Source organism: Archocentrus centrarchus (assembly GCF_007364275.1).
Source record: "Archocentrus centrarchus isolate MPI-CPG fArcCen1 chromosome 18 unlocalized genomic scaffold, fArcCen1 scaffold_23_ctg1, whole genome shotgun sequence".
Taxonomy (NCBI): Eukaryota; Metazoa; Chordata; class Actinopteri; order Cichliformes; family Cichlidae; genus Archocentrus; species Archocentrus centrarchus.
Genome location: NW_022060145.1, coordinates 6,882,673 through 7,171,030, shown reverse-complemented (window position 1 = coordinate 7,171,030; position 288,358 = coordinate 6,882,673). Strand labels below are relative to the sequence as shown.

At 40.6% G+C, this 288,358-nt stretch overlaps 5 protein-coding genes across 6 annotated transcripts; 1 reads left to right on the top strand and 4 right to left on the bottom strand.

Annotated features, from left to right (window-relative positions):
• Nucleotides 1-38,895: 38,895 nt before the first annotated feature.
• usp53a (ubiquitin specific peptidase 53a) lies at nucleotides 38,896-62,745 on the bottom strand. Its single transcript, XM_030722789.1, has 16 exons — nucleotides 62,361-62,745; nucleotides 61,532-61,624; nucleotides 61,208-61,342; nucleotides 56,464-56,574; nucleotides 55,365-55,447; nucleotides 55,038-55,122; nucleotides 54,418-54,564; nucleotides 53,000-53,149; nucleotides 51,034-51,202; nucleotides 50,013-50,159; nucleotides 48,595-48,741; nucleotides 46,020-46,794; nucleotides 45,176-45,243; nucleotides 41,042-41,096; nucleotides 40,220-40,950; nucleotides 38,896-40,133 (listed from the first exon to the last, which is right to left on the bottom strand). Exons 1-16 carry the CDS (start codon nucleotides 62,502-62,504, stop codon nucleotides 40,057-40,059), a joined length of 3,117 nt encoding a protein of 1,038 aa, XP_030578649.1. The 5' UTR covers nucleotides 62,505-62,745; the 3' UTR covers nucleotides 38,896-40,056.
• Nucleotides 62,746-83,093: 20,348 nt separating this feature from the next.
• Nucleotides 83,094-96,339, bottom strand: myoz2a (myozenin 2a). The gene is made up of 6 exons (XM_030722706.1): nucleotides 96,100-96,339; nucleotides 95,092-95,181; nucleotides 89,450-89,616; nucleotides 86,617-86,755; nucleotides 84,438-84,621; nucleotides 83,094-83,966 (listed from the first exon to the last, which is right to left on the bottom strand). The coding sequence occupies exons 2-6, from the start codon at nucleotides 95,171-95,173 to the stop codon at nucleotides 83,741-83,743; spliced, it is 798 nt and encodes a 265-aa protein (XP_030578566.1). The 5' UTR covers nucleotides 95,174-95,181; nucleotides 96,100-96,339; the 3' UTR covers nucleotides 83,094-83,740.
• Nucleotides 96,340-103,161: 6,822 nt separating this feature from the next.
• synpo2a (synaptopodin 2a) lies at nucleotides 103,162-118,591 on the bottom strand. The gene is made up of 4 exons (XM_030722717.1): nucleotides 118,431-118,591; nucleotides 111,708-111,859; nucleotides 109,761-110,530; nucleotides 103,162-108,116 (listed from the first exon to the last, which is right to left on the bottom strand). The coding sequence occupies exons 1-4, from the start codon at nucleotides 118,536-118,538 to the stop codon at nucleotides 104,395-104,397; spliced, it is 4,752 nt and encodes a 1,583-aa protein (XP_030578577.1). The 5' UTR covers nucleotides 118,539-118,591; the 3' UTR covers nucleotides 103,162-104,394.
• A 1,401-nt stretch (nucleotides 118,592-119,992) lies between these two features.
• Nucleotides 119,993-136,594, top strand: sec24d (SEC24 homolog D, COPII coat complex component). Its single transcript, XM_030722575.1, is given in 27 exon segments — nucleotides 119,993-120,350; nucleotides 121,606-121,799; nucleotides 122,151-122,262; nucleotides 122,557-122,693; nucleotides 122,825-123,127; nucleotides 123,520-123,641; nucleotides 125,038-125,149; nucleotides 125,443-125,570; nucleotides 127,244-127,382; nucleotides 127,869-127,984; nucleotides 128,824-128,948; nucleotides 130,157-130,310; nucleotides 130,312-130,355; nucleotides 130,517-130,610; nucleotides 131,294-131,410; nucleotides 131,639-131,809; nucleotides 132,403-132,499; nucleotides 132,591-132,736; nucleotides 132,861-132,999; nucleotides 133,488-133,606; nucleotides 133,740-133,872; nucleotides 133,875-133,900; nucleotides 133,903-133,920; nucleotides 134,015-134,206; nucleotides 134,681-134,770; nucleotides 135,305-135,326; nucleotides 135,329-136,594. Coding segments are annotated over 26 exon segments (3,114 nt in total). The 5' UTR covers nucleotides 119,993-120,350; nucleotides 121,606-121,657; the 3' UTR covers nucleotides 135,445-136,594.
• Nucleotides 136,595-138,152: 1,558 nt separating this feature from the next.
• Nucleotides 138,153-279,972, bottom strand: kcnip4a (potassium voltage-gated channel interacting protein 4a). 2 transcript variants are annotated; one of them, XM_030722572.1, is made up of 9 exons: nucleotides 279,837-279,972; nucleotides 279,027-279,178; nucleotides 152,151-152,275; nucleotides 143,556-143,625; nucleotides 142,916-142,986; nucleotides 142,150-142,257; nucleotides 140,019-140,123; nucleotides 139,859-139,921; nucleotides 138,153-139,769 (listed from the first exon to the last, which is right to left on the bottom strand). In XM_030722572.1, the coding sequence occupies exons 2-9, from the start codon at nucleotides 279,163-279,165 to the stop codon at nucleotides 139,722-139,724; spliced, it is 729 nt and encodes a 242-aa protein (XP_030578432.1). In that variant the 5' UTR covers nucleotides 279,166-279,178; nucleotides 279,837-279,972; the 3' UTR covers nucleotides 138,153-139,721. The 2 variants fall into 2 exon arrangements, with proteins under 2 accessions (XP_030578432.1, XP_030578433.1); XM_030722573.1 differs by lacking the exons at nucleotides 279,027-279,178; nucleotides 279,837-279,972 and adding an exon at nucleotides 201,142-201,270 and having other exon boundaries at nucleotides 138,154-139,769.
• Between the last annotated feature and the right edge of the window lie 8,386 nt (nucleotides 279,973-288,358).

Sequence of the window (288,358 nt, the reverse complement as noted above, 5' to 3'; positions counted from 1 at the left end):
CCGTGATTTAGGACAGCTTAGCTGCTACAACCCTCAGTGCCCTTGTGACACACAGAATTCATAGCTACAACCTCTTATTTTAATAAAGGGCCGACCGCTAGGAGCCTGCACTGTATTTCTTGTTCGGTGAGAGTTTTCATAGTGCTGTCCTAATCCACTGCTGGCCCACTATAATTTCCTTGTGTCATAGGCTACCATTATTTTAACCTGCTTTTTAAATCAAAGGTCTAAATGAGGGGTGTTCTGTGTGCACATTTTCAGCAAGAAACTGCTGGATTTGTTTAACCCATTGGTGGTGCGCTTCAAGTCACAAGAAAACCACCTGAAAGGTGATTTTACGGCACAATTACATTCAGTCCAATAAAACACACACACACACACACACACACACAAATTGTTTAACAACATATCACTCGAGAGTATGTTGCTGTGTAAATCAACTGTAACTCACAATTTATTGTGCATGGAAGTAGATTACGGCATCACTGCTGGACTGTAGTGGAGCATAATATTTTCACACTGTGATTGACAAGTACTCACTCACAGGAGACCTTGTTGGTACACTCAGGAAATTAGAAAATGAAAACAGATTAGAAAAATGCCACAGGACTGTTTCTACCCATGACAGATAAGATGGCCCTGTAGTATGCCACAACAGTCGCACGTCAACCATATCGACTTCACGCACCTTTCTAAAGCTGCGCTGCAATCTCAAAAACACAAACTCCTGTTTTCCTGCTGCTCTCCAACTGTGATGGTTTGGCTTGGTGTGTCTAGCCCGCGGCTTGAGCCGGTTTGTTATTTGTCTTCTTCTGAAAATGTTCACATACAAGTTAAGTTATTTGCTGTCAGGGAAGCAGGAGGCATGTCATACAGTAAAGATTTGTGCAGAACCTTCAGTGGCTGCACTGTTTTGGAGATAGAATAGATACCTTTGGGGGCTTTCACACTGACAGTCCAGCCTGAAACCAGATCTCATCAAAATTTCATATGATACATCCACCGACGTAGGTGCAAACTGCTTTATCAGACCCAAGCTGCATGTGCACAGTTAGTGCTGTATGTCCACCCCTCTCTTTATTTGATTATTAGACAAAAACAGTGAACAGTGATCAGATTTTTTTGGATGCATATCTGCTGTAGCAACTATCTACTTTATAGCGTGCTAGGCAAAATAAATATAACACTGGGTTGTACGTGTGGAGTTAAGAAATTTGGTTCACACAGTAATTTCTCTGGCAATAAGAGAAACACAATCATTTTTATTTATATTTGAATAAAAGAACAATTACAGCATACCGCTGCTAAGCAGGCATCTGTAAAATAATATCACTGCTACATTCACAAGCATGCAGCATCCTAATTAAAGAGAAATGACAGCTATAATTCTTTGAAGTTACCCTCTACACATCTAAATCACAGTTACTGCACTAGCTCTTTTATAGAGGGATAATCAGTTGTTTTATTCTAATACCTGCCTTAACTGCTGTGTATGGAAACAGTTTCTCTTCATCTATGAAAAATGCCTTCTCCCTCGCGGATAAATGCCCTAAAAACTGACTGTAAGTCTAACATTGTGCAGCTCTAAACCCACTGTTTACCAGTAGGTTTAATGCAGCGAGCCCTTAATTGCATTCATTATCTAAAGCTCCAGGTCTGAGCCAAGGTTATGGAAAGAGATGGGGGATTTCAGTTATCGCTTGTTTATTCAAAAATACATATATAATAATAACTGCCAGTACTGTAGATAATAAGTAATGAGCACATATTTTGAAAATAAGTAATGAAAAGGATTTCCTCTGCACTTTTATCATCCCCATTTTCCATACAGAAAAGAAATAAGGATGTGTAGGCCATCATAGCTTAAGATATATTGAAAAGTTTGGAGGAAAATGGAAGTTTCTTTGTGTGAGCGGACACATAATGGAGTCCTCCCCAGCCCCTGAGGGGATATAATTGAAAAGCAGCACATGAAACTAAAACTATATATATATATATATAGTGTCTGCATTTACCTAGGAGGAATGTCATGTCATCGGACATTAAACAGTTTAAAGGGAGATCTGAAAACTTTATGTTTTTTACTATATTTTTACACCATATACCTGGTAAAGTACTAACAGCATGTAAAGTGCACAGGCATGTGCAGACATAATTGTCATTATAGGTTAATAAGTTAACAAGTTAGAAGAAACTAGATCTCATAGAGAATTATGCGGTTTGTTGAACATTCTCAATATATTCTGATGTTTTCTGATCCTATGTACGAAAAGTATATCAATACATTTGTGTCACTGCAACACATACGCACAACTAACAATAGTGAGCCAACACTAACCCCTACCAGACATGTTCTTAGACCTGACAGGGATATTAAATGATATATATAAATTGATTCATTAATAAAATAAAGGAACAAGAGCTCTGATTTTTTAATGGGAAATTTTCCGCCCGCATGCTGCATCTTTTATGCAGTCCTGCTGAATAATGCACCATTTCACTAGCAACTTTTATAACACAGAAACAGACCACACAATAGGGCACAAACACTAGCATATTTCAGTTTTTACTGCTATACATATGGGAAATTGGAATCATGCAAGACCTCATTTCCAAAATAAGTGCTTCTCCTGGCTCCCCTGATAGTTTAGCTTTATTTTTGTTTTCCCTTTAAATCTAAGGTTCTCAGAGTTCAGAAAAAAAAAACAAAAAAAAAACTCCCTCTCAGAAAAATGTCAGTAGTAATTCAGGTTTATCCATTCAGTGCATCTTTTTTTAAACAGCCAGTCAGCTTTCTTGCAGCTAAATTTGCTCATAACTTGTCCTTGACTAGCCAAACCTGGAAACTAACAGTACTTGCAATCTATGATCCTGTATTACATAAGTTACTATTTATTCATCTTACATAAGCCTGAATGTGATGCAAGTCCCCCCACCAGTCAAAAACAAATTAAAGTACATATTGCATCTGCCCCCATAAGCAAAAAAAAAATGACGTTACGTCATTTTTTAGGTGGTAATGTAAAAAGCCCTTAACCTGCTATGTAATGTAGGCAAATTTTTAATTTTGATCCCCTTTAGTAAATGTGGCTGCAATTTCATAAACAGTATACCTGAGGGTCCAGTGCTGGGGATTTCTCCATCATATGTGGGAGCCTTCTTGACAGGAATTCAAACTGAGCAGTTTTTGCAGGGCACATCGTTCCAGTCGAGGAGGCCACCGCCATTAGGCAATGCTGCCGTCGAGGAGGCTGTGTTTGTTCTGCAACAGTGTCCATGTGGATGATGCACATCAAAGTACATCCACATGAATGCCAGTTTTCCAGCAGACCACTGCACAGCAGATGATCAATGCTCGCCGGTCTAGAACATACTAAAAATGATACCCCAGGTGCATTATCTTTATGTATATATAGGAGAGGACAGAAGCAAAAAGACACACATGCACCACTAGGCTGCTAATTTGCAGGGTAAAACAACTGAAAACAGGGGTATAGGGAGTTGGAGAGAGTCAGTAATCATAACTGCTAAAAAGGTTTTATTTAAATGGAAAAAATACAGCCTTTTTATACTTATTGTACCATGATCATTTTTAACACAATAGTTCATTGTTAATATCATATTTATCATAAATACCTGCATTTAGAAATATCCCTTTATCTATCACACTGTAATCAGGCATATTATAGGTGTAGAGACAAGAACTCAGTAGAAACAGAGCAATATCCATGAATGGAGGTCATGTTTATTTTATTATTTCCGTATTTTATTATTATTTTTTTTTTATTACTGGTCCAGTTGACTATTCAAAAGTAGTAAATTTAACACTAAAGTTGACCGTATCAATTGATAATGAAAATAATAATGAAGAGGTGTTCTTTTAATGAAATGCAGACATCCCCGTCTGAATGAACGTATTCCAGCCACTTGGCAGCAGAGCATGTGCTGATTCTGACTCAGTAAGGTGTAAGCTCCCATCCCAGTAAGTTACATCAGATGACATATGTAGGGGCAGATGGGATGGCTAGTTCTTCCAGGTTTATTTATCAGCGTTGTCGGCAGCATGTTGTACCAACTGATCGAGCCAGGTGCCAAATCCGAAAACCTGATTGATGAAAGCTGCTTTAACAAACAGCCACCTGAACACTGGCAACTGCAATCTGGTTACATGACCCAAAAAAGTAATTAGCCCTTACAAGTTAATAAACACATATAAAAAGATCATAGATGCTCCAAAGTTAAACATAAAGTAACATAAAGTATTGTAATAATAGAGTGGTGTGTAGCAGCGATTATAATGGCCATACTGTTACAGAGCCTCACATTGAGACCCTGCTGATTTTGTATGGACTCCATGTCCACATGCTTTTGCCTGTTGCTTGTAATATTCATTCACTTTCCCTCCTACATTCCCTGAGTCTTCAACTGTATAGATGGCACTCTTCCTCAGGTACACGGGAGATTTAACAGAATCTCTGAAGACTTTTCTCCATAACTCACTTTCTGTCTCTTACCTTCTTTCTGACACGCATGCAGTCAGTGAACTGCCTAAAAAAAAAAAATCCCACACATCCCAGGTGCTCTTGAAATAGAATAACTGTAGGAAGAAACCCAGAAATACAGTATGAGTCATGTCACATGTCATGCTGACCCCTCTGCAAATCAACGAAACGAAATCATCCACCAACACCCTTCACTCTTTCAACCAGGAGTCATAGTAATAATGTAGACTCAGAGTAACTGGTATAATAATAGATCTAAAAGCTCTTCCCACCTCCATAATAACTTTCAGTGTAGTGAGGAGAAAGCATATTCTGTACATGAAACATAAATCAGCTATTCAGACAATTACAGGGTGCTGAATGTGAAATTAAATGAATGGGGAAAATGGGGCAAAATATCGATGTGATTATTAATACACTGATGCCGAAGGTTGATATTTTTATTCAAATATGCAGCCGCTCTAAACAGATTCCCCCACAAATCTCACGAGTGGAGGTAAATTGAAGAAAAGTTCATCAAAATGCTTTGAAAGAAATGGTTATGTTAATCACAGAGCTAATTCAGTGAACTTTAAAATTAACAGTATGATAAACACACACAAACATCATAAGGCAGCAAATAAATAATTCCCCCTTTTTGTCCTTTAGGGCTGTTTTTTTTCTGTTTTGGTTACCAAAGTTGGGTGCTGAACGCTTTTAGTACAAATTCACACTAAATCACTCAGTGCCAAATTTCAGTAACAAAGCACAGCTGGGTTAAAGGAAGAACGAAATCGAGCCCGTGTGATGTTGACCCATGCAACGTGTTGAAGAACAGCAAGCATGCATGGCGATGGCAGCAGTGGTGAGCTGAAAGGAGTTTTAGGTGTGGTTTTCAAACGCAATGCAGACAATGCTCTCTGCAACATTTGTAGTATAAAATGCAAAGCTGGCTATGGCAGCACCTTGTCAAACACGAAATACATCTAAAAGCTGAAGAGGGTTCTGTATTGGATAGCCTGAAAGCCAAATTCACTAAAGAACCTGCAGCTAACTTTAGTACGTCTGTCACCAGCTTATAAAAAGTTGAACCCATAGATGATGATGATGATGGTCATTTTTTCACTGTGTTGGTTGCCACTTTATTTTAGCATTTTTACACTGGCTGTAATGAAATTCTTTAACCAGCATGCTAGTCACAGCAACCAAGGCAGCTGGTGCGATGTGTAAAATGTTGCAAATAAATAACAAAATATTTCAACTGAGGAATCTGGATTTATTTTGAAAGAGAACATTTTGATATAATACCATTGGGTATTATATCAAACGTCAATGGTACCCAACCCTATCAGTTACACAGATATTTTAAGGTATTGTAGGTGATCGTCTTGAAATGTATCGAGAAGTGCAGAACCACTATATCATGCTACCACTGTTATCATGAGCAACAGCATCATGACATTAGCATATCCCGAGTTACTCTAGAAACAACTATTTTATGTTTCACCATAAACAGAAAATTTGAGTGACAAGAACCCAAGAAACATAAAAGACACCGTCATTGTCACAATTCTTTTTTTTTTTTTTTAGTTTTTTCTGGTAGTTGTCTGTTTTAGTCTGAGGGAGCAATGAAGAAAGAAACAGTCAAGTTATTTCAGTAATAGTCTTGCCACCTTGCTAAATTTATAACCCTTTTTTAATATGGCAGAAGATGGCAGGAAGGAATGAGGAAAGGGGAGGACGATTTTTATCTGAGAGGGAAGAATGACAGTTCCATTACCTGAGAGTCGAAGATGCTTCATGCAATCCAACAAGAAGACTTTTTTTTCCACCCAATGAGTGCTTATCAATACTGAAGGCATACCATTTTGAACCATCAGCGGTGAGGGCTCTCATCGATCAGACCCTGTAAAGTCAATCATGGTTTTCACTAATCAAAGCCTGCAAAGATTTATGAGTCATCTTCAGACTGCACTCACATGGGGTACCTGGTGAACCATCATACTGTATCTAATAAAGTAAATCATTCCCACTTAGGGATGTGTTGGAGATTTGATGTTCACCCATTCTGGAGCGCTATCTTTAGCAGCTCATAATCTAGTAACCTCTCTGTGGCTGGATTTGGTTTAGCCATTTCATCGCTGTTTAAAAAATTCAACAGGGCCGCTGTATCCATCGAGATAACAATGAAGACCAAATCTTCCTCATGCATTCCTGATATATTTGGATTGCTCCCTGGAAGTCCTCTTCTGACCACACGCGCATTTGTAATTTCACAATGGACCTCAGACTTCCGCAGAAAGCAAACATGAACGTGGGTGTCAAACTGGCCTGACCTTCAAGTCAGTGATTCTCACTCGTAATGAGAGCTGTGTCTCAGGCAATGACCCAGAGACCAAAGAGCAATCATGGTCTCTGATGACACATCGGGTCAGGAGCGTGACCACGAATATGCTTGGGTTTTTTCTGACGCTGAGTGGGTTAACTGCCTTGAATTCGTCCAACAGCCCAACACGCATTCAACTTCAAGTTTACTGAGGCATCCTTAAGAACAAGAGGGAGAACACTGGCTGCAAATGACTGAACTGTGGGACTTGTTATTATTTACTTTCAATAAGGAGATACTTTTTCAGACATTTTAACATAATTAAGTAATAAACTATTTGCCAGTTAAACTCTAATGAAGGTACATAGCAGAGCAGAGGCCCAGCAATGGTAGAAAGCAAGACAGAACCCCCACAAGTTTAGATGCTACTGGTGGCATTGATGTGGTGGAGCTGAACACGCGGAGACCTGGATGAGGCTCTGAGTGGACAGAATGGGGTGGTGATGATGAGGACGTGGACTGCAAGAAAGGCTGAATGACCGAAGAGCACTGAGAGTTAAAGCACACGAACTTGTCAGCAGAATTAAGTTTGACAGCATGGGAAAGCAGAAGGGCCAAAAAAAATAAAATAGCAGACCAACCAGGAGTCCAGGCAGACAAGAGAATAAAGATCATTCTCACTGTACATACGCAGAGGCTTCATTGTGAATCCACTCACACATGGCATTAAAAAAAAGGGCTGCATCACCACTGTCGTCACATCACCACGCTTTACTCTCAGCAACTTTTCCTTTTCCCTGATATCAAATTCCATTTGAAGACATGATTTATAAAGTAGCAACAATCAAGATAAGATAAGATTGTGTTTATTTGTCACATGTGCAGTTATACACAGTACAATGCACAGTGAAATGTATTTTGTACCTGCAACCATATATACACACACATATAAATAAGAAGAATAATAATAAGTAATTCACACTATACACACTTTGCATGGAATTATAGAATATTATAATAATTTACATTGTGCAATAATAGTCCAGAGTAGGGCTCAGAGTTGAGCAGACAGATGGTTTGTGGGTAAAAACTCTTCTTCAACCTTTCAGTCTTAGTCCTCCGGCAGCGGTAACGCTGGCCTGATGGCCTGATGGCCAAAGTTGACAAGACCAAGAGGTGTTATTTTAATTATTTGTAGTATTTTTCTTTTTTCTTTTTCTCTGTGTATGCAGTCATAGTAAAAAAAAAAAAAAAAAAAAAAGTGCACCCTCTTTCAATTCTGAGATTTTACGCATCAGGACATAATAAAAATAATCTCTTAAAATTGGGAAAATTCAGTCCTACCTCAGATGAACAATAAAACATGATGCAGTATGTTACATCACATTATTATTTATTTGACAAAAACTAAGCCACGCTTATAGAAGTAGAGTGTGGAAAACTATGTACCCCCTCACTGATTCCATAGGAACTAAGAGGGCAAGTAGCAGCCAGGTGCTGCTAATCAATGCACTTGATTAACTGATCATCAGCAGGTGTGTCCTCCTCTAAAACAGCCGACATCTTGGCAGTTTGCTTAGTTGTTGTTAAATGAATAATGACACGGTGTTACATGTCATGCGTTGTTGGTGGGGGGTTAACACCTGTTACTAATACATTGTTCTTGGATTGGGAGAGTAAGGGTTGTGGAACTGTTGTTAACTTGCTATGGTATATTTGCCAGTGCATTGATCACTTTATGCTCTTCACACAAATACAGTTAACCCAAGTGTTTGGACGACATCTAATCAACACTGACCAATTATTACTGTCAAGGCAGCCGCTCTAGCTCCCATTCTGTTATGATGTCAACAAGGCTAATGGTTATCAAATGGTAATTAAACTTCAAACATGGATCAATTGAGCACATGGAAGCAATCTTCTTGGGGGCAGCAGGGGCTCTAATGTAAACTGTCAGCCAAGCATAAATAATCAATTGCCAAAAATTCCGGAATCAGGCATCACACTGACGCCCGACACGTCTGTTCGCTCAACACTGACCTCTTCTCATTTTGCTACCAGTGCCGAGCTAGGAGAGGGAGAAAAGAGCAGCCTTCTCTTAAGGCTGTTATAAAGCTGTCTATTATTCACTCCTATAATTAAATACAAGCACATTCGATTAAAAAAAAAAAGAATACCAAAGTGTAATTTTTACATCTGCATTTATATTACATGATGGCAAATGTGTTGAGGGCCCGTTTTTAATGCTAATCCAAATCTCGGTGTGTGATGTCATAATTCAACCCGCTATCATGCGAGCGCTGTACATTTTAAGGGCCACAAGAGAAAAGATACAAAGTATCTTAGAACAGTTAAGCTAATATCATTTAATGTTAATGACCTGCATTTCAAAGCCATACGACTCCATCCCCCCAAGAGCCAGTGGATTTAAACTTTAATACTGATGAATAATTAAAGTTCTGGTAAAAGATCATTTAGCCGGCCAATAAAGACAAAGAGAAGTGCCATGTTAAATGCCGTAATTTTGAATAAGTCTAGAATAGTTCTCATTTAAAGTATTAAATTACACTGATTCCTCTTTTGTCAATAAGGTTAAAAGCCATCAGCCGCACTAAGTAATGAAAGATCCCCTCAGAGAATCTAAATGCTGCATGTTCAACGTGCTACTTCCAACTGGAAGCTACCTGTCCTAACTAAAAATACTTATTTAAGGTATGAGCTTGTTAACGATTGTTTGAGCTTCGTAGGGCTTCTGTAATACCAATAGGATTACTGAGCTACAGGATGAGACAGAGCCTGAAAGGCAATGCCTTTGCTGAGCAAGCAATCTCAGAAACTACAAAACCAAGCATGCAAAACTGTGTGTGTGTGTGTGTGTGTGTGTGTGTGTGTGTGTGTGTGTGTGTGTGTGTGTGTGTGTGTGTGTGTGTGTGTGTGTGTGTACCCTTCATTCTGACTGGTGAAGGTTCACTGTGATAACTATAGCGTTTGCAGAGCCGAGCCACACATTTGAAAAGACTAAACAGTGAGAGATAAATGAAATCGCCTCGTCATCGACGGCTGATGCCAAGTGCCATTATGCACAGCAGCAGGAGAGAATGATAGGTCTTAAAGAAAACAAGTAGCATCCGCACTTTTGGCCTAATGTGAGTACTCCAAGTCATCATTTTTGCGAGCATTAATGACATTTGCCATCACTACTGGGCAAAAACTTCATTACACAGGCATAAATGCATAAAGACTCAAAGTTGGGCCGCTGGGTAAACGAGGCTCTCTTTTTTCCAGTAGAATCCATAATGAGTATTTTCAGAGTCATCTACTTTTGCCTGATACATTAAAACTGAGGAAAAAAAAACAACTTAATTTATATTTTATCTTTTTGAATTCCAAGATGTCTTTGCCAAGAAAAGTACTCTCCACTGACAACTCAGCAAATTTTAACCTTAAGCTGAACCCACAGGGTCATACTGATGAGCAGAAAAATGGCAGTGGTCAACAAAAAGTGGGAAGTGACTTACCCCGGGCCACATTCTATCATGACAAACGCTCACTGCTCTTCTCAGTCTCTTGTTGCCATCTTTGCCTTGCTCTGTCCTTCAGGCTGATGGAGAGGGCAAACAGGCTGAACTTGGGCCGTCGGTCGGCTTGTGATGAATGAGTTTGGGCATGTCGGGTGTTGGGCCATAAGATGCCGCGCTTCAGATAAATGCCTGTGCTTAAGGTTTTAAAGCATTCTCTTCTCCTAATAAAGATGTCTATCATCTGTGAATAAGTAACCTTGTCGACCCGACGGGCCGGCGCTGAGCAAGGGGTGGAGGGTGAGATCAGCAACCCACAAATCAATCACGCATAAACAACGTGACAAGATGAACTCGCCTCCGATAACAATTCCAAGAGAATATTGCAGCATAAAAATGGATAATGAAAGCCAAGAAGCCATGCCAGTAATAGCATCAAGCTAATAAAAGAGATAAGCAATCAAATGGGAAGCTGACTTGCGGTAAGGGGAACAATATCAGTTCTCATTCTTTCTGATGGGGGGGGGGCAAAGCTGGAGTAACCCAGACTAAAAGAAAGTCTTTTAAAAATATCACCAAACTTCAAACTACAAATTAATTAAAATCTAAAACATTGCGGCAAAGAGGCCTTGTACTGTACATGAAGGTACTGGATGTATTGTAGGTGCAGTGTACACTGGATCAGTACTAATTATTTTCAGTACTGTGAACTGCAGGGGCTCAAGAAGAAGGTGTCTAATTGCAGTGTCTGTTGTTCTCGTGTCACTGGCTTGAGAACACTGAAAATACAACAAAATACAGGACTGTGCTATGTGTGCTTGGAATGTGTTATACTGTGAAATACATACAGTCAGTGACAGGCTAAACCCCCACATGTGAGAATTCTTTCAGGCATACCCTATGTAAATTATGCCTTGCAAAAACAGCGTTTAGTCTATAAAGAAGGGGAATTGGCCAAACAAGAAAGGGTCAGGGAGGCTCGGGAAAAGGGGTGGGAGCTGACGGAAGAAGAGGGAATTGGCAGAAAGGTGCAGGACAGGAGCTGTGTGGCTGGAATCTGCGTCATCCTCCTCACTCCATCAACTCCAATACACACGCTCAGATGATGCATGAAAATCCATTTATCCTACGAGCCAGGAGGGAAGATGGCTCAGAAAAAAAAGATGGAGAGAGATACAAAGGGTGGATTGAAGGATCTCTACTGGTAGTATATGAGCAAAACCAATGTTACCAATGAGCATCAAATTTCATTGTAAGTGAAGGCAATTCACTTACTATTCTCAGTAGCAGACGGGTCTGAGACACGGCCATATCTCAGCTGTCTTGAGGACAGTCTGATGAGCAAATGAACAGGTATTTTCCATTAGATTGGTGGTGGCATGGCAGCGGTGATTCTAAATTGAATGGTTGTCTGTCTCTATGTTAGCCCTGTGATAGACTGGCGACCTGACCAGGGTGTACCCTGCCTCTCGCCCAGACAGCTAAGATGGGTTCCAGTCCCACCTCCAGTGACCCTGAATTGGATAAGTGGAAGAAGATGGATGGATGGATTAGACTGGCCTTCATGATACAAGTTAAGTATTTGTTTCAATTTTGTTTGAAAGTCCCGAAACACAGAGATCAAAATCCCATAGCCAATGTGTTCACTAAAGGGCATCAGACTCACTTTACGGGCCAATTGCCCGTGACTTTATCTTTTCGAGGTTTGTCCTACAGATTGGCTTTAGACAATCTATACACAAGTACAATTTTGTCTCAAAAGAAATTAATTTCTGAGGCAGCTGTTTGCTATTTAAAAATTTTTTTAAATGCCTTAACGGAGGAAAAATACTTAATCCATGATCATTTGTCTAAATTCAGTGTATAGGCATGAAATACCTTGCACTCCAGCAGAAGGAGCTTTCAAAGACATAAAAAGAGAACCTCAGGAAAGCTGAGTCTCCTCATTAGTAAAGATGCAGGGGGACTCACCACAGTGACAGGCTGTGTGGGCAAGCAACCTTTTTTAAGAGGATAACCTTTCTCAGTGAAAACCGCAAACAACTTTGGGATGTTATCATCTATAGTACGCAATGTCATTAAAGATTCACACGATCTGGAGAAATCTCTATATCTGCGAGGGATAAGGCAATACTGAACACGCGTGATATCCAGTCATCAGACAGCAGTGCATTAAACAACTGACGTGATTCTCGAGTGGAAATCACTGCATGGGCTGAGGAGCACTTCTGAAAACCATCATCAGTGAAGACAGTTTGTCAGTGCATCCACGAACGCAAGTTAAAACTGTGGCAAGAAATGAAAAAAAAAAAAAAGATACATTAACAACATCCAGAAGTGCGGTCGCCTTGTCTGAGCTCAAACACATTTAGGATGCATTGAGTCAAATGTCATATGATCTGATGACTCAAAACTGAAATTTGTTTTGGGCCAGACACTGTGTCCTCGAGGCTAAAGAAGAATGCACAGATCAAAAGCCGGCATCCGTGATGATAAGGCAGAGCATCAGCGGGCTCTGTGAACTACAAAGGCAAACACAAAGCAGGCCTCAAACTGTTCTGAATTTCTATATAAAGCGTGAGTGTTGTTAAAATAAGAGGTGATGGAACAACATGCTCCTTTGAGATGTGCTGCTTGTATCGAGTTCAAAATGAACATGTGTTTCTCAATTAAAAGTTAAGGAAGTAAAAGTCAGAGTGACAGCTCAGGTCGAGCGGCTTGGGCACAAAGATTGAGAGGCGAGGCTGAGATGGTTTGGACATGTGCAGAGGAGGGATGGTGGATAATATTGGACAGAGGATACGGAAGATGGAGCTGCCAGGCAGGAGGAAAAGAGGAAGACCACAGAGAAGATTTGTGGATGTAGTGAAGGAGGACATGCAGAGGGTTGGTGTGAGAAAAGGATGCCAGGGATGGGATGAGATGGAGGCAGATGATCCGCTGGTGTGACCTCTAAAGGCAGCAGCCAAAAGAAGAATAAGTAAAAGTAAACTTTTTCTAGATTTGATATGCTGTATTTATACCATTTCCTATAAAATCAGGTTTATATCATTGCTTTCTGTTTATTTGGATTTCACGCAGTGTCTCTCTTTTAAAAACCAGACTGTGCCATTGAAAAGAAAAGAAAACTGTATGTATTGATAATCCTCTGCAAGAATGACGATAATAACATCTCCTGAAACAGAATCCACCTCCCCCATAATTTGAATTCAAGAGGGAACCTATTGCAAATATACCCTTAATTATTTTACATTTCAGTGAATGGCTTTTATTTTAACCTGACGACCTTTAAAGACACAGTTGGGAAAGATTAATGTGTTGTTGACTCTTGTGCTAAACTGATCTGCCCTTAGTGCTCACAGAGTCCAAGGAAGTGTCGGTGTGAGAGATGCGCCGTACAAGATGGATCTCGCGATCTGGCACGAGGTACTCAAGAAAAATGAACTTTTATGCATTTACTTGCTAGAGATTCATTTACTAATGCACACTGCGGAACAAACACTTCACTGTTAATTTGTTTTAGTGCAACAATTTCTGCAGGGCGTTTTGCCGTAATGGCTCTGTTACAGTACTTGTTGGTGTTTATCTGGTTCTAAGCGTGAGTAACGTGTAACTGTAAACGATGACAGTATTGTTAGTGGCTTATCCCCGCTTACAAACCTCAGACAGACTGTATGAAATACACTGTGGTGTAGTGCTTGTGAATTTAAGCGCTCTTGACAAAATGTCATCTGGGATGTTCTTGAGCTCCCGTCTCACTTGTGGACACAGGTGTTGGACGTCCTCTGTAATTGCCCCCCATGGTTTGGCTGTCTGCAGCACACCTGGACTCCCGCAAAGCACACCAGCAGTTGTGACTGTCAGGAAAGCGTGTGTGCTCATGTCTCGTCATGAAGAACAGATTTGTTTTTTTGACAACCCTCTGAATTCCCTGAACTTTTTAAGTCAATGAACTATATAATTGCTTTGAAAACATTAGTTTTTGGTGCTTCTGTTGCTACAGGGAAAAGTAAAGTATAGAATGATTTGCAAATCACGCATAGTTGTGGCGTTGCATTTAAATATGTTTGGGACTAATACTTTCTTTGCAAGGACATTAATGTTAAACTCAAGTTTTATCATAACTCGATATGTGCAGATTGCCCCATGACAGCTCGGGGAGATGAGAAAGTGCGAACAAACAAACGTTTGTTTATCAAAGCTGGGCCAGCGTGTGATTTGACTGTGTGTCAAAAGTCCATTTGTCTTGCTGAACAAGGTGGCAGAAGCCGGCCAGGATTAAAGAACTGGGTCTCTGGCCGACTCTCACCTTCAGCACTCTCTCAACTGGGAATGAGAGTGCTCCATCATCCAACGTGCTCTGTGACACCAGCTGGGCAACTAGGTGGAAAGAGCAATGGGGTGTCGTGCGCTCCACGAGCACCTTCCTTTTTGCCACAGCGAGGTCTGCTTTGGTTTTCGGCTCACGCATCACCTGCACATGAACAAAGAGGAAGCACCTTGGTGACTGCTCATGATCAAGGCCATTACCACTGCCCACAATAAACAGCGCAAAGCGTTTTGTCTTTTTTGACACCGTAAAGTTACCGGAAAATTAAGTATATGCTCACTTATTGGTTATGATATTGTAAAAATTTCACACTGCGCCAGTCGCAGGAAAAGCAAGAATGGTGACAATTTTCCTGAAAAGGTGATTCGGACTTTATTCAGCACACCACAAGCACAATCTTTTCTTAAACTCGATCACAAGGTTTTGCCGCCTGCCGCAGCAAACGTGATTAGAGGCTACAGCCCCAGAGGGGAGTTGAACCCCAGTCTCCTGGATGAAAGTCGTGTTTGACTCGAGCAACCACCATGCCATTCACTTCCAAATGCTTCTTTCAGCATCTCACCATCAGGGAATTTGTGTGTCCACCACAATAACGCTCCAAATTGGCTTTCCATTGGCATTGTTTCCACAGCACAGCCACATAATGTATTCTTCAGAGGTTGTGGTCATTTCCAATATTTTTGTGAGATCAGGTTGGGTTTCTAATTTAGCCTTAGTAAAGGCCAGTCTGTTGTTTGACTTTCTCTCCTTCAACTTGTTTTTTAACAAGAAAATGCTTCCTGTTGTTTGCATCACATTCATTTTAATTAGGGACTGTGGGCATCGCAAGACGACAACATGCATTTTAATTTCATCTAATTACCTGAAAAGCAGGACTCTATCCATAACTGTCACTTTTTAATCATGAGGTTCCTTTACAACGGCAAGAAAATAAGTGAAGTGTTTTTAATTTTTTAAATTTTTTTTATTTTCTGGTCACTGCAGCTCGACATCATGTGGGGCATCAAGTGCAGTTTGGGGGATTTATAAAACCAAGAAAAAAGAAAAAAAAAGAAAGAAAAGTCTTAAACAGATATAATCTGCATAATTTCCAGTCAAAGGGGAGAATCGAATCCTTATTAATTGCAAAGCATAACATGCATGCACTTAAAGATACAGAAAAAAAAAATAATGTCTATCTGGAATGCATGGGGAGTTCTTTCACATTTGCCCCCAAACAGTCATGCTGAAAATCTAAGGCAAATTTTCATTTTACGGCCCGTCAGCTCCCTGATACAGAGCAAATGAATGCAGCAGCAAACAAATCTATCAAATCCTACATCAAAACAACTGTGCTCTCTCTCTCCCTGTGACTTAAGGACACAGACATAGCAGAAAAGAGAAGTGCAGGAGGAGAAAAAGAAGTGTTAGTGAAAGGCACAGAAGGCATTGTGGACTGTACTGAAAGCAACCTGCTGGCTTCTGAAAGGCCCTCAGCAATCAAGTACTTTAGTTGCAACAGTACTGGATAAAAGCAAACTCTGTTTGATCAAGGAGAGCAAATTATTGCTCCTAGGGCGTGCAGTCTTCCTACACATGCTGTACACTTCTTTACTTGAGATGAATGGTCGTGAACGAGAACTAATGTTCTTAACGCAACACTGTCCACGACAGATGCCACAACACCAGCTAGCAATAACAGCTATATGTTAATGCAATACAGCTGGGGTGTTGAGGTTAGTATGTTGTACATAACACACTCAAAAGGGCTCCTCCCAAAAGGTGCAAAGCCAGTCTTTGTGGTGCAATAATTATGTAAAACTGGATCCCCTGCAGTGTTCATGCTGTTGCAAAGACAGGCTGGACCGGAGGGATTAGCCAACCACGAAATCATCTCTCTGTTTGCTTTAAATTTTTCTAAGCTTCAACCAGTGCTGCTGTGGCAGCTGAGAGTGGGGAAACAAGGGACAGGAAGAAACAGCTAAGCTGTAGAAGCAGAGCAGGAGGGCAGCGTCCAACACGCCACCGAGGGAGACCCAGCTGGGGCCGAAGCAACAGGTTAGACAGACAGTAAAAGTCTGCAGCTTCTGCCGAAAATAGTGTCTATGTGTGTGGGGAAACACTTGGGTCATGTTTTAAAATTTGAAACATTTCCCCACAGTGAGGGGAAACAGTTAATATGAGCGGCTTAGAAATGAAAGTTTGTATTTAGAATGCAAAAGAATGCTGCATCATTTATCCCAGCAATTTGACTGGCATAACATGATGCCTTACTGTTGACCCAGCAACTCCCTCCAAAATGCTCAAAATGAGAAAGGTTTATGTTCGATGCAGAGCGGGAAAACAATGGGTCTTTCAGGAGCTTTGAGGCGTGAAGATGGCAAATGAAAGTACAGGTTGGAACAGCTACGAGTGCACTGATGTATAGGGCAGTATCAGTTCAGTTCGATGCTTCTCATGAGGCATTATGGTGGGCTGAAAATGTCAATTTCATGCCATATAGACTTTGATTAAAGAGCCTAATGGATACCTGTCTGGAACATGACATGTTAATCAGTATCTTTTCATCGAGCTTTTTGTCCATCTCTGCTTGAGCGTTCCTTGCTTTCCACAGGAATGGCAAGAGGAGAAATGGAAGAGATGTGCACAAGATGAGACATTAGACCTTTAATTAGAGAACACTTTTGAGGCCACTGTGTCTACCTCAGTGGTTCTACTAAATGCACGCCGCATAATGATGTTCTTGAGAATGCTCTGAGGCACTCAGATTGTTCTTGGTCCTCTGAGCATAATGACATAACTGGACCTTTAATTTGTGATGATACTGGTTGATTTAATAATGAGGGAAGTAGCCAGATATTGACATCACACATAACTCTGTAGCTCCTACATAGAAATTAAAGCCTATACTGTCCATCTATACAAATATAGTCATGCCTGAGTTGTGATTTAGGGATTTTTTTTTCTTTTTTTATTGCTAGTGCTGATGAAAACGACTAAAATTAGACCCTCTTCATCTAAGTTTTTATTTTTCCAGCAAGTCACTGCACTTGAATTGATGACTTTGGAGAAATTAATGTGTGGCTGGGTTACTTTCAAAAGGCTCAGAGTACTGTGAGAGGGGGAGAAATGCAATCAGTCATCAATGGCCATAAATTTCTCTGCAGAGTGAAAAGAGACTGAAGAATTTGTGCTGACACTGTAAAATAGTTTGACAGAGCACTGGCTGGTTTTACAGTTATTTTTTCGCAATGAGTCTTTCCATTAGGGAAATATCTGCTCCTAGTTTATACCTCCACAGAGGAGCTGAAAATGTGTGTATGTATATATATATATATATATATATATATATATATATATATATATATATATAGCCTCGGTGTGTATGTGTTTGGTCCGCATATATCAAAGCAGCAATCGCAAGGAAGCAAGTGGCTGGAGGATGAGGTCATACCCATTTGATAAGTGCGACTGAAACCATTTAATTGCATAAACCATATCTCATTGTGTCACCAGGACCTATTACTTAGGAACCTGGATGATAAATTGCACTTTAAAAGGAAATAAACTCTATCAGAAATCAACTTTTTAATGAGCGTGTGTACTGAATTACCTGCCATCATGCAGACACCACTCATAGATAGATGATATTCATGATATAAGTTAGACCGGGTAAACCACATTATTTTAAGTCCATCATTGCTGCCTTCATCCTCTGAATGGGGAACTTCCCAGACTGGCGATTATCAGAATGTTGGACACGTAGCTGGATCTACTGTACCTGAGAGGGCGTGCCTCGGTCATGCCGTACATGAAACTGCTACATTATAAGCCCCGATCTATACAGCAATGACCCTCCTGGGGGTGAGGAAACCTCCATCTGCTGATGTGACTGTCCAGTGCTCAGCTGGAAGATCTATTTTTTTGCCATTGCTGAATCACTGAGAGGAAAGCATCAACTGTTTGCTCCCCATGTCACAGCCAGCATCCCCTGAGAATAGCAAGAGGCAAATTGGGGGCTGTAACTGCCTGTTGTAGTGAGAGTTTGATTCACATTGTCAGCAGTAAGTCAGATTGGACAGACAGGGCTGCACTTTGTCACCTATTCTGTTCATATTGTTTATGGGCAGAATTTCTAGGTGCAGCCAAGGTGTGGAGGGTGGAGGGTCTGGTGGTCTCGGGATCTCCTCTCTGCTTTTTGCAGATGATGTGGTTCTGTTGACTTCATCGGGCGGTGACCTCCAGCTCGGACTGGGGCAGTTTGCAGCCGAGTGTGAAGCAGATGGGATGAAAATTAGTGCTTTGCCCTATGACAGCTGGCATCAGTTTGGGTATGTCTGAAACTTTATAATGTGCACAATAATATGTGAGGTGCATATTATTTCCAGGGGAATACACACTCACTGGCCACTTCATTAAGCATACTGCTTTTCAACTGCTTGTAAATGCAAATATCTAATCAGCCAATCACATGGCCTCAAATCGAAGCATTAGACATGTAGACGACCTGATGGAGTTCAAACTGAGCATCAGAATGGGCAAGAAAAGGTGATTTAATTTACTTTGGATGATTGATCATGCAGGCTGGTCTGAGTATTTCATAAACCTGGGATTTTCCAACACAGCTATCTCTAGGCCTCACAGAGAATGGTCCAAAAAAGAGAAAATATCCAGTGAGTGGCAGTTCTCTGGGTGAAAATGCCTTGTTAATTTCAGTGCTCAGAAGACAATGGCCAGACTGCTCCAAAGAATAACTCAAATAATCACTTGTTACAACCGAGGTGTGCAGAAGAGCATCTCAGAACGCAGAGCAAATCAAACCTTGAAGCAGATGAGCTACAGAAGACCTCACCAGGTGCCAGCTAAGAACAGGAGACAGGACAGTCACAGGAGCACTCCAAAACTGGACAATAGAAGACTGGAAAAATGTTGCCTGGTCTGTTTGAGTCTCAATTTCTACTGCAGCATTCGGATGGTAGGGTCAGAAACTGGTGTAAACAACCAGCATGGATCCATCCTGCCTTGTATAAGTTCAGGCTAATGGTGTTTTTTTTTTTTTGTTTCCAGCACCTTGTTGAATCTGTTCCACAAAGAATTAAGGCAGCAATGAAGGCAAAACTGTGCACTAGCAAGGTGTACCTAACAAAGAGCATGTAAGCACTGGTCACTATAACAGAATAAATATCCCACAATGCAATGCATTGATTTTTAGTTTTTAGTCAAATTACATTGCTGGACAGCTCAGGAAGTAATGTGACCATTGTGGAGTGTGTCCATAAATTTACACATACTGCTGTATATCTTGGATATATACACTTGTGTAAACAAGTTAAGTATATGCCCTATATTATAGAACTATTGAGCAATGATACAACTGAAATGGCACATTCACAGCACTGCCACATATATGAAACAGAGAAGACCTTCTCTGTCACTGGTCGCTCACAGGATAGGAAGCCATGACAGTATACAAACTCTAATGCAGAACTTACAATCTTACACACTGCCACCCCATCCTAACTCTCTTGCAAGTCTCCACCATCCTACCAGCCCACCCTACGCAAACACACACTTTAATCATTTAGATTTCCATTATCACAGCTTCTTCTTCTCATTACTCAACCTAGTTCGCCTCACTACTGAGCCATGAACCAAAATTAATTCATTACCTTGTCTTCACCACAAGATTGCTATCTTAGCCGGCTTTGAGTTCTTATTTCAAACTCAAACATTTGATGGGTTTTTTTTTCTATATTTTCCCACAAAACCTAGCTAGATTAATTAGAATAACTCAGCTCAATGAGAAAAGAGGCAGGGCACAATACAACTGCTTGGGGGTGGGGGGGTGGAGGAAGACTACAGGATGAATCTGTATCACTGAAGCAATTTCACAGAGACAGAAAAGTATGAAAAGGAGGTTCCCATCTACTTGTCAGTCACAGAAACCTGTGCCTAGCAGCTTTGAACACTGTGTGCAACCACACTCAGCTTGTTCTTTTGCTCATCATCTCTCCCACCCCTCCCATCATCTATTTTGCTCCTGCTTCAGTGCATTTCATATCTAAGGGAAAACAAACAAGCAATGTCATTCCTCTATTATTTGCCAAGAAGCCCACTACTCAAGTCTTGACACTTGCATAATGAGAAGTAGATGTACATGCAGCCCTTCTCAGATGAGAGCTCAATTAAATGATCTGCAAGCAACATCCCAAAGAGTTTGAGGAGTTCAGTGCAAAAGGAAAAACACAGAGAAGCAGGAAGTGCATTTCATGTACTTTTGTTGATGGGCCATTTTTAGAAATCAGGAAGAGATTTATCATATATATATCTGCATATATATATATATATGTATATCTACAGTAAATTGGACAGCCTCATACAGTTACATCACTGGGTCTTCAGTGAGTGTTTTTTGTAAGTATGTTTAAATTCCTTCCACACAGTTTGCTTAAGTATAAGGAAAACACTTAAATCAGGTGAGCTCTTATTTTCTTGGCTGGAAAATTCTGCTGTTTTGGCAAATATGGGAAACAGGACTCTGAAGCGGCTCAGATGATCTCTTGATAGCGACAAAAAAAAAAAAAAAGCATGATGCAAACAGATGAACTCCGGGCTAGGGTGTGATTGTGACTTTGATCAATGACTGGGGAAACTCATTACGAGCGTGGGCCAGTGCGTGAGGCGTACCCTAATTGTGTGCCAGTCTGTAATTCTGTGCTGTAATTGACAGCTGGATGAAGCAGGTGTGCCCAGTAACACAGTAACGCGATGAGAGAGACAAAGGAGAAAGGGACAGAGAGATCACAAGATGAGATGAGGAAACAAGAGCGATAATGAAGGTAAAGGGAGGCTCTTACCATTTCTTGGTACGGATATAAGAGGAGATTTAGTGGGAAATTAGCTATGTCGGTTGTGTACATTTTTCTTTTGGCATTGATTATTTAAATTATATAATTGGGTGTTACCAAGTTTACTTTCACATGAGTAATTTATATTTATACCCATCAGTACTGGGGGGAGGGGAGGATTAACTAGAGCTGTCATTACACCTGCTAATTTTGTAGCAAAGCAAGCCCTCATCATATTATCTAAAACTTTCGGCGATGGAGGAAAAGGACAACTAACATTAGATATTAAGTTCAATTCCTTCAGTAAAAAAATGTATTAGGAGTCGAAATGTTGAATCAGTGCAGCCCTATTTTTTTTTTGTTAATATCAGCTTGAGAATAGTGGGACAAAGGGCTGCGCAATTAAACATAATTTATATTTTGAAACTAAAATCATACACCTTCAGGAGACCGCTGATGTATTATTCATTTTCTGCTTTGCTCCTGGAAACTAGGAGGCAAACTCCAATGTGAACGAGGAAGCACCAGAAAACTGAGTCACTCCCCATAGTTAATGTTAAAAATGCCTAACTTTACAGTAGAACTAAATGTTTGCATCCTGGTATACAAAAACTGCAGTGGTGTGATTGCATGAAGGTGTCTGTGTAGTGCAGGTTCTCAGTAATCTAGGTCATGGCAGCCTTCAGCAGTTTGGGTAAAGGAAACAGAGTTCTTTTTGAGGCTCTTGAAGATGACGGACCTCTCATCCAAAGGCCTTTCAGTTCTAACAGCTGCTGGGGAGTCCCAGGTATTTAACCTGTAGTGGAGTAAATACCTGGGGTTTAATATTTTGAGGGGTCTTATCGCCATTATTAGGTGGTGCAGTCAAGAGAGACAGGAAACTGTTGAGAGATGGGGCAAATAAACACAAAGCAAAAGGCCTCAGGTTGGAGTTAAACCTGGGCTGCTGCATTTAGCTACTTTTGTCTGAAGAAATTGAAAATTTTCTTACAAAAGTGTTATTTATTCACAACATTTTACATTGTCTGTGATGCTGACATCATTATCACAGTCCTTGCAAATTACAGTATTAACCTTTACATATTGTTCATCCTAAATGTCATTTACTCTGAAATTTGATGACTTGTCCTCATAGCAAATAGGTCCTGGGTTTGAATCCACCATCTGACCTTTCTGTGATGAGTTTGCATGTTCTACCCGTGACTGCATGGGTTCTCTCCAGGTACTCCAGCTTCCTCCCACAGTCCAAAGACATGCAGTTAAATGGGGTTAGGTTAATTAATTAATTCTAAATTATCCATAGGTGTGACTGTGAGTGCGAATGGTTGACTGTCTCTCTGTGTTAGGCTTGCAACAGACTGGCAACATGTCAGGGGTGTACCCTGTCTCTCGCCCTATGGCAACTGGAATAGCACACACACACACATCCCATTTCACCTGGTACTTCTATTATTTCCTTTCCTAAGGTCAGTATGAGTTTGGGACTGAACATCTACCTGTGGTGAATCTGCAGCAGGCTAAATGTGAGATATAAGCCATGGGGTTCTCCACACCTAGTAAAATGCTCTCTCTCTGTTTGCTTGCTTGAAGTGATGCACCAATAAAGGGTAAGCTCTTTTGCTGTCTTCTGGCAAGCTGTCATAGACCAGGAGCACAGAATGTTGAATTCAATCAAGCACACCATAATTCCTTGCAGTGTATAAGTGGGGCTGACTCACAGGCTTCTAATGGCTGCTCATAATCAAGCACCATGATTAAGCACTTGGGGAAGTGGGCACACACTGAAAATCCTTTGGAGATGTCCTTTCCCTTAGAGCTAAGTACACTCATTACCTCGCAACAGCGGGTACGTGGGTGCTTCATTAGCTTTTATGCCGATTTGCCTGTATTTGCCCATGGTTTTTCTGATTTCCATAGAGTGAAAAGGCACCCGAAGAGCCCTCGACTGTAACAGTTTGAAGTCTGCATGTGGACCAGGAAAGTCTCAAACTGTAGCAATTTCAAGTTTCATGGTCGCACTCCAAGCAAGAAACAGAAGAATGATTATTTCTTTACCAAAACCATTCATATCAATCTGAATAATTTTACATAATAGCCTATAAAATGATTGAAAATGGCTTGAAAACGTCATTAAAACATAAATGAAGTGCACTCAAAAAAAAAAACCTTCTCCTTTAACTATCCCTCCCAGTAATGTTCAGCGCAACATGATCCACAGACATGCATTTTCCTTTCTCTGGATTAAGGAGAACATCTATTATATTAAAAAAAAAAAAAAAAGCGCTTTCAAGAGGTCACGGTCAGCGCAAACCAAGCTGGACCTCTCAGGATGCTTTGATCATAGACTAATTACAGTGTCAACTCTGCCAGTAGAGACTTGACTTGTTGCAAGAGGCCAGACGGTGGATGACATTTTCCACATGGCATGCGACATTAGATATCCAGACAGATGCTTCAGCCAAACAGAGTCATTAGTAAGAGCCATCAAGGTCCTGAACACCAATAACCACAACATCGACCACGGCCATCTGTATTCTAAAAACATCATGAATCTGCTTAAAGAGCATTATTAAGACAGAATTATTGTTAATTCGGTCTTTACTCAAAATTTAATTTCTCCAAAAAAAAAAAAAAAAGCTGCATTTCATAGCATCTGCACACATCGCTCTGTTCATCAATAAATACACAGTTTTTTCAAGTATCGTTCTGCAACAATGGTGTGCAAATTCAGACCTTGTAAATTTGGGTATATGCAACCACACAGACATGAGGCGTAACAGATGATGGACTGCCACTAAGTGTTTTCTGGATCATATTACAGTCCATAGATTATAACCATTACAGGTAAACCTCTTGGCAAAAAGAGTAGTCTAATTAGTTCTCTCTTCAAGTATGCACATCTTTGGTTGGACACATTCGTGATATATTGCCTCTTTAAAAATTTAGAGAAGCAAGTGGAATGCCACTTTAATCGAGTGTTTTACACCTTCCAATCTGTTTACCCTTGTCATCATAATGAGACTTGAAATTCTTAAATGGATCTTGAAATGATTTATTGATGATGATTTGCTTGATATTTGTTTGAGAAAGCGTGGCCACAAAGAATAGCCAAGAAACAGCTGAACCGAGCTGCGACTCCTCCATATGAAAGACATCTTCCATCAACTTTGAGCCGTTTTTCCTCCTCAAAAATATAGATTTGATGATACTCATCTCTCACTGCTAAAATAAGCACAGACAGATGCCTGACAAATGTCCTGATATCTATCAAAGTGCTATCTCCTTGTCTTGTTTTTCCCTATCCATGCAGCTGCTGACAATACATCACTGCCTTTGATCCCGACTGTCACAAATGTCTGCTGAATGTCACACAAGTTTTCAGACAGGTTGTCAGGGTGGTGTTTAGACAACATTGTGTCTGTGGACGGAGTGTGCAGGCGCACGACTGCGTAAAAATACACACAGATGTGCAAAGAGCACTATATAATTTGTATGTACGTGTGGCTGTCTGGGTGCATGTGTGCACACACGCCTGAGCACAAGCCTTATCCAGAGAGGGATAAATCCAATCCATTACTTGGCGGGACTCAGGGCAGCTCAATCGATGGCACTCTCAGTGGCTGCTGATGAACTTCCCTCTCTGACAAGGTGTATCATTCAAACCTGTCGCAGAGCAAGAGGCTGTCTGGCATTTCAAAGCATCAAGGAAACCGAAGGCCAGAAATTTTACTTGAGGGAAACTAAGTATGTGTCCACACTACTGAAAGCATGTCCACAGAGCATTCTTGTTTTATAAATGATTTCTCCCCCACTTGTAACTTGAACGGCTGCGAGTAGAGCTATGTGTATTCATCATGTTAGAGCAGCGCTCAGCACTATTGAAAGCATGTATTATCAATTTATGCATGGGTTGAACATAAAGTGTAATTATATTCAATCACGCCAGATAGGAAAGCACTGAATAATATGCTTTCGGCATGTCGAATCTGGACTCATCTACAAGCATGTTTTCTTATCGTCTGGCTGCCACTTCCCTTCAACCTGAAAAAAAAAACAAAAAAAACAAGGGGGATGGAGAGATGGTGGAGCAGTCAGTGTGAAGGAGGAGGAGAAGATCAAATGGCAGGGCGGTTATGAGATGTGTGTCTGATGCCTTTTCAGACTGCACTATTTTGGCCGCCGCACCAGTCAATCACGATTACAATGGCGAGGAGAGATGGGAGCAGTGGTGCAGAAAGAGCAGGAGTGATAATTACAATGCAAGGGACAAGATAATGGGAACACGCTGCACTCTCCCAATCATTTCATGTATCAGCTGCTGACTGACCCCCCCACCACCACCACCACCACCACCCCGCAACCCCTCCCCATACCCCCACTGACAACCAGCAATCACAGGTCATATTTGTGAAATCCAAAATGAATTAATTTGATGACAGGCAGTGGGGGATGTGATCCGTCCCTGTGCATGCACGTGTTTGCGTGCGTGGTTTTGTCAAATGTCAAAGAATATTTACTTCTCCCTACCCGTCTTCCCGGTGAAATAAGCATAGCGTGGCGTTATCCTTGCAGGATGAAGAAGCGAGGGGCCACGAGCACGGCACCATAAGCGGCTTTTTGTGTATGGATGTCACAAGGCATGTCAATCCCCGATCTAAAAAAGGATTAAATTTTCGGCTTTTACTTCTTTGACAATGTTAATAATTCACATCGAATAGTGCGTCAGGCTCTGCTAACACTGCACACTTCTCTTTAAAAATGCAGCGTGTTAATGGTTAACTCCCTGATCAATTCTGTGATTTGTAATAAATGATCATAAAATACATATCTCACATATACATATTTCCTTTTTGTGTTTTGTTTTATAGCTGTTATCTATATTCATCAGTCATGTTCACCGGTCACTTTGAATGACTCGTCCATCCATCCATTTTCTTCCGCTTATCCAACTTAGGGTCGTGGGGTGGGGGGGCAGCAAGAGGCAGGTTACACCTCACATTCACACCTATGGTCAATTTTTTAGAATCACTAATTAACTCCTAATAATGGCTAATAGGCACCCTCCTGCCAAAACCTAAAGGTCTGTTATCACTGATAACCAAAAACACCCCATAATTCACATCACGGCTTTAAATCTTTCTAACATGTAGTTAATGATGTGACATTAACTACATGTTAATGTCACATCATTAACATTTAAAGCAGAGACTGTATTCTGTATGTATATAAGATTGATGTAGCCTGTGAGAACACCCACTACATTATGGGCTCACATTTTGAAGCCATGACCTCCTAACTGTTGCCATTTAGTTTTTTGGGGGGCAGGATGTTTAGATTAGTGGTTCCCAAAGTTAAGAGTTCTGCACTCCACTGAAAAACCAGAAAATCCCATGACGCCCCCCCCCCCCCCCCCCCCCCCCCCCCCCCCCCTGGTGAAAATTTCCCACTGGAAGCCTGTCTTCCCTCTCATCAAGCTACAAGAGAAAGTGATGTATTTCCTTGAAAATTTGATTCAAAAATCATAAACAACTATAAATTGCTAATACTACCCAGTCATATGTAAAGTGCTAATGCCAATATGTGGCCCACTTGTCACTGGGACACAAACTTCAATACAAGAGCAGTAAATTTAGGTCGAAATTTAGGGTGAAATGCTAATGCTAGCAAGATTATCACTTTGCTAAACTAGGCCTCAGTCACATTCCTGGAGACTGGTTGGCAACCCTTTGGTAACTGCTGGTTGCTAGTGAAAAAAAAGTGTAACACACCAGTTGGCAAGTGGTTGCTGTCTGTTGCTAGGTGGAATTGTTCCCAAACAGCGTGCTGCACCAAAAACTTCCTTGTGATAGCTTTGGTCACCAGCAGACTGCCGCAGTCATGTCTAGTTTGTATGGAAGATGCTTATTTATCTGCAAAGGCTCACCAAATAACTCACCGAGCAGTAGTGAAACTTGAGAAAGTGCGATGCAAATCAGAAATGGAGAACTCTTGCCTTCAAACTAAGAGCTGTGTCACAAGGCACAAGTTTTACTTTGAAGCCAAATGTTCTCCATTTCCAGTTTACGTCACACTCTTCACAGTTTTACTCCCGCTTAGCGAGTAGTTGCCGAGTGTTTGAAGATAAGTCAGCATCTTCCATGCAAACTAGGGATGACTGTGACAATCTGCTAGAAACCAAAGCTGTCTCAAGCACAACACCATATCCCTCTTTGTGACCAATTTTACCTAGTGACTGGCAGCAACCACTTACCAACAGGTTAGAGAAAACACATTTTTCCCTAGCAAGCAATAGTTACCAAATAGTTGCTGACCAATTTCTAGGCCTGTGTCACTGGGGCCTTAATAAGGTTGCAAGGTGTTCAATAGACTGTATCAGTGCATTGCACAAGGACAGATACCTTCTAATTAGTTACTAAATAACATACTAATAAATTCATCAAATTTCACTCACTAAAACTGGAGCACAGACTCCTTTGGAGAGTTTTTAGTATAATTAACCACACATCAAGCCATATTATTTCCATGAGAGCATTAAAATGCTGCCAATGGCACCAACACCACAAACATAGTTGAGATGTTAAGTTTGGCGCATTAATTAAGCTTGAGTGAAGCCCAGCGGCGAGCTAGTGGCCTGGTGCTCCCACCCATCAATGGACGAGGCCACGTCCCTAATAATGCATAATGTCTCAACACAATTACAGCACTTTAGTTATTACAAAATAACTCATCCCCTCTGCAGGGAAATTAGCAGCCATTAGAGTCCAAAGTCAATTTTTGTACCAGGATGTAAACATGTTTAATTTCTTCTCCAAATCTTAGCAATTTCAAGGTTGTCTGTGGGGGACTGACTTGATTCTGGAGACAGAATCAAGTTCCTCAAATGCCTCAAGGGGCAAGTTTTCGGCACTTCATGCGTTGGCTTCATTATTCAGCTGATTTTCAGATGCTCCTTGATTTTAACCCAGACACAAACATCCCAGCATGTACTTTTGGTGCAAAAAGCTAGCAAAAGCTAACCTACCTGAATGTCCTTTGATATATTTAATGGTCTGATAACATTCAACAGGTGCTCATCACATAAAAACACAATTGTCGTACTCCAACAACCAATCAATTCTTTTTAAGAAATCTGTGTTTTTCAACACATTTTAACAATTCTATCTGCTGCAGGATTATTACGTGTTGCGTTACTGCCCATCCTGGCACAATCTGGGTATTCCTTCACTATGTTGAAAGCAGTACATGCACCGCTCCTCTTAAGTATACTCAGCTGAGAACATTAATCATAGGATGATCTAAATTAAATTTACCATAAAGCGTAAAGAGGCTTAATGAAAATGAAGTTGTTTATGATGTGCATGATTACAAGGGTATCTTCCCTTTCCTGGAAGTACTTGAGATGAGCTATGTTAGTTGGACAACCAAAGGCTTTCAGGCTAAGTATATAGCCACAATCGATCATGGCACTGTTAGCGGGGAGTTGTGTGCATTTTGTATTTATGCAGTTTATAACTTATAAGTAAAAAGATCTTTTTTTTGGAAATATCTCACGTGGTAAATGTAGGATAAATAAATAAATGTACACATATTGCATCATTTTGGCCTGATGACACACTATACAGTTAATTGTGTGAACAACAGGACAGATGCTAGTGTAAACAGTGCTTTGCACTTTGTGTAAGGACCATCAAGCCCGATCATGTGCGGCATTCGAAGGAAGAACAGAACAGAATTTAGTTACTCTGAATGCTAAAAAGTCTTTGACAGCATCAATTGTGTCTGCAGGCACAATGTCAATCAACTGATCCTTGCAACCAAAGCTGTTCACACAAATGCACGAGGAGTGGATGATGGAGATTACAAATTATATGCACCCATGGTCTGTTTAAACAAGTGTCAGTGATAAGGTTGCTTTTCCTCCTTGGTATCAAACAAATGACAAAAGTCACAAAATCATTTTATGCTTAGCAAGGCCGAGCATAATTAAAAGACTGATTGCCCTTTTGACCCGATGTTCAAGGGTCAAGTCTAACACAAGATATCTGCTGTCTCTAAGCACACACACACACACACAAACACACATACACACATTCATTTCTGTATACTGCGTTTACAGACAAAAAGAAGGAAGGTTGAAGAGGTAGAGACCACACAGTTAAAGCTGCTTGAGGGAGAAGGCAGAGCTAATCCACGGTTATCAACACTTTTAAGCCTGCAGACTTCAGAGCCATTTGCAAGCCCCCCCCCTCTCGCTCCCCCCATTTCTACTCCACATTCCCTTTTCACGTGAAGATACTTGTGTTTCCACCTGAATCCGTGATAGACCGCCTGCAAGTGGCAGCGCAGTAATGGTTTCCAGGGAGACAGCAAAAAGCAATGCTCCTAGATGTGCTGGGATACAATGCGTCACGCCGCATTTCTGCTCCCAGGCACAAGCCACTGAGTCCTCTACCCAGCAAGCTCCTACTTGAACCTGTGTTTACCTCGTCATCTTGGGAAATAAGCGAGGATGATGTTTCTAGCTTCTCACGTGTGTGCGAATATGAGTTATTCCACTGGATATGGCCATTTTGCAGGCTTTTATACAGGATTATCACAACATGTCAGTAAATAGGGTAATGACTTAAAACTTTAACATCACCAATGCAGAATGATACTGCAAGGTTTTTAAAAAAAAAATACAAGGAGGGTAAAAAAAAATGCTGCTCGTGCAACCAATAATGGTGCCTCTGGGACATATTCTTGTCATCATATTAAGCTTGATGGTTTATGTTGGGGGGGGGATATTTTAATAAGCAGGGCTGTAAGTTTGTTTGTAACACTTTCACAGGTCAAACTCGCTGTGATCTGATGTTTCACATGTGAAGACAATTTAAAGAAACTATTGGTAATAAACTGTAAATTGATAGTTTGAAAACCTGCATACATGGCATTTTACTTACATTCACGTGAATAAGAACGTTTTCACAGGACTCCGTGCAGTCCTGTGAAAAACTAAATACTGTACATCGTGTGATATAATAGCTTGTGAAACCACCTTTAGCAGCGACAAGTCGAAGTCATTGTTTTTTGTATGATTTTATCAGTCTCACACATCGCTGTGGAGGAAATTTTTTGCAGTTTCTCTGAGCACTGCACAGTCCGATGTTTGGGTGAATTTGCTGGGACATCCAGTCCTGGGAAGCTTGTGACATTGTGTAAATACACAGTTGGATGCTCCAGACCAGAAAACCCCCAAAACCTGTGCTTTTATAGAGGTACTCACACTTGATCAGTTAATCAAGTGTATTTGATTATTTACCCTCTTATTTCCTATGGAAGCAGTAAGGGTGTACTTAATTTTTCACAGGCCTGCAGAGATCCGGTGAAAACTTTTGTTTTCTGTTGTTGTCTCATAAAGATCACTGATTCCCAGGCATCAAGTACTGCCATTTAGTCAAACCTGCTGGGTTGGTCCCATGCAGCATGAGACAGATTTTCAGTCAAACCAAAGTGGACCCCCACAGCTCTGTCATATGGCAATAATTTGCCATACAAAAGCAAATGGATAATGATGTAAATGGGGATTCAGTGTGACATTCGGTGACAGATATTTTTAGAAATCTTATTCAACCGAATGTGCATCTGCTGAAAAACAAGGCTGTCAAGACATTTAGTCAGAAAAACCTGATCAAAGGGAAATTCAGTCTCAGAGCCCACCTCAACAACACAAGGTCTCGAGCACAAACGCACACGAGGAACATTTTCTTTGACTGAAATGGCCATCGATGTCATTTTTTTTTTTTTTTTTGGTGCGAATATGTAAAGTTTAATGCTAACAACTTTGCAGGCTTAGCGTTTAAAGCAAAGAACGGCTGTGAATAGTTTGCTAAATGAGTTTTCAAAAACGATCTGCTGGGGTCAAAGCAATAACATGCAATCAGCGTGGCCTCTGTGCAAAGCAGGGAGATTATGGGAGGCACAAAAAAATGTTTTCTCAGCTAAAGAAAGGATTAGAATTTTCAAATTGCAATTAAAACCATTCAGAAGTCACTGGGAGGAAAAAGTTTACAGCAAGTACTTATTATTGAAAGACACATGTCAAGTTCAGCCTTGTCTCCCTCTTACGCTGTACGTTTTTCTATCATTTTAATCCTTGTAATAGCTTTCGGCACATTATGGAGTCTGAGCTTCCTTCTTGCATGATATTGATTTGTTGCAGGTGAGAAAAGCCGATAGCATTTGTTGCAGGTTTGGAGAAACAAACAGCACGCCTGGAGAGGATGGCAAAACAAACACAGGCAAACAGAGCGGCATGATGATGTCATAGGATCACATCTTTGGGGTTGAATTTTACACGCACAGAGGGGGGGGAAAAAATTGGATAATATGTGAATTTTAAGAAGAAGGTGAAAGCAGATAAGGGAAAGATGGGAAGGAGCAGCAAAGATGCAACGTCTCCGAATGTCAAAAGCATCCCACCTCTGTTTACAGCCCTTCTAAAAGCTCATAATACGACACGAGAGTGTCATTCTAATGTGTTTCCTGCTGGTGCGGCACACCTCCTCCACTCCAGCACGGGCAGAAGAAGCAAAACACAACTCTTCCCTGTAAGTCCTGCTTCTCTAAACAACGCAGTCATTACAGTGATTTTGTCTTGTGCAGGAGTAAGTCAAAGTGTTAGAAACTGGGATGTGGGGCTGGAAATTAAAAACATAATACGTTAATGCCCCCTAGTGATCAATTACGGTAATGCTACTAATGCATCCTCTGTGAGATATTTAACCTTAGGTCTCTGCAATACTTGTGAAGCTTTCCTTTTATTATCAGAGCTGCGTTCAGGAGGAGGTTTGCATATGCAGCTACATAAACACCAGCACAAATGGGAGATTTTTTAAAAGCCTACTCCACACTGTTTCATTGGTTTGTTTTGAAGTTTTTTTTTTTTTCCACTGAAAGGATAACCAAAATATATAATAATATATAATAAAAGCAAGTTAACAGTACTGCTTAAGCAACACCAAACTTGCAAAAGATACACAGAAAAGTAGCTATTTCCACCTATGCACCTTGCAACTTCTTTCCTCTGTCCTCTATTAAGCCACCCTCTCAAGTCTGAAAATTTCACAAATCCCCAGAACAGACTACACCCAACCGCTATATTGCTTCAGCCCGCTCGCATTTAGGATTCTACCGACCTCACAGGGTCCTATTTTTTAAATCTTCCAAAGCAATCAGATTTCACACTTTCTTCTGCCCCAAGAGGGCCTCTATCCATAATCCTGTTCCTACTGCTTGTCAGGATGACAACAAGAACAGAAGCCCCGTGGGCTGTGTGTGCATGCGCGTGCTTGTGTGCGCATTTGTACATGACTGGGAGCACAGTGGTCCGCTAAAGAAGAAATACAGACAAGACAGGGAAATCTGTGGGGGGGGGGCAGCTACAGGGGGAACTGTTGGGAAACGTTTGAGAAAAGAGCGGGAATTGAAGGAGTAATATGGCACTTTAAGTTCAACTGCATCTAAATGAGCACTAAACAAAGCCTGACACTACCTAAAATGACTGATGTAACAATGAACACTGTCAGTCCCCATTTGTACATAGTGATTTTTCCCTTACAGCCAGTGATCTTAGTCAGCAATACAAATCATGAGGTCTTTTATGTGAGACTACTTGTAATATCCCTTAATTGCACTCCTGAGACATGCTGCCTCGACTAAGTGAGTGGTGTTTCTACAGGAAATGAAACTACTCACCTTCTTGCTCGCTTTCCTCCATGTTTCCCTGTGGTATAGCACCCATTGTAGGCAAGTTACCTTGCAGTCCGCAACAGATCTGGGTGCCTGAGGCTTCCTAATAGGCCTCTAATGTGCTGCCTCTGTGAAATGGACAAATCAGTGGTGGCTTCTTCTGGGTTATCAAGAAGGTACCCTTATTCCTCTGTGTTTTACAGGAAGGTCCCCAAACAGCTCCAGAGAGTTCAGCAGTGACTCCCTGTGCCCTAACCTCACCTCCAAGAAGCCTGATAAACAGTTAGCGACCTTTCTCTTCATCCAGACTCTCTGACTAGCCTCTTTAGCAGCCACTGACAGCCGGACTCTTGATTTTGCACGTCACCTGAATGCTCAGCAGGCCTTGACTTCTTGTATTCATGGGCCTCTTCCACTGCACCCTCCCAGGGTGCTATAAGCTCCACAATGTAAGGGTGAGGCTGACTGTAGACAAGCTCCAAGGAAGTCTGGGAAGCCTCTGGCCTAAGTCTGCCACCATTTTTCAACCATGTGGCAGGTCTGGATTGACCCACTTTACCTAAGCTACATTTTGAAATCTGATTTAATGGAACTGTCTGATTTTTAATGACATAGCCTCTTCATGGCCCAACAGAGGAATCACACTAGGTCCATTAATATATCCAGCCCTTGCTCTTGGCAAAATTTTCCCCGCTTTATTCCATCCTGATGGACTGATATCTACATGGAGTTCTTCATGTGCTTTTCTCATGAGACCACTTAGCTCCACTAAGTGGTCTCACTGTGACCTTGCATCTCAAAGCCCCCTAATTTTTTCATTCTTCCTGGACCTGAAACCTGAACCCTTTAATTGTGCCCGTTTTCTTTTGGTTTAGATTACAGTTACATACATTTATGGAATCAATAAAGTATCGATTAAATGTATTAAAGTAATGCTAAGCTCCTGGCAGCCTTTACAGTCACCAGGAAATAATTCTCTTTGAACCTCAGCACCAGTCTATAGCAGCAGTTTAATGTAGGATCCTCTGTAATGGCCAGCACCCTGCAGGCCTTTGGGATTATAACAGCGTTCACATCCACCGCACGCTGTTAAACTTCTTAGAAACATTTGAATAGAATTTATTAAATGCCTTAAATTTACTTAAGTACTTGTAAAATCCAAGATATACCCAAAGCAGGCCCCTCAGAAGTTCACTAAGTGCTGTTATTGGTGGTCAAAGGTGTTATTGCAACTATGATGTTCAACAACTGGCAGCTTTCAGTCAGAAATCAGAGCAGCAAGAAATATAAATGTTACTTCTTTTTTTTTTTTAAAGCATTATAATGATATTAGCTGTTGCTTTTAGCTGAGTGAATGGTATACCTTTCTAGCCACATACTGTTTCATATCATAAAGATTTATTATTTTCAGTTATTTACACAAAATACCAGATGCACCACATTCACAGGATGTTAAGCACAGCTTCTGCATTGTCTGCCTTTTATGTCCAAAACACCAGTGCTGGTTTATGCAGGCTAAGCTAACTGTAACATTTCCCCACCATTTGAAGGAAACTTCAGAGCCCATATGGAAATTAATTATTTCTCTGGCAGGACATGAAACATTTGAATATTCTTATGGCTAGATGAAAGATATTAAAATTAATGCATTTCGGAGAACTAAGTCCACATCCACGCAGCAGTGTTTACTGTGCAAGAAAAACACGTTTTAGTTTGTTTTTTTTTTGGTGTCGGCATAATAAATGATTTTGTGCAACACAAGGGTTATGCTGATTTAAGGAGGAAATAAGATTTAAACCAAAAAAAAAAAAAAAAAAAATGGAGTATTGAGGCCGGCTGATAAAATAAGTACGGGGAGGAGAAAAGGTGCAGGCCAAGAGCAGGGGGGGGGGGGGGCTGTGTCGCAAGAGGGGAAAGACTGAGGTAAGTTGACAGTGTGAGAAATCAGGATTAGGATGAAGAATGTGAGTGAGCTTGAGGGACAGTTTGGGAGAGGGGAGGGTGGGCAGAAACACTGAAAGAGTGCAAAGGGAGGAGAAATGAGAAAACAGGAGTCTGACTCTGACAGTAGAGCACTGAGCTCAGCTGATGGCCCCTAATGAAGTACGGCAGCTGCAGAGGAGGAGCTCACACTGACAGCTCGAGACCCACTCTGACGGATGGCGGAGAAGACACACTCTCACACACACATGCACACGCACGCACACACACACACACGCACAGTGGAAGAGACAGCTAAAAGTTAAGCATACCAAAAACTGCGAGAGACATGCCATGCAAGGAGGAGCAGAGAACTGAATGGGAGAACATTTTTCTTCCGGATTCTCTGAATACACCGCAGGATATGAATTTTCCCTGTTTTATCCTCCAGTGAACACTGGACAAGAATTCTTTTCTGGTCCGGAGCCGTCATTGAAAGAGGCCGTATTATGCTCGTGTAGTTAATTTGAGTTTTCAAATACTGCGTCTACGAAGGAAATGTAATGTTTGTCACACAATTTTTCTCTTTCTCTTTGATCCTCTGTGTGAAAAGCATCATTTTAGCTCCCACCTCCCAGCCTCCTGAAAAGCCCAGTCTGCTCTGATTGGTCAGCTGCCCTAACATTTGATTGTGCTCTTTGAAAAGCAGTATTTAGAAAGTTGAAACAATAAAATGTCATTAAAATCTTAACCTTGGACCGTTCACTTTGCTTTCCTTACAAGGACTGAAGAATACAGACGCATTGTGACTAACCAAACCCTACCCTGACTAACTAGCTCTGTTTGAGGACAAACTTCCTAAACTTATTTGTACAAGCTCGCTTTTAACTAGAGGTTTGTGTGCGTATTAATATTGTGTTATTGTGCATTACTGTTCTTCCTTTGATTGTTGTGAAGCACTTTGTGATCCTTATCCAGAAAGGTGCTATATAAATAAAATTTGCCTACTTACTTACAGGCATTATGCATATATGTTACATGGTGACATAGATAAGTCACAAAAGAAGAGGTCTGACTGTCGACAAGGTGAGTCAGGTAGTTTAGGAGCAGTTTTTTTTTGTTTTTTTTTTTTTTGTGTGTGTGGGACAGATAGCTCCCTCTCGTGGTGACTTTGTAGGTTTGCAGCTTTTACATGCAAAAACAGAAAGGAAAAAAAAACTGTATTCCACACTGAGGGAAATGTGAACACCCCTCAAAAAGCATAATATGCCCTGTATAATAAATTAGAATTTATGAATCTGTGGATTTTTGCACTACACAGTGTGCAACCTGTCATAACCTGTCTCAAGCACTTAAAAAAAAAAAATTAAAAATATAAATTTGCAGGTTAAACATAAACCAACAAAAGACAAACTGAATGGGCTGATACCATTTCAGGGCCAGAAGGGGTGGCATTCCCTTTTGGAACAAACCAAAACACAAGTTAAAAAAAAAATTATCAATTAAAGAAAAATTATTTTCAAAACGTCAAAATGCAACATTTGTCCACTGTAGTAAGTATGGACAATAATACTGTCAATTTTATCAGTGTAATGAAATCATTTTGTAACTTGTGTAAAAAAACAAAGATTTTAACACCTTTGCAGGACATACCTGCATTGCAAATTGTCTAATATACAAATATATTGATAATAAATAATGTGAGAGTGTTAAACAGCAGTGCGCACTCATTGCAGTCATTCTCCTTGATCTTCAGGCTGTTGTTTTGTTTTATTTTTAGGAGGACAGTGTGGGCTTGACTGAGATGGTCCGTGGGCTGGTTCAGTATTTTGCCCATGTCTATTTTAAGATATCTCCAGCAGTGCAGAGCATACAGATAAATCCTGAAATATAATGAATAATCTTTACTGTCACTGTCGTCATGTTGGGGGGGGGGGGGGGGGGGGGGGGGGTCAGTGTGCTGGAAGATTAATGTTTATTTTTTTAAAACATTTATAAAACAAGTGGACACTCTCCAACTGGAATTCATCCAAACAAGGAAAAGACTGAGAACAAAAAATTATAATAAAATCTGTAACACAGTTCAGCAAATTACAGCCAGGCATGACAATGAAATCAAGTGGAAGTTATAGTGCGCATTGTGGCATAAATCTGGCTGCATCTCTACTCACCTCTCCAGGATGGAATAAACAAAAACAAAATTATGTTCATATATTTCAAGGAAACAAGTAAACATTGCAGGTAGCTTTAGATCACAGGGGAAATGTTGTCAGCCAAATACTTTTTTTTTTTTTTAGAATACCCTTCATAAGAATGCCTTTGGAGGGGACATCAGCCTGACCAACCATATAATACCCCATAATATACCACTTCTTCATGGCTCAGATTCAAAAAGATGCTGGAAACATTCCTCAGAGATTTTGACCCACACTGACACAACAGCACCACACAGTTGCTGCAGATTGGTCAGCTGCACATCCATGACGAGAATCTCCCGTTAAACCACATCCACAAACGTGCTCTGCTGGATTGAGATCTGGTGACTGTGGAGGCCGTTTTGAGTACAGAGAGCTCACTGTCATGTTCAAGGAACCAGTTTGAGATTATTTGAGCTTTGTGACATGGTGCGTTATCCTGCTGGAAGCACCAGCAGCTCTCATGCTGTTTATGCCAAATTCCGACCCCACCATCTGAATCTGGCAGCAGTAATCAAGACTCATCAGACTATGTAATGTGGGAAAATCCCAGTAGATCAGCAGTTTCTGAAATACTCAGACCAGCGCGCCTGGCATCAACAAGCAACCTATTTCTTCCTCATTCTGATGCTCAGTTTGAATTTGTCACGACCATGTCTACATGCTTAAATGCACTGAGTTGCTGCCATGCAATTGGCTGATTAAATATTTGCATTAATGAGCAGTTGAGCATCTATACCTAATAAAATGGCCAGTTAGTATAAAGGTACCCCTTTAAACTTTCAGTCTATCAGAAATATACTGTACTGGCCGCTGATGCCTTTTGATAAATCGTAGGTCCCGCTAGTTTTTCACTTCGGTGAAAAATTTGAAGGACCTACAAAGGAGGGCATCAACTGAAGAGGAACATTTACAAAATTATTACTAAACATTTTTATGGTATATCACTGTGTGTAAAAGGGGGGGGCAGCATGATAACTTGTTAAAGCAAGGCGAAGGACTCTTCATACAGCAAGTTCAAAACACTTTAAGAGTGCATTTCAGTGCAGACTTTTTGTTTTGGATTTTTTTTTTTGGTTAGGTAGCTATTATTTGATATGAGGTGGTACATGCAGGTCACATGACTGCAGGTGGCAGCAAAACACCACATTTCCCTGCAACTGCCTTACACAATGATCTCCATGCTGGATCCAACGGCGACCTTTATCATCATGGACAGTTTATTTGAAAAAAAATGTGAAAGTTTGTTTATTGTTCATACAACAAGCTTCTCGTTTATTAAATAATGAAGACCCAAGATCAGAACTGCTGTGCTCTAGAGTTCTCATCAAACCCATGCTCGAAGCTTTGCTCCCCTAAATACCAGCAGCTGACACAGAGATATGGTTAAATAGATCTATTTATTTCACAACTGTTCAATAAAAATAAAATTGAAACTTTACAAAAATTCTTTAAAATCAAAGAATTGTACAAACCATGGCTCCAATTTAATCTCGCCTTGACACAGAAAAATACAAAAGGCACTGTGCATTAGTCTGCTGAATATATAAAACATCTGAACCAAAAAAAAAAAAAAAAAATTAAACCGGTGAAAGTCACAACATATTAAAAATTCCCTTAAGGAAAAAAAAAAAAAAAAAAAAAAGCAAAGCAATGTCTGATCACACAATTAAATCTTTCATGTCCTCCAAGTGCAGACGTGCTGCTCAGGGAAGCTATTTAAGAATCAGGTGACTGAAATCTTCTAAAGACAAAAATAATATTACCAAGGAGTGTGAAGGGGGGGGGGGCAAGGAAAACAGTGCAAAGACACATACATATATAAAAAAGTAAATATGTAAAGACAATAGAATATGTGCAGGTGTCAATGAGGAGTAGGGATCCACCACACTTTTCTACCAGCAGGCACTCAGTTTAACATATTCACCCATCACCTTTATAAGCCCCAGCACCCTCACTCGTGGTCAGCGATTCTCGTGTATCAAACCTCCTCTTGTGAAAGGTTTGACAGAGGCAGAGAGGGAAGAAAGTCCTACGCTGGTTATTTGCATAGGTCGTTAAACTCGTACAAACAAGGATCCACGGCTGTTAGCTTTATGGATTGTGCAAAGATGTCTCATCAGCCAAAAAGCCAACGTGGATGTCCTGGAAGATTCACATTCACGCGGATCCTTGGGATCCATTTTTTTTTTTTTTTTTAAAAAGCATATCTACAAAGCTCTGACCACAACTGAAACCTCTTCTTCAAAACCCACTGACAGGCAGGTATAATATATCAAAAACAGACAGAACTGGGGCAGACACCTCACATCACCGAAAAGGGAATAGTTAAATCAAAGCATTCCACAGGATGTGCAGGAAGAAAAGGACTAGAAGAAATAAAGAAATCTCTTAAACTGTTGCGTAGTAAAGTGGCTTTACGTGACACATTCTTTACCATCCTGACCCTCTGCTTTTGTGCTCCAAAAGTCCAGCAAAAATATTTTAGGCATAATTCTGTTTGTACCTTTCTACCTGCGCTCTACTGTGCAAATTCATTATTCAAAGCTTTTAGTAGCCAAGCAGCTAATTAAAGACACCTGCCATTCTTTTTACAATCTCTTTGGCATCCAGTTTCATGTCCAACTACCTGACGAGTATGTGAGAAAACACCCCCCCTCCAGTTAGTCAGTCTGTAGCAGTCACAGCGCTTAACAATTCTTTTTGGCGTCCAGCCATCACAGAGTCAATCATAGGTAACCATGCTCATCAAGTCCTCTTGGAGTAACTGGATTCCACTTCGCAATAGTCTTAGTAGTGGAAATGCCTGGAAAACAGAAGTCAAAGAATCAATCAAACATTAAAATCAAACAAATGGATGTAAAGTCCTGATCAAAGTGTGCTTCTGCGTACCTGATTCTGTTCTGCTTTTAGAAGACTCTAGTGTTTGAACATCTGTGAAAGGGTGCCCCCTGCCTTCCGCATCGCTCTCCCCTGATGACGTGTGGTCCTGCACTCTCATGTACAAGGCTGACTTCTTATGGTATTTGGCCCGGTAAGTGTCTGTCATACAGTTATCCACTGAAAAGTAAGTGGTGGGAAGAACCCTATCTGTCAGAGTGGGGGAGTTTGTACCGTCATCGTGTCTGGACTTTGGGCTGGGTAACCTCTCGTCGCTCTCGCTGGCCGACAGATCGTTCCTCTCCTGGTCTGAGGACCCAGACTTGGAGCTGGCGTCCGATGAAATCCTGTTCTCGCCAGGTGTCTCAATCCACCGCCGGAGGGCTGTGTGCGAGTTGGGGAACAGGCCATTTTTGGGTTCACTGCGGGAGTTCGACCGTTCTGGCACCTCTGGAGGTGAGGAGTAGATGCCAGATGGGTCATTGAGGCTGTTGCCAAAAGTCTTGAGAGATAAAGGTGGGGGATAGCTGACAGACAAAGAGTCTATGTGGCCAGAGCCGTTGTCCTCTTGTTCAGAAAGGGGTCCAGCAAGGTCATCTGAGCTGTTCCACTCAGAACTGCTGGTCTTTGCTAAGTAGGGAGGCACAGGGCTGAATCGGCTGCTGTCCACATTTTGCTCTCGCTCGCTGTCAATGCTACTGTTCTTTTCCAAGATCCCAGGTGTGTATCGGAATGCTCTTGTCCTGCAACAGCGCGAAAATAAAAACGTTTTCTATTTTACTTGAACTTGTAACAAGCAAGCATTTCCCTAACAATCTTTCCTTTTTCTTTTACCTTTGTGGGGGCTGACCAGACAACATCTTGGAGTCTAGCAGATCAGGAGGTTCATCTAGAGAAAAGAAAAAAAAAAACAAAACAATTCTCATGTGTACTTTATATCACAAGAACACAATTTTGTAAACTCATCACTAACAGATGGGCCAAAATAGAGCCAGTTCCAAAATAGATTCATGGGTTTCCATTTGAACATTGCTACAATATTTTTTTTTTCTGTCTCTCCTGCAAAGACATGTTATCTAACAGGGGTCATGGTAAGGCCTTTTGCCTGGTACTGCGAGAGGAAGTATCAAAGCAGCTAGTCTGGCAGAGCGCCCTCGGGCCCCCAGTGTACCACTCTGACTGTCTGATCCAGCCAAAGAACATGGGCCCTCAAAGGGAATCTGGGTTCATATCCAGGCCCTGTTAAGTCTGAGCCAACAGTCCTAATAAAACAATAAGCACCCGGATTGAACTTTAACTGGTTCAGAAGTTCAGTTTAAAAACTAATGAAAAGAGCGTAACAGAGGAAAGTAGCAGTCTTTCAACCTATTAAGGCCAAACATATTCCGATGAGATGTGACTGAATTATGCTGCTACACGGCTGATTTTACCCATCAGATCAGCACAGACACACGTTTAGAAGCAGGTCCCTGGATGGGGTCGGGTGTGGAGCTTTGCCAAGTTAGCTGGGTGTGTGTGATTTACTTGGCCTGGGACAGACAACAGCTGACTAACAGGACAAGGAAGGGAGTGAGTGGTTGAGGACCATCTGTGATGTGTCAGCATACCCCCCCCCCCCCCGTCCCCCGTCCCAGTGCTCTCTCAAAGCATTAGTGGCTAAATCCTTTGTGCTGGCATGCAATTACGCCGGGGTCAGACTCCAGACTTTAGATCCCCTCCACAACACTATTGCATTTTTAAGCCGCTAAGTCCATGTGGCAATTCACAATTTGATGCTGCTGCTGATCTGTGATGTTGGCAAGCAAGTGTAACAATATCGGTCTTGATAACAAAAAAGGGATGCCATCCGCAATGCTTTTGCCGTAGAAAATCCCCCTCTGTCTTTAACGTCACGTGCAACAGCACCGAGAGAATGCTTGAAGGAGAAAGCGGCTGGATGACAGCAGGGTGAGGCAAGTGTGTCATTCACTGTCTGGCACTGTTAGAGCAAAGGTTCTTTCAGGCAACTGCCATAAAATCATTACTGTTACACCTTCTCAATTTAAATAAATTATTCAGGTTTGGGGTCCGGCTGTCTTAAGCTGCAAAAGCTAACACAACAGGTGCATTCCTGTTTATATGGCCTTAGCACTTAGCTGGGAAAACCTGCAGGCTGAGCTGTTAAAAATTCCCTGATTTTCCCACATCAACACAAATTGAAAGTATGTGAAGCTGTTTCATGTCCATACATGTTCTTCTGCAGTTACAGGCCTACTGTTTGCTACTGCTACTAGCACCTTCGATAATTACAGTACAATAATTACAGTGAGAAAGTTCAAGAAAAACACCTGTTTGAAAGCTCATCTTCAGCCATCAAAAAGGTACTTGGGACTTAAAATTCTTAAACATCAATCACATCACTGCACGCAGATTTGCAGCTTAAGTGTCAAAGAAAATGAGCATGTAGTGAAATGTCAAATTTTGAACCAATTTAAAATGCATCTACCTGCAAATTTTCCAAATATCACCTGGAGAAAAAGCCGTGGCTTCTTTGTGTTTCGGTGTAGCACACTCATGGTAGCTGTAGGTCAAATGGCTACCATGTAAATGTGCACTCATTAGCAGCGCTGACACCTCATTATCACATCATTCACTGTGGCATCACTGAGCCAGACACTGCATGCAAACAGAATGCAGAACGCATCTATGTAATGGGATAAAGGATGAAATTCACCCTGACCATTCATCCTTCTCTGACCTTCACGGGATTTTTTCTTTCCAAATGGAAGTATCTGAAAGCAACTGATTTATTAAAGCTTCGAGACTACAGAATATTTCTAGACCGACTCTTTACAGCTGTGAAGATGATAACAGTCGAGCACAAACAGCTGCAACAGCTTCAAAAGTGCATTTCAGCAGATTCCTGATAAAGTTTGCAGAAGCCAGGAAGGAAAACTGTGAAGAAATTTCTGATATCAGCTTCAAGAGTCCAGAAATCCCCCAACATCCCTGCAGCTATGATGTAAGATTTCACAGCACATCAAACGTGTCATTAAGGTGGCAAAAGAAAAGGCCCAGATGTAGACTTGAGTCTCTTTTCTGGTACAACAAACCAGCAGAAGAATAAATATCTGTGATAAAAATGTCAACTCTGCTGTTCACAACTGCCCTCCCACATGAATGTGCTTTCTGAAAGGATTTTAGACTTTAATGGACTAGTGGAATCTGCTCAGGCTTCTCTGCAGCTCACGCCAGACTACCGCCATTGAACTCGGGCCAAATTGACTCTGGACACATTTACTGCGGCTTGTCAATACAATTTGTAGGCAGCCGGGCGTAAATATCCCATACTGATTTTCAAAAATAGCTACTGGAGACTGGTCCTCAAAGGCCCTTTTTTTTAACCAGGTTTAGCTCTGACAATTCACAAACCAGCATTTCAAGACATTTGAGAACTACACCGTAGCTGTGGCTGGTTTTCAAAAATAAACAGGCCCTGTAAAATATTACAAACAGAAAGGGGGAATATGAAGCTTGATGCAGACATGAGCATAATTCCTGAGGAGCGCAAGGGGGAAACCAGCCTTAATGAGTAAATGAGAGCATCGATGAGTACTTTTCATAAAATTTGTAGTGATAATTAAACTAAACACTTTTTTTTTTTTTTAACATTTTGATGGATTAAAAACTGAAGCAGTGAAAACCCCACTGCAGTCTGTAATCGTTGTCCCGTTGCCAGAGCTTCTGTCACATGAATCACTCTGCATGTGCTGATGCTCACAGACAAAAACAAGACTGGTCATGCTTCTGTTTCTCAACTTGCCACACTTGTGCTGAAGCTATATTTAACTCGCGATGAACTTCAAATTGTAGCTGCCGTTTCTTTTGGGAACTGCAGAGCTGTAAAATGGCATTTCATTTGAGTGGTGTTTGAATACCACCTTCTGACAGGTCCAGTCGTGGTATTTTCTGGCTGGCTGGGCACAGCTGGGTGGCCCCTACAAGCTCACTCATCTACCCCCCTTGCAATTCAGGATTAACTCAGGGTATTTCCATTGAGGGAATTAGTAAGCCATTTTTCTACATATCTGTTTATTTAGATGATCCTTCCCCTCCTTTTGCTGTGCTGGATAGTGTTCATCAGCAAGCGCATGCTAGATAAAGAATGTCAAGGGTGTCCACGCGACAAGCCCCCCCACCAGTGCTATTCATGTCATCTTATCTCCCTCCATCCTGCCTAGAAGATTAAAAAAAAATTTACTGCAACTTCACAACATGATTCATAGTTAAGGTTTCATTTCCTTTTAAAAAAAGTTCTGTCTAAACTGATTTTCACCCCAGATTTTGCATCCCCGTGGATAAAAAAGTTATTGTACTTCCTGCCACAAGAACACATTATTCGCTGCAGTTAACAGTTGAAAAGGTCCTTGAGTTCCCCACCACCACCCTCCTACTATTTTCCATTTGTTCTTCTATTCACTGAGGGAGGAAGGACAGCCAATTAAATAAAATTAGACTGAGCCTGGCTAGTGTTTTTCCACACCAAAATAACAGTGTTAAGGTACAAAAGCGTGTTCTCTCTGCGGGCTGATTCTTCCTTTGAGCCCATGTAATTTTGCTGCGTAACATAAACTTTACTCAGGAAAAAAAAAAAAAAAAAAGGTCAGGGCCAGTCAGTCTGGAACCACAGCACACACTTCCATGCAGTATCCCTTCAATCAGGCTGTGACCTTAACGCAACTGATGGAACAATAAATCAAGGAAACTACAGCATACTATCTTAATGTTTCAGCACTACACATGGAAGTCTACAGGGCAGAGGAACTATCTTCAACATCGGGGCCAGGCCTTTGAAAGACTGATGCTTTCATCTATTCCCTCTATTCGAGATGAAGCCCGTATCCACATTTGGGATTTACCTGAATAATAGCAAAGAACTTCAACTGGTTGTATTTTTTGTCTGGAGCAATTTAAAGCGTAGTTACTTACTAATGGAAATGGCTGAGTACAACACATCAGTCTTCAATTCATCGCTTCTTCTCTGAGGAAAGGGATCCCTAAAATACACCAAAAAAAATATATAGTTATTGTTCATGTTCTTGAAAGAACCAAGAGCTCAGAGCAGAAAAGGAAGGATGAGAACAACTATAATTGTTGCCTAAATAGACATCTTACTGTCAGTGCTCATGGCCTCTTTGCTTGTTTTTCCTTTGTGTTTATTGATACCTAACAGCAAACGTGCCATGCTTTTATCTCCTCTAAAGATCATAAGAGGAAGGAAAAAGAAAATATCGCAATAACCTTGCAGTTTTTGTGGTTTCACACTTTAACCCAGTCCAGTCACAAGTCTTAAATCGCATGTTGAAGAATTAATAATTAAAGAGACTCTTTGCCAATATACTGTCAACAGATATGATTAAATAATGCACTGGCTTTTGAGGAAGTCAGCTATCTGAGGCTTCCCCTGCTGAGTACAGGAGTTGTCAGCTATATGGGATCATTATCTACAAACAAGACCTGAATTACAAAGACAACAAATGACAGCCCAGCAAAATAAGATTTGTGTGTCTGCCTTGTGTGCATTTATTGTTAAATGGGATTTGCTATTCTTAGATCAGTTTGTTTGTAATGTTTTATTATTTAGAAATGGCAGCACTTCTGAGACTCGAGTCCTTAAATGAGTGGGGCGCCGGATGACACAGCAGCACTATGACGCCCTCGTCATGCAGTAAAAACTGTGTCAGCTCTGTTTTTTTCCCTGCATCATACTTTGCAGCGCCGGGTTTTGGTGCATTTGGTGTGATATAAACTTATATGGAAGAGTCTATTTCACCTCATCAGATGCAGCTCAGGGATGGGCCGGAGGTCCTTGGAAGAAAGGTTCTCTACAACAGGCGAATCGAGATTAGCCGAGCCATTGCTCAGTCTGTCACTGCTCTCATATCCAGATTCAGTTCTCTGAATCTTCCAGTTGTCACTGCGCACTTTAAGAGCTGCTGAGCCCTTTGATCTGTCCTTGTCAATGTGGCCCCCGCGGCTGTCTGAGTCCAGCGAGCTTCGGCTGCCACCAGTTTCATGTCTCTGCTCATCCTCATAGATGGTCATCAGGCTCTTGGGTTTACGTTCTTCCCGGCCTCCCCACGTAAAATCTCGGTCTCGCTCTCGATCGCGCAAGGGCGACTGGCTGCTGGGTCTCATCCGAGGGCTCTGCTGCTGTCGTTCTTGGCTTACTGCATTTCCATCGCTTAAAACACTGTCTACATTTAGGACTTCCCGCGTGGGCTTCCACGGTCGACTGGGCCTGCTGCGGCTGTTCCCTCCATTTCCGGGACGCCCTCTGGAGCCTTGGCTGCTGTCTGTATCATATCCATTTGACATGAGCTCTTGTCTCCGCCTGTGCTGACCGCTAGTTATAGGGGGAGCACTGGGTGGAACTTGGTGCCTTGAGCGAACGTTTTCATGGGAAGACCGGCCACCAAGCTGCGGCATTCGCTCAGTCCGAGTGGGACCTTTTCCTTGGCTGCTGTACAGTCGAGTCTCCATGTACTGCTTGAAGCCATTCTCTGGAGGTGAAGCAGAGCGGGAGTAGGTCCTGTCATGAGCTGGATCTGAGGGGGGGGGGAGAAAAAAAAAAGTTTTATGCGAGTTTACACTGTGACAGCTTGAGAGGCAACTAATTAATTTATTTGCATTTTATTCGTCTGTAATATCTTTCCTGCAACATCTCATGCCAAAGGAAAGTGTTGTAAATAACACTGCAAACGATTAAAATTTGACTTAAACATATCCACATCACCAAACACGACTGTGCTAAATAAAGCAGCAGGCTGGGCGGAAAGTGAAGGAAGGGCATGATGACAACGGAGTTACTGACATTTATGTCTGCAGTAAACAGGAAGGTGTAAATTACAACCACAAGGAGTCAATTTTCTTCCACGGTGTGTGCACAGAGGGTACCAGCTCGTGCACAGATGTCCACGCAGATACTCATGAATGCGTGTGTAACTGCGTGTGTTTCAATCAATCAGTTATTATATTATTAAAGTGCAGACGTTCAGTTTGAATTCAAAGGGTTTGACAAAACTATTGAATTAAATGTTTAGGAATTACAGTGATTTTTATATATGTAGTGCCTCATTATTTAAAGTGTTCTTCGGGCCTTTTTGACCTGCAATATATATGTTTTCATTTTTTTTTTCCTTCCATAACTTTGATACTATAAGACTTTTCTTACATTTTTAAGGAAAAACTCATTTTGTGCAAATTTATTTTCTAAGGATCATTTATCAAATGCATTTCCATAACCTAAAGCTGACAGCTAAAGGCTCCCGTGCCTTGTATGAGAGTTATCATCTAAATGACGGGGTAAATCTGATCCGTGTTTAAGTGTAGGAAAAAAAAAAAAAATTGGACTTTTTTTATACTGTATATAAAACTGTCATTCTTTGGGGAAAAGCCTGAAAGAGATGGAGTCCCCTGCTTTGGATTTTGCTGACTGCGTGCCCCAAGTAAAACACTTTAAACAGAGCTGTCTACATTTTTGCTCACATATACGATACCGGCCTGTTTTAAGAATTTTTGCTGCCACCTCAATATTTGTCAACCGTACACAAGGCTGTGGATCATTCTGGAAGAAGGGTAAGATGTTTAAGTACAGCCTTAAACATCTTACAGGGTAACTTACAGGGTAAGTGTTTTCAGTACAGCCAAAGATCATGCAGAAATTCCTCAGGAATAACGCCCTAAGGAAGTTGCTTCAGATTTTCTTGTTTCTCAACAAGACATTTTAGCAAAACCAAAGCCTGGGAATGAGCCACATTAATTTACATTAACCGTAGTGTCACCTCTAGCATTGCCATTCATCACGACAATGACACTAGGCTCCTTTAACCTACTGCATTTATTCATAATGGGAGGTGAGCTCTGTGCTGACACAGGCTACCGCTGTTGACATGGTGGATTTGGTGTGTTCTATTGTGCTTGATAATCCCCTCACTGACACTTAGTGAAAGCAATGATGTACTGAAGGAGTATTAAAGGAGCAAATATTAATCAGCGTACTGATAACTGCACACTGACTTAATTTGGGAGACGTATGTGGGAAGGTGGCGCAAAAATACATTTTTGGAATTAAATTTCAGCCTTAAATTAAAAATCATACAGCACTCATTGCTCTTTGGTTTGAGCTGCTTAGTTTCTGGTGTATTTAATAATATTTGTGAAGACTGCAGAGAAGGCAACCAGTGGCTATGACTATGAGAAAAGGGGATCAAGGAAGGCTCTAACAGACGTCAGCACCTAATCCCCTTTCTAAAACACTGCTCCAAAACAGAGGGTGGCACAAAGGATGGGGAAGTGAAAAGCTGGGCAGCGTAACACCTGCAGTCTGCTTCTATAGAGCAACCCACCTCTGTAGCGTGGCTCCACCCTGTGTTGACCACTCCTATCGGGCTCTCGTCGGGGTGAATGCGTCCTACGCATCTCTACTGCTCTCTGGGCGACTTCTTGAGAAATCTCCCTTATTTGGTTCTTGCGAATGCTGGTGCTACTTTTCACTAAGAAACAAAAGACAAGACAGGTATTTGACACAATTTCCTCCACTGTGCAACAAGGGTTAGATAGCCAGCATCTGAATAACGCTGACCTATAAAAGAAATGAAAATAAAACACTGCTGAATCAGGTGGAGATTCCCACCATTTTCAGACGCCATTAAAGTATTTTTATCTGCGTGTACATTTAGATAAATCTATCAATGCTACATCCTTTTCCTTGTCGCCCTTCGTCCCCAGCACCCCCCCCCCCGAGGCACTGAGCAGCTGCTGAGTGTGTAGACACAGGCGCCTTCATAGCACATCGCCGTGCTGATGGGAGAGGAAAGGCAGCAGGGAGGAAACACAGCCATACAGAGGCTTGTGCTGCATCTCTGGCCCATATTTTCTTTGAAAAACAATGATTAGTCACGGTACTGGAATAATGCGGTTCTGTTAGCCATCTGAGATTTCAGGAGGAAGACAGGGAAGATGAGATGGCAGTTAAGGAAAAAAAAAAAAACAGAACAAAACAAAAAAATAATTTAGGTTTCTTATTTTAGATTTTTATAAAAGCGGAAAAAAGCGGCTATTTTTGAGAGGCCACACATTCCATAAAGCGGGAAGTGTAACAGTTTACCACACACTGAATCAGAGTTCGATCATGCTACACCTTAAAACTGAGCAGCTGCTGACATTTCATTGTCTTGCAGCCTTCCCTCCCAACGCCGCCGCTCGCGAAAATAATAGTGATCCGTTCAAGGACATTAAACCAATTCGTACCACCAGAATCTGCAACGATATCAAAGCAGAGGCACTTAAATCACATAAATAACTCCTCTTCTCAATTCACTCTTCCCCTTGCTTGCAATTAAGTATGTGCATAATGACCCCCTCTCCTCACCAAGGGTCTCTAATCCCGTCTGTATTACTAACATGGCCAGATTTAGTTTCACAGCGAAGACATTTAATTATCTCTTCTGCTAGCTGCTATTCCAGATCTGTGTTTGTCAGTGCTCTCTGAGGACAAAATATTTATAAATTAAGAAGTCTTTCAAGGCTGAAAAATACAACCACCACACAACATGACTCATCTCTCTGTTTGCATGCCTTCTTATTCACACCAAAATATTTATGTATAAACCATAGGTTGGTTTACACTGTTACTAATTTTCTTTTCTTTTGCAGTTTTTTTTTTTTTTTTGGTTGGGGGTGGGGGTGGGGGTTGGGGTTACACAACTGAGACAATGTGTTCAGCCACCAAGCTGTTTAATCCCTCCATATTTTTCCCCCTTACCTGCTGCCCGTCCTCCACTGGTCTGAGTGCTGCCCCTGCTGAGGGTTGAAGGGGTCTTCTGTTTGAAAAGATCTTGGCCCAGAGCATTCAGATTCTCTTTGGTGAGCTCCAGCTTCTTGGGGGAGACTGAAACTACAGACTCAGTGCCTACACAGGGGAAGGGGGGGATAAAAATAAAAAAAATCTTTATAAGTAAAGCCATTCATGTAGGCACATCCCTTCCATAAAAAAAAAAATGCAAAAAAAAAAATCTTCTTGAGTTCAGACTCAGTACACAAATTATTACCTGAAACTACAGCACAGAATTCAATTACAAAATCCACACTATGTACTACTTCTTGGTTTTTTGAAGGATGATCCAGTTTAGTTGGGCGCCCTGTCAGCTCTGACGGACAGTGAGCGCTGCCACAGCCTGGACCTGGGGCACAGCCAGCATGGAGAGCTGGAGGAGGGTCTTTAAAAGGGATAAAAACCTCCCCAACCACACAAATCCAGGGATATATAATCCCAACAGGAGAGATGTTCAGCTGTTCACATCAGCAGCGGCAAAGGCAAACAGTGCATGTGATTTGACAGTTTTTTCTGTCTACTGATTTTAATTTCCAGTTTTCATTTAGAGTTACTTTAATGTACCCTGAGGGGATTTGGACATTTTTCAACTTAAAAGAAAAAAAAAAAAAAAGCTAAATTTCCCTGCAAGATTAAGTGCTTAACCCAAGCTAAAAATGTACAAAGGCAAATAAATGAGAAGAAGATAAGTAAGCCACACTTCAAACCACCCACCAAACATTTACCTCAAACTTGAGAGACTAAATTTGCATTTCAAAACAAACCACTCAGAGACACAAACTTCTGGCTATACTTTGTTTCATTCAACCAGCCAGTAGTGCCACAACATTCTTCAATTTTCCTTTTACTTGGTGTCATTTCCACAAAGAGAACAATCAACACCTCATCATACCAGATGTCAGCTTTTAAATGTCAATCTCACGACCTCTGAGCTAATTCTGGAACGTCATACCTTGCACTTCTCCATTAATGGGGTTCTTGCCGTGGGACTGGCTGCTGTTTTGTTTTGAGGCATCTTCTGTGGCGATAGCACTCCCATTTTGATTGGCATAAAAAAGAAGGAGAGGCTGGAAGTGACCTTTGATACATTTACTGACTACATCTTTCCACCGGGAGCCAACCTACAGCAAGAAACAAACAAAAAAACACACACACACACACACAAAATAAAAAAGCTGGGTCAGTACACGTTTGCACAACTTTAAGCATTCTGTAAGATTCTGCAGCTTTATGTGCGATAATACAAAGTGAAACAATGTAAAATATTCCACCTACATGCACTCACAGGTGTCTGATGATCTGACAGCTTTATAAAATTCACATGCAACTTCAAACTATGCATGACAAAAGGTGGGGTTTACTTTTCATTTGTGAGTGAATATAACACACCGAGGCCAAAGCACACAATCACATTAGCTAAGCTGCGTAAGGTGTGTGTCTCGCCACAAAGGCACCACAGAGGCAGGCTGCAGGCTAACAGATACTTCTGTGCTCCTTAATTAAGCAAATGAGAGGGGTGGAGGGGTGGGGTGGATAGAGATAGAAGGCGTGGAAGAGATAGCAAAACAAGGTAAAGAGCAACCAGTGCAAGTGAACACAGACAAAGCAAAAGAAAAAAAAAAAATCCAATGCACAAAAAAAAGGTCATGATTAAGAAAGCATGTTAGAGGAGGGCAAAAATAAAGACAAATTTTTGTTATTTTTGGATCCTATTTTCAATAGTGAGGCACAACATTTATTGTCTGAAAGGGTATAAGATATGTTAAGAGTTAAGACTCTTGGCCAAATCTGCCTTTCAACATTTACTACTAGTGCATTAACACAGGACATGTTCTAATTAATATAAGTGTCTTTATTGGTATCCTTAACCCACCATCCAATTAGAACTCCCAGTGAGTGACTGTACTTAGGTTTTGTGCAATATTATTTCATGCACTGGAAATGCAGTAATTGGGCTACACTGCAGCAGTCATTTAGTGGCTGGGATTTAGGGAGTCACAGAAACGCTGGCAAGTTTCATTCCAGGTATGGACTTGGCAGGCGCTGAGTACTCCAGCTCCTCCATCTCAGTCGGGAGAGTTTGCACACACAGCACAAGCTGCTGATGGATTGACACAGAGCCAGCCAGCCAGCCGCTGCACCACAGTCCCCGTGAAAATTGTGAGGATGTGAGACAAAAGGCATGCTTGCACGCACGCATCATGAAAATAAATCCGACATTAAGGAGAAAAGAACTAATGGATGAGTAGATTCTCAAACCAGTGCACACAAACTGATTAGCAAAAAACAGACACGCCAATTAAACCTCTTTTTCCACTCAGACATATAGCACATATACCCATACACTGTAACCCAGCACCCTCACATCTCTTTAAAGATCTTTACTAGTTAAGCTACTGTTTACTACTGCAGTACCCTATGACTACAGAGTTGAGTGTTTGCAGTAAAAATCAGGCAGGAGGTTGGGGGTTTGGCTGACTCTCTGCTACCATAAAGGCTCGTCAAACCGGAGGCTCGTGCAGTGCAATCGTTGTGGCTCTTATTGGACGATAAAGAGTCTTTGTAACAGAGATAAGAGACTGAACACCCCGTCTCTTCTGTACCAGCTTCTGCTTATCTGTTCAGTGATAACATGATGCCCAAACTTTGAATTTTTTTTTTATAAAAAAAAAAAAAAAGCACTAATTTTATTCTAACGTCTAAAAATGCCACCAAATATTTAGAGCTTACAAAGAAAAAAGACAAAATAAAAGCTTTTCATGTGTGTTGTGTAAATTCCTTGCTATTAGAATTGATATGTTTCTATGTTCCCATCAATTATTTTTACCATTAATTCATTTACCATGACCTGTACAATCTGTCATTCACCTTAGGGATTACCCCACTAATGACTCCAGTGCTAGTGCACACTCTCTCACCTCTTTGACTGTTGCATCATCAAAGAAAACCCATTTGGCAGATTTGGTGTGGAAGGTGAAGGCACAGTAGTGGCGGCTGGAGTAGCAGATCATTCCCACAAGCAGCAGCTCTCCCTTTTTGGCATGCTCATCTGTCACCCTGTAGAAGAGCTGTGTCCACACATGCATACATATATGTATATATATAAAAATAAATAAATGTATCAATTCTGCAATTACACCAGCAGCAAAGTAAGTTGGAAGGCAACTAAATGATGCAGAAAGCTAGTTAACAGATTAAGGTCTAAGGGAATGAACTAATCAGTACAAGTAAAAAGCTGGTTTGAATCACTGCAGTCACAGCGCATCTTGCCATCTAGGCTGCAGAGATACACTACTACTGCGGTGTGTTATTTTCAAATAATACAAAGTGTCGCTTGTTTCTCCCTCCCACGATTCCTGCACAGCCAGTTCTCCGCGTCTTTCTCACACACTCAAACAATGGATTTCAAAGCAAATGATGGAGTAGCCAGCTCCCTTTTAACGCCCAATAAAGTCACATGAAATACTCCCTAATGAATCAAAGCCTTTGTGGCACACTAGTGGGTGAGTGGGACTGAAAAATTCTTCTGATGTCCCCATTTTTCTGAGTTGTCAAATAAATGGTTGTAAGGTTTCAATATAAATAAATAAATAGTTATGTAATGAGGGAATTGTATGAGCATGTCCTCATATGAACTACGCCCATTGATTTTGTCTCGTAGAACACATCCACACATCAGACTGATGTAAATACAATGACACTGACAAACATCTATTAAGTAATGTGCCATTATAGTTTGTGTTTAATGTGAACATGGCTGAAAATTATCTGTATACATCACTACAGCTGTGCGTAGTTGTGATTAAAAATGTTTGAATATAAACACAACAAAAAACAAAAAAAAAAACGTGGTGCTGAACACACCCCTCCCACCACTCCCGTCTTAGTGGTATCTATTTAGTTGACATGTTTGCTTAGGAAGGCATGTGCGTGCACGCACGCACGCACACACACACACACACACACACACACACACACACACACACACACAAAGATGGGAGGAGGGGCTTTCTGACAAGCTGACCAAGGCCAGCAGGGTGCTTTTTGATCAGTGGCATGGGCCAACTGGGCATTGGGCGTTGATGGCTTACGCAATGACCCCGATTTACAGAGAAGTAAATCCCTACTTTATTTCCCACATATGTTGAACTGCACCAAAATAAACTGACATCGAAACACTAGGGCAAGAGGCAGGACTTGTGTAAGAGTTGTGTAAATAAAAAAAATCCACAAATATACTGACACATTCATTTCAATCTTTGGCTACGTACTCAGATTAACCCAATAAATGTAATAATATGTAGAACATGAATAAGTAATGCATAATATTGCTCACCGAAGAAAGACTGAGAAGAGGCCCTAGTGAGCGGATAACATCCTCAGTGAGGTCTGACTGTTCAGAGTCCCACACAAAGCCTATGGTGACTATTTCTGGGGAGTTCATGAGGACCCGTCTGATCCTGATCCTCTGGCCACAGTTGCTCTGGCAAAAATACAGACACATAGATAAAGACAACAAAAGCAAGTTCAGCTGATTACAAAGTAGTCCCTAACTGGACCAAAAAGTCACCAAGAAGATTTACTAATAGCAGTGGGTGCCCTTAAATCACAAATTTTACAGAAAAAAAAAAATAAATAAATTGTAACGCTGCTGATTAAATCAGGTTCGACCAGATTTTTTTGTTCTAGAAGGTTTGTAGTTCGAGTGCTACTGACTGCGTGTTTTAGTTACATGGAGGATGGCATCTCCCGAAATGAGTCAAATAATATTAAAATGAATAATGTTGACATTTTTTTTTATTATGTTTTCTGATTCTTAAGTAATGACCAGGTTATGAAAAATGATATCCAGTGGGTGTACTAAGCAGCCCCATAATACTTCCTGCGGCCCCAAAGGCAACGTGTTTTCCATGTTCAAATGCTTCAGTATAAAAACACTTGGAAAGGGTCACTCACTGGACAATTACGAAGGTCCCCGATTGTACTTGCTGCTTGTAACACTTCCCCAAAAGACTCATCTTTCCGTTGCAATGTCTGTTGACTAAGAAAGAAGAGCCTCAGTGTAAACAGCACATTGTGAACAGAAGTATAGGAAAGAACAAGCAAAGACATAAAAATAAGGCATGCTTAGAGAAAAACACACACACACACACACACACTTTAGAAATGTCAATGTCAGCAAAAGAAATCAAGTTCTGACCTTGTGATAATTCAGAGAGTGTGTGGAGCAAGACATATTAACAAGAGGGTGCTAAAGAAGGTTACATACTGTCTTTGCCTTACCAGAGTGCGGTGGTGGAGACATAATGCACCAGCTCTGTAAACGGCAGTGGGTCAGAAGATGCCCCACAGCTACGGCACACACACTGCAGAGGAGAGAGGAAAGAGTGACCAATGAGGGGGACAAACAAAAGAATAAAAGTTACATAGAAAAAATAAAATAAAAATGTACAGGCGCACACAATAAGCACTGCATAAGACTGATTAGCATATCAGCAAGTCATTTTTCAGACCAAAACAATTCTTGGCAAAGAGAATTGGCTTCTTTCCTCGGGATTACAACTAAATAAACTCTGGGTTCCCTAGTATCCTTTTAAGTCAAACAACTGGCATTATCAGGCCTCCGATTTCAGCTCTGAAGTTATCAATCTCTCTTTGACCAAGACTATGCTCATTTGGGCCTTGATGATATTTCCTGGATTGGGTGAAGTTGAGGTGCAGCCGAACCCACTGACTCTGCTCCTAAGGGATTTAGTCCAAAGGCGAATCATCTGTTAGATTCAGAGATAAAATTCCTTTTGGGACAAAGACAGAGACAGTGATGGGCATCAGAGCCACAGGGAAGAGTGGTGCGTATGTGTGTGTGTGTGTGTGTGCTGTGTTCTGCTGTGCTGGAATTTATGTGTACTCTCCTGCTGCTGCAGTGCTGTGGAATCTGACCAGAAGTACCCTCTACATTTCACTGGGGGTGAGCCAGTATGGAAACATGACTGATTAGATTTCTATTGTCTCAGACAGTGATTCATGTACCTTTCTGTTTGTGTGTGTGTGTGTGTGTGTGTGTGTGTGTGTGTGTGTGTGTGTGTGTGTGTTGTGTGTGTGTGTGTGTGTGTGTGTGTGTGTGTGTGTGTGTGTGTGTGTGTGTGTGTGTGTGTGTGTGTGTGTTGCTTAATCCTAACATTCTCTAGTGTGTGTCTGGCTTGTCCACGCATCACTGCAGAGACTGTGCAAACACAAAGATTAAACAAACTAAAACACCAGGAAAAAAGATAAGGCACAAAATGAATATAAAACACATCTTCCTTAGATGTATGAACCAGAATGAACACACAAGTTTTCAAATACTGTAATATTTATTATTACTTCATAGCCTTTTACTGACCTGTTCATAAAGTGACATAGCAAACTTCTGATGTGTGATGCAAGACTTTGAAGTGCAGGCGTCTGTCTCCTCAGGCACAATGTGCAGGTGGATCCTCTCCAGTATGTTTTCCTGTGACAGAACAGGAAATCTGTCAGGTATTTGGGGGGGGTATTTCCCTCCCATTCAGCAATTTCCGAGACAACAATTGCAGTGCAATAAAATACACTGTCCACAATATACAAAGACTTCAATTTTAGGAGTCATGTTGCAACCCTCACAGCAGAAGGGACACATTAAAGGAAGAAACTCTACCCCAGTTTAACTCCTTCCAGGTTCTAACGCTTGTGAGTTTATGAAATATTAAGGCTCCAAGGTAGGCCTGCAAAGGTTACAGGCTTGACTTCACAGGCTGTTAATCTGACACTAGCTAACTCCTCACATAAATTCTCTACCAGCACACTGCTGCCAATGCATTACAGAGTGAATACTCAAGGGCAAAGATCTGTGCAGTATTAAGAAATGAGACTGCCCGTATGAGAACAACTTTGGTATGTAAATTTCAGTTTAACAATCCTGTTTCTGAAAACATTGGGACGCAGTCTTAAATGTAAACAAAATCAGAATGTTTTGTAAATCATGTGAATGATGTAAAACATCAAATATTATAACTAAAACCTGTTCATTTTGAATTTGATACCAACATGTTTAAAACACTTCAGACAGGGCATCACATCTTCCTTTAACAACACCCTGTACATACAGTACCAGTCAAAAATTTGGACACACCTAATTCATCAGTTTTTCATTATTTAAAAATTGTCTGCATTGTAGAATAATATTAAAGTCAATCAAACTATGAAGAAATTTAGTAAAAAAAAAAAAAAAAAAAGTGTTAAACAAACCAGAATATGTTTTATATTTCAGATTCTTCAAAGCAGGCACCTCTTGTTTAGATGACAGCTTTGCACATCTTGGCATCTTCTCAGCCAGCTTTATGAGCTAGTCACCTGCAATGGCTTACAGCTAACAGCTGTGCCTGTCAAGAGTTAATTTTTTTGAATTTCTTGCACTCTTAATATGTTTGAGACCTTCAGTTGTGTTGTGAAGAGGTAGAGTTGGTATCCAGTGAATAGCCCTGTTTGAGAAATGTTCTAATCCATATTATGGCAAGAACTACTCAACTAAGTAAAGAAAAAGTTACCAGCCTTAGAAACTGCAAGTTAACAGCATCCCAGATAAGAGCCCACCTAAAAGCTTCACAGAGTTCAAGTAGCACTCACATCTCAACATCAACTGTTCAGAGAAGACTGAAGTGAATCTGGATTTTATGGCTGAATCACTGCAAAGTAGCCTCTTCTAAGGAAGAACAACACGAGGAAGAGAATGCCTTCGCCAAAGGAACACAAGGAATGGACATTAGACCAGTGGAAATCTGTCCTTTGGTCTGATGAGTCTAAATTTTTGGTTCCAAAAGGCATGTCTGTAAGACACAGAAAAGGTGGGTGGATGGTTCCTACATGTGTAGTTCCCACTGTGAAGTATGGAGGAGGAAGTGTGATGGTATGGGGGACTTTGCTGCTGACACTGTTGGCGATTTATCAAAATCCAAGCCACACTTAACCAGCATGGCTGCCACAGCATTCTGCAGCAACATGCATCTGGTTTGTGTTCAGTGGGACCATTACTTGATTTTCAACAGGACGGTGACCCCAAACACACCTCCAGTCTATGTAAGGGGATAATTGACCAAAAAAAAAGATGGTGATAGAGTTTTGCATCAGGTGACCTGGCCTCCACAATCACCTGATTGAAACCCAATTGAGATGGTTTGGGATGAGTTGGACAGCAGAGTGAAGGCAAAGCAGCCAACAAGTGCTCAGCACCTCTGGGAACTCCTTCAAGACTGTTGGAAAACCGTTTCAGGTGATGACCTCATGAAGCTGATAGAGAGAATAAGAGTGTCCAAAGCTGCAATCAAAGCAAAAGGTGCCGACTTTAAAGAATCTAAAATCTAAAACATATTTTGGTTTAACACTTTTAAGTTTACTACATGATTCCTTATATGTTTGTTCACAGTCTGTATGACTTCAGTATTGAATAATAAAATAAAATAAAAGACAAAACACTGAATGAGAAGATGTATCCAAACTTTTGACTGGTACTGTATTTGGGAACTAAGGACACCAACTACTGCAGCTTTGAAAGCAAAACAAAAATTTTGTTTTTTCATCTTTGGCTTGATATTGGGTTTAATGATATCAACAGTTCAGGGCCTCCTTTGTCTTTTTGCATTTCATAACATACCAAATATTTTTTAATGGGAACATGTTTGGCCTGAAGACAAGCCAGTCTACCAGCCAGACTCTTTTACCACTAGCAATACAAGCAATGGTTTTGTGTGGCTGAAATAAGTTTGGCATTCCCTGAAAAACGTTGTTGTTTGGATGGCAGCATATGATGCTTCAAAGCTTGTGTATATATTTAGCATCACATATCTGCAAGTTACCATGTACCATGCACTAATGTACCCCTCTACCATAACAGTTGCTGACCAATCCAAACCCTGAACTCTGCATGCATTCGATCCCAAAAAGAATTTTAAATTAGAGAAATTTCTCGCAATTCTCTAAACCTTTTAATTATTTACACAAAATTGATGGACTCCTCCTACTTACTTCTCAAACTGTCTCTGGGATGCTCTTTGTCCAACCTTTGTAATTAGTTGAAATATGAAATAGCAGGTAAACCATCTCATAACTTATTAGTGTAATGTGTTCTATTAACTTTTTTTTTAAAGCATTGGACAACTTTAGTTTTTTGTTGCCCATATTCCATTTTTTTTTAATTGAGCATATTTTTAATAACATTTCTCAGTTCCAACATTTGACATTTTAATTTTAGTTCAATACTGCTTTACATATTTTTTGCAAATCACTGAATTTGTATTTTATATACACAATATTGCCAAACGTATTCAGTTACCCATCCAAATTGAATTCAGGTGTTCCAATCCCTTCCATGGCCACAGGTGTATAAAACAAGCACCTAGGCATGCAGACTGCTTCTACAAACATTAGTGAAAGAATGAGTCAGGAACTCAGTGAATTCCAGCGTGGTTCTGTGATAGGATGCAACCTGTGCAACAAGTTCAGACGTGAAATTTCTTCACTACTAAATATTCCACAGGAAATTGTTAGCCACGACATGCTAGGCCACATAATATCACAGAGTGGGGTCAGCGGATGCTGCGCATAGTGTGCAGAGGTCACCAACTTTCTGCAGATTTAATCGCTGCAGACCCCCAGACTTCATGTGGACTTCAGATTAGCTCAAGAACAGTGTGTAGAGAGCTTCATGGAATGGGTTTCCATGGCTGAGCAGCTGCATCCAAGCCTAACATCACCAAGCACAATGCAAAGTATTGGATGCAGTGGTGTAAAGCACGCTGCCACTGGACTCTACTGGACTCTAGAGCAGTGGAAACGTGTTCTCTGGAGTGACAAATCATGCTTCTCCAGCTCTTGCAATCCAGAACGGTACTGACTGCACTGTGTCAAGTGGAGGGGGGAGGTGGGACCATTTTTCAGGAGTCGGGATCAGTCCCTTAGTTCCAGTGAAAGGAGCTCTTAATGCTTCAGCATACCAAGACATTTTGGACAATTTCATGCTCCCAACTTTGTGGGAATAGTTTGGGGATGGCCCCTTCCTGTTCCAACATGACTGCCTATCAGTGCACAAAGCAGGTCCATGAAGACATGGATGAGCGAGTTTGGTGTGGAAGAACTTGACTGGCCTGCACAGAGCCTTCCCAGAAGAGCTGAAGCTGTTATAGCTGCAAAGGGTGGGCCGACATCATATTGAAGGTTATCGATTGAGAATGGGACATCACTCAAGTTCATATGTGTGTGAAGGCAGACGAGCGAATACTTTTGGCAATATAGTGATTTCTATAGCTTTCTACGTACAACTTCATCACGTTCTAATTTGACTTGTAATTTATAGACAAAAATCACACTTGCATAACCCAGTGTGCACGAGCGCTGTCCTGTCCTCTTGTGTTCCTGAGATGTTATAGTCCCTCTTTTGTTTATCCATTGCTGTGTAATTGGACTAAATGGATAAACAATCGTGTGTGTGTGTGTTTTTTTTTTGTTTGTTTGTTTGTTTGTTTGTTTGTTTTTTTGGGGGGGAGGGGGGGGTGTCGGGATCCATCTGTGCTGTTTTGGTATATAGTTTACAAGCACAAGTCATCAATATTGTAAGAAAAAAATACACTAATTAAACCAGATGGACATGGGAAAACATTGTGTAGAAAAAAAAAAGAAAGAATGATAAACATGGTCCAGGACTTTGTTCCTTTTTGGCTGGAGTCAAAATAAAACTGGGACAAAAATAATTAGACTAGCTGAAATGCAGCAATTTTTTTTTTTTGGTGCCAAAAGAGCGTGAAAACTGGAACCAAAATGCTAAAACAATAAAGGCCACATGAAATTGATTTCCGAAAAGCACAGAAATTAATGGCATAATATGACAGCACACAGAGGTTCAAACAGCTCCGGCACTTATATAACCTGTCATGATGATATTTAGCACCAACGTGGCAGGGGTTGATGGGAGGGGAAGGCAGGGACAGAAGCTCTTTCAGTGACCTCGCCAAACAGTTTTGTTGTAGTGCTTTGCTTGAACTGAGCGGCAGGGTAACACACAAACATACACAACCCCCCCACCCCATACGCTCAACCGAGTTGCCACAGGAACTTACAAAGCACTCTGCGGCATCATCCATGAAGCCCAGCTGGAAGCGCTGCTCGTCCTTAAAGGTCTCTGCCAAGGCGTGACGCAGGTTGTCAGAGGGCAGAGCTCGCTCCCGACTCTGCTGGAACTGGGAGAAAATACCCTGAAGAAGAGAGCAAGAACTTGTTTACATGCTGACAACGGCACGTTGTGTTTACAAAAAGCATTTGTGTCACATTTGCCGCTCAATACACGATCCGCATATGTGACCAGACGTGTCACACATTTTTAATGACAAACAGGAGTTGCACAGTGTCAGCTCTTATTAAAAATGCTCATGACTGCATCTTACCTTTAATGCACAAAAAATACAAGACTCTCCCAGACAGAAGTGTCCAGGCAGCTGCCTCAAGCTGCGTCTGAAGATGTCCAGATGCCATAGTACCTACACAAGGGACAGAGCAGGAGCTTGTGAGGCTGTCCTTACACCATAAGATTAATCCCTGATCTCTTACTCTCAGGTTACACCACTCAAGTAAACGCAGTCATATATATCAAAAAATATTTTCTATTCCATCTGCCCATTTAAAAATAATCATTAAGAACAGATGCACCCCCCCCAAAAAAAAGCTTATTATGAAACTTTACATCCTTGGGTCTTTTAGTTGCTCATAACATGTAGGCATTAAAATAAAGTCTTCAAGGTCACGTCAATAAGGAGTGGGTGAGAGAACAACTCCCTCACAGAAAGTAAGCCGAAGGTAATGATCATCTTCAACCAGCTCATCGGTTGTCTCACCCACCCTCTGAGTAAGAGTGCCTGACGCTGGCCTCGCTGTGCGTTGGCTGATATAATCAACTAACTCACCAGCCAGTATCCCACAAGTAAAAAGCAGCCATCCAGAACGAATAAATCTCTGGGAAGCGCTGACAAATTCAGACAGTGACTAAGCGTTGTCATTTCTAAATAAATGATGGTTATTTTTTCAAAACGGTGGAATATGTTCTACAGTTCCCAGAGGAAGGCTGCAATAAATAAAGTTATGCAAACAGCAAATAATAATAAAAAAAATGTTGTAATCTGTGAACGCTACCTTTGTGCAGTTTCAGAAATAAAATGTTCACAAGATGCTGACAGAGATTTAATTCAACTTGAACACAAAGCGATCCTGTCAACAAACCTGCACAGCACTGTTGAGGAAGCAGCTGTTCTGGCCCGGCTCGTTCAGCAGTCCTTTGGTGGGGGCCAGAGACAGCATGCTCCCCGGTTGGTAGGATTTCCCAAGATTGCCCCCTGGCTTCCTGAAGAACTTGACCCATGCCATTGGTTAGTAGAGTTACCTTTTTTACAAGGGGAAAAGTCAGAAGACAAGGTGGGTTGTTGCTTAAATCCGTTCCTTGGATCCCTGAAGCAGCAACTATCCAACAATCTGAGGCTAAGTTATTCCACAAGCTGCAGCGGTTGCTCTGCTACACATGGGATTCCAGTCTATTCCTGCAGCTCAAAGAGAAGGTCCTTATATTTTGCAGGCTACTTAGAAGTCTTTTGTATTTAAAAAAAAAAAAAAAAAAAGTTAATTTAGTACACACACACACACACACACACACACACACACTCAAAGAAAAAAAAAATTACAATCCAACTCTTCTTTTGGCCAGCCTTTGATAACCAGAGGTCTGATGATTCTGATATGATGCATTCTCAGCACGAAGGAATGTGTTTCAAACATCTTGTGGTGTTTTTGGTCAAAACAGTCCCTTCTGACACTGCTGTCAGGTTGACAAACAAATTCTGCCACATGGTCCTGACGACACTTCAGTTGTTCCCTCTCAGAAGTTCACACATTGAAAGGTTAGGCAGCAAACACGACCGGGCTGTGTAAGAAAAAAAAAAAAAGCGAATGAGATTAATTAACATTTTAGCAGCCAATATGGTTCCTGCTTTTTGTTTAATATGATTCACTATTGCACTGGATAATCAATTCAAAACAATAACACAGGAAGTAACATGTGAGATATCAGTGTTCAGTTGTGTGCTTTCAAATTGAGGTCAAACTGGACTGCTTATGCATGTCAGCAAAGCTTATCCATTAACTTTTACAGCTACCCTTTGCACTGGAGGCATGTCAAACTAAAGATGGCACTACATGGGTTGCACATTAACATTCAGACAAATGTACTCCATTATTTCCTAAACAGTACTGACAAACAGCCAACAGACATGTAAAGGGGAAAAGCACAGACCAACCCCAAGCGTCTTTATGTCTGACACTCTCGGTGAGCTACAGCACTGACATTCCTGCACAGTTAAAGCTGAATAGGCTTCAGCCTACACTTCATTTCAAAGAATTGTGAACTTTCCAATTTTCTTCAGTACAGACCAAAAGAAAAAAAATACAACACTAAAAAGAAAAGAAGGGGAAAATGTGACAATTGTGAAATGTGCTGTCATCAGATAGAGAGGTAAGCGGAGGCAGCAGTCAGCCTGAGGGGAATGCTGGATTTCTTTCCTAATACTGATGCAGACCATCATAAATTTGACTGGAGGGGATTATCTTTGTTTCAGCATCAATTAACTGGTTAATATTTTATCTGATTAATAATCTAATTTCATATCAAATCAAAAAAAGAACCAGAATCCAAAGTAACTCATTAGCTTAATTTGCTATATTGTTACTTGAATTTAAAGGGTCTTCATTTTATGGGGATTTGAAACCAGAAAATGTCTTCTGCTGGCCATCTAACTTTATTTACCTTTCTCTATTGAACAGAATAGAGCAGTAACTCCCAGACCAGTCTGAAGTAAATTTAGCGTACTTCTGTATTTTTGACTTCTCACTGTGGGATGTAGAGGTTCCCCTCTATCAAAACAGAGACATGCAATGATTGAGGCATCATTCACACAAACCAATCACAACTTTCACAGGACCTTTATTAGTCCTAAAGACACATATGGGTAGTAAGGGCTGCAAAAGCAGTTCTAAAGATATGGATGTACATCAATCTGCACCAAGACACACTGTCTACAAATGGAGGAAATCCAGAATTCTTGGGACTCTCCCTTTGAGCAGGCATCCAGCCAAGCTCAAACTAAGAGAACAATCTGCAAACTTGCCGTCCATGATCAGAAAAAAACTAAATGAATAAGAATTGTATTATAGGTTTTTCCACATGTATGGGACAAATGATTAACATGAATACATGATTATCACGTTTGGAGGACCCAAAAAACGTCATCTTAAGTCGGAAGCACGGTGGAGTCAGCATCATGGTTTTGGCTTACTTTCCTACATCAGGGCCCTTATTAATTCCACAAAACAAGGAAATTATATTAAAACTTTAAAAAAAGAGAGATAATAGATAGAGATGTCCATGACCTGAAGCTTATAAGAGGTTAGGGGAAAAAAAGAACAGATAGTAAGGCAAAGCAAAAATAAATTAATAACTAAATGGTTAAAAAAGATAGAAAACATATTTTGGAATAGTCAAGTGAAAGGCCTGACCAGAAGTGAATTGTCACATGACCTGAAGACGGCTGTTTAACCCTTTATAGGGCAAGTTACCATATTTGGTAATTTCCACACACTTGATAAATGATGACAGTACTGCATCGCAGTCAGGTTAAGAAGCATGTGGTTTTCATCCAGCCAATCAGCAAAGATCACACTACATCACTGAACACCTCACTGTAACATTCGACCAATCAGCAGGAATTGAAAAAAAAAAAAAAAAAGACGCTTTCAGGGATCGGTTCACTGCGCATTCATGTTCAAAACATCAAGCTGATAAAACAAAAGTTGATAAAACTCGCACAACCTACTGCTGAATAGTTGTGCTAAGTAATGGCATATGTGTTGTTTGTAAATGACTTAGTGAAATGAGTGAAATTACAGCATGAAAAATGTGGGCACCATATTTGGTCTTATGTCCTGTTCAGATAAACAAATAATTGACCATATTTGACCATATTTGGACATATGCCTGATGCATCTAATAAATCATACTAGGTGTATTTCCTTTACAAATGAGGGAATAAAGCTTAGAACATAATTTTTTTTATGTTACCAAAGTTTTTTATAGCACAGAAAAATAATATAATTCTTCAGAGAGAAATTTAACCCATTTCTAGACCCTTTAAAGCTATAAATAGTGAAGATGAGTGATTTGTCAGTTTTTGACATTATACCAGTTGTTTCATTGCTTGTGTATTAATTTTTAGCAAATGTCTGTTTAGATGGTTTATGGCAAGAGCAGGGAGCCTGTTGTTATGCCAGCCCACCTTGCCATCAGTGATAATGACGAGACAGAAGATGATCATATGGCAGACATGGACATTGTCCCTCCCACCTAAAACCAGGACATTCCAGGCCCAAGTGACATGGGAGCAGTTTTGTTGTAATGAACCTGTTGTAATGTTCTAAAATACATGCTCCTTTCACCATATATTTGTTTTTCTTGTATTTTTTTTTATATATATACATTTCTTGGAATTTTTTTGCCACAGATGGGCAGGGAACCAAATATGGTAACTTCGTCGACCTTGATTTTCTATATGAAGATGGAACATTTTGAAAAATGTCACAACAGTAATTAAATTTTGTTATGTCCCCCAATAACACTGTATGGTTGAAAGTCTGAATTTCAAAGTATTTCAATGAGTGCCCTATAAAGAGTTAATTACGTATGATGAGCTGAAAAGGGTCAGTAGGACAATTGGTCCAAAAATTCCTTCTCATGGTTGTGCACATCTCAGAAGCAGCTATGTAAATATCTGAGCTGCTACCAGAAGGTTTTGTGAGTTAGACCTCATTTACTTTTTACAACCTGCACTGTCATTTGTTACTAAGTGTGTTTCCAATAAAGACACGAAAAATTCCACTGTTTGTGTTAATTAGTTCAGTCATACTGTGTTTGTCCAGAATTATGACTTTAAACCAGACAAACTTTAATTAGCAATGCAGCTATCCTGATAAAACTTTTCTTGCAGCTGTAAAAACCTGAAGTGAAATAAAATTAGCTCTATAAATTATCAGAAATGAATTTTAAACAACGTGGGTGGCTGCAACTCTAGAGGAGAGCTCAGACTCAAACTGCTACTCAGCTATTTGCAGTCTGACATTTCTAAAATCCCATGTAATACTGCTCCAAGTTTCTTTTCTGTCCCATTTTTGTTACTTTGTCTGGCCCTGTCACTCTCTTATAAAATCAACTGCAAAAAGAGACTGCCCTGACCTATTTTTTCCAACATGAGTTGGGCAGTAGTGCACATTTTAACAAAAGACTGAAGAATTGAGCTACACTAATAAAAATCTGCAGTGAAAGAGCAGAGTTTGGCCTGAACACCGACACCTTCAAGAGGGTTGATGGATGCATGTGTTTTTGCTGAGCAAAACAGTGAGAGTGGTTTTTAGGTTATTTTATTAGTGAATGGCCCAAGAGTCCTATATAGACAAAACTTTTAAGTTGTAGTATGTTTGTTGGGATTTTCATAAGCTAGCATTTTATATTTTAAATGGTAACAGACCATGTCCTTGTAACTTAATGGCAAATCAGAGTTCCAGTACCGAAAAGTACAAAGAAGCAACAATGTGCAACACTGACTCATCCAGTTTTTAGTCCCTGAGACCTAAAAAAAATAGCCTCAAAGAATAAACCTCAAACATTTGGTTATTCAGTGTGAGAAGAAAGAAAATACTGCCCTACTTAGAACAAACAATGAAACTTCTCTCTTGTGACAGTCCCCAGAACCACTTAAAGTTTCGACTGAAACTTGCAGGACAACATTGCCTTCCTGGTATTCCAGGAATCCTCACCGTAGTATGACACCCCAATTATGCAGTTTTATAGAAGCTTACCGCTCCAAGCCGAAGTTTAGTATTCATAGTTATCTTCACATGCCCCGACTAAATGTACAAATGTCTCTGCCTCTGTACTTTGCAACTGGGCTCCTTGGAAACAGCATTCCAAAGCAATCACTTAAGCTCCGAGTTTCTTAAGAGCTGCTGTTTGCGGATTTGCTTCAGGGCTGGACTGGCACATGGAAAACCTACCTTTACCGATGACAAGTCTGTATGTCACATCAGGTCTCTGAGCAAACACACGTGATGTAATGGAATAACAATTAAATTACTCACATGTATCTCACATGATACAACAGAGCCCGAACACTCTACAAATCCGCCACTTAAATATTGCAACAGCATGAACATTATCTTTATTCTGATAACTGTAGGGTTTCAAGCATCACCCCACTGATCCATTACACATTTATTGATTCTATTAATTACAAACAGGCATGTTTAGCCCTGTTTTCAAGACTAACATCCCTGACTATCACCTGCCATGTAGCAGAATGTGAAAACAATCCGAAACATTATTCTGTCCACATTATTCAATGTCAAACTGATGTCATGGAGAAAGAAGCTGAAGCATGTGCTGTATTGAGACACTGCTGACAACAGCAAGAGTAAATATGGCTCTGCCTTTCTGGTCCTAGAAATGTTATTGCATGATATTGGTCCATTTGGAACAACTGTCAAGCTCAATTATGTGAAACCATCCTTTTCTACGAGCAAAACTGACAATGAGCACAGTTCAGTGATGTTGTGATGATTCTAAGATCAAGATTTTGCTGTGTTGCTTAAGTGAAACAAGTAGAATTTTATAACAACAATAAAAGCAATAATTAACATTGCTGTTATTTGTTATATTTTCTGTGTGATGAGGGGATTGATGCACATCTTGCCAGGCCCAAAGTGCTTTTAAAAATAAAAGCACAGCACCTTTCATCAGATGACATCAGGTGACAGGGACCACGTAGCGTCGGCACTACAGGACACGTGTGCATTTTTAGACCAGGGCTCGCTGTGCTACAATCCTGAAAGGTTAAAGCGGCACATGCTGCGCCTAACCTGTGAGCATGGACACAGACTAAAGAGTGACAAGAGAGGAAAGAATTAAGCACGCTGCCTGCACAGGTGACTCTGCTGACATTCTTGCTGCATTTTATAAGCGGCCTTTGTACGATTTTAAAAATAAAAGACCCATTCTCAAAAATTGAAAACAGATCTCCTATAATCAGTTTCAACTAAAAACAGCCACATGAAATATCTGCTTTCTTGTTTACACACCTAGGTGGAGGAAATGACTCTGGCCAGCGGCAAAACTGTCCAAAGGCCAAGTTTACATCATTGAGCAGTAAGCCAAGACAGCTGCTGACACCCTTTCGTTTCAAGTCTAAGTGGAAAATGACACCATATTCCTCCAATTTTCCCCCTTTCTGCTACAATGCCTAACACATAGTCCACATTCATTTTGTTAAAAATATTTTTAATAAAACCCCCTGATTTTAATATATAGTCCTAATCAGATCATGATGACCTCCACTTTCTGAAGGCCTGCCTTGTAAACAAGTAACTTCCTCAAGTTCTCTTTGAGTTACTTCTCTTAATTAAAATAAACATTGGTGATTAAAATACAACAAAAGGCTTGCATGACTAGGTTTAACAAGCAAGCTACAATCTCACACAAACACACACACACACACACACACATGAAGCAGAGTTCAATCACATGCAGCAGTGTATCTTTGATAAGAGGAAATTAGGTCACACCTGTAGCCAAATGTAATGCCAAATGTCCAGTGAGGTAAATATATATGAAAGAGAAACACAGCGGCACTAGAAACAGCAAAAAATATCAAGATTCAATCAGTTCCCACTTTATATGTTAAACATCCTTAAATGGAGAAAGTGGGGGATGAGTACTACTTATTTTAATATGCCTATTATGTTTTCATTCATAAAATGTCAACAACTGGTGTTTGGATATTGTATGAATATTTAAATATTTTTATTTCTTATATTTAGGGATGTCACCAGAACCGATACTTACGGTACCTCTTGAAACTGAAATTCTGAGAACTCAAAGAGTCTTTTTTTTTTCTCCCTTTCTTCAGTATTGCAGGCACCATAAGCAGCTTATGTACTGAATAGGGTTATCCAAAAAAAACTGATACTCAGGTACTAACTGATGTTAACACTGACTATCAGATTACATACTCATTTACAACAGAACTTGCAACTTGGAGGAGCATCTTAAAAATGGACACCCCCAGTCTTTATGAAGAACGTGGTGAGGTCAGTAAAGCTCCTGTTTAAACAACATTGAAGTATTAAACTGTTATAAATGTTAACCTGACCGGGGCACACATTAACGTTAGCTGCTTAACTATTAGCATTTACCACCATTAGCCATCTATTAATGCAGCAGCTAGCGACTATGGCTAATAATAAAATGTTATTGTGTATCAAGTATTTTCTTGGGTACTTGTATCATGTTTGACCTTCTAGTATCGTGACAGCCCTACTTTTATTTATGTCTGAACCAAAAAAAAAAAAAATCCAGACTTTTAATGGTAAATGGTGAATGGACTGGTTCTTGTGTAGCACTTTTTTATACTACTTTGAGGACTCACTTTATACAACATGCCTCATTCACCCATATTCATACAAGCACTTCTTACTATGGCTAAGTGCTTTCTATCTAACATTCACACACATTCATACTGACGGTTGCATCAGAGAGCAACTTGAGGTTCGGTATCTTGCCCAAGGATACTTTGGGCAAGATACCAGAGAAGCTAGGCATCGAACTGCCAACCTTCTGATTAGTAGGCGACCTGCTCTACCTCCTGAGCTACAGCCACAGCCAAAATTCTGGGTTTAACACGAGTTACCAACTCTTACTTCATAAAGAGGTCTGGCATCTTTAACAGCAAAGAAAACTGACAAAATGCAACTAAATACATAGAGCAATGATTTATCCTATCAAATGAGCAACTATAAGTGGATGAATATCAGCTGAACAACAAAGAATAAAAACTGTATATGCCTATAACATTTACCTGACTCTTTTTCCCTTTTTTCCCAATTTTTAATAATAGGCAAGTCATTCAGGTTGTGTCTATATTTTTTAAACTTAAATTTAAAAATCAGAGATGTGTCGGATATTTGGAACACTGAGCTAAAAATACATTTCTTTCTAATCTTGTCCAGTATTCAAAAAACACTAAGTTTAGTTAACCATGTTATGTAACATCCCTGACTTACAGCCATCTAAAAATGCGATACTGAGGAAAAATACTGTTATTAGATAATGTAATTAGTCATACAAAACTAAAGCAGCAATCACCTTCACTGTACTATGGAAGCATTGTCGGACATGTAGCATCGAGATAAGTACAAGGGCCAAACAAAAGAAGTCATTTCATTTTTTTCACCAAAGGGCACAACTACAGGAAGTCCAGTTTTCCTTTGTAAACAAAGGCTGGCTCAGACTTGTCAAACGAGGACCAGGAACGGCTCCTTTACTCCCTTGTCATATGGAAAATGCTAAGGTTAGCACCTCCAAGCAGTCAGCCAAGGAGCGTGAAGTGCAGCGGCAGCTTTGAAAAGCCTGGAGGATCTGTAAAATGCGCCTAAATTTGGCGTGAAGGAGTGGAGAGTCAGATGCTGTAATATATCTGTTAGTGATCTGTTGATGGATAGCCCCATCAACAATGATTCAACTGATCTCCTTAATATGGCAACGCCAACAGCTGCTGATGAATCAATCTGTGGTAAATTGAGTCACACCATGTCACTGTTTTTAAGATGCAAAAATAGAAACGCATCACGGCAGCAGCACAAAGCCACTTGATGTATATAATGCTGGAACAGTCAGCTTTCAGGTTCCCAATGATGAAAGAAGATAATTCTCTCCATAACAGCTTTTTCATACCCCCCCCCCCAAACTCCTGACAGCCTTTAAATTAATTCTTAATCCACATTCACAATATACAATATGAACTGCCACAGAGCGTGATACAGCTTTCAGTGTCTGCAAATTCTGAGCCTCCTTCCTCCCAAATGCAGATCAATATATCTCGCTGTCACGCTGGTGCATTATACATCTAGATGACAGCTGAAAGTATTCCCTCCTGTTACTCCTCATCTGTGACTCACTGCTGATGAATGGCTTTCCTTACTGGAGATCACGTAGAAAAGCAAGTGAAGCACACGTGTTCCCGCTGCGTGTTATGCATTTTAATACCGTATGTTAAAGAGGAAACTCGTAAATATTCAACTTTCCCCTCAGAAAAATAACTTCAGGGCCACGCCGGGTCCTACTTTGCATCCTGCGACGGCTGCAAAATATGTCATCTCTTTCACACCTTCACTGACACTTTTCCGAGTTTACTTTAAGCGCACATAAACTTCATTTCTGGCTGACGGCAAAAATGAGATACTATTTTAAAACTGAATAAGAGTGGTGCTATGTTAACACAGAAACACTACTGCTACAAGAAAAGCTTTTGTTTTGTCTTTTTTTAATGGATCCAAATGTGAATAAAAATTGCTGAGCAGGATAAAAATAGAGTATTGTGTTTGTTGTTATAAAGTGCAGATTTTAAAGGCTGCCAAATGTAAAATCTATTTTTGTGTTGAGTTAACCGCACCTGAATTTATAGTCATTCCGTGGAACAGTCACTTTTGACAAGTGGACAGTTACTTCCACTTTCCATGTGTCTTTTTAGCCTTGGAAATAAACTTCTTCATTTTGAGTGCAGTCATGCAAAATTCTAAGTCTGACTCATACTGATAAAGAAAGAGTCACATTCCTCCTCAATTCTACTCCACTCTTGATGCACTATTTACATTTCCTTCCCTCATTCAGTGTATTTAATTAGGAGTTGGAACTAAAAAAAAATAAATAAAAAACATAAATCATTAAAAAAATCCTTTGCGCAAGGACGAGTAATAAAATGTGGCCCTGCTACCAAAACAAAAAACAACAAAAACAGTGAAACTTCACTCTGAACTCCCTACAGACTGCAGACGTGGTTGAAGCATGGGCAACAATGCAGCGGTCATTTCCTGTGTGGGCTTCCTGCTCAAAGTCTTGCTGCTTTCCAACACACGGTCCCCATGAACAGCCCTGTGAAACTGAACAGGTCACCCACACCACGCTGAGTCACCCATTACTCCTTACTGCTTCCAACAGAGGAAAAGGAAGAACAAAAACACAGAGCCAGGATCCAAAGCTGAATAGAATCTGACTGAAATATAACATCCTCTTTTCTGCTCTTACAATTGCTTCCTTAATGGCCCCTCATTTGACAACAGCTAGCCAAGAAATATCAAGTGTAACCATAACCCTGCCCCCATTTTTTAAAAAATCTTTTTAATGCATAAATAAATACATTCATTTTAAAGCTCTAGGTTAGGTGTTTTTCACCACACACGATCTCTCTTGAAAGCTGATGGAGACACAGCACATTAAGCAAACAACAATTCTTAAAGTATCAGAGCAGACTTTATTCCAAGTACTCTTGCTCAACACGCTTGCAGACAAAGAGGTGGCAGAAGGCCCAGTGTCAAAACTGGTTCTTCGGCATGCCTTTATATTTATTTCACCATCTCTGTCCTGAAGGAAATGTTCCTATCGCATCAACTTGAAGGATGAGTGAGCAAGACGTCTAAAGGGTTGATGATCTCATGGCTTCATCATCGCTGTGCTTGAGGGGAGGGAGGGAAGGGAAGGGAGGGGAAGGGGTGTCTGGCTCCTCAGAATGAGGGTCTTATCGTGAATTAAAAGGGGGAGAAAGAAATCCACTGGTGGCACAATAAAGGAGGATCTGTTACAAGAACTGATGAAGACACCCACCCACCCCAAAAAAAAAGAAAAAAAAAACTTTTTGTTCAGATATAAACAAAAGTGTACAAGGTTGCGCAACATGAAACCTTTCGGCACACAATAAAAAAAAAAAAAAAAGAGACATCCTGAGAAGGCACACTGTGACACAAGAGAGCTGTACGTGTACGTCCGCCACGAATGAAGGGATTCCAACACACTGAAAGGTGTGAAAATAAAAGCTGGAGAAGGGGGAGAGGCGTCACCTCAACTTCAATTACCTCATGCTACATACGCTACAGTAGCTCTATTTTTTTTTTTTTAATTTAATGACCGACACATAGCAAGCTGTTCACAACAATGGAGCGATTTAAGGACAAGTATGTAAATTTAAAAAAAAAAACACAATAAACCGAACATAATAAATCGTCAAAATGACAAAATAAACTTTATTAAATCTGTAAACATTTCCACACCTGACTTTAGTAACTTAACAAGTATGCTAACTAAAGCTAGCCTACCTAACGCTAAGGCCCACCTGGTTTCCGACTTACCTGAGTTCCAGGTACACAGCTTCCGCTGCACGTACTGCCGCAAAAACATAAACAAGGAAGACAAGTACGTTTGTCAAACTTCAGCTGACGCTTACCTTTGACAGAATAACACCCCAGAGTGCCGTAAAAGCCTTTAGTGTTCACTGAACAGGAGTAAGGAGTATTTTTGGTTGAGTTTCGATGAAAAGCCGAATGAATCTCCAGTTAAAATGTTCTTCAAATGAGAGCCGCTGGAAACTAAAACACCACCCAGGCAACCAAAGTGTCGCCTCACGTCGCTTAAACTTATCTCTCTCTCTGGCTTTTGTGTGTTTTCTTCTCACACAGCGACTTTCCACTTCGGACACACGCCAGCCCTCTCTGTCCACTTGCGGGGCACTCCGGGCGGAGGAGGCGTGCGTTTCTGCTGCAGTTCTCTGAAGCGCGGCGGTAGTGAGCAATGGTTGCTCGGTCGACTTGGCCACCTGAAATACTGGATTAGAGATGTTTTCAGAGCGGAGATGTCAAACCCCGCCTCCTCAACAATGTATTTACTGCAGTCTGCCATGCTACTGTACACCGCTGCCACAGCTACTGCGCGCACACGCGTTGCCCTATACACACAGCCCCGAAACGCACACTCCAATATTTGCAGAGCGCCAACTCTGCTGCCAAGCTCGTTAATGTTGCTTTATGGTGCCGGGGGGGTTGTTGCGGTTTGCTGCTACAGTGCGGAGTGGACTAAAAACTGCATCACATGCGCACTTGAACAATTATTTATAATATTCAAAAAAGTCACTTAAAGTGTATTTGGGTATAGCAAAATAGACATTTTTTTTTGTTCATAATGTCTGCAAAAATGGATGTATGCAGCATTTAAGGTTTGTTTATACCTGCGTGGTTACTCTAATACTATGGTGGCACTTACAAACAGTGATGATTCTGAAAAAATGAGAGGGAAGTCATGTAAGGCTGGTGTTACCCAAACACCATCTGCCTGATCCTGTTATATAAAGAAAGCAAATGAAAGGAGTGTACAATTAAGCCTCCCCATCCCAACCTTTTTTATTTTTTTAAACCAAGAGGCTATTCATCCCTGGCGTGCTCCATGGCTCAACCTGACCATATTTTTATTTGGAATAATTATAGTAATTTTAACAAGTAGCTTGGATTGCGCCCAGAGCTGACGTTTATTTAGTTAATACCCTTCAACGCTCGCCGGGTATCTGGGTTGTCCCGGTTCTACATGAGGACTACATTGTGCTGTATAGGGTGGATGTTCAAGTTAGAGCTGAACTTAATTTATCCAGCATGACTGATTGTGTATGCAAGCTATCCATCTTCTTCAGGCAGGCATAAAACTGTTTAGCACGAACAAGGTGATTCCCAAAGAGCTATTAGCTGAAAACTTGGCATATCTCAGCATAATGTGCAGTCTATCCTTAATATGAGAAAACTGTACAAAAAAAAAAAAAAAAAATCGGGGGGGGGGGGGGGGGGGGGTAGCCTATTCCACAATCGTAGGGCGAGAGATGGGTACACCCTGGACAGGTCGCCAACCTGTCACAGGGCTAACACAGAGAGACAGACAGCTCTTCGCGCTCATATTAACACATATGGGCCATTTAGAATCACCAATTAACCCCACTAATTGCATGTCTTTGGACTGTGGGAAGAAAGTACCCGGGGAGAACCCACGCAAACTCCACACACAAAGTTCCCGTTGGTGGACCTTCTTGCTGTGAGGCAACAATGTTGAACCATGCGCCACCCTGCTGCCCGTATATGAAAGCATGAGTGTGATGTGTTTGTCTGATGTTTCACGCGCTGACCAGTTTCATCTGCAACGTCTCACTGACGCGGAAATGTCCCTGCGTTGCGCCACCTTCTATGAAAGTCTTAAATCCCGCGTAAGTGATTAATTAGAAAGGCCAATAATCAAATGTAAAAGCAGTCCATACGTCTAGCAACTGTTAAAGACCAAAAGAGAGAGAGAGAGAGGGGAAAAAAAAAACAAACACCAGTCAATCGTTAAGGCTGAGGAAACAGTGAAATGATGGAGTGTGCGCTGCGGGGACACAATGTATCAGAGCGGTCCAGCCTTTCCCCAGGAAGTACTTGAAAGGGCCCATTGAGGAGACAATCCCATTTCCCTGTGCACACATTTCCTACAGGGATATATAATTCTTCCTCTTTAAATCTAAAAAAGCTCGAGAGTGTGGTAATAATATTTATGAGTGATGTGAGCCTTAATGATCCTGGTGTAAATGTATTTAACTTACCTCCGGGTCCCATACTTCGTTTATTTTATAGAGATACATATTTTAACAACATAGATTCCATTTGGATTCCACAGCCATGCAGATTTCTTTTCTTTTTTTCTTTTTTTTTTCCCCAGACAGGATTAAAAATTATTTTATTATCAGTCGTGCTCAGAGTTCACATGGAAAAGATTCACGTTATGGACACCTTCTTGGCTACCTCTGAAGTGCTGCCACTGAGTATTTTGAAGTTCCAATAAATTATGAATCAAACCGCTCCAAGAGATCAAGTCTTTAACAAATTCCACATATGCAGGTTTTTCTTTGCTGACCTTGGTGGACAGCTTGCAATCCAGCTGCTGCATCTGACAATTCGCGCCCTGTCAGCATTATTTCCTAACTTTGAGCTCAAAACCCTAAAAATGACTTTATCATTGCACTGACACATCATTGCTTGGATGCAGTGCACTTTAAATGACTTCTGCAAAGTAGTGGCTCATTGATTTTAAGATTCATTTTTTTGCCTGTTTCTACTTGTGCTATTTTTCATTTTTTTTATTTTAATACTTTGCTTGTATGGACATTTTGCAAATGGTCCAAATGTCGGTTAAATTCTCCAACAGCCCAGCCAACCGCCGATCTTTCCAGGTTTGATTCTGTTGTGAAGGACATTTTATTTTGAGAATAATTACCAACACTTTGCCAGCTCTGCAAGGAGACGGTGCACATGTTAAATGTCCCGTAGAGACCCGGTGCCACTGCCCAGATTTCTCACCTCCAGAAAGCTCCAGTGAACAGCAAGAAACTTGCTGAACACAGTGAATAAACACAGCTCCCTGCCTCTTTGCTGGTGCCATTTGTGCAAATTCACCAGCACCACTAGTAAGAAAACTATAGTACACATCAGCTTAGTGGAATCAGCTTTTATTTTTATTTTTTTATTTGATTATCTCAAATGGGTTACTGGGCAGCTATATTCCATTTCTCCTCAACTGTGCTGTGCCATTTTTGATGGGATATTTTTAACACCGCTGTTTGACTTTTCAATCCATATTTACTGTACACTATAAACAGAAAGTTATCGTTTTTAAAAGTCTGCTTTCACTGTGCTCCTTTTCACACCAAGACAAATGGAACCTAAATAGTAAAATGTTGTAATTAAGTGATGGAAAAGCTTAGAATTGGTTTCCCTATGGGACAACGGGAATATAGTGTAAGTAAATATGAATGAATAAAGCGTCTGCTTCTTCATCTCCCATTGGTCTTATCCACTGTAGTAACAGCAACATGCAAATTTAAATGCCTAATTAAAATGTGAACTTAATCTGCTCCTGTCTCCATCTGGATAATAATAAATGCCCTAGTTTGTGAGCATATTCGTGCACATATACAAGTTTGGATGTGTGTGGCATCGTGGGAAATGCAAATAATTCAAAATGGAACTGCTTGTTCGAATGAAAACTAATGCAAGGCCACAATTGAATATGGGATTTTTTTTTTTTTTTTTTTTTTAAGGATACATTGCAGCATGTGAGTTTAGCTTGTCAAGGTTACTTCCCTTCATGGAAAACTGCTCCTTTGTCACTTTCTGCAAAAACTTCCCAGAGAAAAATGACAGAACAAAGCAAAGCTTGTAATGTTGTCTGTGAACACCAATTGCAGTGATCCTATCGAGTTACTACTAATGAGGAACCACACCGGAGTGAACGTCCTGTTGTTGCGTAAGAGATTAGACATGCTCCAGTGCTACAATGGAGGCCATGGGAGGCGACACCTCTGAAGCAACTTGTACCATATATTACAGGGTTTAAAATCCTGTAATTGATTACTTCTTGGAATGAAAGCCCTTCAGGGTTCACAAGAATATTTAAGTGGGTAGTTTCTAAAGGGGACTTTTATGTTCAACCATTTTTTCATACACTTCATGGTCAAAATGCCTAGAAATGCATTTTATAGTTCAAAATAAGAGCATGTAGAAAACACTGCTGAAAAAAAAAGAATAAAGCAAGACTTAAAACAAGATTAGATACAAATGCTATCCGATGGCATCTTGTCTATGTTGTATATTATTCACTAAAATGGTATTTGTGTAAGTCATGATGACTTAGCATTACCTCAGACTCATCCCGCAGCACAGGGGCGGGAGAGAGTGTTTGTCCGCCTATGAAGAAATGTGCATTGATTTGAATTTGTATTCATTTGTATGAATTTACCTTTTCTTTTTGACCCTGAGTAGGACACTGCTTATTGTTTTACTGCAGAAGAGGGGATGACATGAACATTGTTTTTTGGCAAATGCCCATGTTACATTAACTCTGGAGTGCAGCCAAGGAGGTGACTGTGATATATTTCGCTGCTGTGTTGGCTGTATCCACGGTAGCTGCAGCACATGGGAAAGCATGCTACTGCCTCAGTGCTGCATGTTCGGAGAGTAGGAAGCTTCATTGACTAAGATACGGGACATTAATTCGTCTTTCCATCCAAACACAAGCAGAATGGGCTATTTCCTGTCATATTAAGGACATTACAACATATATATTTTTATATATATATATATATATATAGCAGCTAGGAGAAAAGGGCATTTGCTTGCCACATAAAGGTATCATTGCTATAGTTTGTTTAGCTGCTTTTCATGTTAGTAGTTGCAGGTTAATAATTCCTGGCTGACAACAAACAAAGAGGAAGTTAATGTATATTGACCAGTCAGGAATATAGATGAGCACCCTGAGGCACAAAGACATAGGTTGGATTACTGTGAGGGAACGCAGCGCTAATTGGTCTCAAGGGCTTTTGTAAGTAAACAGGAACATGATTTTCAATGTTCATTTGTCCATACAGGCTAATTATTTGCCTAGCTGCATGCATCCCTCCATGAAGCTGTCCCTACACTTTGTTTGCTCAAGCTCGCTGCATTTAGTGAAACAGAGTGCATATTTCTGTCCTTAAAGGCTGGGAGAAGTTCAGAGATGCGCACAGCTCTTCTGCACCTACTCACAGAAACAAGCACGTTCATCTCTGTCATCTAGTGTGCACTTATGCAGTCTGAGGCTCTGACGGCTCTTGAGAAATTTTTTTCTCAAGAGCTAGACATACTGGACCCTGTTGCGTCATTCCACCTCATTTCAGAAACGGAATGTGTGCCCCGTCACCCTTCACCTCACCTCATCTGCAACCAAACACCACCCTACTGACCCCTGGAATGCTTCATGTTGGCTCATATATTTAGAAATCCCACTGGGCTTTGCACTTTGCTGTGAGAATGCCCACCTGCCTCACATCAGATGAGAAAGACATAAAGTAAAATGCTGACACACTAGATTAGCGGTGGATTTTTATGTCAGGGGTCCATAGTACAAAACATATATTAAAACATTAATGCCAGATTTCCAACATGTCTGATGGAAAGTTTCAGCATAAAACCCACCTAAATTGTCACCGTGTGCTAAAAACCTTTGAGAGAACCATACGTCTTCCTGTGGGTACATCTCAGTGCCCTTGCAGTTGTTATTTCACAGCACATTTGTTTTCTCGCTCGACCCATGCATACTTAGAGAAATCCTTCTGGGATATTGGCCGGTCAAATGGTGCAACCTTTTAGCAGTTGTCTGTGTCAGCAGCATACTGCACAATCAGTGTTCGCTGCTGTGTGTGCAGATGGAAACCCACGAGACTTCAGTTTTAAGACCTGACCGTGAACGCAACAGCAGCGGGGTCCATTGTTAACTGCTGATAGAGACACCGTAAGCCAGCTGTTCAGACTGAGCCAGGTCATCCAGTACAAAAAAAAACCCACAAGTTTAACATCTTAACTTCGTGCATCTGTTGAACACTCCCAAAAACTGTATGTTTCCATCTTATCAGGGTTGTTGTTTAACAAGAGGTCACTTGATGTCTATCATGTGTTTGTTTTCTCATTCTTTCTCTCCAAATGCAGCTTCTTGAAGGATTGTCCTCTCACTGAGTCTATATTATATTGTCTATACTGTATAAAGTGGTTTGGGTGCTTATGCAGATTTTAAAAAGTGCTATATAAAAATCAGTCCATTTACTATTTACCATATTATTCAACTTCACCTCAAATCAACACCTAGATGGATGGAACACAAGACAATGATCCCAAACTGACATCAAAGCTGGTTTTGGAATAGATAAAGCAGGCTAACATTCCCAAGAGTGGTCAAATATCCAACCAGAATTATGCCAGAAGTTTGTTGATGGCTGCCAAAAAAAGGGGGGGTATGGTTGCAAGTGGAGTGGATATATATATTGTATATATTTGGGCCTGCATGGTTACTTTTGACCCTGTGTGGATTAGAGAAAATCCCAAATTGTGCACCCAATTCTTGTTTTTAAAGTCAGTAAAGATGGATGCTGTACAGTCATCCCACCCTGAAAAAAGAACAACTCAAAGAAATCATTAGAAGCCCTCAGATTATCATGACAGTCATCTCCAAGATGAGTATATGTAAAATAACTGTAAAAGGGCTCAGCATTACAAGTCTAGTATCATGCTCAAGGACTCCATAAAAGTCCACTTCTGAACCTACATCCAGCCTTTCAGTTCGAGACTGTCACACTAAACACTGTGACACTCTATTATCCAGGGCAAACTGTAAGTCTAGCCTGTAATCCAGTGTTCAGTACCTCCTGTGCCATTTCATGCCAATGCAAAAATGCCTCAGGGGCAACCAGTTGCAGTTTGACACTAATAATTGAATCGTCTGGCTTCCCCAGCCCTCAGATGGGGTCACTGCCAATAATATTTCCATTGAAGCATTTTGAAAATGACTACATTCAAAGTTCAAAGAGAGATTGTGCCTACTGCTGATAAACACTGCTTGATATCCGCTGTGGTACTTGGCTGGGCTACTGGAACTGCTGGATGCTGGGCGGTGTGCTGTACAAACAGTTCTCCAGAAGGGGCTGGTTAGAGGAATTCAGTAGGACGCAAAAAGGGAGCGGCGCCAGGAGCTGCACATTCCAAAGGCACTCCGACAGCGGCAAGGAACGCCTACACTGGTCATAGTCACGTGGCTGCAAAACATCTGACAGGAATGATATTTGATTTTTTTTTTTTTTTGTTTGTTTGTTTGAACATTGAAGATATAAATTTAACAGAAATAAACAGATAAATATGCAGCAGTCTTGCAAACAGTTGTAAAGGTTTCAAAAGGTCCTTAAAGGTAAAATTAAAGGATATCCATTCAGGGTTTACTTAATAGCAATAATATAATGAAAAATATTAATGAAAAACCTGAGCAATGAGATCTCCAAAATGAAAAAAAAACCATTAAAGTAGTAAAAGCATTAAAATCCAATGTAGGTTATCAAAGTATGCTATGTGAGTGTGTCACCGACAGTAAAGCATTTCTGTAATAGTATGCTAAAAGGACTTGCTAAATATATGTAGTAGAATAACAATGAATTTCTTCTGTCATAGCAGTTGAATTAATAATAATTATAGTAACTGCATCTGCCTGTGGGCTTATTCGTGTTCCTTGTTCTCAAACACTTTCTAGACTATCACGAATTGAGCAGCCAAACTTCATACACAGGTACATCTCAGGCTCCTAAAGGCTCCGTAATCTATATCAGATATTATGAAAGCATCATGTTGCCTAGAAACCACCTGGCAATGGACTAGAATGACCCATTTTTCGCATTAATGCACACATGACAACTTATAAAAGCATCACATCTTTTTTTTATTCCATGACAACAACATCTCATTTGTATCCAGAAAAGTTAAATTTTGCATGATCTACTATGACACCATCACGTTGCCTGGCAACCACCTAACAATGTGCTAAAATTGCCTGTTTTTAGCCTTTATGCACCCACAGCACTTTATGAAAGTATTCTGTCATTTTAATATCATGACAATAACATCCCATTTATTTTATTTTTACTCTTCTCAGTATGATTAAGTATGAGTTTGATATCAGCAAGAACAGCCATGTAGCCTTGGCATACACCAGTAGTAATAATAATAGAAGTATTATTAATAATAATAATAATAATACTGTGCAAAAATTTTTCAGCCACCACTCATTACTGTATATTTTGCTAGGAAATAGGTGCAGCTATTTACTGAGATGTGCAAAAATGCATGGAAATACACACAAAACACACTTTGTACAAGCTTAAATTCCATATTTGGAATGAGCACCTTTATTCTTCAACACAGCCTGAACTCTCTCAGGCAGCACTCTTCTAATCTTCAGGAATAGTTCTCCAGGCTTCTTGAAGGACATTCAAAGCTCTTTTTTGGATGTTGGCTGCCTTTTTTTTTTTTTTCTGTTCCCTGGCAAGATGATCCCACACTGCTTCAATAATGCTGAGATCCGGGCTCTGGGGAGGCTAATCCATGACTGATAGTGTTCAATTTTGATTTTCTATCCAGGTATGGTGTTATTGCACTGGCAGTGTGTTTGGGATCATTGCCATGCTGAAAAGTGAAGCTGCTGTCAGTCAGACACTTTCCAGATGGTGGCTGGTTGCTCAAAATTTGATGATACTTCCATAAATTTTGACAACACCACTGGCATCCCCAAGCAGAACTTCCACCGTGTTTTACAGATGGCTATAGATTCTCATTGTTGTACCTCTCTTAAGGATATGACTTTCAGATACTGTTCACCTGCTGCAGATAGCTTATTAGACCTGCCGTTTCTTGTCTTTCACTTCCGTCCCGTTTCCTCTTTCTTTCTTTTTAATAGCACGCTGCATGCCATGCTGAGATATTAAGTTTTTGGCTAATAGCTCTTTGGGAATCACCTTGTTGGTGCAAAAATACTATTTTATGCCTTTCAAACTATTATCTTTGGCATTTTTCATAGATTCAAGTAAAGAAACAGGAACAAATTATTTGTTTTTGTGACAGGCTGTTAGTATGTGTCTAAAGATACTATTCAAAACAGTTTCTTTGCTAATGCCATTATGTTTAGACACCATTTGGAAGGCAAAGTTTTTGCAGTAGGAATAGTGAGGACATATGAGGGGTGGCTCAAGAATTTTGCACAGTATGACACAGTACAGTATAGACCACATTAACAGAAACAGTATAAATTTAACATACTAGCTAAAAGTTAGCCCAACTGCATGCTAGCACACAAGCTGCATTATGCAAAAAGATATTGTATGAAGAGATAATAGAAGAGCAATTTCCAATTTTAGTGTAAATGACTAAAATTCAAATTATTTCTTATATTGACCACAAGCAGTCAAAATGGGTTAAATGACAATTTTTCTTATTTTAGCTGAATAGTCACAAGATAACAGCACAAAATCTATTCATCTCAAATACAGCATACATGGTATGTTAAATAAATCTGTCTTTTTAAGCCTCTTGTAGCTGAGGTGCCTTCTGAAGTAGCTTATTGTGGTAGCAAACAGAAAGACAGCGGGCACAGCTTATCAAACGTCAATCCTTCTTCTGCTCGGCGTAGCCAGAAGGAGAGAGACACATCAGTCAAGTCGCTCATATCACTGAAACAGATTTGCTTTGTCAGGCAGTGTAACCTTGAGGCATGTTACATTGGCTCACATGAATCTTGAGCCTCTCACACGCTATGATAAGTGAGAGATTTGCATAGGACTATGGCACACAGATGCAGCATCTTTCACTCACGTGAGGCTTCACTGTAGCTTATACCAACTCACTCTGAAATTATTACATATTTTGCAAACCAGAAATGCCCCCCCCCCCTCGTAGCAGAAAATCTAACTTTGAATTATTTTTAAATGAATTAAAAAAAATGAAAAATTCAAATTGGATTTTGGATCATTCTAAGCCACTTTATTGAGCAAAAATGTGTACCTGTAAGATAAAATCTTTTTATGAACATCAATATACAACAGTTTTCTATAGTGTTAACAGTGTGTGTGTGTGTGTGTATACCCTGCAGTGCAATCATTAACCTCACTGGCAAAACCAAAGGCGGCCACATACATGCTAACTTGAACCAGCAACACCCAACAGGATGCTCCCTCTCACCCTCACTCTGTTCTGACTCAAGCATCACTCCACAAACAACAACCTCGGGTGAAGCAGCTAAGTAGACAGCATCTCTGTGTGACTTCAGTATGGGCTCAAAGGTCTTCTGACTCAGGGATGAGCACATTCTCAGGAGAAACAACAAGGAGGGGGGCTGCACCACCCGTAGACACCCACCCCAGAGCAGATCTGTTGAAGGAGGGTCGAATTACCGGGGCGTCCCCTTGGAGCTCCGGGAGCTCTGGGAGGATTTCTACCTGAAGGGTCTTGAGGGGAGCAGGCCTGGGTGCCTTGCTGAAACCACCGAAAGGGGTTGCCACCCTGGAGATGACAAAGCGATGGTGTTAACAGCAGACAGCATGTGCTAATGAGAGAAACTGCAGTGACATTTGAAGTGATGCGATTAATTAAAGCCAAGCAAAGACTTTGACCAGGGGACATATTCTAAGATACAGTCGCTGAGCGTGAGAAACACTGTGTTGTAAATTAGGTGAAGGACAGCATCCGCTTTGCTCGCTCAGCACTCGCATGTATGATATATGAAAGCAAGAATACATAATTCAGGAAGAGAAAAGGTTACAGTTTTTAAATGAATACAATTTCCATTCATTAGATGTAAAACGCACCCTCAGCAGTTACATAGTTACATATTTAAGGGCGTTACTGTTACAACTTTACTGTTATGACCAGTGGCTTGTGATGGCCTCAGTTAAAATAATACATTTTCATAATTCAGTACTTGTGTCAGATCCTTTTTCTCTGTATCTTGCTGTCCACCTATTTGGTCGTTACCTGTTGAAGCTTTTGTACCCTGGCAGGTCATGTCGGGGCTCCAGCTCTGGCATGCGGGTGGTGAGAGTGTCAGCCAAGGCTGGGTCATTGATAATGGCCTGCTCCCAGGGTGAGTGGTAGGACTTTGGCACAGCTGTACTGTTGAACTTCTCCGGAGGGATGTCTTTCAAAGGACCTCCATACCCTGGATAAATTGTACAACACTGGCAGTGAAGGGATATGGGGCTTTTCTGTTTGTTTTTTTTTTTGTGTGTGTGTCAAATAAAGAACAGGCATCGGATTTTCCACACAGTTTGCTAACCAGAACTTCATGAGAAATCAATTCCAAATTCTTTCTTCAGGAGCTAAAAGCGAGCACGCTGTCCAAAGAAAGCCGATTCTTCGCTTTCATCGCGGATCAGAGGGAAACTTGAGTTCTGAAGTGAAAAAAGGTCACCCCTTTCCACCATCTGTAACTGTCCAAATTTTAAACTGATAAAGTTTTTTTTTTTTTGGCAGAACTGATTTGACGGTTTTGGAAAATTGATTGCATGTGAATGAGAAAGAACAAGAAAACGGGTAGGACAAAAGGAAAGTGAAGTGATCTTAAAAAATATGTACCCAATTTAATAGCAGTCTGAGTGTGGGATATCACAACCCTCCTGTCTTTTTTTCATTAGCTCTTTTTTTTTTTTTTTGTTAAAGTTCACAGCAAAACAAGATGAAGGGACAGCTTCCCTGTGTGTGTGTGTGTGTGCGCGCGTATGCATGTCTGTATGTATGTCTCCCCACATACGCTGTGTGTGTTGATGGGAGAGTGCAATCCAAACTACTATCCTTCAAACCCAACGCTTCACTCAGGGGGGGCTTGCAAGCTTGCCTGTTACATAACATGGGCCGCTGTGTCACGTCCTAACCCCTCACAATGAACAATTCCCCCTTCCTGAGTTTATGTTTTGCCCTGAGGAGGAAGCAGGAGAAACCAAACAGACCTGTGGGGAAGTTTACAGATTTTTTTATTTTTTTATTTTTTTTTTTTGGAGGGGGGGGGGGGGGGGGGGGGGGGGGCCCTATGACAAATCACTGTGTTTTCTGAGGCCATGGAATATTCTTCTTGCGGTTGGACATTTGGCTAAGTTGATATTTTCGTGGGAAAGGACGATTACACTGCAGCTTTATGCAGGGATGAAAGAAGGAACCAAACCAAAAAGGAAATGAGAAAAAGACAGCAGTTGGCTTAATTGGTCTTCAAGTGGCCTGATAACTAAAGGCTCATTTGCTTATTTCTCTGTGCTTTGTTGAAAACAGCACAAAAATAGTTTCCCAAAGTTTTTGCTGTTTAACTGTATATGCGCTCTGTATATGACTATTGCCTGGCAGGCACCCCCCCCTACAGTATGTGGGTGAGTGGGTTATTTTAAAAGTTATTTCTATTTGATACCTGATGCACTTTAGCCTCATTTCTGCTACAGCTGGACTGACTTCATTCACATACTCTGGGGTGGTATCTGGTCCAGAAATAGCACCCCCACCCCAGTGTCGACACGGTCATCCTTAAATCATGGTTTTGTGTCAGCTGGGCAAACTTGAGACATGAGGGAGGATGTGAGTGTACAGCTGATGGTATCAGGGGCAAAAGAGGCAAACAGGAAACTCTTTCCGTGGGTAAAACTCAACCATTTTTAGAACGATGGTAATGGCTGATTGTAATACGGATTGTTGAATCAAAAACAGGAGGAGACATGAAAGAAAGGAGTGGGACTAATATATAAGAAATAAATAAAATGAGTCAGGCGCAGACAGGGGGAATAGAAATGCGTAATCATATTCCGCATGAGGCCAGCAGATTCCAGGCAAGAACAAAATTGTTTTCCTACACGATCAAAGCCTGGCTGAGTACAAACAATGAGAAACAGTTGAATCCTTATCAAAACACGGCACATCTAGTACTTTGTGCAGAGCACATGCACACAGGCCCTCCACTGGGAGCATCGACTGTACTGCGCATTCACCACACAAGAAAAAGACCATGCAACCAAATTTCAGTACAACACAGTTTAGCAGGTTAAACAGATAGAAACTGAGACTAAGTGATCACACAGCTAAACAGAAGGCAACTTTTGCTGCAGTATATCACTGCTGCATGATTTTGAGTCCTTGAAAATTGTTGCACTGCAATGTATCACCAAGCGTTACCTACCCGGGGCAATACTGGTGGGATCTGGCACCGTAGCCGTTGTGTCAGATGTCACTTTTGGTGGCTGGTTAACACCTACGTTGCTCTTGCTGCTGTGGCTGTCTGTGGTATTCCCATTCTCAGTTTGGGAGACGGCTATGTTCTATAAGGAAGATCAAAGAGGTCAGTCCAGCCAACAACAAAAGTTTTAAACCATTTATCTGCTGAGATCAAAAGTTAATCCTTAACTTTGGAGACAACCTATGACAATTTATATCAATGTTTCTCACGTTTCGCACGTTTGGTTACTTGGGAACAGCAGAAACAAGCAGCAAACATCTTACCATCTTTGAGGTTGATATGACATACAAATGAATATCCATGACATCCATATTAAATTTTCCTCAATTGAGAGTCATAAATTTAAACAATAAGTAGTTGTATCTTTAATGCCACTATATCTCATGATAAGTGCGTAACAGATCTCCAATTTCCACATTTTCTTTGAACAAAGCAGCAGTCTTTGTCCAGCTGTCTGTCCATTTGCCTTTAACATTAGAAACACTGTTTTATGGACTGAGATGAAATGTACTGCAGCACCAGCACCCAGCTTTCATCCCCTCTGAAAGATATTTGTGATGATTTACTCCAGGACATCCTCAGGAAATGTTGACAACTTGAAACAAAATCCTTCCATTGCCCTGAGCAATAAACAAACCAAGATATATGAGTCCTTCATACTTAAAAGATAAGAGGAAAACTTCTCTTGAGCATAATAATTATTTCCATCCATGGATTTCAAGGGGGCATTGAGAAGTACACAAGGGAGCTGCACAGCTAAATTAAAGAGGACATAACTAGAGATGCTAATTAATTAGATATAACAAAGAAAAACCTAGCTTAACTTGATTCTGAATTTCCCCATCGTGGGACTAATAAAGGGGTTGTGTTTTACTGAGAGCTCTGGGATATCTGTGACCAGACTGGGGTAAGGTACTACTGGGGAAAAAAATGCTGACTTGGCGTGCTGCCCTTCCAAACACAAAGGAACACTAATAAAGCCACTTATAACCAGCTGCAAGACTTGTACTATAGATATGCTGCCCTGTGTCTGTGGCATAAGCAAAATAAACACTTGAAGTGCTTAATCTTTCCCACATACACTTTGTCAGGCTGTAGGGTATTGTGCGAATGTTTTCTTGTGTGTTGGAGAAAGATGTCTTGAAAAATAAAGGCATAAAAAAACTCACTGGCAATGTGAAATTCTTACAACACCCTTTTAATTGAAGTGTGTTAAAGGGCTACACCCATGTAAAACTATCACAAATTTATGTGCAATGATTAAATGATTAGTTGGGCAGTTCGAGGAGATTGTTTGACACCAAGTCTTATCAGGATTTAGATTGTTAAAATATTGCAGCCTTGGGTGCTAAAAATTGAGCAAACACGAAAGTGCCAAAACTGCAGTTCCTCCAAATGGCCACCTGAGGCTGCCTCCAAAAGTAATCGAATTCCCATAGACTTTAAACGCCCAACTTTAGGCCAGAAACAAGCATTTTTCTAACCTATGAAAAAAGACAAAATAGGGTTTCCATAGCGATAAATATTCCCCTCCATGATAAGGGAACACTTGGTGAACATTTATAGAATTTAATGTTTCTGCATTGTTAGAAACATGGCCTGCTTTCAGTGACTGCTGAGGACTAGCCCGGTAACTGTCTGTTAGACTTCATCTCAGTAAATCTCAGTAACTGAACTGTACCTCTAGGGCATGTTTGTGATGTGCATGCTTTCTGGGACATTTTTAATTAAATTATCTGACTGATACTATGGTTTGCTGTGAGCTTGTAGTGGCTACATCCATCTTTTAAAGATAAAATATTAGTTAATAGCTGCCTATGGCATTTATGTGCTGATAATTTGCAGTGATCCACCAGGAAATAGTCCCGTTTACTGTTTACATCCTAAACCGGTATGGTTCAAAGAAAGAAGATATAGCATGTTCATTAGTAGGTTTTAGAGGGCATAGCTGTTGACATTTCGGGCTTTTGTTTGGTGGCTTTCGGTTGTTTGATTGGTTGATTGGTCGTAGATACAAGTGGCGGTGGAAATGAACTTCCTCCGAAGGGTGGTTGGCCTCCCCTTTAGACACAGCGGAAAGAGTCATTCGAGAGGGGCTCAGAGTAGAGCCGCTAATTCTCCACATCGAAAGGAACCAGTTGATGTGGTTCGGGCATCTGACTAGGATGCCTCCTGGGTCCCTCTTGGGTGAGGTGTTTCAGGCAGTCCCAGGACACACTGGAGAGTTTATATCTAGCTGGCCTGGGAATGCCTCAGTGTTCCCCCCGGATAAGCTGGAGGAGGTGGCTGGGGAAAGAGAGGTCTGGTTTTCTCTGCTTAGACTGCTGTCTCCATGACCCAGCCCTGGATATAAGGAAGAAAATGGATGGATGGATGTATGGATGGATGGATGGATGGATGGATGGATGTTTTTTTTTTGTTCTTTTGGTTGGGTTGATTGGTTTAATTGGTTGGGTTGGTTAGGTTTTGTTGGTTCGATTGATTGCTTTGCCTGGTTGGCCTGGTTTGGTTGTTTGTTACCTTTAGAAAGAGTTAGAAAGCTAGCCAATCTTTCTGAAAAAGCAGGCTACTGCTGCCTGCAGGTTTAACTGTGGTTAGTACACAAACATGAAGCAGAACTAGGTTTTGTCACCCATCGTTGAAAAAGCAACCCCCCCCCAATATCTTTTTTTTTTTAAAGATAATAATTTAGACAAAAACTATTTAATGGGATCCAGCTCCTTTGCAGTGCATGTGTAGTTTTGAATGACGTCAATTGCACCACAGTTTTTCTTACATTGAGCTGCTTGTTGTTTTGGTTCTGGATGCTCTCAAAAGTGTATTTTTCTGATCGTCTCTGGCGGATTTTGAAGAGGCGAGAGCCCCGGTTGGAGGCAAGAGACAGCTCCTCCAGCATGATGTCCTTAGGCACACTCATTTTCTTCCCAAGATCCATTTCTATATCTGAACAGAAGGAGACAAAACAAGAGTTCGGGTGGCGCTGTCACTTGGTGTTGGCTCTCACTGCGGTATTGTATCACTTCCTGTTCCTGTTTCGGAGCACAGTGTTTTGCTGTCTGTTAGCTGTTATATCTGTATAACTGGATTTATCTGGATAACATATTTTAGTGTAATCTTCACCTACTTTAAATAGCATACTCTTTGCTGAATCACCTGTATTCACATTACTCACTTTATTTGTTTTTAGAAATTCGCTAGCTTAGCTTAGCTAGTAGCTTAGCCCTTAGCCGACTCACTAGCAGCATGGCTTCTTCTCCTGTCTCTCCTGCACTTTCCTGCTCTGGGTGTCACATGTTTAGTTACTCCTCGGCCTCCTTTAGCAGTAACGGTACTTGTAATAAATGTAGTCTGTTTGTAGCTCTGGAGGCCAGGCTTTCTGAACTGGAGACTCGGCTCCGCACCTTGGAAAATCCTACATCTAGCCAGGCCCCTGTAGCGGGTGCGGACCATGGTAGCTTAGCCGCCGTTAGCTCCCCCCCAGCAGATCCCGAGCAGCAGGGAAAACAGGCCGGCGGGGTGACGGTGAGGAGGAAGCGTAGTCATAAGCAGAAGCCCCGGGTACACCACCAACCTATTCACGTCTCTAACCGTTTTTCTCCACTCGGCGACACACCCGCCGAGGAACAAACTCTGGTTATTGGTGACTCTGTTTTGAGAAACGTGAAGCTAGAGACACCGGCGACCATAGTCAAATGTCTTCCAGGGGCCAGAGCAGGCGACATTCATGGAAATTTGAAACTGCTGGCTAAGGCTAATCGTAGATTTGGTAAGATCGTTATTCACGTCGGCAGTAATGACACCCGGTTACGCCAATCGGAGGTCACTAAAATTAATATTGACTCGGTGTGTAACTTTGCAAAAACGATGTCGGACTCTGTAGTTTTCTCTGGGCCCCTCCCCAATCAGACCAGGAGCGACATGTTTAGCCGCATGTTCTCCTTGAATCGCTGGCTGTCTGAGTGGTGTCCAAAAAACGACGTGGGGCTTCATAGATAACTGGCAAAGTTTCTGGGGAAAACCTGGTCTTGTTAGGAGAGACGGCATCCATCCCACTTTGGATGGAGCAGCTCTCATTTCTAGAAATCTGGCCAAATTTATTAACCCTCCTAAAAACTGACTACCCAGGGTTGAGACCAGGAAGCAGAGTTGCAGTCTTACACGCCTCTCTGCAGCTTCTCTCCTCCTGCCATCCCCCCAAAACCCCATCCCCATAGAGTCGGTGCCTGCTCCCAGACCACCAAAAACCAAAGCTAAAATCAGCAAAAACAATATAAGCATAAAAATTCCAGAACAATAAATAATACAGCTTCATCAACTGCACCAAAGAGTAAAACAATTAAATGTGGATTGTTAAACATTAGGTCTCTCTCTTCCGAGTCCCTGTTAGTAAATGATTTAATAATTGATCAACGTATTGATTTATTCTGCCTTACAGAAACCTGGTTACAGCAGGATGAATATGTTAGTTTAAATGAATCAACACCCCCGAGTCACAGTAACTGTCAGAATGCTCGAAGCACAGGTCGAGGAGGAGGATTAGCTGCAATCTTCAATTCCAGCTTATTAATTAATCAAAGACCCAGACAAAGTTTTCATTCTTTTGAAAGCCTGACTCTTAGTCTTGTCCATCCTAATTGGGAAATCAAAAACCTGTTTTATTTGTTATTATCTATCGTCCACCTGGTCCTTACTCAGAGTTTCTGTCTGATTTCTCAGACTTTTTATCTGATTTAGTGCTCAGTTCAGATAAAATAATTATAGTGGGTGATTTCAACATCCATGCAGATGCTGAGAATGACAGCCTTAACACTGCATTTAATCTATTGTTAGATTCAATTGGCTTCTCTCAAAATGTAAAGGAGCCCACCCACCACTTTAATCATACTCTGGATCTTGTCCTAACATATGGCATAGAAACTGAAGACTTAACAGTATTCCCTGAAAGCCCCCTCCTGTCTGATCATTTCTTAGTAACATTTACATTTACTTTAATGGATTACACAGCAGTGGGGAATAAGTTTAATTACAGTAGAAGTCTTTCTGAAAGTGCTGTAACTAAGTTTAAGGATCTAATTCCTTCATTGTTATGCTCTTCAGTGCCATGTGCCAACACAGTGCAGAGCAGCTACCTAAACTCTGCTCCCAGTGAGGTTGATTATCTCGTCAATAGTTTTACATCCTCACTGCGTATAACTTTGGATACTGTGGCTCCTCTGAAAAGGAAAGCTTCAAATCAGAAGTGCCTGACTCCGTGGTATAATTCACAAACGCACAGCTTAAAGCAGATAACCCGAAAGCTGGAGAGGGAATGGCGTCTCACTAAATTAGAAGATGCTCATTTAGCCTGGAAAAAGAGTTTGTTGCTCTATAAAAAAGCCCTCCGTAAAGCTAGGACATCTTACTATTCATCATTAATTGAAGAAAATAAGAACAACCCCAGGTTTCTTTTCAGCACTGTAGCCAGGCTGACAAAGAGTCAGAGCTCTGTAGAGCCGAGTATTCCTTTCACGTTAACTAGTAGTGACTTCATGGATTTCTTTACAAATAAAATTTTAGACATTAGAGAAAAAATTATTCATAACCATCTCAAAGATTATTCTTCATGTTCGGCTGTTTTCAGCACTGCTGGTATTTGTTTAGACTCTTTTGCTCCAGTTGATCTTTCAGAGTTAACTTCAATAGTTACTTCCTCCAAACCAGCAACATGTTTATTAGATCCCATTCCTACTAGACTGTTCAAAGAAGTCTTTCCAATTATTGATGCTTCAATCTTAAAAATGATCAATCAGTCTTTATTAGTTGGCTATGTACCACAGACCTTCAAGGTGGCTGTAATTAAACCTCTGCTTAAAAAGCCATCACTTGACCCAGCTGTCTTAGCTAATTATAGGCCAATCTCCAACCTTCCTTTTCTCTCAAAGATTCTTGAAAGAGTAGTTGTAAAACAGCTAACTGATCATCTGCAGAGGAACGGTTTATTTGAAGAGTTTCAGTCAGGTTTCAGAATTCATCACAGTACTGAAACAGCATTAGTGAAGGTTACAAATGATCTTCTTAGAGCCTCTGACAGTGGACTCATCTCTGTTCTTGTCCTGTTGGACCTCAGTGCAGCTTTTGATACTGTTGACCATAACATTTTATTACAGAGATTAGAGCTTGCTATAGGTATTAAAGGTACTGCACTGCAGTGGTTTGAATCATATTTATCTCATAGACTCCAATTTTGTTCATGTAAATGGGGAGTCTTCTTCACACACTAAGGTTAATTATGGAGTTCCACAGGGTTCTGTGCTAGGACCAATTTTATTTACATTATACATGCTTCCCTTAGGCAGTATTATTAGAAAGCACTGCATCAATTTTCATTGTTATGCAGATGATACTCAGCTTTACCTATCAATGAAGCCAGATGACACACATCAATTAGTTAAACTGCAGGAATGTCTTAAAGACATTAAGGCCTGGATGACCTCTAATTTCCTGCTTCTAAATTCAGATAAAACTGAAATTCTTGTTCTCGGCCCCACAAATCTTAGAAACATGGTGTCTAACCAGATACTTACTCTGGATGGCATTACTTTGGCCTCCAGTAACACTGTGAGAAATCTTGGAGTCATTTTTGACCAGGATATGTCCTTCAATGCACATATTAAACAAATATGTAGGACCGCTTTTTTGCATTTGCGCAATATTTCTAAAATTAGAAACATCCTTTCTCAGAGTGATGCTGAAAAGCTCATTCATGCATTTATTACTTCTAGGCTGGATTATTGTAATTCATTATTATCAGGCTGTCCTAAAAGCTCCCTGAAAAGCCTTCAGCTGATCCAAAATGCTGCAGCTAGAGTACTGACAGGGACTAGAAAGAGAGAGCATATTTCTCCCATATTGGCTTCTCTTCATTGGCTCCCTGTTAAATCTAGAATAGAATTTAAAATTCTTCTCCTCACATACAAGGTCTTGAATAATCAGGCACCATCTTATCTCAAAGACCTCATAGTACCATATCACCCAACAGAGCACTTCGCTCTCAGACTGCTGGCTTACTTGTGGTTCCTAGGATACTTAAGAGTAGAATGGGAGGCAGAGCCTTCAGCTTTCAGGCGCCTCTTTTGTGGAACCAGCTTCCAGCTTGGATTCGGGAGACAGACACCCTCTCTATTTTTAAGATTAGGCTTAAAACTTTCCTTTATGATAAAGCTTATAGTTAGGGCTGGATCAGGTGACCCTGAACCATCCCTTAGTTATGCTGCTATAGGCCTAGTCTGCTGGGGGGTTCACATAATGCACTGTTTCTCATTCACCTTATTTACTTTGTTTATACTCCACTCTGCATTTAATCATTAATTGATATTAATCTCTGGCTCTCTTCCACAGCATGTCTTTCTCTCCCCTCAGCCCAACCGGTCGCGGCAGATGACTGCCCCTCCCTGAGCCTGGTTCTGCTGGAGGTTTCTTCCTGTTAAAAGGGAGTTTTTCCTTTCCACTGTCGCCAAGTGCTTGCTCATAGGGGGTCGTTTTGACTGTTGGGTTTTCTCTGTATTATTGTAGGGTCTTTACCCACAATACAAAGCGCCTTGAGGCGACAGTTTGTTGTGATTTGGCGCTATATAAATAAAATTGAATTGAATTGAATTGAATTGAAGAGACTAAAGAACTTGTGTTTATTCAGTACTGGAATCAGACTTCTGACAAGACAAATTTATTTTCATGATTCCTGTACTCCCACCTATGCTGAATGAAATTAAATGCACACAGGAAAAAAAAAAAAAAGCATACTGCAAAAAAACCTCCCCCGTACATGGATTGCTGACTTAGCACTCCTGCCAGTATGATGAACGAGGAATTATCTTCCCTCGTAATCAACTCGTGTCCAGTGCTTGTTTTGTGGTTTGCTCTGCATGCTAGCTACTGCATGCTGATCATGGAGATGTCATCGGCCTATATCCAAGTGTGAGATGCATAATTTGCCAGAATATCTTTCAGCTGTCAGTAGCCTTCAGACCCTCCCTATCCCCAAGGCACACAGTTGTCCACGCCCTGAAATAGCATGTTCAAAGGACAACGACAAAGAGATTAGTTACTTTGAGTCACAAAGTAGTCATTTGCTTATTTATAGTCAGAATGACGGAGGGGAGGGTTGGCAACTGTTTCACAAGAAAATGACTTCTATAAAGTAAATGTTGTAGTGTCCACTGAATATATATGCGAAGGACGAGTTTCACAGTAAAGTTAACAGGTCTGGGATCCTGGTGTGTCCTGTAACTTGATGTTAAATCCATGTCTTTGTTGACATGTGTAATAAAAAATGAGAAGGTAGGAACAGAGTGTGAAGCAAAAGAAAGGATGCAACAAGAGAAAGGGAGAGATCGGAGGGATCAGGAAAACATGCAAGTGAAGAGGAAATGATGCAGCTACCTTCTTGGGCTTGAAACTCCCTGCAGATTGCTGCTGCCTGCATTTTCCTCTCTGTGGTTGTCATGGTGGAGAACTGTGACATGGCTGCCTCTGGGGAGTTGGGAGTGAGGCAAAAAGTCCCAGGAGACAGTGCACAAGAATACAACCTGTTTAAATGTATAACCAAAGACAAAAGCATGGCAACATGGCTGTATGCTGGTTATTGACTGGCTGGCATCAAGCATCCACAACACGCACAAGAACCCACCGAAGCAGATAGAATTTATTAGGGCAGTGAAAAGGGCAAAGTTAGCACATCCCTTTAAATAACTTTGGGCCCTAAGCACATGCTCCTCAGACATGGCAACCAGCTGTGTCAGGGGGTGTCTGGGAATCAATATGTTTGAAATTACCCAAGTGGGCTGAAAGGACAGGGGTAGAGAACACGGTGTTGTCACATCAAACAGGCAAAACAGCAGATTAAAGAGCAGAGCGGAAAGTTTACACCAAGGTCTCAGTGAAAACAAATATGTATTCTGATCCAAAACACTCTTCACAAAGTTTCTTGATGGAACAAAGAATGGTGAAGCAAGTCTTCACCATTCAAATTACAATCACTGGGATATCAATTATTTTGCCATGGCAGATAACAGGCAAGATTTCAGTGTAAAGTTTTACCTCCAATTCATGTGTGTGTGTGTGTGTGTGTGTGTGTGTGTGTGTGTACTATTGCTATTGCTATTTGAATGCTATTTATAGTATTCAATATTAGGTATAATCACTTAAGTTAAAGCAGGCTATAGCACATATATACCAGTAAATTAATACAGGCAAAAAGACACATTTTCAATAATGTGTTCATCAAAAATAACTTAAGGGTAATTAACTATAAAGGCAAACTATCACACTAAGAGCAAAATGCAGAGGGAATGAGTATAGGCTGTAGAGGGAGTCATGCTTGCTTAAAAGTGCAAGCGTGGTGTTAGATATGGACAGCACACCTGTGGAGAAGTCCAAGCGATGGCTTACCTGTCCTGAAGGACCCTCAGGGGGTTGTCTTAAGTTGTGCCTGTCTCCTCAGGGAAGGAAAGGTGAGGTCAGACTGGGCAGCGTAACCTGTGTGGGCGCTCACGCTCCCCGTTACCAAGGATTGTGTCGGGGAGGGCAGCGAGAGGGGGCTGCAGCCTGACCCAGCCGACTGAGTGACTGAATGAGTGGGTGGGTGTCAGTTTGTCTGTTGTCATTGGTATTTAGTTCACAAGCAGAGAGGCGACTAAATTTAGACCACTGCCACTACTACTTCACTTGCCCACCACCATCTCTCTTGGCCAGTGTCATTACAGTAGCTCAGGAGGAATCTGCATTGATTTGAGAATTATTAAGGATTATGTGGGAAAGTGAACTAATGTGGTATAATAAGAATGTCTGTGTGTGTGTGTGTGTGTGTGTGTGTGTGTGTGTGTGTGTGTGTGTGTGTGTGTGTGTGTGTGTGTGTGTGTGTGTGTATAAAAACTTTTGACTGGTACTGTATAGAGAGAGAGAGGCTTCTTGAAGGACATTCAAAGCTCTTCTTTGGATGTTGGCTTCCTTTTTATTCTGTGCTCCATTAAGATGATCCCACACTGCTTCAGTCATGTTAAGGTCCGGGCTCTGGGGAGGCCATTCCATGACTGATAGTGCTCCATTGTGTGTTTGTATATCCAGGTATGTTTTTACTGCATTGGCAGTGTTTTTGGGATCATTGCTGTTCTGTAAAAATTAAGCTGGTGCGAGTCAGACACTTTCCACACGGTGCATCAAAATCTGAAAGTAATTTTCTACATTCACAGTTCCATCAATTTTGACAAGATCCCCAGGACCACTTGCTGAAACACAGCCCCAAACTGTGACAGAGCCTCCACAAAATTTTACAGATGGCTGTAGACGTGGTGGCACAGTGGTTAGCACTGTTGCCTGGGTTCAAATCCACCTTGCCTGATGCCTTTCTATGTGGAGTTTGCATGTTCACCCCATGTTTGCACGGGTTTCTTCCCACAGTGCAAAGACATGCATGTAGTGAGGTTAGGCTGATTGGTGACTCTAAATTGCCCGTAGGTGTCTGTCGCTCTGTGTTAGCCTTGTGACAGGTTAGCGACCTGTCCAGAATGTACCCTGCCTCTTGCCCTATGACACGTCCCATCCTCCAAGGTCCTGTGTCAGGTCTTTGCTGAATGACATGTGTTTCAGATACTGTTCATATAGGTATTTTAGGCATGCCACTCTCTTTGTACAGTTTCCTCATATTTTAAGGATGGACTGCACATTATGCTGAGAAATGTTTTCAGCTAATAGCTCTTTGGGAATCAACTTGTTGGTGCAAAAACACTGTTTTATGCCTGTCAAACTGTCAACATAGACTCAGCTAAAGAAATGGGAACAAATTATTTGCTTTTGTAATAGGCTGCTAGCAACAAAGTATCTAAAGATACATTTTAAAATGGATTCTTTGCTAAGTTGTCTGTTACGTGTAAACACAAAACTGGTTCATCCCCTATGCTTGAATGACTCATAGGTCAGTGTTAAGTGACTCAAAAAAAGAAAAAGCATTCCTCTGAAAACGACTGGACTGAAAATGAGTGAAGAAGCAGACAATGTCCAAAGAAACATTTTGAAGACCTCCAGAAAGACTAGACAAGTGTTGCTCAAGACCATCACAGCAAAATACACTGCTCAAAAAATTAAAGGAACACTTTGAAAACACATCAGATCTCAACAGGAAAAAAATCATGTTGGATATCTATACAGATATGGACTGGGTAATGTGTTAGGAACATAAGGAGGCCACATGGCTTGATGGAAATGAATATTATCAGTCGATAGAGGGCTGAATTCAAAGATACCCCAAAAATCAGAGTGAAAAAAAATGATGGGTCCAAGGTCAGAGACAGTCACACCAGTGACCTGCTGGAGGTCATTTTGTAGTGCTCTGGCACTGCCCAAACAAGCAGATACTCTTCTTGCTGATGGGTTAAAGACCTTCTACGGCCCTGTCCAGCTCTCCTAGAATAACTGGAATCTCTTCCATGTTCTCGAGACTGTGCTGGGAGACACAGCAAACCTTCTGGTAATGGCACATATTGATGTGCCATCCTGGAGGAGTTGGACTACCTGTGCAACCTCTGTATGGTTCAGGTATCGCCTCAGGCTACCAGTAGTGACACTGACCCTAGCCAAATGCAAAACTAGTGAAAAACAGTCAGAAAAGATGAGGAGAGAAAAATGTCAGTAGTCTCCACCTGTAAAACCATTCCTGTTTTTGGGGGGGGTTGGCTCATTGTTGCCCCTCTAGTGCACCTGTTCTTAATTTCATTAACACCAAAGCAGCTGAAGCTGATTAACAACCCCCTCTGCTACTTAACTGACCAGATCAATGTCCCAGAAATTTAATTGACTTTATGCTATACTCTGATTAAAAAATGTTCTTTTAATTTTTTTTGATCAGTGTGGGGTGACCCTAGACTTTTGCACAGTACTGTAATCTATACTTAAGGTTATCTTAAGTTCTTGAGTTCTGCCAACTCTGGGGCGTTTATAGTGTGTACATATTTGTATATATAGGTCAACTGTTCAGATGAACTTAAATGAAAACCATTAAGAAGACAAAGTGAGAATATGTCTGACAATTGAGAAGTATTGAAGGGGTTGAAGTTACTCTAACTATACAAAGGGCAATAATGTGTTGCCAACTTGTGAATTTGCTAATAGACATGCATTGAAAATGCTAAAGACATAACTCACTTAGCAAACCACTGACAAAGCTTTAACATCAAAATAAAGCTGTTTCAGCTGAAACGGTCCTCATCAGCACTCAGCAAGAAATTGCCGTGCACAGCCAACATTAAATATATTCAGTGACGTCCACCATGGGAACATGACCCCCCCAAGGCCTGCAGACCAATCACATGCTATTTGTTTTAAGTGCCATCATGTGGTACAGGAAGGACCAAAGTCTAATGGAATTCATTTACTTTATAATGCCATCACAATGTTTTAAACGACCCTGCTCAGTTTAAATTTGTTGTATTTTTCCTCAGTTGTTAAAAGAAGGCAGGCTGAGTTTGCAGTACAGAGCGGGACTTCAGGGTTGGATGTTCAAGGCAAGCATATTGCACTGCATGCTAAATCGAAAACTATGCCTGGGTCAAAGGATAAAAATATTTTAAAGTTATGTGTACTATGCACACATCAGCCTTCACCACTTAAAAAAGCATTTGCACTGCAAAGTGTTTCCCACATCTAAATTGGTGGGGAAATTCTTTCTGTTTATCAGCTCCATCTGCGCCCTTATCTCTCGTTCTCTAATGGTTCAGCTACACTAGGTACCCACTGTTATTATGCAACATCTGGTCACCATGGGAACCGGTCTCCCTCTCAACTCCCCTTGCTGTATATGGAGGGATCATTTAAGACAACACATCATACAGAAAGCTTCATGGGACGGTAGAGCAAGCAGCAAATGGCCCAGAGCAAAACGTTACAAGCTGGGAACAGAGAGCAAAGAGCACAAATGGCCAATGTCTTAAATTGTGCTGTTTCACTGCATTTATTTCATAGAATGCTTAACATGAATCTCTATTTTTGTTTGGAACAGAAATTGATTGCTGACATTGTATTATGACCCATAATGTGTGTTGCTTGAATGGAAGTGATACAGTAAAATAATCAGAGATACACTATAGCACATCAGCACAAAACACAATGCTGCGTAATAAATCTTACTTGCGTTCATGAGATTGCTCGGTGAGAATCACATTACGTGCACTCTGTGGAAACACCAACCTGGCTTTAGCATTTGGAGATGATTACAAGTCGAAAGCACGAGCCCAAACCAGAAATAAGCCACAAGTCCATTGCCTACTGTAAACAACTGCCCTGGCTCCAGTAAACCTTTCATAAAATAAACAAAAACCTTTGTTGCAGTCTTGGTTAAGATTCATCTACATGAAGCAGTTGATGAAATTCACTGATTCTCTCCGATACGTTGAGCAGTAATGTAACAATTACCTTGTTCTAACAGGTAGCTGAAGCAAAGTGTTGGACAGTTGAAGTGTCTAGTGGCCACGTGCTGATGCATTTATTAAAATGCACCTGGTGAACAGTTAAATGGATGACATAATAACATGCCCACCCACAGCATGCCAAGTTATAGCGCAAACCTTTTCCCCGAGGTTCCCGAAGTAATTGCATTCTAGCACTTGAATCATTTTCCTGTTAGAGAACATCACAAATCCTGTTCCCGCATATGATGGATTTGCAAAATAAGCAACAAAAGTGCACAACCACGGCAGGAACCAGCATGGCAAATGCATGCATTCACGGCAAAATATCAAACTCTGATTACCAGGAATCCACAAGCTCAAGAACAACTCAAGAAACAATCTTTACTTGAAACCTGCATCCATCACTCTTTTCTCTTTTCTCCCATTGCATGCTCTAAAAGATTAACTCAACAGTCACGGATAAATCTACATATGCTGTTAATATACAACCAAATGCTTTTCCACTTATTTTGTACTGAACATGTCTATTTACTCACTCTATCCACTCTAAACAACATACTAATCTCATTATCTAATCAACTACTCTCCCACTTCAGTGTGTTTACCATCCATGTTTTTCCTGTCTTTTCTTATTTAATTATGGCATGCAAATTAAATCTAACCTAAAATGATAAAACAGCAAAACAGTAGAATGTATTTAAAAAAAATCAAGTTTTACATCAAAACTAGACCTCTAGCAATCAGCTTTCTTTCCTTTCTAACATACTTTAAAAACAAAATGGACTGACTGCATGTGAATGCTTTATGAAACCCTCAAGAAATGAGATTTGACTCATTAAAGACCACACAGGCTGAACTGTAGTCTACCGCCTCCAGCTCCAAGTGTTGCTGCTGTACACAGACTTGTAAGTTTGCTTCGCCAAAGGGCTCTTAGACTCAAATGAAGACACTGAGGGCCTCAGGTTTGCCTCTGTCACAGATTTCTGAGGCTGCCACTGTCTGGGCAGGGACCTGTAACCAGCATGACAAACTGGGGTGGAGGTAGGGCTCCTTACTGGCGACACAAATGATGGAGGCGAAGCTCGACTCAGATTCCGGCTTTGGCTCGGGCTCCAAGTCTGGCTGCCTGTTTTCTGTGGTGCTTGGTAAGAAACCCTGGCTTTCCACTCTGCTGGCGGCTCAGGCAACACTTTGCGCTGGGCTGCCAAGCGAACATTCGAGGCAAGGGTTTGCTGGAGGTTCTGGAAAGCAAAAGCTTCATCTACCAGGCCCAGGGGATGCCGGGAGGCAGCCTCCCATGGTGTAAGGGGCTTGTGGCCTTTTTCCAGCCAGGATGTCTGCCTCGCTGGGGGAGTTGTCGAGCCCTGAGCTGGGGGCTTTGGGGAGGAAGAAGTTGAAGCTGACTTCTGGCCCCTGGATGGTACTCTGGCTGATGGAGAAAGGGAGTAGCTCCTGCCAGTTGCCTGTAAAGAAGGATCCAGACATGTTTATTTTAGTAAGGGATCATTTGTGTTTGGCTCTTTGGCCAAATCAAATTAGCCTGGATAAGAGTAAAAAACAGAGTAGCTCTCTGCCAGGATTATTTCTTTTAAATGCTGTAATATATGTATAATTTATCTGTGTATAGAAGCTACTTCCAGCTGCTCTCTTATTCACAAGGGACATAAATGTGCAAAAGAGTTCTAGGATATGTCATACTGTAGTCAGTGAAATCAATTGCAAAAGCTTCTTCAACCCAGTGCTTTAGCATTTGTCTAAACATAGTGCACACCCCCCCCCCCCCCCCCCCCCCCCCCAATTTATCAGAGCAACTGGCATATGAAATATGAAAGTGCACGACCTTCTGAAAGTATGAGCCACATTCAGCTCATTTCCACTGAACATGGTTTGCTAAACAACAGTTTGAAAGAATAATGAGATGGAGATGCTAAATGCCTAATACAAATAATGTCCCCAGGAGACCTGCGCTGCCAAGGGTTATGTGGGGAGAAAAATCTGCCACTGTACTGTTCATAATCTCTTCCGATATCTTCTGTTATGTATGGTAGATATGAAGAAAAGACAGTGCTGCCATCATCTGGTAAGTGATGTGTACCGTCAGCTGGTAAAATATGGCAGAAATGAATGAACAGAAAAGAAGTGGGTGCATAGATAAATGCTAAATCAGTCAAGGGGAATAAATTCTCTGCTGACTCAGGTATGTGGTTTGCTTAAAATGCCTGCAGCAGTGAAGTCTTGGACACAAGAATATATGAGCAGATTAGTAGATAATCGTAGGTCATATTTTCGGTCTGCCGAAGGAGACCGATAAGATGACTGGCCAATTGCGCATGGTTTATATCTGTCTATCTGCTATTCATTTCTGCTAGATTTAACATACTCAGAAAAGGGGCTGAGCATAACAGCTGGTGTCCATAATGGTGTCCATACTGAGACTTAGAAGGTAGATGTTTAAAATAGTTTTCTTATTAAAATAGAGATAATCTAAAGTAAAAGTATCAAAGTTTGGTGTAACAGCGCTATAGGGGATTAATGTGTGGGCTCTCAACCAAGAGTAAAGATTGACTGTCTGTCTTTTATTGTCTTTTAATTGCATGGGAACATAAATGAATGCAGATAAAGATGCACATGTAACCAGCACATGAGGCTGTGGGGGGTGGGGATCAGTTCCCTCCAGAAATAGTTGGCAAAATCGGATACTGATACTTTCATTTAACATATTACTGCTCTTTCTCAAAACGCGTGACACAACATGGATATACATTTCAGCCGGGCCCACTCACTCGACCAAAATTATCCAATGAAGTCACGATGAAGTCACAAGTCTAATAATACTCTCCATAAATGCATCATCAGGTAGTCATTCTGCAGGAATGCACATCTCAAGCTTCTAAAACCCCAATTCCAAAAAAAAAAGGAGCTTATTTGGATAATGAGGTGTATCTGGCTGATAACTCTAATTTGCAACCAATTTTTCTTTTTGTTGTCAGGGTAAAAAAATGCAAAAATAAATAAACATATAAATAAAACTGACAGTATTTCTGCTGTGGGTGTAGAAGTGGTGAAATTTAAGCAAGATAAAAGGAAATAGACTAGAAATAGAGGAAACCCTAAAAGCATGCTCAGAGGACAAAAGAAAGGAAAACCACAGAAAGATAAAAGACATTTTAATGGCACTGCAGTGAATCATACAGAGAGTGCACTATGAAGAGAAACACACAGAGACAAAGAAAAGAACACAAAGAACCAAAGAGTGGCCCTGTACCAAAAACAAATTCATGTGCATTACCAGGCTGCTTATCCTTCCAATAATTCTTTGTTGTATATAATTTATTATCTGTTCATATATCAAAACAAGGGGCAGATGCATAATGGGTAAATCTATGAGAGAGTGAGTGAGTGACATTATATAACTGGCTCTTATCAGGAAAAATACTATGACAGTCTAAGATAGTAGCTTTCACTGGCTTAAGTTGAAATTTAAGCCTACTCTCTGGACCTCAGAACCTCCTCTCATGAGGGAGTTTAAATATAGTATCTAACATGATGAAACAGCTGGTAGAACGCTTTAAATAAATCCAACACTTAAGAAGGACCTACGGAAAAGGAACCGGTAAATGTACTGGAAAAGAAAAAAGAATCAAACACTTCATGTTTAAGCAAGTTTATCTGCTGCGTAATTTGGCCTAGAATGGCCTTAAACTCCACAGTTACATAATCTCCGTACTCAACAGCTGACATGACAAATTAAGCCTTCCGCTTGGTATCATTACATGCTACAGGCCCCATCCTTCTCACTTACCCATATATTTTTATCTTTATTTTTATTAGTGATTTAGAAACATTATTTTTTTTTTAATTCTTTTTTTCATTTATTATTTGTAATATTAGGAACATTTATCATGTTCTTCTTTAAAAAAAAAAATCAGCTTCTTGTCTTTACTTTCAGATCCACTGAATCTTTTTCCTCTCACCCTTTTCTTTCACTTCACATTGAGCATTATGCTCCCCTACACTCTTATACACGACCACTCAATTCTTTTACATAAAATGTAATTAATTTGTGTCAATTATTTTTGCAAAATTTTTTATAAAAATGTTTACAAGTATTGTGACAACTTTGTGATATTCTTAACTTGATAGATATTCCTTTTTCATTAGCTCTCACAACTACTAGGTTCTGCCCTGTGACAAGAAAAAGAGGCGGTAGTGAAAATAGTCCATTTGGCAGAGCACAAACCCTTTGATTCAAGCAGACTTCCAATAAGTCATGATTCTACAAGAATCACTCTTTATCAACTGCTGTAGGCTTCCACACCTGAGCTGAGCTCTTATTAGCTGTAAACCTAGGCTTAGGAGCCACTCCAGTGTTACCACCAGATGCAGATTCAGGCCTAGCAGCCACAGGGAAACTGGGAGCAATATAGCTACTGGGAAGCTGTGGCTGGTAGGGCACTGAGGGAGTTGCCAGATAGGGAGGGCTACTGGCTGGCTGGTAACCAGCTTGCACTGAGTGCTGGTAGGGAGAATTTGGAGGCTGAGGGGCTTGGGGAAGATAAGCAGGTGGAGCAGGTTGTTGATACTGTTGGTTATACACTTGCTGGTATTGACAACCAGGAGATTGCTGATAAGGATTGGAGGGAGGATAAACATTTGCTTGAATCTGCTGATACTGGCTATCATGCATCACAGGCTGCATTGACATCCCATAGGGTTGTTGGGGGTATGGGGCACCAAATGGTCCAGCTGGCTGGACCGGGGGCATTTGCTCATATCTGATTGGGTGGTTATCATCAGGTGGATTAGGAGGTGAACAACTGGTCTTAGATACAGAAGACTTGGCAGCCTCTGCTGCTGGGCCATAGATAAAGAGTGAGGAATTTAGTTGATAGGGTTGATGTTTCATGACATCTATTACATTGAGAGGTTTAGGGGCGGGTAGCTGTTTCTCTTTCTCTTTTTTCTTTGCTTTGGTTGAAGGGCTAGTTGAAGGGGGCTGCTTTGCTGCTGCTGGGGGATAAAAAGGTGACTGAATAGGATTATATGCACGTGGAGGTGGAGCACGTACGTTGGGAGTATATTTCCACTCGTTCGGTAAGGAAGCTGCTGGTGATGTTGACCTGCTTGCCTTGTTTGCTTCCACAGTCTCAGAGTCCACGATGTACTTCTCCATACGGGACTGCCTCTTTGCAAACATATCAGCTCCTTTTCCTCTAACAGCTGGCATCTCAAATGCTGAACCCTGGGATGATGGGTTTAGGACAGTGGCCATTGGGTTGATGGGTGATGAAGCTCTTTGACCAGTAGTAAAAGAGTGCATTCGCTGTGGTGGGGCAGGAGGGGATCGGTTTTGTGGGGTATTCTGTGGTGGTTGCCAAGGTTTTGGAGATGGACGAGTGTTCACTGTCAATGTGGAAATATTCACTGTTTTTTGCTCTGACTGTGGTATCCAGGCATTCACGAGTGTCTGAGGCTGTGAATGAGCTGGTTGCCAGGCATTCATTGGTGGTGGTGGTGGTGGACTCTTTGATATGGGCTGTTGCCACTTTGGCTGTGGTGTTGGTTGGGCTGGAACAGGTTGAGCCCATGGAGGCTGATGTTGGGCCTGATCTTGCTCTTGAGGCCAAGAACTTATATGGTGTTGACCATGCTCTGGGGGCTGTTGAGTCCAAGTAGGCTGAGCTGGGGCAGGTACTGGCGCCCATGGATTTAAATTAGCTTGAGGCTGTGTTTGATGTTGTGGTTGAGCTACTTTCATCCAGGGTGGCTGAGCTTGGGGTTGAGGTTGTGATGGGGCCCATGCATCCATTGAAGGTAGCTGTTGCTGCTGAGGCTGAGCTGATACCCAAGGTGGTTGAGGTTGACCTTGCGCTTGAGCCTGTGGCCATGATTGTGGAGGAGCTTGATGCTGTGGTTGCTGAACCCATGACGGTTGTGGCTGGGATTCTGGTTGTACCGCTTGAACCCAAGGAGGTTGTGCTTTTTTATGGGGTTGTTGCATCCATGGTGGTTGATGTTGAGAGTCAGTTTGTGATGGTTGTGTCCATTGGTTCTGAAGTTGTGGCTGCATTTGTTCTTGGGCTTGACCCCAGTTTGGCTGTATTTGCTGTAGATGTGGCTGCTCAGTAGAGTGTGCCCAGGATGGCTGAACCTGTGGCTGAGACTGAGGTTGCTCTCTTGACTCGGCCCAGGATGGCTGAACATGTGCCTGGGCTTGCGCTTGCTCTGGAGGCTGAATCCAGGATTGCTGAATTTGAGGGTTCCAAGTATTTGTAGGTGGTTGCTGTGCCTGGTTCTGAGTAGGCTGACGTGTTACCCAAGGTGGTTGGGGTGGAGACTGGCTCAGGGGTGGTTCTGGAGGCTGCACTTGAGCTGAATGCCAAGAACTGGAAGATAACTGTTGTTGCACTTGTGTTTGTGTTGCACCCCAGGTAGTTGCAGGAGATGACTCAGGCTGCAGCATAGTATTCATATGTCCATTTGCCTCCTGAGCTGGAACTTGCATAGGCTGTTGTTGAGATTCAGATTCCGGAAGAGGCCACGTGTGCTGCTCCTCTTTGCTAGTGCTGGCAGGATTCTCCTGGGGTGCTGCAGGGGGAGAAGACTCAGGGGCAGGTGCAGAGGTTGGCTCTAGTTCTGGAGCAGGGGTAGTCTCTGCGGTGGGGGCTACAGCAGGTGTGGATAGACTATTTTCAGCACACTGAGGCATGTCCTGGTTGGTCACTTCTATCTGTGAGGACCAAGGAGGTGAGTTGGGGTTGATCACAGGCTTTGGGGCAACTGGTGGAGGAATTTTGTGTTTAACTCGCTGAGCCTGGAGGAAATTACAAGCCTCAGCCCCAAGGCTAAGATAGTCCTCCTCAGGTCCTGACTCAAAACCCAACTTCTTATCACCTTTGTTGAGGAGGTTCAGTAATGCTGGGTTTGGGGATACTTTTGGGGCTTCCTTAAATGTGAACATAGGCTTTCCAGCATTCTTTCTCTTTGAATCCAACAAAAGGCCCGTCCTAATTGCAGGAGTTGAAATGCGTTCATCACGGGAAGCAATCTGCTCTCCTTGACCCACAGAATCTTGATTGGTCCCACTCATCGCATGAGAATAAGGGGTGGCAGCCATGTTGTCTACTGAGAAAGGCTTTGCAGTACGATTACTGAAAGAACTCTGCATTTCATTTGTTTGATATTGGACTGTGCCATTGGTATTTGCTGAATAGTGCTGCAAGTTCTGCTGTGCCTGATGATATTCCTGCTGTTGTTGATACATTTGCTGTTGCTGATAATGACTTTGTTCATACTGCTGCTGTTGATATTGCTGCTGATATTGTTGCTGCTGCTGGTAGTTCTGTCGTTGTTGCTCATAGTACTGTTGTTCTTGAAACTGCTGGTACTGTTGTTGAGTTTGCTGGTGCATGTTTACATCCATGTAAGTATGGCCCTCTGTTGTGGACTGCATGTAGGAATGCTCCGCTATTTTCTTTCCAGCCTCCTGCACTGCTTCCACGGGCATCCCTTGGCGCCTAAGCTCCTCATGTTCAGCAGAAATCTCATCCATCCTCTGACGGCGCTGGGCAAACATCAGCGCACCCTTGCCTTTGGTTTCAGGCAAACATTCCATCTCTGCTTGGTTCTTCAAATTCCTTTCAATTTCAAGGAGACCTTTGTCCAAAGTAAAAGTTAGCACACCTTTGCTACTGTGGGTATTAGTGAGAAAAGGCTTGACTATTTCAGACTCGTTTGGGGTCACAAGGGTAAATTCAGTAGCAGAGGTCTCTTGTCTGTTGTCCCAGTTTTCGTCGTCCTCCTCGTCGCTGTACTCTGGTTCGTCTTCACCTGTGCCGTAGCTCACAAGTGTGAATTTCTTAGCTCTCTGACGATGCTTCTTGAACATTAACAGCCCCTTGTTATTGGGGTTGGTTGGAGCAGCCGTAAGGAGGAGAGCAATACGTTTACATTTGGACTTGGCCTCCTTTAGCTGTTTCTCAGATAGGCTCTCGTTGCGCCTGAGCCCTGTGTAGAGAAGGAAAAGAGAGCGAGTTGTGTTTATTCATCTGATTAAATGGCATTAATAACTTACAGAATTACACTCATCAAATGTTTGAATCATAATTAATCAGATATTAATCAAACAATAATTACAATATTACAATAATAAAACAAAAAACAAAAACATAAAGGTATCTGCACTGCACCTACGACTGTAGTTAATGCTTAAATTACTTCAAAATTAATGCAAACAGTTGTTTTTGTCATATATCTGTCTTGAACATGAGCTGAATATCCTGAATAATATTATATCAAATTCAGTTTAGTTTTGCACTCATCAAAGGTTCCTGCAGAAGTTACTTGGCAACAGATGATACAATTCAGCTTCAAAATGAAGGCAAGCCCCAAAGCAGTTTCAGCCTGTAATATTACTTTGATATAAACGTCATCCAACATTTACAAAAGGAGCAAAGACAGAAAGAACAACAAACTATTAATACTACATGCTCTGTGGTTGAACTGATCCAAACACTCAACAAATAGACTGTAAACCAAGCTATTAACAGATTCATTCACATAAGACATGATACATTACATAGATTCTTAGTCCACACGTTACATTTATCCATCTATAACTACAGTATATACTTCTACACTATACTGTTGTGATTTTATCTTTCAAATGTGCTCGTTCAGTTGAACATAATACACTGGCCCATAAAGCAATTATGAAATGCACTGACCCAAGTCTAATATTCCCATTTGTACCCTCAATCAGTTATTCAACCCTATAAAGTAGCCAGGAATAGGAAGCGAGAAAGATTATTTTAGCATGCATGCAATAAATTCACCAGGACAGCAACGTCTTCACCAATCCTTATGTGTATGTTGGCAGGCCGTCTGCTAGAAAAGAAAAAAAAAAATCTTTTCTTCTTAAATCACTTTCAGTCCAAACCGATAGCAAGAGAGAAGGAACACTAAAAGCACTCTTACAATAAAGCAAGCAGGCTTACTTTTTTTTCTATTCTTGCAAGACTAACCTGAAGGTGGAGGAGACAGTGGGAGTGAGCAACAGACTCACTTTTTTAGCTTAGTTAAAGCACCCAGTTTGAAAGGATCAGGTAACCGTCTAGGGGAGCACATGCTGGTGTCTGTCAAAGGGCCACTTCTGCAGGCATCATCAGCGTGCTGGTGTTATATTTATGTCTTCTACACAGCTCACAGGAACGCTCCAGTATCCATATTCACCATTACCGCTCTTTAAATGGATGGTTAAAATGTTTTATAAGGTGCAGCAGCTTTTTTACGTAGTGTTCATTCTTTTTGTGTCTTTTCCTTTTGATTCTTTATATGATATGAGTTTGTTGGCAGCCCCATCTACCCGCTCTACTATAACTTTGGCTCTGTAATAATTCAGGTTAGATCCGGATGTATCTCCTTCCATTCAAAGGAATGAGCACCCCCACCCCCACTGATTGCAGTGAGACTATTTTGAGGCATACACACACTGGACATCAGGCTTTGGAATGCACACATGTTGACAAATGTAATTTAATGGTGAAGATTCCCCCTTAAAGAAGAGACTCTTATTCCCTATGCTCTCACACACAGAAAGAATGCACGAGAGAATAATACTGGTACAGGTGGAACTGGTTCAAAGATACTTACTGGCATGCCTTGCCCGATGCTTGTTGGGTTTGTCTTGATCCCCCTCAGAATCAGAGTCCTGCTCATCTGCAGGCGCTGCCTCTTCTGAGGGAATTTCATATGTGACAGTAAAAGAACCAGGGACACCCTCGCAGTGCCCTCCTCCTCCTCTTCCTTCTTCTTCTTCTTCTTCTTCACTTTGGGAACCAACTGTTTCCCTGACCCGAGTGCCACCCCCACTCTGGAGGCCCCTCCCTGCTCCTGATGCTGCTGGTTGCTGCAAAATGACCTCCACCTGCCCCAGCATCAAAGGGGAGCTTAGAACCACTCCGTGATGGCTGAGCGGCTCTCTGGCAGAGTGCGATGTGGCGGTAGCATTGGTGACGTGGATAGTCTCCACGATAGTCTCTCTGTTTGAGAGGTCTCCTTCAAACCCACGAGCACTTCCAAGGGAGGCACAACCCACGTCATCCAAGGTTTGCTCAGACAGGGACACCTGGAGCTCCACCATGTCCCCAGGTGAGAAGCACCGCTGTACTTTATCATCATTTTCCTTAGATGAGGGAGCATGTAGCTGAGTGCAAAGCAGCTGGCCTCCCTTGGAAAACTCAGTGCTGCCATTAAACTCCCTACTGAAGGCCTCATCCTGGGATGTAGGATCTGGGATTTGGGATCTGTCCTTTGGTGAGAAGATGTGGAGGGTGGTGCTCTCTAAAGTCTCACCAGTAGAGGCCCTCTCACCACAGTGCATTTCATCTGATTCATAGTCTTCAGCAGGGATGGAGTTGTATCTTTTAGAGAAGAGAAGAAGGGGAGAGAAGCAATGAGTGAGCAAATGTGTTTTTTTTTTCATCATTAAAATGAAGTGAACTCAAGGGGAGACAATAAGACAATTATTTATTATTAAATGCCATGTCTTAGCAACTAAATTTGGTATTATTTACATTGTCCCACTAGTCTAGTAGAAGATATCTAATTTAGATCAGCAAGGACTGTCTATTTATCTTATTTCAATATAAATGACATGGGCGTGTCCAGTTCACACACATTTGGTGTTATTCTGTTATCATTTTAAAAGTAGGTAGTAAGCAGGTATTGTGTCTGAGGAATTATACCACTGGATTTAAGCCCTTCTTGTGCTTCGGAAGTTCTCAAAGGAACTGAGAAGATTTAATCTCAAGTCAGCAAGTTAATCAAAAAGGTCAGGGTACTGAAGTGGAAAAGGATCACGTTCAGACGCTGCTTTGCCTAATTTCTACTTTCAAGGTCAGTTTGGAATAGCGTAAACGAATGCCAATATGCATGACAGCAAACTGTATTTAAGTCAATTAGCCCTTAAAGACCAGCTCTTTTCTCCAAATGTAATTAATTTTGTCAAACACAAGTTGCGGTGATCTGCTTAGAATCAACTTTAATCTCCCTTCAAAACAGCTACATGCAGTTTGAGGCCCATTAAGGAGAAAGCAGGATTATCTGAGGACATGTCACCCTGGTAAACAGACTGGCACTGCCAGTTGAGTAATGGCTGAGCAGCTGCATGCCAATCAGACTCACAAATATGCAACACCTTGGCAAAGCCACTTGGAAGGTCAGCATGACCAAGGCATATTACAGTACCCCACTAAAACACACACACAGACGTGGACGCATATTCTCACAGAATCAGTCAGTGGTTCACATGTCATGAAGCTACATGCTATCTAAAAAAAGGCAACAATCACTTTTTAGTGCTGCTGTGAGCACCAAACACCTGCAGCTTGCATGGCTCACTTGGCCTGATACACAGACTTTGTAGTATAAGTGATGCACCAACATTATTTTGTATTTTATTATATTTTGCATTGTATTATATTACTCTATTACATTATATTACATTATTACATGCCATCCTATGTATCTGGCAGTGTGTGCTCCTGGCTTTGCACAAGTCTCATATGAGCTCAGCTAACGGCTGGCACGCGGTGCTACCGTTTGACAAGCAGCTGCAGACAGTCGATCGACGTATCGATTAGTGCAAACGCTCGTAGAAGGCTGAGGTCAGCACACGGCTCGCCGTTGATTGACACCACCTCATCTCCGTCGCATACTCCAGCCAGGGAGGCACGACCACCCTCCGCCACCTGTGGGAGACATTATGTAGTAAGAAAAGAAAAATGCAATTAGATATGTAAATTCTACACAAACAGGGTGATGGTGCAACATCAGGTAATAGAAGATAGCATCAGATAAAGACCTGCCATAGAGGGAAATGCCCCAAGTGTGAGATCTGCTGTCTAAGCTCCATAAAGCCCAGATGTAACAGTAGAGGTGGTCACAAAGGTCAGAAAACAGAAACATATTCCCTAATATCAGTTTCACAAATCCACGTTCTTTGGGAAAGCATGAGGATACACCGTATTTTACATTCAAAAGGTGAAGAAAATGCATTCTGACAGGAATAATATCAGAAAAGACTTCTTCGTGTAACATGAATTCTTTAAAAAATGACCATCCAGTACAAGTCAGTGTATTAAGATCGCGCCAGACAATGCGTGTCCAGAGGAATTCGATATAAAGATATAAAATGATATAAAATGAGCGCGCCAGCATAATTTCACTTAAAATAATGAATATTTGGCACCACGAAGTAGAAACACTAACACAGGTTAGGTGTTCAGTAATAAAAGTGTTAATTCTACCTTGAATTTTACTTGTGCTGCTGCATATTATTGCTGTAGGCGAGCTCTGAGTAGAGCCATTTAAAGGGCACCTCTTTACACAGTTAGACTAATGACTGATGGTTTCATTTTCTTCTAATTGGTTCCTGGAGCCTATAAAATGGTTCATTAATAAGAGGATTTAATAAGGAGAAATACCTCATAAATTCAACACAAAAGGCCACTCATACAGCTAGAGGGATAAATTATTACTTTAGCACTATGCAATTAGAGGATTTGGTTTCAGGAAATATGTTAAGATGTTTTGCCAATATTACTATTCCAAAGCTTTATGAAGGTTTTTCAGATATCTTAAGACTGGCAACCCTGTGAAAAAGTTGATTCTTTTCTCTTTACACCTTCTTAATCCTCAATAACATGCTGTAAAATTAAGTGTTAATGTTACACTTTTAATTAGTATCCTGGCTGATTTTTAGAGAGTACTTTTATTGACTTCAAAATCAATGCAGGTAATCTCTGGCATTAAACATGAGTAAGTGACCGTGATATTTTACAAATGATGAATATCTCTTTCCTGAATGATCTGAACGATCTCCTGGCAAGCATCACCCACATAAACTATGCATTTTAAAAGTTAAAGCAGCTATTTTTTTCATGCTTTTTAAAAATATATAAAATAGAGGACTAATCAAAATTGTAAACATTAAGCTTGCTTTCCATCTATCCATCCATTTCTTTCTGCTTGTCCAATTCAAGGTCATAGGGGGGCTGGAGTCTATCCCAGCTGCCATAGGGCGAGAGGCAGGGTACACCCTGGGCAGGTCACCAGTCTGTGGCAGGGCTAACACAGAGAGACAGACAACCATTCACACTCACATTCACATCTATGGGCAATTTAGAATCACCAGTTAACCTAACCCCAGTACAGTGCATGTCCTTGGACTGTGGGAGGAAGCCAGAGCAGCCGGGGAGAACCCACGCAGACACATAGAGAACATGCAACGTGCCCCGGCCTTCCTGTGGAGATTCGAACCCAGAGGCAACAGTGCTAAGCACCACACCAACGTGCTGCCTTAATCTTGCTATAGATCAGAATATTGTACAATGTTGGTTAAAATAAATGGGAAAACAACCCAAAACAGCTCTTGTTTGCAATCAATATACTGTGTTATTAGTGTACTGGTGGAAATCTATAAAGTAAATAGCTATACATGATCACTATTGTAATATCTAGAATAACAAAGCTATAACTTTACAAAATGCAAACTTTGTCCCAAACACGCCTTTCATAGTTCAACGGGGGTAACTCTATATAGATGCAGTAAAATGATTTTGTCACTAGATGGCGACACACACACATGTTTTACAGCTGACAGAGGAAGAGAAAAAACCTCTGAATGAGCAGAACTTTCAGAGATTTTATATACAAATCAAATCCAAAAAAAAAAAAGGCCGGCATCACTTTGTTCATCATTTGCAGGACTTTACTTCACATATTTCCTCATACATTAAAACTTTCCCCAATAAAACTGTTTGTAGTCAGTTTGTCTTTCCTCGGATGTTTGTCATCATCTTTGCTCATGGCTTATATTTAAATGCAATGCAAGATCACACCAGTCAACAAAGCCAAGCACTCAAAAGCGAATCTACAGTAACCAGAGCACTGCAAAGAAGTAAGCTTGAGTCTAACATAAGCAGAGCAGCATCCAGAGCAATAAAACGACCCTACTCTGTTATATATACAAAAATCTTTTAGGAGTTCCATTATAGAGCTGGTGACTTTCAGATAATCCCGGCCTGACTCCATCCTCATTCCAGTTTTTCTGAGCTAACAGCAAACAAAACAAGCCCTATATGGCAGCCAGTGTCTGTCCCTTTGGGACTCACACCTCACTACAGGGAGGATGGTTACTTCCAGGATGCCACAGCAACCGTCCACACTCCAAAAAAGGAGGGGAAAGATTTGTCCTTGTCTCTCCTCACAACTCAAAGATACACAGTCAGATGATGTTTGCCATACAGCATACAAAGAAAAGTTTCATACATGCAGTAAGTGTCCTAGAGGGGGATACCAGATAAATGTAGGTGTGGGTTTCTTCAAATGAAGAAAATTATTAGCCTAATAACCATGTTAATGCGGGAAAGGGGGGGGGGGGGGGGGGGCATAACAATGCCTGGATTGCCAGTTTTTAAATGAGCTATTTAAGTGCTTTAAACATAGCAGAAAATCACAGGAAATACAGGACTGGGTGATGTCTCTGCCTTGCTCGGTGTGGTTCCTGCCCTTCACAGCTTTGAGCAATTATGCTTTTAGATTACAGGCAAATATTTTCCAGGTGTTTCACATTTAGCCCTGAATCCATGCCGGAAGATTTACATTTTACTCATCTGTACTTTCCCCTGGAAAAGCCAGATCTTAGTCTGTGTAAGGGTATTTATACTATTAAGCATCCTTTGGGCTTTCCTCTGTTTTTGTATCATTTCTTCTACTTATTATTATTCCTCTATTTACTTTGATTTGAGCTATATGCATCTTGAGGAGTGAATGGGTCCCTATTCCCTAAGTGTGAATTTATATATTTTACAAAACAAATAGCAAACATTAACTTTGTGGGAACTTTAGTAAACGAAGTTAGAAAATGACTTAAAGTGATTTGTTGATGATATAACAACTAAAGTTAACATTTTTTGTAACTAACTTAACAGATAAGAACACAACAATAAGAATGCAGTGATTGGGGAATGTTGTGCAAAGTTTACTTAACATTTAATCCAACCCTCAATTCCATCATCAAAAATTAAAGTGCAAGATGTTTTCTGTCATCACAAATGAAACACTACACTTTTTTTTTTCCCTTTTCTTTTTTTTTTTTTGGGGGGGGGGGTCTACTGACAAAAAGCGAGCAGGAATGCCACAAATATAAAGCTGTCCGAGCCCTGGCCCTCATTTGTTTAGGTGATGTGAAACAGAAAAGTAGAAAACAAGCCTAGTCATCACGTAAGGTCACTGCTTTCTCCCAGGACTGGAAATGAGATGGCTTGTTGCAAAACACGATGCCAAAGCTCAGATAACTGGGGGAGCTGTGAATCACTCTGCTCAGTCTGGGAAAACAGCAGTGAATGACATTTTGCTCATTTTCTTGCCAGCTTAATAAGGTTCCTGTGGCGCACTATTAGGGCTGAAGCATCAAAAACAAAAGCCCTCTTTGCTCTGTAAAAGGCAAAAGAACAATTAATTCAAGTTTTTATACTTTAGTAGACTGGCAATTAGGTCATACAGATACTCAGGAAAACTTTCAAAAGACTTTTATTACGATTACAACTGTCACTGTGTATTCCACAGCTGATCTGATGTGTGCTGACAGTCCACATACCAACACAGCATACCTTAGTAATTAGGCCAAAATGTCTCCTGATCAGGTTGGTGCGATTTAAACTTTTTGGAAAAATCTGTTTAATATTAATACATTTGCCGACACATGTCCACATCATAGAAATAAATGTTTCTTTTTCACCCCAATGTGTGTGTGTTGAATGCATTTGAAATGGCTTTGTATTGAGCGTGTTTCTGTAGCTTTAAAAAAATAAAGTGACCTCATCAACTTTCTACTCAAGCCAGGACTCCAAATAAGAAGAAAAAGACTACCACCCTTATATGGACAGAACCTTTTAAGAGTGGATACAGAGTGCCTTACTCTGTACTGCTTGTCAGTACACCGAACAATCACTTTCTCTCAGGAAACAAAACAGCTTCCACTACATTCAACAGGAGCTTTAAACACACACATTTTATCAGACGCGGCAGAGCCTCCAGCTTAAGAGCATTTGTCACGATCTTGGTATGTTTGTTTCTCTTTTTCAACTTCTGACTAACAGACTTGGCTCACTCATGAGAAGAGTTTAAAGGTATGTTTAGAGTTATGCCTTCCAGATGAGGCAGACTGAACACCCCCCCACCCCCCACCCCGTCACCCCCAGATGTCCCAGACTGCAGCATATGTAGCTACTTCACATTAATAGGGCCACACTTGAATGCAGTGTATTCACAACACTCTTATGTAACACACGAGAACACTTTGGATGCAAGCACACTTTAAACACCACATTTATGTCTGAAATTAGGCAGCGCAGTCTCACAAGAAAATTAAAGCTTAAACAGGCACTGAAAGCAGGGGGCAAAAAGGAGGGCGGCTTTCCAAACAGCTTTGCTTACTTTACCTCATGTTAGCTGCTGTTTTTGGCTTAGAATTGTGTGAGGGAGAGATGGTAGCCTGTGTGCAATTTTTTTTTTTCTTCAATTCACCATACAAAGCTTTATGCTGTATTTCTCTCACTAAAAACTATTATGATTTTACGGCTGTTTATTGCCCACATCAGATTTTGCATTTAGTCCTTTTGCTGATGCTTTTATTCTGACATGAGGCAGTGACTTAATGCCAGACCTGAGCAAGGGATTTCTTACAGTATGGAGGTTTATTACTTAACTGCTTCAGTAAAAGGGAAGGGGGCCGTTTCATAGTAACAAGTGCGACTATGCTACTTGATCAGACTATTCATACAAAATATCACACAAAACAGCTTTTACAGATGTGGCTTCAGTTGCTGGAGACAGGTTAAACATCTGTCACAAAAATGATCTGCTGATGTTTTCAGATTCTCCGAAGCTTTCTTCTGGCGGAGCTTTGATGTCGCAGGAATGCGGCTTAAGGAAAAAAAAAAAAATTTACATGCACTTTACTGTGTTGACAAGTTGATGAGGGATGCGTGCAGCAGGAGTACTTGTGAACATGCATACCATATATAGAGCCTCAGCGGCTAGTCGAAGTAACGACACCTGGCTTCACATATACGGTGCATCTAAATGGTCAACATCAAATCCATTTCTTCAGGGAAGTCTGCTTTGTGGTGATCCAGCCTGCAGACCTTTCAGTGATCCTTACACTTACACAGATGTTCATTAATCGTTATGTTCGATTATTAAAGCTCCGCTTAAGTATGGTACTTTTACATAGTGTCATTTTTTTTTATCTACTTGTTTTTTTCCCAAACTTGAAAGCAGTAAACTAAGGTGGCCTTTACTGCAATCAAAATTACCAAAAAGCTGTGAGTTTGCAGAGTGTACAGCGCTGTCCAGACATGTGTTCTTTGTAAAGCTGTTGTGACTAATTTAAAAGTATTTTAATCTTTAACCTGATGTCCATTATTACTGGCTACAAAATGACAATATGTGATAGGTGGATTAAAAAAAAAAAAAAAAGACATGCAAATAATAGGAAAAAACCTAATTCCCTAAAGAGTAGAACATATATCATGTATCTATTGTCATTTGCACTACAATATGTAAAAGAATGGCTTCTGTGAGTCATTGGAAAGTGGCTACCTCAGCAGTTACCTGAAAGCAGATAAAATCCTGCAGCTCTGCGGTTTATTACCTTATTATCAGGCTAAACAAATGCTATGTGGCTGAGCTGTTCTTACAGCAACACTTGAAATTTGCCTGTCCTCCTTCTTATCACTTATTTGAATGTTCTTTGAAAGTGATATTTGCATGACAACATTTTAGTTTTAGCCGAACCTCTTTCTTTTTCTTTTTTTTTCTTTTTTTTCGCGTAACACTGGGGTGTAATGGACATATACTTTAACTCTTCAGCTTGGTTATTGGTCTTTCTTTCTTGCTTTAAAGTCTTTGTGACTGAAAACAGATCACACTGCCCTAAGCTTCACACTCTCTCATGGCCTTGACCATATAAGGGTGCCGAGGAATCTCTCACCAAAACACAGCCAACGCGCAGAAAAATGCAGTGACTCTCCCATTAAAAAACTTTTTTTAGTCTCCTTTTTTCCCTGATGAATTTATCAAAAATAAATCTTTGTCTCTCGCCATTCTAAAGAAATAGAAACTTTCCCAGGATCTCAACAATAACATTTGCACAAACTTTCATTAGGCTGTTTATTCATCACTGCAAGCTCACTCGCCTTAGACGGGCATGACCCTGCTTAAGTGGAATTAAGACTTCCACATATGCACACATACCTGGGAAACTAGAAAAGGTCTGTAGGTGTCCCCTTCTCCCTCTTGCAGGGTGAATCCCCAGGGTGCACCACCGCGCAGCGTTACGCAGATGTAATCCCCGGTGCCCATGCTGCGCGCAGCTCCTCAGCCAAACTTCCACAGCGCGTTCATAGAGCTGTCAGCCGAGCCAGCAGCACTTAACAAAAAACCACATCCACCGCACCGCTGGAGCCTATAACCCCCATCATCTGTCCTCCGAGTCCAGCCCGCTTTGGAAACGTCACTGCGCACGGACCCGCCTGCAGGCGTAAAATGGAACTGGTGGTCGGTGAGCTCTGCAGCCTTCTTGTTTGCAATTCTCACTTCCCAAGCATCCTCTAACATTCTATTTTTTGCCCACTAAAAGAAAATTTGGGCAACGGGGAGTTATGTTTCTGCTTTAGAGACAGCAAAGAAGAAGACATTGAAGATACACAGGTATTCCAATCACTTCCATTGGACACTGGACTCTAGTGCAGTGGAGTCGTGTTCCCTGCACTGACAAACCACGCTTCCCCATCTGGTATCATGGATGAGTCTGGGTTTGGTGGTTGCCATGAGAACAGTACTTGTCTGACTGCACTGTGCCAGGTGTAAAGTTTGGTGGAGCGGGGATTATGGTGTGGGGTTGTTTTTCAGGAGTTGGGCCCAGGCCCTTAGTTCCAGTGAATGGAGCTCTTAATGCTTCAGCATACCAAGACATTTTGGACAATTTCATGCTCCCAACTTTGTGGGAACAGGTGGGGATGGCCCCTTCCTGTTCCAACATAACTGCGCACCAGTGCACAAAGCAAGGTCCATAAAGAACCTGACTGACTTGCACAGAGTCCTGACTTCAACATGATAGAACACCTTTGGGATGAATGAGCGGAGAATGTGAGCCAGGCCTTCTCGTCCAACATCAGGGTCTGACCTCACAAATGCACTTCCGGAAGAGTGGTCAATAATTCCCATAAACACACTCCTAAATCTTGTGGAAAGCCTTCCCAGAAGAGTTGAAGCTGTTATAGCTGCAAAGGGTGGCCCAACATCATATTAAACCCTATGGATTGAGAATGGGATGCCACTCAAGTTCATATGCCTGTGAAGGCAGAGGAGTGAATGCTTTTGGCAATATAGTGCAGTATAATAAGATTTATCTGTGTAAACAGAGAATGATAATTCCAACTTGATTTGTGTTCTAACACAAATAAATTCCCCTAAATTATCACTGCATACACCTTAGTATGATTCATATCAGTATCCATTCATTCTTTTTTGAACTTCAATCTCTTCAATTTCCCTTTCAGGTGGATGTTTGAAATAATTTTCAAGTTTTCTTTTATATTATATTGAAATTAAGGTCGTTATGGAGTTTGTTTTGTCAGAGAGAAAGCTCACGTTTGTTTCTCAGCTGATGAAATGCATGTACTGTCATAAGGACCACCACTCAACCGCTGTGCTGAGGTGCTGACGTGTATGGGTTCCCTCTCTTCCACGCATGCGCACAGCGCAAGGGGCGACTCGGCCCCGTCAAGTTAACTCCTCCTTTCCAAAAGCACGGTGCCCAAAACAGAAGTAAATGTAACTTCTTCAACATAAAACTTAAAGTAGCGTTTTGAAACAAAAAAATTGAGCGTAAAAAATTCTGCTATTGTTCTATTTAGTAGTAACATATTGATATTTCAAAACTCCTAATCGCGTTTGCGTGATTCATTTCGGATAAGAGTGTTTATCTGTTGTTAGCAGATTTATTTTGAAACGTTTAACCGGAAACAATGTATGGTTCATTTGGTGGTTTCGCAAAGTGGCAATTTTTCGTCGCACAAACCAACAGAGCGCCGGTGCTGTGGTGGAGTTTGACGTGGCACTCCGCTTCACAGAGAGGTGTAGATAGTGGAGAGGACTCTGCCCGACATACAGGTAAATACCAGTACGGCAGTGATATTCAGCCGCCAGATGTGAGTATTTATGTCTGCCACAATTCTTCATTTGAATGTATTTATTGTAGGAGTTACAACGTTTCTGTCTCAGAGGAAAACTTTGTAGTAATTTCCGCGTTGCTAGCAAGATGTTTTCAGTCAGAGTGCAATTGTAACTGAACCCACTTCTGTCACGGTACTGCTGCCCTTTAAAAAAACAGGAAGGCTGCATTTATTGTCAAACAGCAAGCTACGTTTTATGGCCAAAATTATGTAGTAGCAGCAAAGAGGCCATCGTGTGTCCAGCTTGATGTAAATTAAAGGAAGGCAGCGATTTTTTTTTTTTTAGCCATCATAACGGTATTCGACGTGGCAGCTCTCAAAATGTCAGATACATTAACTATTGAACCGCCCAATGAACCACTCAGATTTCATTTCTAAAGGTTTTTTTTTTTTAATTGTTACTATAAAGTTATAAAGAGGTTCATGGAGACGTCATCACACAGCTGTTGATCCAGCTGTTCCCACTTCCCTTTTAAAACTTTACAGGCTTTAGAGTTTAAAAGTCATTGTTTTATTTTATTTTTTTATTTTTTTTTAAAAAAAGGACAAGTTTTAGGAAAGTAAAACATAATTACAAGCCTATTCATGTTGCCAGAAAAAAAATGCAAATACTTTGATAAACACTGCAAATGTATGTACGTTAGCATGAATAGAGCAAAACAGAAATGAGCTGCTGATGTTGTTAATTACTTAAGATGCTATTCCCAGAGATTGGCATTGTTTATTGGGAGATAAGGCAGTCAAAGTCCATCTTACACTATACAGATGATTGCGTGAGGTCAAATATCAGTTGTTGGTGGTGTGGTTTGTAAACATAAAATATATGTTTTAGTCATAAATCATGCAGCCGGGAGGGCAGAAACTACCGAGTCGCTTGAATCAAAAAGAAGGGAAGTGCTGTTTTATTTAGCTTCAAAATACTTTTGTGCTTGCAGATCTTTAAAAGCACAAAAAAAAAATCAAATTCATATCTAATGGCAGTAACTGACTGAATGTGCAAAGTTGAAGCATATCACTGAAGTTATACTTAATTAAGCTTTTAAATAAGTTTCCCTTCTATTTCCATATTCAGTCTGTAATTTTACAATTTATAGTAGAAGAATCAAACAAACAAATGAACTAAATCCCTATATATAAGACTGAAGTCCTTTTATACTTTCATTAATCTGAATATCCTCATTTCTCTGCCACAGGTGATACTCCTTCATCTTGGCATGAGAAGACAGTGAGAGCCATTCCAGCGAAATGAGTCAACAGGGTTATGTTGCTGCACCCCCGTACTCCCAGGCCCAGCCAGGGATGGGGGCCTATCAAGGTGGATTCGGATCTGGCCCTGCGCAGCCCCTCTACGGGCATTATGGGGGTCCACCTCAGGCTCCTCCTGCAGGTAACATGCATTTAATCATATAAAATAGAACTTTTTCTCCTTATCAGCAACAGAAGCACACATATTCAACATTTCATGGATGAGGTTTAATTTTTAAGTTTAGGGTGCAAAAATATGTCAAATAAAGTGCATGTCTTTCAGAGTAAGAGTAATGATTCATATTCTATTGAATTTCTATTGAATATTGTCATGTGTGGTTATGTGTATAATGAATATCTGCCTACCCTTATTTTTAATCATATGTTATACCACTGTAATAGCACACATGCTACAGTCAGTTTATTGCCTTTTTTAAAATAAACTGCATTTTGAAGCAATATCAGTGCAGTTGTATAACATAATGTCTGCCAGTCACTGCAGGTGTGATGAAATCACCAGTCTCCTCAGTTGCTGGCATGCCTCTGTCTCCGGTGTCCAGTCAGTACAATCCAAATGTCCAGCAGAATGGCGCTCATCCACAAAGGTAACAGACCTTATCAGAGAGCACCTGCTCGGACCAACTGATTTTCCCTGGAATTGAAACAACAGTGATGAATTTATGTGGGCTCAAAGTTTACTCTATCTGGCTGGAAAATAACACAGGGTGGATTTATGTAGCCATCCTATACCATGACTTGTTAATTGTGTTAATAGACTGTTGCAATAACAGTTGCTAACATTTGCCATGTGTTTAAAAGCAGCTTCAAGAATAAATCACTTTGTTAATGTAAGACTACACTGAACAGTACAGTACAAAAACTGCTCTTATGTTCTTCAGCTACCCTGCTCCACCAGCTGTGTCTGCTCCATATGGACAACCTCCACACTCACTATACAACAACATGGCCTCGCCTGGCCCACCACCAACACAGCAGCTCACCAATCAGATGAGTTCTATGAACTTAGGCAACTATGGTAAGTTGTCCATTTAGGAAAAAGACTTTCCACAGAACATGGTAATTTAGTGGAAGGGACGAATGCAGGGATTAGAGAAATGGAGGATTGTCTTCACTCACTACATTGGATGTGTTTATTTTATTCCTTAGGTCCAATGCAGAGCCCTCCTCCTCCAGCAAGTTCTGTCGCTCAGCAGCCTTTCCAGGCACCACCTCCTTCCTCATTGGCTCCCCAACACATGCCTCCAGGCCCCCAGTCCCCCCACATGTCTCCCCAGATGTCTCCTCCACAGTCACCCCAAGCAAACATGCCAATGGCAGGCCAGTCGATGGCAGGTACACCAATGGCAGGCACGGGTAGACCGTTCCCTGGGCCCCCTCCTCCGGGCCCTGGAGGTTTCCAGCAGCCTGGTTTGGCATCTGCTGGTCAGCCAGGATACCCCCAGCAAGCAGGTAACTTCGAGCCAGAGGCAGTGGAGGTCACAGGTGTTTATTTAGCCCAATATCTCAACATTTGTAACGAGGGGTCTTACAGTCTGTACATCATACAACACAATCTGTCCAGCCTCAATTCTGATAAGGAAAGTTCAAGAACAGTGACAACACAGTCAGTGTTGTCCTCTCCTTGTCAGACAGAACTGAACAAAAACAGCAACAGGGCCACCAAATAAAAAACTATTTCAGCATTAGCTTAGCATTCTCTCATTTTTAATGCGTCTCTGATACTTGGTTCCTCTTTCAGACTGCTAATTCATCAAGTAGTTAAAACAGCTTTGTTTAACTGTACACTCTTTACAGTGTAGCCAATAAATACCCACTGATGTATGTTTTGTTTCAATGTACAGGTCAGTTTGGGGGATACATGGCTGGACCCCAGCCAAATATGCCAGGAGGCTTTCCTGGAGCACCATCTGCACTGGCTGGCCCACCTCAGAAGAAACTGGACCCTGACTCTATCCCTAGCATAGTGAGTGAACAATTAATCTTCCTGGAACAGCATGCCACCACTAACCAACACAGAGCATTTGTCTTTCCTCATTTTCTGTCCTGAACTACCAGCTTATTCAGTCTTCAAGAGTTGTGTGGCAAAGCCACTGACATCGGCTTCTTTGTTACTCAGTGTTTATATATATATATATATATATATATATATATATATATTGCTGCTTTTCCACTAGTAAATGCTCAGCTTGGTGGTAGTACCTTGTACCAGGCACTTTTTTAGTACCTACTCTGCTGTGGTTTCAAGCAAGCTGAATCAAGATGAAAATGTGACATCGTCAGAATGCTTACTACTGATTGGCCAAGCAGTAACATCACTAGCTGAATCATGAGAGTGACTTCTAAACAGGAAACCAAACCTGCCGTTTTTGAAACCCGAGAACGAGGAAAATGCCTACACAACACAGACGTTTTTGCGCTTGGTGGCTGATGACAGAATCCAGAGGAAGCTAGACAGAGCGATCGCTTGTGTTTGTGTCGCATACAAATGACGTCATGATACTTTCGGGCCGCCTTGCTGAGGCTGTACTCAGTTGTAATGGAAACCAAGTAGAGTCAAGCTGAAGCAAGTAGGCACTCATCATCTTGGGCTGTGAACACAATAGCCACCCCCACCTGCTGTTCATATGTTGTGTTTGCAAGGGACAGCCAATCAGAACAAAGCTGGCTCATGCTAAAGTTACTCGAGGCAAAACAGTGGTTGGAGATCACAGCACAAGCAAAATGATTACAACCATGTACAATTAACTTGCAATGTTGTTTCTTTAGAAATGATTGCTTTGAAGATGGGGGCCAGGATTGACCACTCGCAGTCAGATGCTGTCTTAAACTTAACTTTGGTGCATCAAGAATTGATAAAATTGCAATAAGATGGAGTTAGTCTGCTATCAGTCAGCTATCTGTTTGCAAATGACTGGGGTCAAGTTGGCAAAACCTTGTCTGAGTGTGATTGCAGTCAGTCCGAATCAGACTGTGATTGTTTGGAGACAGGTTGCCTCCCACCAGGCATCCTGTACAGTCGCCTTACAATCAAAAGTTGTTGCCCAGAGTTTGAGGGTATTGCATGCTCAACCTCTTTCCAAAAAAATGAGTACAATCAGTGGGCATTAAAGGGAGAGGTGCTAAAACAGCTTGTTTCAGACAGTGGATGAACTGAGGACCCACACCAAGTCTAAGTATAAGATAAATAATGATTAATTTCAACTGTAAATCATGCAAAATTACTGTAGTAAAAATATGGAGTTAGAAATTAGCATGATGGGTCCACTTTAATGAAGTATCCATTCTTAAAGCATGGTATCCACCTAAATGGGCTTGACAAATGTCAGATTGTATCTTATTACATAACTTTTCTTCTTTAGACCCAGGTGATTGAAGATGATCAAGTGAAACAAGGAGGAGAGGTCTTCAGCACAAACATCAGAGGACAGGTTCCACCTCTGGTGACCACTGACTTCACAGTAACAGACCAAGGTAAAAAATGGACATCTGAACTTCTCTTAAAGCGTATCATCTATTTAAAACCTATTTGCAATATAGAATTCAAATATAATTGAATAATTGTTTATTTGGGAAAGGTATTACGATCAAAAAAATCAAGGTATTTATATACTGATGTAGATGCATAGATAATAATCCAGAAGAGCTTCACAAGCAGTTGACAAAATTAAAGAATAGGTAGAAAATCATCAATAATAAAATGTTGATATAACAAAACATCATGAAATAAACAATAGCTTATTTATGCTTCTTTTTGCTAAATCCAGGTAATGCCAGCCCCAGGTTCATACGCTGCACCACCTACTCACTCCCCTGCACCGCTGATTTGGCCAAGCAGTGCCAAGTACCCCTTGCTGCCATCGTCAAACCCTTTGCCAGTTTGCCAAAGAATGAGGTAAGTTACAGTTTCACATACAACTTCAACCAGCCATTAAAAAAATCAGGGGTGGGTCTGACCGTGAAATCACTGTGAAAGAAGGATTATCTGTGATATGCTAACAATTTGTGATTGACAAGCCATTAGCAAATGAGCATACCACTTTTGCATCCTTCCTTTTGAAACATAGTTTGACCAAGCATCATTTTTTTAAAATTCAATATGATGAATAAAGATGAGTGAGCCCATAAACTCATCAGAAAAGTGTTAGCACAAGTCAAGACAGAAAGCAGCTTTCTCATAGATTTCCACAGGACTGGAAGGCTTTTTGCCATCTGGTGGCCTTCAAGTAGAATGCAGGTTTTTAGGGACTAATGCATTGGCTTAATATTTCTGACCTGAACACTACATCCATCTTTTATGCTGTCTGTGGTTAATATACGAGAGAAAGACAGAGAGGAAAATAAGCCCATTTCGTGCTGTGCTGTAAGTGTAACCTTTGCAAGGACTGATAAGTGCTAATACACTGCACCGTCTCTGTCAGGCTGAGAATTTATTCATGTTTGCTGACCATCCATCCCACGCGTATCCTTGGACTGAACTGTGTTTTCGAAATGTTGAACGCTGTCATATATAATGACTCATAAATCTTACGAAGAACACTTGACAAAGACTGTTTTTAATGCAGTAGGAGAATCAGTTGTTTCTGTCATTCTACCAAAAGGGTTTGTGTTAAAGTCTTTTTGGCATTTCCCTGTAAGACAGAAGGGATCATAAAAATGCAAAAGTCAGTTGTGGTGGTTACACTGTGAGTTCTCCTTTAATAGATATTTCCACGAACTACTAAAGATCATTTGTCCTATGAATGACCTCCTTTTGGATCATGTGTGGTCCAAGAACCCTGCCTTAGATATTTTCCCGCTACACTCGCCTTGTCCCAGACGTCGATTGGCCTTTTTAGGCAATGTTAGCTTTGTCTCATCTGGCTTTTGGCTAATTGGCTAATGTCAGATCTGCTGGGACCAGAGAAGAAAAAAAAAAAGGAGGTTTATACAAAAAGAATGGAAAATTAGAGTGTGGCACATTCAATATCATCCAGTGCAAATGGAAATCAGTGCTCTGAGGTTATAAAGACTCAGAAAAGCATGCTGCTGGGCTTTAATGTTGTTTCATTGCTGTTATCAGTTTTGCTTTGCTCCAAGATATTGTAAACACTTTAACTCTCCTCTCGGGTCTAATAATAAACCTACTTGCTGCTTTGTCTGCATGCGTTTTATTGCACTGGAGTTCATTTGAAGCAAACATGTTCAGTTTATGTTGTGTCAGAGAGTCTTAAATAAACAGTGCAAAGACACTCTCTGTCATCTGCACGCCTGCTTGTGGTTTCCAGTAACAGTGCTGTGGTGTGCTTCCCAAATTCATACTCACTATTTCTATCCCATGATTAACAATTGTTCTCATTTTGAAAGCAAAATGTGTTTTTGTTGGGGTGCCAAGGAACCACTCGTGCTTCTGACGGAGCTGGTATATATTAGCTTAAGGTATTTAGGAATAGAAAAACTGCATTTATTAAAAGCACGGGAAACATCACAGAATCGGTGCTCAAAAAAAATATGTGTGTGTGTCTGTGTGTGTATGCGTGTGTTCAGTACAGCTAGTAGCAATATATCTTCTCTTTCTTCTCTGTGTAGACTCCACTGTACGTCGTGAATCACGGTGATACAGGCCCAGTCCGCTGCAATCGATGCAAGGCCTATATGTGTCCCTACATGCAATTTATTGATGGCGGTCGCCGCTACCAGTGTGGTTTCTGCAACTGTGTCAATGAAGGTACAGTACAATAAAAAAAACAAAACAGGATAGATTCTGATAACTTTAAAGGAGACCTAGCATGTCCATTTCAAACAGCATATTTTTAATCCTTTCACTGTACTAGAGTAGCTTTGTATGAGTATGATAATACTCCTTATTAATGTTATACATCCACTGTCTGAAACAAGTTGTTTAGTCCTATTCTTCCTCTCTTTAAGCCATATTACTTATTGATGCCTCTCATACATTTGAGCAGCAGATGGCTGCTTACAGTGTGGTTAAGATGACCAAATCTCATTGACATCAAGCAGAGTAAACAGAGAAAAAAAAAACAAAAAAAAAACAAGTGAAGCCTGAGCTTGTAGCTCACAGGGATTACTTGTAGAAATGCTAACTTCATTATTTGAAAAATCTGTCCAAGGGAGGAAAATCTAAATTATTTAATTTAATGTTGAAGAAGAACACAGTCCCCACACAGAGTTTTATTTCTGTCTTTAATCCCAGTGCCAGTCTTCTACTTCCAACATCTGGACCACATGGGCCGAAGGGTGGACTTCTATGAGAGGCCTGAACTGTCGCTGGGATCCTATGAGTTTGTAGCCACTCTGGATTACTGTAAGGTACACAAAGACTGATATCAAGTACACAAAATGCAGGGTAAATAAAGTTGGTCAGATTGCTAAAAACAAGCACTTAAATTCAGGCACTGTTTGCTTGTGTAAGGCAGAGTTTATGCTGAAAGATGGATGGATGGTTCTCTGTTTAGTTTGTTGAATGCAGTACAAGAGATTTGCATCTACAGAACTGCATTACTGATTTTCAAAGGAACCTTTTGGCACACACCCATTATTATTCAGCACGAGCTGAACAGGACAGAAGAGTGTTCGGCTCAGTCTATTGAAAATACAAAAGAAAACACAGTGATGCCAATCACTGTCCACACTGAGGGTGTGTTTATTGAGAACATGAGAGGTTTAAAGTAAGGGGGCAAAGCTGAGTCACTTCACTGGCCTAATTTTGCTCTGTTTATTAAGTCTTATAAACAATCTCTGCTGGCCAGCTGATAAACAAAGGCCTGTAAGGTGAGTGTCTTGTAATGGGTTGTAACTGTGGAAACATAATATCTCACCGACAAGCCCCTCACACACTTCACTGCTGTTCCCTCGTATTCAGGAATTCATTCCTGCCACAGTGTTCACAGAAGTTATAGTTATAAACAAGCACAGAAGGAAATATATATTTTTTAAAGTGGAAGACATAATGTTTGACCCCTGTTAAGGGCTCTCTGATATGCCATCATTGTGGGCTTATATTCAGGATGAAGGTCTGTTATCTTCTGACTTGTATGTTTAAGAGGCCAAGAAAAACTTTTTCTGTGTTGGATATCAGTCAAGCTGTCGTTGCCTGGAAAGATTTCAAAGTAGCAGTTCATTTATTACACCTGCTCCCCCCCCCACAGAACAACAAGCCTCCAAATCCTCCCGCCTACATCTTCATGATTGATGTGTCCTACAACAACATTAAGAGTGGTCTGGTCAAACTGATATGTGATGAGCTGAAGACTCTGCTGGAGAAGCTGCCCAGGTACACACATACTAGGAATGTAATGCGTATCGTCAGGTACTTCTACTTCAATTGTCACTACTTCAAAGAGAACTAGGATCTGCTTAAAATGCAAAACTACAACACAGTCCCCATATTGCTGTGCTTCCCTGAAGCCTTACAGATCAAGCCAACTTTTTTTGTTCATATCAGCTGAACATTTTTGCATGAAACTTTGCAGATGATGGGTATGATGATGATGATGGAGTGCTAAAAATGGTGCCGCAAGGGGAAAATATGACAGTGCATGATCTCACCTTTGAAAGGCATCCTAAACAAAACGCTCTGTTGTGGTTTTTCTGCTAAGAATGACTTGATTTATCTCAGAGGAGAGGATGGTGTGCTTCACCTGGTTACTCCTAAAATAACTTGGAAACTGCCTTCTCTTCTCACTAGTTTGTTAGTGCCAGCAACAATATTTCCTTATCTGTCTGCTGCCATGACATCACCCTTTAAACACTTAGAAGTATACACAAGATACGGCCTTCTTCAGGGCTGTGTTTGAATGGCTACTTTTGTTTTCACAGGCACTAAATTAAACCCAGAGGATACTCAGTGATTTTCATGTGGTTCACATAATTCTGCAGAGTTTAACAACATGCATGAATAATTCACTTAAGGTGGTAGAGGCCAGTTTAAATAAATCCAGATGTAGATGAAAGCTTTAATTAATATATATATATATATATATATATATATATATATATATATATATATATATATATATATATATATATATATCACCGCTGGTATGAAGAAGAGCTCAAGAAATAAAATCTTCTGAATGTGTTATTAGAACAGCAGCTGTAGACAGTATTTATGGGAGCTGTGTGGCTGATAACTGTTCCCAATCACATTACATGTTCCTTCAGTGTGTCCTGTGATTTAACAAGAGAGGCCTACAAAGTGCAGTTGCTATTGCCAGTAAAGAATGCTTCTAAATTGCTCATGTGGTGACAGGTTTTTTATTCATGGTCCAGTTCACTGTAGCTGCCTATTAGACATCTGAATCAGAGGATTCTGGTAAATGTCACCACGTATTGTTTCCAAAAGTATGTTTGTGTGGCTGGAGGCACAGTGTAGAGAAAAAGAATTATCACAGCAGGCAAGACTGTAGCGGTATATACATATCTTTTTGGATTTAATCCATGCTGGAATTCACTGATTGCTCGTTGTGCCTCCGTCACCAGAGAGGAGGGTATGGAGAACTCAGCAATAAAGGTGGGCTTTGTTACCTACAACAAGGTCCTCCACTTCTACAACGTGAAGAGCGCTTTGGCTCAGCCGCAGATGATGGTGGTGTCAGACACGGCCGAGATGTTCGTGCCGCTGCTCAACGGCTTCCCTCGTTAACTACCAGGACTCGAGGGCCGTCATTACAAGTAAGAAGCGCTTTGTCACTGACATGTAGAGTAACTGTTTATCTCCAGCAGAGAGCAAGTAGTTTTTTTTGTCCTGTCAAAACATTTCAAGAGTGGCTATTGTGAAAGCATTAACAAGGCAGTGTGACACGTCCATGTCAAACCATAATCCTCTTGCTTTCTCTGCAGCCTCCTGGACCAGATCCCTGACATGTTTGCAGACACCAGCGAGAGTGAAACGGTCTTTGCCCCCGTCATCCAGGCTGGTGTGGAGGCATTTAAGGTTAGCCACAGTGCGACATCTGTCGACACTGAAGTGGAACATAGTGTAGGCTCATTGAAACAAGCACCTGATGTAGGTTTAGATATAGATTCATGTCTGCATCTGTAAAGTTAAGGGCGAAGTATTATTAGAGCAAGTGGAAGCTTCATTTTATAGGAAACAATGTTTCTGATTCTATTAACCTACTTTGAAAGGTTTTTTTTTTTGCTCTTTTCTGAATAATACTTATAGTACACCGTATACTGGGGTGTGTTTTCCTCAAAGTGCTGCCCCCCTCCCCATCCCCACAACATTCAAAATTGTCAGATGCTCTCACCAACGCTGGCATTGAACTCATTCAACCGACCAACTGAGTGAAGCAACATGTTGGGTTTTTTTCTCCCCCTGATATGTTTGTGTTTACTTAAAGTCCAGCAAGCTTTCCCAGTGATATGAAGTCAGAGTTTTGGCCCAAAACAAAGGAAAAGCTCCCACGCAGCTTTTAATTGGAAGCAGTTGCAATATTACACAACAGCAAAGAGTCAGTAATTTATTTGTTCATGCCCATCCATGTTGTGTACATGACATCTAGTGTTAGAGTATTTGCAGGAGTGGACGTTTTTTTTAACCTCCTGACCTTTTGACTTAGCGAGATGTTCTTTTTTTTAAGACGTTTTCTCCTTCCGTCTCTCGCCGCCCTCCAGGCAGCAGAATGTAGCGGAAAGCTCTTCATCTTCCACTCATCTATGCCCACTGCTGAGGCTCCGGGCAAACTGAAGAACAGGGATGACAAAAAGCTGGTCAACACTGACAAAGAGAAGGCGAGTAACTTATTGTGTGAAGTGAACTCACAGTGTACCCTTAATAAAGACCCTTAATCTAATATAATTAAAGGCAAATATTTTTTTTTCTTTCATCGATCACATTTTAGTTATTCTTTGTCTTTTCAGATTTATGGAAGTAAAATGTTGTGTGAAAATGGGTTTTGTTAAATGTGATATTTGAAACTGCTGGCTTACCTTGACTAATTGTCTCGTACTTTTCCACAGACCCTGTTCCAGCCTCAGAAAAGTGTTTATGAGCAGCTGTCTAAAGACTGTGTGGCAAGTGGCTGCTGCGTGGATCTCTTCCTTTTCCCCAGCCAGTATTCGGACCTGGCAACCATGGCCGATGTGCCTTCACACACCGGAGGCTCCGTCTACAAGTACAGCAACTTCCAGGTATGACGTGCAGCAGACCTATGGTGCCTTTTTTACATTATGTAGTGGCCACTCAGCACACACACTAAAACGCTTCACGCACCAAACATTTATTGTGCAGTTGTTTTTTTTTCCTTGTAATTCCATTAAGAAGCCATAGTTTCACACATAGACAAAGGTATTTGCTGCCTAATAAAAGCAAACTGTACCTACATAATGAGTTTGGCACAGAAGCCACAGTCTAATATAAAACTGTCCCAAAGGAATGGTGCAACAATCATAGGAAGTTTGCACATATTGAAAGAATGCATTTCTGATTTGCACACAGTGTAAACCTACAATAAAGTACTTTATAACAGTACATTGTAGGCAACCAAAAATAAATGTTTTAAAAGCATTTCAGCTGCTTAATAACAACATCCTCCTCTCATTTAGTGTTTATACTTTTTCTTTTACCCAAAGGGACATTTCAGTAAAACACCTCACTTGGTATTAAGTAGTATTACTTGTGTTAAGGCACCTTTATGAGCCTTGTTCTCCAACAATGACAACAGTGCCATCTGCTGGCCAAAGCTTTGTTCATTTATTTATTTTTTTTTGCTTTTTGTTGACAGGTAGAGACAGATGGGGAGCATTTTCTGAGAGACCTGAGGAAAGACGTGCAGAAGAGCATCGGGTTTGATGCCATCATGCGCGTTCGTACTAGCACAGGTAAGAAGCAATGCAAGATTGTTCATCTGGTGTGTTCTGATCGATCAGAGTCGAGTCGGTTTTTCACACCACTCTGCGTGTCTCCCTTCAGGCTTCAGAGCCACGGACTTCTTTGGTGCTGTTTATATGAGCAACACTACAGATATAGAGATGGCGGCTGTGGATTGCGACAAGGCCGTGACAGTAGAGTTCAAGCATGACGACACACTCAGCGAGGAGACCGGTGCATTCATGCAGGTGTGTGTGTCAAAATGAGCTTTATTCCAGACACGTGATATTTGAAATGATTTTTTTTGTCAAGAGATGAAAAACCCAAGAGTTTTTTGAAAGCTTACGTTCCATGTTCCGCTCCGTTTCCCAGTGTGCCTTGCTGTACACCACCATCAGCGGGCAGAGACGGCTCCGCATCCACAACCTGAGTCTGAACTGCAGCTCGCAGTTGTCAGAGCTGTACAAGAGCTGCGAGACCGATTCGCTCATCAACTTCTTTGCCAAATCAGGTTAGTTTCCTTAAAAGTTCAAGTGGACTACCTTAAACATTTCTTTCTGCAGTTAAAACTCTGCATGTGGGAACCATAATTTTTAGGGCTATAATGCAGCGCAGAGGCATGGCCTGTTAACATACTCAAGCGTCATCTGACCTTTGTTAAACGTACCCTGTGTATCACTAAATAATCTACTTATATGCAGTGATTTATGTGAGCCATATGTTTCACATGATGCAGTCTTTCTGTAATCTGCACATAGCAGAGTATAAGTCCAGCTGTGTTACTGACCTCTGTTTGCCTTCTCTTACCTCTCCTGTTACTCTTTAGTCCTCTTTTCCACTTTTTCCTTCCCCTGCCTGATTGTTTTTCCTCTTCTTCCACCTTCTTTTTTTGCCTGCTTATCATCAGCTGGCTCTTAGGCCCCCCCCCCGCCCCCTGTGTTTTTCCTCCTCTCTTGCTTTTTTTTTTTTTTTAAACTAACCTTTGTCATGCCCCTTCAGCTTACCGTGCCATATTGAACCAGCCTCTAAAGAATGTGAGGGAGATCCTGGTAAACCAAACAGCTCACATGCTGGCCTGCTACAGGAAGAACTGTGCCAGTCCCTCCGCTGCCAGCCAGGTCAGTGCAGCATTGCACCAACAAAGGACATTTGAATGTGATAAAAATAAAGATTGTTTTAATATAAATCTGCTATCTGTGTGTCATCTGTTAGAAAGTAACAGCTAGGTTTCATGCTTCTGTCCATCTGCAGCTGATCCTGCCTGATGCCATGAAAGTGTTCCCAGTCTACATGAACAGCCTGATGAAAACTGCCCCCTTGGTGGGCAGCACAGAGCTCTCCACAGATGACAGAGCCCACCAGAGGCTGTCGTTCATGGCCATGGGGTGGAGGACACGCAACTTCTGCTCTACTACCTCGCCTCACTCCCCTGGTAAGGAATGAAACCACCATGTGCCAGATCATCTTACTTAGGCATAAACTATTTTTTTTTTTTCCACTTGGTAAACTCCTGTACTGTTTTTCAGCACAATGTAGACGTCGACAGCGAGAAGCCGCCCACCCCGGTGCGCTGTTCTGAGGAGCGCCTCACAGACTCTGGCATGTTCCTGCTGGAGAACGGCCAGTCCATGTTCCTGTGGTTGGGCCAAGCGAGCCCACCAGACCTCATCCAGAACCTCTTCAACCTGCCCTCCCTCGCCCATCTGCAAGGACACATGGTCAGAATTCATTTTATTTCAGCACTTTGACCTCAGTGCACTCAGAATCCAGGTGAAATGGTGTTTTGAGCTATTAGATTTGACATTTGACCTCTCTGGTGCCTGGAGGCATTATAGTATGGTCAGAGAATGTCTGAGAAGTCCAGTTGTGAGAAACAATCTCAGCACATAGTTCATTTGACTGTGCCCACATTTTATCAAGTATGACTCACTTGAACTCCACTAGTTTGTTCTGTAAAATTAGCTAAACAGTCAAGGCTTTTGTAAACCTCACAGAGAAAAAAAACAAGAACACCACACACACAACTCACAGATGGATATTTATTTTCAGGGTAGAGCTCAAATACTTCACTATGTGTTAGTGGTACACAGGAAGGAGGCAGACAGTATGACTGAGGCAGACTGCGCTTTATTTTTAGTGATCAAACGAGTCCCAATTAGAATGAATTGGGTTTTTCTTCTGTTTTTCTTTAGTGTGCGCTGCCGGAGCTCGACAACCCTTTATCAAAGAAGGTCCGATCGATCATCAGCAGCCTTCTTGAAAAGAGGCCGAACTCTATGAAGGTAGGCAGAAACACAACCCAAAACACATTTAACCACAATTAATCTCCTTTTAATTCACTTTAAAACACAGCGAGATAACACTGTTTAGTTGAGGCATGGCAGACCGTTCCATATTTAGGCTTTTGTTGCTCTGCTTCCCTCTAGTGGAGCATCATAGTAAATACATCCCCCCAAACAGGCTCTAAAAACATTTTTTTTTCTATATAAATAGTCTACTCAAAGTACATCTAGAGAAAGCACTGTACAAATGGCCCCATGCACTGCACACCCAGTGCTATCGAGCAGTTAATATATAGAAAGTAGTTCGAGTATTCTTCTGAATCCACAGAGGACCCCCTTACACACACACACACACACACACACCAGTCTTAAAATGAAGCTGAAGTAAATTCAGTCGATAGATGAGGAACATGTTATACAAAAATAGGAACATGCCAGCTGTGACAACAATGTGAGTACATTTTGTACTATGAAAGCCACTGTGCTCCAGGTGTACCGGAAATCAGTCACACTTATGTTTTCTGCCCTATTCAGCTGCACATCGTGAGGCAGAGAGACAACCAGAGATGCTGTTCCGTCAGTTCCTGGTGGAGGACAAAGGCTTGCACGGCGGGGCCTCCTACATGGACTTCCTTTGCTACGTTCACCGAGAGATCAGGCAGCTGCTAACTTAACCCATTCCTCATGTTTGGGCTCAGTTTCCCCAACTGGACCATGTACAAACTCCGAGGGTCAGTCTCATTAGGTTCTGTTTGAATCTTTAAGATGAGCCACAGAAAGACGAGGGAAAAAAAAAAGAAAAAGGAACCAGGGAGAGCCTGTCGTCATTCAACCTCCAGAGTCCAAAGTTGCCTTTATCATTGTTTAGTGTACCCACAGTATGATCTTCAAATAACCACTTGACACTCGAGCAACTTTAGAGTAAACAAGGGAATGAAATGGACAACACATTCAGCATTTCCCGCTAGGGCACTCTGTGTGATGGACTGATATCAGTGCCCGAGGCTGAAATGCATTCTGGCACAAGGCCCATCGACATAAGCAATACAACACCCACTGTGTATTCATTGGCTGAAGTGTTTTTTTTTCCATTTCACTTTGTAGATTTATAGGATTTGGATACGACAAGAGGTTATTTGTGGGCTATACTGTAGATGTTCACTAGTCTTTGTTACTCTCCCAGGAAAACTGAGTATATATAAGGAGCCTCAGTACATTTAATTTTTTTAAAAATCTTTTTTAAACAATAGATGTTCAAAGAATATTTACAATATTTAAAGGACTTGCAGAGGTTTCTACATTTTATCACACTTTGGCCGTCTGGCTCGAAAATGCATTTCAGTAAATGTTTTCAAACGTGTATCCATCATATCATAATTTAACTGTAATGATGCTGAAACAAAAGCCACAGGCTGCCAGGACTGAACACGGTCCTGTTGTTACACCACGAGTGATTCAATGCATTCGATTCACACGTGCCCCCCCCACCACCACCGAAAATCTCATTCTTTGACCATTTATGGCCTCACAACATGCAGCGATAAATGTAACGTTTTGTTTTGGTGTTCTGAGTACACAATGAGGTGATCACAGCTGTGGCTCTATGTAGAGAACGTGTCTGATGAAAAGTGACACTTTTTCTTTTCCCAATTATACGCGAGTCAGAGTCGTTACTCAAAAAGAATTACCTTAACAATCCAACATAGGAAAAGATTTTTTTTCGTTTGTTTGGGCCTGCTTGAGAAATGTCACCATATAAGAACCTTCAGCAGCAGCAGATTTGAATTTAAAATGACTTTTACAGCAGACAAACAGTCCAGTCATTATTTTTGTCAGCTGACCATTAGTGTAAGAGGACTATCTGCTTACTGCATAACCATCAAATCATTAAATATTGTATACAGTGGTAACATTTAAGTCAGTCACTTCATTCTGTCCAAGATCACCTTCTATTAAGAGGTACTGTGTTTGCATCAGTGTAATTAATGTTATTCATATTATTTAACATCATAAAATCTGCATGTCTCTGTGTGACTAAAGTATCAGTCTGTTTGGTTTATGAGCAAACTTATCTCAGGTAATTTGAGTATGCTGAAAGCAGTGACTGGAATTTAACTGGAGAGATTATTTTTGTGGAAAATTGTGCCAGATACATTTAATTTCTCACCTTAAAAGGCCTTTTTATCCAAGCAAACTTGTCTTGAAATGTGTTTGCCCAACTTTGTGAACATTTATGTATAGTTTACAAATGCAATTTATCACATCACCTTCTGACACATATTAAAATGAAAACTTAGTATGGGTGTGCTTCATTGATGCAGTTCTTTGTAAGCCAGAGCATTAGTGCTAAAGGTATAATAGCACTTACCATGACTGTGTGCTGACTGACTTCTCTTGCTGCAGTATCCAAGTTCCTATGTTTCCAAGTGATGATTTGCAGCTACACTAAAAGAGTCAAAGTAAAAAATGTTTGCTTATTTTTTTTTCTTTACACTCTAAACAAGAATTGGTATCCCATCCAGACAAAGTACCGGTAACTTTTTTCTCCTTGTGCAATACCTCCTTGCTACCATCAGGAGGCATATCTGTTCTTCAGTGAGAACCAGTAAGAGTAGTATACACTATATGGACAAGCAGATTGGGCCACATCTCTTAATCCCTGAATGTAGGTCTTTTGTGTCCCACTGATGTATAAAACAAAGCACCAAGCTGTGCAGTCTGCTTTTTACAAACATTTGTGAAAGAATGGGTTATTCTAAAGAGCTCACTGTATTTGCATGTGGTACTATAATAGGATGCCACTGTTGCAAGTATTATTGCAGCAGGGAAGGGTAAATTCACAGTGCAGGGTTGCAGAGTGCTCATGTAAAAACTCTCTGCAGACTCAGTAACTGCAGACCTCCTCAGGCATTAACATCAGCACAAAAACTGCATGCTGGAGCTTCATAGCATGGGTTCCCATGGCCCAGCAGGTCCTGTAAGGGTAGGTGGCGCCGTACTTTTGTCCATACTTTTACGTCTGCTATGCGATGTGATTTTTGATTGGATTCAAATCTTTCTGTCTTCATTATATATATATATATATATATATATATATATATATATATATATATAATATATATATATATTATATATATATATATTTTTTTTTTTTTTACCATGTTTGTAAATTAACTGTGATTGCACTTTTGTATTTGGAAGTGGGAAAAGTTTGTTTTCATCATCAGTTCTCTGCAAATAAAATCAGAATCATACTCAAAACCAGCGGTGCCGAGTAACAAACAGCAAGTCAAACAAGCCGACAAAGAAAAGCTGATGAAACACATGATCTCAGATTACACAAATAAAAAGAAGAGAGCTGAGAAAAATGTGACATTTTCTTTACTAAATAATGGATGATTAGCATGCCTCACCGAGGAGGTTTGTATGTTTGTGACTCCCAGTGATACATCGTAGAAACACACTGTACACTTTGAATGATAAACCGTTAAATGCTGCAACACATTAACCATAAACCAAAACAGTTCTCAAGTATAAGTCTTATTTCTGGCTACTTCCTGTGTCTAATATCCGAGCCTTTGTGAAAAGGAGGGAAAAAAAAAAAGAGCAATGTCAGACAGAAACACTCAGACACACTTGAGACACTTCTCTCAATAATCCAGTAGTTTCCAATAAGCAAGATGTAGTCAGCGAGACTTCTACCCTGCGTGCCTCGTGTTTGCTAACATTTGGGGCCAATCAAACCAATCAGCCTGAATAGGAGTGGGCAGCTGCATCCCACAGGGTGAGGAGGAGGCAAACAACAAGAAAACCCAAACTAATGAGTATAATACAAAGTTTTGTACCAACAACCAAACCCCCACTGGCCTTTCTTATTAAAAACAGTGACTCATATGAACGAATCTAAAGACCTGAAATTCACCCGAAGGCGACTTTTCATTTAATACTGTGCAGCTGACAATCTTTTGTACAACGACCAGAATACCATACAGATAATCCCAAACACCGCTCTTAGTTGTAAACTCAGAAAACCCAAATAAAAACATACTGATAGATGGGTTACTTTACAGGAAATATACATACATAAGGTTGAATGAATGCACTGAAAGCAGCATTTCTCTCATGACAAAGACATGGTTGTATAACATTATACTGATGGTAAATAGAGCTACCTGTGTGCTTCTGTAGACAAACCATCGATATTATGGTCCGAGTTTGACATCAATACAATCCTTGTGTTGTCTCATCCTAGTTGGCAAGTAAACAAGAACAAAAGTTTCTCATAGAGTTCTTATCTAATGTTTTATAATATGTACAGTTTAAAATGGTACAACATACCCCCCCCCCCAAAAAAAAAAACAGTTCCTCCAAAGAGCAGAAAGACCACAACGGTTAACTAAGTCAGGCGGGAACACTCTGGAACTGGGAGCCAGTCTGGAATGTAAAAACAGCTGAGTGTGACGTTACATCTGATGTTTTGTTCAGGTTTTCTTAATGCTGTAGAAAGTCACAGTGATTTGATTTGGCAGTAAATAAAACGGGAAGAAATGTGTCTGAAGCCTTTCATTAGACGTCTCTGTGCTGATAATGCGAGAGGCTTACACAGCCTGCAAACACAACGACACTCCAGGGACGGATGGTGGAAATCAACCTTGAAATTAATGGTTTCATTTTGAAAACTCAACCTAGCTTCTCCTTTTAACTCATTTGCACTTTTTCAGCTGTAAGTTCCCGACCTAACTGTATTCCATAATTTGTTTTGGAAGGCAACAAATTCCAGAGTGTTCGCACCATATTGCCTACTAATAATTGTGGCCCGGTGTAAGAACAATATTCTATCTATGGTCAAAAAGGCTGCATAGCACACTGTACACAGTATGAGTCCCAAGTCAGTAATTGGGCCAAGCTAAAGATGATGGTCTCTTCCAAAGCCTCCGCAGCCAGCCAAAAATTAAAGAACGTTTTCAAAGAGGTGCATTGATCGCATGATGTTTTCATCCTGAGGATAAAAAACAGAAACAACACAATGAGCAAAGCTGATATTGTGCCAGCAGTGGTATGCGCGGCTGTGTTTGGGATCAGGCTTACGTTTTGGCAACAGTCGATGAACTCGTCTATGGTTACCACACCATCTTTGTTCTTATCCATCTTCTGTTGGAGACGGAGAAAAGAAAAGATATAAAAAAAAAAAAAAGGTTTTCTAAAGCCTCGTTTATAGAACAGCGAAATCTGCCAAGTGCCTGCTTGCCTGAAAGAATACTTCTACGTGCTGACGGGGCGTCTCCTCTTTGAGGACAGGGTATGTGCATTTTCCCATCATGTCGTAGATGGCCTTCATGATGTCCAGCATTTCCTATGACACACAGGAAACATTACTGAGATAAATGCAGCTAAGACTGTCTTAGTTCAACGATTTGAAACCTAACAATGATACTCTCTTTCCACAGTTTTCATTAAGTACCTTCATTGAAGAAATAGAAAACTGCAAAAAACAGCTCTGAGGATGAAAATATCTTCAGTCCACACTCAAATGCTCTTGGATCACTTGCCAGTTTGGGATAACTCATGTACTCTCAGGATGAATTATTGGTCAGTGTCAGAAGAAAGAAAAAAAAAAAAAAGCCCAGCACTAATTAAAATGAAAGGCCCCGAGCCTCAGCTGTTCTGCTAATCAGCACTTGTTGCATTATAGAAGATTCATGTGCGCTGGGATTGTTTGTTCATTCAGAAAACAGAACAAATGAGCAGGAAGTCCAGTTTGAATAACAAACCTGAGAATTTAAAGAGTTCGACTATTTGATGTTTCTGTCACGTAAAGAGAAGAAAAGGCGTCTGTTTTCCTGTGTGATTGATCGATGCAGCGTCTCGTCACATTGCGGGAAAAGCTGGGCCTGGCTACTCTGTTTTGCTGGGTGATCCCTGCACCGCGTTATTAAGCTTGACTTATAGTGCCGAATCCATGTTCTAATGGGAGACATACACTCACTGGCCACTTTATTAGGGACACCTGTTCAACTGCTCCTTAACACAAATCAAATTGCGTGGCAGCAAGTCGATGCATTTAGGCATGCAGACGTGGTCAAGATGACCTGCTGAAGTTAAAACTGAGCATCAGAATGGAGAAGAAAGGTGATTTAAGTTTAAATGACTTTGAACACGGCATGGCTGCAGGTGCCAGTCTGAGTAGATCAGCAATTTTTGAGCAGTTTCTGATTTCTCACACAACCACCTCCAGGGTTTACAGAAAAAAACAACATATCCAGCAGTTCACTGGGTCAAAATGCCTTGTTGATGTCAGAGGAGAAAAACCAGACTGCTTTGAGCTGACAAAAAGGTAAGAGTACCTCGAATAACCACTCATTACACACAAGGTCTGCAGAAGCGCATCTCTGAGCACACAACACATCCAACCTTGAAGCAGATGGGTTACAGCCACAGGTAGCCATGGCAGATGGCCAAATGAGCCACGTGGCTCTGCAGCCTCGAGACCCTGCCCCGTGCCATAGACTGAACACAGTACTACAAATCATCCATAAGAGGGCAGTGTTTGTTCTAGTATTGTTTTCCCCATTCAGTTCATAAGAAAGTTAAAAAGTTTTCTCGTTTCACTCAGTTATTGTGAAGTCCAATATTCGAGTGCATTAACACTGTCAAGTACATCCACAAAGTAGCAGCGTTATACATGTTATTATTTATATATTTTTAAGGCTTTATAAACCTTTCCCACTCTCTTACTACAACTTGAATGATGAAGATGATGAATTATGTAGCTGTGCAGTACTGATGGCGATGAAGGTGGTGCAGTATCTTTGTCCTCAGCCATTACCGTTAAAAGGCGTAGGTGTAACTTCTCTCTCTGTCCGAGTGATGAACATAGTGATGGGGTGTATATACCGCAATGTCCCGCCATATAGTGAAAACTCCGCGAAACAGTAATATTTTTAAAAAAATCTGCGATACAGTGAAGCTGCAATAAGTGAACTGCGATATAGCAAGGGACCACTGTATTGCTTGGGAAAAACAAACTGAGGGGGAGGATATGTCAATGCTAACTTCAATGCTAGCTCACAGCGGTAGATTTTTATCAGGAATTGGTGTTTTCTGGCTTTATTTGGTGTTTAGTAGTTACACTTTTATCTTCACTGTAGAAAAATGTAGTACAGTCTGCAGGCTCATCAAATTTGCATGTAAATATTAGCACAACGCAGCGGTTAACGGTTAAAAGTGACAACTGTCGTGGTGCTGTGTTCGATTTGAAACTGTCAAAATCAACACACTACCCAAACAAGTACATTGCGTACATAGTGTAGTGCAACATGTAAGCGTATTAACAGTGGATTGTGGCCTTTGTTTATTGGCAGTGTTTTTGGGAGACATACCTCTTTAGTGATATATCCATCCTTATTGATATCATAAAGGTTGAATGCCCAGTTGAGTTTTTCCTGGACTGTGCCACGCAGGAGGATAGACAGACCCATGACAAAATCCTGTAGTGAAAACACAATTTACTGACAACTGCACAAAATATATTTGTATATTTTAAATAAAGCTGTTCGTAAACAGCAATGTACGAGATAAACCCAGCCCTTTTCACAGTGTGCGCTTTGTATGTGAAGCACTTCAGCATTTGCAGATGTCAACATTTCTGCAAGGATACCGTCCTCTATCAGGTATTAATTAGAGGAAAATGATGAAACAGCAAGAGTGTAGCCATCATAAATCAAAAATACCTCATTATTCAAAGTCGACTCATATTCTGTGCTGGCCCTCGGGGAAGCTCCGTACAACAGAGTGGACCGCACATTAGCCGGGGAAACTTTGGTTTGGCATAATGACAGCCGTTTCCTGTTCTGTCCTAATAAGCAAATAAGTGCCCTTCATAAATATTAATCAAATGTTGAGCATCTTGAGTAAACTCGGCGAGGCTAAATAAAAATGGGGTTGCAGGTTACATAATGCTCGAGTGTAAAGCCTCGCTAGGGTGCAGCATCCAAACTCTGAGGTACGTCTGTAGGAGTGTTTTTTGACATTGTTTTTTTTTTTTTCCAACAAACCCACACAGCGGTCGAGCTTTGCGATGCTGAGCACAGCTTGGTTTATTGCAAGAAATCAAACACATTAGCAACCTGGCAACTCCTGGCTTACCTCAAAACTCACAGAGCCATTGTGATCTGTGTCAAACGCATTGAACAGGAAGTGTGCGTATGTTGAAGCATCTATGGAGAGAACAAACAAGGAATCACAGAACATCTGTGATGATTACAGCTCACTGGCAGTGGTGGCTACTGCAAACAAGAAAAGGTTCAAAGCAATGATATTTTATATATATATATATATATATATATATATATATATATATATATATATATATATATATATAGATTTTTTTTCCCAGCTCTTTCTTTGCAACTTCAAAGAAAACAGGCTCATGATGAGAGGGAAGAACAGTGTGCTTAGAGCTAAGGGTTTTATCATTGTTTCCTCTGTGCTGTGCCATTATGTTCACTGGCCTGCCTTTCTTCTCTCTGAACAGATATATCAAAGCCTCCTAATGTTTCCTCTGTTCTTCCTCGGGTAGAATCTTTGCATAATGATGAGAGCCAATAGTGAGAAACTCAAGGCTGCCTGAATACAAACTTCTCCTCTCCCTCGGTCTCTCACTAACACTGTTTTCATAGAAGGAGGGGGAACTTAAAATAATCTGGACTTAGTGGAATTTTTTTGTAAACATCCATCAATGCACAAAGGGATAACATGCCGGGAAAACAAAACAGTGGGCACAAACCTCCTTGTGGGAAGAACTGTGCGTAGATGTCTTTAAAAGTGTCTTCGTTGACGACTCCGCTGGGACATTCCTGGAAGAAAAAAAAAATGGAGATGCGCAGGTTATTTGACATCGATGTTAAAGACTCCCTCTTCTGTTAAAGCCCCTGCCTTAAACGTGAGTTCATATTGTGCCAATTAGTCAAGTCTGACTAAAACTTGAAACCTCTAAGAAATATAAAGTCAACCTTCAGAGGAAAGATGTATTTAGAATGAAAAACACTTTATTCTATCCTATTCTAAGGACTGTTATTCAAACTGAACACCATCCACGCCTCAGTAGATAGCTTGCCCACACTTGTTCAAAGTCACCCGCTTGTGGTCGCCAGTCACTGGAAAAGACCGAATACTCGAACATCCAAGAATGGCGCTCATGTCTCTTTTCAAAGAACCAACATAGTGGATGACCTTGCTCGGAGTGGTGTGGCGATGAAGGCAAATGGGTTCAGTTTTGCTCTCTTGGTGCGAAGCTGCACACTGGCAGGATATTGACTTTAACAGAGGAAATGTTCCCCCTATGTGGGCAATTTCCAGGGCAGGAGCCCCATGATTCTCTGAGTTTTCTGTTGAAGAAAATGGTCATAGCGAAGGCTGTTGTAGGACATCAAAGATGGAAAAAAAGACAAAAAACCCCCAGAGTGGATACGATTATATGAACACCTCTGAGATACAGGAAGAACTGGTAAAGTTGCATAGTATTTGTGAACTTCTGCATCAACATATTCTGTACCCTTCCATAAAAGTCAAGAGTTTAAAACAGTCGATCTGATTTAAAGCAGACATCTTAAGAGGCTCTCAGTATGAATAACCTCACTAGATTCAAAGGGCACAGTGGGTTTCCTGCTTCCTGTGACCACGTCTTATCAGCCACTTTGGGAATCGGTGCAGCGAGGGGAAGAAAATAAAGACAAAACCTTGTTAGCTTGTTTCAAATGGGCGTCTTGTGTTTCAAGAGGATGCTTCAAGGTTGTCTGCACAAGTCCCCTGACAGCCTCCTCCTTTGTCTCACATACTCAGTTCTGCATAGCTTGTAGGATGAGGTGAGAAAGAAGTTTTGGAGGAGTTAAAGGAGACAGCATGCGAACAAGTCTGTCTCTGCGTTGTCATTTGGCAGGCTCTAACCTGATTTGTGACGTCTGAAAGTCATTGCTTGGACCAGCATTATGAATCATAATGATGTGCAGTGGGGAGAATTACAGTACTCTCCATCATGGTCGGAATAAATAACACCTAATTACAGTGATCCAAAGAGCCCAGACTGAGAAAAACATTCAAGCTGTTAATTTATAATTATTGATCGTTATTTTTGGTAAAACCAAAGACTGCAGCTGCAAAGAAAACAATTTGTCTTACATAAGTTAGATGAAAAGTATGTGGTTTCTGTTACGTGTGGACACCAAATATGAAGCTACAGCGTCGTGAAAACGTATCTGTCCCCTTCCTGATCTCTCAATTTTTTTTTGCAAGATTGTCAAGTTACATGTTTCAAATCAAACAAATTTTAATATTGGACAAAGATAACAAAATGCAGTTTCTAAATGACGGTTTCATTTATTAAGCGAAAGCCATCCAAACCTACCTGGCCCTGTGGGATAAAGTAATTAACTGTGATTAACCACACAGTTAAAGCTGAGTCCAATTTCACTAACCGCACCCGGGCCTGATAGCTGCCAGACCTGTTGAATCAAGAGATCGCTTAAAGAGAACCTGCCTGAGAAAGTGAAGTAGGCCAAAAGATCTCAAAAAGCAACACATCATGCCAAGATCTCCAAGAACCTGAGAAACAAAGTCATTGGCATCTATCAGTCTGGAAGGGTTTCAAAGCCATTTTGGGACTCCAGTGACCCACAGTGAGAGCCATTATCCACAAACGGAGAAAATCTGGAACAGCAGTGAACCTTCCCAGGAGTGGCGCGTCGACGACTCATCCAGGAACAAAACAACTCAGAACAATATCTAAAGAAATGCAGGCCTCACTTCCCTCAGTTACGATCAGAGTTCATGATTCAACAATAAGAAAGACATGTCTGTGTAGATTCTCAGTCATCCAGGTCATAGTAGTCTCTGGAGCTTGAAAAAAGGCGACTGGACTTTTTTTTGTTTCTTGAAAACGTTTCACCTCTCATCCGAAAGGCTTCTTCAGTCCCAGCCAAATGGTGGAGAGACCCAGGTATTTAAACCCCTGTGGGCGTAGTCCCTTGGAGGTGGTTATGACCCTCTATTGTTCATGTGCGTAAACACACGTGCCCAGGTGTGAAGGGAGGCGTGGGTCATTTCAATCAGTGGTTTCAGTTGAAACCAATTTAGGACTTCGCTCCATTGTTTCATGTGGCCTATTGAGGTCACTGGAACAAAGGTGTGAATGGGGGTTGAGACGTCTGGGAAGAGAGCTCAGGACAGCACTGTACGCGGTGGAAAGTTGGTGACGTAATCCACCTCCTCTGTTCAATGATGGTTGTTCACAGTGGACATAGATGGCTTCTTTCTAAGAAAGAGACTGCGCAAAAATAGCATCAATGGGAGAGTTCCAAGGAGAAAACCACTGCTGACCAATAACACAAAGGCTCGTCTCACGTTTGCCAAAAAACATCGAGACCAAGACTTTTGGGAGAATATTCTGTTTACTGATGAGACAAAAGCGGAACTTTTTAAGGTTTGAGTCTCGTTACATCTGCATTTCATAAAAAAGAACATCATACATCACTCCAAAATGAAGGTCTTGGAGTGGTCTAATCAAAGTCTGGCCTCAAATCCCATTGAGATGCTTTGGTATGACCTTAAACAGACTGTAAATCCTTAATCATCCAATCAGCTGATGCAGAAGCAGAACGCAAATTTTATGGGGAAAATCTCGCTCTAGGCAAAACAGAAGGGCATTTACATTTTCATAATTAATTTCTGTTACATAATCTATACTATATTTGCACAAAAAAAAGCTTTTATAGGTGTAAATCTTTATGTTAGCTGTTTACATTAATTTACTGGTGACACCCTAAAGCAGGCATTATTAGTAAGTGAACAGGATGAGCTTTGGCTAAGTTTAGCTCTAAAGACTGGAAGCTAAATTTTGGCAAATCAAGAAAAACATGTGAAGCAATACTTTGTGCCAATGATTAACATGCTAACATGCTTGTACTATAACAGCAGTGCTAATATGCTGCACAGCTTACTTTTAATTGCTCACTTCTTAATTTGGCATGACAGGATTTGTTAAGTGGTAATAAATAAACGTCTCAGCTAAGACCTGAGGGTATATTGTTTTGCAAGTAAATGGTCATAAAACAAATGACCGAGCTAAAATTCTGACTTGATTACATAAAGCCATGTCAGAACCCCCTTTGATTTTGCAAATTATCATGTAACAGAGTTTATTTTAAAAAGAATAAAACAGGCATTTTTGCAGTCTTCACTCAGTAACCCCTAATAACAAATTAGCAGGATGCCTTTAAAAACTTCACCCTGTTTTCTTTAATTAATCTTTAGTGTCAAGAACGTAACTGGAGTCCAACTGTGACAAATTAGCGCTAATGGTCACAGTTTGAGAGGCATCTGAAGATTTAAGAGGCCTTTATGAGAGCATAGTGAAACTCTGAAATGGGGACTCTTTATTAAGTTACCAAAGAAAACTGAAAACTGGCAGCTGGCACCAACAGAAGGTTCAGAAAACCCTGCATTAAGGGTCTGAATATTTTTGTAAATGAAGGATTTCAATTTTGGATTTTTACTCAGTTTTTTTTTTTACTTCACCATTATGGATCACTGAGTGCAAACTCGTTGAAAACATCTTCAAATTAATCATGTTCATAATCTATCAAATAAATACAATAAAGGGTCCAAAAAGTGAAGGTGTCTGAATATTTTCTCACAGTATCTAATGGACAAATGTGCCATGGGACACAGTGAGACACAGCCAAACCTGCCATCAAACTCTTGAAAATGAACAAGTCTAAGCTTTTAGTACAGTACTGTGCAAAAGTTTCAAGCCACCCTGCATTCCTTTATAGTCCGCTTCCATGTAGTCAGACTTTCTAGTAATTTTTTAAAGTGGTCTTGAGCAGTAGTTCTCCAGCTTTCTGAAGGTCTTTCAAAGTGTTTTTTTGAACATTGTCAGCTTTTTCACTCATTTTCAGTGCAGTCCTTGTACCTGGCCATTTCCAGAGGAATATTTTTTTATTTGGTAAACCACTGAACACTGACCTGTGAATCATTCAAGCACAAAAAAGTCACTTAACTCAACGGACGAATGAGTGTTGTGGCGTTAGCAAAGAACCAATTTTAAATTGCATCTTCAAGCACTTCGTTACCACCAGCCTGTTGCAAAGACATAACTTATTACCATTTCTTTAGCTGAATCTATGAAAACTGTCAAAGATAACACAGTATGACAGACATGAAATAATATTTTTGTCAAGAAGCCATTATTAAGGAAGGGAAACGGGGACAAAAGGCTGAGGTATGCCAAATTACACAAGAACTAGACTGAAAATAAGAGGCAACAGGTCTTATTGAGTCGTGTTGTTATTATCAAGTGATTAATCCAAATTTGAAATTTCTGGTTCAAATCATTGTCAATATGGTACAGCACTGAGGACAGAGGTGCAACAGTTAGTGTCTACAGCCATCGGTGAAAACATGGTGGAAACTGTCATGGTTTGGAGCTGCATTTCAGCCAGTGCTGTTTGAGATTTTGTCAAAAAAATATGGAATTATGAACGTAGAAACGTAAATTCAGATTTTGATCCTCTGTGATCATTGTCATGCTGAAAAAAGAAGCTGTTGCCAATCAGATGCTTTCCAGATTTTATTGCACAAACATACTGTCAGTGCAGTAAAAGCATACCTGGATAGAAAAACAAACAGTGGAACTCTATCAGTCATGGACTGGCCTCCCCAGAGCCTGGACCTCAACATTATTGAAGCACTGTGGGATCATCTTGACAGAGAACAGAACAAAAGGCAGCCAACATCCAAAGAAGAGCTTTGAATGTCCTTCAAGAAGCCTGGAGAACTATTCCTGAAGACTGCTTAAAGAAATGAGAAGAAAGCTGCCTCAGAGTTCAGGTGGTCAGACCAAATAAAGCTCATTAGAACTGTACAGACTCTGTTTTTGCCGTATTTACTGTCTTCTCATCTATGTTTGCACTTTTCAATAAACTGCTGCACTTACTTCCCATTTTCCCACGAAAATATGAAAAAAAAAAAACGAGGGCTGTGTCAAGACTTGTACACAGTACTACACAGTACACAGGACATTTATCTGCAGTTTAGTACGAAAGTGAAAACTTCTGTCCCTGCAGGGACTTCACACATATCCACCATAAAGAGAAAATGCACTACAGCATCTCTGTACACGTGACAGTATTTCTTTGTTGTTTACCAGAGCTCCTGTTAATTACTGCTTTATCTTCAACAAACACACAAACAACAAGCTCTCAACAGTCAACCTCGTGTTGTAGTTGTGCGAGTAAATGCTGTGTGAGTAAAGGAGGGGGATTTTTTTTTTTTTAAAGATAACTTAAATTTGCAGAGTATGTGCATGTGCATCCACACACACAAACTCAGGCCTGTCTACATTAATAACAGCTGGTCTTAAATGGGACCATAATATTCAAATAGCAGCTTCTTCTTCTATTCCCTCTACTGAAAATCATTCTCAGAAAAGCTGAAGGAAAATAAAGTTCAGTAGAAATTGTTGAAGCGAGTTTTACACTCACGGCAGAATTCAACTTGATTGTACTTTATCGTTTCTTTACACCCTGATGATGACATTGGTGAGGGAGGCTATTTTTCAATTGAGAAGGAAGCCTGTGTGTCATCTTATTACCACATACAATGCAGTGCCCCTGCAATTCAATTTAAAGTTCAGAGAAACAGTTACACTCTGACTACACTCTGGCTCATCAAGAAAAACTTTGATCTTGCTAAGCTATAAGTCAGGACCTCGTTCACTTTACGTTACATAACAGACATTAAGCCAAAAATCAATTTTATTTTCGTAAAGTATGCATCAGTGACACAACAACAGATGAATGCATTATCTAATTAAAGATATAATATCTAAATGTTTACATTTTGATATTACTTTTCTGCAAGCACTCCATGCATATATATTTGCTTGTGTGCTTCCAGGTCAAAACATGTGTCACTTTTTCCAGTATGACCAAAAATCCAGGCATCATTTTCCACCTGTCCTTGGATGTCGTTTCATTTTATACATTGTTCAACGCCATTTTCATTAAACGGACTGAGAGATCAGAAAGTGAATTTGTATTCATTTGATATGCTTGTAAAATGAGCTCATCCATGATAATAAAATCACACATGCAATTCAATCAAATGCAGAACTGGCCAGGCATGAAATTTCTTTTGGAGACCCATGAAGCGAAGCAGCAATAAGCAGTGTGGGGAATGAAACAAACCTATGAACAGAGGCATCATGACTGATGGAATCCAAAGTATGAGATCTTAATCTAATGCCCAAGTCAGTGCCCTGGACTGTGAACTGTGAAAGCTCAGAAGATTCAGTCAGACGTGAGGACAATATTGTATTATTTTCTGTAGTCTGAGGTCAAGAGATTTATAAAATAGATTCTCTCATACCTTTAAGGCGACCCTTTGCTCAAACTCTGCCTTGATAGCAAGGCCCAGGACCTGAGGTTTCATTTGGTAGATGAGACCTGCTAGACACAGAGCTGGATCTAAGACGAAATAACACTCTGACCACCTGCGCTACAAGTGAATAACTTGTAAAGTTCATTGTCAAGACAAATGACCTCATCCTGCCCCGTGCGTAAGAGAAGTCTGATTTGCTTCGAAACCCTGGATACCAAGGACAAAGGGCCAAACCTCTCATCATGGGAACCATGCCAGCTTCTATTAGTCTGGCTCGCCTTAAAAGCTCTCCCTCATTCTGCCAATGTCACTGGGACGGGGCAAGACGAAGATGAGCTGTTTGACCCCAGAAGTTAAAAAATGAGCCACATTATAGATTTAGTGATAGACAAGAGCTATTTAATAGCTGTAATTTAAGTGCCATAACTCTTTCTGTTTGTCCAACTTCGGCTTCTAGCTCAACCACATCTTATTACACAGTAGACAGGAGTAACTTATTTCTTATTCCAAATAAATAAATAAGACAAAAAATGTATAACTAGTGAGGCTGCACTGAGGCACTGTGGTGCAGAGCTAAATGCTAATATACTAATGTTTTACTATTGTGATTTGCAAGCAAGCTGAACACAGTGAAGCTGAGAGGAACTTCATTTTTGTATTTTCTCAAAAAAAAAACAAAAAAACAATTAAATTAAATTAAATTAAAAATTAGTCAAATTTGACCCAATGGTGCTGACAAATGAAAGATTCAGTCTGGAGACCCATCAGCTGATCTGATAACTTTCGGGCTAAGACTTCCTGTTCTGTGTGCCAGTAATTATTCACAAATCTAAGTATGTTATTAGATGATATCAGTGGTTTCATGACTGCAGGTCAGCAGATGCAAGCTGTGTTTCACTCTCTGCACAGACTGCTTACCTCAATGCAACAAGACCTGCTCAAACGTGACATTTAATGGTACTTTAAGGGACAATAAGCTAACTAAAAAAAACTAAATCCAGAAAGCTTCCAGAACAAAAAATCATGTTTCCTGCAAACAGATTCTGCATATTTATATGCAGATACTTGATAAAGAGCCCCAGAGGGGCAATTTAATATGTGTCTTCTTCAGGGTGCTCAAGGAGAGCTGAAAGGGCCGCTTAAGTAATTTGGATTCATCACTTGGAAGCCATAATTTCTTCCAGTTTATACTGTGACAAAATGGAAGGTTGTCTATAAACACATGCAACACTGTTGCTGTGAGTGTTGGATGAAATTAAAGCCCTCATCAGAACACCTCATACTCCATTTCCAGTGGAAGTGGACTAATGGGCAAAGCTTTGCAGGGACTTGGCTAGAGCACAGCGCATGTTCAAAGGAAACTGAAGCCTCACGGGAATTCCACCGTGGCAGGACTCTCACTATCCTCTTTCACTGCCAGACAATCTGGGTTGGGTTAATTCTGGGTCATCTCATTACGCCTCACACCAGAGGTGACAAAGAAGTGAGGTGGTTTTATCTGGGCTGTTCTCAAGGACTTTGACCTGGATTGCTCATCACTAATCTTCCGTAGTGGGTTTAAGGTATGACCTAATTATCTCTGGCACAGTGAACCACGTACAGAGATTTTAGTTTTCTGCGGTAAGCACTATTAGACAGTTTAACATTTAATGCACGATGCTGATGATCCATCACAGTGGCATTCCTGAGATGCTTATTTATTGCTACACAAGCAGAATGAAAGATGAACAGTGATGAGATCTAGACGGTTGAGCTGCTTGAGGAGGCTCGAGTAGGAACACCCCTGCTCACTACAGCAGGTTGTAAAAGAATACATCAAATAAAATCAAAAGAAAAAATATTTTTTTGATGTCCAAAAGGAAAAGAGATGTCCAAGAGAGAACAAAGCTTGCAAAGGTGTACATTATGTATGGCGCTGAGGCTGCACGGTGGCCTTGTCACTTACATTCTTGAAGCCGCGGTAAAGAATCTGCAGCTCCTTTCGTGAGAAACGTGTCTGGGCTTCGAGCTGTTCCAGGCCTTCTGGGCGATGGCGGACGGCCGATAGTTCGAGCTCATCTTCAACGCTGTCTGGAGAGGAGAAGGAATAAGGTCAGACCTGAAATGAATCTTTGCAAATTTGTATTGTTTGATGCTAGAATTTTAGATATCCCATTACACTTTCAGGGAATAGCTACGCAAATAATACAAACAAACAAAAAACACTATTCACAATGCCAGAAATCAACGTTTTATGGTTTATGGAAAATTCCATTCTAGCAGATCAGTTTTGACGTCCCTTTTTATTTGCCTCATACACCACATTTCTTTATTGGGCCCTTCACAAAACCAAACCAAACATCTGAATGCACTTTTCCTCTCTACAACAAAATGACAGCAGAGGTAATTAGAGTTTTAGAGACCCCAGAACACAACAAGCCCTCGTGGCAGAGAGTCTCTTCATGAAAGAGGGCAGCTGAACCCTGAGAAATGTTTTAATGGGCCTTTAATGATAGCAGATGCTGTCTGGGCACTGTCACTGACTGCACTGTCCTCACAGCACAGTGTTTGACTCGTCCTGTGCAGGGGCTCTCATATACCTGAAGTGTGACACACTAAGTGCCTCATTAGCTCCAAGAGGCTTATTACAGCCCACAGTCAAAAGGCCAAATCTTTAAACGGACCATAATTAACCTGTTGCTATGGAACAAATGCTTTGCATCCGTAGGGGATGTCAGCTGATATAAAGGAAATAAAATGCCTATTTGATCTCATTCTCATCATCATATTAGTCCAGAAACTGTGGAATTACAGCTGTGCAATTAACAGATTTATGTTAACCTGACCTGTTTAGCATCAGACATTCTTTTTGTGTGTTCACCATATAATTACGATGAAACTAATCTTGAAACGTCATTATTTTTGTTTCAGCGAAAGATGAAACCGCTGCCTTTGTATAATAGAAAATCATTTCACAAATTAAAACAAGCATTATTTTTCTCTTTGGAAACGACAAGACCAAAAACGTTCAACAAACAGAACAAAAAAGATTTTATGTTGCAGCTAAAATGCAGCTCTGTCAATCATGTGTGACTAAAGCCTGTGCTGAGTATGCATGCCAAACTCCGGGAAAAGCCACAGAAACAAAGAACATCTTTGACAACAGCAACAAAATCATCAGAGAGACAGAGACAGAGTGAGTGAGGAAGGGAGAGAGAGAGCCTTGGAAGAGCCACTTGCTTTGATTACTGGAGGATGGCTTTTTGGCTTTGGAGCATGGAAAGAGCCTCATGAGTCGAGCTCTCACCCCGCGCTTGTGGACAATCTGAGGGTAACCTGGGAAATACAGCATTAGGTCTTATGGGTTACCCAGGCAACTAAGAGCCTCAGAATACTGCAGGAAACTGGACATGCAAGAGGTGAGGGTCTAGTTAGGACTTGAAGTTTACGGTCTTCAGGACAACACAGTATTTTGCACTGCAGCGAGCTACCCCACAAGTAGACGAGAGAAAAACCTTTACATTTGGCAGACTTAAAAGTCAGAGGAATCATTTAATGAGGGAAAGACTGGATTAAAGCTACGGCAGCTGCTCTGTGAAGCTGTACCTTTAGCACAGCGGTGCTTTCAGCTGTGCTTAAGACACTGGTATTTAGCAGGTGTGGTGTGTGCCATCTTAGTTTGGCTTGTTTCATGTTGGCGTTTGCTAATTAGCCCTTAACACAATGCTTAACACACTGATGAGAAGACGTAAAAATAAATTAATAAATAAATAAAATGAAAGGTGGAAGAGAAGAAAGGAAATCTTCAGCACTGTTCTCCTCCTTCTGAGGATTAGTTGTCATGTCAATTTCTCACCACAAATGTGAAACTCATCCCCAACAACAGGTTAAACCATCTACACAAAAATTCTTCTTAATCCATCCAAGAGACAGGTCAGTCTGGATCAAATGGCAGATCAAGAGGCGTTTCCATTTAGTAACACTGCCGAAAATGTTGGAATTTACTTCACAGACAGCGTAATACTGCTAATAGATAAAGAGGAACTTCCTCTTCTTTTTAGCTACTCTCCCAAGCACCATACATCCATGAACTGGCGTTGTGTTCTGTAGTTAATCTGCTCAACCAGACGTTGGCTTTTAAGTAGACGTTCCTTTATGTTTAAAGTTAGTTGTGAAGTAGAAGGGGGAAAAGTGGTCCTTTGAGGTTATTGCAAAGACTGGAATTCAACCTCATTTCAAATGCTCACCCCTTTAAGGTTACCCACTTAGCAATTTTCTGTTCATTAGAGAAAGATCTAAAAGGGTTGCCAAGGGAAGAAGACAGTCAAAACCTGTAATTCCCCTATGTTGCCTCATAGCTATAAGGTTTTTAGTCTGAATTGGCTGATGGAGGCGATTGATGAGGTGTCTTTTCACTTTTTAACCAAATTTATACTTGAAGTGGCATCTTTTTAATGACCTGAGAAGATGGCTTTTCACTTTTCAAGAGAATAAAATTTAACTCCATTTAGATGTCTATCAAAGTTGCTTTTAATATCTTTTCTGTGCATTTTCTGGCAGGTTTTTGCTGGGTGTGTATAGCTGTACAGGTTCAGGGCTGCCCAAAAATGAGGTACTCATAAGAGACTAGTTCGTTTGGTTACATTATTAATGAATCTGCAAGCACATTGTTGGCCATCAGTGTAAAAGACAGGCTCTGAATCTGATATGGAGCTAGTAACCTCAGGTCAGTATGTAAGTTAATATCTCATCAGGTGTCATCTCTTTTCACACGATCAAGCTTGCTGCTTCACAATCGTGTTTTCTCCCCTTTTATTTAACAAAGTGGTGCATTCAACATATGAACTGATGACTGCATTACACACACACACCCCCAAAAAATATCTTGTGTTATATTCAACGCTAGCATGTGAATATGAAAGCCATTAAGTAATAAGTTCACAGCCGTGCCAAAAAACTCCACAAGCCCATTTCCCCTCCCTCTCCAGGCTATTGTGAAAAATTTAGTACAAGGTTTGATGGCAGCAGTGGGTGCTAAGACGAGCTCTGCCAAACATTTGTCAATTGTACGCCAAGTACAAGGCAGCGCTCGCAGGTAAAAATAATAATAGAGATGCAGCTCATGACATGTTTATAACTAACTAATTACGATGGCTGATGAGAGTTGCAAGAGGTTTCTATAAACCTGAGCTATAAAGGGATATAATAGTAACAATTACATCATTGAACAGAGGGAGTGAAAATATATGTCATAAATCTGCGGCCTAGACCATCATGAAGGTCTAATAGAAAACTGACAGTCTGAGATAGAGAGAAAGGACCCCTGAAAAGATTGTTCTTTTGGATAGTCTACTGCAGTGGTTCCCAAAGTCACGAGTGCTGCGGGACATTTAAATGACCTCCCCCCAGTCATTTGATAGCACCAGCCTGTAAAAGTTTCCTGGCTGGGTTCCCATCTTCACTCTCATCAAAATACATAGTGATGTTTTTCCTTGAAAATTTTATTCAGAAAACATAAACAACATAGGCTGCTGGCTATAAATTGCTAATACTACCCAGTCATTCAGATGTGCTATATGCTATATTGTGCTAATGCCAGTATGTGACCAACTTGCCACTGAGACACAAACTTCAATACAAGAGCAGTAAATTTAGGTCAGAGTAATGAGCAATATCACAAACTAACCACCTCCTATTACCAGTTTTAATTTACTTTTTATATAAATAAATACATTTTTATAAATATGTAACTATGCACACTGTCAAACTAATTTCAAACTGCATTTCCTGGTAGTACTGCGGTCCCCCTGCAGTACCTCTGTGGCCCACGAGGGGGCCGCAGCCCACACTTTGGGAACCACTGGTCTACTGTGTTGATCAGATGTTGCATACTTACACTAGCGATGTATCATATTTGCTTTATTTGTATGAATTCACATATGAGCAATGTGGCTGAATCAGAGAAATGAAGCTTGAGCAAACTTAGCCTTAAGCATGAATTTTTACTCATAATTTTGCCAAATGCTTATTCCAGCGAGCTGAAAAGAAGCCCCAGCAGAGTCAATATTTAGTGTGTCTTTGCCTTTTCAGCCTCACAGTGTATAAAGGGTAAACACTGCACACTGTGTTAATGGACCACAGGCAAACCACAGAGCAGATGGTTAAAAGCTCTTAGGCCCGGACTCATAACGACCAACATTATTGTGCAAAGCAAACTTCTTTGCTGTGAGCGATCTTTTTCTGTTGAAGGCCGTTTATATCGCCCTCTCTTATAACACAACTTAGAGATTTAGAGGATGAAGCTCTCATTTGTTCTCGTTACCTCCGTGACACACACACACACCTTCCTACCTGAGTGGAGAGGAGACGTCTGAGTGCCCCCTCACTAAGGTTGAACTAGACAGATGTTGCTTTTGTTATCAAGATATATTGGTCTTGACAGCAAGCTGGCTTCATTCGGAGGCATTACTGTGCTCCAGAGAGGCACATTTTTCTACCCTGGAGCTCAAGGACAACTTGGGGACTTCAGTGGATTCTTTAGCACCTGAACTGAGATGCAGTGCAAACATGATAACAAATCTTGACTAGTGAAAGTGAAGGCATGACTTTTTGGTGAAAGCTGAACCACTAAGAAGCCAATAAAAACTGATCTCTAATGTGGAACGAAGGAGAGCTTGAGTGACAGAGTGCTTAATCAGGCGAGAAAAGAGCATGCAGTCACGGCTGTCTGATTAACGTTTGCCCTTTTATTTTATTGACAAAAAGGATCCGACGCTCGACTGTGTGTGTGTGTGTGAGATTCTGCAAAGAACAACTCAAGCTGAGTCCTTGTGCCCCTACCCAGAAAGGTCAAAGGTCAAACTTTTTTCTGGTATTGCACCACTTGTGTCCAGTTTACTGAATGCTATAAAATGGCTGTTGTTGTCCTGAAGAGTCAAGTAGATCATGCAAGTCTAAACATTTACTTCACTGATTTAGTCAATACGTGCAAACTCATATTGTCATGCTGTACTTTTGCCTTCCTCGAAAGAAAAAAAACAAAAAAAAAACAAACCTTAGCAGCTTCTTGAGTGACAGCAGCTATAAACAGTAGGCTGTAGCTCACTGTGCAGCTCAACAAAAATGTAATTCACAGCCACCTCTGAGCAGCAAAGCTGTCTTAGCTATTTTGCCCTGCAGCAATACAAGAGAATGAGACTGATGTTTCAGCAAAATGTAATTACCACAGAACATAGTGTAACAAGCGTTGCGGACTATGACCATAAAATGGTCTACTACACAGTATCGTCTTTGTCAATGCCCTGCAAAAACACTTAAATCCTGAAGAATGAGTATGCGAATACCCCCCTCCCAGTCTGGACTGATCAATCACAGCCCCGCTGCTGTTGTCCCTTAATGTTTATAATATCAGGACTCATTTATTTGAAAAAGCCTAAGGTCAAGTTGGAGGGTAAAACCTCACTAAATCTATTGGATCCATAAACCAAAAGCGAGGGACTAACAAATATTTGATGTGCAAACTAAAATGTATTGAGCTGGCCACACATGGCTGCTTATAATCAATAAATCTTGGGTCAATTCAGCGCTGCTGAGCTTTCTGCTTCTTTGTTGTCGTGCAAGGACGTATGTACAGTCTGGAGTTACACACAGACAAATGATGGCCTCGAGGAACACGTGGGACTGATGAATTTAATACAGTAAGAGCAAAAGCCCTTACTCAGTGTGAGGCTCAAATTAAAATGATTAAATTAAGTCTTTAGTGTGGGAAGTCTAGGTTTAATCTCTGTGAAATTGACCAAGATAATTTTCAATTTCAGGATCTGATAGGCCTGGATTTTGCTTTCTCACCATCTGTCATTTACTTATTTGTTACAAACCTTGTCCCACATGGTGACAGTGAGCCATTAAATGAACTGGCAACATGTGTAATTTCTCAAGAGCTTCTGTGTTGTGTGCGTGTATGTGCATGTTTTTTCTCTGTGTGTTCATCTAACATGAGGTCTTATACTGTTTGGCTCCAGCTCCTTTAGCACAGCGGCGCCAAGAAGGCAGGCCTCACAAAAATAGGCCATGACTCCAAGGGAGCACAACTTATCTTCTAACACCTACAGAGAGAGAGAGAGTTTTATGGGCATCAGCAACAAGGGTGTGGGCACATACAGCTTCAAAAAGTGGCCTGACCATGATTTGACAGAGTTTTGGTTACAGCTTATTAAGATAAGATAAGAAATCCCTTTATTAGTCCCATGATGGGGAAATTCAGTTTAGCCAAATGTAGAATCTTAGCCTATAGCAGCATCGCAGCAGTTTTAGGCTACTCACAAAGCTTTAAAGCTAAATGTTAGTGTTAGTGGGCTAACATGCTCACAATGACACTTCTATGTTCAGAAACACTTTAAGCTTAGGTATAAAGGTTTCACCTTCTTAGTCTGCCATCTTAGCAACCTTAAATTTGCTAATCAGCATTACCCCCACGCTGGTACTAACTCAGCCTAACAGTAAGCACGTAAAGAGAAAAAGATGGAGAGCTACGTACAGCAACCAAAGGATGATCACGACAAACACATCAATGTTTACACATCCTTAAACTTCTATTTATGAAAAGGATTGTTTTTCTGCACCACTGATGAGCAGGACTTATACAACAAACTGTTCCACAGTACTGATGCCATATAAATGGAGGGACAGAAAGTCCTGCTGTTGTTGATTTTCATTTACTTTTTGAAAACTCAGTCACTGAGTCAGTATTGGAAAAAAACAGACTGATGGTGTGATGAGTGATTTACTGGCTGATAGAACTGTGAGCACCAAAAAGAAAGTTTCTTTTGTGCTGTATGTCTCACCCCACCAAATTCCTGAACTTTCAGAAAGTACTACCCCCTGAGCGGTTTTGGACTATAAAATCATTGTCCCAGAACCTAATTTACAGCCTGGTCCCTGCGGCGGAAAAGTACAGAGTTCCCCCAAAGGTTGTTTTAGTCCCTGAGGAAAGTTTCCTGTAGTGAAAACGTGACTTTAGATGCATGTGCAGCACATCTTTAACCTCATGAGACCCGAGCTCTTGTTTGGGATGCAACAGGTTTATGTTGACCAGGATGAAGTATAATGTGCAGAAAAGCCAGACATAGCATATGAGGACACAGGGTCTCAGGAGGTTAAAACAAATAAAGTACTTAAAAAATATACTGAAAAATACTGAATGTAGACTTGATCAAAAATGAATAATTAGGTGATATTTCATATCAGCTTTCATAATCACCTTAAGTCATCATCCTAAAGCTATAATAAACAGATTTCACACATTCATGTACGGACATTCTACACCTAAGTGCTTTCTATCTAACATTCACAAGCCGATGAACATATGGCAGCGAAACCTGGGGTTCAGTATTTTGCCCAAGGAAACTTAGAATTATCAGGTGACCTGCTCTACCTCCTGAGCTACAGTCGCGCCACCAGAGTAAATAAACAGGATTTTATAATTGTTATGAGTTAATACAGTCTGTCCGGAGCAATGAAAAAGATTTTAACAGACCGTTACTATCAAAAGCTCCCTAAATAAACCCGACTTCTTCACATTTACCACTGCAAAGCTCACCATCGATAAACTCCAGATGACCCTTCACTACGCTGTTGCTGACAAACAGCACTTGAACAAAACTCAAATCTGATCTTATCTAATTCTGTGCTCACTCCTAATATAGCAGGTTCTGAGTCCTGGCAATACAACACATACACACCAACCAACAATCCGGGGTATCAAGTTAATCACAAGGCTGTGCTGCTTCTTCTGCTGTCCATTTAGGGTCAAAATATGCCAACATAGTTACAAAGCAGTCAGGTACGGATGGTTGCAATGGCTGTCAAAAGCAACACTGACATTTCATATCCAAGAAAAAATTCAAAAAGTGGATTTTAAGTATGATTTTATCATGTCTTTAGGCGCATTAAAACCATAGTAGTCATTTTCTGGGACATTCTGAGTCCCTTGTGTGAGTGATTTCATGTGGTAGACGACACCGGTGCTGCTGTCCTTTCTATCTGGATCCTAATGTGCATCTGATCGAGGATCAAACGGGTTTACAAGTAATTAATCACTCTGCACAAAATTGGATTGTTTTACTGAGCCAGTGATTTAGTGAGACACTGGTTCAGTGATCTGCCGGTGATACCAACCACATTGGATAGGACAGTCAACACCCGACTTTAAAAAGGGGATTCTGGGAACCTTTTCGATGCCACCTTGGTCAGTATGTGCCATCTGCTGCATAAGTCACAAAAAAATTGCTTCTGTTTTATAGGTTTTCTGGGGTTTATAAAAATAATAAGCTCTTTACGATAACAAATGTCAACATGGCAGAACTGATTTATTAAGAGATGGATGGTGTTTGGGTATTTTGAAATGTTTACAGTCCTGATGCCAGGTTTCAAAGTCAGTGGCTCCCCAGGTGCTAATCTCTTAACACCCTAATCTGTCTCCTGCTGATCTCAAGACAGATCAAAGTCAGAATCAGAGCACGGCTGCCTCTTATCAGCAAAGTTTTACACTACTACAAAACATATTGCAATTTCATGACATCTGTAGGGTCAGTGACAGCTCCATTTCATTGGATCTTCACAGACAACGCAGCTACGTATTTGCTTTTGTTTAAACACATTTCAAATCATCAAAATATGAACCGAACAGAGGTCAAATGACTAATAGCTGTAAAAGAGGATTATTTGATTGTGTGGTATTTAACTCAATGCTAGTAACTGGTAATTGCTATTCTGGCTTGTCAATACTTTGATTTTCAATTTAAACTGCCTCATATTTCTGAAGGTCAACTTGGTATTAGTAATAGTCTACACATGGAACATTTACAGAAGGTCATACAGTCAATTGATGAAATTCTGAGGTCATCAAAATCTAATCCACTCAGCAAGAGCCACGTGATAGTAGGCTTCTTTTAAGCTCTGAATTATTTGGCTTTAACACCACCAGTGTCTAAGTCCCAATGCTGCATGTTGTTTTTGAGGGACAAATGTGGCAGACACTTGGCAGCTAGCAATTAACTGAAATTACACCCAGAGACAAGGGACGAGGGCAGCAGATGAGCAGCGTCTGGCAGCCTGTGCTGGCATGATTGGCACGATTCCTAAAAAAAAAAAAAGGCCAACGTGATATGAAACTGACCTGAAGTTACATCAACTCTGATGTCACGAGCTGTCTCCCAGCAGAATACTAAACTGCACCAAGTGTTGTGTGGCTATGTTGATTTATTGCTCAAGAAATGCTTCTGTCAACACTAAACATCTGTTTACAGACACCACCTCTGGCACAGATATAAATCTAATGAGCTTGCATTACAGCATGTTAACACAGCCAGATTACACAGATATGGGTAAACAGTTTAGTGCTTTCAAGGTACTGTTTTACAAAGCAGTAAATGGACCGGTGCTCCTCAGGGTGTCTGTAGCTCAGGAGGTAGCGCAGGTCATCTACTAATCAGAAGGTTGGTGGTTTGACCCCTGGCTGCTCCAGGCGGCGTGCCAAAGTATCCGTGGGCAAGATACTGAATCCCAAGTTGCTCTCTGATGTGTTTGTTGGAGTGTGAATGTTAGATAGAAAGCACTTAGAGGTTGAAGAAAGTGCTTGTGTGAATGAGGCACGTTGTATAAAGAGCTTGGAGTGCTCATATAGAGTACCAGTCCATTTACCATTTTCTGCTTTAGTTGAACACTCAAAGCTCTTTCTACTACAAGCTTCATTCACACAGTCATACAGCGCTTTTATTCTGTGCACTTTGTCTAACATTCTCATGCACACTCCAATGGATGCAACGAGGGCAACTTGGGGTTCTGCATTAGCGCTGTTATACTGTTAGAGTAGAAAACAGGGAAGTCAAAACAGGGAATCAAAGAAATCACAGCTTTCCCCAGAAAGTCTTGTCTTCTTAAGCTGTTGCAGCACCTCCTCCTATAAAATCAAGGAATCTCTGAGCTCCTGTACTGACATAGCACTGAAATGGCAGTAAAGGCTGATATGATCGTACACGTGTGTCTACAACCTGGCCGTGCATGGCAGGTTACAAAAATTGAGGGGTGCACGACAAGCCGAAACAACACCAGAGCATGGCGTGAGTAGTTGTGATGTCACTTTTGACACGTGCTGGAGGCCATTCAAATATGGGAGGAAACTTGGAATCTACCCACATGCATGTGACACCATGTGTAATTGGACAGGGACCATGGCTGTTTAGAAATATGTGCTGTAGTATAGAAATATGCCAGCTGATATAACTTAATAATAAAGAGGCGGCAGAAGCGCAAGAGTACCAATAATGCCGTCATCTCCAGATCTGCTTGCAGACAAAAGAGAAAACATCTAGCTCCTTTGCAGTGCCTCCCTCATCGCCCCTCTGATTTATCTGATATAACATGACTTTGCCTTTACCTGAAGCATAATGAATTCCCTTGTTGCAGCAGAAAATATTTCCTAATGCTCCAAAACAAATTACAGCTGACACCATGAACACCAGAGCTGCCACCAGTGGACATCTGCTGATTACAATACACGTTTTTTTTTTTTGTTTTTTTTTTCCCCCAGGTGTAAGATCTGCAGATGCAAGTCAATGAAAGAAAAGTAATTGAAACACAGTCCCCATTGTGTATAAGGAGAAAGCCTCATGTTATATCTGATAAATCAGAGAGGCGATGAGGGAGGTGGATACAGATCTGCCATTTGTTTCCATTTGGTGGCCACAAATACAAATAAGCTCTGAGACTGGAGTCAGCCAGAGCGATATGTCATTGCCGTTATTTAATAAAACAGTTTCTTATGGAAGGCAAGAAAAATGGCAGTGAAATTGCCGTAGTAATATGAAGGAGAATAGGGCAGGGTCAGTTGAGCACATTTCTTAGACCACGTGCAACAACACAAAATCTTTTTGCTGAGATGTGAATTTATTTATCCATATCAACAAATTTTGTGCCATGCCGCCAGTAATGAAAAGAACATCCAAACCACCCAGTCCACTGGATCCGTGTGAACGGAAGCCTCGACTATTCCCTTTAATGTAGGTTAGCTACTATAAGACAGAAGGCCAAATATCTCTAATTACAGTGGCTCCTTACCAGGAACACATTAGCCATTGCTTTCCACCATTAGTACAATTTGCTACAATTTCTATGTTGCCAAATGCAATAATAGCAGTTTTAATTAGTTTAAATGTAGACATGTAGAAACTAATTTTTCAGGCTGAGTATGAGCAGCACATAAAAAGCTGTCCTTTCCTGTTCTGACCTCAGTGTGAGTGACTACACTGACTGGTGATCTGGGAGCCGGATGCCAAGGTTCTTTATGGGCGAGAGCAGACTCTCACGCCGGCCATAATGACACACCATCACCATTTATTGGAATCTGGGGGAAAGAGCAGTCTATGTTTTTAATTGCAATCATCTGTCATGTGGAAGTGCTTCAATAATAGTCTGTCTCTAAGAAAGCCTTGCTGCAGTACTGGAAGGAAAGGAACTTTGCCCTTTCTTCTCCTATCATTTTAAAGATTATAAGATGGGACAAGGGTGGAAGGAGGAGGTTTATCATACTTCAGCTCCACAGATTAGAGCTCTCACACTAGGGGGGAGAAAAAAAAAAAAAAAAAAAAAAAAAGGATACCCGAAGAGGAGAGAATCTTTATGACTAACTTCAGGATGAGTCATCCTTATTCCAGCTGCTGACACTGATGCTACCAGTCACTCAGAAAAGTGCATCCATGGATTAATGGATTTTACCCTGACAAGATAGACAATGTTTACAGTATATTCACACTGACAGTCTGAGATGCCAAAACAAACTTTTGAACTCACATCCAGTTTCCTCCATAGATTGCAGCTCAGACAAAAGATGCATGTGATCACTTGAAGGGAAACAAAAAGCCCTGGATGGTTGATTAACGTTTTACTTACTTCCTCCATTATTTCTCTGACAGTGAGGCTTTTACTCTGCCACCACTACTGCGATGATTTATGGTCCGCAGCACCAGCCAATAGAATCAAAATGAGCCAAGTGATTTTTCTTTCTTCTATTCATTACATGTCTACTTGAAAATGTTGATTATCTTCAAATTTTTAAATATAAAAAAGTATTTTATGCACTCAGACTAGATTAACATTTTCCATAGCTTCGCAGCTGATGATGTATGATATTTCATCAGATTCAGTGCAAATTCACACTTATCCTTGCTCAGCAAATGGTTCCAATATACCAGAGGAATCTCTTGTGAGATGAGATTAGTTCACGAAAGGTACAATTCAGCACTTTACATTTCCCAGTGTCCCAGTTCTCTTTACAATAGTGCACAACACTAAATTCTCCAAAAAAGCTTGCCTTTATTTAGTTGAGGAATCTAACTCTTGTATGTTTGGTTAGACAGTGAGAAACAAATACTGAAAAATCCAGTATATAGACCATTCCCCCACAAACAGCAACAAAAGAAATTTGCAGTGAACTTAATGGGGACTATAAACCCCACAGAATTCACTATTAGCTATAACAAGAAGCAAGAATCATGCATTATGAATGAGAACCTATGTCCTTGGTTTAATTATGGACAATAATGTTGCTGGATTCATGTGGCAACATGAATTCATTTTGCTGGCTAATTAAGGCCAGGAACACACTGAATGAGCATGCTGATTGTGCATCCTTGATTAAAAAAAAAAAAAAAAAGGAAAAGCACGTGCAGCTTCAAAGGTCTAGAGATGGTTGAAAGAAGCAAGGCTCAAGCTTGAAATATATTCATGCTTAAAAACTTCTGAGTGCTTCACGAGACAATATGCTTTAGAGATTTTGTACTCAATTGCTTCACTACTACTGCCTGTCCAGGTCATTTAATTAAATGTGTCTTTAAAAATATAATCTGCCTCCTGTTCACTCTTCCACGGGGAGCTTTTACACACTCGGCTCAGGAGCAGGTGTCATCCTTCTATCACAATTTATTATCAGTGATGTTTTCATCAAAATGGATTGCTTGTGTGAAACTTGCCCTTGCCTTCCTAAACTCAGATTGTCAGGCTGACTTTCACTAAGCTCCTCTGTGAGGCCCTCCTTGCCTTGAAAGACACCAGATGGACCCATAACACACAGGCAAGGTTAAGTCAATCAAGAGGTTGCTCTAAACAGGCATCATGGAAAGTAGCTAAAGGAAAATTGGGCCATTTGACTGTTGCCCCTTACATTTACTGGTGAGTGGATGAGCAATTACAGTTGCTGCAAAATACCTTATACTTCCTCATCTGTGACTCAGAACTGCTTCCCATCTTTTAAATGTTTGCCTGCTGGAATAATTATAAGATTTATTTCCACAATGGACACGGCCAACTGAATTTACTGAAGACGCTGTAAATCATCTGTTAGAACAAAAAGGATGCTACTCCCTTCTGCTGACTCAGCTTTGATGATGGATATGTGACTAAAAGAAAACAATCCCATAAAGATGCAGCAGACTTTCTATGACATCTATAGAACAGCACATTTGAACTAAAAACGGACACACTGCACTATTAAAATGAAGAACAGTGGTTTGGTATGTTGCAGGGCTACAAATCCCTCACCGATTACATGCTTCAAACAATGTCTTAAGTACCTGTACAAGGACAGAAAACATAAAACACAACACAGCTAGCTGTCATTCTCCTACTGTACAACCAGCTTTATGCCGAGATGATGTGATTATCAGTGACAGGCATGTCAGAACAGCTAGATCAGAAATAAATGCCAGAGCAGAAAGGTCATTCATAATTTTGTATCATAAAAATTTAACAGCTGTGGGTTACAAAGGAAAAGCTTCTCCACGATCATGCATCTTATACTAAACAGCAAAGCTTGGTAGATCCTTAACACCCAACTAAAGAAATCTGAAACAAAACATGTGCCACAGTGAGTGCATTTAGGTCTGACTATATTTATGCTATCAGCATGTTCATTAGTTGAGCTTATGATATCGGTCTGATAACGTTTGCTGATTACCACTAAAGAAAGGTGGTAACAAGCTAAAGTCCTGGAACTGGACACATACATGTTGATCCAATGATTAAATTAAATCAGTATCTGTCAAGCAGTGTTGGGTGTAACAAGTTTCAAAGCAACTATTTACTGTAAATACATTACATTTTTGAGTAACGCAGCAATGTACTGCGTTATTGTACTAAATTCAATAATCACATTACAGTTACAATTATGTCGTTACTTAGATTACAATGTTTCTTTGAAACGCAAGTAGTTATCTGTACAATGCGTAGATAGAAGGGGGAAAAACAAACAAACAAACAAAAAAAAAACCACCAAACAAGCATTTTTCTCCCTGCACCAAATTCAGTTTGTGTGCATGGAGGAGGAAAATAGTGGAGTGGTCTACAGCTTTTGAGGAGGGCCCGTATGGACCTTACTTTTATTTTTATTGCACAAAAGAACAAAGAGCACAATGCTAAAGTGGAAACTGGACATAAACTATATTATGCTGCTAACACAACTTTGGCACTGTGCAAGCATCTGCACAGACAGCCAAACAACCCAGAGTGATGTTAAAGCTGAGTGGATGCTGACCCCAGCTAAGCAGCCAGAGCCTGATCTTCAACAAAGGAAGTGATGAGCAGTCAGGCCCGTAGCACTGTAGACTCCATGTCTACATGTGCATGTTTCTAAAGTAGAATCACTTCAGTGTCTTTTGTGTACATGCATTAAAAACAAAAAGAAAGCTCCTATGTGTGTCCTCATTGGGATAGAGATTTGTGTCAGTGTGCGGGACTGTAGCCTCTGGTTTCTATAGTTAACTGATAATTATGATCTGAAATCCACTGTCACATGAGTAAAACAAAAGTAATGTAATGAGCAGCGTAACCAGTTACTTTCTCCAATGAGTAATTACGTAATATGTTAGATTACCTTTAAGAAAATGAACGAGTAATGTGTAACGAGTTACTTTTGTTGCGTAACGACCCGAACACTGCTGTCAATATATTCAAATGTTAACCAACTGGTGGTCTTTCAGGGATCAATTGGCTTCATCCATATGAACATCCATGAGATATCGGACTGTGGAGAGGTAATGAACCACATCACTGACTGCCATTGTCCGAGGCTGACACGGTGTTTCAGATAACATACTTCCATATGGACACCTGCTATTTTAAGCGCACTAGTGTGTCACTATTAAGTGTATCCAGGTTAAAAAGTTAACTGAGGAGTACTGCGCACTTCTTGTCTCCTATGATCCCCATTTTAGGGAAAGGGAGGGCCCACCAAGCAATTTTCAGCTGCTACAAAAAGGACACACCAACATCAGTGGCAGATTTACTTCAGGCACCGAAGGTAAAACCACACATTAGCGTGTTGTGGCATTGTTCAGCATTTGTGCATATTGAGTTGTGGTATTCTCATTAGCATTATGTGAGGTCAGACGCACAACAAGTTGCAAATGTTCGCAACGCAGATGCTCGAATGGCAATCACAAATTGCTGCAAAAGTCATTTCAAGTAAGTGAATGAAATGCCATCTTCAACGTTAACGTTTCACCCTTGATTTCACACTACCCTGTGAAACTGAATACACAAGTGTATGATGTAGTGCATGAAAGTGCACTAATGCAAGTGTCCAAACTGATACAAACCATAAGCATGGCCATGAATATGATCAAGTTAATTTCAGGTAATTATTACATCCGGCACTATTATCTTGGTTTGATTATACTGCAATTGTGTCCGCATCACCTACACACATAATTTCTGCTTCATCTCTTCCAAGAACTGCATTTTAAAAAGGCCGCAAAGGCCAGCTCAGGACGCAGGACTTGTACTTGCAAATGTACCAACAAATCAACCAAACACAATCATTTATGCTTTATTTCCACACTCAAAAAAAAAACAAAAAAAACGGCAATAGTTGTGGTGAGTTGCTGACACCAACTCTTTTTACTGCCTGGCCTTGAAAACCTAATCAAGGTCATGCAGAACACTGTTAGATAAATATCAGATACTCTGTCCCCTCAGCCGGTAATAACAAACGGCAGGTCCAAATTGACACAGGGTTCAATCACTGCTCTAATAATGCTGTAACTGGGTGTAGTATGTGTGTGTCTGCAGGGTTACAGGGTTACGGTCAGGGGTATTGCTGTGTACAGCTGAACCAGAGAATAATTTATCATCGCGTGTCATACTGATTAGCCTGCAACTCGGGGCTTCAGTCTTTATTCAGCAGTTTGCACTAATGCATTTTATAAGCGTAAGTAGAAATGTACGTGTGTGTGAGAAAGATCTGGGTATGTTTGTGAATAAGCAAGCGAAAACTGCAAATTGTTATGCTGTGAGGAGGAGGAGGCTTACAAATACAGAGTAAAGACTGATTATTTAGCAAAAAAACAATTTCAGGTGTAATCTGATGTCATTTCTACATCTTTAATTCAGCCTCTAATGAGAGTGGTCATTACTTCATTTCACTAGCCAAGTTGGGCTAAACACTTGCCGGCTGTCACTATTCTTAGGATTAATAGCAACAATACACGGACACATGCATCAGTTCAGCTGTGTTCACCGTGTCACTGAAACAAGTGACTTTTATGCAGCTTGTCAGACCTTACTTTTATTCACAGTAAATGCTCTGGTGTGCACAGCCTGATGCAATGGTCTTGTTAGATTTCTCCAGTGTGAAAGCATGCCAGTAAGAGGGAGAGGCTGTTAATACACTATTTTTCAGGGTTTGAGATCCTTACAGGCTGTGAAGTAGAAATAATCAATCCCAGGAGGTCAGACTTGATTTTTCTACAAAGGGTACAGTTTCTCTTTGCTGCCAGCTGACTCTATACAGTAAAGAGTGGAACAGTAAGATAACTCGAGCTGAGAGCGTGCTCTGGATGTATCTCCCGTGACTGGAACGTTGCCATTTTAAGTCTACAGCGCAGTGGAGAAACTCCCTCAACATTTACCCCACACAGGCTTTTGAAAGAAAGGCCTTTATCCTCCAGAAGCCCCAGCGGAGCTGCTCAGGTGGCCTGCAGTAGAGGGATGTGATCGTACTGGGCAGCTCCCAGCTGTGAACGTGTCTGACTGTATGAATGTTAAGCAGAGCGTGCGCTTTTAGTGAAACTGTGTCCCAGGAGGTTTCTTTAAAAAAAAAAATTAAAAATTAAAAAGGGCAAAAACAAACTATTTTAGTTATTGCAGAACGTGACAGCTGCTACAGAGGTAATCCTATAGGACGATGGGGTTTATATATACACGCGGTGGTTAAGACTGTCAATTCAGATATTTGCAAGTATAAGTCCTGAATCCTGATCTTAGCGTGGCATTTCTAAAATGCAGTTCTTTTTGATGATCAGTTTCATGTGTGTTTAGTGCAGCCTTGGCTTCATGATATTTAGCTTTGTTTAACAGAGCAGTGAAAACAGGGAGCACAACTACCCTGGATCTTTAAAAAGTGTCATCTAACAAGTGCAAAGTGCTTCTATTTACACACTGAGATATCACTGCTATAAAAGCAGTTATAGAGAGAAAAAAAAGACACTGTGGAATAATGTTGTTGTTGACTAATACATTCAGGCTGTTATTGGTGCTTAGCTTGCTTACTAACAAGATTCTTAGATGAAAAGCGCAATTTATGTCAACTTGGGATCTGTGAAATAAAAAAAGGACCTTTGCTAATTAAGTAATCAAGAAAGCAACAGAAATTAAAGTAATTCTTAGTTGCACCTGTAGTTTTGATGATCTGTTTGCTTCTGTGTGGGCTTGACTGCAACATTTAACTTCCTTCTACCCCAATTTGCATCATGTGGGCTTTTAAGACTACACACAGGTGTGATTTCCAGTGTTACTATGATTAAAAAAAAGATTTGTGACCTGTGTTTTTCAAGCTTGTTTGCCTGATGAAAAGAATTTCAGGTGTATTTTCAACCCCTCTCCCCATCATCTTTCACCATTCCCATCACCTTAATTTGTCCTGAAAATGACTGCAAACACATGCAAAACATCAATATCTGTATTGACAGCCTGTCGGGTACCACCGGCGCAGGCATTCTGTAAGTAATCAGACTCTGAGGCAGCTGCGTGGAATATAAATTGCATCAACAAGCAAACGGCCCCCGACATGCCAGCTCTGACATCTGTATAATCCCGCCGTCGCAAATAATCAATATCATGTCAGCTCCATTTGGAAATGCAGAGTGAGGGGAAACCAAGTCACCAGTGTTTAGTGAGGCATGTAAACTGTTACGCCAGGCATAAGGTTCACCGTTCCCCCAAATGAAAACACAGCTCCCACATGCCTTTGAAACTGCACAGCCGGAGACAATCAACAGACGCCAGCCCCTCTGTTCACCATCTAAACACGCGACTCAGGTCAGGTCAGCTTTTTCCTGCTACCGACTAATACACATTATCACTTCTCTATTTACTTGCTGCCCCTCGGAATATGCGTCGACCTTTGATTGATTACTCTAATTACAAGTTAAGGTGTATTTACTGAGCAGCTGTGGGACGGATGGGCTGTTCTTTAGTTTATTTTCCTTTAGTTCACTTTATTTAATGAGACAACTGCAGTAGGTCCAAACTAAACACTTAATTTGCTCATTCTGTGCTTACTCAACTTCACTGCTCAATTTTGGAGTGCAAAGTGAAAGGCACACACATGAAACGGCATGTCTTATTACTTATTATTTTGAGACACACTGAGAAGCTGTATAGCAAAAAGCATATGAAAAAAAGCAACCAAGAAAGACCTTGGTGGATTGAAAATGACAGGCTGTCGCTGTCTTCTAAGGTCTGAAATGTGGAAATTCACTTGCCTCTCAAACATTTTGATCCTTCAGAAGTGACACATTTTTGCAGCTCAAGACAGTCCTCCATCCAGTTACATCACAAGCTCACACATATTTCTGTGACATTTTCCTTTTTACGCATTAATTAGATCGTTTTTGTGTGCTTCTGAGTCTTTCCTGTTTTGGTATAATGATTACCCCTCAGTTAACGTCACAACTTTTCAAACTGCAGTCCTGGAAAGTTTCAAAGGAGTTCTAGCAAACCGAGAGCAAGTCTAATGAGTCAAGGGAACAGACGCGGAAAACTGAAAAGACAAGACTGATTGAAAATGCATCAGCAAGACTTATTATAGCAGCATATTAAAAGTCTATCAATGAGCAAAGTTTTACTTGTTGTGTCTGCCAGTCTGCCTCCCCCAATCAGATCTTACCCTCTGAGAAGCTGATGAGCCCCAGAAGGTGCAGAAGCTTGATGGAAGCAAACACCAACACCACGATGCCCACCGTCTGCAGCCCCTCAGTCTCCCAGATCGCGCTCAGCATCACTCCACCTTCTGCCCACTCCCCACCACCATAGCCAGACCCAAACCCGGATCCTGAGCCAGCTTCTTCTACCTCTGGACCGCCGCCGGGACCAGGACCACCACTCCCACCTGGCCCCGCACTCCAGTTCCCCTGCACCAACTCCAGCGCTACGCCGGCCCACACGCACGGGCCGGGCGCCCCTTGGCACCCGCCTTTTGCTCGTTTGTTCTCTAAATCCAGTCTGGGTGAAGTTAAAATTGGAGGTCAAGAATCAGCAATTCCTGTCCTCAGGTTTGTGTGAAGCCTGAAGTCATCAAGGATGTTTTTGATTTTGATAAGAATTTAGAAAAATCTTCTCCCTCTTTTTGTTTTCCCCTTCGGCGCAAAATGAGGAGACACTTGAAAGCTGTGGGAAAGCGGGCAGAGCAAACTCTGCTCTTCTCTGACAGTTTGTAGCTTTCTCTCACTGCCTCGCTGCAAAGTAAAGGGAGGGAACAGGAGAGGGAATGGATATGAGTGAGGGAGGGGAGATGGGATGGCGGCTGTGGGGAGGTGTGGTCCTAGAAGGTGCACAACCGAGTGAGAGCTACACATGTTCAAATCAACTTCAATCACAGAAGCGGCACAGAAAGTATAACTGATTCTGATACAGTTGCGTTTATTCTCTACTGGATAATTGCGTCATTAAATCAAGAAAACTGCATAATTCCACGGTTACAGTGAAGACTGATCTTAGAGAGGTAACTTTCTAACAAGGCATTCACTGCAAGAAAAATAAATGTCTCATGGTTCAAAAGGAAGGGAAAAAAGAGAAATACCTGCTAACTTTCACAGGAAAAACTGAATGTGGAGAAATAAGAATGTTTCCTGTGATGGCAACAAAAGCAAAAGAAAAAGGTGCACCTACTGCAGGAGTAAAGAAAGCAAGGGAATTTACTACTGATCACACCGCTTTAATTTATTTGCTTGCTTTTAAATCAAATTTTATTCCTCTGAGATGCAGTGAACCATTGAAGGAAACTACAGTGACAAAGACCGTATGTGTCTAAGCGAGAGGCTGATCCCTGTAGTCAGTGTTCATAGTAAATGAGTGAAGACACCACCATCTACTGGTCCTGTGTGGACTGTAATTATCATACACCATGGCATTCAATATTCCTTCATGTTTAACCAAAGCAAAGAAAATTAGCTGAATTTCATTTTGAAAATAACAAACGTTCATATTTGAGGAATCCATCTTTCCCCCTAAACAGTGCGCACGATTAACCCCAATGACTACAATCTCACAACAAGTAGAAAAACCACGTTCAAAACTCATGTGTTTCTGTGACTTATTTGCAACTGCAAACACAATTTCATTGCACTCTACTTGATTATTTTGACTCAGAATGTCCCTCTGCCATGCTTCCTGAGCTGTAAATCAATTTAGCGTAAAGTCTGCAATATATCACTGATGTAAATGCACAAAGCCAACTTAATTACAATCATCACGGCATGACATTATTTTGGCACTGTGAAAGAAACCATGTCTCACCGCTTACTCAATTGCTCTATGATAAATGCCCGATGTGATGCAGTGCTTTGTTCCAGTGATGGAAAAAACGCACACTCATCCATTTACATGCGATCCATCTGCTGCTGTTCTTTCTTCAGCAACACAGAATGGAAAGGGAATGTAATTCTGTGGGGTTTTTTTAATTCTCTGAATAATTTAGCATGATGCTATTTGAAAAAGAAAATAATATTCAGCAGAGATCCTGCTTAACCTGAATAGCCCAGAGCATTTTAACAAGTCATTGGTATGGGAGACTTATCTAAGTAAAGCGAGAAATTCGATGAGGACTGATCTCAAGGACTATTTTGTATTCAGCAGTTGTAAAAATGTGTATTTATTTGTATATTTAGGTGTATTTTTAAATGTGTGTGCTGTTCTGAATATTGAATTGGAGCAAAAAGTACATTCTTAGGCGATACAATAATACGTGTTCTCTGTAATTTCCTCATGCAAATCATGGAAAAGTTAGCCTGTGTGTCGGGATCGACTTTCCAAGCAGATTTCAAAGGAGGCTGAGGAACATCTTCAATCATTGGCTTTTAGCTGTGTTATACTGACAGTCATACTATAAGATACTTAAATATATCTGCTATATCTATAGCTGCCATTGATAATAATAATAATAACTGAGGTTTATATACAGTAGTGCCTTTCAAGAAACCGAGGGACACTGTAGAAAGAGTGTAAATAAACAAAAGTAAACATCAAAAAATAAATAAGTAAATAAACAAACTAGAGATTGAAGGCCTTTTTAAACAGGTGAGTTTTCAAAAGTTTCTTAAAAGAGTCCAGTGGTGGGATGTTGCGAAGCTCAAAAGGGAAAGTGTTCAAGAGGGTGGGGGATGCCACGCTGAAGGCTCTGTCCCCAAAAGGTATGGAGGTTGGAGCGAGGGACAGAAAGCAGACGCATGGCTGAAGACTGAAGTGTCCAAGATTGTGTGTATGGGTGAAGAAGGCTGAACAAATACTGAGGGGCCAGGGCAATGAGGGATTTATATGTGAGAAGAAAGATCTTGTAGGTAATGCGTGACTTTACCGAGAGCCAATGAAGATTAATAAAGGTGGGGGTGATATGTTGCCAGAGCTTAGTGCCTGTTAAAAGCCTGGCAACTGAGTTCTGGATATACTGGAGACTGTCCAGGGCTTTGCTGCAGATCCCGAACAGTACCCCATTACAGTAGTCCAGCCGATTGGTGACAAAGGCATGGATAAGGGTCTCTCCTATAAAGTCAGGATGTAAAGGCCGAAGTCTAGAGATGTTCATTAGGTGGGAAAAGGCTGTTTTGGTGACAGATTTGATATGAGTATGGAACGAAAGTGTGGAGTCTAGGACGACACCCAGGTTGTGAACTTCTGGTGATGGTGAGATGAAGGAACCATCTATGCCAAAGAGCAGATCTCCAAACTTCCGGAATAGGGCTTTGGGGGCCACGACCCAGAGCTCTGTTTTATTACTGTTAAGCTTAAGTAGATTAAACGGCATCCAGCTTTTGATTTCATGCAAACAGTTGACAAGTGATTGTGAGGGGAGCTGGGTGGAGGGTTTAGTACTGAGATAGAGTTGTGTGTCATCAGCATAGTAATTATTGTACCACACAGCTAAGTTTAGGTCATAGCAGGTTTAGCAGGATTTGTTGTGTCCAAATTGCAGGTAAGAGGATAGCAAACAAGTTTAGCTAGAAAGTCCCATTAATCAGTATTTTCATATCAACTGTGGACTATTTTGGTTGGTTTAGGTTGAAGAACTTTCAATTATCATCCCTCAGCTGTACTGTGTGAAATCCCCACCTGTGGCTAATGTCATTAGTTATATTTTATTGCTCTGCCATCCCCTCTGCAATGGAGCTGCCTACATTGGACTTGGAACTCATTAAATGTTGAATAACAGTTATTTTCACTGAAATGCAGACAGATTTCAAAACTATATAGATTGTCAGAGCTCCAAAAATGATAAAAAGGCATTTGTCTGTATTAACATAATGAGCAAGCTAGATACAATAACAGCCTGCACAAACCAGCCACTTAATTAGGTAAACCTGTTCAGCTGCTCATTAGCCAAATATAAGCTTAGCCAATTGCATGGCAACAACTTAGTGCATTCATTAAGACAACCTGCTGAAGTTCAAACCGAGCATCAGAATGGGGAAGAAAGGTGAGTTCATTGACTTTTTTTCTGTACTAGTTCACAGTCACCATATCGCAGTCTAATAAAGCGCCTTTGGGAATAGGAGGTTCACATCATGCATTACTGCGTACTGTGTGTAGTTACACTTCTGGGAAGGTGGACATCAGGCTGCAGGGCACAGTATGGAGCTATGTTGTACTACAATGTAGTTTTTAATATTCCAGATCCAGATCATTTCCAAGTTTCAATTCACAGCAACACCATTCCAATTTTCAATAAAAAGGCTCTAAAAATGACTATACTCTATTTAATGTTACAGACAGTATGTGCATTTTTCCATGTTTCCACATATTTCCAATGTTACTTCAGCATAGTAAGTCAGAGTCAATAAATTCTCGTGGAAGAATTGCAGGTTCAGTTCAGAGTATTACTCTAGCTTTCACATACAATTTAGGAAATATAAATAACCTAAAATAACCTAAAAGTGGAGCGCTTCGGTGTCTCCTGGGCAGCAACAACTCACAGCAGAGCTGCCAACATGTGGGCACTGGCACTGCCTCAGTGAAGCCACAGCCACATCACAAGCCACTCAGTGGGCCAACAGAGGCTTCACTATCCCCCCTTTTCCAAAATCATGGCTTGGCTTTCCAAATGCTTCCCAGAGGACCAATAGCTAATAAAACATGTAGGAATAACTGCCCAATCATAGCTTCTCTCTAGCACACATCTTAAAATTGCAAATTAATAAAAAATGTGGGGACGGCGGTAAGACAAGTGAAAAAAGTAGGAGTGGGGATTTTGTGGCAGTAAGCATTCACCCGGCCATTATCTGAGCCATGATTCTATCAACAGTGCTGACAGATAAATATTACACTCCACATCTTGCTCAATTAATGTCACACAAATTCTGGACAATCACCACTCTAAAACTATTATAGGATGGCAGGTCTGACAGATGGAAAACCAGAAAATTCTGCGTTTATAGACCTGACAAGAATATTTATCTTCCCAAGACTTAAATTACAAAATGATTTTATTTCAATACTGGAAAAGAAAATGGAAGCTGTGAAGAGATGACACTGCTATGATTTGAAACAAAAGCCTGAGGAGAAAAAAAAAAAAAGAAAAGCTCCCTGAATGAGCTTCTATAGAGCTACTCATAACACTAATGATTCAATAATGTCTCTGAGAGCACTAAAATGTTACTCAAGGAATATTACATTAAAAAGTGATAAAGATGCCAACTGCCTCAATCAGACATAAAAGTATGAAATTATCTTAAGAAATAAGAAGCCTTTGAGCTGCCACATGAAAGGCTTCTTATTGCTGCCATCAGTACTGCACAAAAGTCTTGAGCCGCCCCTCATTTCTTTATATTTTGTTTGGATAATGGGAAATAGGTGTAGTGATTTACTTAAACATGCAAACATTTTTAAGATGAGGCTTAAAACTTTCCTTTATGATAAAGCTTATAGTTGGGGCTGCATCAGGTGACCCTGAACCATCCCCTAGTTTTTCTGCAATCGGCCTAGGCTGCTGGGGGGGGGGGGGTTCCCATGATGTACTGAGTGTTTCTTCTTATTCACCTCTTTTTACTCTGTTTATACTCCACTCTGCATTTGATCATTTGGTATTATTAATCTCTGGCTCTCTTCCACAGTGTGTCTCCTGTCCTCTCTCTCTCCCCTTAGCCCCAACCGGTCGTAGCAGATGACTGCCCCTCCCTGAGCCTGTTTCTGTTGGAGGTTTCTTCCTGTTAAAAGGGAGTTTTTCCTTCCCACTGTCACCAAATGCTGCTCACAGGGGGTTGTTCTGATTGTTGGGTTTTCTCTGTAATTACTGTAGGGTCTTTACCTTACAATATAAAGCTCCTTGAGGTGACTGTTGTGATTTGGCACTATATAAATAAAATTGAATTGAATCCGTGGAAATACAGTATATATGAAAAAAAAAATGGAGTTTGTGCAACTCTAACTGGCTGAAATGCAGCCCCAAAGCATGACAAAGCACCCACCTTGTTTTTTTTTTTTTTGAGAACAGGCTGCACACCATGCTGAGATATATCACATTTTTGGCAAGATGCTCTTTGGCACCTTGTTGGTGCAAAAATACTATTTCATGCCTGTCAAACTGTGTTAATTTTAGCTTTGTTTTCATAGATTCACCTCAGTGCTCAGTGTTATGCTTTTGCAACAGGCTGTTAAAGTGCCTAAAATACAATTAAAAACTGGTGTTTTGCTAAGTTGTCTGTTATATGTAGACAACACTGGTTCATCCCTTCATTTAGGTGTGAATGGTTAGTGTTAAGTGGTTTAATAAACAATGAGACTTTAAGAAAGCCTGGAGCACTATTGCTCAAGACCACTTTAAAAAGATTACAAGGAAATCTGGCTCATTGGAAGTAAAATAGGAGTGGCTCAAGACTTTAGCACATTACCATACGTGTAAGGAGAAATAGCATTTTATAAGTCTGCACATTTAAGCCTGTCTGCTTTCTCTTTCCTCTGGTGAGCCATTTAAATAGAGAGGTATGGGTGTTATTGAGAAAAATTATGGTAAAGACAAATCACAATTATGATGAAAGTGTTATGCCATTCATAAATACAAATAAATAAAATAATTTTTCAGTTTATATTCAAACCTTTTGATTTGGTACATTTGTCTCTCTTTCCTTTAATATGTTAACAGTGAAACATTTATTGAACAACAATTCCTTCTAGCAAGTTTTACCGCTATACAGAACACATCTGCTTGATGACAGCTTGCACCACCCAAATCATCACATCCATCATTCCTTGACTGAGAGCTTCCACAAAGACTTTGTCCAACCTCCATAACCTTTATTAGATAGCATCTTTGAAAATAAACAAGTCTGAAATGTCAAGCTGCACTCAGGTCTGGAGATTTGCCGTGTCCACATTTCTTATCTGTGATCAAACAGGAGATGTCTGAGTGACAAACCTGCAGCCTTTTTGTTCATTTGCCACTGTAGACTGATGGACACTGATCTTGGAACAGATTACATATTTTTCCTCACTCACTTGCTGCCCACAGGTCTCGCCACTTTCCATTCTCAGTATTCACAAGGGGAGGATCTTATCACATTTTGTCTGGGTCGTGTGAACTCAAAAGACAGGACCAACAGTACAAGTCACTGAAAAAGTCCTGTAAGCTTAAAATGTTTCTTATGTACATCAAACTTATGCAACAGTAAATTAGGCTAAAACTAGTGTGAACAGCACAGGTGCAGGAAAAACTTAAATTAGTCTTTTTTTTTTTTTTTTTTTTTTTTTTAAACACATGGGCAGCATGGTGGCAAGCACTGCTGCCTCACAGCGAAAAGGCCTTGATTCAAATCTACCTTGGCCGGGGCCTTTCTGTGTGGAGTTTGCATGTTCTCCCCGTGTGCGGGTTTTCTCTGGGTACTCCGGCTTCCTCCCACAGTTCAAAGACATGCAGTTAGTCGGGTTAGGATAACTGGTAATTCTGAATTGCCCATGTGCGAATGGTTGTCTGTCATTCTGTGTTAGCCCTGCGACAGGCTGGTGACCTGTACAGGGTGTAACCTGCCACTTGCCCTGTGATAGCTAGGCTAGACTTCAGTCCCCCCACAACCCTGAAGAGGATGGAGGATGGAGTTTTTGTTACAAGATTTTAACTTTTTCCCACAGTCACTGCATATGGATACCAAACAGGGCCCCAAGAAAAAAATTTCCATTACAAATTGGACAACTGTTATCTTTGTTGAAGCACATGGTGAGCCTCAGTGAAAGTACAAGACCAGCAGAAGAGAAACTTGCTTTTACGTAACCATCATCGATCAAAGCGACACCGATTGGTGGATGGGCAAAGAGGCGAAAATGAGATTGTCCTGCTGTTTACAGCACAGCTTAGGAGTACAAGCGGGTGTTATGAGGCAACACCTGCAGCGATTTGCTCAGGGATGCAGAGCAGCGTTAGTGTTTGGGTTATGTGTTCCAAGGTACATTAAAATGAGGCTGTCATATTTACCGAAGCAGCGCCTGTGAAAGGGTAGACAATTATGAGCCGTGAACCAGAGAAACCCTCAGTGAAGCAGCTTGTGCAATCAACCATGGAGTGCCATGGGGTGACTGATATTGAGGACTTGCTTTGTAGACAGACTCACCCCGCCAGGTGCGTGCGCATGCATTCATTTGTGGGAATATTTCATCCTTTCAACTTCTACACACTCATAACTGAAGGGAAGACAAATATGACTCAACTGAAGAGATGATTCATTCTCTCTATTGAGTATTATCCAGGACTCAAACAAATGTGTATTTATGCAGAAGTAGCTATTATGAACAATGCATTGTAGACCTGAAAGGTCTTTAGGCCGTTAGTGTAAGAATAGTGTAGTTTCATAGTATAAATACTGTGCACAAGTCTCGAGCTACCCATCATTTCTTTAGATTGTGCTTTTTTGCTTTTGTTTATAATTAGTTCCAGTTTCTTTACTTGGATATATGACAAAGACCAAAGATAACACAGTTTGACATAAAATAGTTTTGCACCAACAAGGTGATTCGGTATCTGCAGTATGCCAGATTACACAAGAATTTGACTGAAAATCAGCGGCAACAGGTCTGATGGAGTGATAAATCCAAATCTGAAATTTTTTATTTAAATCGTCATCAACATCTGGCTCTGGGTGGTCAGAAGACAGAAGAGTGTCTACACCTATCTGTAAAATACGGTGGAGGCTCTGTCATTGTTTGGGACTGCATTTTTGCCAGTGGTCTTGGAGATCTAGTCAAAATTGATGAAATGAATGCAGAAAAGTACTGTCAGTACTCAGCAGATCCACCACACAATACCATCTGAAAAGTGTCTGATTTGCAACAGCTTCAATTTTCAGCATGACAATGATTCTAAACACATTGCCAAAGCAGTAAAAGCATACCTGGATAGAAAACACACAACACTATCAGTCATGGCTTGGCCTTCTCAGAGCCCAGCCCTGCCTCAGAGAGTTCAGACTGTGTTGAAGAATAAAGGTGGTCAGACCAAATATATACTGTATGTTCACACCTTCCTAAAGGAAATGCAAAACAAAACTAATGCTGGAAATACTCTGGAATCAGTCTTTTATTTCTCAAACTAAATTGTTCCATTTTTGAGAAGCCATGTTGGTACTCGTTTTTTAGACAGATGCAGGGCTGCAGTGTGGCTTGCCATGATAATGTGTACTGCTGTACTGAACATTTGTCAATGTTACACAAGCACTGAGAGCACATGCATAAGAGAAGCTGTTTTTTTTTTCCTCCTCATGATTCTGAGTTGATTGGATGGCGGTAAAAATGCATGGAGGAACCAGTAATGCTGGAGTTTTGGTCATGCATGTGCTGCTGTTGGTGTGTTAGATTTTGCCCTGTCCTAAGGGGGAAAAAAAAAAAAAAAAAAAAAAAAAATTCTTTGCAGCACACTGAAGAAAAAAAGAAAAAAAAAAAAAAAACTGAGCCTGGGCTTCTCCTCTTCATTGTTTGCTGTGCATCTTCCTCTTTGCAGGTATACTCTGCTCAGCATGTTACCTTTCCCGTTCAACCCTTTAAACCAATCAGCATTTTACATACACATATCTCTCCAAGTTGGGTTGTTGGTGGACTGATTCCAAGCTCACCTCATAATGCTTCTCTAAGTGTACGTGGAAACACCATCAGTCTGTTTCTTTACTACTGCAGGTACACTATGGGAGCTGGGCTCTTTGGTTATTTATCGAAATATGGGTGTGTGGGCTCAGGGACATTCACAGGAAATGCATTTTTCACTACCCACTATAGCTGCTGTGCTATGGCAATGTCTCATCATTAAAGGCTGGATGGGTAGTAAATATATCCGCAGCTCTTCCTCGCCCATTTTCCCACCTAAATCAGTTCTGTCCAGTCCAATTCACCCACTTTTAAAGTTGCAAACATGCCCTAGGAAAGACCCCATTTTTCAAAAGGTAATGCGCCAATTCAAGAAGTGTGTTTCAATCCATGGCATTGTGTCAAATAAGGAAGACGGAGAAAATATTCTATCATTCATTACACCTCTTGTAATTTGCACAAAATCCTGACAAACCAAATCATAAAGGGTGCCAAAATGTAGCTCCCAGAAACAAAAGCACAATCCATGACAAAAGCAACAAGTTCAGTGATGGGTCAGTAATTCCCTTTAGTGGCAATAAGCCTATAAATTAAAGACATTCATTTTCACAACAAAACAGCAGCCATCTCTCTACAGCAGAACCACCAGATCGTTATCAAACTCCCAATTCATTCTGCATGATTAGTTGTAGCGTAGAAGGGAAAGGTCACAGGCATTGTCTGCAGCTGGACAGTAACACAAAGCTTCAGGGCAGTGTGCTACAGGAGATAACATTGAACTCCTCCGTTCTGTGCCTCCGCAATATTAGCTCTGCCACGGCTATCTGACAGCTCACTGTGGACAACACGTGAGGCCAAAGAGCAGGACATGAGTTCTCTTTGCACAGTCAGCCTGACATCTGATTTATGATGCACACCATCCTTTCAGCAGCAGCAGAGTGCCAGTCAAGCTGAACTTCAAGTGCAAAGGTCAATGGAGAACATGCATTAGCAGGAACAGTAAAAAAAAAGAGAACAGGGGTGGCAAGAAATGGCAGACAGGATATGGGACGGCTGGAGCCACTGTCCAGAGGATGAGATATGACGAGCACAGTTCAGCAGAAAGAAGAGGATGCTGAGAGGAAATCAATAAAGGAGGCTGTTTCTAAAAGGAATCATGAACATAAGTATAAATTTATTTAGCACTATGTGGAAAAGTGATGAGTAATGTGTTAGTCATTGTGTCAAAGCACTGCAAATACAAAGCTTTCTGGGTTATAGAAAGCATGGATTGTGTGGAAGCGATTAAGCACCAAATCAAATATTTATGGTACTGCTGAGTTAGCTACCCAAACAGACACTGATTTGATGGCTCATATCAAAGTGAAAACATGAGAATGTTTGATTTATATTCAACAGGGAGACAGAATGGGGAGACTGGGACGCTGAATTTCAGGTAACGTCAGCCTGATAAACTTAACTGCCTGATACACCAGCCCTTATTGCCATGCTTGTTTTAAAGTGTAACTTCATTCACCTTTAATTAGAAATACCCTCTGATAAATGAGTCCCAATAAATCTCATATCCTACATCATGAGCCCAGTGCTGACAAGCCCTGGCAAGGGATCCTTAAAAATTATCTTCACACTACTGAATGCTACAGGGCATGCATACTTTATCATATTCCTGATTCTCCAATTAAGAAAAGCAGAAGACAAACAATTTACTTTCACCGTGAAAGCTAGGATAAATAAACCCATAAAATATGCTATGAAAACACAAAAAATCAGCATTAACTAAGCCTATCTACTTAATATTACAAGCAAAGGGATCTCCCGAGGCAACATTTGGCTGTGATGTTAATAATCTCTCACTGCTAAATATTCTGGTATTCAATACCGCTTCATTTCTAGTTAATTGTGTTGAGACATCCCTTGCCATAAGAGGGATACATAAATGAGAGGAAATAATTTATCAAAGCTGTTTGGTCCACAGATGAAGCGGATCGGATATCATTTACCAGCGGAGCATCCATCAGAATAATGTTTTATTGATTTAAAGATACATTTACAAATCAAACCAGTAAATACAAATCCATGTTCATCACACACACACTGAGTGATTTAATATCACCCATGAACAGGAAGCAAAATTAACTGCCAAAGAATTTCCTGAAATTCCAAGCACGTGTAAATGAGCCGTACTGTTTTGCATAAAGTCACTGAAATAGATAACAGAGGGCTGCCACAGTACAGCAACAATAAATAGCACCACACGCAGGTACTGCGTTATATTAAGAGGTGGCAAATTATGTGAGAAATTTGAACAAATGAATAAACTGAGAAAAAAAAAAAACACACAACCACAACAACAACAACATGAAAGTACAGTTAGTCTGCATTTTTCATGAGCTGTTATTCATTTCTGGAGACAAAAGGTTTAAATAAATCACCAGGACCACCATTTCTGCTATATTTTGGTAAACTGTAATTGTTACAGTATACTGCAACCAAATTTCTCTTACTGTGATTTAATTTCCTATCATAAATTTATTGTGCCAGTGTGTTAGCATAATGCCTTTTTGACATTTTTTTTTTAATTAGGGAATAAAATGTCTCTAACAAGTATTATGGGGCTTTTAGCAATGCCTGGAGGCAAAGCATGTACTAAATGCACTAAATGTAATTCCCCTCATACTGTACTGTATTCAGTCCCTTGTATTTTTCTTATCCAAAAGTGTCATTAACATAACATCTACAGTGTGATAATGAGCTTTTCACCATGTTGTTGTTGTGCTGTGGAATCAATGCATAACCAAAACCATACGCAGAAACTTTGGTTGTCTCCCATAGCGTGTCTTTTGTCCTGTCTCCCTCCCCTCACTCCCAGCAGACAGCTGGTTCTGCCGGAGGTTTCTTCCTGTTAAAAGGGAGTTTTTCCTTCCCACTGTCACCAAGTCCTTGATCATTGGGGGTTGTCTGAGTGTTCGGGTTTCTCTCTAATATTGTAGGGTCTTTACCCTACAATACAAAGCATCAATTAATGACAGTTGTTGTGATTTGGTGGTAAATACTGAACTGAATCGAGTTAGCAAATAAAATTCAATCGGGACTAAATTAAGTTTAGTCCTGATTATATCTGACAGTATAGCTGTGTTCTGGCAGACCAGACCAAAACACAGAGCAGATATTATTATCAAACACTGATTACGTCAGATTCTGCATTCAAGGAGAAGATGGGGTGGAGGTGAGTTGCAAAGATCCTTGCAGATGCACAACAACAAGATTTACCAATTGGATGTATAACAGAGTATAAGGTAAGCCATCAACTGAAACTCTGCTGACAAGATGCTGAAACAATGGCTGCTATCTGGGCAAAGCAAAGTTATGTGTTATGTCAAACTTGCACGTCTGAAGAACACTTCTAAGTACAAACGAACACAAGGTGATTTCTGAAAACAAAAAAAACAAAAAACAAAAAAAAAGCTGAACTCTACTAATCCTTACTATGTGAACGGGTTCAGGTTGTTTCAAAAGCAAAGAAAAAGGTTAAAGCTTTTGGTTGGAAAAGTTAATTTTAAAGAGGCACATGAGGTTATGCCTCGTTTCCTTATGGAGGCCATACAGATTCCAACACTAACAGTTCTGTTCCAAAAAAAGTTAAAAATAAATCTACCCTTTTACAAATGTGCCTGCAGGAAGAGCCCAAAACAAATGAAAGCATCACACATTCATGATTTTGAGAATCAATCATTAGCAGCTCTCTCATTGCTGAGATTGATGACAGTAAAACTAAAGCCTGTGGAAGCATCCCTAACAGAGTTTAATTCAGTGGAAAGCCACAAGGTACAACGATCTTTCTCTGATACCTGTCTGAGGCTCCAGGCTATTATCAAAAATTATAATAAATTGCAGATTTTTTTAATATTCCTTTACTGAATAATATACAGCTAGATTTGTGAAAAACTTGTTGAGAAAGTAAGATGAAGGCAATAAGGAGCAAATTACTCATACTGTGAGTGGGAATAAATATTAAAAAAAGCAACAGCTTACATATTTCAGTTTATGTAACTTGCTCTATTCAAACATGAGCCCCCCCCCCCCCCCCCCCCCATTTAATGATCCTCCCAGGAATGCTGAACATGTACAAAAATTAAATCTAACCTTTTGTACAAGAGGCTTTGCCACCTTCTAACCTGCAGAGCAACATTTGCCAAAGCTGTGAGCAAGTTCATGTGGATGGACCAGCTTACAAATTTTTATTTAAAAAAACAGAGTGAGCATCTAAGAGAGCAAACAGCAGCCATAACTAACCACGCGCTGTTTAAAACTCACTATGATATCTTACTTTAGGTTGTACAGTGCCCTGCTGGTGTTTCATTTTCTATCTACAGAGTTCATTACTGTGCACAGTTATTGCATTACTGTGGCATGTGCACAAGTAATTACATTACTTGTATTTATATATCTGTAAGGCACTTTGCTAGATTGGTTTTAAAAGTGCAAGATAAGAAAATAAATGTTCTCCATAACAACTACCGCCCATTAAATCACAGCCGGAACTGCTGGAAAAGTGAATCTAATATACGCAAATCAGAGTGCTCAAAACTCATTGCCAGGGTTTTTGATATTTAATCTGATAGATATTTGTTCGCTTTTACTAGACAAACCTGGCAGTGCCTCTAGCCTTCAATACTAGACTCACCATTGGAGGCTGACTGTAAACTCTGGTTCCCTCTGCTGGCATATCTGCTAAATCTCACATGTATTTCAGAGAAAGAAAATGTTTAGGTAATTGAAGGTTCAACTGTACAACCATACATTGTTAAAGAGGCAGCAGTACGGCTTCATTCCCAAATTAAAAATGAGCTTACCTCAGAACAGATATGGGTTTTTAATGGACTAGAACTGTTCATGGTCATATAAATATACAAAGAATGTACCATAATAACTGTTCTCTGGGTTTATTATGTTGTCAGGCTCTCTGGTACACAAAACAATTGTAATATGTTCCTTTATTATCCATAAAAGCTACAAGATGTAATAAAAACACAAACAAACAAAACACATTATGTCTAAAAGCCATGTCATGACAGCTTGGAAGCCAAAGATTAAGCTTGTTTATATATTTTTTTTTCCCCCAAGTCTAGTACTGTGTGTTACTCTAAATCCAAGAAATCATGTTTTATAAAGCACCCGTGTGCTTTATAAAACACTCACTTAGCAAATATTACTAAAATCCAAATACATGTCCTCGCCACTGGGCAAAGTACTTTCCTCTATGAATCCAAACCATGTGCTGAAGGTGATAAAATAAATGTGAGGGCACCATATATGCAATTTTTAGAAAGATCACAATATTTTCTGTTAACCTGAGATAGCTAGACAGACAGAATGCTTTTATTGTCATAATACAAAACGTACAATGAGATTAGAAAATGAAGTTAAAGATAATTAAGTTAAAGAAAAAAAAAGAGAAATAGTGCAAAAAGAGAATTATAATAAATAGCAGTGAAAATGGGTTTAATAAATAATCTGTACAGTTCTTCTTTCAGTTGCTGCCTTTAGAGGGCGCTACAGCAAATCATCTGCCTCCATCTCACCCTATCCTGAGCACCCTTTCCTGTCACACCAACTCTCTGCATGTCCTCCTTCACTCCATCCTCTGTGGATGAACTTACTCTGAGGTCTTCCTCTTTTCCTCTTGCCTGGCAGCTCCATCTTCAGCATCCTTTGTCCATTATGTCCACTATCCCTCCTCTGCACACGTCCAAACCATCTCAGCCTCACCTCTCTGACTTTGTCTCCAAAACCGAGCAGTCCCTCTGATGTACTCATTGCTAATCCTGTCCATCCAGGTCATTCCCAGAGGAAAACTTAGCATCTTCAGCTCTGCCTCCTGTCTTTTTGTCAGTACTGTCTCCAAACCACACATCCTAGCAGGTCTCACTACCATCTTGTAAACCTTCCCTTTCACTCTTGCTGCCTCCCTTCTATCGCAAATCACCCCTGACCCTCATCTCCACCCACTCCACCTTACCTGCACTCTACTCTTCTCCTCTCTTATGAACAATCCATTGTTTTGGATGGCTGACCCCAGGTACTTAAACTCATCCACCTTTACTACCTCTGTTCCTTGCAGCTTCAATGTTACACCTGTCTCCCTCTGATTCACACACATACAGTGTGTAAAAAGGGAGAATACTGTCTTGGGACACAGTACACTTTGCAGCTCTACAGACCCAGTAACCTACAGTAGGTGAGACCTGTGGCATGAAGAGTGCACTGCACTTGACGTTAAATGCATCCCGTATGCAACCATACAGTATTCCATCCAACAAATGAAAATTACTTGCCCTTCTGAAGTCTAAGAGTCTAAATTACAGAACACATGACCACAGCCAGCGTGTACTGGGAATGTGTTTACAGAGTCACAGCTGATGAAAGCCACACCTTCAGCAGGGAAATCATCTGCAAAAAAAAATGCCATCTAAAAGGCTGCCCTTGTCAGCTGTCACATCCCACTGCACTGGTGACACACCGCTGTCACTCACTGTCACACCACTGAAGAGAGGCACAGAGACTGAAAAGAGCCATTTGGGTCTGGCTGTGTTGCAAGTCTATTTTTATCCAAAAACCATCAAGTGGGAGAGTACCACAGAGTAATAATCAGCTCTACAAATTTCTGTTGTATTTCCTGGTTTATTGTTGGTTTGTTTTTGGAGAAAGCATGTCAAGTTTAAAAAATCCAAACCTGTCTTTTGCTTGAACCTTTGAACAGGTGCTTATACAGGATATTTCTGTTCTCCCTGCTTTTGACGACAATATTTTTACACAGAAGACTCTTAGTGTATCAAACATGCCCAAAAAAAGATTCTGCTTTTGTTGAAAATTAATTAGCAATTCACATAGCACATGACACATTCAAACTGTGTACATGTTCAATTAAAAATCCTTCTGGTAATGGACTGTTATGATGCTGATTTTAAAGTTAATAGGCTTAATAGGATTGTTTTTCTTCTTTTCATATTCCTGAATTTGATTTTTGGTGATGTAAATCATCGCCATTCTTCTTTAATGAACTAAAAATACATTCTCTCTTGTAAGTGGTTGAGTTCAGCATCCACCACAAACAAACTGCCTGAGACATAAATGGGATTTTGTCACAGTCCCACGTGTGAATGTGATTGTTGCTGTTGGCGTGTATCAGGTGGGTGTTCATGCCATGTAAAACATGGAGTAAACATTAAAAAAAAATACACGTGGAGTGAGCAAGTATTTTCATTTTGAATTATTTTCAAACACTGGCAAACACTGGTGCAACACTGGCAACCGACTGCTTTTATTCTGGCTAGTTAGAAGATGTTTGCCTTTCCCAGCCATAAGGCAAACAGCTTGGCAGCCTGGATAGTAAGTGGAGCTCATAAACAACAGGTTGTCTTCTGTGCCGGAGAGACCCAACTCCTCAATATTAGATTCACACTTTGGTGGGAAAGATTCAGTATGGCACCTTGACAAATCTCCAGTGGGCGAGGGTTCAATCATTGTTCCCTACTAAGCAAGAAAAAAACGAACACCAAAACATAATTAATCACGACGCAAAGGCGTCTTTGAGAGTAGCTGCAACCACCAAGCAACATTTAGCTGAACATAAATCACAGTTTTTCTACTTCACTAGTCACATAAGTGCAAAGTTTTCATCTTTAAGATGAGGAAAAAAAAAAAATCTTTTCCTTCCTCGAAGGGCAGCCGCATCACAGGATTTCATCTGGATTTGAGCCCGTTACATTCCGAGCCAACGAGGGAAAAGCAAATGTCACTGTGGCGGTTTGAAGCCCCGGCTAAATTCCAGGTTCTCCGCGGCAGAATGACACCCAGTCCTCAACCGTCTCGCTCTCATTTGAATAAACAAGTTAACCGACCCGCAGATGATGCAAGCTTTCACACCCAATTAAATTTCATTTCAATTTAGTAAACAAACCATCAAAGTGGAGGCGAAAGGGTCAAGATCCTAGAAGGGCTACTGGGTATAAAATTAAATCTTAAAATTACATTGAAATGGAATGAAAAGGATCACAGTCGAATTATAATAGGCCATATGTGAGATGTATGAGTCATCACAACTGTTAAGCCGATTAGCAGCAAACTCAGGTGAGAGATGCAACATATTCAATTAAAATAGCTTGAAGGACAGATGCAGAGGCTGTCGAGGACTACAAGTTGATCTTATAAATTCTACTTGTACTTTATACTGCTCAGTGTCCACTATCATATATTTCAACCACCAAAACACAAACATGTCAAGAATAGATTTTAAGCACAAAATCTATATATGACAACCTCCACCGTCACGCAGCAGGCAGTCCTAACAAACTATACTCTGCTTTTAAAAACTTGGAGCAACAAGTGGGTGACTGCTAGCAAAAGGAGAGAAAGGATCTGATTCGGCTCTTTCCTTACCGTCATAGCCAGATTCCAACAAACCAAACTGCTCCAGCACCTTAACAAACAGGACCACAACTACGAGCACAGCGATCATTTCCAGTCCCTCCAAGTTCATAGTCAACATGTCGGACAGGTCATAGGGTGCCCATGGCCAACGATGCAGAGCTCAGTGTTCAGCACTGTCAGCAGGCCATTTAACTCCACTTAAGAGCCCTGCATCTCTGGCTCTGATGAGAAACCGGCACAAGTCAGCGAGGGAGGGAGGGGGAGAAGAAGCATGTGGGAAAAAAAGAAAGGAAGGAGGGGGGGAGATAGAGTGGCAACGATAAAGATGAGGGGGCGTGAGGAAATGGAAAAAGAGGCAAGGAGGGAAGGGGTAGGAGAAGGGATGAACCTGATCACAGTGACAAAGATAAAAGGCAGGAGGGTAAAAAAAAAAAAAAGGAGAGATGGTGATCCACCAGTTGCTGTGGGATGTGAAGCACTTTCCAAAGGTGTTCAAAGGTCAAAAGCACAGATGATTTTACACATGTTTCTTACTAATGCAAGAGAGAAAATCATTACCTGCCAACATAATTTTACACACACACACACACACACGATTGAAAATTTATTCACTGATAATTTTCATCAGCTTCAACCACAGACTACCTATAAAAGATGGGTGTAGGTCGCTTTGTGGTTTACCATATAATTTTAGTTAGCTGGGTAGCAAGATGCATCCATGGACTATGGCTGTATCACACAGACACACATCAATACTAACACAAACTTCTTAAAAAGCTCCAACACCACAAACAAGTCAAGATGTCTCAAACCACTGACTTCAGTGTCCTTGCAGACAGTGTACTGACACCTACTCAAACTGGCTTTACTTAATTCTTAATACAGTTTGAAATGATGAGTTACAAATGAAATTAACCCGTGTAAGGACAAAAGCAACTTTTGTTGGGGTTTTTTTTTGTAAGCATGTTTATTTGAGCTGTAAAATTCTGCACTGGTTTCATATTTAGCCCTGAATGTCACAGGGTTAGGGTTTGTGATTATTTAGAGCTTTTCTATTATTTTAATGCTCTTAGTTTTCTATGAGTTTCTTGAATAAGTTTTCTAGCCTTCCCCAGTGTTTCCTTTAGTGTAAAGCTGCTTTATGTGTATGTGTCTAACATCTGCATTTGTTAATTACTTCCTGTTTTATTTTGGCAGTCATCTGTCTCCTGTGTCTTGCATTTAGTCATTATCCTTATTGGTTTGACTTGTGGCTTGTTACCCTTCTGTGCCCAGTTCCCTGATAGCCCTTTTGTGTATGCTGTAAATAATGCTTTGTGTCTCTGTACCTGCCCATGCGTTTCCTCTCATGTGCCTGTGGCTATAGTTTGATTATCAATTTTGGACTTTGTGTTTTGCTTTGCCCTTTGGATTTCATGTTTTGTTTTATGGACTTTTGCAGTAACCTAATTAAAAGGCTTGCCTTTTGTTAAATCCTGCCTGCCTCCCGTATCTGCATTTTGGTCCTCGACTTTTACACTCCACGCAGTCTGCATAATCTGCAGATTTTAACAGAAGGTCTTGACCTTTCTTAAATGCCACTTAAAAAAAAAATAGCATGTTAGAACCATGAACATACCCTTATTGCTTCACATTCTAACCCGTACTGCTATCATTTATGCAATTGTTTACTTTTTTTCATAGACAAAACTTTTCCATACATATTGAATTTATGCTATTTTAATCATGTTCACAGAAATTGATTAGTATACAGCTCTATGTTTCTTTCTCTGTTTAATAGTAAGCAATAACATTAAGCATTACTCACAATTAGGTCACAGAACCCACTTGACCATAGATTGAAATGATAAAGGACTGGCAAATCACCAATGTTTTCACTTTAACAAAGAATATATCGATACAAATGTGCAAAACACACCACAATCAAGAGAAATGCAAGCCTGACAAGCTGAACTAACAAACTGAAGAGATAATAATACAATCAAAGTCAGCAAAGGCAGGTTAAATGCAGCTCAAACAGCTTTTTACAGAGAGTGGTTCTGTCTGAGGATTATAGGCAAATTGCACTGGTGAGTTTTCCTGACAGAAAAACATTGTGCAAATCATCGCCAGTCAATGATGTGAAAATATTTCCCATCTTTTCTTTTTTTTACTCCGTTAAGGAACTAATAACAGCTTCGATTGAGGCGAGGCATCACAAAAAGGCTGCCGGAGGAATGATGAGTCCAAAATGTCAGCTTATGGGGAAGAAGAAAAGAAAAAAGGGGAAAAAAAGCATGTCTCTGACCTTACCGTCACCTAGACTTTAAATAAAGAACACAACCATCAGGGACAGATGATAAGAGCGAGGTCAGGGAGAAAGACAACACGGCAGAGTAGAGGGCTTTGAGGTTCAGGGTGTAAATGACTGCGGTCTGCAGTGGAGGGGGACAGAGGAAGTAGTTTAGCTGGTGTCTCCTGAGTCTCTCACTTCATATTTGTTGATATTCTCTATATTTTTCAATACACAATATTAAATAGAAAATAGACTAATTCATTCACTACCTCACATTCCCAAGACAATAATACGGAGCGTGAATTCATAGCGTGACTTGAATGTGTTTTTAAAATGGGTCATACATACAAACTTAGGACATCGAGCTGCTAAAAACTGATGAAAGGAGCGTGCGGCTCCTGTCAGATTTTCGAGATGAACCATAAAGTGAACTATTTCTTTCCATTCAGAGCAATAGTCACAACTGCCTGGTGCAGAAGTGCAGAAAGATCATCCTACCAAGACACTTTTTTTTACATGATTAATTAGAAAAAAGTGACATTGTAGTTTATAATTAAAAGCTGCTCCACAAATAAGGTCCCTTACACACCCTCTCAGGAATGAGAGTGATCATTTCCACGTTTAATCTTCACAGCCGGTTGGCTCAAATGAATTGTTAGGACGCTGTTTTACCATGGAAACAACCGCTCTCTGTTGTGCATGCTATTGGGCAGCTCATTTATCCCACTATCACTTACCTCCCTTTATTTGTGGCAGCTGGGTAAGAGCCAAATATAGCTCCCAGGTCCTGTGTACGTGTGTGTTTGTGTGTGTGTGTGTGTGTGTGTGTGTGTGTGTGTGTGTGTGTGTGTGTGTGTGTGTGTGTGTGTGTGTCTCTGGACATGACAGGACTGGCAACTGTGTAGGAAGCTCTTTGAGAACAGGGGTTGTAAAGGTGAAAAGAAGGTGTGATCAGAACCCTCAGTGAAAAAAGTTGAAGGCAGACATGGAGAAAAAGAAAGTTTTAAATTGAAATTAAATAAGAATTATTTTTTTTTTTGTTTCTTTTTATTATAACATCAGACCATGACCTAATCGCAAAGATTACTCCTCCACTTCTCAGCATCTCAGCTCTCCAATCACCTCAAAAACTTTACTCAGGGTGTAATCAAGGCCCTTGGCTAATGGTAATGAAAATAATCAAGGTCTGTGCATGTCATCAGGACACAGTGTGCGGGATCAATCAGTGTGTGATTGGTGATGATGGTAATTGCCACTGCAGAGAATTGTGGTGTGTTGGTTGGAGCATGCACTGTACTGTAGGTGGCAGAGAGCGTCTGCAGCAGCTGCAAACTGACAAAACTGCTACAGGAGAAATGCACGGAGTATCACATGAGCAGTGCATCAGTCTAAAGTAATAAAAAGGCAGTGAGCCATACCCACTGGGAAATGTGATAATTATGATTACAACATTACACAAACAGGGATGAAGGATTTAGTACCGATATTTGAAAACAAAACTGAATTCCTTGTTGCCTGTGCTGATTATTCCTAGATGACAGTCATGTACTTTTTTAGAGCAAGTCTTATTAAAGGAATTCCAACAGTTTATTTCTGGTGCAATTAAATCCCAACAGCAGTTTGATCTAAATTAGCTGGGCACTTTAAGTTCACTGTGTATCACTGTTTTTAAAAATTCAATCAAACTAAATATGTTTGCTAACTAAAAAGTTGCTTAAGTCTCCCCAGCAAGTGGAAACAAAAGAGAAAAAAAGCAAAACACAGGATGCAATCCACAGTTTCCTGGCTTACACACCTTCATGTTATTACGCTGTTATGCCAACCTCCAGGTGTGGGTCTCTAAAATAGGAGTGATATTTCTTGGTGGCCAATCTCGCTTCATCCGGTGTATGAAAGTACTAACACACAAAGGAAGCCTTGGGTGTAACAGGGACATGGAGATGACTCATGACAAAATGGCACCATTACGCCACATAATATAGTGCCACATAGCCAAATATATACTCACCGGACACTTTGTTAGGCACATCTTGCTAATACCAGACTGAACCCCTTTTTGCCTTCAGAACTGCCTTAATTCTTCATGGCACAGATTCAACAAAGTGCTTGAAACATTCGTCAGAGATTTGGGTTCTTATTGATATGATAACATCAGACAGACAGTTACTGCAGATTTGTTGGCTGCACATCTATGATGAGAATCTCCTGTTCCACCACATCCCAAAGATGTTCTGCTGGATTGAGATCTGGTGACTGTGGAGGCCATTTGAGCACAGAGAAGTCATCGTCATGTTCAAGAAACTATTATATCACCATCAGCCTTAATATTTGATATCCCTAGACCAAGCTGCTGATTATCATTCAACCTCTTACCAGAACTGTTAGCTGGGGGTGGGGCGGGGTGGGGATTTGAGTCGCACTCGCCTCCGCTGGCTTACTTCCACCCCTGCCCCTCCCCACCCTAGTGCTCCCATGCTATATGTGCTTACTATGAAGAGGTTTTTCAACCTCATACTGTGCCCCCATTATGGGGCAAAATATGAGATGATTTTTTTTCCTCACCTATCCTATTGTTTTCCACTTTGTTTCCCTCTTTTGTAACGGCAGCGCCTCTCGGTGATGGCAGCAAGGCCACAGACACTTGTCTCCCTGTGTTTGTCTGGCTGTTTGTCTTTTCTTGGATGGGTGTTCTGTTAACTATAAATTCCCCATAGTGGGATCAATAAAGTATCATCATCATCATCATCATCAAGGCAGGATGGATCATGTTGTTTACGCCAAATTCTGACCCTTACCATCCAAATGTCACAGTAGAACCCTGATAGGCATCAGACCGAGCAGCATTTTTCTTTTATCTTCTACTGTCCATTTTTGGTGAGCCTATGTGAACTGTAGCCTCAGTTTCCCATTCTTAGCTGACAGGAGTGGCACTCGGTGTGGCCTTCTGTTGCCGCTACATTTGATCAGTAAGAGATTAGGTATTCAAACAGTCCACCTTCTTCCTCTATTTATTGGGCTAATGCGATCACAACTGTGATCAGTGGACCTGCAGGTAAAAACCTCCTCTTAAGGTAAAAGCAGTGGGAGGAAGAAATCTGGTTTCCTTACGTTAAATTAAGTTAAAATTGAATTCCCATCTGCAGACAAAGCAGAGTGCTGCAACACGGCATTAAAACAAATTAATGTGTTCCATTTGTTTGGAAAAATTACACAAGAAGGCCTGTAACCTTCAAACAATATGGTTGATTGCAAACTGATGTGATTTGGATCTCAGTAATGAGATGTGTTGTGCAGCTGGTTTGCAGTCAAATTTGTAGTCTATGACATTTTCTCTCTCTTGTGTTTCAAAAGAGCACATTCAGTCAAATCAAACATCTTTTTTTGTTTTGTTCTAGCAATCTTACAGGAAATTCAGGGTCTTTTATTCTGGACAGGTCTCAAATGAACAGTGGAATGATCAATAAAGCTAATATAAGACATATCTAAATAATCTACCTGAACTGCATCAACACTAGGCTTGAAATTGATTTGTTTGTGCTCAGCACTGTTTGGATTTGCACTATTGACCAAGCAGAACTTGGCAGAAGATAAGTTCCCTGTATCTGATGGTATTTTGACTACTTTCAAAGTTTTAGCCAATGGCAATCTGACAGAGCCGCATTTTAACATTCTGATTCATCACTAAGCCCCCCCCCTCCCTCATCAAATTCCCATCTTACTGCAAGAAGCTTGTTTGTTTGGACCTGCTGCCACCAGGTGGAAGAAGCGAGAATCAGCCAGTCAAAGCCCAATATACTGGGAATAAAGCAAAGCGCATTAAAACAAGGTTTTTCCAGCAGACATTACCGTAGCCTCCATATAATTTTAACACGTCCCAAAGAGGATTTGGCCTTTCCCAAAAGGAAAATTACCAGAATGGTAATGAAAATATCTGTAATAAATTTTTCAAATGTGGTTTCATTTATTCAAGCATAAAATACAATTTCTGCTTATGAAATTACCAGAAATATAACTGAACTTACATGCACAGCCTGTCCCTCCCAATAGGCCCATTTCAAGCCAGGAAAAACCCCGTTGCAGCAACTGGCTTTGAAGTTATGTCTCATACTGTGAATTTTAATACTTAACAGTCTATTGCCAAAAACGGCCGTGACATTATATATGTGAGTGTGTGTGTGTGTGTGGGGGTGGGGCAATTCAACCTTTTCTGCCTCATCTTCCTGAGCACCTGTGATGAGTCTGAATACTTCTTAACTTAAAATGCTTTTCATTTCTCATTGATCACAATGCTAAACTATACTTAAACATTTTGGATTGTGAATCAATGTCATGACCGTCTCTGTAACATCTTAATATAATATTACATTACCTTTCAAAAAACAGTACAAAGTATGGTGACAAATTAAGTATTGATCAAACCAGCACTGTACCCGGCAGTGACAGCAAGTACCTGGGGTTGCTCTACAGATGTCAGTAGGAAGTGCCGTGTCCCACTGCTAACCACGTCACTCTGTGTTCAAGCTAAGCCCATTTTCCTGCACCTGCTGAGCTCCTCGAAGCAGGAAGCTATTCATTAATCCAGTTCTAAGTGAACCCTCTTAATACTGGTCACCGTGCCCTGTGGGACTCGAGTGATTAATTTCAGCGAACAAACTGCTGCTCCGAGTGCCACGCCACGGCAGGAAACCCAAAACAAGCTCGCAGCCCAAAGCCGACTGGTGTGGCTTCACTTTTCAATTTAAATGCTAATTTAGCGAGCGGCAAAACCAATACTGAATAATGACAGGGTGACTTTGAAAAGGACTGAGATTACACTCTGCTGATAACAAAGGAAAGAAAAAGAAATTCAAAGGGAACTAGAGACTGCATAGCTGACCCCTCCTCATTTACTCATGCTAGAGTAGCTGAGCATACATTTGCATATCAGACAATACGGATAGTTCAGTATTTTCCATGCAATGTCGTTTAATGAGAAGAAATGCTATTTCCAAAAATGCAGGGTACACCTAAGCCTTTTCTTAAGGTCTGCTCTTTACTCAGAGTAATTCATAGAGATCATTTCAGAACATCATGTGCCCTATATTAGCAACCTGACTCCTGAAGAGATGTCTCATTAGCTTGCACTTAATACTGTGACACTCATCAATGGACTTGTACCTTGTGCTAAGGAACCGTGTGCACACTGAATGTCCTCTCAAGCCTCCGTCACATTGTGACACCACCCAGCACTTCTGAACACGATGAGTAGCTCTGCGAAAATGTGGCAGATGGGTTGGAAAAAAAATAATGAGATCCACTCAAAGTGCTTTTGGCAGTCAGTCCATTTTACAGTGATTTGCCTTTGACTCAGAAACTCTATGAATACAGTAAAAACTGTTCTCGCAGGTCTTTTTGAGGCTGAAGAAGACAAGCACTGCTCAGATAGGACTTTAATTAAACCAATTTCCTAACTGGTGCTCACGTTAATAGAGTTTGGTTTAATTACATTTCTTTGCTGCCACTGTGCTCAGCAGAACCTAAAAAGATTGCTTACATAACAAGTGATGGTTTATATTTCAACAAAAAAATTGCCTTGTTTTTCACATAATCATATGGTGCTATGAGCAAACACGGTGATTGGTGGCATAGCTGCCCCTTAAAATGACATCTGCTGTCCCTGTGGTCGGTCAAAGTCTCCACTCATTTCTGTAAACACCAGAAGGCCTGGGAGGAGAGGGGGCCAGCAACAAGAAGCATACTGGATGTCTCCGTCGCCCTTTGTGCAAATGTCGCAGGAAGCAAGTATGAGAACACAAACCATCACTTCTTAGTTTAGACTGTTTGGTCAAAAAAGAAATAAAATAAAAAAAAAAAAATCAGGCCACTAGTTCAGGATGTTTTGAACAAATTTCAGTGTGGCAGCTTGAGTCACACTGCAGTTAATGTTTTGCCGTTTCCATTCGAAGAGCTCTACCCCTGAGGTGCCGTTTACACGAGACCGTTTTCATTTTGAAACGGTGTCGTTTTGATGCGTTTCGGCCTTGCGTTTACACGACAACGGTGTCGTTTTGATGCGTTTCGCCCTTCTGTTTACACGACAACAGAGTGAAAACGATGTGTTTCAGAAACGGGGTCCAGAGTGGAGCGTTTCAGAAACGCACCGGCTTGCGTTTTCGTGTAAACACTTGAAACCGGGGTGATTTGAAAACGCTCGACTCGCACATGCGCACTATGGTTGCGACGGCCAGTTTTTCGCGCACGCGCAAACTGATAAACAGTACTCGCGGATTCACGAGTGCTTCTTATGCTTTTCCTGTGTTTTTACCGTTTTGTAATTCAGCGTTGTGTGCAGCAGCGATCCAACCTCATCATCTGTCCACACAAAACCTCTCACATTGGCCGTTTTGTAAGTAATGAACAATTTGCCGCACTACCTACTGTGTCACTCCACGCATGCGCGTCTTGCGTAAACAAACTGCAAAGAGAAAACCAACGCCAACTTGTGGCCTGGCATGGGAACTACATCGTTTTCATCGTTTCACATGTCCTCGTGTAAACGCGGATCGTTTCTGAAATGCCATCGTGTAAACGAAAGGCTGAAACGCATCAAAACGACACCGTTTCCAGTGAAAACGGCCTCGTGTAAACGGCACCTGAGTGTACCTAGCTCACTCCTACACAAACTCTACTTACAGAGGCTCCCAACAACACAAACAGGCGAGCGATTTAAATAACACAAAACACAAGGCCAAACACATCAGCGAACAACAACATAATGAGACTGGCATATCCATTATCTTTGGAACATTTCAAACACTGCGGGAACATTCAAAAGCGGGCCAGGTGTGTGTTTGAAACAGAGTTGGAGGCCAGAGTTCCTATGACTACTTATTGGACCATCAGCTCTCGTCATGCTGATGAGTGCAGCTATGAAAATTAATGGAAAACAGAGTGGGTTGTGAAATAGCACTGAGGTCTCTCAGAGAGTGCATCTTTTTTTATTTTATCTTTGTATAAAGAGCTTCTATGATATGAATCAGTACGTTACACGATTTGAGAAACTAGAAATGTCAGCGCTGGAACTGGTTCCAGCTGGATTTGCAGAATAAACAAAGGGTTTAAAAGGGTTTGCTTTGTTCTATTATGTAAGAGCCGTAGTTCTTTTGTTTTTCCGATTTTTTTTTTAAAGGAGGCATCCATTACTTTTTTTGTTTTTTGTTTTCTGACCAACAAACCAAAATCCACAGAACAAAGAACAACAGCAAATATTAGAGATGCACAACTGTGAAATTCTGGATACTGATACCAATTTTTAAAATAATTTGGTCAACAGCCAGCGCCGATACAGATTTAATTTTTCCCCCAGTTTTATTTTGTTTTGGTTGCAATTTGTTCCAGTGAAACAAAAATGTTTTTATCTAAAATCACTTTCAGTGCTTCACACAATTTTGAGCATTTGGTGAAAAATTGGTGCAACACAACAGATAAATATTGGCTGCCAACAATGGTAAATGTTATCTTATTTACCGATATGCTGATATCAGTCAAGGTCCAAATAGGCCAATACCAATATATTGATAAATTGGTGCATCTCTAACAAATGTTCATATTTCCGAGGCAACAAATTATTACATCATAATGATTAATTACGTAATCACCTATTTACAGATCAACAAACCTCTTCCTTGAACATTTAAGCAATCAGGTAAGACAGGTAGGCCTGTCAGTTGGGTAAAAAGTACTGTATGTGGAAATTTGGTGATTACTTTACTTTGTTAAAAAAAAAGAAAAAAACCCACAGGAGCATAAGTGGGTGTTTAAGAAGCATATTCATCTTAGACTTTAAAAAAATAAAAGATGTGTAACCATTTGGGGTCTTGGGTATAATTGGCCATTTTTGACTACTTTTGATTTTAACCTTAAAAACTGCCTTGTTTGGTATAATTTTTTTCAGCACAACCTCATTTTTTTCCCCATTTTCACATACTGTATTAACACACCGGACCTAAAGTGACAAAAATATAAAATCACAAGCAGACTCGCAGCCACATGCTGAAATGTTGCTGGCAGGAAAGTGAGTTGCAAGTGAGTTTGCAAAGTCAACCACAGGGGGAGCCAACATGATAACATCTGTAGCAACAAACCTAAAGATAGACTTAAATCACTCGCACCCGGCTGAACATGAACATTTTAAAGAAGCTAAAGGAAAAATGAACAAAGCTAAAGCTATCCAAAGCTCTGAGCCAACCACAAGTTAGCAGCCTTTAATGTATGTATATAATGTTTTGTTATATAAAGCTGTTGCACCTGCTTTTGTCTGGTAAGGAAAATAGGTCACGTAAAGGTAGGTATATTCCCATCAGGTAATTATTTGTACCTCTTTCCAGTAGCAGAGCACTTTATGTTCAGTTGTTTCAGGGAGAGAAGATCCTGTAACTTACTGTTTGCAAGAAATTGCAAGGTTTAATAATTTCTTCTATTTTGAAAATAATATTTTCCATTAAAGAAAAGTTGATTTTTGTCTGTACATGCTGTTAGTTACTGTTCTTAGACAGGAAATCGGAATTCAGTTGGAATCGGAAGTCCGCATCAGCATGTCACACCTCGGGAAAAAATGTGGTATTGGCCAAGAAAATTGTAACTGGTGCATCTCTCTTTGCAGCCAACCCACAAGGTTAATTTGTAGTTAGTTGCTCAGCTAGCCAGCTATAAGAGATTTTAGCAACATGGGCAGCTAGCAGTGTGAAACCTGTTTGGCTCTCTCTTAAACCATTAACCCACCGTTTCAGAATAATTTTTTAGTGTACATCTATCATCAATCTACTAGCAATCAACAGATCAACAGGCACAAAAAATATTTATTTTGAAATGTCTGAGTTTGCATTAGCTATAAACACTGTATGTATGCACAGTAAATGGCACAATACATGCAAGAAATCTACTGCTAGATTGTGTGTCTGGATCCCATGTTCTCCTTTCTAGGTCTCTGTAAAATGTGCTTACAGAGCGCACTCTGTGATCTATTGCTTGAGAGAGTTACAAAGAGTCTCTCATTCATTTTGCTTTCAAACCTTCTAACAATACCCAAGTGAAATATGACTTTCTATACTTTACCTGTCATCCATTCTGTCTCTCTCCCACTACACCACTAAATATAACCTCTGTCAGTTATTGTCCACCGGCCACCCACTAAATATTTCATTGTTCGTTAATAAAGACTGGCCTTCCTTGTGTTTTGTTACAGTGACAAGCTGTGATGGTGATGCTGATCAGCACATTATTGGGGATGTAACATAAGCTTGTGCGACTGCGTTGGCAGAGAGTCACGTGTGGCATGCTGGGTGTCTGTGTGTATACTGTCACAGGAAAAAAAAATCAATACTGAGGAAAAGCAAATGGAAAAAAGTCGAGCAAGTTTGTGGAGTTCTGCCGCAAACGTTTACCAAAACGTGGCGAATTTCAAGTCAATTTCATGGACTGCTGGTGTGGCACAATGAATTCAGATGGGATTATAAAACAGAAGATTAAAGGGGAACTTTGTGCATTCACAAGTCCAGAAAACACACACACACACACACACAACATAATTATCTGTATGAAATACATCATACAGTGAAAGACTGAACATTACTTTTCTTGTTAGGCAATTAACAAAATCTTCAGACTTGCCTACCTGTCTTACGTCTTTGTTTTGGCTGAAGAGAGAAGATGACCATTAAAGCCCCCATGATGCACTGCAGACTTTCTCACTTAGTGATCTGGAAGTCCCGCTAGATTTCACACACTTTCCCTCCCACAACTGGGTCGCTTGCAAGTGAAAATATTAGGGAAAAAAAAAAAAAATCCAACGAGATGCTGGGAACCTCACATTAAATTTAAAATCTGTTCTCCTGTCCAAACTTCTCCTTTATATTCACCCTGGTTAGGTGGGCTGTACGTAGAGCAATAGGAGTGGGAGTAAAACATGCGTGCTTCTGGTGAGTTTTGAATTTTTACGCGCACACTCTGCAGCCCCCCTCCCTTCTCTAGTTTTCCCACTATGAAAGTGAGAGCTTGCTGGCTGATCTCTGCACTGCAAAAGCTGCTCTGAACCACTTGAGCACCTAGATTCATTGAGCACTCTGAGAAAGGCACAAGCATGCTGTGGAGAGTGTTGCTGCTGCTCTTTCCAACAGACCTTTCCTCACACAGGGAGGGAAAAATTGGAGGGAGGTTAGAGAGCTCATCCTGTAGATAACCATTTTTTTTTCCCCTTGCTTGCTGCCTTTTAACTGCATCTCCTGCTGGGAATGGGAGGAGAAAACCACGCTGTGTCCATGGCAGTGAGTAAGTTAGAGCTGATCTCTCACGCTGGTGTAAATATTTAAATTATGTGCAACGCTGCTTGTGCATAATTTAAAGTCTCTTCTTGCAAATGCTGATGACAATTTTATAGAAGATTAATGACAGGGCGGCAGTTTTAACATATTGTAGCCCATCTACTACAACTGAAATTGAATTCAAATCACTAAGAGATAAATAAAATATTTTTTTCACAACAGGATTTCTGTAAATGTCTGAAATAACAAAAGAAAAACAAACAAAATCCTCTAATTTACAATGAAAATGATGTCAGTGAGGTACAGTATAACAGAAAAACATAATAGAGGCAAGAGATAACAAGATCATCTGTATGTATCAGAATGGTTTCTGATGCAACACTGATTCAGTACTCAAAACATCTGAGAAAGTCTCCTGCTTCCACGCCTTTATCCGCCCTGAGATGTAAAGTAATTGCCTCTTCAGAGCTGATCCTGCTCCCGCTTACGTGGCAAAGTCAGGCTGACTTTCTGAAAGATCCTCAGGATTACGGAGACGGTCAACAGGTCAGAAAAACGCTAAGGCCCACATCTTTTCTATCCTCATCCTTTGCTTGGAACATGCAAAAACTACAGAGGAGATGCTTGCCTGATGTGACACATCAAAAGAGCTAAATAGAATGAAAAACACTTCCGCTCCCTATGCCACCCACACACAATTCATTTCGTGAACTGTGTGACAGCAGTTCAATTCAGAAATAAGAACAGCCAACCACTGCAATCAAGTACCAATTTGCACCCACTCCATTAACCTGCTTCCTGCCTGCTGTGTGTTCTTTGCTGCTCGGGGCCTCTGTCAGAGAGAAGTTGAGGTACCATTGAAAGGGGCGAGTTTTCCACCTTCAGCAAACCCACTCACTCAGGGGGAGGCTCTCTAAACTATGTATATATGTAATTACAGATAAAGAAACATGCACAAAAGAATGTCTGCAGCTATTCTGAAGGTTAAGAACCTTTAAATCACCAATGCGAACTCTATTTCTTTTGTAAATGGTTCTCCTAAAAGGAATCTGACCAGCATTTACTGCAGCAGGACACCTGCATTAGAATACCAACCACCTCTCTCTTTCATACTCAGCTAAAGTAGACTGTTTATGCTTTTTGCCCTGCTATATTTTCTTCCACTGAGGTCAGGGGAATTACAAGGACTCAGCAGTACTGTGGCTAGATAAATTACTGACTTCATTTAAGTTCGTTAACATGAACCTTTTCAGACAACCACACCATTCACTAGAGCCTTAGTTTGCCTTGAAATTCTATTGGCTATTGGAGCGGTGTATTATTTGTACAAACAATAATACATATATTAGTAAATTTTTGAAAATCTGAGGCATCAACTATCAGAAAATTCCTGCTACAAAGCTTTAGCTCCATCCACATTTAAAGCAATTTGCTCTTTGTCACTTTGTAGCAGTAGACAGTTGTCACTGATACTAATTATCAAGGAGTAAGTCAGAATACAATTATTTCATAATATGTTAATGCACATGATAACAATGACTCAGTGATGGAGATTTTCCCCGTTGTGTTTTGCTTCAATCACCCGTCTTAAAGTTCAGACTACTTTAACCCAGCACCTGTTCACATTTCACTGCTTATTTTGCCTCTCACCACCACAGGTCCTCTAATTTCATTAACATTTCTGTGTGGACATCCTCTTGGCTTCTTAAAATCCTGGAGTGCTGAGATGTAACCTATCATCTACTAGGGCTGCAGCGATTCATCAACGTAATTGATGACGTTGACTACAAAAATTTATGATGCTGCTGTTGGCCACCACACAACTATAAACCATGTTGTAAGCACATCCTCTTGCCACTGTGTACGTACGTACGTACCTACATACATACCTACATACATACATAGCGCAAGTTAACCGAGTAAATGACATTACAGTAAACCTAAGTAGCACTCTGAGAAAGTGTCAAAAGTATAGACACTCAATATGAACCCTTGTTCAGCCCCAGTTCAAGGACTGCTCCAAACCAGCTGAGCATGGCTTCTCAAAGGGTATCCTAATTATGCTGGAGCAGTAATGACTTTTCATTATATTAGACACTCCAGAGAATAGGATGGAATAATCAAGTGTCTCTGGGGTAAATCATCTCCACACATACTGAAGCCTATTTCACACCACTTGAGGAAAACAATCTAAAAACAATCTGATTAACTATATGGGTTTGGAGAAAGAAAGCGCCAATAGCAGCATAAGTGTCTCATAATTGGGATAAAGTTGGAATTTTAAGTGCATAGAGATCTTCACTAATAACGAGGCCTGATCATTTCACAGACCAAGGTTCTACACGGCACAAACATCTTGTTACATGAAGAAATCAACACTTCACCATCTAAAGCAGGTAGGTGCTCTGCTGCCCACATGCACTTACGTGCTTGAGATGGTTGTCATTTGTCCTAAGTGGTGGGCTTCGTGTCTTTTTTTCCTTCTACCCTACTTTCTTCCTCCCGTTGTTTCCTGTTGGATCAAAAATGAGCATACAGAGCACTTCGTTAAATGAAATCCTGGAAGGCTGTAGGTGTTTGTGACTCAGCACAGACTGGCGAGCCACAGCCTCACTGTCTTCTGAACTAAGGGTGCGAAAAAGCAAATGTAAATGCACTTGAGCCACAGGAAGCTGGTGAACAGCAACTGAAGTGTGATGAGAGTGATGAATCAGACGAGTTGAGCCATGAAGCAGTGGCCGCAGGTGGATTGAAACAGAAGGTGCGTGTAAACTATCAACACAGATAACATAGAATAAATGGTATACTGTACCACAGCAAACTTGACAAATTCATCTGCAAACCTCTTTAAAAAAGTTATCAGGGTAACCGGTAAAAACAGCGCAATGCACTGCAAATGAAAACGACTAAAAGCAGTGGTGAAATGGTACAGCACGTTCAATGTAGGACATCATTTGATCCAAACAGTTTTAAAACTCAAAAGCATATTAATGCTCACAATTCAAATATTATCAGCCCATCAAATCAGTTGTTACCGGTCACATAAAGGAGCAGACATCCTCTTCTACCCAGCAGGCTCAGCAGGCTGTTCTATTGTAATCAGTGATAAAAATAAAATAGGCTGTGTAAAGAAGTGCAAAGTCTGGTACTGTAAGCTAGAACATATACAGCTTTTTAACATGTTCTTTACTTTGTAAAAGGTTGTATTCTGGTCAGAACCACATAATGTGTGAAGTGAATGTTCTGCTCACTGAGTATGGGCCAGCGAACTGTGGCGCCCACACTTCATGGAGTCCTTGCTTGCTTTATCCAGTGACAGTTCCCATAAAGTGCATTCAAACAATATGGCTATATGCTCGAATAGAGAAAGGCAGCAGTGCTCTGAATACTGCAGTTTTAATTGTTAGTTAAAGCACTGATAAATACATTGGAATTGTCTTCACTGGACATTTTCAAACCCAGAGTGAAAAGCTTTTCTAAATGGCAGCTTGCTGTATTTCAGTGAATTAAGCGTTACAGTTAAAACTACTGCAGAAGGGCACTCAGCAGAGCGCATACCTCGACCACCCCAAATTTTCTATTTGCTGATACTACACTGCAATAGATAGCACTTGGGCTGCAACTATCAGTTATTTTTGAAATCGAGTATTCTATCGATTATTCCATCGACTAATCAAGTAATCGGAAAAGAAATACTTTTGTCTTATTAACAGTTGGTCTGCATATTTTAACTTCCGCAGATTTTTCGCTGTGTGAAACAAACTGCGGTGGATGGAGCAGCTACAAAGTTCTCTTTTCTTCATGTTGACACTTGCTGATCAGGTGGTTGATGAAGGACCTCCACCTGTTTCCCAGTCAAGGTTTTAATCTTAATGTCGTAATGCTTTGTCTTCACACGCGTCCTCCTAAATGCGTTTCAATTGCAGGTCTACCATTGATACCAAACGGTCGCTAGTGCTAATGGTGGCAATCCATTCCGGCAGCTAGAGCTAAAATTCTCAGCACAGCAAACACACACACACGCACGCGAGTGTAGAGAGCAGTGGAGGCACGGAAAGACATGTCAGCGATGATCCACTCTGTGTTAAAGGGTAATTTTTTCCAAATGACAGAAATTGGTCACAACGATGCTCAACTTTAATGCTGCTAATGTAGGTGAAACGCTCCGGTTATACAGTGACACTCGTTGCAGCTCTCGTTGCAGCTCTACCACCCAATGTCATCATACTCCATCATAAATTACTTGATCACAGAGACTAGAAATTTATTTTATGGGCTTTAAAAACTGTTAAATATGAACGGATAATGGCATATATAGATTGGATATCTTTTATTCAGTTTATGTATCCTAATAGCATCCTCTAAAAAAAAAAAAAAAACTAAATGAAAAAAAGAAACATTTGCTGAATTATGAATTGTGTGTGTGTGTGTGTGTGTGTGTGTGTGTGTGTGTGTGTGTGTGTGTGTGTGTGTGTGTGTGTGTGTGAGATTTTTGTGTAGGGTTTGTAGTGCACTTTGCATTATTGTGAGTATTTTAATTTAAAAATAGAAAAGAACAAGGAATTACCAGCAGTAACTGTTTATACCAGAGTAACAAATTTTATTGCAACAGATGAAAAATTCACTGTGACACTAATTTTGAAATATAGCCAATAATGAGAGAGAGGGATTTTTAATATTTTTGGTGATTTTGACTGTGGACCTTTCAAGTTTAATCAATTTTGGTTTTCAAAACTTTTCGAGATAATGCAAATATGTGAATATTGTCTAATCTAACAATGGTAAAGAATCCTTTAAAAAAATTCCTGGATCTAGATCGTAATTTAGATGAGAACCAAAACGTAATCAATTGTTGTGTGTACCACCCCCAACAACTACAGAAGTTCTCATTGAAATCTGTTCATAATTTTCTGCTGACAGACAGATGTAACCTCTCCACCTATCAGTGGGCAAGGAAATTACAGCCATTCAGACTTTTGAATGTTTAATGTTCATTTATGCATTTCAGCTGCTGAATTTGCTTTTCTGAAAAGGCATTGCTAAGCTATGTTTTCTTCTCCTTAAGCTAAAAATGCAACTGATGACATTTGTAAGATGCATCAACAGCATTACACAATTACTAGATGTTTCTGATCTAATTAGCTACATATTTCACTTGTAAACACAAGACTTAACGGGACAAACATTAGGCAATATTTGCTGGTATACTTATAATTTCTTGTCTGCAAACACAGGCTAACAGAACATTTATAGTTGGTCTTAGCTGATTTTATGAGAGACTGATTAGTGTTATTTGAATGCTTAAGCAGCTGTAGCTATGCCACAGATGTTTTCAGACTAGCTGTAATTTGTCAAGAATTTGTAAACAATTATAATAATGAAGCAAATATATGGGGCAAAATGTGAATTATTTCCTTGTTTGACCACAGGTGGTGAACTGCTTTAGACTGATGGCTAGATTGATGACAATCAGCTCTTCTATATTGCCTTGAACTAACTTTACTGGAGTTTGGGTTTTGAGTATATACTGTGTGCAAGAAAGTGTCTTTATACACTGATGAGAAAAACTGAAGAAAAAAAAAACTATACATGTATGTTGTATGGTACACTGTTTTATCTAGGTTTAATCTTTTTATATATCCATTAGCTAGGTTCTTCTATTGCAAGTGATGAATGTGAGCAAGTAAGACTTTTTTCTGCTGTGGTCCTGTTACAGTGAAAGCTATGCAATATGCATTGCTTTTGTAACAGCTCAGTTTCATTACAGATATTAGATTTATCTGTAAAAGAACAGTTTTCATGTTGTCCACTAAGTGGCAGCAAAACTATGTGAGTACAGGCAAAACATCCATCCATTTTCAGGGAAGAGGAGACTGGAGCCTATCCCAGCTGTCATAGGACAAGCTGCAGGGTACAGCCTGGGCAGGTGGCCAGCCTGTCACAGGGCTAACAAAGAAAGACGCACAACCATTCACACCTACGGGCAATTCAGAATGAGAAATTAACCTAACCCCACTAACTGCATGTCTTTGGACAGTGGGAAGAAACCAGAGTACCCAGAGAAACCCACAAAAACACGGGGAAATCATGCAAACGCCACACAGGGCAAAGATGGATTCAAACCCAGAACCTTCTTGCTGTGAGGCAACAGTGCTAACCACCACACCTCGTGCTGCCCCTACAAGCAAAACAACATGTACTAAACGGTGCTGTTTGTTTTTGTTGGTTTGTGTTTTTATTTTTTAATCAGTGCTATAAATAGGAGAAACAGGACTCAAGCATTGTTCACTGCGCCTCACAGTATGGGATTTTCAAGCCTTTTTCCCTTGAGTACAACACAAGTTACTCTAAGTTCCAGTCCTCCATTGTGACACAGCCGGCATCCGATCAGTGAAACTAATGTGAGTGCCTGTTCTTTTAGGACAAGAAGCAGACACTGCAGACCACTGCTTCAAAGCAACTGCTGACAGGCGGGTGGTCTTATATCTTTTAAATTAGGCCAAAAAAGAAAGAAATGGAAAAAATTGTGGATTTACAAGCAGACATGTTAAAATAAGAAGAACAGCTCGCATAAACTGGCTTTCAACTCACTCTAGTTGTGTGTCTTCCAACTCCTCACAACAAGATGGAAAAAGAGCATCTTCTATTAAACAAACATAGCCAAGAGGTCATGGATACTATCGGACTTCTTTTTTACTTCACCATGTATCAGTTGCCTGCAAAAAAGAAGACAGTAGAGGGCGCAATTGATCTTGAAACCCGAGGGCAGCGCACACAGCCTTCTAACAGCCCAAATACATACCTGGAAGATATCATTTCTGGTGATCTTTACAATAATGTCGTGTTATCTTGCTAAAAGCAAGCATGCTGTGCTTCCATTTCTTTCATCTCAGCAGTATTTAGATGAAAAGCACTTACCTTTAAACAACCACGCATGACACGCAACACAGATTTTATAACATCAGCGGCTCTTGACAAAAAGAACAATGTAAATAACAGAGAGCAGACATGCTCCCCCCCCCCGTCTTTTCCGTGACGTAGCACACAGCCTGACAAAAAGTACACTGCAAGGTGTCAAGAGGTTATTCAAAAAACAAACAATAAATCTTTGTCCAATATAGATTTTAAAGGGAAAAAAGGACATGTGACACCAGGCATCGATGATCCAGCCCGTCTGATGGCTGCTGTGAGTTTTGGTCGTGACAGAAAACTCGGAACAGGAGTACATTTTTTCTGAAACTTTCTAAGAACTGCAAGCAAAGCAGCACAATTTTAAGAGGAAATGAAATTGAATGAGGACTAGAAATGGGACATTAAGCCTTTTCAGTTGCAAGTCATTAACATAAGACAAAAAAAAAATTCTTCAATCAGGAGTACATTTAGCCCTAGATAAGAGAAAGAATTCCATTAAGTTGCAATACAAGAAACAGTGTGTCTGCTAAGGTTTATTGGCAAAACAAAACAAAAAAAGACTTCTAAGATGCTTTAAGGACTTTAAAAAAAAATGGATGCAGAAAAGCAAAAACTGAGGCTAATGCAAATTCAAAACAAGCTCAACACTGTCTAAAACAAGAGTATTCAGGCAGCAGCTTTAACAGGTATACCCGACATCCTGATTTAGGGAGAATCTGCCTGCTCTTTGTAATTGGAGATCAATTAAGAATGGTCTTTAGAGGACATCAGAGACTCAGTGGGGTTGTGCAGGGGTTGTCATCATGAGGCTTACTTTCAAAGCACAGCAGCAGCAGATTATGTAGGAGAGTTTGCACATGCAAGCTTTACTGTGCAGTCATATTTACTGTCGTTTTTACCCCTAGACACAAATCATAACGATGCAACAATAAAAACGTCTGTCAGAATACGCAAACTCAGCCCCTTGTTCTTCCAGCAATGTGTTTGCCTTCATCTACGCCTCCATCTGCAAAGTGATTCTACTATCATCCTGGAACTGGTATAACCATAACGTATGGCTGCAATGACACTGGGCTGCACTACCTGCCCAGATGGTCTGTATCAGTGGGCACCGGAGTGCGTGGGGTGCGCTGCATCCAACTGCCATCAATCACAGACAAATATGGTCCAGGGAAAAGGTTACCTCCCTTCAAAAGGTGGCAGAAATACAAAAAACCCAATTTCCACAACAGGGCAAAAGCGTGCCACTCTGATGTTTAGTGGACCCCAGTGGGTTCAGTATTTGTTTGCTTCTATCTTACCTAACAAAATATCTCGTGTTCAATGAGGTACCACAATCATTTGGGGATATCTGGAAGAGACAGAGGAAGAATTGGTGAGCTCAGCATATCTATGAACTTTTTCCCTCTTCTTCCTCCTCCTTCTTCTTCCCCCTTTTCCTACAACTGTAAACAGAGATGAGGTGTATGACTCAGCACTACCTTAAATGACACATCCAAGTACGGAACTTTCCTGAAGCCATAATAAAAACTGAGCAGCAGGCCATAATTTTAATAAAACTGTCCTGCTGCCACATGAAGCACAAACAGGCAGCATTACTGAGAAACAGTCAAAAACAAATAACTCTTACTACAGTCCAGTCGGCACACAGATTTCAAACTCACATCCTGCACCAGTGGTTATATGAGGCTGTTCAACATGGATGCCAGCCAAGCAGTTACAGTTGGACGTGAGGCTCAATGGCACCCGCTCGAGTGGATCTGTCATTAGCGCGGCCCCACCTGCTGCCACCGTGCACCCTGTAGGCTGGGCCTGTGTCACATTCTTTTATTACACCCCCTGACATGAAGCTGCTGTCTGCTGAGCCCACTCTTACAGATCAGCGCCCACTGAGGCGTACTGTATACGACATCGGAAAGTGTCCAAAGCAACATCGAAAAAATTACAGCCAGAGCTGCTAAAGTGGTGCTTTTCTGCTCAGCCAGTTGAAAAATGTGTCGGGTCAACCCAAAAAAAAAAAAAAAATAATAATAATAATATCATCTCACTGAGCAGCAACAAATAAAAAATCTGCACTCATGCAAGACGACCAAATTATTGTTTTTCCTTTCCTTAACCAAACCACTTTCCTCGCCTCTTAACACAGTGGATATTGCACTGCAGCTGCGTAATGAGAAGTGTTCACTCTGAATCATAACTCCTCACAACCCCAAATAAAAAAAAAAAAATGAAACTCATGCTGAGATGTGAGGATGAACCCAATAAAACCTTCCAAGGCACACACAGTGGCGCGATTGCCAGTTATTCTGGGGGCACAAATATCACTAAACAAGCAATCCACAAGCAACACGAAAACATAATTTAATGCCCCTTTGAATCAGTGCAATCATAAACCCCAACAGCAATAAACATTTCTCCTCACTCCAGTTCATTTTAGCAATATTGCATACTGTACATTATCATTCCACGCATATCTTAGCCAATTGTGTTCTGCTTGAGATTGCAAGCAGTTTAGTCTACTGCATGAGAAATCATATTGGCATATTAAATATGTGCTGCTTAATAAGATCACTCTGTTTTAGTCACATATTGTTCATCTCAGAGGGTACTCTGATTCCAGGGGTATCAGGCACAGCAGTAGTAGGTGCACATTTAGAATTTGTAATAAGCACCTCTGCTGAACTGGTCAACAGAAAAAAAAATAAATAAAAATTTTTGTGATTGATTGAATGCACAAGCTGTTATGTTGGTATTAATTATTAAAGTTACAGTGTGTAAAATTTTCACTGCTTGACGTAGATGGCTGATAGAGTTCTGTTTTCTTACCCCTCACAATTCAAGTGCATAATCCTAACTACGGTGGGTGCTATAGGACAAACATGTTTTAGTCAGGCAAGAAGGATCAAAAACATAGGGTGCAGTCTAAATTTAATAATGGCCAAGGCCGGCCAGTGTGTTTCTACTACTGTTTGGACTGGATCTGGATCCACCCCAGAGCTTTTTCCTATCTGTGGAAGGCGGTCAGTCCACTCTTTATCTCAGCGGTTAAAGGAGTCCTATACGAGTCAATGAGTCAGAGAGGCTCATTTCTGACCAATGACGGCGATACTGAGGCAAGCTGTTGAGGATGCTGAACTTTTCTGTTGGCAAGCGCTGCTGTTTTTGCCGCTGTTAGCTGCTGCCCGCTGGTGTTAGTGAAACTCTTCCAAGTGGATCTAATATTGTTAGACTTGGAGACTTGGTGAATAAACTGTCATACAATGCGAGAATGTAGTCAAGCTGTTTATCAGAGGGAAAGTGTGATTTTTAGGATGCTCGAGCCTAGCATTAGTTGACATAATGTTAGCTTATTACCAGCTGTTGTTGTTTAGCCAACTCGTCATCAGCTGTCCGAAGGGTCGCCTCTCTAATCTACTGACAGTACGAGTAAGGAATAAATGAGCATGTTTATGAACATTTTTATGTGTTAGAGCCCTGAATTCAGTTCAGGAGATGAGACTTGAGGTGAGGAGAAAGAGGGCAACATTTTATTAAGATGCCAGTGGCGTCGGCTCTGTCCTCCACATTTTTGTTTCTTTGGCAAAGGCCACATACATAAAACGTGATTAGAAGGGAGCTGTCCTTCCCAGCCACTGTATTCAAATATGGTGAGGGAACAGGATGCCTTCTACAAACCAGCATCATAAGTTTATGAGAGTGCATCAATTTGTTGGAAGGCAGAATTACACACTAATCTGTGTATATTTATAAGTACAGCATCTTTTTTTTTTTTCCTCTTAAATAACCTCAAAAATTACTGACTCTACCTTCAAAGACAAATTCTGGTCGATCTCCTGAGAAATACAGTTGTATATCCTCAGATGGACAATCTCGAACAGCCCATGGCTGTGCCAAGATCACAAAAAGTGCAATAAATGACACATTCATCAACTTACTCTGGGCCAAAGTCTCATCTAAAATCTATTAGGCAGGCTCTGATGACAGCTTATCACCAGCAGTGACAGGTGAAACACTAACCGTGTCAATGCTGCTAACACTGCATCGACACTGCCCGACATCCACCAGCTGGCTATTAATAAACCACAGGCTGGAGAGGAAACCCTTTTCCCTGGGTAAATGGCGAGACATGTTGCAATCCATCCTCTTACACAGACCTGCAGACCTTAACCAAACCTTATCTGTGCCAGCAGCTACCGGTATCCTCAAGTATCACCTGCTCTCTTACGTTACCCACATGAAACCCAGATTACATGTCTGTGCTGGGAAGTTGCAGCATGAGTTTCATCATGTTAAACTAGCATTTTGTTGTCTTTCAGAGGCTGACAAAAAGTGATGATGTTGTTTGGGAGAAAGAGTCGATTTACTCTGTTATTAGCAGTTTTATCTGATGGACTGCGGGAAGGCAAGAAAATGATTGTGAATGTGAACAGCAGCAGTTCAAAATGAGATTACCCTTAAAAAAGATGTGTTCTCAATCCAATTTAATTGCTCAACTCGGGCCAACAGCTTTTGGTCATTAATCCTTGAAGATTATGAGGGGATATCAGAGTGTGCCTTTGTTTCATGTCTCTCTAAATCACTCATCTTTGCTTGCAAAGAAATACTGTTAATCCCTAATGTGGACTGTGCGGTTCTTTGCGTCTTTGATGTGAAAATGGAAGCCAATCAATATATACAATCTACAAGGCTGTGTAAAGCAGAGCCAACCTCACACGCATCATTCAGTTCACACAGGAATCTACTTTCAAGCAACAGCCCAGGATTACAGGTGTATTATGCATGCAGGGAGACTGTCTGTAAAATGTTTTCTTATTAGCTTTTAACGCCTTTATGATATGCTGATATTGCTTCAACGTGCATCCTCTTAAACAGACAAAAGCTGAACATTTCTGGTCGCAGACTGTCTTCTAAGCGGATGCTGCAGCACAGAACACATCCTGTCAGGCTAATTCAGTTGCACACATTTCACACCGAGAGTGGAGAACAAAGTGCTGAATAATGCCGTTGGTGTCTCTTAATATGCTGAGATAAAGGAAAGGCAATTGCTTCGGTACCAAATACACTGTAAATCTCTCAGAGGGCCAAGAATTTGTTGATAGTAGTGCAATATACAGACACGTTTTCAGGCAGTGCAAACAAAAGTATTGCGCTGTAAGATCCAGCTTTAGAGATGTTCCCTTCATTTGAATCATTTTCAGATGAGGTATTAGGCAAAACAACCCAGTATTTCACAGTAATAAAACAAAAGTACACAAAATGCGGAAAATAAACTTGATTTTGTGCAGCAAAATTACGCTTTCACGTTCGATATTGTAAACACATGCATCAACCCCTGGATGCTCCCCAAGCTAAGAAACCAAAGGCGTGGATGAGGCTGTGCAGCCAAGCAAGGCTTAAACGAACGTGTTTTTTTTCGTAATTCCAGAGAAGATTTTACCTTTACAAATATGCCAAATACATTAAACAGAGAAATGTGAATTAAATGGCTCATAAAGTATGTTTAAAATTTGGTAGAGAGGTAGAATATTTGGCTCAGTGTAAAGATTAAGCAGTGCTGCCTTTCTGAAGAGTTGATAAAGAACAGGATGCTTTAAGAGGAATAAGATTGCTATTCCTACCTGAAATATACTTAAGAAAAAATAAAAATCCATTAGTGGATGTTAAGGAGACAACAGAGGTACAAAATGCAAAAAAAAAAAAAAAAAAAAGAAGTATCACCTAAAAGTATTTTAGGCAATAATCCAATTCCTTTCCCTTGATTTAGCTGCAACACCACAGACCTGGTGTAATGTGAAACATGATAGAGTAGGTAAACCACCATATGTGAGTAAGCAATCCAAGGAAGTCATGCACAGGGCGCAGATCTATAAATTAATCACACCCCAATCCTCAGCAGTGTAACTGCTGTTAGACAAACTGTTTCGCTCTTTTTTTACACTCCTGCTCAAGGTCAAGAAACCTAACCTTTAAATCCACCTCCACACACTACTACAGTGACTGACCTTTCACCCTACCAGGGATATTTCAAGAACCAGTTTGTGTTGGCGGTGTATGTAACAGAATTAGGTTTGAGTTCCTGCTCATGAAAATTACATGACTAAGTTGACTGGCAGATATGTGTGTCTGAATTATGCATTACATGGTAAACGCTGACCTCTGTGGGTATTACTTCCAGAGATGTTTTTCCAGTTCAATACATTAGGCTTAGAGGTCATGGGTTCTCAAGGTCATGTGGATACGTTAGGCAAGAGTGTTTTGTTGTATCATTGATGCCGGCAGCTGTGGATGTTTATGTGCTGTTATGAAGCATGTGCTGAAGAGAATACTTAAAACTCAGTCCGGTCCCATTGCAAAAGGTGAAACAGTCATAAAAATGCAATTTATTTGTTCAAGTATACAGACATGCATTGTCCAGTTTCTCTTCTTTGCAGTCAGAATGACTAGCACTTCCATTGGAAGACAGTTTAGAGTCTGTATCATGAATGCCTGCTGATACGACAGAAGCAACAGAGAATAAAAAAGTGGCAACTATTGTAGTTCAATCCAAATCCCTTCTTTATAACCAGGGAGATCTGTTGGGTAAAATCTAACAATCAGAACACAACTTTTCAAATAAATGAAAGCGTGATACATTCAGGAGCTAAATCCCTGATGCCACCACCAACACCTCCAGCTTCTAATTTCTGACTTTTTTTAGACCTGGAAAAACAAAACAAAGTTTATTGAACTACAAAAAAGGATTTCTCATATTTGTGGTTCATATTTGTGGTTCACCTTCACCTGAAAATTAGACTGATTGAGTTATCGGTGGGCCGATATTATTAGCCAGTGTTATACGTTTGCCGTCATAAATGCCAATATCGGCATGTATGACGACCAATAAAATGAAAATGTTCAAAGTACAAAAGCGACGGGAGAAACAGCTTTCAACCATGCTGCGATTGTTGATGCTGCATAGTTTGTCTACAAGAGGGTACTCTGCAACTTTCCTGCTGGCAACACATGTTTGGAACACAACAAAAAACAGCTACACAAAACCATACATAACTGTTTGGGAAGAAAATATCAGCTGATATATTGGAATATCAGATTTTGATATCACCAAATATTGGTAATGCTATGAGTCTTAAAAGCCCTATATGACTTGGCCTCTACAGAAAAAGACAAGAGGTTCAAAGCAACTATGAAAACATGCAAAGAGACCAAAAAAAAAATCTCTCTCTCAAGCTGAATCTCTTGCTCCTGTGCAGGAAGATTTTGGGTCCTTTTGCATGCTTCAGGCCACAAGTTTGGTTTCCAATAATCAATCCATAGAGTCAGCTATGCCATCCTCTCCCTGTCAGACGTTCCCTCACTGACACTTTTCCGGCTGGTGCAGTCTATGAATCATGAGGACTGCCTATTATTATGAATTCAACACACATACACACAAGCACATAAATGTAGAGCCATCTTCGCTATATTCTCCCCTACATCCACCCACCAACTGTACATAACAAACACAGCAGGTGAATACATTCCTGCATGTCTACACACACCTGAGGGAGGGATTTGCTTTCCCAGCCAAGCACCAGGACATTGTGAGCTCTGACAGCAACTGCCTCAGTAACAGGGTTTTTCATGGTTTCAGCTGTAAATCAGAGCTCAGCGTTGGAAAGCAGCCCATTTTTCTGCAATTATGCAGCTAATTTCAATTCTGCTGTTTGCAGGAGTCAATTATAGTAACCCACTCCGCAGGTTTATAAGGCCTCAGCGCAGTTTTAATGTGAAGCCACTTTAAATTGCAGTGAGTGCTGTTTAGCATGCATTCGTCACAGTGGTACATGTGGACGCTGCTCAAGTATTAATACAGCCATTTTCAGGGCACGAGAAAATTCAGTTAGGGGACATTTCAGATAGCTGAGAGCAACCACACAAATGCACACGTGCTGTCGAAGAACCCCTTTGCACACAGAAATACACACCAACCCAAGGTGAGTTTTACACCAAGAGCTCAGATTTGTCAGTGCTCTGGGGAAGAGAGAAATGGAATAGGTCTTTTTTTTTTTTTTTAATGCAGTTAGAGGCCACTCCACCGTGTCACCTACTAGGTGAAGGACACACATCAGACTGTGAGCTGCTACTAGAGCCAAAGCTCAGAGCTCATCATCTTTTGTGCTCTCTAGGAATAGCCACAGGGAGACGGGCCAAGTATGCTTTAAAGAGGAACTATTATGTTCCATTTAAGCTCCATAATTATATTCTAAGGACTCCAGCAGAGTAGCTTTGCATGATTTACATTTCAGAAAATACTTATTTATCTTATATTAGGCCTGCATACAGCACTTCTGTTTATCTTCTGTCTTGATGAAACCATTTTAGCTCCTATTTTTTTAAGCAGCTCATTTATACAACTGCAAGTATGACCGTGGGTACTACCTCCACTATTTGCCAGTGATGGAGGTTCCATGAAAATGTAAATATATTATTAAAATTCTTGATTGGTAATTGCATTTTTTCTAAATCCATCCAAACATGTTGAAGCCCAAATATAAAGGTGCAAAGCATGAACACTGGAGCAACAAAGATTGTTCTCATTACCTGCTTATTGTGAGAGATAATACTCTTTCAGTGACAAGCTGTATAAACCTGTTTGTATATATGGCCCTGATTATGACTGTGCATAAATGAAATGTACTGTAATACTGCAAGTGGAAAATGTCTGCTATCAGGAAATACCACAGGTAGCATACCAAGAAGGAGTTACTCTGATCTAACTGTATAGTATCTTAATGGCTCATTGCTTAAAGCCCTTTTAGACATATTAAAACAGGTTATAGGACTAGAATTATAAAGAGCAGCTTAGCTACACTGGAAATACACCTACTGTCCTTATGAAAAGTTGTAAGCGATATGGTTTATCATTAAAAAGCTAACATTTCAGTAATATAAACGTGTTTTAGCATTAGCAAAAATCCACCAAAGTGCAGACCCTCCACCCCCTGGCTATGCCTCGATATCTTGCTAGATATCTCTCGCTACAGTGTACAGGGACTGAATGGCCCATAACAACAGGCCAGACAGCCCATATTTCCGAAGCACCCTCCATAGTACACCCTGAGGGACACAGTCGAATGCCTTCAAAACACATGTAGGCTGGTTGGGCAAACTTAACTTTCCACACCTTGATCAGCTAAACGGTCAAAATTTTTGTAACCATTAGTTTGTGAAACTGTCTTGTATTTATTTCTGGGATTAATTATTTTGAGATTGATCTGCTGAGACTGTGAAGGAATTTGTGAAGGAATTTATTTACATAAGCAGGTTTAAAGCCATGAAAACCTCATATTTAATACTTTGAATAACTTCAATCTGCAAAGCTCCCCCATCTGGTGTAGGATGTCAGAAAAAAAAAAATCCACACCTCAAGTCACAGTGAGATATATAGTCATTTGCTGGCAGCAAAGTTTGATGGCAGCTCAACAGCAATTTAAATTTTCACAAGTATGATTATGTTAGTCTGGTATATTGCAGGTGTAAGCAGACAACTCTTCAACTGGAAAAGTCCCTGTTTTGACAGGTGTCTGATTTACTTAAAAATCTTTGAGGACATAACTGAATCCCTACCAGCTGCACTGACATTGTTCTATAGCTATCCTGACATCCATAAAGCATCACACTGACTCTGGTTCTTCACTGTAATCAACCTTTCATGGTCTCTCAAAAGTGCCGAAAGGGTTAAAGTCTGAATCAAAGAGTGCAGGGCTTGGCGAGCACCATGAAATCCTATTTCAAGATCAGGCTTTGGCATCACAGCTCTGTTTTGGATCTGGGTTTGGGTGGGTCAATACACAATCAATAGATTTCATTTCCCGTCTTCATAGCTCAGCAACAGAAACCAATAAAATTCATGAGAACACCCAAGAAGTGGACAGATATGGCTTGATTCACGTGGCAGGCAGTTTGATGGCAAGAATTTGAAGCTTGGAGCAATATGCAATATTTATTTGAGATTCTAACTTTAGCTGATGTATTCAAATGTGTAACGCAATACTATTAACAAGTATTAATGAATATGCCTGCTGAACAGATGCAGTTGAACTCCTGTGAAACGATGCAAAAAGCACACAAAATTATTCCTTTTCTTTTTGCTTTCATTCAACCACTGAAAATGAATTTGAATCATGAATTAAAAGTTAGACTCCCATTTGCTTTCACCCACATCTGGTACCACATTTTTTTTTCCCCCAAGAAGAAAATCAGAGTTTGAACAGAGCTAGCCTCTCTCTACAGTAAGCATAGATTTAGACCAAATCCCCACCTCTGAAAAGATCTTTCATAGCATGAGCTCCCTCATCGCCTGCAGCACTGTAAACCTCTAAGTTGAGTCAGGAACTTAGTCTTTTATATTCTTGCCCTCAGACACGGCTTGTGCATCAATTATTCACAGTCTACTGTTTGCCAGAAGTGGGGAATTGAATTTAAGACCAATAAAATCGTGGTTTGAACACAAATCATCAGTAATTCATGACTGAACAGTGTGTGACACAGAAGGGTAAGAGCAACATTTACCTACTACCTGTAATAAGTTTGTTTTTGTTGTGTTTCGGGGGGGGGGGGCATTTTTAAATCAACAGACACATAGGTTGGGCAAAATATGAAAAAATAACGAGAGCACAACTGTCTGCATAATCAACATTAAGTATCTGTATGTGCGAGTCAATGTGCTGGGCTCAGTATTACAGTCGAGTCATGCTGAGGTCATGAATAAGAAATCAGCAGAGGCAATTTCAGTGATCCCATATATAAATCTAACCACATAAATACAGTATGCGCTCAACTTAACTGCAATAATACAACCTAGAAAGCCCCCACCCCCACCCCACCCCACAGACTGGGGCTGTTTAAGGTTTTGATATAGTGTAATGACTTCAGTATTGTACAGCATACAGATTGATTACCTCAGTGCATCCTAAATCCTTTACTCCCTCCTGTGTTTTATCTGAGGCAATAGAAAGGCACAAAAAAAAAGAAAGGAAAAAAAAAAGATAACATTTAGATACCATGTGTCAGTCTGTTATGAGACTGCTCCCTTTTCTCAGGAACCTCAGGATCATCTTGCTGTTGTGCAGCTTGCAGTCCACACAGTCGACTGACGGCAGGTTCAAATCATCATCTAAAATGATTACGAAGCGGCCCGTGGAAGATTTTCTCCTTTCTGAAGCTTAACAAACCCCCCAAAAAGCTTGAGAACCTAATTTATATATATATATATATATATATATATATATATATATATATATATATATATATATACACACACACACACACACACACACACACATATATATATACACATACACACGAATATAATCTTTTTTTTGTGCAGCAATGGCAGACAGATGCATTGTGACAGCCCACACACGGACATGTATTTTTTGCACTGTTCTGTCAAAGCACAAGCCACAGCGGTCCCACTACTGTGACATGAACCCACTCACAAAATCCCAGAGAAAAGCACTGTGCTGTGTGACTGCCTGCTATGGGAGAAAATCAAGCCTGACAATACTGGCTTGATATCATAAACAGAGTCAATAAAAATGCATGTTTGTGCTATATGTTTACAAACAGGAATTTTAATATAAATCAACCTTCTGCACCCTTCAGATTGCTTTTTTTTTTGTTTTTAGATAGCCCATTATAACACTATGGTTGGCTGATCAGACTTGCAAAGTGAGGGCAATCAGTATTTGCATAGGTTATAAAACAGTGGTATGTAATCAGAGCAGCCACACGTGAGGCGACTACATAATAAGACAGCAGGAAAGTAATTTTTCTTCCCTTGGAATCAAAAATACATTGATAACATGCTTTAATTGTCTCTGGCAATAAGCAAATTAACTTAATTTGCTTATTGCCAGAGACTGGGTTCTTTGTCATCAGGGTAAGAAAATAAAATTGTGGGAAAGTGTGGGAAAAAAAAAAAAAAAAAACCTCACCACTAGCTTAAAGTTTAACAACTCCAAATTAGCCGTGGGGCAGGTCAAGCAGAAGGCACTGACTGGGTTTTCATATCAAAAATGTACCTTGTGAACCTCTCACTTCCTCATTATTTCAGAGCTTCACCCACCCAGAGAGTCTATTTTAGCATGTCCCAGCTTGCGCCGGTCAAACTCGGTGAGCACATTGATCGTTGTGTTAAAGGACAAGTAATTGTGGGTGAGTGGTGAGCTCTGATTGCCTCTGGGCTTCTTCAGAACCAATTTGTCTGCTTGTCACTTTAGGGCTAGTGCTCGGGGCTCGGTGTGGGGCAGGGAAGGAGCCTGATGGGAAATGTGATCCCCTGGTGACGTGTTGAGTGCGTCCTCCTTGTCTGTTTATGTGAATTTGCTTCCTGAGTGCATTATACAGTATGTACTTCTAGGCATCAGCGTCAGATAAGATCACTTTGTTTGAGTTATTGTTTGCAGACTTGTAGGCCATTGTTGCTGTAGAGCTCAGTATTTCAGATGTGACTCAGACAGGTGTGCTTACACAGCCATATAAAGTTTGTTCAAGCAGCAATCTCTGAGGCTGAAAAATGAATCCAAGGCACAAGTACCGAAATCTGCAGTTCCTTAAATGGCCGGCGAAGGCTGGCTTCAGAAATCCCAACAGGCTCCCATGTAAAAATGTTCAACTTTACAAAGAAATAAAAGTGTTTAGAGCCACACACACACACACACAAAATGTTTGCTCTGTCAAGCTAATTTCCCATACAGTCAATCCTATCCCTTCAACCTTTCTCTCATCATGTCTGTCTAAAAAGACGACGATCTGTCTAAAAAGACACAGGTGATCTGTGTCCATATTAACGTTCTTTTCTGAGTTTTTTTTTCAACCATCTAAACAGTACCATTAAATAGTCTAAATCTGTCTAAGTAGTACCATTAACGCCGACGAGTCAGCATAGTACCGTGATCGTTTGTTTGTTTGTTTGTTCTGTTTTGTTTTCCCCTCATCTAATTTCATTCTTATGTCACTTAGGTCACTTTTTACACGTCTTTTTTCTTTCTGCACTCAGCAATATGTTTACGTCACTTACAATGCTACAGTTTACTACACTAACATACAGCGCAGATGCACACACACCAACATACAGCGCACATACACACGCACACATCAATATAAAGGGCACACGCCAACATACAGAACATATGTACACACACACACACATCCTTAGTGAGCACACAACAGTCCATCAGTTAGTTTAAATATGAGCACACTCAGATTTGTCTCATGGAATGTGCACGGGGCTGGTTCGAGGGAAAAGAGACTAAAAATTTTTAATCGGTTAAAAGACTTAAAAGCAGATGTTGTTTTTCTACAGGAGACACATGTGTCCAAAACATCTGTGCTCACTCTTTCCTCTCCACAGTTCCCTCACACGTACTCAGCCTGCTATAACTCCAAACAAAGAGGTGTAGCTATATTGATTAACAAGAAGATAAACTTTAACATTAGCAACAGAACAATAGACCCTGAAGGTAGATTTATAATACTTAATTTATCTATACAGAATACAGATTTATGTATTGCTAGTATATATGGACCAAATGTTGATGACCCCTCCTTCTTTCATGCTTTGTTCACTTCACTCTCAGATCACTCTGACACCACACTTGTAATAGGAGGAGACTTCAACCTGGTACTTAATGCAGATATTGACAGGCTCAGTACAGCAGTGAGTCAGAGGAACTGGCAGTCTGCAGACATTCTTAAACAGTACATGAAGGATTTTGGACTTTGCGATGCTTGGCGTTCACATCACCCTACTTTGAGAGATTATAGTTATTTCTCACCAGTACACAAATCTCATTCCCGCTTAGATTACTTTTTAGTTAGCAGCTCCATAATGATGGATATCACAGACACTCAGATTCACCCTATCACTATTAGCGATCATGCACCGGTGTCTATGTCTCTGACACAGAAAAGAGTCACACCACCAATCAGGAACTGGAGATTTAATACATCATTACTTAAAGAAGAAGATTTTATTAATTATTTCAAAAAGGAATGGTCAGCATACTTAGAATATAATGATATTCCAGGAATATCACCATGTGTTCTTTGGGAAGCAGGAAAGGCAGTAATGCGGGGCAAAATAATATCTTACTGCTCGCATAGGAAAAATAAAGAAAAAGCACTTGTGTTAGAATTAGAACAAAAAATTAAATCTTTAGAAACTGCTTATGCCGCTTCACCACAAGAACATACAATTATCAGCCTGAGGAAACTGAAACTGGAGCTAAATGAAATAATTGATAAAAGGACACAATTTATGTTGCAGAGGCTGCGTTTGGAAAACTTTGAGCATGGAAATAAATCTGGAAAATTCCTGGCCAAGCAATTAAAACTGAATAAAGAAAAAACAGCTATTTTTTCTATTAAAGACTCGACTGGTATTATTACTCATGACCCACAACAAATAAATAACTCTTTCAGAGACTTCTATGAAGCCTTATATTCACCACAGATTAACCCATCTGATACTGAAATTGAAGAATTTCTTAATAATATAAATCTACCAAAACTAAATGACAGCCAGGCTGCAGCTCTGGATTTACCTCTTTCATTGTCTGAACTTAGTGAAGCCCTACAGCATCTCCCAAATAATAAAGCCCCAGGCCCAGATGGTTTTCCAGCCGAGTTTTATAAAGAATTTTGGTCTGAGCTAGCTCCCATTTTTTTCAGAATGGTAACTCAGATTCAGAATGACCACATCTTATCTTCAACCTTAAACTCTGCTAACATTAGCCTGCTTCTTAAACCAGGCAAAGACCCCACACTCCCATCCAGCTACAGGCCAATCTCTCTCATTAATGTAGATCTTAAAATAATTTGCAAAGCCCTTGCCAAAAGATTAGAAAATATTACTCCATTTATTGTACATCCAGATCAAACAGGCTTTATCAAGGGTCGGCACTCAACCAATAATACACGTCGACTGATAAATATAATAGACTATTGTTCTATTAACAAATTAGAGACGACAATCGTGTCTTTAGATGCAGAGAAGGCATTTGATCGGGTAAATTGGAAATTCTTACTAGCAGTTCTGCAAAAATTTGGATTCGGTTCATCCTTTATAAACTGGATCAGAACACTACACAGCTCTCCGAATGCGCGTGTTAGGACAAATGATCTCATTTCACAAAGTTTCAGTCTGCAGAGGGGCACTAGGCAGGGCTGCCCACTCTCTCCCTCTCTTTTTGTAATTTTCATTGAGCCGCTAGCAGCAGCAATCCGTCAAAATGCAAATATTAAAGGGATTCAAACTGAAAATATGGACCATAAACTTAGCCTTTATGCTGATGATGTATTACTTTTCCTTGGGAATTCACAAGGCTCTCTTTTGAAGACTATCACACTGATAGATAAGTTCTCATCTATATCTGATTACTCTATCAATTGGAGTAAATCAACAGTTTTGCCTCTGAATTGTAATTTCCAGAGAACCTCTAGGCCCCCACTAAAGTCAGGAAATATTAGATATTTAGGCATAAATTTTTCCGCCAGGCTCTCAGACTTGGTACGATTAAATCATATCCCCTTATTAAAAACAATAGAGGATGATCTCACACGTTGGAACAGTTTACCTATATCACTCATGGGGAGAGTTGCTGCCATTAAAATGATGGTTTTACCAAAAATTAATTATCTATTTTCATTGATCCCTAATAAACCTTCTATTCCTTGGTTCAAGTCACTAGATTCAAACATCTCAAAATTTTTATGGAAAAACAAACCGTCAAGAATAAGCTTAAAAACTTTACAAAAGCCAAAACACAGTGGAGGTCTAGAATTACCAAACTTTTATTACTATTTCTTAAGCAGTAGATTGCAGTATATTTCAAAGTGGATCAAATCCAACTCATTAGACAACCCATGGCTGGATCTAGAACAGGCGTTTTGTGGAAAAATAAAAATCTCAGATTTACCTTTCATTAGTTCCAGTATTAAACATCATAACTGCTATAAAGTCCTTAGTATAAATACCTCTCTGACAGCCTGGTGGGAATTTTTAAAAATAACTAAGTCTTCACTCATCCCCTGTAAACTAACACCCATTTGGAACAATCCAGATATTTGTCAGAAAAAGAAAATGCTGAATTTTCCGTTATGGCGTGATAAGGGTATAAATAACTTAGAACATATTATCCAAGATGGAAATTTTATCACGTTCCAAGAACTTATATCAAAATATAGAATTGGCAACGGTAGATTTCTGGAATATCAACAAGTTAAGTCCGTCCTACAGGGAAGATTTAACCTTAATCAATTGAATCTAGAAATGCCTACTTGGGTAACAGAATTTCTTAACCTCTGTACCCCAAAATTGTTATCAAAATTATATAAATTATTAATAAAAACTGATGATTCAGTTTCCCTCCCAATTACAAAATGGGAGCGTGATCTTTCTGTCAACCTGGATCAAAATTTATGGACAGAAATATGTTTAAATATCTTCAAAATGACTAAAAGACCCCAAATACAACTTGTACAATATAAGATTCTCCATAGAACATACTACACTGGACAAAGGATGTTCCAAATGGGCCTTACACACTCAAACATATGCACCCACTGTACAAGCAATTCAGAGGATAATCATCTACACGCTCTGTGGTCTTGTGTACCAGTTCAGAGATTTTGGCAGAGGATTTGTGAAGATCTATCCACATGGTTTAGCTGTCATATCCCAACTTCCCCCAGACTATGCATCTTAGGTGATGTCAGTGAATTAATTATGGAGTTAAATATATCACACATAGTTCTTACTGCCTTGTGCATCGCTAAGAAGATGATCCTCATGAACTGGAAGACAAAAAATAAACTATGTATTACTCAGTACAGAAATTTATTAGTAGATCATGTTAGTTTAGAGAGAATGTCTGCTTCTTCTAAAAACAAATTGGAGGAATTTGACTCTCTTTGGTTCCCACTGCTCAGCTCCATTACTTAGTGGGGGTGGTGGGCTGCGGGCTCTGCTCCTGATGTGCTTTGTGGGGGGGTGGGGGGGGACTCCGGGGGCCTGGGTAGCTGGTAGCCTCCTGAGGCTGGGGTCCTGGGGCGACCTTCTGGTGATGTCTGTGTGCCTGTCCTGGTTGATGGTGGTGGGGGCTTGGATGGTGCTGCCTTCGGTCCTGGGGTGTGGGCGGGGTGCTTGGGGGGGTGGTGCCGGCCCTCGGTCGGGTGGCTGGTCTTCCCTGGGTGGCTTGGGGGCGGGGGTCTGGGGCCCCGGCACTGGGGCCGCGCCGGCTCCCGGTGGGCCCCCCCTGGCGCGGGGGGGGCCTCTGCTGTCCCGGCCGCGCCGCCGGGTGGGGTGGGTTGGCCTGACGTCGGGATGTCCGGTCTACGCTTTTGGGGCCCTGGGGTGCCTGCATTGCAGGGGGGTGGGGTGGGGGATGGGGCCGCGGTGGGGTGGTTGGGGGGGACTGGGCACTGCATTTCCATGCCCAGGCCAGTATGTCCTGTCGCCTGTTTGTGTCTATTGTTGAGTGAATGGGCATCTAGGAGGAGCGGGCCGCCCTCTGCGGTGGGGGCGAGGGCGCCAACCTCGGGTGCTGCAGTGCTCCGGGATGCTGTCACCGCGGCCCCGGGCTCACCTCCCCCTGCCCTGTGCTGGGGGGTGGGAGGTCGGGGTGCCTATTGAGCCAGCGGCCAGCTGGCTCTCTTCTTCCAGGATTTTTCCTGGTCATATGCCCCCCCCCGCCCTCCCCCTCCCCATACACAAACACACACACACACACACACACAGAATACACATCACTCACAGATGTAGGATGGAGAGGCCACGTGGAGAGCTGCACCACCACTTGCCTCTCCATTTTAATTGCACTTTAGTCATTATAACTCACAACACATACACACTTACACCCTGATACACATAGGACCTTTGGGGCAGGCATGTTACTCAGAGGTTGATGAGATGGGCCGCTGAGGTGGCCCCACTCGGATCCTCGTCACTGTCTGTCTCCAAATTTTATTTGCACTTTAGACATGGAGGGTTTTGGGGGGGCAGTGTGGGCAAGCGCTGACGACCAACAGTTGGCGCTTGTGGCATAACTGTCCCCTCAATTTTAACTGCACCCTATACACCTCATTCACTCACAAACATTAACACATAGACCTACAAGTTGGGGAGGAGGAGGGGTGGATGGGTCATCTTACACCCCGATTTCTTGCGTCTCGCCCGGGGTAGGGGTCGGGTGGTTCCTGGGGGACCGGGCTGGTGGCGTCCTGGGGGCGCTGTTGGCCCTGGGGTGGTTTCCACTTGCCCCGCCTTCAGAGGGTGGGTAGCTATGGATGAATGTGTGTCTTTGTGTATTTGTCACCGTCTCCGTGAGTATGGGTGGGTGAGTGAATGTGTATGTATGGCATATCTGTGTGTGGGTAAGTATGTATGGGCATGTATGAGTATCTGTGTATAAATGTGTACACGGGTGTCTGGGTGTGTTTGTATGTATGGCTGGACCTGGGTCTGGGCCTTGTGCCTTGCCTCCTGGCCACTCCTTGCTGGTTGCCTCCTCCCCCCTACCCCCCTGGGATGGGGGTGCCTCGGGGTTCCTGGGTGGGGCTGGGTGTTCTGGCGTGGGTACTGGCCTGCCCCCCTTGGGGGTGCGGTGCGGGGCTGCGTTGGCTTCTTCGGCGTGGGGGGGGGCTCTGTGGAGGGTCGGGCGGTCCTTGGGTGCCGTGGGCCCGGGAGCCCTGCCGCCGGCCAGTGCAGGGGGCTGGCCGCTGGGGGGGGGCTGGCTTCTCATCGCCTTGGGTTCCCTGGAGCCCTCGCTCCTCGACTGGGGGGGCTCCGTCTGAGACCACCCTCTCCCGTCTGCTGGGGTAGGTGTGCGGTTGTCTTTGGACTGAGTGGCCGGGGGTCTTCCTGGCTCTTGGTGGGCTGCTGGTGGCCTGGGGTTCCGGGGGCTTTCCGTACCTGCCTCTGGCTTCTGATGGGTGGAGCTGCAGCGTTTTGCCCTCATTGGTAAGTACGTTCCATGACACAGACACAAACATGACACAGACACAAACGCCCACTCAATCACAACTCAACAAAATTGTTGGTGTGCGTAACATGCTTTGTTAGTTTTGTTTTTCACACACAAATTTATTTTTGCAAGTATTGATAGTATTTTTTTATATGTTAAAGTGATGAAGTATCTGATTAATAGACTTGTGCTCTTTCCCCTTTTTTTTTTTTTTTTTTGCTCCCTTTCTCTCTCCCTTTTTCTTCTCTTTATTTTCCTCTTCTTCAGCCTGTCAGCTCTGGCTGTTACATAGTATGTGGAAAAATAACTCAGATAAATAAAATAAAGGGTTAAAACAACAACAAGAAGAGCCTATTGAGAACCTATAGAGCTCATCTTGAAATAGCAAATATGTTTGGCACAACAACGCATTCAGATCACAGTTCTGCTTGCAAGATCTACCAGACATGACAGGCTAAAAAAAAAAAAATAAAAAAAAAAAAAATAAATAAAAAGACGACGACGACAGCTATGAAAACAAGATGAAGCTTCCAGTGGGAGACATGCTAGAACATGCACTTTAACTGGTAGCACCAATGTCTGGTAGCTCTGAGATCTACTCAAAATTTTCTTTATTTTTTGTCATGTAATGATGGATACTTCTGTGGGAGACAAGTTTACTCAAGAGAGAAGCTTTTTTCATTGAAATGGAGCAAATATGGAAGATACCACCATATTCCAGCTGGGATAAAGGTGTTTTCTCGTGGCTGCAGAGCTGGTGCAAAGGTGAAGGCTTGGAAATGGAGATATAAGCCCTTTCTGCCAACAGTCGTCATGGGAAATGTCAACTCTGCCCAACAAAAGTGATGAGTTGGAGATACTGGTGAAGACTCAAAAACTATACAGTGAGTGCAGTCTCATGTGTTTTACTGAAACATGGTAGAATCAAAACATCTCACACTCTCATGCGGATCTACCTGGTTTCACGCTCATACAGTCAGACAGACAGTGGCAAGAAAAAGGGCAACAGTCGAAGTTCCATGTGAAGTTCTCCATGAAACTGTTGCTAGGATAGAGACTAAACATCCAGAGGCACTCTTCATAATTTCAGGAGACGTCAGTCACGTTTCTCTCTCCTCCCACCTGACTGGAAGCCATCCTGAACAACTCTGATCACCCACTTTATAACATCTTTATGGAACCAAAAAAACCAAAACAAACATCAGTACAGGAAGACTACTCTGTCTCCATTATAAAATGAAGATACAGCAAATCATTTGTACCCTCAGATGATATGGCTCATACAAACAGATGAGCTATGTCAGACATTTGAATTTCCCTCTGGGATCAATAAAGTTATTCTTGTGATGGATAAGTCCTTATTTTATATGCAGAACAGAGTTTGCATCATGGGTGTAAAATATTGTCTTTTTCTGAAACTATCAAGTAATTTGATTTGGTAGCTGTAAGCTGTGTGTCAAATGTTTGATAAATATGCCTTTATAGTGAACTTTCAGATTGAGCACCAAAAAAATAATCAATGGAGCCTCTTGTGCTATGTCTTTTTTATTGATCTAAAGAGAATTAACATCCTGACTTGCCCAAGCAGATCATTTAATCAGCGCAGCCTCCTTAAAATATCATTCAACACACTGATGCTATTCTTTCATATATCAGGCAAGCAACATAAACTATAACAAGGCAATCTGTTTTAAGCTAAATAGAATTTCACACATCCCATCAGAGTCTTTGTCCAATAAAAACCGACATGCTGTGAATGCATACTTTAGTGTGACAGCACCTGCTAACACCTTGTCAGAAAGCCCCATCGCAAAATAATATGCAGCATCTTTAGTGGAAATATCATCGCTTATACAGAGTGTACCCTCTTTAGAGCATTGTCTGTGCTGTTTCTGCAGGCTCTGGATGTAGCCAGGCATTACAGAACAAGGGCCATTTTTCATGTGTAATGGGGTCCTCCATTAAACATGAACCTGAAGGAACTATCATTTAGCTTGGCGCCATCACCTGCACAAAGCAGCAGCAGATACTAGGAGATACAGCCTCTATGACACACTGCAAGAGGATAAAGCTTTAAGGGGGGGGAAGAGACAAGAAAGTGCGCCCCCAGGAAATGACCAAATGGGTCAGTTGTGCAAGCTGTAATTAGGACCTTTAGGTATGTTAAAGACGACCATATGAAAAAGTGCATGTAAAATGTGCCAGTGGTATTGTTAGCCTGGGAAATGTAGCTTTCTGACATATGTTTAACCCTCACGTGACTAAACTGTTTTAGATTAAAATGACTGAGTAGAGTTATTTATGACTCGATTATAGCCCATACAAGAATACTTTAATAGTTCTATTAGTTTTTATACTAATACTTAAAACTAAACAAAAACCAGGTACAATGACACAGCAGCTGTAAATGATTCTAATTTTGGTGTGTTACTCATGTTTCACAGGAAAATTGTTGATGTTAAAAAAAAAAAACAACTTTCCATTATCTTTACCACAGCAATGGGCCATTTCCTGCAACCCCCCGAACAAATAAAAAAAACCTAGTGTCCAATTAATAACTATGCATATTTTACTTTATAAGACAGCTGCACTTCTTTCCAGAGTTAGAGTGATGTTTTATTGAAATACAATAAGATTTCTCAAATTGCGAGAAAAAGAAAATGACTGATTTATTGGCTATTAGCTACCTGCCAATCTATCAGTATCCACATCTGTAACAACCGATAAAAGAAAATTTATAATGTAAATAGAAGAGGAGACACCCACCCCCCCCCGGGACTAACTACAGACTAAAACAAAGCCACAAGAGCCAATACTGAAAATACATTTACCAGGTGGTCATGAAATTATTGCAAGTTAACTTTTCAACACTCAGAAAGAAAATAATAATTAGAAGACTGTAAGCTCTCAAAACCAGGAAATGAGAAAATAAGAGCTTGATACCACAGCAAGGAAATTGAAACTATATCAGGTCTCTGATCCCAGTGAATTATATTAAATAAATTGCTGGGGCAAAGTATATGATCAGGTAATGGAGATTTAAGAACAACCACCTGCTAGCGGCTAACTCCTTTCATAATACCCAATCAAATCCCATGAGTATCTGATTACACAGACAATACCAGTGTGAAACATGGCAGAGAAATCCAGTCTCCTACTCTTCCACGCTGAAACCCTGAAATCCCACACCACTATCCAAGCTTGACAGACAATATCAGCCTCCCCCCCCAAGAGGCCCTTATCTTTGATAGCACTTTCCATCAGCACATTGTGGAGAGCACTGCTTTAGTTTCAGCCACTGTTAGAACACCGGCTCTCAATATTTGCCCTTTATGTGTGAAGTCATAGCTCGTCAGACAGCTTAAGTGAAGTGATGGTCTATAAATCAGAAAGCAAATGAGAAGTTAAAGCAGGCATCTAATAAAAATTCACGAGGCGTAATTAGAGCTAGGAGAAGTTCAAATACATTATCCCACCTGATATTACAGCCTGGTGTAAGTGCATGTAAGACCTTAGAGTGTAAACATGTGTTACAAAGTTGCTTCAGGCAGGATGTTCTGTATTGAAAAAGAGAAATTTGTAATACAAGGCACTGTTCTCTAAGTGAAAAAGGTAGATTGATAAAACTACAAGCTGCAACTTGAGAAAAATGAGAAACCAATCTTAGCTGCTACTTAGTTGGACACCCTACTGTTCAAACTTAATTCAAACGTCATCTAAATTTCTGCTTAATGGCTGCATATACTCAGCATAGTGGACCACATGTTGGCTTCTCTCTGAGATCAAACCAATGATTATATTTTATGCTGGCTCTATCAAGAAATCTACACAAGCTGCTATGGGCATGTGAATGCTCACAGTAATGACCATTCACTATGATTATGCACTTAATCATAAAGTCGCCTTGTATAATGTGATTTTTTTTTTTCCCCAATAAGCTACATAGGTGCAGTATGCAGCCAGTAACTGACAAAAACGTTAAGTAGACGAGTACTTCATCTTCCTACTAATACATGAAGTCCTCTGATGAACACTTTGCTTACAGGTAAAAACACATACCTCCTCTCACATCTCGCCTTACTGATTCTCACTTGCAACAATATTCTCTGTCATCTAACAAGATCATAGGGCAAAGCTTTTGAAGTGAACCTAAAGGCTAATTTATGCCAAGACATCTTCTGCCTCTGATACCATATCTGTTTATTTTCATGTGGACCTGTGCCTTTACTAAAGCATCACACCATTCCAGTAAAGACTGTTTTTATTCAATTTAATCAATTTCATATGCCTCAAATGAACAAAAATAGTTACAAAATAAAATCATCTTTACTGCAGCATTATTAAGGCACAGTTCTTAAGAATTGATACTTCCTGTTTTTTTTGTTTCTGTTAAAATCTAGTTAAATTTTAACTAAACTGGCTGACAAGTTAAAAACGAATTGGCTTGAAACGGTTGGCTTCTCAGCAGCAAAATGGACACCTCTGAGAATAGTTGTTCTGGCTCAATCCCTGGCATCGAGTGATACATTTCACAAAGGACAAGAATGGAAATGCAGGAAGCAAATATTGCTTTGTGCGCATCTCTATTTTCTCCTTCAGCTTTTCCATTTCTGCTCCAGTGACTCCACTCTATTTACTCTAGCAAAGCTCCGATTACACTTTTATCCACAAACCGGGAGAGATTAGAGCTGGAAACAACAAGAATACAATCCCCAGGCTGAACAAGATACAACTTTTATTGTTTAAGTATCACTGTTTATTCTTAATGAATATCTTTAAAATGTGAAACCCCATGTCCACGCAACCAGCTGCACTTTGGTTTGAATGCCCAGCAATCAAGCAGGCAGCAATGCTGTTACTGTCACAGACTGAGCCAAAAATAACTGTTTACACTGTCCTCGTGTAGTCTGACCTGACTGACCAGGATCTGAACTGATCTGACCTGAGTAAGGCAGTCTGTCACCAGCATTATCTTAGCTGTGAATGAGAGAAGCAAAACATTCTCCATCAACGACTGCACATGAGCTTGATGTAGTGTCTGTCTCATAGTGATGCAGTGCAAAATTCACGTCACATTCACTAGGACAATGTTTTATGGTATTTTTAACTATAAAAACATAAAATAAACAAGCTGAACATCTATTATGGTACAATACTGTGCAAAAGTCTACCTCATTTCAGGATGATCCCACACTGCTTCAATAATGTTGAGGATTTGCCTCTAGGGAGGCCAGTCCATGGCACTCCATTGTGTGTTTTTCTATCCAGGTATGCTTTTAATGCATTGACAGCATGTTTGGGATCACTCTCATACTGAAAAATGAAACTGCTGCCAATCAGAGGCTTTCCAGATGGTATTGCACGGTGGATCGAAATCTGATTGTACTTTTCTGCATCCATGATTCCATCAATTTTGACAAGATTCCCAACACCACTGGTTGAAATGCAGCCCCAAACCATGATGGAGCCTCCACTGTGCTTTACAAATGGCTTTAGATGCTCACTGTTGTACGTCTCCTGGCCTCCTCTATACACTGACATTCATCTGAACCCAAAATTTCAAGTTTGGATTCATCACTCCATCAGACCTGTTGCAAATGATTTTCAGTGCAGTTCTTCTGTAATGTGGCCTCTATCAGCCTTTTCTCCCAGTTTCCCTTCCTTAAGATTGGAGGCTTCAGTGAACAATAAATGGATCAGCCGAAGGACCAGATGCATCTCTCAGATCTTGTGTCAGGTCTTTACTGGATATTTTCCTATTTCTTAAGGAAATAACTTTCAGGTACTGTTCATCTGCTGTAGCTAGTTTTTAGACCTGCCACTTTTGTCCTCCACTTGTCCAATTACCTCAAATTTTCTTAAAGATACACCAATTTTTTGGGCTAATAGCTCTTTGGGAATCACCCTGTTGGCGCTAAAATACGATTTCATATCTGTAAAAATCTTTTATATTTGGAGTTTTTGCATAGATTCAGCTAAAGAAATGGGACCTAATCATGTGCATTTTGTCACAGGCTGCTAGTAACAAAGTGAAGTGAATGAGGGTGTCTGAGGACTTTTTCATGGTACTACGTTTTTACCAGAAGAGATGGTCTGCCTGTTTCTAATCAGGCAGAAAGTGTGACATAGGTTAAGTTTATACAAAAGGTCCATACAGTAGAAATCGCCTAAGTCAGATTTTCGCTCTAGTCGGATGGCTTCTGCAGGTCCCAATTTTTCCTAACGTTAATTCCAATAAAAATCATAACCTAAATTGGATTATACGAGTTGGATGAAAAATCTGGTCCCATTGTTATGCATTTCCAATTAAATCTGACTGCATATAACCCTCCTCAGCTCCCACCAATTCCAATATTCACAATCTACCCAAACTTTATGGATCGGCTCGTTCATACACACCTACACAAACTAACAACATGTGGAGATTGTGAGAGTATCTATACAGTCATGTGATGTCTGGATGTCTACTGTATTTCATTTGGGGGCAAGGTATGGTCATCATTGCAAAAGCCCAAATACTATAAAGACGTATTTGGGCTTTTGCAATGAGGATTTTTAGATAAGTGAATCAAAATCATCCAACTGATGTATCTATTACGAAACCAATGTAATCTGTTCTCTAGACGGATTTTCTAGACTCTGCCGAGTAATATTATTATTTATAACACTGATCTTTTAGAAGGCTGAAAGTTACACCGGAATCACTTGAAACAGAATACCAAATAACAAGAAAAGGCACATATTTCCTTGGGGGCTACAGTTTAATCACAGAAGATAGCAGGAGGAGAAATAGGCTGCAGAAAAGAAGTGACAAGAGCAAAAGGGTAATCCATCCTGATTAGGTACAAATCAAATGTATCAAACAGCCAGTCAGAGGCAATAGAATGGTCAGGGTGATCTGTGAAGCAGTGCACAGGAGGAGATAGGCCTTTGCTGTATGGGCCAGAGCTGTGTGATTGCTGAGGCAGAAGTACTGTAAATGGCAAACACAAATACCTTTTGTTCTGTTGCTTTGCATTTAAATTGAATTTGAGACAGTTTCAGTGGTGCGTGGAAACTGCAGGAGACTGAAGAAATTCTAAATGACGTCTTGCTTCCACAGGAGATGCTCCGTTGGATGCTCGGAGTGTTGTACATCACTTCCCCTTCCTCGTCACTACAGTCGCTCAGTAAGCTGCCACCATTTATTCTGTTTTCAAAGTATTCTGCAGTGTCATACCCAAAGGAAAACTCTTGCCAACTTGTCTTACTGGCAGGCTTGGCTAAAAATACAGCAAGAACTTGAGTTTTTACATCATTAAAGATTCAAGATGTTGTGATCAATCTGGCACAGTTTGAAATTGACCACCAGACATTATAAAATACTCAACTGGTGATCTATAAAGCCGCTGCTCAGCAAAATGAGTCCAGCCAATTAATTAATTTTTTCCATCCCTCCCATGTGGAGGTTTGTAATTTATGCACTTATCTGAGAGAGCTTTACAGTCAAATTCAAGATTCAGCATGTGCGAGGCTGCATTATTGTTTTAAGGTCAGATCAGTTTACCGGATGACAGCTGCTGCGTGATCATGCAACGGAGGGAGTCCAACCCAGCATTATGACAACAAGAGGGATGCAGATGCTGATTCTGAGGGGTGTTCCTGATGACAAAAATATTGTCATGAGTCACCGTCCACTAAAAAAAAACATGGATTGAATGGATTTTAGGAAGAGTGACAACTAGAGGAAAATGGAGTGAAAAGTAGATACACTAACAGACATTTCTCTTTTGCGGGGTCTTTTGCATAGAAGATATAAATGAAAAAAAATGCAGCAGTTTAATGAAAATAAGCATATAGTCAATGGGCTTGTTGTTATCTGAACAACACATTCAAGTGTGAATGCGATTCTCAGACACAAGGGGACTGATTCTGCAACCAACCTTACAAAAGACTAATGAAGCACACAAAAGTTACACTAAAACACATTACTTGGCTCACTTCAGCTAATTTATCAATTAATTAGTTTCTTCTCGTGGAGCAATGTGAGCTCCCTGATTATGCTTTAACAGCCATGTTAGACGGGAGAGATCCATTCTGTTTACGCCTGCCTGGTGTTGACACAGAGTTGGCCAGGTAAGTAATAGGACCGCTGGGTGGGGATGGGGTGAGGGGTGGGGGATCTGTCTGCAGAATGATGGAGAAGGAGCTCCATTTTCTGCATGGCCATCCACGACGAGCTGTGCCACGAAGAGAGTGATTACACCGGTTTACAACAGATGTGTGAGATGTGTGGGGTCTTGATTGGGGGGGGGGTGTGTGGATGTATCTGGGCTCAATCTTGGTAACTGCACACTCCCACGTCGTGGCCTTGCCTCCTGCTGAGCCGTCTGTCCGTCCAGGTTTTAGTGCCCTTGACTTAAGAGCTTATACAGTCAAGATCAAGGATCGGGTGCCGAACATGGGCAGCAGACTACTGGTCACAAAACTGCACTTTATCTTCTGCAGCCTGCAACACAAGCAGAGTGCCTGCATGGTGGAACCAGAAAGCCATTAAAAAGCAAGTTATTTTATTTGTCTGTTTGATCTCTGGAGCAGCTGTGGCTATACAAAGTAAATTGGAATTATGCAAATGATTTGATTACAGTGCGTAGAAATAAATCCCAGTGCGGAAAAATAAACAATGCAACAGGGTAATGTATTAATTCAACTTAAATCATCCTCTTCCAAAATGTAAGTCTACTGGAGCGCACATGCCCATATAGCTGCAAGGTGAGCATGTTTACTGTCTGCGAGACTGTACAGTACATAGATACACCATTTGGGTGGGTGCATATGTGTGTGTGTGTGTGTGTGTGTGTGTGTCTCTTACAGTATGTGCCAGCCAGGAAGGAAAAACATGCTGACAATAACCCGATGCCAAACCAATGCAGGAAGCAATGAAAGAAGGGTGTCATTTAGAAGTTAAACACTACCTGCTTTAATATACAGTGCTTACACAGTCTGTTTTTCCTGAAACTGTGCAGTTCATTATCTTGGTGCGGGAAACAAAACCTCCCATACATTTGTAAAACATTATCATTTCCTGTCCAAAACTGTATAAAAACATAACAGCATGGTAAGCTAATAACGTCAAACATCAAGTCCTCACCACAAGCTCGATCATGCGTCACAGAGAGAGCACGGCGTAGTAAAAATGTCAGAAATGACTGGTCTGTCATTTACAACCTGCCTCATGTCCATCTTTTTATTTCCCCTGTTTATCCAACCGTATGACATTTTGCGCAAGCCTCCGCTATTGGCGAGAGAGATCGATCAGTTTGAAATTTCAATCTGCAACCAATCAAAGAAGACATTAAAACCATTTGAGAACAGTCATTTTCATCAGTGGATCTACACCTCAGGAAAATGAAATGTGAAAAGTGAAAAAAAAAATAATACAAAAGCACAAAAGCCCCAATTCCTTTGGGACTGCAGCAAGAAAAGTCTCTTAATAAAACATGAAGTGTTCAATACCAGAGCTTCTACTTTCGTGGACATTATAAATACAATCACAGAGTAGATGTGCATGAGAAACTGAGTGTGTGTTAATGATACTAAGTTGCTCTCGTTTCCCTTGAGTCTCCACTCTGACCCTCAGAGGTGTATTGATTTTCTCGTGAAGCTGGAGCAGAGCTGCAGTCCCTGTAATTGCCAGCTAACGGTGCGTGGAGAGGACATTGTCTATTGCAGAACGTCTGGGGCAAGGAGTTCACGTTTTTGTTAAAACGCAGCCAAGGCAACTGACAGTTGGAAACATATGAAACAAAGAGGTTCGGCAGGCCCTTAAAATTAAGTGATTACAGGTGGAAGAGAGAGAGGAGATAAAGTTAAGCAGGAGGAATGAGGACACGGAGCTGGAAGCAGCAAAAAAGGTGACGGCAGAGGAGGAGAAAACTTCTTAATTTAAGTTAACAAAAGCAATGATCACTTGAAGAAGAAGAGTCAGAGCAGGGAGGAAGAGCCCAGAGGTGATAAAAAAATCTTCCAAAGTGATGATAAGAATACACAAGGAAAACAAATACGCACCAAACAAATTACAACTGCTCTTAATAGCTAGTGGTTTTAAAGGGCACGCTCTTCTTTTGGCCATTTTTTTTTTAGTGCCATTTGGTTTTGGTCTATTTACATACCCTCTTTTCAATGTCAAGCTTAACCGTGGAAAATGACACACCAAAAATTGTTTTTCATGAACCCAAAGTCATGGAGGGGAATTAAATGCTCAAATCACTGAGCACGCATACGCAGGAGTTTTGTAACCCAGGCATGCACACGCAACTAAAAATAAGTCATTCCTCCCACTCAGGAGGACTCTCGTTTACCAACATTAGTGCAAATGGGAAACCTGATTACTTTGGCTATAGAAAGGGTGACTTCAAATGGACAGTGGCGCAGGATAACCACGGGTCAATGTTGAATGCAAATGGAGACAAATGAAGAGAAATGCCATCCAGGCAAGGATGTAGCGATGGTGACACGGCGCCAATCGATAGGAGCACAAAAACCACAACCATGCCTTCACAGCCCTGTTTCTCTTGTTTGAGTAAAACCTCTCTGACAACAGCGTGGGGTAGATAAGGCACAGAAAACAAAAAGAAACGCCTGGATTTGGATGTCAAATGCAAAAATGTCAGAAAAGACATAAATTTCAATCGTCTGTTGCTGTGAAGATTTCAGATTGTACTAGATCCCCTGTACGCATTAAGGTTTAATCACTCTTTCAACCATGATGGTGATATTATAGTGACAAGCTCATCATTACCTAATTAGTTCTAGTAATTAATAAGCAGTTCCAGAGCTGGTGAAGGACAGAGGTATTCTCTGCAAACACAGCAACAACGTTGTTTAAATGACTGCGTCAGCACTGATATGTGTGTTTTACTGGCTTTTATGGGGTGAAAATGATGCAACAGGGACATGGGGATGGATATGAACTGTTAATAAATCATGTGCTACTTTATTTTCCAGCCATAGCAAGGTCAAAGAATACTTTCACTATGGTTCTACAAAGAGTTGTGGTCCCAAGTAGATGGTGACATTCATTTTCCACAACAGTGAGAACACTCTCCCGCTTCTGCTTTACATAACACTAGACCAGTTTGTCTAGCAGCACTTTAACGGGCTCTGACAGTCACTCACTCATTTTCTGTCAGGCAGAGGAGGCTCTGGATGGACCAAGCTGGGGCTGCTACTGTAGGACACCAACTGTAAGCTCTCTAGCCAAGCACTGTTTGTACTGCCCTAATGAGCCAAAGAATCTGTGCTGCTCTGGTGCTGGAAAGCAACAGAAACCAGAAACCAAAAGTAGGCAGGGACTGTGTAACAGAGAGACAGTGAGATGTGCCTGTCAGGAAGCTGATACGGATAGATCAGTCAAACATCTTCCGTTTGCCCTCGCCAAAGGGAGTGAACCTTAAGAAAGGGGTCATGGTGAAAGGTCACGCCTCAAGGTTGACAGAAACCCGTTACCCGATAAACCCAATACTTCTTCTCTTCTTCCAATTATGTAAGAAGCTCGTCAGGGATGATAGAAGTCAGCTTGTGTTAGTCGTCGTGTTAAACATCTTGTAACCACTGGTTTCTGTCGGGCATATTTGTGAAAGTAAATCCAAGAGCAAAGGCTGCACAGAAGGATGTAAAATAACTTTCCCCAATGTGCTTTAAAGATTTCTCCAAGAATCTCACACGCTAGGTGGACAGTTAGAAAAAAAAAAGAATAGAACCAAGCTTTCAGCGCAGATAATTTGGGGATTATATTTTCTATAAGTAAAATGGTAGTTAGCGATGTCATCCTGCATGTCATGAACACAAACATCTACGGTCATGATTCAAACCAGGTGCTTGTCAGGTGAATCAAGCAGATGCTGTGATAATTCAGTGGGTATGAAAGAGACATTATGTAACATGGTTTTCCATCTGTTATTGTTCCGCCTGTCCAAGCACCAAAGAAATGTTCAACAGATAGATATAAAAAAAATTAATAAATAAAATTTAAAAAGTCTTTGTCGGGATTTCTCCTGTCTCAGAAAGGGCCTTCAGGGGGTGAAAAGCAGTACACATAATTGATCAGTGTACAATAAAGTGCAATAAAATAAGTTTGGGTTATCATACTTGACAGAAATGAATCAATTTTTATTGTAATTTCTGACACTTGGTGAGTAAAATGTACATTATGCTTAGCTAAATAAAAAAATCCCTCTATGAGAGAGATAAAAACTCTGCTTTTATGTATCAAATATCTAAATGAAATATTGTATACTTTCTTGGTAGTTTTGTGAGGAACTCCTTTATTTCTCTGAGCTCTGCGGAGGCTGCACAGGCCATGAAGTTCCACAAAATACTGGAATTTTTTTTCTTTATCAGAAATGAACTCCAAACACTTTCTGCCAGTGAATGTCTTCAAGTCCAAGACATAAAATAGTCAGGTGTCTGCTGCTCATCAGAACAGGCAGTGTTGTACAGACATGATGCCAACCCAACCTGCCTGTGGGTATCAAATATTCAGTGTTTGGTCAGGGATTATGGGCTTTGAACATGCTGTCCTCATGGGACAGGTGGAACATGACCTGCCATTATCCATCAGGAAACCAAAGAGGAGGAAACAAAGAAGGGCCCTCGCGTCACTGGACATGCCCCCCCACACGTGCTCTCAAGTGCACATTAAAAGGTAAATTAATGTCAACAGTGCTGTCGTATGGCCACAGATTAGATGAGTAACTAAACATCTTGCGAACACCACGTCAGCTGTGCTTTCCCTGAGGCAGCACAATTTAGAAACAGAGCAATTCTTTTACTCTGGTCTTTTTTTTCCACCTTTGTCACCAGATAAGACTTTAATCTTTTAACTTATAGTTACTGTATAAGTACAAAGGCTGCAAAAGCCTTTTAGCATTTTGACTTATATTTTCTACAAATTATTCTAAACAGCAGACAAGAAAACTTCTAAGTTGAAAATTTCTACATTTATTTCCCAAAAAAGACGACAAGTTCCAGACAGCATCGTCTCAAAGGACATGTCTCAAGCTACCCATGTTCAAGACAGACACTGCAAGAACCACTTAAGGTGTTTGGTTGGGACTACCGCTTCGGGGATGAACCAGACATGATTATCTCAGAAGTAGGACAGAGGGATGCACTGAGACAAGCTGAGGCAACATCTACAAATAGTGTTGTTTTCAGGGGCAAGTGTGTGGGTGCCTCTGGGCAAGACCAGCTGCACTGCATTTAAAAAAAAAAAAAAAACCTGATTCTTCTTGAAGACCACATTAAATAAATGGTTCCACTGGGGATTGAACCAGGACCTCCTGCATGCAAAGCAGATGTGATAATCACTGCACTATAGAACCATGATTTGGGTGTATTGAATCCACCTTGGCCAGGACCCTTGTGTGTGGAGTCCGCGTGTTCTCACCGTGTCTGCGTGCATTTGCTCCCACAGTCCAAAGACATGCCGTTAGTGGGGTTAGTTTAATTGGTGATTCTAAATTGTCTGTGAATGTGAGTGTGAATGGTTGTCTGTCTCTCTGTTAGTCCTGTGTGTTAGCCCGGCTGCAGCCCCAATAACTAAAAGGTGTCTCCAGTGCCATCTTTGAACCGGATGTCCCTGACATCACAGTCGTGTTGAGACCGAAGAGATTTTTCATAAAAAAATGAATGACTGAAAACTAATAAAGTCATAGTTGGTGAAACGTTGACCATATTAGAAGATTTAATTGAAACCCCACGTGCTCTGCTCTCTCATATCAGGGAGAGGCTAGCCCAATTAGCACTGCTTCTACAACCGAACGGGGCTGAGCGAGCATCATATGCCTGACCCTCTCTTCTATGCTTATTTAGTGATGAGCATCTTTCAATAATAGTTTAAGGAACACAGATGATGACCATCTGGCTTGGCCTGAATCTTAAAAAAAAAGTTAGAGGTGTTTATATGTAGTGTCTTATGACAGGCACAAGCAAAATATGAATTATTGAGAAGGCTCATGACTAAAAAATTCAGCACTGCACCAGCAGTGTCAAGTCAAATCACCATTATTTGCACAGCATATTTAAAACAGAAGATTTCCAAAATCTTTGTATCCATGTTTGGTATTTACTGCAAGCCACAGCATCCAAAGTGTAATCATCAGAAAGTTTACAGACATTGCAATCGTTCCATTATAAAAAACACAGCTAAGGAAATATTCATCTCCACTAAACACAAAACAACTGCACTGACAAGCTGAATTAACCTATTTAAAATAATGCAAGCTGCTTAATGGCTCATCAACACAGTGGCAGCGCAAAGAAAGCAAATTTTATCGCACAAAACGGTGAGAGGAGAGGTTGGAAGGGCATGTGTTGTGATGTCAAACGATATGCTTGGAATCGGTTACGAGCATGTGAGCTTGTCCTGATGAGAAGAAAAGGATGATGCATCACAGATGCTGGGACGCCTGACAGCCAGACACAGAGGGAAGAAGCGAACCGTGAAGATGTGGTGAAAGATTCCAAAAAAAGTATCTGCTCCAGATCAAATGGCAGATTTAGTGTGTTCTGCAGCTAAATACAAGTGGATAAGATATGCTTAAAACGTCCCACTCCACAACTAAGGGTATTGGCTCTAAAATGAATAGACACTGAAAATGTGCTACATAAAAGTAATCAGTATAAATAAACCTGTGATACATCCTGATGGATACTCTGATGGACTTGTAACTTTCCCTGCTCATCTGTCACCGAGGCTGAAATGGAAATGCTGAAGGAGATGAAGATCTCCCCTGGCGTGAGCAGCCAGCAAGTTTCACTGCTTTTCAGAGTATTGAGGATGTGCTGACACTGCTGTTTGGATTTATAACCTCGGAAACCTGTGCATCTGTGATTTGTTTCCTCTCCTTTTTCCTCTACAGTTGGAAAAATTCAATGCCTACTGCGCTGCAGTGGTGGCATGAATACAAATGGTGGGCCACTGTCTCATTTAAACAGTTTCCATGTACAGTATGCTTTATATGCTCTTTTTTTCCCTTTTCACTAAATGATTTCCTGTGTTCACTGCAGATACCAAATGAACTCTCTCTGCAGTGCAACTTCATATTAATGATAACAATGTCAACATACCTCTTTTTCAGAGATCTGTGCAGAAAAAAGGCAGATAATGATGCTCAGCAAACATCTGAAAAGCCCCGTCCTCTTACATCGTGCACACTACACTGTGTCCACGATAGCCTTGGCAACAAAATGACCAAATGAAGCAATGACTGAGTCTCTTCTAGGACAATGAACATCTCAATTAAGATCCCATAGCCTGTTAACTGACTCCATCTATCATTCTCTTCCCCTGGTCATCCAAATATGGCCAAGCCAGCCTCACTCTGGTCAAACTCCATTTATATTAATCTGCAGCACAGTCTGTGGAAGATGAGTTGATACAATTTGTTTAGAGAGAAATGGATCCACCCAAGTGGAAACTGGCTAATAAATGACTGGTACTGGGATTTATAATGTTATACACATTTTTTCCAGGAATTAAGCTGTAGATAGTATGATGCTGGCACACAAAACCTGACATACAGACATGGTCTGTATAGGCAAGAGGTGCTGAACAATTTAGATTCTCTAAGGAGATGAAATATGGAAAGTAGTCTTGTGCTAACTTCAAACGGGGACCTCAAAATTGGATCAATATAATTTAATGCTGGGCTAAGTTTATGTACATATCTGTGTGCATATGTCCACCACACGGATGTCATTTAATTCCGATCTCGATATTTAACAATAATACAGAGATTTGAGTTTTTGTGTAGAGGTTCAGACAGTGTGTAGTAAAGTATCTTTCTCTAGCTCAGCACATTTACAGCAATTACCTTGGTCCAAAGGGAAATAATGTCCAGCCGTGCATTCTACATGAACAATAATTAACAAGTACCAACACTGTCGATTAAGAACACAGTTTTACACCCGAACAAACAAAGCAATGTTGCATTTTACCAACCAAAGCTTTGGGGACACGAAGGTAAATTACTCCAGAATATACACTAATCATGTTATTACCAAATGGGAATTGCAGTCTGACCTCAGCAACATGCTGGTGGCCATGGAAACCAACAGCATACTCCTCTAGGCAAATACTGTAGATGGATTTCTTCAACCTTTGTATCACCCACAAGTCTATACTCATTGCTATGATTGGAAAACTGAAACCATCTACTCCTTTTATAGCTCACCCCATTGATGAGGTGACTCTTCCGTAGCTGCTTCCCTGCCTTCCAACTTGTTCTTGCTGTCTCAAAGGTCAAGGACACTGCAGAAAGTAGGCCACATTCTTAACCGCTTCATTTTGCTCGGCTTAATTCTTTAACTAAAACACATACTGTATTAACTGAAGTGGCTACAAGAAGTAAAAATAGTCTGAAATGTTCAGAATCGTGTAGTAATTCATTAGCATGTTCAAGAAGCACCTCTCTGGGGCTTAGCACCTCGCAGTGTGATAATCAACAACCTACTCGACAGGAGCTCAGTTAATGCACAAAAACCAGACAGGAGACACACAAGGCAAAGGTGTCAATGTATGCTACTAGTGTTGTCACATCATCTGTGCAGAAACCACACATGGCACTGTAGCGTCCGAGAATAATCAATTCTCGAATGATAGCTGTGAATAATTCAGAGCACGTTTGATGCATAATGTCCCAATATGTGCAGTGATCATTATATGCTACTGCTAGTAACCTTTATGCTTTATTGAACCTTTTGTGGAGTAATCTGCTGGTAAGCCACCATAATCCATGATTTAATCTTGTTAAAGCCACTGATTCACTATTTCTCTTATTAGAAAAGCTCTTGGGTCTGTGTGCACAGAACCAAAAAGAACCCAAACTATATTAGGCTTTGCAGCATGATACAAGTACAGAAATACTGATGATTAATGCTGTCAGTATACACTGAATGCAACAACTTCATTTTATAGGAAAGCATACTGCTCCACATTATTTTTGACTCATACTACACTATATGATAATCACAAACATCAATACGATGAATAAAATTTGTATGCAACATTGGTTAAAACTGTTAAAGTGCAGAAAATATGACTGCAATATTGAGCAGTCAGAACCAGTGAGTCAAATGCTTGAATACATCAAAACTGCTCTTCATGTTTTGCGTAAAATGTTTGATTACATTTCTCTCCACTATGACTTCACCTTTGCCTCCAGTTATATTCTGTCCTCCTGTGCTTTTTACATTTTAACATGCGCACACAGTCAAATTATGATGGAGAGCAGGCAATAAATCCCCCACTCTGGAAATCCTCAAGTGGGCTTTGCAGTTGTAAAATGTAGACAATGTAAATACTTTATGGCACTGATGGTATGCAAGCTGGATGTGTCCAATTTTAACTTTATAAAAAGCTAATTTTTCAAAAACACTAAAGTGAGGAAGAAGAAATAGAGCAAAACTGCTAGATGGCAATGCTAAAAAGGTTTAGGAGAACCACAGCAAACCCGCCTGCCAAAGTCTTACCGGTGTTGAGCGTGCCTGTGATGAGCCTGAACAGGTACTGCGCGAACTTGAAGATCTCACGCTTGCATCTTTTCCTGCAGCTCATCTTTCAGGGAATGCTTGGAAAGGTCAGCACAAAAAGGAAGACTCTGGTTTCAGGGTTTTAAAAAATAAATAAATAAATAAAAAAAGTAAAAAAAAAAAAAAAAAAAAAGAAAATCCAGGAATGACTTTTACTTTTACAAAGTCTTGCAACAGGGCAAGTGTCCTTTTCTCTCCTCCACTGTTCTGGCTGTGGCTGTGTCAGCGCGGCCCTTGTGTCGGTGTGTGGCAGGAGTGATGATGATGAGCGAGTGGAGAGCAGTGACGGGGGGAAAGGGGGGGGCTCCACTCGCAAGTGTATATGTATCCCAGCTCGTCTGTTGCGTGGCTCCAGGGTAAGGCTGTCTGATCAACACAGACGCGGGGATGTAGTGTGCTCTTTTGTCAGGTCATTAATATTTGCTTACCGGACGCTTTACCTCCTGCTCTCTGAGGAGAGGTGAAGGGGCTTCTCTCTTTTCCCTTCCTCCAACACTCACTGCGTCCTCTTTGGACTTTTCCTCCAACTCCTCTGAGCATACACTCTGAACATACACTCTTCTACTCTTCTTTCGTGTTACTACTGTTGGCGTCACAATACAGTGGTTATCCAGTGGGTCTCTCCCTCTCTGTCTCTCTCAGAAACAAACACACACTCCCACACACACACACACACACACGCACTCGTAGTGCGCCTACTGCTCGCTCTACTCAGCACCATCTGTGGATGTTTTACCCTCAATGACGGTTGCCATGGAGGTGTGGCCTGATTGGCCCACGAAGAGGAGGAGGAGGAGAAGAAGAGAGAGAGCCAGAAGGCACACAAGGAGGAGGAGAGAAATAAAGGAGAATTAAGGGGAAACTATCCACCTCAATGAATCAGCTATGAGAGTACATTTTAGCCCTGCTGTGTGATGTGTAACTGAACATTTTTAAAAAGGTGACAGTAATGGGATATTTTAATGGCACACAATGGGCTCTTTAAACAGACAAGTGATTCTATAATTAAGGGTACATTTCATACAAAAGAAGTGAAAAAAGTCAGGGTTCTTTTATGCTGAATAATCAAGTTGTTCCCACAACATAACCCAATAGTGTGCAAAATCCATTAATTACCCTGGTTACTTACTAATGATTTTTGAAATATTTACACGTGTAAGAAAGCTGTGCCATGGAAGACAAACATGAGATACTACACATTTGGGGGGGAAAAAACACGTGTTTTTGAGTCTGTTCACCAGGGGTTTCAAGGGTTTTTTTTCTAACTGATTTCAAAATGTTAAGTTTGAGCTTGATCATTTTCTGTGTGCCGATATCAGGGAATCTTTTTCCAACGAAAATAATCCACATTACACTGAATTTCGAGTTATTCAAAATCCTCATGTAAGACCTCTCTCTAGGAATCACGTCACACAGCTGACAGGACACATCAGGAGATTTTTTAACATTATTTTCTGTTTCTATAAATACTGTATGACACCTCTGAGAATCACCACCATCACCATGAAGTACTCTGTTTAATACTATTGTATTCTGCACATATTGGTAAAAAATATTAAGATGTTGCTCACATGGTGGATGAGCAATTAACTCTGTGCAGACAAAAATACTGAATAAATACTGAAGAGAAGAAGAAGAAACTTACCACACTGAAGGAACTAGAATCATTTGCTGTTGGTTAAGCAAATTTTGGGCAAACTACTGGTGAGCTACAGGTGTTTTATCAGTGGGTAACACAGTTGACAGAGATTTCTTGGATATGAATAATGTGAATAATCCATTAATATCCATTTTAGCATAGTGTGTGAATTTGCTGCAAAACAAATGCTGGAAGCTGTTGACTTTTTTGTATTAAGAAAAAAGTGCCTCAGTACAAAATTGATCATTGCTTGAAGTGAATAAATACAACCCATGGACATGAAATGTACCCCTAATTATAGAATGAATCAAATACAAAGTAAAAAAATAAATAAATAAAAATACGAGGAGGGCTGAGAAAAGAAAAAGCTGGATGGGGAGCTATTCTGCAAGAAAATGTCAAGGTCAGTATTTATGACTGACAGACTAGGCCAAGCGTTTGTGATGACATTAAGATCAGCCAAGTGCATCATCTCCTCCACTAATTAGCCTACACTGTACCTCAATTGCACTCATCTATCAATGCCAAGCTCTCCCATCTAAAAAGTCTGTCATTAACTGAAACCTTTCCAGTCTTATTACCGCTCTAACTTCACTCAAGAAAACACAGAGCCATATTTTCTCATTATTACATGTCCATCAGGCTGACAGGGTTTAGGTCTGAGATAACCTTGGGCTTAAATATATACTAAAATTAGGCTAAGTTTCCACAGGTCACTTGACAGAGAAATAATTCTATTTTGGTGCAGTCTGCTCTGTGTAGAGACTCTGCAGACTCTGACCTTAATGCCACACAGACTTTGCAGACAGGGTCCACGTGCAACAAAAAAAAAAAAAAAAAAAAAAAGGTTTGCCTGGAGAAAAATTAAGATTTCAAGGACTTGGTAAGTATTGCAAAACGTCTTACTGGGTCAGATTGGCACACAGAACTAGCACAGTGTCTGAATTAGGTGAATAATTTACAAGGTACCTGTGGGGTGCAGCAGTTTCTTGTTTTTTAAAGCAAGTTGTGCCACAAAGAAACACATGAGATGAATAATAATGAATAAAAACTTTTTAAACATTATCTTTTCTGTGTAGCCATGCCCTAAGACCTAACATCTTTAATTGCTAATCCAGTCAAGCTTTCCATTTTCATGTGGTGCATCAACACTGAGATAGGGGCACGTTTACCACTGAAAGTCTTGGTTTTCTTGAAGAAAAGAAAAAAAAAAAATGTTAAATGACAGCCAGTTCAAGTCAGTGACTCTTGACTTTGCTGCTACCCACTAGCTACTTTTTATCTTCATTAACTGACTGCAAAATGTCAGTGATGTATTTCATTTTGAAAACAAAAACCCCGTAAAGCTTCTTTTAAAAGCAGCTTTAGCAAGAAAAGGACAAGATTTCCATTAAATGTATAATCTTATGATCCAGGAATGCACAGAGCCAACGGCTCTGTTAGTGGCATAACCCTGATTAGATGGTTTAATAGTGGGGAAACAAACAATGCAATATTTCTTCTTTATTGTTTGTATTTTCTAACATGAGAAAAGGCCTTGAGCATCACCACTCTAATTGTGTTACAGGTGAAAAATGTGCTCAGGTTGCTCCAGAGTTATTTTTCCTGAACCAGCGAAGAGCTGCAAATATTAAACTACAATGAATACGGTATTAGGGTTCAAAAAACTAGATAGACATGAACGGGATTTACTGTTTGACTAAGATCATAGAAGATTTGCTTGGCTTTGTGAAGTAGTGCTGTGTTAGAACTGTTTGTGTCAGGCATCTACTTTGTAAGACGTTTTAATGCCTCTTTAAATTAAGACCTGACTTGTAGTAAAAATGCACATTTAAAGTCAAACAGATGGATGTTGGCTCAAAATGAACACTGACACTGGTGAAATCAAAGTACTTGGTCGAGTTTAAGAACATTATTCAAATGTGTTTGTTAATGTGAAAAGAAAACAGAAATATTGTTGTTGTAAATATTCCAGAGTCCCAACTTTAAAACACTAACAGTCACTGGCTTTAACCACCAAGAGTATTATTATTATTTCCCTTAAACCTGCATTAGCTGATTACTGTAGACTTGACAAGTGTGCTGGCTGCCATTTATTAGATTCAATATATTTTTAAATTATAGCCTAAATGCTGGTTAGGCCGAAGTATGTGGGATGGTTGTTTTTCAAGATTTCCTTAAGACACAGCTTAAGCCAACAGTTAACTTACATTACTGTGCAAGTCTTGAGCCACCCTCCTTTATGTTTACCTTTGATCCAGATTTTCGTGTAATTTTTTTAACGTGCTCTTGAGCAATAGTTCTCCACGCTTTCTGAAGATCTTTCAAAGTTTCTTTTTTTTTTTTTCCATTAAGCCACTTAACGCTGAGCTATGACTCATTCAAACATGAAAAAACACCTAGCTCAAAGGATGAACCAGTGCTGTATCTATACACAAACAGACAACTTAGCAAAGAACCAGTTTCAAATTGTATCTTTAGGCACTTTGTTCCAACAGCTTGTCACAAAAACACAATTTGCTCCCATTTATTTCTTATGCTGAATCTATGAAGAAATGCCAAAGATAACACAGTTTGACAGGCATAAAATAGTATTTTAACAACAACAAGGTGATTCCCAGTGAGCTCTGAGCCAAAGATTTGGCATATCTTGGCATAGTGTGCAGTATGTCATTAAAAGAAGAAGTAGCAAGCTAAAAAAAAAAAAAAAGAAAACTGTCTACAGCAGAAAGAAATAGGAAAAAAAAAAAATTCAGCAAACACCTGATACAGGACCTGAGAGATGCACCTGTCCCTTCAGTGGTTCACTGAAGCCTCATCAAAAATGGTCTCAGAGGAAGGGTGGCTGGCAAGAAGCCACTCTTAAGGAACTAAAACAAAAAAGCTTGCCACAGATAAAAGGTGGTCAAATACTGACTCTGAAGCACGTTAGAATTGTACAAACCGTTTGCCTGTTTCAGTAAATCACTGCACCTATTTACCATTTTCATAGCAAAATATGAATAAAGGAGCAGTTCAAGACTTTTGCATGGAACTCTAACGGTTTACCCTACTATCATATTAAAAAAAAAAAAAAAAATACCCAAAGGGTTAGAAGACCTCTAATGAAGTTGAAAAATGTAAAAGGGAACCAAGGAAGTGTTACTTGCATTTTACCTTCAACTGATTTGACTAAAGAAATTTAAAACCCTTTAACCATTTAAAAACAGCCAACCAAAGAGCAGATATGCTAACAAATGCCATGTATACACATACATGGCATTTGTACACACATAAACACAATTTAATCCATTCTTTACACTTTACTACTATCCTTTTTTTTTCTGCTTTAAAAGAAAACAGACATGCTTAGCCTTGCTTCATACACAATCTTTGCTGGTCCCACAAACCTCTTAACCCAGCTCCACACTTCTTAGCTCGTCCCCAGATTCCATTTCTATCCATGTTTCTGATAAACAAACACCCCTGAAGTCTCTAATTGCAGATGGGAGGAACCATACTAGAGTGTTCATTGTGTGACCTGAAGCTAAACACAAACTGCAAAGACAAAAATGTTTGTCACTCCACTATTTCTCAGGTGAACAGATGGCCTGATGCTCAAGTTGGTTAGTGGCGAACTGCCACTGCCATCACTCACACTTCATTCAAGTACATGGTGTTGCTGCCAAACACTGGACTAGAAAAACTTACATTTTCCTCCAAGCCTGCAAGTACATCACAGATCACTCTCAAGGCCTCCCCAGCACTCTTCTGGAATTTAAAGCGTGGAACAAATCACTACAATATAAATCCATGTAGGCAGGAAAACTCTCACCATAAATGTTTAATCCAGTGCGCATGGTCAGGACACACATGATATGGAAGCTGAGGCTCGCTTGAAGGCACAGACACAACTCCAACTATAGCATTTATTCAGTAATTGTAATATATTGTGTTAATTAAGAATCAGTAGATCTAATGAATATCACACAGCAAACTAAATTCTTAATTAAAACTACCCTAATCTTAAATTATATTACCATAGCTACAGCCTTTAGGGTCCTATTAAAATACTATCTTCTACAACTTAACATTATCACATTCATTCCCGCAGCACTGTGCTATATTCTGCATTGTTTAATTGTAGCCTTGATGCAGAATGATTTGACGTCATTCTGCTCTGAAGCACCCTTGAGCCTACAAGAAGAGTTCACTTGATCAAGCGGACCTCTTTTCTACAGAGAAGTTGCCTGATATCAGACCAAACTATCGACTCCCTACAGTTTCCAAATTCAAATCTTACATTGGGTGTGCTCTACCACCAATATTAGCGCACTGTTTAAACATTTTATATCACAAATAATACACCATACGCAGTATGCCAAAAATATCAGGGCATCCCATCTGCCCCAGCTATACAACAGCAAGACCATCAAAGTTCAAGGTCGTTCCCGATGGAGTGCATGCTGTATAATTATATACCTTGTGAGGGCAGCTGAAGCCATACTGAAATAAATGTGACCTCAAATGCATCAGCTGGGGAGTCAGACTTCCCTATCAACTGCAGCCACATCATATCCACCTGTATCTAATGAGAACAGCTTGAAAACACATTTAGTCCCACCCACAGTGATGATTGGCGAATTGCTTTTCAACGGTAAAAGTGTTCTTTCATGTCAAGAATCCGTCAACCGGGTGGAGTGAACGAATTAAAAAAAAAAAAAAAAAAAAAAAAGAATCTAAAGTCTAATCTGAACACCATAAATCATTAAAAATCTCGATTTTGTCTCAACCATAAGGGTATAAGAACAGCTGGTTCGCTCCTCAGCATTTCCACTTTGCAAGCAAATGATGCATTCAATTTTTGATTGAACACAAAAGTTCAAGATGCAGGTGTGTTTTCCCCCCCATCATCGAGAATATAAAGTCCCAAAGAAACTTTTCTTCCTTTCCAGACTTTGATCGAACATGAACTTTTTTCATGTTGCCCCCTGCAGCAATGGAAACAGTAACATGAAATAGGCTCTGCTGGGAAGAAGTTGACAGATATACTGATCCATCCGGAAAACACTGACGGCAGGTGCCCAGGGGTGAGAGCCAACATTACCACAAGAGCTTTTTTTTTTTTTTTTTCCTAACCGCTGTGTGTGAGCAGCTTGGTCGGCTGAAAAACTGCAGAGAGCAGGTTATCATCAAAAACAGGAGCACAGCTGACAACCACAGACTTCTATTGTGAATCGCTGCGTCCTGAATTGCATTTAAAGAAACACCATTTACCACAAACTGCACAACAACTCAGATGTTTAATGTGAAAACAGGTTATACATTGCTGTCAGAAACTGGGCACTCGGGGTAAAGTAGCCAGTAAATTGAACATCAAGTGCTGAGCCCCAATCTAGTAGCCATCTGTCATCAGGAAGTGAAGTGTGCTTCACTGCGCTGCCTAAGTGCGCCACCTTTCTCACTTCAGCTTGCTTGACAATATCCACAGAACACTTCTACAAGTTGCTGGACTGGAGCAGGACACTTGTCAAGTGTCCATCCACAGCCTCATGCACAGATACGTACCCTTTTACATTTTGGGGATGTTTTCCTGTTGCTAACAAAGGATCACGCATAAAAGGGGTTTGCTAATAGTCTTTGCAGGTAGTCGACCGTGTTGATTTCCAATCAGATCACCTATTGGCAACTAAACAGTGTTTCTTTCCCTGCCAATATTAAAGACTGATTGCTTTTAATTACCAGCTCATTGTATGTCAATCCTGACAAGCGCACTATGCAATCTGACTGAACCCAGTACAGCCATTTACCATATGGCTACTATAGCTGTGTGATTCGATGTTTTTTGTGTCCACCAGGTCTGAGTCACATGTGGCCCTGCCCCCCCGCTACACTGCCTTCTTTACATGTGAAATCTATTTCTGTCATGCCAGCTCTCTAGCTGTAGGATGAAAAATACTCATATACAGTAATTACTGACAGCTGACAAAGAAAAAAAAAAAAGTCATGCATTTAATTTTTTTTCTTTTACACTCTGACAGAGATGGTGGGAGGGAGAAATCTGTGTTCAGTAGAACCGAGCTGTTGCTGCCGCCAAAACCCAGGTGAATGACAGCATGGTGTCAGAAATGATGAGAAATACTCACCCTTTAAACCCAAAAGAGACATTTCTTAAACTCTAAGTCACTCCCATTAACCAATCACTACAGTTTAGTTTTGCAGCTTACATTGTTACTAATTCATGAACTCATTAAATGACGTTTTTTTTTTTTTAGATCAAGTTATTAGCTTTCAATCCACTGACATGTCTACCATTTGCATTATTAGAGCAGAAAACTTGAAAAATGAATGTGTACAATTAAAATGTTACTTCCACCAACGCACAACAGAAGAATCCTCATTAACAGCAAAGCCTTTTTAAAAAGTCGGCTTGTCAGACTTTGCAGGTAGAGTATCTCCAGGCTGTCTTTAGACTGCCACTAACTCTAATGTCTTCCAGCACCCAAGTATATCGCAGAACAGCAGCATGCACTGAGCAGAACCCTATCTGTAGCATAGCTGAGTTTTGGAAAACAAGGCAAATGACAACGTGCTATCAGCACACTGCAAACATCTCTAAGGACGAAGTAGTAGTAAAGTAAGGATATGCAGATGTACATATGGGAATGCCTGACACAAGAATTGGGGGGGGGGGCTTTTGTACACTTAAAAAAAAAAAAAAAAAAAAAAAAAAAAAAAACCCCCACCAAAAACAGACTAAACAAGAGAGGGGGATGTTCAGGGTCATCTGATCCAGTCCTAACTATAAGCTGTCAATTCTGGGAGTCAATGAAGAGAAACCAGCATGGGAGAAATATGGTCTCTTCTCATCCCTGTTAGTACTCTTGCTGTAGCGTTCTGGATTAACTGGAGCCGTTTTAGGGAACTTTTGGAACAAACTTGTAATGAATTGCAATAGTCCAGCCCCAGAGTTAATGAATGCATAAATCAGTTTGTCAGCATCACTCTGAGAAGTTTGTAATTTTAGAGCTAAGAAAGCAGTTCCACAAATGTGTTTAATGTGTTCATTGATGGACATTTTCATGCAATTACACCAGCCATGAAAACGAGTATTGATCCAACAACCAATGTGTTAATTTGTTTGACTTAAAAAGAAAAAAAAAAAAAATACAAAAGCTAACTAAAAGCTCCTCAACTTAAGCTGGGACATTACCACACAGTAGATTCTGCTGAGTGCACAGAAAGCTGGCAGGAGACTAAAAGTGCAGCATCACGTCTGCTTACTGTTTTATATAGAAATGAATCCCAAGAGACTGCATAAGCACTCCTACTGAAGTCAATTTCAACAGTAAGGGGAGAAATAACTGGAAATAGTAAAAATACTGCAGTTTATGGGGTGACTCAATTCCAAATTGAAGAGTTAAGCCTGGGCTCTCTGCCCAGACTTCTGAATACACAATTTCACGAGCCTCAAAAAATAAGGTGGCAATACGAGACATCTTTGCCAAAGACACACAATGAAGGTAAAATAGGACACAGCCATGAGCAGGACAGTCATCACTAAACAAATAAATAATGAATTGAGAATCTTGGAAAATGTACAACACCAGCTTTGGCAACAATCTCCAAATCCACTTTAACAGAGGCAACAAGACATGGATCACATGCAGCTAAAATTAAATTCAACACATTTTTCAACCTACAACCTAATATTAACATCATGCCGTATCAACATCAAGTTTTAAAAAGATTTCTATTGTACAGCAGAGAATGAGGGAACTGCTGGGTTTCTCTATGACATCAGCTGCACACTTTTTATATGGGTGAACCCAATAAAGTCATGAGTGTAGTGAAGCTAAGCTCTCTTTTCCCCCAATGGAGTCTTGTTCAAGGGCCAAAAAAAAAAAAAAAAAAAAAAAAAAAAAAAAAAAGCTTAAAGCCTTAAAGCTTAAAAATTTATGGTCCAAAAGATGTTGGTAATGAAACAGATTCCCTGAACAATGCTATGGTTTGCTGGACTTAATCCCTTTAAATACTGGGTCTGAATTCTGCAGCCAAAAAGGAATAAAAGAGGAGCCCTACCACAGGAAGCAGAAGAAACTAAAACTACCAAGCCAAATGGTTGCTATAGTCACCTTTATTGAATTGAAAGATTAAGCACACAGATGCTGTCAAAAAAAAAAAAAAAAATTGATCGATTTTGTTAATCCATCATTAGGAAAAAGGTTAGCTGATTTGTTAATGCATATAAAGTAAAAGTAACAACAATAATATTTGAGGAGGTCTTAAAGCCCCTTAAAAGATTAATGCTGCATCTTCATCAGCAGATTAAGAGAGCATTCTGGGAATTAAGGTCACATCAAAGCAAAGTACCAATGACCAATCAATACATGGATATGGATAATTGTTTCTGCTCACTGACTATGACTGACTCTGAAAGACAGTCACCTGTTCTTTTAGTAAAGGGGTATTTTTAACAAGGTCGTGCATTTTCAATGAATCCTTATTTCCTCAAGCTTCTTTATACACAATACAAGAAACAACAAAGCTGCAACTAACCACTAATTCCATTAGTGGTTAATCTGCCTCGCGGTGCAGTCTCAGGGTCAACTTATCAGTGGTTTGGCTGATATAAATACCTGGTTATTTTCACAAGGGGAGAATGGCTACATCAACATCCTTCCAGGATCAGTCCTTTACTTTGGCATCTGGATGTGCATTTTACAACTTTTACATTTTTACAGCCTGATGCTTGCTAAGTTTAATTCATCGTGCATAGACTTAGTTGAGGCAGGCCATGAAATCAGGCTCAGCCACAATCCAGGCCAGATGCCTCCAACATCTGCTGCTAGCAGCAGCAGCTATCCCCAAACCATCAAAGAGGGTTCTCTCTAATACTAACTGCTTATATTGCTCAAGACGTGAGGTCAACAGCTCTTACGCTAGCTCACCACTTGATAAAATGTGTTATTATGTACTAAAGGCTTCATTGGGGGTCAGTTAGACCTTCCTCATACAAAAGGCTTCAAATGCTGCTGCTCTGTCAAAGCCACTCACAAATAGCCATGTGGTGTCCTTTAGTATTGGTCCCGTGGCATGTGTGTTGAAACCCGTCTTGTTATTTACCATTTATTCAAAATATTTTAACCTAAACCACAAACTTGCGATCAGCCTCAAATAATTTTATGGCTAATCTTAACCAAACAGCAGAGAATTAAACCACAGCCTCAAGGTTCAAATGGTTCTGGCCAGCCCCCAGAGCTGCTCCCTCCACAGCCTCGCCAACCCCCAGAGCTGTCACCTCTGTTTTGTGGACTTTTCTGTTCCCAGTCCCAGTTTTCCTGCCCTCCTCTGTTCCCCATGTCAAGTCTGCATTTCTGTGGTGTTTTTCTGTCTTGCTGCTTTATTTTGATACTCTGTTGTGTCTTGCGGCTTGTATTTAGTTTTACGTTCCCCCCTTGTCTCATCAGTTTGAGTCTGTTCACCTGTGCCTTGTTTCCCCCAGCTGTGTTCTCTCTCCCTAATTACCCCACTCATCTATTTAAAGACCCAGTTTGCCTTATCACTTTTGTCATGTTGTACAGCTTGTTTGTTTGTGTGTTTTCCCCCCCATTTGGTTTTTTGGACTTTGTTTTCAGCTGCCTTTCTTGGACATCTGCATGCCTCAAAAGTTCATCTTTTGTTTATTAACTCAGTCTCAACAGCCTGCACTTTGGGTCCACTGCCTCACCTACATAAGACACTCCCAATTATTGTCTATATTTTTAAATGAACTATAAGTTTACAATCTTAAGTTGTGATTTTACAACCATGCAGAATATTTTACTTATCCTTTGATCATTTAACAGTTAAAAAAAAAGGACTAGTTTAACCATAATCCAGCTTCTTTTACAATTCTAAGGTGTGTAAGAAAAATTTATTTTTGTCCAAAAATAATCTAATGAGCTGTTAAATATTTGTTATTTCTGGCTGGAATTCAGCTGGCAACTGATTTTCTTTCAGCCGACTAATCATCAACATTTTAATATTAATACAGTGCATATATATTTATATAAAAACATGTTCAAAGTAGTGCTAAAGAATTAATGGTCAGCAGTACAGAGGATGTAGGCAATGTTGCCACAATTAAGTGTTGTTATTAAGCCAGTTGCTGCAGACATTAATATTGATGATTCTTTCAAACAAGAAGGGAGAACTAACCTTAAATCATTAAAGGATTAATGGAGTTGTAGAGCTGAAAAAATAAATAAAATCTTAACCCATTCCATTAATGCTAGCAGATACAGGGACCACAGGAATTTAGTGCTTTTCTTGGACAAAAGGTTAACCGTAGCCGTGACAATGCAGGGTGTCACCGCAGATAAGAGTCAGGTCGATATCTGACGACAGTAATGAATTGCTTATGACATCAGTGTACTAATGTTAGCACAAATGCTCCCTCAGGGCACTCCTGAAAAGCATATGGGATGCCTCCTGAAATTAAAATCCAGTCTCCTGCTTTGTATGCTCTTTAGAGATCACTCTGATGCAGTGTGTATACCCTGCATTACGGAGTGATGGATCATCACACCGAACATATGGCAGGTTTTAAATGGCGTTTTGCCCAAATGCTTATCAAGAGGCCTACTGCAGTCTGTCTTCATTGGGATTCATTAGCATTGTTTAGAATTAGGAGGAGTTTGTTTTGAAAAGGTCATTATGGAAACTTTACGTGGTCCCATCATTATAAATCTGGATGAACATAATGGCATAGCAAAACCTGAACTGCTATCTCCGTTTCCTTCTGCTGAGGACACTGCTCTGTATATCTCCGTCATTACTCCTCGGACTCGACATTTTATCTGCACTCGGGTATCTCGCCTGGGCCATTTGAGGACATGAAGGTTTTTGAACAAGACGCTGATAAGGCTGACTCGCTATGTCCATTCACGTAAAGCTGAAAAGGGGCCTGTACTTGAAAACTCATACACACAGAGAAACGTTAGTCCCATCCACACTTCAAAGATGAATGCTATATTTCTTCACGATTGCATTTTAATTGCAGCCTCTGAGATGGCAAAACTGACTTCCAGCTCTTTTTTTTCCAAGGGGCATTAGGTCTTATATTAATGCCTGCTGACAAAAGCTACTTTCACACTGCAAGGCTTAATGCTCAGTTGTGATTTATTGTTGAGAACTGATTTTCTGTAACACACATAATGAACTCACTGTGGCCAAAACCTAATAGGAGTTTGAAAAGGTTAGATGTGCGAAACGAGCCACATATTCCTCTTTTGTTAAATTCTTTAGATGTCTGAAGCAATCCCTAAGGCTCTTAAGTGTGAGGTGACATTGGAGCCACATTCACCTGTGATGCCGTTCAGCTATTTCTTTTGATATGCTTTCAAACACAGGCGCTTTGAATTTTGCTTCAAACCCCTTTTCTAAATCCTTATGAGGTCCAACACCTCATTATCCCACTGAACAATGTCCTTCATGCTTACTTGCCAGTACAGCCAGCAGCGTGTATTCTAGATCGCCGCTTTTGGGATCTCGACAAAGTCCTGGAGGGACGTAAAAGTTGTATGAATTTTTAATATGACTTCTGACAGCACATATAAGACAGGCAGTGTGTCGGATTTGGATACACAGGACTGAGCTGGAAATGTCACGCTGTGATGCTGTAAAGGCAGCTCTTCACCCTTGGCTCTGAACCAGATGTAACACTGCCTACATCTGTCAGCTGAGCAGGTGACCTTCTTTTTAATTGGTGGACATCAAATAGGAAGAGAATAATGTACATCTAATAATGTAAGCTAATGGATGGGGCCCCTGCAGCTTGTTAATGGATGCAGGTGACATGACTATAAAGCGAACATCGTGGCATGACTGGCAATGCTAATCCTTGATGTTTCCACCCAATACAGAGCACAGTTTAGTACTGGTGGGCACTGTTTTGTGCCTTTTCAGCACACATATTGAAGCACTATAAAGTTGCAAAGAACAATGAAGATGCATTTATGAAGAAGCTAAGGCCAGAGACCTGTCTCTGAACTTCTTGGCAAATTCCAGCCTGGCCTTCTTGCTGTTCTTGCTAATTTGTGGTTTTCATCTTCTGGTGAAGCATCTGTACATTTGTTCATGAAGTCTTCTGCAAACAGGAGATTGTGATACTTTCACTCCTGCCTTCTAGAGGTTGTTGCTGATGTCACTAAACATTGTTTTAGGGTCTTTTGTTACAGCACTTGCAATGTTTCTGTCAATTGCTGTTTTCCTTGGTCTACCCGTTCAACATTGTTACTTAGTACACCAGTGACGACTTTCTTCTTCAGGACATTCCAAACGGTTGTACTGTCTAAGGCCAATGTTTGTGCAATGGTTCTGATTGACTTCCCATCTTCTCTCAGCTTCTCAGCTCTGTGGTTTTCATCTTGGTTACTCCTTCAACTATAAATGCACAATCTGAAACTGAGCGTAGACATTCAGCACTACTTATTGTTTGAATAATCAACAGGACACACTTGGACAACAAAAACACCTATCAGTCACATGTTCCAATACTTCTGCTCACAAGAAAAATGGGTGGGTTCAGGCAAAAGGTGCTATTTTCTGAACTGTGTAACAAATCCAGATGTAAATGCCTGGAAACGAAAGCTGAGATGTTAATATTTTGTCTCATATTCATCTTTCAATGTCATATCCAAAAATATCTACAGCAAAAATAAAAGGGATTGGTCTCACTGTCCCAATACTTCTGAAGGAGAGTGTTTGTGCACTGAATTTCAAACATAACCAAAACAAACCAAACTGTGACAGGGAACTTATTTAAGTATAATGAAAATATAGGCAGCAACAGTGTGCTGGGTTTTACACTGAAGCAACCACAAATAGGTTTAGCTACAATTTCTAAATGACACCATCAGAAACACCAACTGGTATGATCCATAATGCTAAGCAGACTAATACCAGTAACAGTCCTTGCTCATCTATAACTAAAAAATTCTTAGTTACAATTTGCTTTTAACCCTTTAATTACCATGGGCCCACCGCCAGGCACGTTAACTTCAAAGGTGCTGCCATTTGCAGACTTTTGCCATAATAAACAGTTTGACTTACCGTAATTATGCGAGATATTGGAGAAAAAAAAAAATCAAAGTACGTTTGATCAGACTTTTCAGCGGTGATATGCTTGCCGTTAATCAGCTGATCGCGGCAAGTAAGGGTAGGTAACAGGTGCATCAACGCCAATTGCCGCAGTTAAAGGGTTAAGGACATTTTGGAAATTCTTGTGGAATTTCAAAACTATCTTAAGTGTATTTCTGATACTGAAAGGTGATGGGAACAGGAAAGACAGAATGAAAAGGGAAGAAAGTAGGAGGAATTCTCAATAAATCTGAGTAATGAACACAATGTCCAAGGACAGTAATGAACTTCATCCTTCCTTCCAGAACCTCAGTCGGTTTGATTGAGTGAGGGGTCAGCATTCATTTTCACTGAGAGCAAAAACCAATAATGATCTGGAAAGCATCAGTCCCCCATATTTACTCATAGCACCAGACCTTCAAAGTATGGTGGCACACTAAAGACACAGACATCATGAATCTCAAACTATTTTCTGCAGGTGACTGAATAGGGAAAAGGGGACAGATTATGTCACCAGGGAAATGCAGATGGCATTTAAATTATGGGTTTATACTGCAGAGGGCTGTTTCTACTTCAAATGCAGTTGGTCCAGTGTTGAATGTTAAGATAATGTTCCAGGCTGTCACGTTTTTGATTTATTGCCTCTCTGGGGAAGACCATTCCTGTTATTTTGACATAACTGTAATGAATAACGTGATTTATTCATAACGGTTAATATATATTTTTAATACATAGGTTATTGTCAGTCATCTGTAATTAAATGTCAAAGCTTTCATATATAATAAACTATTTTACTGAAGAATCCGAATTCCCATATACAAACTACAGACATTTATCAGAAATACATACCACCCCCCCCCACACACACAAATATATAAATATATTTTTAAAATGCATAAAATCCTCTAAAACACAAACAAAAATAATATAAAGAAACAAACATCTCTGGTATTATTTAAGTGGAAACAGTAGTTAAATGCCAGATATAAAAGGTGTATTTTTTGAAATTATATGTAGAGTGTGTTTCTCCAGTATTTTGAGGTAGCCTGTTCCCGAGTTTTTGGGCATAAGCAGCAAACACTGCATCCCCAATTATTCCTCTGTGAGGAGTATTGGAAAGCTAACAAATTGGCAGTGGTGTTTCTAAGAGTGCAAGTTGGGATATAGAGCGACAAACTGCCAGACATGTAAGACGGTCCAACCCCAATCACCAATAAACCTACCCCTATGCATGCCTGTCTTTGGACTATGGGAAGAGGCCAGAGTACCCAGAGAGAAGGCACACAGACACACGAAGAGCATGCAAACTCCACACAGAGAGGTCCAGACTGGCAGGCTTTTATATACATTTAAGACTATTTGAAAAATCTATTTGAAAATCAATTCTGTAGGATGCTGGAAGCCAGTGTAGCCCCACTACGACTGGACTAATGTGCTTTAGCTTATCCAGAATTCTGGAACTGCAGCCTACCGATAAACCTGTAGAGTAATCCAGCAATCCGAAGTAATCCAGTCTACCTGAAATGAAGGCATGAATAACTTTTTAAGAGTCATGGCAAGTCTTAAGAGTCATATTTTGGCAATATTCCTGACATGGAAGAAGACTGTTTTGGTAATGAAGTCAATGTGGGGTTTCAAGCACAATTCAGAATCTAAAATAACTTAACTTGTGGTTGTACCCTGTCTCCTAACTTATGAATAAGCAAATCACATTTGGTTTTCAGGGCCATTGAAAAGAATTTCCATTTCGTCCTTAGTCTTAAAAAGTTTGTACTCATCCATTCGTTAATGTCAGTTAAACACAGTGCCCAAGAGTTCAAGAGAGGTTTGATATTACTCAATTTTTTACTCAATTACATTTTTGTGTCTACATTTGATTTCTTTAGTAATTTAGCTATGGTAATTTAGCATGCAGACGGACTACTGTTTTAAGTGACACATTATTTCTGAGCCTGTCATGACGATCACTAGAGTTAAAATGAGTTTCAGAAAAGGAGTGGGACCAGATCCAGCTGTGAGGGGGAGGGTTTGCACTGCCCCACAACAGCACACGGTTCTGAGACAGACAGGAGAAAAATGATGTATAGTTGGTGGTTTTTTATGAGGTAAACTATGGGAACAGTGGGGGTTTGTTTTCTTTGCTTGATATAAATCTTATAAATAAATTAGATGTTTTACAAAATATATTATAATATCACAATAGTGCAAAAATATTAAATAATACTGTGTACTTAAGTGTAGTTTTGTTTGTGTTCCCATTTATAGCAATGCAGTTCAGCAGAGCTGCCTCCCTGGCATGATTACCACTGTGTTGCAACACCTCCTCTTTAAAGGTCATCCTGTGTTTTGGAACTAAGGAAACCAATTATTGTACTTTTGAAACCCAAAGATTTTAGCATTTTTTCCTCAGTATAGGATTTCAGCTGCTCACGAGTTTGAAAAACTTTACTTTTTCTCTTTATTGGGATAAATATTTTAACTAGGGACAGGTCCAGTTTAGCTACCACTCTTACTAAGGCTCGTTCTGTTTTAATTATGTGCACAAAATGTGGTTTTCAGCCATTTTTTTCCTTTTCATTAAGATTTCATCTGGATTGCAGAACATGTTTCAAAAGCTGTAGATATTGTGCAGCATTAATGGCGTCTTCACAGATTTACAAGTTCACCATGTAATGTGCATTAATGTACCCATATACCATCACAGATACCGGCTATTTGTGCACTGATAACAAGCCTGATGGTCCCTCTCCTCTTTAGATTGAAGGATGTGGTCTCCATGGTGTCTTGATAAAGTTTTGAAATTTGAATGCTCAGTCCACAAGAGAGTTTTCCATTTTCTCTTCAGTATATTGTAAATCAGGACCCAGAGAAGGGTGCTTTCTTTGCATGGTTGAGTGTTAATGGGCATTTGTCAATGAACTGATGGTGGTTTTCAGGAGTACTCCTGAGCCAATGCAGTGATTTCCACAGCAGAATGGTGGGTGTGCAGACATTTCACTTGATTTTCCAAATAGTTTAATTATCTCATGCACTGTAGATGATAAAATCCACAAATTACTTGCAATTTTGCAAAGTTGAGAATCTTAAATTGGCCACACAGTCTTTCACAGAGTCTTTTTTTTCTTTTTGGCATACAGTACACAACTTTAATGCCAGACATAACAACACAAAATGTTTCATTGCTTTGTTGATGGTATGTAATTCAAAATGAATACATAATTTTCAAAAAAACAAGAACATTTGTCAGTTTCATTTTGTACCATTTACAATAAAATTCAGTTATATTTGTGCCTGGGTTGTGCACAAAGACGCAGCTTTATCTCTCTGGTTTCATTTCCAGGCTCGGAAAGATCAAAATGTTGTTCAAAGTGTGAAATTAGATGCAAATTTTGAGCTTGAAAGAATCTCAGATTTTCTAGGGCATCGATTTTGATATGCTGGCCAGGAACTCTCATTACAGATCAGTCTGTGGAGGAAGCTGCTGTTCAAACTAATTTTTCAAAGAAAAACAAATATTTCCATCTCTCAGGGATTGAATGTGCTTGTTTTAAATATTGTTACTTTCATACATTTTAAAATAAATACACAAATCTAGTTGTATATGGTAGCCTTTCATGTGGGAGTTGGTTATGTAAATCTATTTGAGCAGGAGCCAGTCAGTCTTCCATCAAACTCTCCAAAACACACAGCTAAACAGAACTAATAGAAAGAGAAAGAAAGAGCTTTATTTGTCACATACATATACATGCAGTGAAATTCATTCTCTGCATTTAACCCATCACACACATGGAGTATGTAGTACACACAGCACAGCATGGAGCAGGGGGCAGCCAAAGGGCGCCCGGGGATATGGGGTAGAGACTGTTATAATGTGTTAATGTAAGAACCAATATGCACAGCAGTGATCGTATCAGTAAGGCTGGGGGAAAATGTTTCTTTTTTTTTTATTTTACTTTTTTCCTACTGTAAACTCCTTAAAAACTAATTTTCCAAAAAGCCGGAAAAGCTGAACCACAGGATTGCCTGAGTATATCATTCATAACAGCCATAGTGCACTGGAGCAAATTCACCAAGGCCACCTTTAGTTGGCTCACTAATAATGTGGCAGAAGTTGCCGTGAGCTTTGATGGAGAGGAGAAAAATAGGAGGCGGGAGATTGGGTTTACTGCTGTGCGGCTGCTTTTTATTTCATGATTCAGAGATTCAGAGCTAAACCACAAAGGCTCACTATCTGCCAATTTTATGGACAATGGAGAGACTGCAGGAACTGAGGGGGCACTTAAAAATAGTGAAGACTGAACTAAACAGCAGAACATAGATGGAAAACTCAGCCACACTGAACCCCTTCTGGCAGGACAGGTAAGCTATAACAATCTCAACATTTAACCTGAGAAGACTAACGCAAGTTCTGCAACACTATCACTCTCACTTTCACGTGGGTACAAATCTCCTAATGTTAGTGTTCTAGGGTTAAACAAGTCTACACTCATGCTAGTGGCCCTTTCAGGCTGTAAATACAGTGTTGCTAATATAAACTGTATACCTTAGTATAGCTTAGTCATGTGAAATAGAACATTTTCATGCAGTCGTATGAAAAACGTACACCCTCTCTGCTTCCTTGGGAATTAAGAGGTTAAGTACCAGACAGATGTTGCTAATCAAATGAACTTGATTAACTGATCAGTTTAAAAAAAACAAAAAAAAAAACAAGCTGGTCTGAAGCATTCAGGTGTATGTTAACACAATACCAATGGAGGTACCAGCAAATTCACCCCAAGATCAGTGAAATGTTCAAAGAAAGTGCAAAAAACCTGAGAATGACATCTCAGACTCTACAGGCCCCAGTTAGCATGTTAAATGTTAAAGTTCATGCCAATACAATTAGAAAAAGACTGAACCACTATGACTTGTTTGAAAGGGTTGCCAGGAGAAAGCTTCTTGTCTCGAAAAAGATCATGGTGGCACAGCTTAAGTTTGCAAAGTTGCATCTAAACAAACCAAAAGACAACATTGTCCTTTGGACAGATGAGACCAAAGTGGAGATGTCTGACCATACTGTACAGTACTACATTTGGTGAAAACCAAACAGCACCAACTGTTCAACTGTCAGGTGCAGTTGGGGAAGGCTGATGATTGAGGCAATTTTTTTGCAGCTACAGGACCTGGACACCTTGCAGTCACTGAGTTGACCGTGAACTCCTCTGTATACCAAAGTATTCTAGAGTCAAACATGAGGCCACCGGTCTGACAGCTAAAGCTTGGCTGAAACTGGATCACGCAACAGGATGATGAGCCCAAGCACAGCTGCAAATCTAACAAAATTAATGAAGAAAAAAAATAAATAAATAAAGCATCAAGGTGTTGCAATGGCCCAGTCAAAGTCCAGACCTCAACCTGATCGAAATGCTGTGCTGGGACTTTGAGCTTTCTATAAACAAATACCCATAAACATTAATAAACTGAGCAAGGATGTAAAGAAGAGTGGCAAAAAAAAAAAACAATGTGAGAGAGTGATAAAGTCAAACAGAAAATCATTACTTCAAGTTATTGCTGCTTTCGTTATATTATGACGGAATGTCGTTATATAATTCGTTGTATAATGATTAATTTCTTTGTATGTATAATGACAATAAAGTTCTACTCCATTCTAAAGAGGTTTCTACAAGCTACTGAATCGTGGGGTGTGCTTATTTTTTGCAGGACTGAACAGAGTCCTGTGAAAACAGGTATGTATATTATTTCACAGAAGAATATGAGTGATGTTTTCCTCTTCTGGCTTCTCCCTTTAGGGGTTACCACAATGGATCATCTGCCTCCATCTGACCATATCCCTAGCATTCTCATCTGTCACACAAACCCCCTGCATGTCTTCCTTCATTACATGAACCTTTTCTGTGGTCTTCCTCTTTTTCTCCTGCCTGGTAGCTCCATCTACAAACATCCTTTATATATCCACTCCTCCACACATGTCCAAACCATTTCAACCATCAACACACTCAAAGCAAACATTGCATCTGCAGTGTTCTTTCACGGCATGAAGCCATACTGCTGCTCACTGATCATCACCTTCTTAACCTATCTTTCCCATAGCTTCATCGTATGGCTCATCAGCTTTATCCCCCTGCAGTTATTACAGTTCTGCATATCAGCCTCGTTCTTGAAAATCAGTACCAGCACACTACCTCTCCATACCTCAGGCATCCTCTCACTCTCCAAGATTGTGTTAAACAGCCTGGTCAAAAAGTCCACTGTCCTCACTCCTCGACATCTCCATACCTCCACAAGTATGTCATCTGGGCCAACCATCTTCCCACTCTTCAATTCAATTCAACGATTTTTATTATCCCCTAAGGGCAATTTTTTTTTCTCCCCCCAGTCAGAGGTAAGGAAAGAAACATAGAAACAAGTATATGATGACAAAATAAAATAAAACAACAAATCATTTAAAAACCTAATCTCTGCTGGGACAAAGGAGTCCCTCAAGGTCAGTGTCCCTGACCTTGGTTCCCTTCCACCTTGTCTCCTTATGAGTGATGTCTGATGTCAGGATTTTGGTCTAACATGTTGTATTAACATATTAGACCAACATGCTTGAAACATGCAGCGTCTTTGATAAAAGGAGAATATAAAGGGAATTGCTTTAGTTGTTAGAGGCATCCAACATACCTACTCTGAGCCAATTTATACCTGGGAGTTGTGCAGCTGCTTACTGTGTTTAATACTGTGGATTGTGGCAGACCAAACAACTGCAACCTTAATTTGGTAAGTGGCACTCAGTGGCAGGTTGGAAATATTCTTGAGCTTAAGTGTTACACACTCATCTGATCAACAAACTTTTAATTCACATACTCACGAAGGCTTCCTTTGAACCTTTAAATCTGGAGGGGCACAATTCTCTCCGCAACAACCAAAAAAAAAAAAAAAAAAAAAGCTATTTACTGAAAGAATGCCTTTAAGATGAGAAAAATAAAAACAACTTAGTCGCCGTCATGGGAATGGGCAAATTACACCCACTGCCATGCAGTACAAATGAACATTAGCACAGTAATTACTGGGAGGCCATCATGTTTGAAATTCATCAGCAGAAGTGGATTGCCAATAAGCACTCCTAGAAGTACAAGGAAATGCATCACATGGGGATTATATGGTGGGCTAATGTACTCCATTTCACAAAAAGGTGGCAATCCTTTAAGTAGCAGTTAATGGAAGAGACCATGTTTTCCTTGTAAACCATCTTGGTTCATTCAGCTCTGTTTGCTAGAGTTTTGCTGTATGGATAATGCAAAATAATTTAACAGTCCTTTTAATGCTGCTGATCGCATTGCACTAATACAGGCAGTGTTAGTTTAGCAGGTTTCACAATGTCAAACACACACAGCAAGAACTCAAATGGAAAATTTATTCTGGTGAAGGACTTTGTTAGTGTTGAAAGTAAACCGTCATAACAAAGCATATATTGTGCCATGCTAAAAAGCTCTGCAGGCCAGCTGAGAGCCATCTCTTTTCCATGACCTCATTTTGTTTGGTTTCTTCCTAAAGGCCTGGTGTGGTTTGTTGACCTCATTTCTACAGGGTGCGCGTCTGCCCACAGAGCGACAGCCACAAACTACACTAGTTACTTGAGGATAGGCCTTGTCCACTGGGAGCACTGACACTCCTGGTTTTCCCCTCAAGTGAGAATAAATGGGACTGATGCCATTTGTGGAGCAGCAAATAAAGAGGTTGCCCTTAATATGTTGCTGCAATGGTAACAAATTCTCAACCTTGTTAATAAGAAAAACCTAAAAGTGCCACAAAGAAGAAAGTTCTTGATATTAGTTCCTACTAAGAAACTAATAAGGCATCAACCTCCCATTGCACAGCAAAAAAGGACCTAAAGCATTACATCAAGATACAAAGTGAGCTTCCTTTAACAGTAACTTCTGTTATGCCAGTTAAAAACAATTCAAAGGTGCTAATTCTGACTGAAGATTACACTGTGTGACCCACGTAGGGCTCAGTAGTGTCTGAAAATCATAATGCCAATATGCACATTAATATAATGTCACCAAAACAATTGTGAATTCTGTGCCCAAATGTGTAGTCTGAAAACATACCCAACATCAACAAAGCGGCATAGAAGTTGGGGCTTATTTTTGTACCAGCCCAAAGATTGCAATATTCTGGGATAACATCTGAGGAAATCACACGGCATACTGGCTGCAGATCCTACTGACGTGCATGGTACTTAATTTGGGAGATCTGAAGGAATCACAGGGAGAGACACGATTCCTCATGAAATTAAACACTGCTGCAGCAAAACTCTCATTCACTCCTTAAGAGTTACACAGCAACCAAATAAAAAAAATAAAGAAATAAATTTTAAAAAAAAAAAAAAATTTTTTTATATCCATCTCATTAAAGACGTTTATGAAATTGGAAGATTGTTCAAGTACAGGGTCTCTCCAGCATTGAACAGCTGTGGGCTAGAGGTTTAAAAGCTACTCCCTGGTGCCCAGGTGGCTTAGTGGTGAAGCTGGCGACCACACACATGTGTCGTGTTGCAGTGCGGGCGGCGCGGGCTTGAGTCCCGGCCCATCGCCAATTTGCCCGCGTGTCTTCCCCTGTATCTTTCCCCCATTTCCTGTCTCTCTCCACTGCCCATAAAAGCCGCTGTGGCCAAAAATGCAAAAAAAAAATGCAAAAAAAAAAAAAAAAAAAAATGCAAACAAAAAAAAAAAAAAAATGCAAAAAAAAAAAAATGCAAACAAAAAAAAAAAAATGCAAAAAAAAAAAAAAGTAACCTTTTTACGCATTTACTTAGAACTGCTTTAGTTTCCATCGTACTCTCTTTAACAGGGACAGTAGATGTTAATTGGACATCAATTAAGAAGAGATGTAAACATATCAGATTTTTATCCAAACCTCTCATTTACATCTGCAGTCCCATAAAACTTTACAATAAACAAAAACATACAGATATGTGACAAAAGAAACTCAAACAAGACACAAATACAAACACCACATCATACAAAAAAAAAAAAAAAAAAAAAAAAAAAAAAAAAAAAGAGATTGAAAGTCATCAAAGACCAGGTTTGCCATCAGCCATTGTTTGAGATGTGCCTTAAAAGTGGAAACATTTTCTTCCTATTGGTAAGATATTCCAATATTTATTTCCTTTTATTGATCGCACAGTTTGTTGAAATGTGGTGGTACTATGAGGCACCCTCTAGTGGTAACTCCATCCATCTTCCACTTATCTAATTCAGGGTTGCAGGGGGTTTGGACCCCATCCCAGCTGTCATAGGGCAAGAGGGAAGGTACACCCTGGACAGGTCACCAGTCTATCATAGGGCTGACACATAGACCTAAATCAATGCATGTTTTTCAACTGTGGGAGGAAGTGAGAGTCAGAGTACCTGGAGATAAAATACTCCACAAAGATTCCAGCCTGCAACCTTCTTGTTGTGAGGCAACACTGCTAAAGCACCACACCCAACTTTCCAGCTTTTCTTAAAAGCGATTCTATTAAATTACATGTTTTACCTGTAAGTTACCAGGTAGTGAAGCAAGTGAAACTCGACATGTGAAAACAATAACAGCATGAGAACATCCCAGCCGGATGGTGCCTAAAATTCTGTGAATTGTCCTTTTACTTGTTATAATGGTTGTTTGCTGTCATGCATGGTCAGGTTTATCAGAAGAGCTGCAGGAGACTCCAGCCTGTTCAACAGATTTCTGCCTGTGTCTCAGAGGAACAGGCCTTCCAGCTCTGAGATGTAAGTAGTAACATTTCTCTGCCATTCTGGACAGAGATTCCACCTTCAGCCATTTGTCTACAACACTCTGCATTCGCTGCCCTTATCCAGTCTTTCCACCATTTCTCCTGCTTAATTACTCTACCTTCCCTCCTTCTTCTCCTCTGTCTCAGGTGTCTTTTGCCAACTCTTATATTTTTCACTTACTGCTGCTCTGAGATGTCCTTCTTGGTTAAAATAGTTACCAATGCTGTAAAGTTGCTTCCCAGTATCAATCACTGCTCATTAGTCTCATGGACTGAACTGCAGGGTATTGGCACATAAAGCAGCTCTAACCAGAGAAACTGGGACAATATTCAGTTCTTTACATTCTGTTTAAAATGGTTGGTATTTTTAAGTTTTACACTGTATTTCATCTAATATTGCACCTTTTTGCACCATTTTAACAGGGTTACAATAAACACTCAACCACACATTATGATTCAGTCAAATGCCAGTTCAAGAGCATGCTTGCCATCAAAATGCAGTTAAATGAATCTATGTCCACAAATCAATGATGAAGTTTTTTTTTTTTTAATTTATTGATTTATTTATTTTTATATGCATTTCTGAAACACTTCACAACTAGCAATTGAATAAACTAATAAAACCTCTATCGTGTGGGACCAGTCTGCAAACAGACGCAACAGTAGGTGGCTCTTTGTTTTAGCCCTTCACTGGACTAGTGAACTTTCCAGGTTGTAACCTGCCTCTTGCACTGTGACAGCTTGGACAGTCTCAAGCAACCCAAAGCAGTTGAGAAAATGGATGGATGGATATTTGTATGAAATTTTGTCACAACTAGTGCTAGAATTCCTGTGCTGTGTTGTCACACTGGCAAGAACTATTGTGTATAGAGTGCATCCAAATGAGCATTCCTAACAAATTCCCTCAAGGCATTCCTGAGATATTGCATTTGTGAAAATAAGATGGACAACCCAAACACCTCCGACCACAACCTCCTGTATAAAAATGGGAACCTGGGTGTCTTTTGGTGCTCCCCTGCTGACCCTAGAGGCCTGTAACTCAACAAGTAGCTGTAAACAAGCAGATCACTCACACACTGCCAACAACCTTGTTAAACTCCTGCCCTCTGGCAGGTGTAGAACTCCGTATCTGAAACTAACAGACAGGAGCAGCCTCTCTGTTTCTGTTGCATACTAAGGCATTTATTAGACGACGACTTGTTACACATTAATTAAAACAATTATTTTATAAAGCTTGAGGTTACTATAACTCGTTCCCCCATAAACATAAGATTTGACGACCTCTCCTGTTCCCATAATGATGAGTTTTGACACCGCAGGATATGTCAATAAAGATGGAAATGGATTATTAATAGTTTCTGGGTTTTCCATGGGTAGCCTAGGCAGAGACCACCCTCACTAACTTCTGATGCAAACCCAAGAACAAAAGTCTGGACTATTCCCATTTCTAACATTCAGAACCTGCCTACCAAACATGCCTAATTGCAGTAGGCCAGAGACGCTTATCCTTCATGATGAACATTAAATACAACACACCTTATTAGTCACTATCTCTGGGGGAAATATGACTCAACTTTTGTGGTCTTTTAGGCCTGTGAGTGGACCTCTGCCTGCTGCTTGGATGGCATCAGACACATGCAGGGGAGATAAATTAGACCATGACAGAGACAGGTGTGTTAAAGTCGAGTGGCACAGACACAAGAAAGTCATTTCTGCCCAGCAGCAGCCAAAAGCTTACGAGCCTTCGCTGTGCTGGGTATCAATCAGAGGGGACTATTTATAGAGGGGCCCAGGCCGCTGCTAGAACACAAACACTTGACTGAAGTAGGTTACCATGAACAGGGCTGCATCACCGGCACGCATGTAGAGAAAGGAGGACGTGAGGAAAAGACTGCAGCCAGGTTAAGGGTAAGTTATGCAGGAGAAGCTGATGATTAATTACACTTCCAACTTCATACAAACTTTTCCTACAGTATTGTTGCAATCTATAACTAGTTTGGGGACTTTAAAGTCTCAATAGCTTTCCTTCTGCTCTACTTAAAAAAAAAAAAAAAAAAAAAAAAAAGGAAAAAAAAAAAGCAGTTATTTGAAGATCCTTTGCTGTTGAGTAAATGGACTGGTTCTTAAACAGCATTTTTCTACTCTGAGCACTCAAAGTGCATGATTACTACTTCAAGAAATGGTTTTCTTTATAATATATAAAAATAAAAATAAAGAAAATCATCCCTTATTACATTCCACTGCAAGAACAGTCCCAAATGGCCAAAGTCAAATTGCTCAACTGCTCAAAATCCCACTTTTCTCAAGTATTTTTTTATTACTATCACCATTTAAGTGTCTCTGAACGTGGTTGTTGGTGCTAGGCAGGCTGGTCTGAGTAGTTCAGAAACTGCCAACCTACTGGGATTTTTCAACACACAAATCTCTAGGGTTTACAGAGAATGGTTCAAAAAAGATCAAATATCCAGTGAGCGGCAGACCTCTGAGTGAAAATGCCTTGTTGATACTAGAGGTCAGAGGAGAATGACCAAACTACTTGGGGCTCATAGGAAAGCAACAGTAACTCAAATAACTGCTGTTACAACCAAGGTATGAAGAGAATCTCTTTAATGCAAAACATATTGAACCTTGAGGCAGATGGGCAACAGCAGCACACTGGGTGTCACTCCTGTCACCTAAGAACAGGAAAATGAGGCTACAATTCACACAGGCTGGAACAAACAAAAAAAAACATTGAATCCATCCTGCCTTGTATCAACACTTGGCTGGTGGTGGTGGTGTAATGGTATGGAGCAGGGACACTCATTGCGCGGCTCCCGAGCCACATGCGGCTCGCCATGCTTTATTGGTGGCTCTTGTGACTGGTTACAGCAATACTGCAGAACCAATACATTTTTAAAAGCACGCTACAGAAAGATGTAATGCACTCTACATTCCATGCACTTGCATTCTATTTCTCATTTGGCCTCAATTAAAGTTGGTTCCAAATGGGGGATACTGTGGAAACTGGCAACATAGACACTGTTTCCAACAGCACGGTGCCGCAGCCACACCGGGACAGCAGAGCGCTACACGGCAGCGGTGATTCTACAAGCTAGCTATCACAATATAGTCACTGCGCAAAATGGAGCAATCTATAATCAAACACAGACAAAAAACAGACGTGAGAAATAGTGAGGATCACTGGTGTGGAGGGTATTTTCTTGGCAGACTTTTGGCCCTTCAGTACCAACTGAGCATCATTTAAACACCACAGCCTACCTGAGTATTATTGCTGACCATGTCCATCCCTCTATGACCAGAGTGTACCCATTTTCGGATGGCTGCTTCCAGCAGGATAACACCATGTCACAAAGCTCAAATCATCCATACATAAATCAGAAAAGTATTTATGTATGTGTCATAGTGATGTATTCAGGGTTATCTCAGTTTGAGATATTTGAGCATTGAGCTTAAAAACCAAACTGGACTTTGCTGATTTCATAAATGCTCAAGTCTTTCACTGGGAAACATGTTGGGCTACTGAGTTGGAGTGTGAGACCTTTAGTCTGCAGTGTTTTGTACTAAGGAGTAAAGCTAACGAGATACACCCTTTTGACTTGGAGCCTTCATCTGTCTCCCACAAATTTAACATTATGTAGATGTAGCAAAACTAAATTGCTGGTATACGCTATTAAAGGATGTGAAATTAACTCATTAATTCAATCCACTTACATTCATCCTTAAAGTTTTATATTTAGACCAAAGTTGTAAGGTTGACATTTCTTAAATGTGAACATTTTTTGCTTTTTTAAAGTTTTAAAGACTGTCACTTTCAAAAACAATCAAGGCTGCTGAGTAATAACAAATGAAAATAAATCAATGAGTTTTGCCTCCAACTGTCTTTTATTCAGTAAATGACTTAAACGTTTAACCAATTATCAAAATTGTTGGCTGATTTGTGGTCCATCAGCTAATCTATGAAACACTTTCCACTTAGAACCAGCGCACAAGCTCACAGGTGGTTTGCCCTGAGAAACAAACACTTCAAGTCTGTGGAAAAACACCTGCTTGTGGCAAGAAATACATATTTAATGATGTGTAGAGTGAGTTCCTTGTATAGCCTGGACAAAAGGACCCAGCTTTATTACATATGTGACTGGTGCACAGTCACGTCTTTAACCACTCAGCATCTCAGTTAGCTGTATCCAATCAGCAGCGTGGAGAGGGAGTGTCATTGTCAACAGGCTACTTTAAGGTGTTATACAAACAACATGGTCCACAGGGGTCGCCTATTCTCTGACTAATCCCTGGCTGTTAGCTGCTAATCCCTGTTTATCAGCAGAGGGGTGCAGGTCATGGCCAACACTAACAAATAGACTGACAGGTTCACTGCTGAGTGACACGAAGGAAAGCGTATGCTTTGGCTAATATAAGCAGTTTCTGTGCTGTGAACAACCAAGCAATGATTCCTTTTAACCACCTCTCTGGCACTGAAACAAACATTTAATAGAGATAAACATACAACCCAGGAGGATAGCACATGTTGTCCTGCTGAACAAACCCACCCTGCTTTTACACCTGCAGTCCTGCTAGATAAATATACGCAAGATTACAAGCATGCAGAGGCAGCATTTCTGCAAATTCACCGTCGTCATCTCTGGATCCATTTGTTGTAAACAGCATGTAGCATTTTCTCTTTGCCTGTCACCAATACTAGCCAGCACGATGAATAAGATTAATGTCAGAGAAAGGTATCACTGTGGGATCCCTTCCACTCATTCTCCGGCAGCCTTTTTTCACAACATATGAATCAAATGAAAGACAACAGTAGGACATGTCAGCATCTCAGCCAGCCAGCAGTCTCTAGGCAATCGCTCTTTTTTTTCCCCCCTCCTCTGTCCTCTGAACTGAGAGGCTGCACGCTGCCTCAGCTACCCCTCTAATCCATCATTGCCTTTTTCCATTTCCACCTCAGTTCTACAGAGGCCCCCCCATTCTTGACCAAGAGGGAAAACAGATTGAAACTGAAACAGAGTTGCTTTATCGAAATCAGACGTTTGGCCTAAAGCTACAGGCAAAACTTGTGATTTCTCATTCGATAAAATCAGTCAGTGGGCAGAATTAGGCTCGTCAAGGGCACACTACAGGACTCACTTACTGGGATCCAAAATGTTCTCCACGATGCAGCGACATGGTGACTGGCATTACATCTCAAGGTTTAAGGGTCCTTTAAAGGAATGCATCCTGCTGTCAACAGTCTGATGCGGGATCATACTGTGAGCAAATTCCCAGCAATTATTTTCCCATCAGAGCGGAGAGGCGGCGGGATTTGGTGAGGACAATAAAAAGGAAAGGTGGAAATTCATCTTAATGTGTGTAGAATTTGTAAAAGCTTGAGTTTTTCTGTCTGACAACCAAAATGAATTGAGTAAAAAGGCAAATCCATCATAACAGTTCATTTCCACTGACTTGGCAAAAGCAAAGGGAAATTTAAACGGCTATTTCTGTGCTCTCTGAAGGACATGACCCAGAAACGCAGTCTTCAAGGTGGTGGCGATCTGCTGCTTAAGAGCTTTAGAGTCACTACAGCATGCATGCCATCGTGCATTAAGCCATGGAAAATATATTTATATTATGATATATGCTAAAAAGACTTGGAAGAAAATTATACAAATAGCTCTTCATCGTGTTGCCAGAGCTGCAAACTACCACTGAAATGGTTAACTCTGTGTCATGGATTCCCAAGCAGTCATATTCTGATTTCCTTGCTCAATATTGTGCTCCAGAGCTGCATCCCAGCTGAAGTGAGTGCATTTGGGGCCACTGAATTACTGCTGCAGTGCAGACATTCTGAGAATTTATGACAGTGTCACTACCTGAGTGTGATACTGACATGATTTCGGGGGGGGGAGGGGGGAGGGGGGGGGTCTTATCTTGCAGGGCTGTTTTATTTTGTTTTCTAGTCTTTGAAATTTATGGCTGCATTTCCACATCCACACCTATGCATGTATACAGTATGAGAGTCAATTTTAAGGATGATAAAACCGGGCAAACAGCTGCAGCTCCATATTCCTAGTCCACCGTCAAGTACCTGATGCACCTTTTATCTTGGTGGGTTGTATTTTATACTGCAGTCTCTCCCTCTCTCTGCACATGTACGAGCGTAAGACAGATTTCTGCATTTTGTTTGCTCAAAGTAGACAACATATTGGTTTCTCATTAATGAAAATAAAGTATAAGTCATCTCTTTTCCCCCCTTTAAGTTTTGCTCTCTGTTGTGGCAATACATCATTTAATCATATACTCTAATTCCATCCTTATATAATATCATTCTAACCAAACTAAATGACTCACTTAAGTCTCCAAATCCAATAATATTCTCCCAGCACTGCAGCTAAAGATCTCTGAATGCAGCAAACTGTTACATCAGCGTGGGAATTAATTTAATCAGTAGCTTGCTGCCCTCTGCTGGCAGCAAAGACGACGTGCAATGACAGATTTCTGCACGTCTTAAAGGAAAACTGAGAATTTTTACAGATTCATTGCAAAACATGGCCATCAGTGGGAATTTCAAGTTCAACTCAATGTACTGTACTAAAACAGTGTAGGGTGAAGTGCACTGGTCCACCATGTTAAGAATAGGTCTAACTTATAGAGAAATGTAATCCAAGCCCAGGCTGGAAACATGTTGGAATATGTAACACTATGTTATTTCCCTCTAAAGCAATTGACCTGTTTTAGTGCGTCACAGAAACAGCAGGGATTTGTAAAGCGCTCTCTCATAGCAGACGTCTGTCCCGGGGACACAACGTGGGGGCTTGTGTATTTTTAAAAACAACCGCTTTATTGAGCATGTTCATTTTCTCTCAGACTGCCTGAAAATCCAGAGGGTACCATTGCCACCTGGCAGGTTTATAGTGTGATCATCTGCATGCTGGGAGGTTATTCTGGGCAACACAGGGGGATAATGTTATTAGTTCGAGTTGCCAGCTAATGAGAACAACACCTACAAGAAGAGCATATGCTAAGAGAGGCTCAAAATCCAAAACAACAGTCGTTTCTCTGTTACCTTGTGACTCACAAATCTGTTTTTATGTCTGCATTAAAAAAAAGACATTAAATGAAGGAAAAAATTAAGGACAGCTGGGAAAATCCATTTCTGTTACGCTATTACATGAAGTCATTGTTATTCTTTATGTAATACACCACTGTTTTGTTTTTCAGCTTTACGGCAAACTTACGCTGGCCTGATAACACAGCCTGTTCTGGGACAACAGCGTGTTTTCAGCAAAAAAATGAGCAGTGAATGGAATGAAAGTCCAATCTTAATGTGGCTAACAGAAACACCTGGGTCCTGGTGTGGCTCCAGCTGTGTTTGTCAGCTCGCGTGTTATTAGATGGATTCAAAAGTTAACTGTAAGGTAAAGCAGAAGAAAGAACCTACAGTGATTATGTGATCTAGAAGCTGCACCTGTCCCTCTGACTGCAATCTAATCAATACAACCATGAAAAAAAAAAACAGCTTTTTCTTTTATTATAAAAGATGCAATTTCACTATGTTGCTTCTGAGATTCATGAGGAAAACAGCTGTTTTATAGGCCTTCTGTTATTGTTTTACCCCTGCAGAAAAATCTTTACTGCAGATGCCATTTAGGAGTCCCTGCTGGGATATTCATGACTGTTTAATAGCATGCTAAATCATACCCAAACACAACCCATTTTTCTTAACTGGCAAACCATACAAGTGCAGGAGACCACCTGTCAATTACAAAATGCTCCAGGTTTTAACAGTAATGCTTGGCATGCATGTTAAATATAATGCTATCATGGGAACGTCAGGAGAGTTATAATAAACTGAGAAACAAAAAAAAACAAAAAAACAAACAAAAAAAAAAACACAAGCAACCTCAATGTGTCCTACATGTTATTGCTGCCAAAGACACATAAATCAAACACTGAAAAATTTGTATCTAATTGTTACTACTAAAATTATCTCCAGATATCAGAGAAAAAAAGAAGGAAAAAAAAATAGATCAATCAGCAAATAAAGCATCAAAAACATATCATTTCTAACTAGGTCAGTCAACATTAAAAATTTTCAAAACAAAAAATAAAACCCCCAAAACAAAGAATCACATGTTAACAAGGCAGCTAAATTTATGCTGTGCTGTGTGTAAAAGGTGGTAAACTGGCCTTTACAGAGGACAGCTCGGTGTTTTCTCTCTGCATTTTAGTCTGTTTCAGTGCCAAAAATTTTTTTTTTTTTTTTTTTTTTTTTTTTTTTTTTTTTTAAATGTAGCTATGAATCAAATTTTACATATATGACCCAATCTGGCAAAATGAGTCACAAAGGAGAGACTGTTTACATGTTTTCTGTGAACCCACAATACAATGCATTAATTTGTGTTGTTTCATATGTTATTTGGCCTAAAAATTAACCCTTGCGACTTCCAACTCAGATCAGGTCACATATATGGCCGTAGTGAATATGTATGACCTGTGAAGTAATCAATAAAGCTGTCGACTGCGACTCACAGTGCAGTTCATTCTGTTCAGTTTCCAGTCCAGTAAAATCATAAATCCTGGTGTTTCAGTAAGGTGCGAGGCATCGCTGAAAGCTCAGCAGTTTTAGGACATTTTGGTTTGCTTTTAGCTCCAGTTCATTTTTGCCAAAAGTCACTTTAACAGTACAGTCAGTGAGTGTATAAGGCTACTGTTAAATCCAGTCACATAAGTGAAATCAGTTTTATTACAAACTTTTGGTTTAGTTGCTCACATTGTACAACAATGGTCTCTAGCAGAAACTGATATAACCTTGGCCTTACAGTTATGGTAAAAACTTTCTGTCCATCATTTGGGAATCACAAATAACTCACAATATGGTACTATCACAATATGTTGCCCAGGGTAACAACAGGATGGTACAGTGATCTTGTACTACTCAGCCAATAATAATCCTAAAATGCAGATATTTGAATGTTGTCTTGAAAGTAACTGTTCCCGCTGATTTTGCAGAGAATGTATTTAAACAGAACAGTTTCTAGTACCGAGCAGAAATGGTTGTTCTTGCTCCTGTGTTCACAAAAAGTTCCATGTAAAAATGCTTGATTAGTTAATTTCTTTAAAAGGTGAAGCTACTAACACAAGCCAAATCAGTTAAATTGAATTTATACCGCTACGTATAAAAAAAGGTTAATCTTATCCACTGAATGGGCGATGATTCCAGATGCTTGAAAACTTAAAAATCTGTGGTTTTTGTACCTTTGGGGTTCGGGGAGGCCCAGGTGATGATGCGGCGCATCAAGCAGCAGTTGAGGAGGACTTTTCTAGAGAAGCCATACTCTTTGCGGAAATGCTGCAGGTCGCCCCTCATCTGGTTTGTCTTGCTTGGCGTAAACATGGCTGGAAGCTCACTATTGTGAAATATAGCAGGCAGTTATTTGCAAGAACAGCAGCCAACAACTACAAGCATGAAGCATAACTCCAAAAGCACAGCATTATGAGAGCACAGTAAACATAATTCTACCGCATATTAAAAACAAGAGGTGCTGGTCTTCATAGCCTCAGGTAAAGATTCAAACACAAAACAGCCGCAACCCCTACACCGTGCAATGCAAACTGACACAAGGCTACCCACCTGAAGAGATATGCTAATTTGGAATATCTTTTTGCCTCCAGTTATACACGGCCATAATGATATGCAAGACATTTCCACATGCCCTTTTTCAGCGGCCAGAAAAAGCTTGTCTTATGTGTTCTGAGCTGTTGCTTCAGGACGACGGGATATTTGTACACCTATTGTGGGTAAAAGTACATGAACTGAGCAGGCTGTCTTAGTATAAAGCAACTGCAAAGACCCTTTATTGATAGTTTGCCTTTGCCACTTTACTATGACTACAATTCCCTGAAGGTCCCATTTCAAGACCACAACGTTTAGACATCAAGAGATCACAGGTCATTCAGTTACTCTGACTGCAAGGTCTGTTTAAGGTTTGGATATCATTCATTGCACAGAAAAGGTGTACTGCATAGACTAACTGCTATCAATTGTTACTTTGGGCATCATCTTACCTTGCAGGATAAAACTCGATGTAGCTGCTCTCTAGTTCCTCAGTCTGCAAGTGATCCTCAGGTTTCACACAAACACTTTCCCTTTCCTGAGCTGATCAACAGAGTGTGAAAGGGGAGGTTGGGAGGAAGGAGGAGGAAAAAGAAGCGGCGAGTGAGGACCGCTCTAAGAATAAGAGCATGAACTGGGGGAGGGAGGGGGATAGCGAGAGAGAGAGAGCTAGAGAGAGAGACTGCCACAAAGCAATGTGGCTTTTACTTCAAGTTAGGACCATGCATGTGTGTTTTATTCAAGAGGAAGAAAGAATCCAAGCTGCTGGTAGCTGTTTGCAATGGTGCCCTTTGATCATCCTACTTGAGCCTCTTCAAACACATGAAAGCTATGAAAAACACACACACACACACACAGCTCACATGTCCACTCCCTTTAACGCATCATTGACATAATTAAAACAAGAGTGACGATCAAATTCCACGTTGACGTCATCGATTACGACTATGAATTGTCGCAGCCCTATAGCGAAGGATGCAGCTCAGAGATCCTACATAGACAATCTCTCAAAGCAGGCACGTCCCGGTAGGATGTGATTGGAACACCTCATCCAAGAGGTGCCCAGGAGACATCCTATTTAGGCCCCGTTTACACGACGCCGTTTCAAAATTAAAACAGCATCATTCTGATGCTTTTTGCCCTTCCGTTTACACAACAACGGAGTGAAAATGATGCGTTTCAGAAACACACCGGCTTGCGTTTTCATGTAAACGCTTGAAACCGGGGTGATTTGAAAACGGGTGACTCGCACATGCGCATTATGGTTGCGACGGCCACAGTTTTCTGGCATGCGCAAATTGATTAACAGTACTCGCGGATTCACGAGTGTTTCTTGTGCTTTTCTTTGTGTTTTTACTGTTTTGTAATTCAGCGTTGTGTGCACCAGCAATCCAACTTGTGGCCTGGCATGGGAACTACATGGTTTTCATCATTTCACGTGTCACCGTGTAAACGCAGATCGTTTCTGAAACACCATCATGTAAACCGAAGGTTGAAACGCATCAAAACAACAGCGTTTCCAGTGGAAACTGTCACAGGCTGGCTCATGACCCGTAACAAAGAATGAGGGGAGGCAAAGGTATAGGCCACAGATTAGTTTTATTGACAATTAAACAAATTAAAAGAAAGATAAATATGGGATGTGAATATGTCAGTATGTCCTGAATGAAATCTGAATGAATATTGCAACCCAAAACCAAACTAAAACAAAAGACAAACCAAAGTTACCTGGAGGAGCAGAGAGGGGAGAATGGTTAGTGGAGCCCTGCTTAAATTAGTGAGCCCAGGTGGCTCCAATTACTCAGGGCCTACCTCTGCCTGCAGGAGGCACCGCCCCTGCAGGTCAGAGGGGCTGTGACAAAAACGGTGTTGTGTAAACGGGGCCTCAGATGCCTGAACCACCTCAACTGGTTCCTTTTGATGTGGAGGAGTAGCGGATCTACTCTAAGCCACTCTTGGATGACTTCACACTTCACACTCTCTCTAAGAGAGAGGCCAGCCACCCTTCGGAGGAAGTTCATTTCCACCGCTTGTATCCACAATCTTTTTTTGGTCACTACCCAAAGCTCATGACCATAGGTGAGGATGTAGACTGACTGGTAAATTGACAGCTTTGCTTTTACGCTCAGCTCTCCCTTCACTTATCTCCCAGTCCCCTCTTCCCTCACTTGTGAACAAGACCCCAAGATACTTACACGACAACATTTCCAAATTAAATCAGCTAAGTTTTGATGCATTTCAGCTTCCTGTTTACACGAGAACGGAGTGAAAATGATCGTTTCTGGAGTGTTTCTGAAATGTCCCGGTCTCCGTTTCCATGTAGATGGATGAAAACACTGCTTTTTGGAAACAGGGGCACTGGCACATGCGCACTATGGTTGTGGCCCCTACATCCACACTGCCAACTTATGGTCTGGCAATAGGAACTGCAGCGTTTTCAGCATCTTGTGTTCTGTGTAAGCAAAGATAGTTTCTGAAACGTTTCCGTGTGAATGCGCTACTTTTCAAAAACAAAAACGAGAACAACAAAACACCATTTCCACTGGAAACGCTCTCATGTAAACGGGGCCTTAAACTCCTCCACTGGAGCGAGCACTTCACCCTTTTATGGCTGAGAACCATGTCCTCAGATTTGGAGGCGCTGATTTTCATACCTGCCGCTTCACACTTGACTGCAAACCGCTCCAAGAAGTGTCATCTCCTCATGTTTGGAGCACACCCTCCAACCACCCCAGTCTGTCAATCCAGAGACACTTCCACAGATCTTCATGCAACATTGCAGAAGTGTGCCAACCAAGACAGCCCAGCAACATCCAGAGCCTTCAAGAACTCAGGGCGAATCTCATGCACTCCGGGGCCCCTGCCACCAAGGAGTTGTTTAACTAACTCAGCGACCTCACCCCCAGTGATGAGCGAATTGTTCCCCGACTCTGCTTTCTCTGCAAAAGGCATGTCAGTGAGATTAAGGAAGTCCTCGAAGTATTTCTTCCACCACCTGACTATATGCTCAGTTGAAGTCAGTGGCACCTACGCACCAAACGACAGTTAAGAGTTTGTTATGGACAAACTGTGGTTTGTTCATAACAAACTCTGAACTGTCAACACATGTTGGAACTTAAGGATGTCCATAAGTGAATCTGACACCAGAACACCCTAGGACGCAGGTCAGTGATTGATTTTGTATCATCAGATCTGCGGTCATATGTTCTGGACACTCAGGTGAAGAGGGGAACTGAGCTGTCAAGTGATCACCAATTGGTGGTAAGTTGGATCAGGTAGCGGGGCAGGATGCTGGACAGACCTGGCACACCTAAATGTATAGTGACACATTCTAGCAATCCATCAAATATTCTAGCAGCTGTTGAGGTACAGTCTAGATCAAACTGTGGTTAAATAGACTGGTTCTTATATAGCACTTTTCTACTCTACTTGAGCACTCAAAGTGCTTTATACAACATGCTTCATTCACCCATTCACTCCGATTTATACAAGCACTTTATTCTACACTACAAATTCTCTCTATCCAACATTCAAACTCAGATGAATGCATTGAAGAGCAACTTGGGGTTCAGTATCTTGCCAAGGATACTTTGGCATGCACACTGGAGCAGCCAGGGATCAAACCACCAACCTTGCAATTAGCTGATCATCGGCTCTACCTCTTGAGCCACAGCAACCTGGTTCTGTTGATTTACGCAATGGGATCAAAGAAGCAACAACAATTCCTGTCAACATGATGTCCTGACCCATGAGTAGCTCAGTCATTAATATGGAATGGCAATGGAGAGCTGCTTCCAAATAATACAATCTGTTTGAGTCACATGCTTCAAAGCTTTAGTTCATTTTATCATTGCTGGCATGTTTTTCTGACTGTTAAGCATGGCAAAACAATTACATTAAAATTGAGCTTGTGAACACCTAAATCACATGCAAGCCTTTTTCTACAACAGGTCTAAATTCAGACATAATAAATCAGCTGCACTGACACTTTCTTGATCAATTCTCACACAGAATATTGATCAGAAATCAACATGAGAATCAACAGAGAATCTGCCATGTAAGCAGAAGTGATAACAGCACTGGTATGAATAAAATCAGATCAATGTCCCTCATCTTTTATATCTGCATCTTGCATGGCTGTGAAACACAATCTGTCTGCAGACCAAAACCACCTTTGTAGTACTTCCTGCTACGGTCAGTATCACTACTTAAACTTTATTACCAGAATACGCATGTATTTCAAAATGTGGAATTTTGTCAGCATTCAACACAGTCCTTTTTATCTAACATACAGAATATGAATTTTTGTACATCATATGCTAATCATTTTGGTCATTTTCCAAATGGACTTAAGTTTACATTTAAATGCACATAAGATTAATTTCTGGATACTGATACATGGTTGTGCTTAAGGGGAGACAGCAATGCTTAATCTAAATGCTTCCCCTGAGATGTTCAAGACATATTTTGTACCTGAGGAGACAGAGGGGGGCCTGGGACAGAGAACTGGGAATGGAGCCATGCTTTCCCAGCAGGACGAGACATGCTGATGATTGAAACGAGAGAACAGATTGGTCACTGTGTTGCGGCGTGTTATGTATGCATGGATATACTGTCTGTGAGAACACTTGTTAGATGAGTACATTCTGAGGTACGTCCACATCCTGAAGGATTGAGCCTGAATGCTTTGTCCCCATACTGCATAATTGATATTCAAGAAGCTATTGGGATTCAAGACTCCTGCTCACTGATATTCAAGACTGCCTTAGTTGAGTATGAGTCAACTCCAAGAGAAGGTATGGTTGAATTTGGGATCAAGACCAAGTCAACACTGATACCAAAGCAAAAAATTCACAAAATCAAAAAAAAAAAAAAAAAAAAAAAAAAAAAAAAAAGTTTACTTATGGACTGCTCCATAACTATCTAAAGGAGCTAAGCCAATGTTCAATTTCCAGCAATAATGTGTCTTCAGATATGCTTTGTTGGTCTTATTGTGACACACCCATTCAGTGCAGCACATAAATCGCAACCAAGCAAAAAGAATACCAATGTGAATTTAAGTGGAAGATGGGTGGAGTACTATTCCCACATCATCATGTCAGTTACAATTATCTGTCCTGCTCAACGCCACCCCATGAAAATAACTGAAATACAATCCGCATGCATTAGCCACTGAATGTCTTTAAAAAGGTACCATGTGGTTTTGCAGGAGATATAAGAGTGAGCTTTTGAATCCCTTAAATCTTGATTGTTCTTTGAATACACACGCATCAGTAATGTCAGAAACAATTTGCGATAATGTATTATAAAAATCAATTCAGAGAGCCAGCTCATGTGGAATGGATTTAGTATTACACTGTGTGTGTGTGTATTTGACACCTAAGCCTTATCATCTAAGCTTGCCACTAACTGCAACATCCAGGAGGTTTTGGAAGACTGTCTTCCCCAGTTTCTCATAAAAACTAAATTAGACAATGATTTTACTGTGAGCAGAATAGGCACTAACCTATGTGAGGTTATCCTTTTTTGTTTCTTCCTGTAGGACAAATGGATTGAAGGTTGTTCTCAACAAGAAATGACTGCTCAACTAAATAATGAGTGGCACAGAACATGTAGAAACAAACTGAAAAATGCCCAACGCACTGACTGACAATTCAGGAGTCATTCCATTTCAACAATGCATATATTTTACCTCAGCACTCTGTAGTCTGGAGGATTGTCAGCCAGGTTTTTTTTTTTCACTACAGTACCTAAACACACCACATTATTTGCGTCGTAATTGCATCCCTGATGTACAGCGTTAACAGGAAGGCAGGAAATGGTCTGGGTTGGACTCAAACACACGCCCTTGCCATAACCTTCAGCATATAGGTAGCATGCTCAACCATGTGAGCTATAGCAACGCCCTAGAATTACCCATAAATAGATGCAGAAATGCTCTTACATGTAACTGTTATATGCGACTACCACGCTATCACATGAACCTGCCAGCCATCATTGCAGAAGACCCTCAGTGAGATGTTCCTCAGAACGATGATCAGTCACCAAACTGTCATGGGTCGGGGCGGGCCGTGTGGTTGGGAGTGTTTTCTGTCTTCCAGGTGGTCCGTTGGGGCAGGCAGCTGTTTCCGGTTGCTCATCAAGGTCGAGAGTATATAGGAGGGGCTGAGATGCTGACTTGCCGCCAGGTTGTTGCTCTGCTCTTTGTGGTAGTAACCTGACTATACAAAGTAAAACTAGTTAAGGTTCGTTTACTGAATATTCATATTTGTACTTACCAGCCTTGCCTTCCTCCCGTTTAGTAATCCTTCCTGGTGTATCAGCCCTCACTTCCCTGCTCTGGATTCCTTTCTCCCTACCGGTGAGCAGCGATTCCTGCCACCACCACTCTGGAACTCATCCACTCGGACCTGCTCCCCCTGCCTTCATCTGCCTCTGCCTGCCTGCCCCTCGGACCACCTCCCCCCGACTCACTCGCCAGCTTCATCCCCGACCTGACCGTTAAACCCGAGTTCCGAGTAAGCCACCTTACCTTCCCCCCCTGACCATGGCAATCTTTAGTTAGTTAATTTCCTGCCTGACCCTGTTCTTTTCTTTTTCCATTTCAGATTCTCCGTGCTTGCCAGAAAGTTCCCACTCACCCCTGTTTTCCCTGTCAGCATTATTTTGTATTAAAGACTCTGTTTTCTGTTAACTGTTGCCTCTGCATCTGGGTCCGTTTTCTGCCGGCCACCATGACACCAAACTATTGTAGAGTCACGTGTGGGGTCATCTGTCAGACAGGTAAAGTTGTCTGAAAATCAGGTCATGAAACAGGACAATGATCCCAAGCACAGCAGCCAATCTCCAACAGAATGACTGGGAAAAAAAAAAAAAAGAATCAAGGTGTTGTGGGACCTTAAGAGAGCTGTGCATATAGAAATGCATGCAAAACAAAGAGCTGTGGTCCCAGACAGTGGGCAAAGAGAGAAAACAATTTTAGTCCTGTGTGTATCACACTCAAATGGAGGTTAATTAAAAGCAGTTTACAACTTTATTACAGAAAGTGGACCAGAGATACTCCTCAAAATGTAATATTCTGGCAGTTACACATTTTTTTGTTTACTATGCTCTCTGCTTCAGCACATTCAGACTGAAATAATGAACACATTACAGTCTCAGCTTAGACTCTGCTTCTGCTGAATATTTTTAGCAAAAGAGCTCACCCATGCCCAAAAGCTGATTAAAGATAAAAAGGCACTCATTTTTATATTAGGCATTAGCTGAAGAAAATGGATGGGTGGATATTTTAACATGAAATTATGTTCCTGGATAACAAATGGTTTGGTTATTGATACACTGGTGCTGCTTTTTTTATTATTATTAATAATAAATAATAATAATAAATAATAATAATAACTTAAATGAACCACAGAGTAGATTCAAGGGAGCAATGTAAATTTGGCTGTGTTTCTATAACTCAGTTATCACTGATGAGTATACTACTGCAATAAAAAAAAAATAAATAAAAAAAAAAAAAAAAAAAAAAGGGGAGGCATTTGAGCCAAGCCCCTCATTACCATAAAACCTTGCAAGGATAATGAAACAGCCCATTACAGAAGCCATTACCCAAAGGGGGACACTGTCCAGCAACATCAGCAACTTATTACTGAATCGGCTCTTATTTTCTTGAATGTTCCCCACTACATTAATAAGCAGAGTCCACTAATTGCCTTCACTGCACAAGTAAATGCAAATGCTCAGGGTTATGGTAGTCGAGCGAAGTTGATTGAACATAGACTATAGGCAATGTTAAGTAACTTGGAAAATAAAATGTTCATTTTAGCCAGCATGTTACAAGTTGCACTAAATCTGCATGGGGCCCTACCTATTTTAATTCCTGATTGCATAATATAAAAGGTTATGATGAGATGTGAACGTGGGTGAAAGCCAAAGGGTCTAACCAATGTCTTAATGTTTTGTTTTACTAGATTTTAACTTTACAAAAACAAGAACACCTATACAGTCTGTCTATGTGAGCAGGCTGCATACTACCAAAACTGTTTCTTCCAAACAAAGAAGTATTTCTAAACTTTATTGAATTATTGCATCATTCTTGTCCACCCAAGGTAAAACTTTAAAAGCGTGAACAAACACACACACACAAAATAAAATAAAAAAATAAAAAAAAAAAAAAAAAAAAAATAGCTGCAGCCACTGCAGAACCCTTTAAAAAAATGCTGTCAGAGATTGGAGCCATAAACCAGAGAGCTCATTATTCTCTGGTGCAATAGCTTGAAATGAGCTGCTACCTTCTTTGCCATCTCCCATGCAGCTCCAATGTCATGGTGGTCAGAACCCCTGTAGTTCAGTGTTACCAGGTTGGCTGATAGTCACAGCGAGACTAGACAGAAGACACACTGAGCAGTGTGCTTCTAGGCTGGCTGACTTTCTGCTTCCCTTCAACACACATGCACACATTTTGTCATCCCAATTTCTCACATACCGGCCATGACCTTGTCCTCCAAAGTGGCAGCTAAAATTAGCAGAATGCAAGTGGGAAACAGCCCTGTGGATTAAACAAACTGCAATGCAGTATTTAAAGACGGGAGATGCACTGTAGGCTGATCTTGTTCTGAAACCTGAGAGCCCCATAATGGTACCTTTGCGGAAACAGCTGTTAACTTATTTACTTAAGTTGATCTGAAACTGATACAATCATCTCTTGAACTTGGCCGTGTAATCTGATGAGAGGCAAGGTGAAGACTGCAAAAAAACGAAGACCACTGCCAGATGAAAAGAAAACCAACAACGTTGAAGTAGGAGAAGCCTTTTCCTGGTTTGGTAAGGGTCTCCTGTTACTCCAGAATGCAAATGGTTTATTCATGTGAGCCTTGAACAGCTTTGGCTGCAAATGCTAATTCAAAGGTCACACGACATACCCACCTAACAAGGCTGCTGATGCAATTACCTGTCAATCACAGCATTTACTCAT

What these genes read in the sequence shown, in the direction of transcription:
- usp53a (XM_030722789.1), bottom strand. Translation starts at nt 62,504, where the DNA reads ATGGCATGGGTCAAGTTCTTCAGGAAGCCAGGGGGCAATCTTGGGAAA. An exon ending in GGGACCTTCGTAATTGTCCA is followed by an intron (nt 54,565 to 55,037) that starts GTGAGTGACCCT and finishes TATTTTTGCCAG; the next exon opens with AGCAACTGTGGCCAGAGGAT. An exon ending in CTCTTCTCAGTCTTTCTTCG is followed by an intron (nt 53,150 to 54,417) that starts GTGAGCAATATT and finishes GTGTGGACACAG; the next exon opens with CTCTTCTACAGGGTGACAGA.
- myoz2a (XM_030722706.1), bottom strand. Translation starts at nt 95,173, where the DNA reads ATGTCACAGTTCTCCACCATGACAACCACAGAGAGGAAAATGCAGGCA. An exon ending in GGAGTTTCAAGCCCAAGAAG is followed by an intron (nt 89,617 to 95,091) that starts GTAGCTGCATCA and finishes CCTTCTGTTCAG; the next exon opens with ATATAGAAATGGATCTTGGG. An exon ending in TCCCACCAGTATTGCCCCGG is followed by an intron (nt 84,622 to 86,616) that starts GTAGGTAACGCT and finishes CAATTTATCCAG; the next exon opens with GGTATGGAGGTCCTTTGAAA.
- synpo2a (XM_030722717.1), bottom strand. Translation starts at nt 118,538, where the DNA reads ATGGGCACCGGGGATTACATCTGCGTAACGCTGCGCGGTGGTGCACCC. An exon ending in CTGCAGCTGCTTGTCAAACG is followed by an intron (nt 110,531 to 111,707) that starts GTAGCACCGCGT and finishes CTTCTCTAAAAG; the next exon opens with ATACAACTCCATCCCTGCTG. An exon ending in GCATCGGGCAAGGCATGCCA is followed by an intron (nt 108,117 to 109,760) that starts GTAAGTATCTTT and finishes TTCTCTACACAG; the next exon opens with GGCTCAGGCGCAACGAGAGC.
- kcnip4a (XM_030722572.1), bottom strand. Translation starts at nt 279,165, where the DNA reads ATGTTTACGCCAAGCAAGACAAACCAGATGAGGGGCGACCTGCAGCAT. An exon ending in ACAGTTCTTCCCACAAGGAG is followed by an intron (nt 142,987 to 143,555) that starts GTTTGTGCCCAC and finishes TTCTCTCCATAG; the next exon opens with ATGCTTCAACATACGCACAC. An exon ending in TCATCGACTGTTGCCAAAAC is followed by an intron (nt 139,770 to 139,858) that starts GTAAGCCTGATC and finishes TTTTATCCTCAG; the next exon opens with GATGAAAACATCATGCGATC.